Here is a 270,976-nt window from a genome sequence, read left to right as displayed (position 1 = left end):
AATCGCCTGGATGGGTGAACGGCGGCCAGAGCGGCAGGACCAGCCCGGCAGGGATGGAAGCCCTTGTGAAGGTCGTATCACAAGTACATAAGCAGTGGGGTATTGATTGTAAGCCCCAAGATTTTACTCTCGCAGTTGCGAGGCTTTTACAGATTGGGGCCATTGACCAGCCGGTGGATATTCTCCACCCTGAAGTGTGGGATAAATGCACTAAAGCATTAGCCGAGCAGACTACATCCTCGGGTAGTGGGAAAAACCTTAAGTCGTGGGGGAAAGTCGTACAGGCCCTGCAGAAGGCCTTACAAGAGCAGGAAATCTGGAGGGCGGCAAGGGACTGTTTGTTGGTCACCCCGAAATTGGGAGTCGGGGCAGCCACGCAGACTCCGCACCCCCCAAACGGCAATGATTCCGCAGAGTCTAAAGACTTACGAGAGGGCAATACACCCCCTCTACCCCTGAGCCCTTCGCCCCCTGAACCCCCAAACCCTGACCCGCTTACGGAGGGGCAGAAGTGCACACTGTCCTTCTGGAGTGGGTTAGCTGAGGAAGCCAGGGTCGCCGAAGCCCGGGAAAGACCGCCGCCTTATGCGCCCCAAAATGGCGCCGAACCCCAGGGGGGAGGGCGGGACAAAGACGTCCCCGGCGGGAAAACGGAGGAAGCGCTTGAACTAACAAGCGCACACGAACCGGAAGGGGAGGAGAACGAGAAGGAGAAGAGTGGTGGAGGCGACCGGAAAGAGGAGAGGAGCGCGAGCGAGGGGCGGAGAGCCAATCAGAGCGCCCATCTGAAAACACGCCCTCATAGGGCAAACACCCCGCCGAGCAGAAGGAGGGGCGAGCCAAGAGGGAGGGAACGGTCCGCCCGCAAGGGAAGTGGGCGGGGCCGGAGCCCAACGAGAAAAACCGGTCAGTCGACTTCCGACTCCGGATCAGATAGCAGCTCGGACGACTGGCTTGCAACTGATTCAAACTCAGAGGAGGAGGACATGAGGGTAAATAGAGTCAAAAGCAAAAATACCCACATCCAAAATAAAAAGGAATCGCGAAGGGAAAAAATTCCTCTCACGGATTGGAAGAAAATAAATATTGCCTGTGCCGATTAGGTCCCATCGGCCACACTGGCGTTCCCGGTCCGGGTGGCGGACGGGGGACAAAGGGTCTACTCGCCAATAAACCCCAAGGATATACAAGCGATTGTTAAAGCAATTGTGGACAAAGGGCTCAATTCTGCCTTGGTCTCCACCCTCATAGACGGTGTCTTTGGGGGAGATGACATGCTCCCATTTGATATAAAACAAACTTGTAGACTGATCTTTGACGGGGCAGGGATGATCATTTTTAAACAAGAATGGGAGGACAACTGTACGAAGCAACTAGCCCAAGTAACCGGGGCGGATCACCCACTACACGGCTCCAGCCTGCAGCGGCTGATGGGTTCAGACCCGACAATGATTACCCCCCAGGTGCAGGCCCAGGGCATGCAGGCCCATGAAGTTATGACAACTACGCGTGCGGCCAGAGAAGCTATTCGCACAGCCTCTAGAGCTATTGTCAAGCCGGCACCCTGGTCCACAGTAAAGCAAAAAGAAAGGGAAAGCTTTGCGCAATTTGTGGATCGCCTCCAGACAGTGATCGACTCCTCGACCCTGCCTTCGGAAGCGAAAGGCCCGGTTGTAGCAGAGTGCTTACGTCAGCAGTGTAATTCATCAACCAAAGAAATCCTACGATCACTGCCAATGGGGTCGAGTATCGCGGACACGATTAAGTATGTCACGAACGAAGAGCATTTAGCCCCGATCCAGGTGGCTGTCCGCACCGCAATAGCTAACGTGATGGCATGTTTTAAATGCGGCCAGGTGGGCCACGTTGTAGCAAACTGCCCTCGGTTGGGGAACCTGCCAACAGCACCCCCCCCCGCGCCAAAATCGACCCAGAGGACCGTGTTGGGCCTGTGGAAAGGGCATTTCGCTAAAGAATGCAGATCTAAAATCCAGGGAAACGGGAGGGGGAGAGGGCACCTGGGCCGCACACAGCCCTCTCCCACTTGGGACACGAGGCGGCCCAATTGTGCCCACCCCAGATGGGGCAAAACGCTCCCGAACCCGCTGCCCCCTCGAGAAGCAACCAACTTTATGGCTCAACCAACAGTCCAGCCGAATCTGCCCCCATCTCAGGAACAGCAAGGACCTCCCTTTGGGGGTGGGACCCCAGGGTGGCCCTAGCAGTGAAGTGTGACAACCTGCCAGTGGTGTGGGGGATCTGTTCCCTTCACAATGCCTTAAATGACACCACTATTAGTGTCCCCTTTTTGATCGACACTGGAGCAGATGTTACAGTTATCCCTGAGACGAATTGGCCCCCGCATTGGAAATTGGAAGGCGCCCCCATGGTGGGTGGAGTTGGGGGATTAACCCAAGCCCGGAAGAGTGCTCAATTGGTAGCAATCACGCTTCACACTGAAAAGGGACCGGAGAAAACTATTACCCTCTTCCCATATGTCATGTCAGGAGTCCCACCCCTGTTGGGAAGGGACGCTCTAGCCCTACTAAAAGCCAGGGTGACAAATTTACCATAAGGGCCACTGCCGCATACCCACTCCCACCAATCAGACTGACATGGAAATCGTCCGATCCAGTGTGGGTCGAGCAGTGGCCCCTATCAAAGCCTTGAATGGACGCTCTTCTTGAGCTACTTGACCGCGAACTACAACGAGGCCACACAGAGCCTTCCACTAGCCCGTGGAACACCCCAGTTTTTGTAATACCCAAATGATCTAGCGAGGGGTTTCGCCTCCTCCATGACCTGCGTGAAGTAAATAAGAGAATTCAACCAATGGGTCCTGTCCAAATGCTGTTGCCCATGAACTCTATGATACCAGAAGGACAACCTTGCGCTGTCCTTGACATTAAGGACTGTTTCTTTTCGATACCCCTACATGAAGAGGACAAAGAGTGGTTTTCTTTTTCTGTCATGTTCCCGAACAGCCAACGCCCCAACCTACGCTTCCAGTGGAAAGTGCTGCCTCAAGGAATGATCAACTCACCCACTACCTGCCAGATCACAGTGGACCGGGCGCTGGCACCGGTTCGGCGCAGTGACCCAACCGCCACTATCATTCAATATATGGATGATATCTTGATCGCCGCACCGTCAGGAAGTCAAGTGGACCAACTGGTGTCAACGGTCTTGGAAACTTTAAAAACTAACGGATTCGAAATTGCGAGCGCAAAAATCAAAAGAGGACCATGTGTGAGTTTTTTGGGAGTGGGAATTACAGGTTCTTACATAACCCCTCCCCAAATAAAGATCCGTCGGCGTATCAAAACGCTCCATGACATGCAACAGCTAGTGGGGTCCTTGCAATGGCTTCGTAACATCGTCTTGATCCCTCTAGAAACCATGGCCCCCTTGTACGATCTTCTAAAAGGAAAAAACCCATGGGAGCAAAAAACTCTGACGATGGAAGCAATGAACTCCCTCGACTTCATCGAGCAACAGGTATCGTCAGGCACGCTCGCCAGATGGAACCCAGGTGCACCGCTCGATCTGTATGTACACTTCACGGAAAAGGGGGGAGTAGAGGCACTAGCCCAGGGTCCCCCTGAAAAAGCGCAGCCAATACAATGGATAGTCCTGGGAAAGCCGTCGCGTGCATTCTCTCCAGGAGTCGAGTGTCTTGGCAACCTCATCATGAAAGGCAGAAAACTCGCCCTGAGACATCTAGGCATCGAACCCGCCAGAATATACCTACCCTTCCGCAAACAGCTTCCAATGCAGTCAGTGGCAATGTCAGAACATTTAGCCATAGCCCTCGTCGGATTTGGAGGAGAAATCCAGTACGCTGTAAAGCCCCCTTGGCCTCAAATGCTGGCAATTGTCGACATCGACCTTCCACGAAAAATCATGGACCAGCCCCAACAGGGACCAATGGTGTTCGCAGATGCATCCTCGGCGACCTCAACCGCAGCAGCAGTATGGCAATCGGAAGGAGAATGGCGCTGCATTAAATCGACCGATCGTGCGCTTTCAGTCCAGCAGCTAGAAGCAACAGCAGTAGTACTAGCCTGCGGACTGTTCCCGACAGAACACCTTAACATTGTGACCGATTCAATGTTCGTGGCTAAACTTTGCTTGGCCATGTTGGGGCCTGGCGTGTCAACATCCACAACAGCATTGATGCTAGAAGAAGCACTTTCTTCCCGAAAGGGCACCATATCGGTCATCCACGTCAACAGTCACAGTCCAATCAAGGGATTCTTCCAAACTGGTAACGACAAAGCAGACGCCGCTGCAAAAGGGCTGTGGACGCTAAGAGATGCCCGTCAGCTACACGAGTCTGTCCATATTGGAGCTAAAGTGCTAGCAAAGCCATGTGGGATTTCAGTCACGGACGTGAAACACGTAGTAGCTACGTGTCCCCACTGTCAGAAAGCGCCAGTATGGTCCAGTGGAGTCAACCCCAGAGGTCTTAAAGCCTCTGAGGTGTGGCAAACGGACTTTACGCTGTGTCAGCTACTGAAGCCTCGAGCGTGGCTAGCGGTAACTGTGGACACATATAGCGGAATGATCGTAGCCACACAACACCTTAAGACTGACTCCAAAGTGACCATCCAACATTGGCTGACAGCCATGGCGTGGCTTGGCGTCCCTAATCAGATCAAAACGGACAACGGTCCGAATTTCGTTTCTAAACCAGTCCAAGCATTTGCTTTGAAATGGGATATTACTCTAATACACGGTATCCCGTACAACAGCACGGGACAAGCCATAGTTGAACGGGCAAACCAAACTCTAAAATCTAAATTAGAAGTTCTAGCAAAAACAGAAGGTTTTACCAACGCCATTCCTTCAGGGGACCAAACACGCCTTCTGGCGACCGCTTTGTTAGCATTAAACCAATTCCCCAGGGGGGAAGAGGTGAATAGCCCCACCCAGAATCATTGGGCCACTCGAGCACTGGAAGAAGGCCCATTGGTTACAATTAGAAATGAGTTGGGAGAATGGGAACGAGGGTGGAGTCTAGTTCTAACAGGGCGAGGGTATGCTGCTGTCAAAAAAGATGGCAGAATCAAATGGTGTCCGCTTAAGTCAATTAAACCGGACCTCCAGAATAAAGCTAATGAAAACTGCGAGTTTTTGTCCACAGGATCGGATTATCGAACACCCCCGTGATCCGTACGCCCCGGTGACAAGAGAGGATGACAAGTCGGCAAGCACCTCGTCCGCACCCCGAAGTTCCACATCAGCGGATTCCAAACAACAGCGAAATAGCCCCCACAGGTGGAGGCTGCGACGGTTTTGTGTGATTTTAATCTTGGGGCTTGTATCATCATCTAGTGGCTTATATGACCATCAACCATGGGAATGGGTGCTAGTGAGATGGAAGGATCAGAGGATATTACAAAGAATCGTTACCTCAGGACCCCCTAGCTTTAACGTGTCTCCCTGTGATCTAGTCCCCATTGATCCCTGTTTAAAATACATGATGTACTACATGTGCCCCAGCTCTAATCCCAGCAGATCTTATTGCAACGCCCCTAATCAATACTATTGTTCCTATTGGGGATGTGAAACTATAGCCTCTGATTGGGCGCCAGGTGCGGGACCAGACAAGTATTTAAAGGTACAATGGGGGCCCCGTGGATGCGTCAGGCGCGATAGTCGGCCACAGCTGGGCCCCCGTCGTGGAGGAGAGGCAAAAGGGAAGTGGTGTGAATATCTTATATTAGATGTAACTAACAGTAACGATCTGGAATGGACTTTCGGCAAAACCTGGGGCTTTAGATATTGGGAATCCCATACAGATAGAGGAGGACTGTTTTTTATTAAAAAACAGGGATTAAGAAGCAGCACGACAATTGGCCCCAATGTTGTAATCAAAAATAATAACCAGCAAAGAAAGGAAACTTCGCCGATATCCACCCCCGTTCCAACCAGTCCCCTACCACCTAAACTAGTAGTTCCCTTAAGCAGATCAAATGTAAACCCCTACTACCAGCCCAACAAGCCGTTTCTCGATGTGTTAAATGCTACCTTCTGGTCGCTGAATCAGTCAAACCCGAATCTTACGAGTTCTTGTTGGTTGTGCTATGATATGAATTCCCCCTTCTACGAGGGCGTTGCCCTCAATGCTTCCTTTAACTATTCATCAGATATCAACCCTACCCAGTGTAGGTGGGACACACCATGAAAACGAATTACCCTGAACCAAGTCAGAGGCCAAGGCGTATGTTTTGGTAATATCTCATTGGCAAACCGGGTTAGTGCTGTTTGCGCAAAAACAGTTACGATTAATAGAACCTATAAATGGGCAATCCCGTCTGCGTTCGAAATGTGGATCTGCCACCAATTGGGGGTAACCCCCTGTGTGTCCCTTGAACTTTTTAATGATTCCGCTGACTTTTGTATACAAGTTTTGATTGTTCCCAAGGTGCTATATCATACAGAAGAAGAGATGTACTATCATTGGGGAGAAGCTAACATCAGACTCCAAAAAAGAGAAGTACTGACAGCAGTAACGATAGCGACGTTGCTCGGTTTGGGAGTAGCCGGCACGGCCATGGGAGTGACCTCCCTGGTGACGCAGCAACGAGGCCTAACTCAACTACAAATTGCCATCGATGAGGACCTGCAAAAAATTGAAAAATCCATAAGTTTCCTGGAACAATCCCTCTCCTCGCTCTCAGAAGTTGTTTTGCAAAACAGACAGGGATTAGATCTCCTGTTCATGCAACAAGGAGGCCTCTGTGCCGCCTTGAAAGAGGAATGTTGCTTTTATGCGGACCACACTGGAGTGGTCAGAGACTCGATGGCCAAACTGAGAGAAAGATTGGCTCAAAGAAAAAAGGAGAGGGAAGCCCAACAAGGGTGGTTTGAGTCATGGTTCAGCCATTCACCGTGGTTAACCACCCTGATATCTACCCTGATAGGGCCGATCACAACGATCATGATAGCGTTGATCTTCGGACCCTGTATATTGAATAGACTTGTGTCGTTTGTCAGGAGTCGGTTAGAGACGGTTAACATCATGTTAGTGGAACGCTGACAACTGCTTTAAGTTTGTGTTTAGAATTAACCCCAGTTATCCCCAGTTACTCTGTTACTCCTAGTTATTCCCCAGTTATTCCCCAGTGTGCCTTATGCTTGCTGTCGCGAGATGATGACATAGTATTTTGAATTTAGTTTATTAGTAATATTAGATTTGCCTTTGCTTTTATACCTGCTCACAAAGTGCCATTAATTGATCTTTTTAAAGTAACAACTATTTTAAGAATGTCCTTGTTTAAAATTTCCCCTTGTTATCCCCAGTTGCACCCCGTTACATTTAGTTACCCCTCAGTTATCTCTTGCTTAGTGTATCCTGTGTTTTCTATCCAAGTTTGTGATATATATATATTTTTTAAGATTGCTATAGAGCATAGAACAAGAACAGAATATTTTAGCTAATTTAGTTATACACTTAGTGTGTTTTTTATCCACAATTACGATATATTTATTTTTTTTAAGATTGTTATGTTTTTAGCCAATTTAATTAGCATAGGGAGGGGGGAAATGTAGGCAGCCGGAAGATATCGCACTGTACGGGAAGATAGGACCCCTCTCCGGATAGCCAATAGCGTTTAGTCTATGATAGCCAATAGCATTTAGTCTATGATGTAAGCAGACGGAAGTGACGTTGTAAACCCAAGCTATATAAGGCCGTGTTACCTACCAATAAATGCAATTTGCCGTCCACCACATTGGTGTCTGCGAGCTGATGGACCGAGCGGCCTGGGGGTGGTCGCCGTGCTGTTCCTGAACCAGGTCGCCACGCCAACAAAGGCAACACTGCAGCCCCTCTCTGCCTGTCTTATGTCCATGTGTATAGAAGGCAGTATTGGCAGGAGGCAGCTCTTTGTGATTAGAAAGATCATGTGGGATCACTGGTGTCATTTGAATCCTACCATTTGTATTCTCAACTAGGACTGAATCTGATTCCTACTTACAAAACCTTCTTGTTTGAATAGTCTCTAGATGATTAATATGTGCAATCCCATTCCTTATTTCCATTTAATTATAAAATAATCTTGTGTAAGCTATGGACAAGCTAGGGTTCCCGCATATGCAACACTTTTAGACACCCACAAATACTGTTACCTTGATCTTGTTTGCTTTTATAGCTAATCTTTCAAGCCCTCAATGTTGTTGTAACAGTTAAGCTGTAACCTTGTAGGAATAAAAAACATACCAAGCAATGTTAAAAGGAAAAATCTTCTGACTTATCCTAGAGCACAACAAGTAGTATTTAGTTTCATAACTCCTCCAAGCATGTTACAAGGAAGGCTGGACTAAGCCTCATAAGGCTGCTGTTGAAGATGAGAGAGAAAAGAAAACACACAGTAATTTTGTGATCAGGAAAGTCCAGGGGTAGCATGGTGAGTGCGGGAGCCCGCTGTGCACCCACTTAACCTCACAGTGTTACCAAACTTTTAAACTATCATTTATTTCGCTTTAGGGCAGTCATAAGCAAATATGGTGGGAATCTTAATGATAACTCCACAGAATTAATGAAATAATAACGTATCTGATTTAGGATCATAATTGCTCTAGCTGGCTAGAACCATACAAATTAGCTTGCAGGCTCAAAAGGCAGCGGGTCATATCTTGGGAGGGGGGGAGCTACATTACTTGTGAAAAGCATTAGTGCTAGGCAGTTTGCAAGTTTGAAAGATGAAGAAAACTGACCCTGTGACACTGCATGACTTCTGATTAAAAAAAAAAAAAAAAGAAATGGAAGAATTCAACCCAAAAGTTGTTTTCCTCCCTATTCCACCTCTCCAAAACTGAAATAAGTAGAACCATTGGCTGTGTTTTGCAGGACTACTGAGGCCATAGAAAGGTCCATGCAATGTAGATCACACCTGCTGTTGAAAGGAGTAAGATGCATAGAGTGTAGGTATCTTATAGAGGTGGTTCTTCTCCCTGCTCTCCAGTGCTCTTTTGGCATCTCTTGCCTGCAGAAACCCACAACTGTCACCTGAAATCCTTGTATCTCTGTTAAGAATTCGATACTGCCTTTGCCCTGGCCACAGTTTCTGGAGGGCAAGGGCAACATGCAGCCTCACCAAAGTGGGAGGGAGGAAAGGAGGGGGGCAGCAGGGGGAAGTCAATTAAAAAAATGGTTCCCTAACAAAGATAGAAAATTCAAAAACTAATGATTGCTTTTGCCCACCCTAGTTCAGTAGCAATTCGTGTCACTTGGATTTTTACTTCTTTTGTCATTGTCTTTTGCCTTTGTTGACGCCCCATAAATCTTTAAACCCTGAAGCTAAAAGAGGCTGCATTGTTCACCAGCTTGAATATTGATTTTGCTAGAGAGTATAAAATCTAAAGAGATAATAAGGAAATCCATCTAAGGTACTCTGCCAAGGGCTCCCATTAGTTGCTTTACCAGGCATCAATTCAATAAACCCTCGAGAGCAGCACATGAATAAACATCAGAGCATCTCTAGCATGTTAATGCATCAGTTGCCTAATTGTCAGTGCTGCCAACAGACTCCAAGAAAAGTAGTATCTTGGGAGTTCAGCTCCTTCCAACTTCAAGTCCAAAGAAGATTTGACACTGGCTTAGAAGAAGGCAGGGCTCAGGCAAGGGGGTGTGACAGCCAAATAACATGGGCACAGCTGCCTTCAACATGGTGCTGACCTCCAGCTGTATGTGCAGCCCAGCTCTATGCAATCTAGGCATGCTGCCTCTGTATGGCATCTCCAGTGCATAGCGATGATGTGCTCCAGGTAAGGCCCAGGGCTTTCCCTGTGCAGGACTGGAATTTGTGTTTGGAAAAAAAAACAACAACAACAACAAAAAAGCAGTCTCAAATCTTGTCCTCAAGCAATAGGAATAAACTGGTTCTGAGCTGCTAGATATGAACTTCCTCCTCTGGGGCTACCAGCAAGCCTGGGTGGCAAGAACCTGGCATCTTATTCCAGGCTCTACCATGTGTTTTCCCTGTGACCAGGGCCTTTTTCTTTACCCCATGAGGACCCTTATTCCTGGCACAGCTTCTTTCTGTCTTGTCTAATGAGGTTTAAATTCCTCACAGAGAAGTTATTCTCTCCTAATGTGTTCATACGGTGCCTGGCACAATAGGGGCCTAATATCATTTGGGACCTCTGCTTGCTGCTGTGATAATAATTTTATGAACAGCCTTTCATTAAAATCCATTGATACTTAAGAAACAGCTGCAGTATCACTTTATAAGGCTGTTGACTGTTTTAACTCCCTCTGCTCCAGAAACAAGGTTTTGATCTTCCCTGTAGAAATGGATACGAGTAAAAGAGGCTGAAGCATGAACAAAAAGGCAATTTTGCTATCAAATGGGAAAATTCAGAATCAGAATATCTGAGGTTTACAGGAATTAAAAGAACGTGAAACAGCACTGTTCTCACCTCGCTGTAGAGGTGCGTTTGAATTCATCCATCTTAATTTCATTCTTTTCCACTGTCTTTCAAGGGGCGCATCACTCGCTCAATTAGCAGAGACCACAGCTAGTAAGGGGGACACAGGTGTGTCCCATTGAGGGTGTTCAACCTTAATGTGGGAAACATTTATTACCATGACAAATAATGCAGAACATGGGTAGTTGTCTTCTGATTTCACCCCCAACCCTGTACCCTGCATTAAAAGACAAAAGAAGTGTTTTAGGACATTAAAGCTTACAAGTTTATAGGTAATGGCAGTCACAGAGGTAGTGAGGAGACAAAAAGCAGGAGAGACCAAAAGTCAGGAGCTAAGAAAGTGTGGGGTTTGGTTTTTTTTTTTCCCCACTTCTTATCCTAAGGGATTGTGAGGACTTCCTGGGGCCTCACCTGAAGATGTTGACCCATGTGACCCATGTATGACCCTTGCATGTCACTGGCAAGCTCTGGCCCTTTCACCTGCAAAGGGCTTCTGCAAACACAGAAATAGGTAAAATATTCCTGGTTTTCTGTGCTCTCTGCTTAGCAGCCAGCTGCCTCCAGGAATGGCTGCTGTAAGTATTTATTAAAGAGACCTTAGGTAAAGCAACCATCTGCCAAGGGTGGCAGGCTGCCAGGAGTCCTGAAAAAGAGCAGGATGAAGATCCTGGGTGATGAAGAAAACTGTGGCGCTCACCTCGACATTCCCATACTCCATCCAATTTCAATTTCACTGTATGAATTTTTGGGATATTGTGTTAGGTCAGCTCCCAGTATGTGACGATACTGTAAGATACACTTTTCACAACACGTACAGCTTCCTTTCCAACAGAAAACTGAAGTCAAGCTATTGTAGACCTACTGTGAGAAAAGTCTGTAGCTAAATATTATCTTACTGGTGAATTAGCTTTTTAAAGGTTGCCTGGACTTTCCAGAGGTTTTTCTAAGCTACTGACAGAGAGAGAAATTATGGGGAGTAGGAAATAGTTACAGCCACCTAAAAAAAAAGAAAAAGAAAAAAGAAAAACCTAATTACTTGAAAACTAGTGTCTATTGTACCAGTGACACTCCTGTGATGTCCTGCATAAGGACTCCACTGGCCTTAATTTTTGATCCACAGGCAATAATGAGAAAATGTTATTCTCATTACATCAGGAGAGCTGTTCCAGATCTAGGGTTGCTCTAATCAGAGCAGAGCACATTAGAAGCAGGGTAGCCTGGACTCCTCGCATCCTTGTCCCATTTAACAAATAGAGAAGTGGAAGCAAGGACACCCAAGTCATCCCAACCAGGCCAGGCAAATGTGAGAGCCGCCTTTCTCAGGCTTGACTTTCCTGCTGAGCCAACCCACCAAGGAGTGAAAGAGCGCGTGTGTGTGTGTGTGGCCGAGGGTGGAGGGGAGCTGGTGGGAGATGTCCAGGAAAATTTGGAGCAGCTGGGTGCCAAAGAAATCGCATTCTGGGAGCTGATGCAATAGCCTCGTGGTGTCGGCAGGTTGTCTCCAGCTGTTGCCTAGTAAGCGCATCCTCAGAGACTGCCACCGGGAAGCAATTGCTGCCAAAGCAGGCAGCAGCTGGGCTGACTGCCACCTGGGCAGGAGGTGAACAAAGGGGCTTGCGAGCAGCGCGGGGGAAATGTTGTAGCTGTGGATGGGATGGGGGAATCTGAAAACAAGGGGCAGACATAGAAAGAAGTGGAGAAAGCACAACAGCTGAGCAGGTACAACGAAAATGAGAGACCTGAAACTAGACAAAGGAGAGATGAAGCAGAAGTACATCTATGTGTAGATTCATTTGTTTAAAGGTAGTTCAAAGGTATTAGTCCAATACATGGAGTTCCTTCAAAGAAATAAGTAAGCTGACTTAGCTCAGAAACCTGGGGAAATAAATTCACTTCTTGCTCTTTCCAAGGATACTTATGAACACTTCAGGATCATAGGCTAGTAAACGGGCTAAGGACCATGGTCAGGTTAAGACAAAGCCCAGAAGAACAGTCAGGTTAAGGCTATCCAAGTTCTCAATATAGCACCCAGTGGTTAAGAACATAAGAAATGGGCTACAAGGCCAGATCACCTGTGGTAGGACTACATCTTTGACAGAGAAGTTAGGAAATCTTTTTCAGGGAGACCTCGACCACTTTTTTTTGCAGGCTGCTCTCCTCATATGTCTCCAGCAGCCACAATGGTTGGATAAGGGACATCAGAGTGTACATTTCTGCCTGTCCCCATCAGCATCTGTTAATGTTAAAGAATCACAGGAAGACAGGTTGACAAGGACTTCTTGAGATCATCTAATCCAACGTCCCAGTGAAAAGAGGGACTAGCCTGCCTCCTTGTCCATCAACTTGTCTAATCCTTTTTGTACCCTCCTACCATGAGCTCCCACTACTTTCTGTGGAAGCAAAGTCCAGAAATCTGCTACTTGCTATGTGAACTCTTGTTTATCGGTTTTAAACTGATCTCCTACTTTTGATGAATGGCCTGTAGCTCTAGAACGGCAGGACTTTGTGCAAAAGCAGTCTGCATTCACCTTGTCCACTGCTTTCTTGATTCTATAACCCTAAGGAGCCTGGTATCTCCAAACTGAAGGGTCCCAGCCCCTTTAGTCTTTTCTCTCCAGGCAGTTCCTCCATCCCCTTAATCTTTCCACCCAAATCTAGCTGGATGACAACGAAAGTTATCCAGATTTTCCACTCTCTACATTTCTTCCTGAAGTTGTTAGAGATACCAGGAAATTTTTTTCCTCCAGTCCAATTTACAAAGTCAGTTTTATTATAGCTACTCATTTCTGCTGCCATTCTCCAACCTCACTGGAAAGAGCTGAGTCTGAAGCTGTTGCCCTTTTCTACCAGAAATATCCTAGAAGAGGGCCAAGAGTCCTTATGAATTTTGAGCAGAAACATCACAGCCCACAAACAAATACTCTGTCTCAGGCTCTTTTCTCTGTTCTGAGTCTTTTCTCAAAGTTCAACCCTTGTCAAATCCAAGTCTTTACTCAATTATAAATATTCCTCTATAATCACTGGAAGTGTTATGGAAAAGGTACAGTTTCTTCTTCTGATTAAAGTGAAAAAAATAATACATGGAAGATGGAGGAGACATAGTGTTGGCAAAAGATATGAGACTACAATGAAGACAGGAGGAAGAAAGAGAAGCACAGTGAGAAAGAGAGGGGACTGAGGAAAAAAAGCAGAAAGAGGAACACAGTGTCAGGCATACAGGTGGCTGCAAACAGGAAAAGCAGGAAGCCTGGATCCGTGGGCTGGAGGCTATGCCTATGTGCCAGAATGCCTATTGGGAAAGGGTATTCTGTCTTTCTGGAATTCACAAGGAAGGCAGGGAAGGTCACAGATGCTACTTGCACAGCTGATGAAGCTCCTGGACAGTAGGCATCTATCCATGGTGCAGAAAAGCCAGGGATGGACATCAGTAAAGCATCTGGTCAGAATGAGTTCGCAGATCCTGGCTAGGACTGGCAGATGGATAAACTATTCTCCCCATGTGCTTTATGACTGTGCAGACACTTTTCTGTTCCTGTTTTCCTCTTAGTTTATAGTTTTACTCCTTCTTTACTCTTTTATTCTTTATTTCTGCTATGGGAGCTCCGCTGCTTCTTTAATATCATATTCTCTCAGATTTGGTCTTTTTTTTTTTTTTTTTTTTTGTGCTCTGTAGTGTAGCCAACCTGTCAGGTAAAGCTTTAGAGTCCACAAAGACAACCTCAGAGAGTCTTGGTGGGAACATTCAAGCAAGAGGATGTGTTGGTCTTCTGCTAGGCAGCTAGCACTGTGAGACTGCAGCAAATTCAATACAATAGGGAGAATGTTAACACAGTTAAGCATGAATTTAGACATGTCACTGCTAATCCCTAGATTAACAAGAGGGAAGAAAATGTGTCAAAATAATAAAGTACCTATTTAAAAGGCTGTTGAGACAGACACTGATCCATAGTTAGCACCGATAGATGACAGAACATTGTCAGTGAAGCATAAGCCATCATCTGGCAATCCTCTGTTCTGCAGAAACCAGACAAGTTAGGGACTCATGTCAGACTCGCTGGGGATTTCCAGACATTGAAAAAAAAGAAATAAGGAAAACAAATTTGGAATATATATTTTTTTAAAATCCTCACATTAGTTTGGGGCCTTTATGACTTTATTCTTTTGCTCTCTGGGTCCATAAGGGAGTGAGTACCCCAGCAGGGTACTCATATGAACTGTGTGAAATTGCTGTCACAGTCACTGAAGCCCTTTGGAGGAATAAATTAATTACTCTCTTTAGATTATACAAGGAAAGAGGATAAAGGTCTCAGAGGAAGACAGGCAAGAACCCCAAAAGTTGAAGACAGCTGGAGAGACTCAGAGGCTATATGAAGCACAGGGCTTCTCAGGCACTAATCCCATGCTGCTGATTTAGTTTTATTAGCTAACAGCACATAAGTGAAACTCTAGCTAATATTACTTCTTAATGTTTGTGAGTGGTTATGCTTTCCAGATGGGAAAGGAGAGTCTATAAGCTGTTCTTTTAAAGACGTCCCAGGATGAGCCCACCATCCCCTCTGGGAGGGTTGTGGGAGAGCCATGCTGCAGACCATGGCAGCAGAAGGCAGATGGTGGTTGGGGCCAGCACCTTGGCTCTGCCTGACTTCTGGACGATACACTTGGCACCAGCAAGAGCTCAGAAATCATTAAATGAAAAAAATCTTAAAAGTATGTGTGTGGCATTTTTTAAATCTCCTGATGGTTTTGAGCCTTGTTCAAGATTTTCCCTGTAAGCAGGAGGTCTGGGAACTTAGCTGGATGTGTTGCTCTGTCTTATTAGGAAAGTAAGCAGCATACGGTATTATATGTGCTGGGCCATAAGGTCCATGGTAAAAACAAAGAGGAACCTATCCATCTCTCTTTTTTTTTGTGCAATCATAGAGTCACGTAGTTTAAAAAATATCTTTAAGATCATCAGGTCAAATCATTAACCTAGCAGTGCCCAGTCCACCACTATACCATGTCCCTCAGCACCACATCTACATGTCTTTTAAATATCTCCAGTGATGGTGACCACAACACCTCCCTGGGCAGTCTGTTCCAATGCTTGGTAACACTTTCGGTGAGGAAATTTTTCCTAATATCCAATCTAAACATCCCCTGGGGCAACTTACTTGAGGCAGTTTCCTCTCATCCTGTCACTTGTTACTTGAGAGAAGAGACCAACACTCTCCTTGCTACAACCTCCCTTCAGGTAGTTGTAGAGGGCAATACGATGTCCCCCAAGCCTCCTCTTCTGCAGACTAAACAACTCCAGTTACCTCAGATGCTCCTCGTAAGACTTGTGCGCTAGACCCTCATAGGAGGGTTCATAGGAGACCCCAATCTCCTATGAAATGTTCTAGGAGTTTTCTTGTCCTTTCTGTGCATCTATGTTCAAATCTGTCTGTATTGTTGAAAATAGGGTTATGTGTCTATTGGTGTTTTTAAGGTATAAACTTGATATCTGATTATTTTCATAGCTTGGGTTCTTGGGTTCTACCACTCCAAGAAAATAGTTAATATTTATCCTTTATTTCAAAGATAAATATTAACTACTTTTAATATTGCTTCATATTTGTTATGCTGCAGATAATTCTTGTTTTATGTAAGTGGAAACAGGTGTGTAACAAGTGAGTAAATTAAATTAAACAAGCAAGTAGGGAATGAAACGCACATGGCTATTTTCAAGGAGAGATATTGTAAACACTAATTAAGCAGCTGGAAATCAGTAACTACACAAAACTATTCCCTCTTCCTAATTTTATGAGATGGAGGAAGCTCTGACATTTTCAGTCATAACATTGTTATTTATACCTTGCTGAGGTATAAATAAGAGGTGACCATAACCAGGCCAGCCATGACATGGAGGCAGCCAGCTGGATTTTCTTATCTGGGCCCTTCTGAATACTGTAGAGGCCCAAGTAGCACCACTTTCACACTGCCCATTGATTCCCAAAAGACAGAGTGACTTGTCTAAAGAGAATAATTTTCAGAACTAATTAGCAAAAATAATCCTCCATTTCCCTTCCGGCTAGAATTAAGCCCTTTTACATAAAATAAGAGAGGGCCACTGCTGAACTACCATGCAAGACTACTGTAAATTTTCTGTGTTTATTAATAAAAAAAAAAACCTTAGAAGGGGGAGAAATGGCATTGCAGAATTCTCCAAAGGCCTTTGTATTAATTTCTGCTCTTAGAGAGTCCCCATTAGCATTGACCTTCTTAGTCGATAGATGGGCTCCCTGCAGAAGCACGGACAGGCTCTTGGCTTTTGCAACTAAAATCAGTTTGATGGCTTTTTCTACTACTGTTAAGTTAGAGCAAGAAGATATATTCCAGTCTGTTCTGTGCAGTCCTGTTCACAGCTATTTAGAAAGCCCCTAGCAGCTAGCCGTGTGCTGGCCCATGAGAGGCAGCAAAAGGCAAATGTTGGATGCACAGAGGATCCACAGCAGACAACTGGCCTCATGGGGCTGATTTCCCAGGTCTCCCCATGCTGGTTAAGGAAGAGGCTTCCCTGTATGCAATGGAGCAATGCCTGTGCTGGCTGAGGTGGCCAGCCCTGCCTGCTTAGCATTTGCGTTCACAAAACCAGGCTCTGAGGTCTATGGTAAATCATTAAAAATAATAATTTTTTTTTTTTAAAAAAAGTGCATGGAGAGAAATGCAATCTTCTCTTTTTGTCCTTCGGGACCCCAGGAAAGGTGAGTGAAACAGGTTCAGTCTCCACCGCATGAAACATCTCCAGATAATCCTGAACCAAGTCTGGGTATATTTTTTGGACAGGAGTGTGGCGTGACACAGGACCTGAATGGATGCAAGCTGTCTGGATGGATGGAGCTGTTCCACTTGACATAAATAATCAGAAATTAATTGGAACACACTTCCTTCCCTGCATCTTTATACCACCATTATCTCCGCTTCCTGCCATTCTAACAGGGAAGCCATAAAAATATTGTTGGAGGGTGAGATGTGGGGGGAGCAGAGGGAGCAGGGAGGAGAGGAGAGTCTTCTCCTCTCTCTTGGATTTACAGGTATGCATCTGCTGCTTTTATTTTGGGTTGTAAGTGCATCCAGAGGTTTAAGTGGAAGGCTGGATTTACTATCACTGGAGCAGATTCAGCAGGAACCCACACTGCTACTCTCACAAGGTCTCTGTTCGATCCTCCTTCCACATGTACAGGAGCATTTGTGACAGTGGCTGTAAAAAGTGGGCACCTCACTATTACTCTTCCACAAGATCCTCATGGAGGTTTCCTTGCGGCTGGAAACTTACCATGTTTGGTTTAAACATGCATCATATCTTTGGTCGATGAGCATTTATGTAATGGAAAGAAGACTATTCAACTTGTTCTCAACACCTACTTGCTGGACGATCTGTCCACCTTTTCTATCACGTTTCATGTTAATAATTCCTGGCCCTGATGAACAAAAATAAGTCCCCTGTGGTCTCACTGGACCATTAGAAAAGAGAGGTAGCTCTCAACTGCCTCTGCAAAATTTCCTGATATTAGCAATTATTGTTCTGATGTTTCATCACTGATAAGTAGGAAACCTACCAAAGAATGGACATTTAATTAAACTACAGGCAAAGAGGCACTTGATGGTTGGACACTGCTTGAATTGACGCAGTCTTTATTAATGTAACTGAAATAGATACTGACCATTGAATATCAGCGTCACAAACGTTCCTGTCTATGACATTACCCTGGCATTGTTCTCTTCACATAATCCAAGCGGTCTCTTTTCACTATGATACCACTTCAAAAAAGAGTTTTCCCAATCCTCTGTGGGCCTAAGTAGTAGTGCTGAAAGCGAATATGTGTGTGATTGCCCCCAGAGGAAGAAAAGTTGCCCAGTTCTTTCTGGCGATGCCAAAACTCTATGTGCGTAATGGAAATTGTATTGCATTAGCTGATTAATCAAGCACATTTTCTGTGTATTGTGGCAATGCTCCTTGTTCTAATGGCTGCCTCATTAGAAACATCTTTCTGGTAAGATACAAAATTTACCTTTCTGAGAGAACGGAGAGTTTCACCTCCTGAGATCCAGACTTCATTGAAGTCACTCTTCTGGGACAGTTTCCAGTTTTTATGTTGTGTTGGGAAATTAACTTGGTGCCATCTTGACCCCATTAAACCAGTGGGAGTTTTGCCTTGGACTGCAGTAGAATTAGGATGTTGTGCACTCTGTAATAATTGAACTGGAAATTATAGGAGCACAATCTTCCTTCTGCCCTATTAATGAGCTTAACAACTTACTAGGAGCAAGCTTCTGCAGATAAGGAATCTGTGTGAGTATTTACACAAATCCCACATGAAGCAAAGCTTATATGTCTCTAATGAATTAAATGTAATGTACCCATGCTGGGCTTGCTGACAAACATTCAGCTAGGCTCAAATCTGTTGACATTGTAGGAAGAATGGATAAAATGCTAAGAACTAACACACCTTTTTGGTATTAGAATTGTAAGCTTGAAATGCAGGCACTGAAATTAAGGGGAATTTTGGACTTGGTTTCAATGGAAGCAGAGCTGCTTCTACAAATTCCATCCAGCATGGAGGGGGAGAGGTTTTGTTTCTTTTCTCTGTTTGAAATATTTTGTGCTATCTCCTCTGTACCATCACCTGTAAAGGAAGAGATCATCTCAGACAGAGGACACCATCCTGCTCTGAATAGAGGCAGTAATCTCCTTAGCAATAGGAACTGAGCAAGGACCATTAGCACATTTTTCTTCCTCCTTCCCTTCATTTTGTTCTATAGGCTGGACTGGCAATCTGAAATTTGAGGAATATGGGATGAAGACAATGCTGAAAGCCCTGCACGAGTGCTGTCATGGAAGCAGCACCACTGCTGTCCTCCAAGCAATCTAGGATTTCTCAGGACCCACTATAGGATGTAACATCCCCTTGTTTCCCGTCAGCCCTTAGCACAGCTATGGTCTTCAGGAGGCAGGGCCACAAACTAGACAACTGTCAAATGGCGGCAAAACATCCTTGTATGCTGCAGGAGGCCAGAGTGTTCTTGCACTGACTTCTTCTCTCAGCAACACAGCACAGAAATGCTTTGTAGGGATCTTTTGAGCAAGCTGTTAAGAACAGAGATGTTCAAATAACTGAACTAGGAGATGTTTGATTTGCTTCATTGATCAACACAATATCATAGAATCATAGAACGGTTAGGGTTGGAAGGGACCTTCAAAGGTCATCTAGTCCAACCCCCCTGCAAGGAGCAGGGACATCCCCCACTAGATCAGGTTGCTCAGAGCCTCATCCAACCTGGCCTTGAATGTTTCCAGGGATGAGGCATCCACCACCTCTCTGGGCAACCTGTTCCAGTGTTCTACAACCCTCAGTGTAAAAATTTTTTTCCTAATATCCAATCTAAATCTACCTCCCTCTATTTTAAAACCATTACCCCTCGTCCTGTCACAACAGGCCCTACTGAACAGTCTCTCCCCACCTTTCTTGTAGGCCCCCTTGAGGTACTGGAAGACCGCTATCAGGTCTCCCTAGAGCCTATTCTTCTCCAGGCTGAACAGCCCCAACTCTCTCAGCCTGTCCTCATAGGAAAGGTGCTCCAGCCCTCTTATCATCTTTGTGACCCTCCTCTGGACCTTCTCCAACTTGTCCATGTCCTTCTTATGTTGGGGGCTCCAGAACTGGACACAGTACTCCAGGTGGGGTCTCACCAGGGCAGAGTAGAGGGGCAGAATCACCTCTCTCAACCTGCTGGCCATGCTCCTCTTGATGCAGCCCAGGATGAGGTTGGCCTTCTGGGCTGCAAGGGCACATTGCCTGCTCATGTTGAGCTTCTTGTCCACCAGCACTCCCAAGTCCTTCTCCTCAGGGCTGATTGCGATCCATTCTGCACCTAGCCTGTATTTGTGCCTGGGATTTCCATGACCTAGGTGCAGGACCTTGCACTTGGCCTGGTTGAACTTCATGAGGTTGGCATGGGCCCACCTCTCCAGCCTGTCAAGGTCCCTCTGGATGGCATCCCTCCCTTCCAGCATGTCGACAGCACCGCACAGCTTCGTGTAATCGGCAAACTTGCTGAGGGTGCACTCTATCCCACTGTCCATGTCGCTGACAAAGATGTTGAACAGGGCTCTTTATGGGTCTCTTTAGCATCCTTAATTGTGCAAGTAAAAATGTTTTCTCAAAAAAAACCAAAAACAAACCCCACACCAAAACAGAATCACAGATTATAATATTAACAACATAAATACATTCTGTAGGCACTGAAAAAAAATTACAAAAACAACCATTTTCTTCAGTAGTATATCCTCATAAAAAAAACCTGCAGTCCTCAGCCTGCCATCATCACATGATGGCCAACAGGGCTTTGACTGAGCCAGCCAGTTGACCAGGTAAGGACTTACATGAGACATTAGTCAATGATGACACTCAGAATGAAGTGGCAAAGACATGGTATGTAGAAGACTACTTCCTTGAACTCTCATCCTCTGCCTTCTCTAGCCAGCATCAATTAATCTATTACAGTTTCTCATCTACTGGATTTTTGTAAGTATTGAAAATTAGATTTATTTTCCTTTATAAAGGCAAAAGAATAATAACCACAAACCTCAGGGTATGGAAAGATATGTTCTTATTTCTTCCTGCAGAGGGGAGATGCTGAGAAATGCCAGAGATGAAGCGCATAGCTTGACACTGACTGAGCAATGCTGGACAACTCAGCATCTCTGCCCAGGTCCCGTCTCGAGACCCCCTGATCCAGCCACAAAGGGGAAGTTTATCAGCACAGTGGTGCACTCTTATTGCATGGTAAGACAGTGACTAGCAAAGGGCTTGTGATGCTGCCATAACGCAAAGAATAAAGGATGAGCAGGATTTTTCAAGGTGCTTGCAACAAACTGGAAATACCCAGGGAAGTCAAGAGGAGGCAGTATTTACCTCTCCTGAATTCCTTTGGCAGCCCTCCCATGTGGATCGCTCCTCTTCTTGCTTCTTCGTTACATGCCCTATGTTGAAAATCAGACTTGTGGTCTGGTTTCAATCAAGCCTAGTTTATTCCTCTTTTAATAAAATGTTTACTGGATAACACATGCTGAAATGTCAGGAAAGTTCACAGCCATCGCCTCGGATGTCTGCATCTCGCTGCCATCCTGCTGTGAGGCACAGACAGGCCCAGGGACAGCCTGAATTTGCTTATGAGTCTCTGTCTCTAGTCTGAGACACAAGTGCATGTTGTAGGCCCTGGTGTTTCTCACACCCATGCATGTAATTTCCAGTCAGAGAAGTTGCTTTCTTCCCAGGTTTGCAGTCTAATAAAACAAAACAGCTAGCATGGAGGGTGTTAGAAAGGAGAACAAACACAGCAGTGTTTTAGAAGATGTTTAATATTTTAAGCTGTAAGTGCAGAAGGGCTGTGATGACATTTGAAAATATAATGCTCGGCTGCCTAGTTAGAAACACTGTAACCGTGTCAAGTTCATCATGTTTTAGCAGAAAGACCCTGTGTGTCAATGCACAAGGAAGACATGGGTTTAGCACCTCATTGCCCAGAGCAAGAGGTTAGAGGGCAGGGTGAGGAACAGCAAGGGGTGCTCCAGGGAAAGGAGCAACATGACAGATCCAATACCCCTGGAAAGGGAAGGACAGAGACTTCTCTCAGAGATCAAGGGCAGCTTTCACCCCAGCCCAGCTCCCACCTTGCTCCGTGCTGCAGAAGAGTGATGTGTTTAAGGAGAAGCACAAGTTACAGGGGCCATAGTTCATCTGCTACTGCTTTGTCCCAAGTCTCCCTGGAATATAGTTTTCCACTACCATCTGCCATTTGCTGGATTTTTACATCTGTCTTTCCCTAAAAGTAACCCCCCACCAAAGCCCTCTGACATATGGATTGATGAAAACCACGGACCGGAGTCTTTAGGAGTACCAAACTTGAAAGCTTTCCCCCCTCATTTAAAGCCATGTCTTCTTCTCTTCAGCTTACTCCTCCCAAAGTAAGCAGGAAGACTTGGATATAAACTAGATACATCAGAAAACATTAGATTATCTATCCAAGTGTAAAAGCACAGGTTAATCTACACTCATTTTCATGTCAACTTAGTGTGATACTTTTTTCCCTTGGCTTCACATAAGGAGCCCTGGCACGGCGCTTTGCCTCTTGACATAGAAACTCCCTTTGCCACTCTAAATGGGGTGATTCTCCTCCAGCCTTTTAGGTCTCCTTCATAATCCCCCTAACCTTTGCAGGGGCAGCAGGAAGGATACTTGCACGGGAGCCATCTGTCAGGGTAGATACAAATGCCAGACTCCTCTGGCCCTCAGAGACTGCTGTGGCCTCGAAGGTTTCACTCAGCAATACAACAAACACAGATGGTTTCCCTCTTGGACCCAGGACAAATGTGCTGCCTTTTGGGATGTGGCAATAATTTTCCTCAAGTAAGCCTTCTGTTTAAAAAGGTGTGAGCTATCTATATGTTTGGGTCTGTGATTAATGCAACTTATGCCCCTATACGCGTGTTCTTTTATATGTAAGGGAAAATGTAAATGTTTATAATCACTTGTCTGGAAAGTTAGGTGCATTGAGTGCAGATTTCAATCTATTGCACTTTTAACCTCCACAACTTAAAGGGAAATCACCAAAGACAAGTGTTGACTGTTCAGCAAGCAATCTGTTTGATAAAAAAACCAACCCTGCACATTGATCTATTGATCAAACCACTCTGGCTGCCAAGTTACTTATTTAAACGACTACAGCCTGTTTTATACCTATTACAACATTTATAAAGTGACTAAATGAATAAATTGGTCCTTAAAAGATGCAATTCCTTAATTCTCTACGTATAAATTTACTTTGGGCACGCACATGCATGCAGCGGCTTAGGAGTTAGCATAAACCTGGACCAAACTTTCTGCACAGTGCAGTTCACTTTCCCACAGAAATAAGCAGCACGGGCTGAAGCTGGGTTTGAGCACATCAGGATAGTGTGAGCCCTGAGTTTGCTTATCTGGAGGAAGTATTATCTGGGATGTGACCACATGTTACTGCGTAAAGAAGCCACTTGAGGCTGGATCATTACCACTTTTTCAATGCCTAAGCCCTGTTAAAATGAAATTGCCCTTCACTTCCACCTTATCAGCACTTCTTATTTCACCTGAAAATAGTTCTGGGGTTGAAAGTCAAATCTGAATAAACTGTAATGTAAGCAGTTGAATACAAAACCCCACAGAACCATCTCCATCTATACTCTTGACTGTATACCAGTTTTTAATGCCTTTCATGGACTTCTGCAGTAGCTATGGAACATGCCGAGGTGACAACTACGTCATCTTTAGGACAGCGGGCCTCCTGGTACTGATAATTATGCTCACCCTCACCCCTTTAGGGAGGGTTTTGCATAGGAACATGCTCTGATATGACTCACCTGATGATCTCCAGTGTCTTGTTTCTCTCCTGTGCAGCACAGTCTCACCTCCTTCCCAGAAGACTCATCCTGGCCTCTGCAGGCAGCATCAGCTGCTCTGCTCCACGCCCATGCCTGGTAGGTAGCCTCCTTTGCGTACTTGCATTTTTTCCAGACCATAATGTTTATTTAAAAGTCAGTGGTTTTTAAAGAGGACCAGCATAGAAATCCGTCACAGTAGAACTATTTTTATGATGGTACAGAGGAGAGCAGAAAAGGAGAAAGCACAGGCATTTTTAATGCCCCATGGAGTCTGAGGTTGTCCAGCCTCAGCGCTCGGCCAAGCTGAGCAATCTACTTGGAGTAATTCCCCTCCTATTCCAAAAGTGGGATTTTTATTTAATGCAAGACTTCTAAGCAAACAACCAAACCCCCATATATTATGAATCAAGGCATAATAATAGTCTTGTTCTACCAGGACTTCCTCAAAAACCAACTCTCCAAACCCATCACACTGGTGATGAGTTCATTTATCACATATGATCTGGCCCATACTGCAGGCTCACTTACGCCAGAATGAGCATGGCACCAGTTATCTGTAAGGAAAAGAGCTTTCTCTGGCTTCCCCTTCTAGAAATCCAGTGTTTCAATTGGTTTATACTGGACTGGCACTCCCATGAGTCAGATCTGATTTTGGTCTTCAATTTGAACGTATTCAAAGTTGAGTTCACTGCCAGCAAAACTGCAGCTGGGAAATAATCTTTACTAGTTACCGCAGTGTTGAAAAGCCAGCTGTGCTTACACTGCAAAACCAACTGTAGACCTACTATTGACCAGCAAGCGTAACATCAAGGGGCACCATGCATCTTCCAAGAAATCACTCTCTCATGCTGTGCTGAAAAGCTTCGGTAAGCCAACCTTTCAATATAGAAAAGGAAAGTTATAACAGGAAAAAAGTATCAAAGGACGGCCAAAGGACACTCCCCTTTGGACATTTGAAAAATTGACCCTTAAATTACAAACCGAGCCAGAAACAAATATAAAAATAACAAATGCATAGTTAGATAATAGTTGCATATACTTGTATGTATATATATGTGTATGTGTGTGTATATATCTGTGTATTTATCTGGTTTCTATCAGACCGTCCCCTCCTTTCCCATCTGTCAAAGCTGTATCGCCTGTTTTCTAAAGCACTAGCCTGGAAACATTCAGACATGTGCTTATCTTTAATTACATGAGTAGTTCCCCAAGTGCTGATGGGAATACTTGTGTACGAGGGAAGGGGGTTAAAAGTGCAGATTTACTACAGACTCAAACTATTTTCCAGGCTTTTTTTTTTGTGAAATAACAGAGCAGGAAGGATTAGAAAGCTGGAAGGAGTCCCAACCTTCTTATAAGCAGGACAACAACTGTAAACATGTAAAAGATGAGATTTAGGAGTAAATCCTCCATCACACTGGTAATGTGACAGCCCCTCTGGAAAGACTGGGATAAATCTGCTGCTGCAGTAAAACAATTTGTGGCATCCTGCGGTACCTGACAAATGTAAGAGGTGGCGAGAGTTGGATGTGTGATCTTGCTGAGTGTGATACGCCACTTTCCTCATGACTAAAGCTATTCTGTAATATTCCCAAAGCATCCTTGGGGTCTGGTGGCTAGAACAGGAAATGATTTTCTCATCCTCAGGGAATTTTGCCAGTGCTATAAATGACTGACTGACTTTTTCAATCAGGACAATGAAAACATAAAAAGGTAATCTCGAGCTGAGTTTCAAAATACGCTTCTGATCTGAGTGTTTTGTTTCATGAGCCCATTTGTCAGTGATCTCATTCTGATTTTTCTTAGTTCATAGGAAAATATTAAATAACTTCTGTTTCTAAGTAAAAGGCATTTCAGTGTAAAACTAGAGGGATTTTTATTTAAAGTTCACTGCAACAGAGAGGTCTTGACAATATTGAAAGTAAAATCAAAGTAATATGGAAATTGGCAACTCATAAAAACCAAATTTTTTATGAGGAGTTTGGGAGTTGTGTGGTTTGGAGGAGTTTGGGGTTGGTTTGTTGGTTTTTTTTTCTTTTCAGTTAGAAATCTTAATCTTGTCAAAAAGTCTTAGTGTACTTTACTTAGGAGCCTATGCTCCATTTTTTTTTCAGCAGTGATTTAAGCATTTATGAGCTTGCTTTTAAGAACAAGTCTCTGAGACACTTACTTAAACACACAAGACTTACACTCTGTGAGGCAATGAATGTGCTTGTCTCTCCCAGACATCCGCGGGGAAAGCTCACAGTGCTTCCAGGTGGTGCCTTCAGAGCACTGAATGTCCTCAGCGCTTTGCAGAACCGCACCTGAAACATACAGAATCCAAGGGCCCTGCACAGTTGGCAGAGCTGGGAATCAGCACTTTGCCCCTTTGGGCCTTCAGTACAATATATTATTTAGGGAAGAAACCTTGACTAATTTAAAGTATGCAGTGCATGCTGGTGCTGTTGAATTGCAGTTGCTGGGTGGGGGAAAAGAGAAGGAGGAGACAACGGCAACTGTGAGCAGTCATGGTTTTTAAAGCTGTTTTAATAAAAGGACATAGACAAGGGCTTTTTTGTTGCAATGAATACCAAGAAATACCACAGGGGCAGTTCACAGTCCCACCACTGAGTAGAGTGTTCCTCCCAGAGCTTTTCCAACGTCAAGCATGTTTGTATATTTTTCCCCTCAGCTGAAATAACAGCTCCATCCAAAGGCATGGGCTAAAATAAGAGAGACTGGTCTCTACTGGCAAAAAAACTGGCCGCCACAGAAGACTCCCTGCCTGGCCCCATAAATACCACACTTGTATAAACTAGCTGTGGCCAGATACATACACAAACACCGCAGTCATTTCCGAACCTCAGCGCTGGAGACGGCATCCATCGCGTTTAGTGCTGATGGTGCTGCTCCTAGACATGTGCCCTGCCTCCTCACTCCACTTTTCTCCCCGGCTCTCCCCTGGGACCCCAGACGGCATCAGCCTCGCTCCCTCCCCTTGCCATTTGCCTTGCGCCTCTTGACACGGCGGCTGCAGCTCGCCTTTTGGCTCCCTTTGCCGAAGCTTTCACATCCTCCCTTTGTTTCTCTGGGAGCAGCAGCGTCTGCGGCTCTGGGTCACCTGGCAGGAAAGATGCCTTCGTCTTGAGCTGCTACCAGTCTCCCCAGTCCTGTTCCCTCTCCTTTGGCCTCGGCAAGTTGTGGAAGAGGAAGGGAGCAGGGTTACAACAAGGGTGCAGGGGTGATGCTGTGCCCCAGCCCCCGGGAGGACGCCTGAGTGCCACGTTGCCATAGTGACGGCTCCCTAGATAAGGCAGGAGGGAGCATCAGCCCCAGCCCCAGCCTAAAAGGGTCCCACTCCAGCGCACCCGGACGCCGAATCCCACCTCGCTTCGTAAGTACTTCATCCACATACTTCCCTCCCGCCTGGGTGACTTTTTGATGTTTTATTTTTCTTTTTCCTTTTTTTCTTTTTTTTTTTAATTTTTATTTTTATCCTTTAGCAGCCACCACCAACAAGGCAAATTGCCCCATGCAACCCGTGGGGAGTATCAGGGAAGCCTGGGGTCCCCACTCTGCGGGGAGTGGGCTGGGGATGGTCCCACGTGGGGAAAGTTGGGGATGCGACTGCAGTGAGACTGGGCTGCGTGGGATGGGGTTGTAGGGAGGAGACTGCTTTAGAGACAACTGCTTCGAATAACTTTAACTGCTGGGACAGTTCACAAGGAGATAATGCAAGCCAGCAGCATGGGAACTGGTATTAGGACTTCTTATTCCACTGCAAAGAGTTGGCATGAAGTGTTAATTTTTACCTCAAGGAAATAATTAAGGAAGAAATTTTTTGTAATTATTATTATCTCCAAAGATAAAAACTTTGTGACCAGAACCTGTGGAAATGTATCTTGCACTTTTTTTTTTCCATTGATCAAAGTTTAACTGTTGGGATTTTTTTTTTTTTTTAAAAAAAGTTTATGGGAAGTAGTGGGAGTTAGTCCACAGCCCAGCTAGGGTTTTGAACTAGCCCCCAGGAGTGCACTGCACTGTCTGGGAGAGGAAACTGCTCCCAGGCAATCCTGTGGGATCTCTGCATTCGTGCAATTATTACTAGCAAAAGATTTGGGTGGAGGGAGACAACAGGATTGGGCTTTCAAATACCTGTTTCCTAAGAAGTTTAAAATATGCTTTAGAAAAATAAAAAACAGACTAATCTGATAAAAATGCCTGGAGAGAGCAGTCTAGTACCCAAATAACTGACAAAGAACTTCTGTGCAGTAGCATGAGGCTGTCTTCTGTGCCCAGCAAGATGCCACTTCAATAGAGTAATGTTAAATATACAGTAAAACTTGTAAGGAAAAGTTTGGAATGCAAAGCAGGAACACCCAGACTTTCTACTTTTAGGGCATCTATTTTCTACTTGGAGTGCAGCAGAGGGGTTGCCTTGCTTTATTTCCAAGATTTGCCAAGGAAGCAGTTGTAATGGGGCTGGGATAGGACCGGGGTATGGGTGAAGGTGCATATTTGCTGATAAAGGAGCTGAGGCTGCCTGCTGAGTGCAGGTGGAAGGAGCCAAAAGCAGCCAGGGGTGGTACCATTCCTCTTGGCCCCTGAGCTGTTTCAGCTGAGCTCTGTGTTGGGAAGGTGGGTGCAAGATTACTACATCCAAATGATGATATCTTATTTCTTCCTTAGACATTTGTAAGTGCCTTGGTGCAAATAGGGGGCCTACTCACAGTATGGGACCCTGCAGAGGACAAGTGACAGGAGGAAGGACAGGTCTGTCATTGCCTCCCATGTAGGTTTAGGAAGGGAAGAAAAGAGCAGGTTAAGGATGCCAGGAGCCTGCCTGTCCCTCCTTGCTCATGTGCTCATCGCACATGAGAGGGGCAAAGCAATTAAAAATAATTTAATAATAAAAACCTGTTAGGAGACTGTAAGTGTGTGCATGGTGGGAGGAGACACACCAATCTTAAAGGGCAAACCCTGATGCCTGCGCAGCTCTTTGCACAGGGTAGCAGAACGCTGCCCTCAGTGCAGGGTAGACTGTAGCTGGTACAGTCCAGCCTCTGCCTCCTGTCTGTGTGGGGCAGCGCATTGTAAGATATTCCCACTTGTTCCCCATTTCCAGCTGTTGAGTGCATCAGCAGCAGCAGGGCCTGGCCTTGCTGATGCATTCAACTGCTGATGCTTGTCCACATTCCCTGGCCTACAGGACCCTCCTGAGTCCAGGAGAAGATAGGTCCATAGTGTCATACAGGCTTCTGTGGCAACATTATTATCAACCTACCAAAATAAATACTCAATAAAGTCAGATTGCCTGCTGCCATCCAAAAAGGATGCTGTCAAGAGTATTTTCATTATGTAGTATCCATGTTAACATACCAACTGTTTCTTTAATTATTATGTATGTTCCGTAAACTAGTGCATGTTTTTTTCTTGGGGAATTTGTCAATTGTGGAAACAAAACACTGCCCTGAACCAAAAAAAAAAAAAAAAAAAAAAAAAAAAAGGATTAAAAAAAGAAAAATCCACATACTTGTGGACAACACCACATGGTCTATTGAAGTCTTCAGAACCACAATTTATGGAGACCTTACAAAGGGCCAGTTCACAAATTCTCAGTATTCAACGTACAAGGGAGCGACATGCATGTGTAAGAAGTCATGCCCTTAAGGTACAACGGTGAGGACTGTTGACATTGATGCCCACTTAGCCCCTGTAAACTTTGATAAGAATTGCAGATCAGCAATTGATTTCTCCATCTTATATGTAAGAATGATCGCCTACTGACAACTCATTTGAGAACTGCGTTGTTCCTTAAGGCTGGATACAAATACACATAGGTACATAGTTTCCATGTAGCTGCATAGCACCCACAACTATTCAAATCCTAGGAGAAGACAAGAAATGGAAATGTAACTTCCCCTATCCAAAGCCATTTCTATGCCTCATTCAGGATCAAATGAAAAAAGTCCAGCTCTTTAGTTTTGTTCTCAAAGCTTTAGTTTTGTGTCTTACAACACAGGTTTTTCTCGAGAGTTCATTTACAGTTGGTTTAAATGTCACATGATAGATGGCCTCAAATGATTCACATGATTTTGGTATAAATATGTGAGAGTAGCTTTGCTGAATATTCCCTAAGGTCTAGCCTGATTATTTGAGACAAATACCTACATTAAACTAACTGCACATTAAAATAGTAAACAAAAACTGGTTTCTTTGTCTGCCTCTAGGCAAAATATTTTTACCTAATGGAAGTACAGAACTGCTTGCATTGGTGGATTGCTTGCTGAAGCCCTACAATTTAAGCAAAGAAAGAATCCTATTATTTGCATGAACGTGTGTGGTGTTTTAAGGCTATGTTAGTGAGTGGTAGGAGCTGTACAACTCCTTTCTCTGGATAGCTTTATCTGGGCGTTTTAATCAAGCATGTACAGGAACTGCCAATGATGACAAAAAGTTTTAGAGTGTGCTTTAAGCAACCTAAAAAATCCATCAGTACCAAAGGTGATATCTAGAAAGTGAAAAGTTCTGATATTTGTCATCTGAATCACCATCTCCTACAAGGAGTCCTGCTGTTATATGACTGTGACTCAGCAGGAGGGCTAATCCACATGAGACTGAAGTAGCTTTTCCTCGTATCTGCACTTTTCCGCCTGCCTTATTGTTCCTTGCTCTTCTCTGTCTGTAAGTGGAGCAAATCCTACTGAATGCCAAATGCTTTTACAAGGAGCAAATACAAAACTATGTAGTCAAAGCTAGAACTTTTCTCAACCTGCATTGTACCAAAGCCTCAGGCTATATGACTGTTGAATCCTAATTCATATTGGAAAATCTATATCCATTTCAGGAAGTGTCTCCCACTGAGTGTGATTTAGAGCTCCACTGCAACCATTACAGTTGCACAAAGGATGAATGTGGTGAGTGTGGCTCATTATGTCAAGTGATGTAACAGTGCAAGAAAAAAAAAAAAAACACAAAACCTTAGTCCATCACGTCAATAGCAAGCATTACCTACCAAGGTGACTGACTGCAGCAAAGAGAACAAACCATGCTAGCATGAAGGCTGCTAGGAAGAGTTGCACTTAACACATGAAAATCCAAGAACACGCTTCCATTTGTAAAGGCGTGTTAATGAGTTCATACAGTCCCCATAGCAGTCTTCCTTCCCACATGGAATGTTACTGGGGAATGTGTTTCTTTAGTGGCGGGAATTGATTTTAGTGGTTTGGGAAAGCACCATTACAATGCCCACATACATCACCTCTCCTTTGACCAAGAGCTCTGTGTGTAATGCACCGCGACAGGATGTAACAGCACTCAGGGGTTCGTGCATAGTATGCGATGTATATACGCCCAAGATATCAAAACTCATGATATATAAGAAGTTAGGCTGCAAAGCCGTATTTTACATCACTGAAGATGCCAAAGTCTTGGCATCTGTGATTATGAAAATGTGAAGACAGATCTGAGAGATTTATTTTAGAATACTATTTTTTAATCTACTGTATTAAGAAAAAATAATTAAGGAAGTCTCTCATAATCTGCATATACCAATCCTACATTAAGTCTCTTTACAAAGCTTAATTTTTATTAGGTGAAATAACTCAACAAAACAATTTAGTTAAATAAAACCAAAGTTAATCACATTTTTAAGGCATTTCCAATCAGTATAATTTACTACCACTTTTGTATTTAAATTGTACTATCTATCCTCAGCTTTTTTTTGCCTCAAGATCTGTTAAAAAAAAAGTCCATAGTGTCTGAAGTGGTACCCCTGCTTTTACTGAAAACTTTCTAAAAAGAGTACCTTTCAGAAAAGAACATTTTTCCCTACAATCATCATATTTAGCCAGCGTGCCCTAATTAAATCTGATAAAATCAAATGGCACGGAAGAAAAAAACCTCCCTCAAATCACAAAATGCAGAGTGAGCTTTCATATGGCCAGATAATAAGTTTTTGTTTTAAATAAAATTATGACTGCTTCATTTTAAGCCATAGCTATAGCTTTTTTATACAGTGAATAAAAAGAGCAAACATACCATGCTAAGGCGCATTCAAAGATTTCTTTATGCAGAGTCTTACCAGGTGGAAGACTATTTTTTCTGCAAATGCAAATGAAGTCTCCAGGCAGTATAATCCTTTAGTACAGATGTGAAGCTGGACTGGGACAGTTCTGCAGTGAACAGCTGGAGGTCAAACCCCTTATCCAGGTCTGATTCAGTAAGGTATTTAAGAATTTGCAGAATTTTACAAATTTTTGTGAATTTTAAATACTGAAGGGTTGGGAGTTAATCTCGTACGTACATTATGAGTCAATGTTCCTGACCTTTATTACTGTCAGCCAGTGTTGCTCCACTTACTTTGAAGTCACTGGAGTTTAGGACATGTTTTTCCATCCCCTGAAGAATTAGCTCAGTGCATGATTATGAGTGTGACCTTTCATATTTTGTTTGGCAAATATTGATGTGACTGGATTTTGCTTGAAGATTATTTGTTCTCTATATAGAGGCAAGTTGAGTCATAGAAATGAGGTTAACTCCCCTACTGTTCTGTTTCTTGTTGACAAACAATCACTGCAATTTACAGGGAAATAATATAGGTAATTTCTTTACCTCCAGCAAGGTAAAAACAAACTCCTGCAGTAGTCTCCTATTTTCCTATCCTCTTTTTCGCTGTTTTTCTCCAACTGCCTTTTCTTTCACCTTTCTCTTTTATTTACCTTTCCTTCTCCACCTCCCTTTCCTTCCTCTGTTTTTCCCCAGTTCCTCCTGTCTTTCTTCTACTATTCATGCTGTCTCCTGTTTTTTTTTTTTTCTCACTCAGACTGCACCTTCAGGTTGAAGGCTTTTTCCTTTAACATTGTTCTGTTATTCTGATGGGTTCCTGCTAAGCAACCATAGAAACAATCAGCAGTAATATATGGTCTCATTTCCTTCTTCCTGTGATGGCATCTGGGGTGGTCCCCCAGTGAGCACGTCCAGGGTCAAATCTCAGCTTGGGGGATGGTGGGGGAGCTCAGGGAGGAGGCTGGGCTCCAGGACCCTCTGCAGTTGTGAGTAGAGGGGGATAAACAAGCCAAAGCAGCAATCCAGTGAGACCTACAGAGCACAGGCACTTAAACAGCTTTGTGAAATGGGTTCCTGTGCTCTTACCAAGGTGATGAGTAAGTCTTCTTCATGATGGCTTTGGGATCTACAGGCACTGGCCATCTTTCAGTGGTAGCTCTCACAGCTGGGTCTTTAGGGGTATCCAGGTTCTCTTAGAGGCACTGGACTTGTAAGACTAACTCAACAGCATTTTTAATTAAAGCTAGATTGTATGATAAACATCAAATATGATCCTTAGTTTATTGTTCAGGAAAAAAAAATGGAGAAGAAAACCACAACAAAACATCCTATTTCCTAGCATTTACTTTGTGTATGTGATAGCACTTTCTGTATGATCAAAGTCTGCATTCTTCTGTAGAGCCAAAGTATTTCCTGTGCTAGGGTGGGTTGCTTACAGGTGGAAAAATGGGATATTGCATGTGTCACCAAGGCAGTGAATAAATGCACCTCTTAGCAAGCGTGAGCAAAATCAGGCCAGCAGACTGCGTGACAGAGAGCAGCTGGAAGACAAGACCTCCTCATGATCTGGCTAGCAAGTGGATATATAACACTGATATGTCTGATTTATGTCATGCTGCTGCTTTTTTTTTTTTTTTTTCTTCTGTGTAGTAGCTTCAAAGGGGGAGAAAAGTCCATTTCAATGATGTCAACAGAATGTGTTCAGCCACTTGATATCCCAGAAGACAGACTGGACAAGCGAGATTCGCACTGTAACCATTTAGGTAAGTGTTATTAGATGACATCATTGGAGTAATTAGAGAGGTGTTGTCTTTGCATCATTAGGTCCTGTCCAGTGTCCATTTTTCCCCTCCAGCAACACAACTGAGCCCTCTTGAAACCCGATAGATTACACCTTCTGCTGACACTTCTGATGCCAGATGGAAAGGGAAAGAGTGGTTCTCCTGCATATAAATATTAGCCAAAGCACTAGAGCGAAGTTAATTGAAGAGCAGAAAGGAAAAAAGAGTCATTGTTCTTTTCTCTGATAAAAATAGTAGAGCAGTTTCTTCATTTATACCACAACAAACTGGAAGCTAGGATACAGCTGAGCCTTCCCTAAACACATTTTCCATATGCAATTTCAGTAAAAATTTCAAACACCCCTTTTGCCTCCACTGGGGTGGTTTTCTAAACACTTTTTCTCCTTCATCATCAATCTGTTTCCTCTCTTGAACGTATTTTGTACATAACTTTTGCACTGAGTACCAGAGGCATCTTTGCTCTACCACACTCCTAAATACCAGACTTCATACTTGATAGATGTGCTTTTCACATATTCATGGTCTTTGCCTCTGCTTCAAATGCTATTACTTTACTCCTGCCTTGCAAAATTGTCATGAAGATTTAGCAACCCAGAAACAAAAATCTATTTGCTTGTTGTTACCCTTGTGATAACAATAATGTAACACAAATGCAATTTCACTTGCTTGTCAAAAAGAGTGTTTCACCGCAGGCAAGCACAATTTTATAAACTTTATCTGGCCTGCAAGGAAGGTATCCTAGTTCTGCCCCTGCCACAGCATTCCTAGCCAAACACACCACTTTTACAACTGCTGGCATACCAAACATAGTTGTTCCATAAAATTACTTATTTAAATAAGTACAGAATGTGTCTCATTCTACAGTTGGCACACCGAGACAGTGGGAGGTTAAATGAGCTCATGAGGACCACGCAGGAAGCCTGTGAGAGTCAGAAAAAGACCCCACATCTTCCAGGGACTTCACCCTGAGGTCGTCCTTCCCATGTCTACCCGCAGGCTCGTAGACATACGGCTGCCTCAAATAGTGGGAGAGCCTGGAACAAAGTCCTGTTGCACCGAAGTCTGCACTGAGGGGTTGGGTGTGGGTAGGGAACCTTGCTGAAGCCAAACAAGCAACTTTTAAGAAATCAAAGTATTGGTTTGCATGATGATACTAATGACAGGCTAGATTCAGTATTTTCAGTTTGCATAAGCACCCAGAAATGTAGATCCTTGCAGGAAAAAATGTGCTGACCATCTGAGTCAACTGTTTTAAGGGAAAACCAAAAATCTAGTGTAATGTTATGTAAATCAAAAGTAAATACCAGCTGCTCAGTGGCTTTGGAAATAAAGCCAGCTCTTGAAGGGCACAATATACTGGGTCGATTTACCAATACCTGAGGCTGACCTCACACACATAAATCTTTCCTTCACAAAAGTGCCCCTGTTACCCTTGAAGACAGCTCGCATAGTTAGAACTGGATGAAACAGGGATGGCCATGGGACATCTGCACACTATGGTGCAGCTTTCCCTCTGCCACGTAACATACAGCTGCCCACAGCTCTCTCCCTTTGCTTTATGTCTACCACCTACAAAGCAGAAGGACCACCTAAATCTCTTGACTCCCACGGAGTATGGCACAGAGGCCTCTTGTACTGACTTTCTATTTAAGAGATGTTTCTCCACAGGCATTTTGATCTATTTGGACGAAAGCAGTATTATTAAAGCTTTTCTTTTCACCATCTGGTTTATTACTTCCCATCAGTTTCCATTTCTATTAGTCTTTTTTTTTTTTTCCCTCCTGCAGAGGATCTTTCAGAGCAGCTGATTAAGAGCTGTGACCTCAAAAAGAAACCAAGAAAAGGTAAAACCATCCAGGCTTCCCAAAACACTGAACAGGAGCAAAAAAAGCCAAGGAGAAAAGACACACCGGCTTTACACACCCCACCACCTCTAGCAGGTGAGCAATACATCTCTTGACTTTGAAATCCCAATTCAGCTGAGGGCCCTGACTCTGGGCAAAGGTCCAGAGACCTCTCATTCACTTATGTCCCTGTGGAGATGGGCACGAACGCAGCTCCATGCCATGTACACCTGGGAAGGCAGGCAAAGAGAGGCTGACTTTCTGCAAGGCATTCCCTGTTAGATGAAGAGTTTTCTCACAAGGTCTAGGAATACCACTGTGAGTGGGTGCGTGCTCCTAAAAAATATGCTCCCTTGGAGCTCATAGTCTTACTGCCTTTGCATGGTAAATTATGTGTTCTTATTTCTATCTGCTGAGCCATGCTAGATACCCAGATTTGACCTGGTCCAAAATTAAAAAGGATCTAGTTGAACCCCTGTACTTTTTTGTGCAACTCGTACTCGGTGCTCAAGAGGAAGCTGATCAAGCATAAGGCTGGGGGAAGATGGGAAAGGCACACAAGCCAGCTGCAGGTTGTTCCTCCTGGAAATCGCAGGGCTCTTGTGCTTATGGTGAGTCTGGCAAAGGCTGGGTGTTTTGGGAAGCCAGAAACCACCACAGCAACAAAGGGGCTCCTTGTAGGATGCTTGCCTGCTGCTGCGCATCTACAGACCTCTGAAGTTCAAGAGCCAAATGCCCCCAACCTGGGGAAGGGAAGAATGAGCAGGAGACTGCCACTGAAACCTGACATCTTCCAAGACCAGCAGTGGGAATAAATGTCTGATGCGTGTCTTTGCTAACAAGCACTCCTTGTTGTGCTCCCCTGGGAAAGAGCTGCGCTCTTGTATCCACTGCATTGAGTTCTTCTTCCCATGCTGCATATACACAGAGGAGTTAGTCAGTAACTACTTGCATGGTCCCCTGTGTACCCACAACTCACCAAGTCAAAAACAAGCAGCTGGGATTTTCCAGTATTTGTAATCCAGATTTTTAACTTGACTCTGTTCAACTTTCACATAGGGAAGAGTGGCTCAGAGGCTGGAGAGCTGCATTTTGTACCCATGGTAGCCATATCATAAAGAAAACATTGATTCACTAGTTAAAACAGGCCATTTCTCTGTGGTCACATTGCTCCCAGGCAGAGGCTTGAGCATCCACATGATTAAGCTACTTTGACAATATACTTAAGCTTCTCGAATAAAAGATTGCACTCATCTTTACCATGATTTCTGATGAGCTGCAGTTTAGTCCATGAAGTACAACCAGAAGCCAGCTGACCTGAAAGCATCGCTGTCTATGGCCTATGGGATATAATTGACTTGGAGGAAAAGTATTCCATTGCAAAATCTGAAGAGTAGGTGCACCACGCAGAACAGATAATCCACTCGTGCAGCCTTTATTCAGAGCAGTCATTGGGAAAGTTACACAGGTGCAAACTTTGATATGAACAAGGCTTTTTTTTTCTTGCCTGCAGGCATATTTTCAGATTTTTCTGATAATCTGCTGAAAAGATATGGTATCACAGAGAAACCACAGAGAGAGAGAGTGAGTCCAGGCTCACAGATCACTGAACTGGAGCAGAAGAAGCCCAGGAGAAAAGATACACCTGCCATACACATCCCACCCTTGATAATAGGTAAGAAACTTAGACAAAGGTGCTCCAAACAGGAAGAAAAAAAATGGCTAATGTCTGAGGTATGTTTTGGAGGAGGCTGGAAGGAGATTATTCTGCCCAATGTACTTAGCAGTTCCTGCTGAACTTGTACCTATTTGGTCAAACTATATAATAGAAGTGGTAGCTTATGGAAAGCCTTTTTCATATTCCCTACTCATGGTTTTGGGACAGAAGGGATGGGGAGTAAGAGAAGGCATCAGGTCACCTGATTAACTCTTCCAAACATGATCCTACTTTTGTGAAAGGCTAACTACTGCCCTGCTTTTCAAATTGAGCACATAGAAATTTTTATGTCACCAGCACTGATATAGCTCACACAGCCTTCAACAACCTGGAAAAAAATTATCCTGATTAACCTCCTCTTAACTCCACAGTCCCTAATGTGCTCTGAGGAAACCAAGCTGTGATGAACTTCTCGTTAACAGCACCTTAAAGACAGTTCTGTGCTTCTGGCTTAACATGCAGTGCAGCAGCTGATTTGCTCAGTGACCATATGAAGTCAGTCAGACACATTTTGATCCCAAGACCCTTTGTTTGCTGAGTTTCCCACATTCCTCTGTCACAGAAGAACCTCAATTCATCGATATTTCTGAAGGTCTTTGAAGATGTAAAGCATGGAATTACTAGTGCTAGCTAGAGATACAGGAAATAGGGCAAGTTTGCGTGCTATGCACCAGCCCTTTCCAGATCATAGGATGGAGCAGAAAACAAACAAATGAACAGATGAATGAATGAAAAACAAACCAACCCCAGACCCAAAACTAGTCCCAAAACTGGGAAACACTGTTCCTTTAGGAACCTCTCATATGAACTGGTTCTGCAGTGGGCTGGCACTACTGAGCAGTGAGGCACAATAAATGAAAAGATCCTGAGACAGATACTTTGGCCCTGAGTGATTAAGCAACAGCTCAGTACATCAAGCACCTGAGTTTCAGGTGCACTTTGAATGAAATTTCCTGTACATCTAATAATTATAAGGTGTGCAAATTGCTTCATCACTCCAATCAGGCACCTGTATTTGCAGACATCTCCCTTCTTTGTGAATCTGAGCCTTCATAACTGACTCAGACTTGTAAGGATTTTCTTCATTTAATCAGTACGGGGCTCCCAAAAGTAGAGAGGAGTATAACTAAGTTTGCACGATCATAGCAACAAGGATGGTGAATACTAGTGCCTTGCATATTGATCTGCCTAAGGAAAATACATTTTTTAATTTGCTCATTGAACTCAAGCATCCCGATGGTTTGAGGCATCAGAGCTGCCGTGAATGAGTCACTGGAAACCTGGTCCAGTCATTTGCTGGGGGAAATGAAATCTATCGTATAACTTCGGAGCCCAACTGCAAGGGTTCTATTTAATACAGTGCACTGATAATGAGCTACTTATATAATTGCTGGAGGAAATTACTCAGCAAATTACCTGAAATTTCACATGACAAATAAACTAGGTGGGGAAAAAAAATAGTCTTTTAGGGATTGGTTCAGAAACAGAAGCAAGGCAAAATTTATCAAACCACTGGTAATAAATATTAGTCTTGTTTATTACACTTGAAGCTTACCCTCCCCGTAGACCTTGGAGGAGAGATGAGATATTATTTTGGTCAGTTCAAAAACACTCCCAAGAAAAGTTGCCTTTGGCCATTTGTAGCACCTTTGAAGATGCTGTTTATCCTTTGCATGTCAGGGTATATGCAGAGAAGGAGGATCTGAAAGCAAAACACGTTTGATAGAAATCAGAGGTGAAACACGTGACAGTGCTGCTGAGAGGCTCAACTCCTGTTCAGTTTAAATGTAATTGCTAGCTAAGGGGATGCAGCAAGGGTGAATTATTTCCTTGACCTGTCTTGATAACACTCTGGTTGGATTAGCATCTAGTCACTTATTACTTCATATTTCGATCCTAGCTTTAACTAGCTCAAATAGGTACTTGAGAGAGAAATAAGAAGCACGGTAAGGTTCTTCACCTCCTGCCTCCCATGAAGTCTCCCTCTTTTTAATAATTTTCAAAGCGAAAAGAAGCTAATACAAGTTTATGGTAACAGAAACATGTTATAATCCCCAAATGATCTGGAAATAAAAAAAACACAGAAGGGAAGAGCACAAAAAAGAAAAGTGCAGTGACTTTCAAATGTGTGACAAAATTCAAATTGTGTGCATTTGCTCTTGGGGAATGATAGAAACGAATGGATTTTTCAGCAGTTTGCAACTATACATCCAATGACACTTTCTTGTCTACTGGTGAAGCCACCTTCAGCACTCAGCATGGATTCAGAGCAGTCTGCTAGATGTCATCTCTCCCTGTGAATAGCTTTTCCAGGTCCTGTATTCTGGGTCTATTTTCCAATGACTGACCACCAGTGACAGACTTGTCCCTGTACCAGGGGCAAAGCAGCCTATGTGTTTGAATGCCTGAATTTCATTCCCTCCCTACTCTAAGGATGCATATTTTCTTTTCAAGATACATGCCAACATATATCCTTCTGCTGGCTGAAATTTGCCAGCAGTGGCTCCTTGACTTGCTATGAAAAAGTGACTCATTGTGGCTGCGGGCTGGTCCAGTATTTACTACTTGTTTACTTTCAGGGTTATCCCATCAGGTAGCAGACAGAGCACAAACAAACGGAGCTCTTGCGGAACTGCTGTGCAAAATAGAACCTGAATTATAGATCTGGAGACCTGAGAAGCCCCGGCAGGGCTACATGCACTAAATAAATACAGACAGGCCTTTCTGTCCCTGTCTCCATGTTATTGGTGTTACTGCAGTAAGCAGCACACTCAGTGCCACGTGTATCCCTTGTGACCTGCTAATGAGGATTGTCCCCAATTTCTAACATTTCCCCTTCAGATCTCTCCCAAGTGCCACTTCCAGATGCCAATTAAAAAAAAAAAAAAAACAAACCTCCACTTAATTGTTTGTAGTAACAGAGCTTAATTACTAGATTATCTTTTTAAGCAGCTGTCCATACAAATAGCTTTGTTGTAAATGTAGTTAAAAATGGCAGCTGTGTTATCTCCCTTCACTTTGACCAGCTGGTTATGAGCACTCTAGGATGGTCCCTCTCCTTCTTGTGTGGCCAGAGAGATTTTCTATTGCAAATAAAAGCAAATCAAACAGACCATACAAAGTGATAAAAATCAATGTATCTGCTGGATCCAAGAAAGAAATAGAATGAGTTTCACAACTTGCAAACAGCCAAGGGGGCTGCTCAATTAGGATCTGAACATTACCGTCTGCAGGAACCCATGGCTACCTGTTGTCTGCAGAAGGAGACTGAGGAAATCAGTCCTTATCCAGCTTAAATGTCTACGCCTGGGCATCGCAAAACCTTTCCCTGCAAGGGTGTGACTTCTAAATGTATTCAACTTTCAAACTCCTACTGAAGAGGCACAAATAACAAGGTGTCATGTATGTAAAAATGAGCCATGAGCAGAGGTCTCCTCCAGTGGCCAGCTCCCCTTCAGTCAGCCAACATCTTGGCTTTCCGAAGGGATTAGACCAGAGGACAAAATATAATCATAATTCTAATGGTTTTTTTTTCCCTCTCACATGACAGTAAATGATTTGAATCTGATCCAAAGCCCATATTAAACTCTGGGACACTCTATTGCCATCTCCATTTAGCAATATATTCAATTAACTGAAATATTTCTGAGAGCTCTTCAGGCCTGTGGGTTTGAGCAAGAATGTAAATACATGGGTAAATATGGGGATACAATTCCTGAAATGTGGCTGCTTAAGGTTTCTTAATCAGATCAGAGATAACAAGTAAAACAACAGTTTCAAGCCGTCATTCTCCCTCATGCCCTAGAATACTAGTTAAGGTAGCTCCTTTAGGGTAACATCAACCCCTCAGTGAAAAATCTCTGAGTGATGCAGGAGAAGTACAGCAGTTTAATGTCACCTCTGTCCCTTTTCCAGTGCAAGGGATGTGACGGGAGCACTCCAATACTCTTCCAACCCAGCTGCAGGAGCTGTCTGTAGTCAGTCAAGGGGAACTGGTACCACCTTGGTGGTTTTCTGATTTACAGCCCAGGAGGAGTGGCTTAGACCTAGGTGGCACCTGGCAAACAGTTGATTGAAGCCAACTTCTTCTTCTGCCTACGTTTGAGCTTCCTAACAGAAGCTCTCCTGTCTCCTGAGCCTTTGAGGTCCTAGTCTTTAGCTAAACATTACAAGTAGTTGCAAGTTCTGTTGGAAAAACATGGCTACGTTTTATTTCTACACTGCTTTCTTTAGTGAGATCTCTTGGCAGATATTAACAGCAACAGGTACCAATCCTTAAAACAGATCTGTGAGATGAGCTGCATTTCATAATGCACACAGCTGGGAAAACAGGGGCACGAAGACTAAGTGATTTACTTAAAGAGTAAACAGAGAAAGACTGACTTACAAATGTTCCCCAATTCCAGCATCCTGCTCACTCCTTTTAACCTAGAATTTCCAAACCACATTCAGTAAAGCACACTTTCCCCACAAGTGATCAGTGGCACTAAATCAAAGAAAAAAAATCCTTTCCCCCTGTTATAGAAACAATTCTAGCTAAGACATCCCATCTGTATCCTCTTTCCACTGTTTTGCATTAAAAGGCCGATTTTAAAGGCATATAGTTTTCCTTGAAGTTGCTGGTGGTCCATAGTCTGGAAAGTTAATAGTCTGCAGCTCTAGGCTATGTCCTCCTTGGAGCTTTGAATCCTGAACTCTGCTGGAAACCAAAGTGATTCACTGATAGCTGTGCATCGTCTTGCTACAGATTGTGGTAAGCGCCTGGCACGCTACTGATGTGGGTCCAGCTAAGAACTGGGGACCTCTGCTTGCTGCTACCTTCCAGCTGTCTCTGGCATCTGCTCTAAAAAAGCTAGTTTATAGGCTATAATCAAGCCATTAGAATTACATAAACATACTTTTCCTTCATCACTTCATAATTCAAATAAGAGACATGATCATAAAGCACAGCGCAGCTTTATTTAGCTTACATTCCTGATTTCTTACTCCTACTTTACCCAAAAGATAGGCTATCTCTCATCAAGTGGTCCAGTGTCGCTTCACACTTTAAGCATATTTTAGCTAGCATGTTTTCCTTGTTCCTCAAATGCACCATGTTGAAAAAATAACAACAATAAAAAAACCCTCTCCTAACCTCCCACCCGCCAAAATCCCAAAAACAACAACAAAAAATTGTCTGTATTTGCCTATAGTTGTCTATATGAATAGAAGTATGAGTGGGGAACATTTACATCCATCTCCATAAAATGACAATTCTTTGCTGTTAATAATGGCAGTTACTCAATTGCTGCCTGAACAAATGAAGTCCTTTGTGTTTCAAGATAATATGCATTCATGCCTTTCAGTTTATCTCATGATCGCAATGAAACCAGCTAGTTCACAAGATGTGCCTATAAATGAAGCAGGAGCTAACTAAGGGCAGTATAGGTTAATATTTTCATTAATTCATCACCTCTTGAAAAGACTCCAAACTTGGAGAAAGTCTTCCTGTGTGGTATTGCTCTATTTTCAGAGCTCATCAAGTCTGAAAGCCTTCTCTGTGAGAGGGCTTTCGAAGCAGAAAGAAGCAAAACAGGTTGGTTTGACAGAACAGCTCAGCTGGTTAGTACAGACAGAGCGCAAACAGCAGGAGACTGAATTAGGGAGAGATTTCATTGATCTCCACACAATGGTAACCCTCATCCTGTTTTTAGACCATGTTAACCTTCACACCAAGGAATGTGAGCATAAAATATATCTTAGAGGTCACTTGCTTTTTACTAGGAACAGGCAAAACCAACACAATCTGTTAAAACAGGGATTAAGAACATTTTCTATCTAGTGCATTGTCCTCTCTTCACTCAATTAATTTAATTTCTAATAAAGAGTGCAGTTACAGTAATGGTGATATCTTGGTATCACATAAAAGCCTCAAGATCCATAAGGGATGGACTTACTGTTTTAAGTATGAGAGAGAGAAAGAGAAAGAAAGACAGAGAGAAGGGAGGAGAGGCAGATATTTGTGGAAGGATGATCCACAACCTATCTATACAAGAGAAGGACTTTGGAAGAAGGGAATACTTACACATGGAAAGATACTTCACATAGCATACCTACAGATGATGAAAAGGTTTCTGGAATCCCCATGGTGTGTTGTGAAATCAAATTCCTTTCAGTATCGTGTCATATTGTTCTTTGGTGCTTTTGTGATAGAGATGAAGCTTTATTTTTCTTCTAGGATGGCTAGACTCCAAAGCTTATTAAGACCCCAAACCTCCGTAATTCATACACTGGCTTAAAGCCTTCAGTAACATACCTGAGTGTTTTAACATTAATCTTAATCTGGTTGCTTTTGCAATTTATTGATACTATACAACTTCAGTGGGCATGGCACTTTGCATGTGGGTATTCTAACATTTGTCTCTTTTGGCATCTGCATTTGCAAAATCTAAGTAATACATATAGAAAACAAGCATGCATACACATGTTCACATAAATGGACTCAGTCACAAAGATTAATGACAGTATTTATTTCATCATGCAAGCTCTTTCCCTTTTTTAGCTTTCCAAACCCTTTTTACAAATGGGTTCCCAGATGAAACTTCAGTGTCTTGTTTCACAGGTAGCAGAAATACACTGGATTTAAGAGTGCCTGATGAATTTAGCTAAAAATGCAGTGTTCTAGTTCACTGTCTAAAATAATAAATATTATTATATTACAGATATTATATATTCTAAATATTATAATAATAAATAAAACTCCTGGTAAACTATCAGGAGAGTGATGTGCCAAAAATAAATGATAAGTAACTCCCATGATGTTGGAAAACTACGTTAGGATCAAGAAATTAAAGAGGACTGAAAAATTACTCTTATCGTGATATTTTCTAAAGAAGTAATATTTTAAATCAACTCCTTTTATCTCTCTCTTTTTTTGTGTGTGTGTCCTTCGGTTTTTAAGGCGCTAAGCTGCTTACAGAAGAAAAGCAAACAGTGATTATGGAAGATGAAGAAAAGGACGGAGACATAATCCCCAGTTAAGATTACAGTGATATTTCCAGGAATGCAGTGTAAATAATTCTGGGTCATTCAAAGTGGCAGCACATAGAAAAAAACAATCCTTTCATTTTTATAAATAATAATACTTTTCTTAAGCATGCACTTGAATTTAAATTCTCTTCAAGTGTTTATCTGCATCTCATGAAATCCCAGCAAGCATCATAGGAGATGATGACAGAAATTTCACTCACACATGGGGTTGGAAGGATTCTCTTGGTTTACTAAAAGCAGCTTCCCAGGATTTTTGTCAATGAGGAATCCACCTCAGATCAGCTCTAGCTTTGTGCAGCATGGTGATAAAGGTTAACACAAACGACATCACCAGTCCACTGTACCTGGCACTAGATATCAGAGTGGTTGGTAGCACAGGGTCATAAAACATCAACTAATGATACAAATTGCATTTTTTTCTCCTGAAAATTCACTTCATTTGTCCAACTTTCCAATACTGGAATAACACTGACTGCAGTGCAAATTGCCACATGCAGAGCTGATGTGACAGGTGGAGAGGATGGGAGGGCAGGAATCAACTCTAGAGTCCCTGAAATGCAAAGCAAACACTTCCTCTGCCTGTATCTGCTCACAACTTGTATTTGTGAGGAGGAAAAGGTAGATTTACTGTAGTACAAAAACTTACAGCTAAGGACTGTCAGCATTGACACATCAAACAGGATGGAGGGCAGAGCTCTGAGAAGAGAAACATATAGGAAATGCAATGCCTGCCTGTTACACCAGGGTACATTATGGATTTTTTTTTCTTTCAGAGCTTTTATTCCTGGGGTATTGAAAGATAAACTAGTTGGATAGCTGATCCTTTTACTCCATATTTTTTCTTTTGACATCTACTTTTTAAAATGAGTCCTAGGTTCTTAGTTAGGAGGCACTGTAAAGATAAAAAACCACAGCAGGAGGGTCAAAACTGAGTAAAAGTAATAGTGTTACTCAATGGCAAATGCATACTGCAAGGTGGAACAGCCCCACACGTTTTTTTTAATAGTTTACCTCATTGACTCAATCAAGACTTGTTTTCACAGCCAGCTACAGCCTTCAGCATTTGTACAGAGACGGGTACTTGTAGAATATTATACAAAATAGGTAGAACTGAGTAGTTTTGTGCTTACCTTCATAGCTCTGTGTGCTAGACAAAGCAGCACTGCCAGCTGAACCCTTAGGGAATGCAGCAGAGAGGTTAAAAACTATCTAGCCTGCCAGACTGAATTTAGCTATCCTTTTAACACCCTTAGGCAGACAGCTGAGAAGCACAGTAGTTTTGACTTCATTTGCCACAGTGACTGACCCAGCATCTTTCATGAGAACGCGGTCCATTCATAGATATTCAGCTTCAAAATGTAATCGACATGCTTATAATAAATCGTCATGTATTAAAGTGTACTAGAGGCCAGCTATATTATTAATGGGATGCCTGATACCTAGGAGGTGTACTTTTTAAAATCCTGTTAATCTATCAGTGCGACAAGATAATATTTAAAATATAATCAATCAATCATTCATATAACAACATTCATGTAAGGTATACAGTAAAGTATGTCACAGAAGTACATGACAAGAAATATGTGCGATTCGAGTCTAGCTTTCCCAGTAAAGTTGGTGAATATCTTCAGTGCACAATACAACAAGAGTGAGAGCATGGAGTCCTGAAAAGATTCAAATGCACATCAGCAATGGATTAGCTGCAAAAATGTACATGTTTAGACAGGAAGGCCATTAACAACACAAGGCAGGAGCACAAATAGGATGTGACTTACTTCACTGCTCTGAAGAGGATTTGTTTCCAAGCCTGGGGAATGCTGACACAGTTTTATATATATATATATATATATTAAAAAAAAGGTGCATCCCTTAAGCCTAGCACTATAGGTTCTTTGCCAAAGAGGAGTTACAGTCCCAGTGACATCTCTGACGGTACTGCATCCTAATTTACCATCCCTATATATTTCAACTTGAAGCCTAGCCATAAAAATGTCACAGCATAAATCATTTGCTGCAGTTCATTTAAAATTGCATATTCATAGCCTGGTAATTCAGCATTTATTGTTTTTCCACCCAGAAGCAACATGAGCAACTAAAAAGTAATTTTTTCACTTGATCAATTAAGTAAATAGGAGTTTTTGCAATGTTCCTGGGAAGCAGTGCGATGAATCGTTTCTCAAAGCTTTCACCTGCCTCGTTGCACTCAGAGAAAGTATTAAAAGCTACTTTATTTGGGAATAAGTTATGATTATTTTCAAATCAGATAAACACTGCCCCTTCCCCCAAAACAAAACGTTTAAGTGTTGCAGAATCACTGTGGACATGAATGTGGTTTATTTGGTTTCTTTATTGAGAGTTCAGGCTCTGAACTCTCCCTTTATTATCCCTTTAGATAGTGCTAAAATTGCACAAATTGCTGTCCTAGGCAAATGGCTGGTGTTTGTGTGTTCTGGGGCAGAAATGCTTTTGTATCCAGTGTCCCCAAAGGTCCTTCATGGCCATTACAGAAAAGCTGGAAGGAAACGGAAAGCACAGAAACAGACTTAGACTTTCCGTGGCACTGTTAGGACCAGGATGTTGCAGGCTGGAGTCACTTACATTGTCTGCACATAGGCATTGACTGCTTTAGGGCCTTAGTAACTGTCTTGCATTCAGATATTTATCTGGAACTGCATCTCACCCCAGAAGGACTGGGCAGGACAACCAGTCCCAGCCCTTGGCGGGGGAATGAAGTGCTTCAGTCACTGAATAAAAGACTTCCTGCAGTCAGAAGGTTGTAAATGGCTAATATTTTTTGAGCAAATTCTCAATTAACCTCTACCTAGAAACTAAGGAATAGGTCTCAATTTACAATAGAATTGGGACAAAGGGATTCAATGGCCTTGCACTTCAGCAAATTTCAACTACGGGTTACAGAAAGCACATCATCCATCTGAAGGGGATGTAATGAGCATTTTTGTAGTGCTAAACACGAGGTCCATAGGTTAAGTGATTTGCTCAGCTAAACCGCAGCAGAAACAAATCTAAACCAACATTCATGACGCTATCACTAACTCACACTATATGCACAGATAAAGCAGCATTTGCATGCATTGAGTTTAGCAACACTTATACTGAAATTTTGTCTGTCTGAAATTTGTCTTACTGGTCAATAAATTGATAATTGCATAATGCTTTGATCACTAATTAATATTTAGATATCATAACAGATTATCTTCCTGCATGTCCTACCCTGTTTCTACCTTTTAAGATTACACTTTGTACCCATGACCTTACAGTATTCTTGTATGCACAGAGACTGCCCAGCAATTGCATCTACAAGTGAAAATCAAAAGTGCATGTCAGTGAAGCACTTCAGAAATTTTGGTTTCTCACTTGTATTTAGATAAGTTCATTAACACATACTATTCAGTTCCTTACATCCCCCAAAAAAGCCATGGGCCTCTTGGAGTGAGGTGGTGCAAACAGAAATATCAGTATTCTGGAAATGTAGTTCTACAAATAGAAAGAGTGAACATTAAAAGCCAACTTCTACTCCATGATACTGGCTCCTGGTCCTGCAGGAGGAACTCATGTCAGTCTGTCGGACTCAGGAGCTGTGAAGGGAAGCTTAATCCACGCTTATACCTGACCTCCTGAAGAATCCTGAAAAGACATGGACTGGACAGATGGACAAGCAGCAGCACCATTAGAAAGCATATTCCAGAAATAAAAGAACTGCTTTTGATGGACCATTTGTGCTTATTCTTACAGATGCAATGATCCTGTAAAGTGTAATCTGTGTATCTTTAACCATGAGACACATTGCCACAAGCTTTGTATTTTTCCAAACTGTCAAGTCTTTTTTAACCTTCCAAGTAGGTTTTAGGCCTCCAGGTGATCTTAGGGTCTGAGACAATATTATACCTATCCCAGATTTGTTTCTCTGTATTTTCTTTAGCCCAGAGAAGAGAAAGCTTAAAGGGATCTTAGCAATGTATATAAATGTCTAATGTGAGGGAATAAAGAAGAGGGAGACAGACTCTTCCCAGTGGTACCCACTGGCAGGACAAGAGATAGTGGGCACAAACTGAAATACATTAAACACCACTTACAAGTAAGAAAATATGTTTTTACTACTAAGCACTGGTTTAGATAGCCCAGAGAGGTTGTGGAGTCTCCATCCTTGGAGATTTTCAAAACCAAGCTGGACACAGCCCTGAGTAACCTGCTCCAGTGGACCGTATTTGGGCTGACCAATTCCAGGGGTGCCATCCAGCCTCAGCGATTCTGTGACTATAGCCCAGGATCCACACCAAAGGAGCTGCTCGGTGATGCTTAGCAGGTCTGTGAGAGATCAGGAGAAAAGTTTGGGGTAAAGAGAGGAGTACATGCAGAAGGATAATGAGGGATTGGCCAGAAGGACTTGTGCTGGCCAAATACCTGATCAAAAGAAGTGAACAACAGACCTCAGCAAGAAGGAGAAAGGAGGTGGGGACATGACACAGATGACACCAAGTTGGGTGGTGCTGTTGATCTGCCTGAGGGTAGGGAGGCCCTTCAGAGGAATCTGGATAGGCTGGACCGCTGGGCTGAGCTGAATGGGATGAGGTTCTACAAGGCCAAGTGTCGGGTCCTGCACTTTGGCCACAATAACCCCATGCAGCGCTATAGGCTCGGAGCTGAGTGGCTGGAGGACTGTGAAGAGGAAAGGGACCTGGGGGTGTTGGTTGATGCTCAGCTGAAGATGAGCCGACAGTGTGCCCAGGTGGCACGGCATCCTGGCCTGCATTAGAAATAGGGTGGCCAGCAGGAGCACGAGGTAATCATCCCCCTGTATTCGGCGCTGGTGAGGCCGCACCTCGAGTATTGTGTTCAGTTTTGGGCCCCTCACTACAAGAAAGACATTGAAGCCCTGGAACGTGTCCAGAGAAGGGCAACAAAGCTGGTGAGGGGTCTGGAGCACAAGTCTTATCAGGAGCGGCTGAGAGAGTTGAGATAGTTTAGTCTGGAGAAGAGGAGGCTCAGGGGAGATCTCATTGCACTCTATAGCTTCCTGAAGGCAGGTTGTGATGAGCAGGGGTTTGGCCTCTTCTCCCAGGCAACAAGCAGGACCCGAGGAAATGGCCACAAGTTGTACCAGAGGAGGTTTAGATTGGACGTGAGGAAAAACTTTTTCTCCCAAAGAGTGGTCAGGCACTGGAATGGCCTGCCCAGGGAGGTGGTGGAGTTGCCGTCCCTGGCAGTGTTCAAGAGGCGGCTTGATGAGAAGCTACAAGATATAGTTTAGTAGCTGTGGCAGCAATGGTAGTGGGAAGACGGTTGGACTAGATGATCTTATAGGTCCCATCCAACCATGTGATTCTATGAATTCTATGAATTCTATGACAAACCAAATTTGCTTTACGAACCCAACAGTCTACCTCACGACCTAAAGCACTGGAAAGGCCCATTTAAGCTTCTGAGCCACAATTCCTCCTCCCCTTCCTCCTCCATCTCTGCTCTGGCTGCTGCAATTGCCCTTGAGGATGTTGGAGTCAATATTCCTTTCCAATCCCTGTTTGTGTAAACACAGAAATACACAAAACATAAGTGTTGCCTTTGTTGGCGTGGCGACCCTAGCTGCCTACAATAAGGAATGAATACTCAAGAGTCTCTCTATGGCTCACTCACTGTGGATTTTAACATTCAGATTTTTAATTCAGACTTTAATCCTTTTTCAAAAAAAATAACCAATCAACTCCGTCTCAAAAAACAGAGCACCAAATGTTCTTTCCATAGCAAACCAATCTAGTGATTAGAGCAAAGACTCAGTTCACAAATGGGCTAAACAGAAAAAAAAGCTAAATTTGCAAGTGTTGATAGTCGCAACAAGTAACTCATAGCAAGTCTAAATGGCATCATAAGTGTGAGATCATAAGACTTTCCAAGAGGGATAGATTACTCAGACTTATTTCTATGCTGGCAGCAAGTGGTTATCTCAGAAATCATCAATGCAGAAAAAGGTCGAGTGCATTGCAAAGCCAGACCTCCCCCAAATAACACAATCTCATTTTTGAACTTCGCACTCAGAAAATTTCCCTTTGGTGTACACTAGATGTCAGGGTTGAACTGAAACGATGAGCCCATCCACCTCATGACACAGCTCCGTGCATCAAGCTGGATGCCATCAGCACAAATATTTTTGCTTAGGAATTATTTTTGTGAAGCACCCAGTATTTACAAGGAGCAGTCTGCACAAACATTCTCTCCCCCCTACTTTGCAGTATTTAATTTAGGCCAAAAGCCCCAAGTTTTGGAAGAGGCATCCTGAGATATCTTTCCAATACCAATGAGTATCTGGGGGCATTCTTCTCCTTCTCCATCTCCAGGGAAAAATTAAAAAAAAAAAAAACAACCACTAAACCACTTGGGTGAACAGACACTTTCTAGAGGGGACTCTAATAGACAGCAACTCGGCACAGCATGGACTTGGCTGGAGAAAAGTGAGAGCAGAGGGGCCTGATTAGAACTACATTAAATTTGTAGGAGGCACATACGCTCTCCATGACACCTCAGGTAGGTCATTTAATTTCCCTGTGCCTCTACTACACAGCAGTAAATTCAAGATGGCAACTTATTTCTGCTTCATGGGAAACGAGAGAGTGTGGACCAGGAGGGCAAAGACAAAAATCACTCCCTTTGTGAGATACTAGTGAGACAAAAACTATAACCCCAATAAACTGTCAGTAATAATGAAAGGGGGGGAAAAAAAAAGATTTCTTTTTTAATTTCTGCAGGTGACCCAGTGCTGTGCACTTGTCCAGAGAACAGTCAGGTAGGACTCTGTTAGGTAAAGTGATAACCAAAGGTGTACAATTTTGCATTTCTATACAGCCTGTGTAAAAAATTTCAGGGTATTCTACAAGCAAAATACAGTTCTCAGGGAATTCCTAGAGATAAATAACTTTTAATAAGCAGGAGGCTTTAAAGTGCATTCTTTTTTGCATTTGGTTTGGGCAGTGACTCGGCCCAGCTGCTGGAGTCACAAGTTCTGATGGTGGTTATGGTTAACGCCAGAAACACGAAGCACAGGGTAAAATACATGAAAATAACTGCATTAGGGCAGTGTAGATGTCTAGCAAAACGCTGTGGAAAGGTGTCAGACGTCAGGGCAAGTGTGCCTGGAATTGCAGTGATCCCCTCTATGGGAGCAAGGAGCATCCGTAACACCAGAGAAACACCCCGGCTCTTTTCATGCAACAACCACCCATGATTTTAATGTGACTGTCACGTAACAGTACTACACACACCAGCTGGTGCAGTTTTGATGTTGGACATAGTTACAAACCTGTAGTGTAAAAAAGAATGTGAATTCGCAGTGAGTGAACTTATAGAAAATATAAATAATAGAATTGGTAGGCAGCAGGGATACTTATAACAGAGTGGGGTCAGCCTAGTTTTTATAGAAGAAATTTTGCCCCACAAATATTTGAGACTTCCTTGGAGGAGCCAATAATGGTTTACAGTTCTCCATTTTGACAAAGTCCTGCTCCAAAAGCTGTCAAAGCTACTGAGCTGTCATGGAGTGAAAGAAAATAGTAACATATGATCTTAAAATAGGTAAATAACTGGTTAACAATGAGGGGAAGAAAAAACAAAAGAAAGGGATTAAATGGTCCACATTCATAGTAAAGGAGGATTGTCCTCTCTGCTATTCAATGTGCTTATCCAAAATATGCGACTTGGAAAAGCTGTTGATGGAAGAAGAAAACAAACAGGGAATAGAAATTAAGGATGTAAGGCTGAAAAGATGAAGATGAAGAAAAAAAAAGAAGAAGGAGGAGGAGGAGGAGGAGGAAGAGGAAGAAGAGAAGAAGGAGAAGCAGCAGCAGCACCTTACTTCAGTGTAACTGGCAAAACCATAAATCTAAGGTTGGTAAGTGCAGAAAAATGCATATAGGGAGAGGCAACCCCAACTCCCCAGTTCCCTATGTGTGTCTGGACTACAAATTAATTAGGATTTATTATAGATAATTCTACAGAAACTAGTACTCAGTGCTCAAGGAGGTTCAAAAAGGAAAGTACAACTTTAAAAACTATTCAAAAAGGAATTGAAGATGACACAGAATGTGTCAGTACATTATTTTATAAATTTCTGGTATATCTGCATCTTGAGTACTGTGTGCAGTGCTCATCCTTTCCTTTCAAAAAGAGATTTTTTAAAAAAAATATATAGAAAAGAGCAGCAAGGAAGATAAAAAGTAGAGTAGGTTTGCTTGTGAGGAGAGTACAAACAGGAGAGAGTTCACTGGCCTGGAAAGGGGGAGCTGAGGTGGTACGTAAATCACCAGGGGCTTGAAGAAAGAGGGCAGAGAGTTATTTGCCACTGTTTCTCACAGTGGAGGCAATAGGAACTTTTTCAGAGGAGGCATGTTCAGCTGTGAAACTCAGGCCCATGGGACACTCTGTGCACCAAAAGAACACATGGGATCAAACTCAACTAAATTAATGCCACAAAAGACAATTAGTGTTATGTAACATTCATGAGTTTATGCAAAGAACAATTTTAAGGCTGTGCTATGTCTTCTTGTTCCAATGAGTAAAATGAGAGACTCTGTACTCCAGCCTCTTACCTTAATCGTCCTGAATACCTGTCACACTACGACAGGAGGACATTTATTCTCAGTAAAGCTAGGGAAGAAAAAACTTTCAATGCTGTTTGAAATAGGAGCTGCTGTCTTATCTGTGGTAGGTGAAAGATCACATTGATAACACCATAAGGAGCCCAACAATCTAGGAAAGCATTGGCTTCCTTAATTTGACAGGAGATAGTGGTATACAATTACTTCTTTAAAGGTAAGAGCCCAACATTTTAGTACTAAGTGAGCATATGCTGCAATAATAAGAAGGCTATTGAGAACATTTCTAACAAAATGTCCATCATATTGTTTAGCTAAATCATTCACTTGCTGTTATCTAGAATTGCAGCTGCTGTACAACCAGTATGTCCTGTGCAATGATTACACGATGTTCTCTGTCCTCCCATGAGGAGGGTCATTCCAGAAGATGCCTATTTTTCTCTCATGCTATTTCCTATTCCAGCTCTGGGAAATATGTTGGATCTTCTTCATCCTTCCCCTCTGGTCAAGTAGCTTACATCTCATGGGATGTTCCTCCAGTTTCTTCTGGAAGACTGGGACATAGTCTCCTGAGTTGTGAGTGGGTGTCCTGAGGTGATGCAGCTGAGGTTTGATGGCTGCTGGTGACAAAGGAAGAACAATGATGGTTACCATGCCTAGCATTCACTTGGTGGTGGACAAGAAATGATCCCTCAGAAGCTGCATCCATGCCACTCGGCACTGCCTGTCTTGCAAAGGAGGGCTTCTCAGCCTGAAAGCCAGGACTCTATCAGGTTAACGAGTAGTTACAGAGGGTTAGGAAAAGGTTCAGGAAAAAAAAAATACGTGAAAATATAAATCATAAAAATAGATGTAAAAACCTAGAATGAAACATAGACACCTCCAAAACTGACATTTGGGCAATTAAGCACTTCATAATACTTGATCTTGAAATCATGTCCTTATTCAGACATTCCAGAAGACTACACCAAAACAGGTGAATCCCAAGGAGCGTTCTCAAAATTAGGAAGCAACAGCTTAGACAGAAGATGAATGTTCCAGAAGTCTAAATGAAGAAGTGACTTTATACTTACCTATCTACACGTAGATCACTAAACACCTCACTGTTTTCAAAATACCATTGAACAAGGTCATTTTAAGGCAATAAATCTAGAACTGAGATCACATTTCCCAGAATTCAGGAATGGGTGGATCTGACGGCTTTCATGTGATTTTTCCAGTAAACCACAGGCCATTGTGAAAGTCAAAAGTGTGCTACATATGAATCTCACTACTCTCAACTTCTTGCCTCTGCTTATTTGAATCTGTCTTGCTTTCTTACATCTTTACATAGGTGGAATAAAAAATTAAACATGACTATGACTGAAATATATTAATCTTATGCTTAGTTATTATTTGCAAAATAACCAAGTAATAAGTCAATAATTAGCATGATAAGCACTTTAAAAGAAAAGCATTGCTCTCAGCATGAAACCTAAGAAGTGAAAGATTCCCCTGCGTGAGCTAGCTAACATCAAATTCCATAACAGTCACACTCTCATCTTGTTAAACTCCTTGAGTGATTAATTGTACTCTAAAATGTCCTGGGAAACAAAAAAAACCTACTGATTTCATAAACTTTAGAAATACATCCAGATTTCTGCATAGTCATAATCTTTCCTGTTCTCAACTAGACTAGACTGACATTAATTAAAAGCTTGAAAAATATTCAGGTGAGTTACTTTTCTTTGAGGCACATTCACTTTTCAGATTAATTCCATTTTCTGTACTCAGCGTGGATTCAGCCAAACTGTTATTGGATTTTCCGTTGGTCAGCATGGGGGAATTTTTATTATTAACTGGAATTTTACTGGAGTTGTTGCCAGCAGGGATGACTTGGCTAATAGGTTTAAGGGGGCTTATCCAGAACACTGACAGAGCTGTTTGTTATCCTCAAACAGGAGTTGATAAATGGGATCCATGACATTTAATTTCTTCAGGCTTTAGTGACTTAAAGTGATGGGGAGAAGACTCTCTCTCAAGACTCTAGAGTTCTGTTCCCAGATTTCTCAATGACTTCTTGTGTGACCTGGACTATAACATTCACTCTAGTTTCTCCACTATAAAAAGAGAATAAAAATGAGAATACTTACCTCATAGGGGTTTTGTGGGCTTCAATAGGTTATGATTCTCAGGAGCTTCATGCATGGAGTGATATAAGTATTACAAGTTTCTAACCTTGATGCCACTAAGGCATGAATTTCCTTTTTTTTTTTAATGCAGGGAAAATAATTATTTTTTAAGATCATGGCAATGAAAGCAGAGAATAGGTATTTGAACAGTGCCAATGTAGACTAGAATAGTTACACAAGTAGCATCATGCAGAGAGACTATCTGTGTGTTGTTCAGACACTGATTTAGCAAGGAAGCTGACAGTACATCAGCCACTCTGTTTGCTTTACACGAACCCAGCATCTTACAGAACAGCAGCCATACAAACCTCAGATTTGGCTACGACAGCACCCACTCACTATTTCCTCTTATCCTTTCTTTGGCACAACTCTTTTTTGATTCTTGAGAGAGGTCAGGACTCCCTCTAGCTGCTTGGTATAAACACCTGCCATACATCAACATTATGCCTTGATTTGCTTAAGATATAACGGTCACCATAGATGAAAGAATGAATGCCTGAGCTGCCGCTTAGTAGAGAACTGCAAATGAAAAATGAGTGTAGACTGCTGGGAAGATCTCACCCAGCACGAGTCCTCAGGTTCTGCTTGCAGCACCACAGTTAAGGGCTGTCAACCTCATACCACCTTATGCCCTTCCTGAGGGACACACACCTGTAACTGTCTGTATTTTCAAAGAGTTCTACTAAGCAGAAGGGAGTGTAAAGCTTGTAATCTGCTTCTAAGTTTTTAGTAAAACCCTGTAGGTTGGATCTGATGCACCTTAGGTTTAACTACAGATACTGTGTCAATGTGGGGCAGGATTTGAGGATACCTGCAAACACATTTACAACAGACCAACTATCAGGTTTCAGAGAACAATGCAACTTCTACACTTAGAATCACAGAATCAGAGAATGGTTAGGGTTGGAAGGGTCCTTCAAAGGTCATCTAGTCCAACCCCCAGCCCCCACTTCCTTCATATGAAGGAAGAAGGATTGTTCACTTCCCCACCCCTCTTGCCCCCCAACCCCCATGCATAATACAAAAGCAGCCTACTACACTCCACACAACTCCAATTAGATTAATAGCTTGAGGGACTACACCAGAAGCTACTATTTTGTATGAAGAGTGATGGATGGTCCTATAAGCAGACATAGACAATGCATGAGAGACTGCTTGGAGTTGGAGGCACATTATATAGAAGGGCAGGTAAATAAATGTGCCAGATTTGCCACAGTTTAAGCCACTCATCCACAAGTCAAGAAACTACAGGAGTACCAAGTACTGCCAGAAGTTCTGCCCTTTAAACTGATCCTAAGATGTGCCATGAATCCACTGGGTGAGGTCAACAAGAGAGCCCATCAAAGCCCAATTATTTTGCAGATGATCACTTGAACTAACAGTCCAGACAATGCCAAGAGCTTCAATCTCATGAATAATCTGAACAGAAGAAAAGCAGGAGTCTGCCCTCAGTTAATTGAGCATGACGGACATTTAAGCCAGGGGATGCATCACCACAGTCCACAAGAATTATTGTACATTTTAGTAAAAAATTTAGCTGGAATTTTCCTGGTTCCACTGACTTCCCTAGAAATATACTGATTTGCAATAGTTTTTGCCCCATTGCAATAAGAAGGAAATTATTGCTAATGATGCTTACTGACAAAAATACTCTATAGTCACCTTGAGTATTTCAAATTGCTAGAAGTTGTTACAGAAACACTCTTCTTGTTACGTAGCAATTCCACTCTGATCAGAAAACAGAACAAGACAAGGTAAAACACTGATATTCTTTTCTTTTCCTTTTCAAGCATTTTAAAGTGGATATAAACATTTCTAGCATGTCTCTTCAAAAAAGCCATTGAAATGTCATTTTCTTCAATGTCATCGCTAGTCACTGAGTGAATAGCACATTTTTTTACTCATGAACACCTGTTGGGAAACAATTTGCCTCTGATAAAAATTAAGAACACAGTTAGCTGAGCAGCCACATCTGCAAACAGGATATGAGTGGTAACTGCTAACTGGAGGGAAAGCAAAAGGCAGTGGGGAGAGAAAACAGGAAACTGGAAGGGGGAAAACCCATACAGGCTGCTCAGCCTTCACATCTGCCCCTGAGTTGGTGGCAGTCCCTTGCCGTGCTGCTACCGCTGCTTCTGCAAAAGGACCCAGCCATGGCTCCCCACCACGTTTGCACAGAGCTATCTCTCCCAGTTGTCTTTGCCTCGCAAGGGGATGCTGTGGCTTTGCAGAGGCATCTGGATTTAAATAGTGTCTGAGACACAGCTAGATCCAAACAGAAGTACTTCTTACCCCTCTCCAGACACTCATGCAAGTACTGAGGGCCCCTGGCATGCCATGGACAAGGCATCAATGTGTTCCCTTGCTGAACCAGCTGTGATTAGTGGCCTGTGGGGACATTCTGAAGACAGACCTTCTTCCATCTCTCCTCACCCCTCAGTCCCCTGCAGAGCTACTGCAACTTTTGCCTTCAACTACTAGGCAGGCAGGATAAAGAAAATCCTAGGAGACGGACAACAGGAAAGATGAAAAGTAAAGATGTAAAGCTCATTTACTGATGAAGCTAAAAAATTCACCAGTGAGGTAAGGGAATTATTTCACTGGACATTTTTACTAGGAGACGACACAGGAAAGCTAGGGATACTGGCATTCTTAATTCTGTATTCTGCTGTTAAATCAATGGACTACATTCAGGAGGGATTCTTCTTTCTCCCTTTTGCCACCTTTGCCAACAAAGGAGGTTTTCTGCTGTAATTATCAGGAAGATCTGCAGGACAAAGGAGCACGAGAATCAAGACTGTGTTTCACCAGAGACAGTCAAGAAATGTTGTCAACTTGGGAAGAACTGGTCTCCTAGGAGTGCTAAGAAAACCTCTGTGTTTATACAAAATTCACTGTTCTCTCCAATGAGATGCCTCAAGGAGAGAGTCCAAAGATAGCTACTTCTTGGCCAGTCACTGTGATGTAAGCTGAGGGTTTAGTAACTAATTACGATTTTTCTTCTGCCCAAGTATAATATTTAATCCACTGAATGTGTATTATGCTCTTCAGTATGCCCAGTCAGCTCCTGCATTAAACCTAGCTATCCAACAATCTGAACTCTGCAAGTCCCTGCGTTATAACATGGCACAGGATTAAACTTGCAGGAATATGAACACGCACCAGAACTTGTAGCAAACTGTGTTCATGGGTATGACCAGGAATATTAAAGTAGAATAGAAGAGAACAGAGCAGAACACAATAGAATACCATAGTTGAGCTGGAAGGGACCTACAACGATCATTGAGTACATCTGCCTAACCACTTCAGCACTGACCTGAAGTTAAAGCATAGTGTTAAGGGCATTGTCCAAATGCCTCTTAAACAGTGACAGGCACAAGACATCGATCACCTCTCCAGAAAGCCCATTCCAGGGTCTGACTAGTCTCTCAGGAAATAAATTTTTCCTCAAGTCCAAACCTCTCCTGACAGATATAATTCCCACGCATCCTGGCACTGGGTAGCAAGGGGAAAAGATCAGCACCTCCCTCTCCACTTCCCCACTCAGGAAGCTGGAGAGAGTAATGAGGTCTCCCCTCAGCCTCCTCTACAAACTACACAAACTCCACGTCCTCAGCATCCATGAACCAGAAAAAGCTCTATCTCATGGGAGAGTTCTAATGACCCTCATCCTCGCCACCAGCTGAAGCTCTGACAGAGGAGATGATCCCCTCCATCACTAAACCCTGTGCGAAGAACTGCAGGGTAGAAATAGGTAACACAATGTCATGTGGAGCACCATGAGTTTCTGCTCCAGTTTGGCACCTTCAGAGTAGGCAAATGTTCCTGGAGGCATGAGTAGGTCACAGGGTGACTATGAGCCATAGAAGTGATACAGGCAAATGCATCCTTCTGTGTCAGGCAAGGTATTTCTGATCGCCAGTGCTGGGGTCAGGAAGGAATTTTCCCCCAGGGCAGATTCGCACTGGTCCCTGGGGGTTTTTTGCCTTCCTCTGCAGCACTGAGCATGACCACTTGTCAGGGCTCCTCTGCTCCCTCCATTTGGCCTGGCTTACCACCTGCTGCTCGTGCACCACGCAGATGGCCTCTCGGGCCCTGCAGCTGCGGGGAGGAAGGCTTTTTTTCCCCCACGCTGGGCTAGCACGCGTCTCCGGGGGTTTTTTGCCTTCCTCTGCAGCACTCAGCACAGCCCCTTCTCAGGGCTCCTCTGAGCCCTTGCTGCCCACTTCTCGCCTGCTGTTCTGGCCTCTGGCCCCTCCAAGGTGTCACTCATGCCCTGCTTCTCTCAGTCTCTCTTGCCTGTAGCCGCTTGGGAGCAGGAGTGAGCTCTGCTCTTCCCTTACCTCCGCTTCCACAGGGCTTCTTGCCTCTGCAAAACAGCCTGTGCTCGGGAGGGCTGCAGCCTTGCTGCACCATCAGGAGCAGCCACTTTTCAGCTCTGCCTGCGCGCAATACAAGCGCCGGGCAGGCACAAAAGCGCTTTTCACGCATCACTGGCGTGAAACTGGCAAGTTTAGGAAGGCAAAGAGGATGCTTGTCATCGCTGCGGGGCATTCTTTGGAAAATACCCCCACGCTACCACACACCTCTTCGTTTTCTTCTTCTTTTGTGCGTGGTGGGTCCTGATCCTTCACGTCTGGCTCTTCAGGACACAGGGACTGCTGGGCCTGTGTTCCTGCGGCTGCTTTCTGGAGCTCTGTGGCTTGCTTTTGCCAGACTGCAAGGGATGTTTTTTCAAGCTGAAGTGAAGAATGTATCAGCCTGCTCCTAGCTACACATTGCATATTATGTTAATGCTTTGAGCATCAGCTCAGAAACACAGAGAAAAGAAAAAAAAAGCATAAAATAATATAAAATAACACAAAATTAAATAACATAACATAAAATATCATAAAATTAAATAACAACATAAAATATAACAAAGTAACATAAAAAAGCATAAAATAAAATAAAATAATGTAACATAAAATTAAATAACGTAACATGAAATATCATAAAATAACCTAAAATAAAGTAAAATTAAATAATATAACATAAAATATTATGAAATATTATAGAATAAAATAAAATAAATCAAAATCCTGTTTCCACTTATATCTTTTCTGGTATATGTCCTTGAAAGTGTCTATGTAGCTTAAAAACCTCCTGACATTTCTGGCAAGTAGTCTCCTCATTATTCAACTCTTTGTGAGCCCAGCCGCCTAACCTCACAAAACTTCCCCCAGCTTTGTGACCTTTTGGGTGTTTCTTCCTCTCGCATGCTTTAAATTGATCAGGCAGAGATTCAAAAGCTAGCAATGAGGGGGACTGACCAACCTGCTGGCAAAGAGTCGGACAGGATCACGCACACATGTTGTCAGCCTCACTTTTTCAGAAGCGAGACTAAACTCAACACAATAAAGCTTCCCCCTTTTTTATGCAAGATGCCGCGTGTGATTTACAGAAAAAAAAAACAGCACGACAATAACATTTTCTCAATTAGAAAACTCTTGTGTGTTTACAGCAGACTGTTTCTTAATGACAGATTAATTAGTGGCTGCTTCCAGCAAAAGCAACCACCCCAAAACATGATCTCTATAGCGCATAAAGAAACAACATCATAATGGCTGTAAATAAAATGCTTCACTGGACTATAGACATGGAAAATATTGCACTACTATCTGCTCTTCATCACATACTGCAAAGAGCTGCATGGGAAGGGCTGATTTGAAAACTATATCAGAGTAAACATTTTTCTGTGTAAGCCACGGTAACAGGTCACGGATAGGAAGGTATCAGTGTTAAACATCCAAACAGAGGAAACCCATTGGGTCCCTAAACCAATTGGTACGGAAATACGCACTGAGGTGGCAGGTGTCTGATGAAGAGAGAGTCAAAGCACAGCTAGTCATTTTCATAAGTGCCAGACAGAAGGCACCTTCTTATAATGCAACGTGAGATTGTCACAGTGAGTGTTGCTACTGGAAGTAAGGCTGGACTGGCAAAAAATCCACAGTGTCTTTTTGCAAAAAGGGACACTATTAGGTTGATGGTTTCCCTGTCTTGAAGGTGGATCCTCCTTACTTCTGATTTTCAAATCATAACAGTTAACAGATCCCTAGATTGGACAGTTTTAAAGAGGAGTAAATGTTGTAATTCCCAAACAGATAAGGAAACTGGGGCACACAAGAAGGATTTGAGCAAGGACATTTAGCAAGTCGGCAATAATGAAGGGCCTGTACCTGGTAGCTTATGCCAAAACCTTGTCTTCTACATTTATATTCTCTACCTTTTTATTATAATGGTCATCTGCAGGCTCAGGACAGGGATCATACATAAGAAGGGATGCAGGATTCATCGTTTGCAGGTACTCATTAACGGATCGATGGGTTAAAAGTGGTACAGCGTTGGAGAAATGGATGAAAAACCCTTTGTAAGCATTGCTTGTTAAAAATAAACAAGGAATCAATGCAAATATGTCAAAATGTATAAAAAGTGAGCTAGTTTTGAAATTAGATCTGTTTACATTAGATGAGAGTTATGGCTGTAGCATGACATGAATATTTCATTCTACAATTTTTCCTTAAAACACTTATTTTCCCCTCCAAAAAGAAAGACCTCTCCACAACCTCTCCAAAGAGCAAGACCTCTAAATGCCACCTGCAAGAAAATCCTGGGTGAAAACATCCAAAGTAATAGCCTCCTCTGTGAATATAAATACAAGAATTTAACAAATGCTGGGACCCTATGAGAAATAGGCAATATATACAGGTAATATTTATTTTCACTGCCAGTGATGAGAAACTTCAGAAGTTAAGAGGATGTATTTATATTTCCTGTTCCATGCTTTCTATCTAAAAAACGTCTTGGGTTAGATACTTGGGAATCCGCATGAAAGCATGCTGCTCAGAGGTTTGAATTTTACTTTCAGTGATTGTCCATTCTTGTTCTCCAGCAGGACAGTAATCCATGGAGCACCTTATTTTAGTAAGGGAATACAGTGTTTTGAACTCTCTCACATTCCTGCTTGCTCTTTTCTTTACTTACACCCAAGCAGTGGCTGAAGCTGTGCCAGGGGAAACAGCAGCTGCGGAAGAGCATCATGCAATGAATATTTTGAAGAACTGAAATAGCACAGAAACATGCTACCGCACATTGGCATCTTGTATGGAGCCACACCATACCTCATCTGCTGGCACAGCAGCCACTGATGAAAATATCTGTAGTAAAACTTCTTAAGTACATTACTTGAATTTTGGTTGGTTGGTTTGTTTTTTTTTTTGGTGATTTCTTGTTATTTTCCTGCAGACTTACTCTTTCTTTCACCTACTGTGAACTGTACATATATGAATGCCCTTGCATATAGACATGTAAGTATCTTGTTCACAGTATGCCATTATTTTGTGTAATTGCTTCATATTACCCTCCCTTTCTTTTGACAGTTGTGTGGGACAAAGATGAAGGGATTAAGAAAATCGTTATCATGGTGAAATAGAGACAGCAGGATTTCATAGATGGGAAGGGCACAAAAAAAGGCTATGCTTGGGTCCATCAAATAGCCTTAATTTATCCCTTCAGCATCTATGTCCATGTGATAAAGACCCAAATTAATTTACTGATCAAATTAAAATAGTCTGTGAAGCCTGCACTGTAAGCCACAAAACATAAGGTATTTGTTTAAAAAAACCTGAAATGCAGTAAAGACCATTAAAAACAACAGTTCATTTGTTCAGCCCCAGTGAATGGGTTTAACTTTTTTAAAGTGAAGTGTAAAAGTCATGCCATACTTGGAGATGTCATCACCTGTTTACATCCATCTCCCAAACAGTAGGCACTGTGACTGGCTATTTCTAAAGCTGCACACACAAGTAAATTACAGCAAGGTGGTACCGACTGACCTGGCAGTGTAAGATGGTTTGCCGAGGAACTCAAGCTTGGTAAGTCAGCTGAACGTCGAGCTGGACCTTTAAAAAGAAAGAGTAATTTCAGCAGAGATGGATGAACAGTAGTCCCACCAGCCATGAAAATGCTGTTTGTAGTGCTGCTACCACTACAAGGTGTTTGTTGTCTTCTTTCTGCCATTTCTTATCCATGGTCTTAACTGAGGCTAACTGGGAAAGTAGCCAGACTTCTGGGGACATTTCCATCTAAAGGAGTCAATATCAAACATATCTTTCTTCTTTTTATCACTTACCTGGTTGGGTGGAGATACCCAAGTTATTGATTCTGGAAGTTTCACATTCTTGAGTTTGAGACCTACAAACTATTGCCAGATCTCAGACAGCTTTCCCTTCAGCTGCTTCCGTGTGCTCACAAAAGTGTCAATTGCCAGTTTTATTGCCCGACATGGTCTGAAGGCAGTTACACAGCACTCACCTTGCTTCTGTTGTGGTTCAGCAAGCGGCTGGCATCACTTTGGGAACCACTGGTTGGTAACTACTCCAGACATATATGTCACTGGCTCTACGTGCCAGAGAAAAGACTCTGATACTGTGTTTGCAAGCAGAGGTGAGTCACCCAAATCAGATGCCTTTTCCAAACCATCTTTTCTCCCTTCTTGCTTATGTGGCAGTCAGTATTTTTGATTTGAAAATCAACTACATCAACACCCTCAATATCTAACAGAAACTGGGAGCTTGGATTCATCTCTACTTGCACTGGACTGGAGGTACATGCAGATTCAAACCAAACTGGTAAGATATAAGAATACAAGCCAGTACAGTGGTGAGCACATTGCATTTTCTTCAGGAAATCAATACCAGTGAACCTCCCAGAGAGGAAATGAGTGAAATAAAACTGGAATTTCAGGTGAAAGGGAATGCACAAAGCCTTTCACACTTGTATTGAACATCTGTGAATGTCACATCCTCCTTAGACAGAAAGGCTTGGCCTCTGTCACTCTTTATCATGATTTTTATCTTTTTAAGGAAAAGATCAAATAGAAAGCTAGCAGCAGTACAGGAAAATTCTGGTCATTACTTGTGTGATGTGATGATGACTGCACAGACACCACTCGAGTCTACCTGTGGAATAAGACAGTTCATAGAATGTGCTACATAGAGATGTGGTGAAAGGAGGTCTACAAGCAATACGGCAGCACAGGACACCAGCCCTGTGGGATTGATACTCATGCTCCAACGGGCTCAGAAAAAAAAAAAAAAAAAAAAACCAAAAAAAAAAACCACATGAGCAAGTGTTTCAGTGGGCATGAGTGTGGTGTGCTGTTGTTGGTTTAAATGCTCTTATGGACTGTGATTTCAGTCAAAAGAGAAATGGAGAAAGATGAGGTTGACGTGTCTAATCCCTAAACAGGTAGAGGTTTACCTCAAGGTCCTTAAATAAGCTGTTTGAATTCTCTACCTCAATTTCCTTGTCTTCAGAAACCATGTAATGCCACTAACTCCTCCTCACAGGGCCAAGTGGTGAGCAGTGACTGCTGTCCAAGCAATGTTCCTGCTGCACTTAGGAAAAAAAGGTGAGTTGAGCACTGGAAAGCAAATGGCAAGTGCCATTCCTGGATCAGATGTACAAAACGCCAGAACAAAATGAACCCTTCTACAACTTTAATTCAAATGGAGCGGAGACCTCATTGTTTTTATTTGGTAACAGGATGAACATACATGGACTCAGTTACAGAAAAACTGGAATGTTGAAAAATGTTTATACATTTAGAGACCACAAGCCTCTTCTTTCAAATAAGGGACTAACAATAAATACATATTGTTCAAGATTATTCTCAAATCAGTTGATAATTCTTGGCATTACACGGCATCACTCATTTCAGTTTCGCTTTTTTTTTCTCCTTTTGAGTCTTAAGAAACCATTTTTTTTCCCCCCCATTACCCTACCCACCCAGTCCCAGGAGCAAACTTGCATTCAGTTTTGCTTTCTGCATGTATTTTAACTTGATTTCTACCCCCTGGTACAAAATAGGGTATGAACCTGCCTCTCTCTTCTTTGAAAAATGTTAGAGAACAGGTGTATGTTGTTTATTTTAGTTCCGTTCAAAAAAAGACATCTCCATTATCAGTTCTGCTAATATAAACATACTCTGAAGTTTATGTTCAATTTCATACATAGAATTCCCTGCAGAATGCCATCTGAGAAAAGGTTATTTTACAAGACCAAGATCCTTGAATTTGGTTAATTTCCCCTTATCCTTCCTGCCAATAAGTTTAATGTTTCTTAACTTTATTTAGGACCTGTCACTGTAGGGGTAACCACAAGAGCAGTGAAATCTACTGTCACAGACAAGCCACAATATCCAGCCTTCCTCCCTGCTGAAGGTAGTCAGTGCGCTAAGGTACGACTTTGACTGAAGCGCCTACAAGAAGTAGCATCATCAGAATGAAGACAGATACATAGTCTTGTTTAAACACATTGTGGTGGAAGCAGCTCCTACCACAGTAAAGGAAGACAGTGCCACCCTGATGCATTGGCTTTACACAGACCACCCTGCACGTAATTAGCTGTATAAGTTTCAGTTATTTAATCTTTGGCCCCAGATGCTGCGGAGGGACCAGCAGGACTTCGCATGCAACTTCCTTTGATTTCAGTGCAACTGAAAGAGTGACCAGGCCCGAGGTGTTATTTCGGTCTAAGCTGATGTCACAAATGCAATGGCTTTTGTCTATTGGGGAAGAAGAGGGAGGAGAAAAGGGAAGGGAAATATTCCTGTGAGAATCTGGGCCTGTAGACAACCAGAAGGGCTGGTAAAAACCCAACCAGAACCCTACAATAAAAATAGCAAATATTTAAAAAAATTGCATATAAAAGTGTATAAAAATATCATCCAAGCAAGAAGAAAAGGAAAATGCTCAATCTGTCATTTTACTGCTAGGTTTTATCACTAGAAAACCCCAATGGCCATAAGTAATTTTGTTTGATAAATGTACTCCTACAACCACCAGCAGAGACAACAGGATTACGTATATTCCTCCTACCACTGGATAGCTTCTAAAATTGGGGTGTTACGAGTACACAGCCATTGACACATACACAACAGGAAGAAATCAAAAGAATACAAAATGTCAAGAGTGTGCTGTGAGGCTCGTGAGTGAACGCTGTCGTGCACTTAGGTATGAGGGTAAATAAATTCACTGAAACTGAGCTTCAGGTCCTCAGCCAGTTTGCCAGGAAGTAACTCTATTTTTCTTCTATCTGGTGGTCAAGTCACTGGAGCAGGGAGAGCTGATGCCTCAAAGACAGGCATGTGTCCCAGTCCTGCTCAGGTACAGATGAGAACCCTCTGTGCTTGCTGGGGATCAAAAGGGACATTGCAGCAACACAAAGGCAGTCTCAGCAAGTGGAAATGCATGGCCAGCATTTCATTTTAAAATAAAATAATAGCAATAGCCACCTGCCCTGCTCCTGCTTTGATCACAGCAATCAGATAGGGAAAGGGTTGTCTGGGATTGCAAGACTTGTCTGCTGTGGAAGCAGGGGGAGCACCACATTAGGATGCACACCTGACACTAAACCGAGACTGGAGCAGGTCTGCTCATGCTGTGGATAACACAAGCGGGATAAACCCCTGCACCTACTTCAGAGGGAGCTGAATTTATGCTTTCAAATGTGAAAGCATGTTTTTCTCCCTCCCTTCTACCTGGCCAGCACTGATGTCCTGGAGTGATTTGCACAATCAGTGCCGCTGGGCTCCTTCTCGTCTTCAGCCAGGGTGTTCCTGCTTTTGAGTGCTGATGTGCAGACACTGCCAGCACAGCTCCGAGATCAGCACCGGTTCACACATGTGAAAACACAGGACTGCTCTGTTGCTTTTAATTATTGGGTCAGGTGATGAATTAAAAAACACTAAAAGAAAAGGACTTGATTATGCTGTCATTTGCTGAGTATAAGTGGCTAACATATGATATGGATCATCAGAGGATGATGAGTTTCATTATCATAAAATGAAATGTGAGGGAAAAGGAGTAAATAAGAAATATTTAAATAAGAAATACTTAAAATCAGCCCATGAGATCCTGGAGATAGAGTAGTTTATTCTAGTTGAAGGAAAATAAAAAGTACTGTCCTTGTTAGGTTGCATTATTTCTAATTTGAATAGATTATTGTGCTTTCTAATTAAAAGCCATGTTTTTCTAATTAAAAGCCACTGTAGAATCTGCAAGGACTAACAGCAGAAGTATTTGCATTTAGCATTTGCATTTAGCTAGGTGATGTCATGGACCTTCTGATTACAAAGCAGCACAGCACTACCAGCTATCTAGTTCGAAATATTTTTGCTTCCAGACCGAGCTTGTGAGACTTTGTAAGTACATATGCAAACATTTGCATATTCAAATGGTAGTTTGCAAAAACACCACCATACACTATTCTTCTCTGGCATAAACAACTACATTTTGGAAAGTTTTTCTCCAATCACAAAATTCATGCTTGAAAAAGAAACATTGAGAAAATGGAATTTGCCTCCTTCATTCACTCGTCAGGAACCAGGCTCCCAAATTCCAAATTCATTCTGGTGCTGAAAATCCTACTGTATTAACACATAGTGTGTTTACATCAGCTGGAGCTACACAAAAGGCTTCACTTTTAGATCAGCATCAGTCTACCTAGATTGACTACTCTGAAATATGTTTTAAGTCTAAAAATGCAAAATTTATATTTTTAATCTACCTAATTTACCATCAGCAAAAAAAAAAAAAAAAGTTGACTTCTGGCATCTTTTTTCGCAAACATGGAAAACATTAGTGATACCCATGAAAAAATAAATTGTGTAGTATGTAAGGAAAGCTGGTTGACTAAGCATTTTGAGAGGGTGCATCACAGGTTTTTACATTAAAAAAAAATAGAAAATAAACAAATCCCTTTTTTCACCTGTGTGAACAGTCCTTTTATGTTGCCACAGAAATGCATGGTTCAAATCACCAACGGAGTGCAGCCCAGAGAACTGTCACCCTTTGAGGCATTTAAATAATGAACACGATAAAAACATACTGCTTGCTTTTTTTTTTTTTTTTTTAATTTATAGTGTGCCCAGGAGTTCAAGCCCTACGTCACCATGAGTCAAAGGTCTGCTAATTCCCTGAACACAAGTCCCAGCTAAAGGAAAAAACACTGACAGGGGTACTTGCAATAGTATCCCTCCCTGTTTGAAGGGGGTAAAGTGCCTGGATTCTCCCTCTCAAGTTACACAACAGTTTCTGGGAAGCAGAAGATGCCTGGTGCTCTTCCGGCAAGGCAGAGCTTTCTTACAGCACTAGCAGTGCCATGGCTTCAGTGCAGAGGCTGAAGAGTGCCGTCTTTATCACACAGCTGCCCAGCTGTGCCACCCTCCGTAAGATCCACTCTAGCACCAGAAAACCCCTTTATGCCTACTCGTGGATGCTCCCAAATAATTTTGCAGAATTTCAGCATGAGGCCAGTGGTATGGGCCCTATATTCGAAAAATTTCTGGCTTATTCAATGCTTGTATAATCTTACTGAGGATGGAAAAGGAAGGCATCTGAAAACATGATTTGTATACATCTGCGGAAAGTTAGGTAAGGATGTAAAACCAGAAATCCTTTCTCATTCTTTATAAACATAGGTAATTTGCTGACAAACACCTAATACTTTCCCACTTTTTATTTTGTTTCCTTTCATGGAATAAAATAAGAGAATGTATTCTGTATTTTTTTAATTTGTTTATTATTTTTTTTACACAATTGCACAGTGGCTGATCTCTAGTTTAACTGGGAGGTGTCTAAACATACCATTCCTTGGCTCACAATGCACTAGCACAATGCTGCAGAGTGTTCCAGGGAGGTGGGGGAACAGAGTAAGTGAATGTAGGTGTGATCGTGAGAGGGGACACTGCGATAAATGCTTTCATCTGGCCTAGTCTCTTTGTAGGATTTCAATTTCTAGATTTCACTTTCACTTTATATATCTCCAACCTAATAGATTTCATGGGGATTTTTTTTAACATAACAGCAAAAAATTCTAAAAAATGCTAATAATCCACTGTAGCTTATTCAAATAATCTTAAAAGAGCAGGAGAATGTGAGAGCTAGCTGTGACTGCCTGTATATTGCAAAACATTTCGCTGCATACCTGTGTGCTGAGATCAGTAACTTCAACTACAGCATTTCTTCTAGAAAGGCAGCTCTGATCTGCAGTCCCCAAGAGATGGCAAATCCACCACTTCCCTTATTAGCTCCTGCCTGTGGTGAATAACCCTAACAATTGAGAAAAAAACATTTTCCAGTCTGATTTCACACCTTTGTGCCAGTGCAAGAGAAACAAGAACTGAATCATTGTGAATTAAGCAGTCTAGCTTTGGTGTCTGAAAGAAGTCACTCCCGGAAAGAAAGAAAATATATATCAGAAGCAGATGAAGAAATAGATTTAGGTTTATTATTATTATTCTACTGTGCATAATCTAAGGCATCTTTAGTCACTGTACATTAGGTAAAGGTAACTTTAAAAATATTGACTAAATCATCCTGCATCTCTGACCAAACACTCGGTGAGCGTATGTTCCCCCTGACTTCAGGGAGAAGTCTGACTAAGCAGGGACTGAGTCACCACTGCGGTATTTAGTTCTGCATTATTGATATTTCATCAAAGTGCCTTCAAAGAGCCTGGCCAGAGCTGGAAGTCATATTCTACCACTCTTACTGGGGCAGAATGCGGATGTAGGGGAGGAAAGGGGCGGTGGGAAAGTGCTATCTGGTGACATAGCCCTCTCCGCCTGTCACACAACACTGAGCATGCTTGGCACTGACTGCAGGGCCTCCCAGCATCCCACTTTCCTCAGAAAATCTACCCCAGAGCTACCACTGAATCAGGAGCTCACGAATGGGAACACTATGTGCCCTTATATTTATTTTATTTAAATGAGCTGGTTCAGTGAAGCCAACTGTGAGTTCTAAGAACTGCGAGAGTTATTTTTGTACTTCTGCCTTCTGAAAACGTGTGATTGAAGTGCAACCTTTTCACAGCATGAACCTAATCTAAATCTCTGGCTTTGAACAAACTCAAACTCTGGTGTCCAAAAAAAGAACTCAAAATGTCTCTAGCCTCAATAATCAAAATCCCAGATACAAACACTCCTGAGTGAGAAGGTATTCACGTTTATATGTGGATTTAGGCTGAGCTCACTGCTGTGATTTTTGCTAGTGTCATGGGAAGCTCGTTCCTGTACGTGCACAGTTTAAGCAGGAACAAAGACCCAAGCTCTAATATAGGCTGGTGGTAAAGTCCTGTGCTTTTGAACATGAAAAGGAAACATCAAAGATGTATCTTCCTAAGCCAATGTTTTGCTTGTTCTCTACATAGCAAAGAGCCATGACAGCAAAAAAATAAAATACATATATGACTAACGCAGCAGGATCTCATCCTGAACAAAAAGGAGTTAGGCAAAAAACAGTTGTATGTGTATGTATGTGTCTTGATTTCCTCATAGACAGGTAAAATGACTTACAACTAACTGGATCCCTACCAAGATCCCAAGCTAGAAAACCACTTACATACATGGTTGATATTTCTCATAGAAAGATACCTTCCTGAATCAAGGCCTGAGCGAGTTAGTTTTTAACATTTCTTCTTTACAATGGGCCAAAATGATGTCTGCTTACCACGTGTCTAACTCTACTGGATGAGACAGTTTTATCCACCAACTCCAGCAGTGTATTTAGGACACACTTTTTCATTTTGGTTTTGTCCGTCCACAGTTCTCCAGCAACACTTTTCCTTTTCTTTGGCCTGTCCATTTAGTCAGTGATGAAAGAAAGACCCCACTGCCCTTCTTCTCTTAGATCTTCAGGTCAGACAAACAGTGGTTACTAGCAGCCCATGAACAAATGTGGGAAGCAACTCATTAACTGTAACCTCAAGTGAAGGCAGGCACATCAAGCCGTACATCAGTACACGCTCTCAGAGTCCGACAACAAAATTTGCCCCAAGGCAATATCACTCTCATTGATTATTCCTTTCCTATTACTAACTGCAAAAACAGAACAAAATCAAGGATTGAGCAAGTCTGCCTGCTGTTTAGAAACAAAAACTTTTTGCTATCATTGCATTATCTGGGAAAGACATCAAATCCTAACAATTGGTCAAATGACTCTACAAATTCACCATTCTTATTAATAAAATCTTCTACGGCAAGGGTAAAACTGATGTCAAATACCATCTACCAGCAATTGGAAAAGGCTCTTGGGGAACAGAAAAAGAGTAGAAGTGTAGTATTATGTAGTGTTATGTAGTATTTTTTTTTAACATTCTTTTGCATCATCCTAATTTTGGTTTCACAAGCTGAGACATAGCAAAGGGCAATACTGGCTTTTGAAGATGACTCTCATCTATTTGCTTGACTGTCCAGAAAAACGAAACCATTTGCATCAGGAAATCACCACTTGTTTTTTTTTAACAAAAAAAAATTCCCAAAACAACAACAAATGCACACATACACAAACAAACAAACAAAAATAAAACTGACCCAAAAAACCAAGGCCCCCACCCTAGAACCCAGAGTCATTAGCTGTTAAGTAGCCAGTGGGAGGAGGAGTGTTTTGAAAGTTGTTTAACGCCTTCCCCAGAAACTGGTCTTTGCGGAAGGAGGAGGAGAACAGGAATGAAGAAGCTCAGCTAAAATGATGAAAGAAATTTGCAGTCTCTTTTTAAATATATTTTTACTCTTCTGTATCTGGAAAAAAAAAAAAGAAAAAGAATAGTGTCAAATGCTGCCTTTCTCCCCTTTGTCCAAGGAGCAGGTAATCTGGGAAAGAAAAAGAAAGGTATCAGTTTAGACAGCCTCATTTCCTCCAAGTAGTGCAGCTTTGCTTACCTGTTGAAAGGTTGCAAGGTGAGGCGCACCAAAGCAATATCTCTTACCGGGTTGACTGGAAATATCATTCTGTCCTACACAAAGTAAAATCCATTGCTTTCTCACTAATTCAGTGGGAATTCAACCTTTGGCTTCAATGGCATCAGGTAACAGAATCCAGCATGCTTAGACCAAGAGATCCCATTAGGTTTCTTTGCTGTAGGGCTCTCTGATCACCCTTGCTCACTAGCTCTTTCAGGACCTTTTTGCTCATGAAGGCAACGATCTTGCACATGTGGTTTGAGGTGAAGAGAAGAAAATGTTCCAAACACAAAAGAGCCTTTTAAAAGCCTTTTTTTTCCCGAAAGAGCTTGCAATGAAAAGTACAGCCTTATGTATGTATGGATAGCTGTCTGAGATGTAACAAAATACGTGCATTTTACAATCTGCTTGACCACTCTGTCAAACATTTATAATCCCTTGGCCTCAAAATTAGGCTATATTTGACTAACATTACCCTGAATGCACAAATATTACTGTTTTCTATGTAGCTATATCACAAATGAATCTTCAGAATGAACAGATCTCCTTGAGGAAGAAACGTAGACAACAAACTTTTTTCTTTAATTCTAGTGAAAGAGGATGGTTTCTAATGAAAGAGGACACTCGATCCAACTCTCCTCATACCCTCCTCAAGAAATCCTCTGGAAAAGCTTCCAACAGGAATATTTTACTCTATACTGGCCATTCCAGACAGTTATCTGAATATGCCTGGCACTCTGCTTAGCAACTGTTATTCTGACAATGCTTATGTCGGCAGAGTTTGAAAGTGCAGTTGAAACAATCTCTCAGCCAAGGAGATGCAGCCCAAGGAGAGATTAATTTATTGTAAGGCTGGGCATATCTCAGAAGATGTGATTAAATCAGAATCTCTTTGGATCCTTTCAGAAAACCAGTTTCTTTTGCCTTCAATAATATACTGGTTTTTGGCCTTTTTTTTTTTTAAGTAGTATTTGGGCAAAGGAAAAAAAATGACTGGCAAAATAAAGATCTAAAGCTTTGCTGCTGGACTGCATTATCTCTGATGAATGTATAGCAGTGGCTGCACAGATCTGTTAGTGAGCTGGTATCATTTTCTTCTACTCTGTAGTTAGCAGGGGGACTCTTCCTTTCAGGATGATCCCCTGTAAGTTGCTACAATATCTTGCTCACTGGTGCAAATCTAAGACACTGTGGTAAAGAATTAGGCTTTCAGCATTTCCTTGGATTTATTTTGACGGAATTGTCACATTCCCAGCAATATTGACAGCATAATCTACAATGGGCAATAGTAACAGCTATAACAATAGTACTCCACTTCCTTAATGTCTCCCATCTAAGAAGTTCAGCCTGATTTACTGTTATTAACAGGATCATAACAATCCAATTAGCCACATTTTAAAGAGAAAATACTGACCCAGAAGGCAGAGTAATCATTTGGGAAATGTCCATTAACTGGACTAAATTACATCTTTGAGTAGTCATTATTTCTGAAGCTCTTAAATGATTTGCTGAAGCACGCCAGGAAACTGAGAGCTCGAAGTACCACCCAACATGATCTCCCCTTCCTATGCCATCCATACTCACAAGACTGTTGACTCCTCCCGTCCCCATTAGTGAAACAAGGGAAAATGCAATGTTTGGGTTTTTTTTCTCCAGACTCTAGAAGTTCCCTGCAGAGAACTGAGTCATATATTGCTTTTCTGCTTCAGTTAGCCACATGATGAGCTCCAATGAGAATATTCTGGTACAGCATTTCCTTTAAATTGTTTTTCTGCTTGGTGGATGAGATATGTTGGTTTCCTAGCCGAATTTCCCTTTGGATACAATATAGCTTCCCTACAACTACCTTAACCTTGGATGTGATTCAGCCTCTTTCTCATTTCAGCACAACAGATCCAGTGCAAATATTAGTACATATCAACAGAGGTAACTGAAAGAGGAAAAAGAATGAACATACAGCGCTCAGTACACAGGAAGATTTTAAGTAGTTCACTTGGCATATATTGAATCTTATTATCCGAAATAGCCTCATCTGAATGCACATCTCAGTCCCTTCAGTGTCGCTGAGGAGTGTACATTGTTTGTTAAGGTTGAGTATTGGCCCTCCCCTCGATTACTAACGCAAATACCAGTGAATTCTACAGCTCTTGATGTGATACCAGCACCCACTGTGAGGAGTCTACTTCTGCTATCGCCTTGCAGTTCTATTACGGCATTTTTAACGTGTGCTCCCTGGACTATGAATCTATATTTACTATGTTACTATACAGTCTGATGTACTGAAGTGAAAATGCACTGTGGTTTGTCTTTTCCTTCACACAGAATTACTCAGTGTACAGTTGTATCCATACAGCAAGGAAGCAGGCCATCAGTTTTGCACAATCAGTGATTAATCTCACACATTTTCCTCTCTTTTTGTGATAAAACAAATGTTGTGGAGTCCAAGGCCTTACAAGAACTTCCCGTTTTAACAGTTGGCATTTATTATGCCTGTCTAATACAAATTTTCACAATCTGCTACCCAGTTGGAGAACAGGAACAGAGCCCCAGAGGCATTTAGACTGAGGTGAGAGTTTAGACTGACTCAAAAACTACACCTGTTCTGTAATGACTAATGCTCCTCACCAAGCATAAATCACAGGCGTGATGCTGGTTGTACCAGCTGGAAGTGGAGAGCTGACCTATTCTAGCACCACTTCTGAAGATGGCCGGCTCCACTGATAGAGCCAAATGCCTGCCCTTTTCCTCCATCCTTTCCTCCCTAGCTGTCAAAAGCACAGCACCGCCCGGAGATGGCTCAGGACACCTCCTCACGACCTCCAGTGCTGGGCCAGACTGTCAGGACAAGACCAAGCCCTATGGTTTTCAGATTGCATTTAAAAGAAAACTCTGCTATTTTCTCTCCTAAAAAAATTAAATGCTGACTACAGACTCCACGACAGTGTGATGTGGAATAATGACTTCAAGGGCAGGGTTTTCTTCACAAACTACCTAGGTTGTTTGGCACTCCCTGTTGATGAAAGTGTTTCTGAGGTTACTGCATAGTCCCTGTTGCCTCTGCTCAAATATACAGTCCTTCAGCATTATAACCATACTTAAATATGAAGGAAACACAAGATGACAGCACAATTATCCAGGATTACACACTCAAACTTTCTTTCTAAGTAGATTGTGCTAACCTTGCAGTTCACTTGTGAAAAAGTAGTGTTTAGCATGAGCAAATCTCATTTTCTTAGCATGCTGCATGGGCAATTCCACAGTACGGGAGAACTCCACCACACCACCAAGTGACATTGCCCTTGAGGTATTACTATCCCAAGAAATTTTTTAGTTAGAGTTTTAATACACAGAAAAAGAAGAGAGCTTCAGTTCACCATATGCATTCAGTACATCCCTTATTGAGCTCCCTATAGTGATGTTTCTTTCATGCTTTTATGATGTAAAATTATAAAGATATCAACAAAAAAAAAACCCCAATATACAACTATATTTTTTTTATTTTGTATATTTTATTCTTGAAAATTCAGGGGAAAAAAATGAATCCTAGAGGTTTTCTCATTTCTACTAAAATCAGATTCTCTTGTCACACCCCAAGAACTATGGGTGTAATACAGTCAGTGTTACAAACTAACATAAACAGCAGATATCAGAAGAGTTGCACTTGAAGGGAAGTTGAATACACAAAGTTTATGCACACTGTAGCTCTTCAGCCTGAAAAAGGAGAGTTGCAGGAAGAATCTAATAAAAGGTAAACGAAATGTTGCGTGGTGCTAAGAATATGAATAGGGAATAATTACTCACTGTTTCTCACAGTCCAAGAAGGGGGTTATAAAATGAAATTATCAAGCAGTAAATTTGAAACCAATAAAAAGATGTGATTTTTCACCTAATGCCTAAATGCATTTTGAATTGTGTTGTTTCAGTGCCTAGCACACAAAAGAGTATCAGGGTTCAAGAGATAATCAGATAAAGTAATGGAAGAAAAATCCATCAGAGGCTATTCAAGTCAAAGATTTGACCTCTGCTCTAGCTCTCTGGAAGACAGAAAGGTGTATGGGGGAGGCATTGCTCTGGTTTTATTCTTTGTTCATTAAGATGTTATTAGATGTTGTCAGGTAGGTGATGGAAAGCTAAAGGGACTTTTGGTCTGACCTAACATGGTTGTTCAAGTCTTCCCAAGAAAACTGACATGGTGTTTGAAAGTAGGCTCTACCCTCACTTATTAAAAGCTTAGACTTTTCACGATATTCCAAACTCTGCTCTTCCCCAGCAATCTGCTCTGTCCAGGCACTGGGTGAAATGACAACAGAAATGACAAATTGTTGTATGACAATTGATATCATAAAACAATTATGGCTGATGCAGTGCACAATAAGGGGAAATTATAGTCTGAGTAAATGTGTCTCCGATAACCCAAAATCCAAAAGGTAGTTATCCTTCCTACTACAAATGATGGAAGTTTTTGCAGCTACTGGGGCAGATTGCTAAATTTTCCACTTTTAATTCATTTTGTTGACTCACTCAGCATCTTGCAGGAGTGACCTACAATTTTGTAAGCTTATTCCCAAAAGCCTGAGTATTCCTTGTCTCCCCTGAGTGCTCAGCCATACATGTCTCCATCTGAAAAGCACAGTTAAAACTACTTCTAGTGCTCAGAATAAAATGAAGATGTTTAAAATCTCAGTGCTCAGTTCTCAGTACTGGATGATCTTATCTCCTATTAAAGCCATTGGAAAGCCTTGTCAAAGAAAATTAAGACCATGAAGAAATACATTCTGCATATTTATGCTATTCTGCTGCTTCTGTTGCACCAGAGATGAATGAGGCCTAAGAAACAAAGTAAGGAAGATCAGTGAAGTAAAGAAGAAAATATGCACGATAAGTTAATTCTTCTCGATTATCTGTCTTTTTAATGGATGAGAAATTTTAGAGCGATTATTTTTTCCAAAGAAAACAGAATGTTACTTGAAGGTGCCTGCATCCTGTTTAAAGCCAGGGAAAACAAGAATAAATGCTGTTAGGAAAAAGTTTTTAATACTTGTTTTGTAACTGAATTTAAATACCATCATTTTAATTTAGCAGACAACCCCAGTGCTTAACATTCATTTTGCTAGGAGGAGAAATGACATTAGCATAGAAGGTATTCTGATTTGTGAGCTTTGGCACATAATTATCCCTAAATCATTCATGACATCAAACAATTTCTAGTCCTTTTCACACTGATGTGGAGTTTCATGTTTGCTTGACAGCTTGTATTACACTTGACCTGAGATCACATCAGTGATGGAAGAAAGAGATTAGCTTTGTTTTAATATGTTGTTTACTTACAAGCATATTATGGAAAAACATAAGAGCAGAGAAAAACACAATCAATACGCTGGCAAAAGTTTGGTTACACCAAATAATGTTTGAGTTTCCTGAGTAAAGTATGTATGAAAGAAATTAGATACTTATTACGAAAAGTCACCTACAGGAATAAGTGTGAAAGCTTATTCTATATTTGATAAACATAATTCAAAGCTCTGAACATGTCTGGGGTAAAAGCTAGATCATGGTTTTCATAAAGAGCTGTTCTGTCGTAGATGGAAATGAAAACTCCAGTGCTTTTCAAGGCACAAAATGGATGAGGGGCCATAGGCAGAAGGATAATCAAAGCCAATAAGGTTTTCAGCAAAATATACAAATTAGAATTTTGTAATTAGCACTGGGCAAATAATTGCCTCTTTGATTGACTAAACTGAAAAATTAGGATAATGCTTAGCTCTGGGTCAGACAGAAGTAATTGTGTTTTTTTCTCTCATGGCAAAAATGATTGGAGTGAGTTTTTTTGGTGGGAGAAGGGTGGAGAGGAAATGAAAGATCAAGCTGAGCTTTTCCTCTAACTCAAAAAAAAAAAAACCCACTTTTATTTTTAGCATTTACTTAAAGTTGGTTAAAAAACATCACTTCAAAGCAAAAAAATCTCATCTGGATTTTTTTCCGTGCATCTTTAGTATTTGATAATGACTTGATTTGAATTAGACTTAAATTCCTGAATATTTTAGCCTGACTTTCAACTAATATCACTTGCTGGTTTTCTTCTTCCACATTTACTATTGCCTCCGAGTCCCAGGTTTTGACATTAAGAATGCTGCAAAGCAGCAGTTTAGAAGGAGAGAAAATAATGAATTGCCTAGTGATTAATGGTAGTAAGTAGTAAAGATTACTACTACAGTATGAGTTTCAGAAAACTAACCTGTAAATCAACTAACTCTCTCTTCTCTTTGTCCAGCTTCTGTGGACTCAATGGTACAGAACTGCAGACTGAGCAGGCTGAGGGGACTGATGTTCCTTTTGTCTCTGCACCCAGGGAGAGACCAGGCAGCAGGTCCAGCACACACAGCAAAGGGCATGAAGGTACCCATCAAGCACCCAGTTGGCAATTTGTGGAGTGCAGTCTCCATACAAGCAGCAGGGACATCCTAACTAGATCAGGTTGCTCAGAGCCCTGTCCAACCTGACCTTGAATGTTTCCAGGGATGGGGTTTGTATCTATCATAGAATCATAGAATCATTATGGTTGGAAAAGATCTCCAAGATCATCAAGTCCAACCATCAACCCAACATCACCATGCCTACTAAACCATGTCCCGAAGTGCCACGTCTACACATTTTTGAATGCTTCCAGAGACGGTGACTCCAGCACTGAATGCAGTACTTGAGGTGTGGCCTCACCAATGCCAAGTACAGAGGCATGATCACTTCCATTGCTGGCCACACTGTTCCTGATACAAGCCAGGATGCTGTTGGCCTTCTTGGTCACCTGGGCATACCGCTGGCTCATATTCAGTCAGGTGCCAACCAGCATCCCCAGGTCCCTTTCCGCCTGGCAGCTTTCCAGCCGCTCTTCCCAAGCCAGTAGTGTTGCATGGGGTTGTTGTGACCCAAGCGCAGGACCCGGCACTTAGTCATGTTAAACCTTACAAAATTGACCTCACCCCATCAATCCAGCCTGATCCCTTTGCAGATCCCTTTGCAGAGCCTTCCTACCCTCGAGCAGATTGACACTCCCACCGACACTAGCCATAAAATTCAGCCATTTAGTCCTGTACAAAGCCCAATAAGTTCAGTTTAAAACACCTACCCACACCTCTTGGCTCTTCTCCCGTATAAAGCCCTGCATCAACAACTGCAATGGGTTTATCAGGAAGTGAATATGCCCTGGGCAAGCACACGTAGTTCAACAGGCTAGTATTGAGCTAGCCTTGCTCACTCACAGCCTATTATCCTAAATAGGCTAACGAGGACTGTAACAGAAGCAAGGTTACAGATCCACTCCCTGACTGGTGCAACACAATGGCTGATGGTGCAAAATCAGGGAGGAATTTCTGCACTGTACTGCATAAGTTACACATTCCTCCATGCCTCTACGACCATGGGCATTACCCCTGAGAAGCAATGCAACCATATCTCTGAGCAGAACTGTATTTAAAGGACCAAATGTAACCTCCAAAAATGTTCCACTAAATTTAACTACTAAAAAAAAAACCAAAGCACTGAATTACCTACAGTGATTTTTTTTCACCATGCACTTGAAATGAATATTCCAGATATTCACTTAAATCTGAAATCAAGCCAAGTGCCATTCCCAGTTTTTAAACTTGTCACACATTCTGTGACTTCACAAAAGGTAGAAGCAAAAAGCAACCAGGCATCTTAAGAATTTTCTAACTACCCTGTATGGCCTGAACAATAAAAAGCAGGCTAAAAAAGAGATACATTAAAGTCTCAAAGGAAAGCCAGGTGCTTTCCATAAGATTTACATATATACACGCACAAAACTGACAAATTGCAAAATCATCTGCATAATTATACAAGGTACCTTTCTACATATTCCCCATATTCTCATCGAGCATGTATGCCATGGTGATGTAATGTTCCTGAGGTCAGGATGCTAACGATGTATTTTGCATTTAGCCTCAAAGATCACATCACATCATGTTGATCTTCCTTTTGATATTAAAACTGCATAAAAACCTTCTTCAGAATGCATCCCTCTGTGCAAATTCCAGCTTGCCTCAGGTGCCACTTGCTAAATTAGACATACTTATTTTTTTTTCAAAAAAGCACAAGAAGGATTTTAAAAAGCACAGAAGCTTTTTTCCCCTCCAGTTATCCTATATTGCACTACTATGGAGCAATTGTTCAGCAGAGATAAATTATGGTGAAATATGTCTTTTTGGATAGCAAAAGACCTTCATGCTTTCAAGCAAACTTTTCCAGAAGGTATCAGTACAATGCTTTCTGATTTCTAACTTGGGGCAATAACCTTGAATGTAATTCAAATAACAGGCCATAAAAAGAAGTAAGAAAAGGAAGGAAATTGTCTTTAGAAGTAATCTTAGACTATTGTAATTCCAATTTGCTTCTTCTGCCAGATTCTGACATATAATATCAAGAGCACTATCAAGCAGCAAGGAGGAATCCAATGTATTTGCCTTACAAACTGAAAGGGGCTTTTTGGTTCTGACAATAATGAAGAAATCAGCCTATCTTTTGGAATAGAAATAGAAATGGCACCATTAATTATATGGCCTGAAATTTAACTTTTTACTTCTCTCAAGAAGACACAGACAAATGCTGTTCATTTACATGCTTGAGTAACTTCTTTTAAAACCACACTGGCATTATGCAGATTACATGAGCAGGGTTTTGTCAGAAGTCATCCACTTTAGTGTTCATTGCTATGTAGTGGTATTGGCTAGACTGACACACATGAAAACCGTATCTGCAGAAGGCTGCAAAGACATACAGTTCTTAAGTGGTTGAACAGCCATACAAAAAGCTGCATTCTGCTTAAATGAAGCTGGGAAGAATCTTGTTAATTCAACTCTGGGATAATTGTGCAGCCATCATCATGGCTTCTTCACACCACCATGTTCCTGTACCAAAGGCATTCCCAGATGACAACATCATGTGCCAGCTACTCTGACACTTGATTTTTGGAGACTACTGGGACAGAAAGAAATCAAGCCCCTGTACTTTACCTTTGCAATCAGGGAGTTTTCTACTTGCTATTCAAGGAATGATTGTCAAGAAAAATTAAGACAAAAAAGGCAGCTTTACAAGTTGGCAGTGGAATGTATAGAAGACACAGGAAAGGCTTTTAGCTACTGTTAAGCAACAGTACAACTTAACAAAATTGAAATAAAGTAAGTTAAAACCTCAATTTCAGGTAAGCCTGTTAATGGATTCTCCACAGAATCTGTATATTTAAATGGCTACATATTGTATTCTATTATATTCTATTACATTATATTATATTAACTATATTATATTCTATTCTGTTGCACTGCTGTTGCACTGCATAGAGAAACGTATTATTGAAACCATGACCTGTACAAAATGCAGGGTTACGATTTGACCACGAGGTGGGAGCATTGCTCATCACACACACGCAGGGCACAGTAGGCTTTGTATGTACTAGCTGTTCAAGACATAAATATCCTGTACATTTCTGCGCTATAACCCACAAACGTGCATGTTACCACTAGAATAATAAGTTCCCAGGGCAAATATTTATATAAAAAAAACCTTTTAATTGTCTGTAATTGCTAGCAGAAAAAAAAAAAAAGAATATTAAAAAAAAAAGTGTTTTGGTCCCCAGAACAAAGCTCCACTGAAAACTGTATTAACATTGCAGAGTCTTTTCCCAGTAGGAAAAAAAATGAGGAAATGATAGAGATAACCTGTGAAAGTGATAATCATAGAACAGTCTGGGTTGGAACGGACCTTCAAAGGTCATCTAGTCTAACCCCCCTGCAAGGAGCAGGGACATCTCCAACTAGATCCAGTTGCTCAGAGCCTCATCCAACCTGGCCTTGAATGTTCCAGGGATGGGGCATCTATCACTTCTCTGGGTAATCTATTCCAGTGTTTCACCACCCTCATCATAAAAAAATTTCTTCTTTATATCTACTCTGAAATGAGGAAAAATAATTTTGTCATTTTTTGTCAGTTTTGTGAGCAGAAAAAAATTGCAAAAAATAAAGTTTGTGAATGTAGATAAAATTATTTCCATGTGACTGCTTACAATTTTCCATTCAAAGTGTTGAAAAGCAACTATTTCACATGGTAAAATCAAGTTTTCCAAAATGGTTTAATAATGTTCTATCCCAGAAGAAACATTTGATGAACTACGTGTTCTGATGATGTCTCTGATAGGACTGTGCCTTTCTGTGGGAAATGTCAGCCCCATATCTGTTTTCTTGGAATTGCAAAAAAAAGGCAGTACTGAGTAACAAGCAGTATCTCCCACAGAAAAAAAAAAAAAAAAGTAATATGAAGTATAGATTAACATGAGAAGGAGACTAGCCTATGTTCAAGAGATTCACATAGGATTTTGAAGCAGTTAAGACAGAAATCTCAGGCATGACTACAGCTTACATAGCTGTCCTCAAGATAGCTTTAAAATAGTTAGCTTTGGTATGGATAGACTTAGTGACATGAAGCTCTGGCTAGATACATACGTAGTCCCTTGCTGTCTCAGTGATCCTGATCCCTGTTTCTGAAGGCATGTCCACTTAACTATTTTTGGGTAACTTCAAAGTATCTCTGACACAGAAGCTACATTTCACACCTGTAACTACAGCGTAGCCATGCAGCTTCAATGTCTTTGTGTCCATATGGAATAGTTATTCAATGTGTCCCTGGCCACTTAGTTCCCCATATAGTAGAAGGATAAATGTATTAGAAACATTCTGGCGTGCATGTATTCCCGTAATAAGATACTACAATAACTTCCTTTGCATATGCTCAAAAAGCAACTTGAACACAGTTCCTGCAAAGATTTAGGCAATAAAGCAGCTTTCTTCTCTGGGTGCAGGATGCCTGTGCAGTAGGACAGGGCAGCAGACTGACCTCAGTTGGGTGCAGGGCTCTAGCGGATACCAGTGGGTGGTGGTGAGAAAGCTGAAGCCCTCATGGTAAGTAGACACAAATGGGCACTTGTTTAATACAAATACACACCAGCTACATACTGAACAGAGAGGCTGTGAAACCCAAGTACCTTTGACCCTGCAAAAAGTTCACGCTGAGTTTCACCCACCAGCAAACTACATGTGGTGAGTGCACTATAGCTGTAAACCTCAATCTTTCTAACTCCCCCACATAATCTTTTTTTTTCCAGCATGTAATAGACCACGTACAGGCATGTGAGAAAGCATATGTTAGGGTAAACATTTCAGTAGTTTGCAAACAGCTATGTATTATCCATGGATAACGTTCCTTTCTCCACATCCCTCACGTGGTTAGTAAGGAGATTTGCTCTGGACTGAGTAACGGGCAGAACAAGCTGTGCAGTATTTGTCAGAACATAAGTGCCACCCTAGCACTTTCCCTTCTAAGGCACATCATTCACAATTTTTCTCCTGAGTTCTATCAATGAGATTGTTAGCTATAATCTGTCTCTACAGCATCTGAACGAAAAACATTCAGCCTACAAATTGTGCTTGCATGGTTACAGTTACTTATTCACTGTAATCAACTGGTCTAATGGCTTTGGTCTTTTCCCTAAGGGGATGAGCAGAACACTTTCTCACAGGAGAACAAACAAACATTAAATAACTAACACCATACAAAGATTAGCAACTTGCAAATAAATGAATTCACACCCTCACTCTTCAAGTCAGCACAAAACATTCACTTCTTGGTCCTCCAGACCAACTAAATAGCTGCCCCTAATCTTTCCCAGACCTTGTCCTGGTTTCAGGTAGAATAGAGTTAATTTTCTTCCTAGTAGCTGGTATAGGGCTGTGTTTTGGATTTAGTATGAGAAGAATGTTGATAACACACTGATGTTTTAGCTGTTGCTAAGTAGTGCTTACACTAAGTCAAGGACTTTTCAGCTTATCATGCTCTGCCAACAAGAAGGTTGGAGGTGGACAAGAAGCTGGGAGGGGGCACAGCCAGGAGAGTTGACCCAAACTGGCCAAAGGGATATTCCCTACCATATGATGTCATGCTCTGCATATAAAATGAGGGGAATTGGCTGGGGGACATTGATCACTGCTCAGGGACTGGCTAGGCGTCATTTGGCAGGTGGTGAGTGGTTGCATCAACTTGATTGTCTTGGGTTTTGTTTCACTCTCTTTTTGTTGTTTTCATTTTCACTGTTATTATTACTACTATTATTATTATTTTATTTTATTTCAACCATTAAACTGTTATCTTGAGCTACACGTTTTCTTACTTTTACCTTTCCGAGTCTCTCCCCTATCCCACTGAGGAGGGGGAAGGTGAGTGAGCAGCTGCATGGTGCTTAGTCACCAGCTGGGGTTAAACCACAACAGACCTTGAGAGGGCAGGCCTTCAAATGCACTGTGGTCCTCAAATTCAGGGATTCCCAGGTCTACTCTCTTGGCTGGGCTGATACTCCCAAGTCCTTATAAAGAAGCCTAGTCTTTCTGCGTCCACCTGATCCTGCCAGGGCTGCATCCTTCCAGCACTGCCACTTCTCAGCCGTCACCCACTGCAGTGGGGAGAGTAGTCATTCTGCCCATTAATTCTTCTGGGTTCTTGATAGCTACATACAGCACTGCACATACTCATGGACATCCCAAGAGTTGCATGTTGTTTGAGTATTTATGTTTAATTTCTACATGACTGCAGAAAGAGTTGTGAATGGTACTTGTTCAAGACTGTTTTCCTGACAGACACTTAACTCAAGTGTGTAAATAATATGACCTCTTAACAAAATAATTGAATTTTCCTAAACAACTGTTGCTAAGAGGCCTCTTTAAAAAAAAGTACATATTTATGTGTTTGAAATTAATACATGCTTCTAGATGAATTTTTCTACATTTTTAGTTGAGGTATCATATTTGCTTCTTATTTATTACTTTGCTAGAGGAACAGGAATTCTAAGTAATTTCTTAAAAGGAAGCAATAAAAGAAAACACAGTATCATTCTAAACTGCAGTACTTACAATGAGGTTGTCTTTCTTGACCATCAAAACAAAGTACTGTATTATTTACATTTAGGAATAGCTGTGTTTCAGTGGATTTCACTGGGACATATGCAAAGAAAATGCTACCTCTAATATTTACTTCCGTTTATTTTGCTACCTAATACTTTAGTAATGACTTTTGGAGTAACGTGGGTTCAGATACTATCTCAGAGCCCTGTGGTACATGGCTGAGGAAGTGCAAAAAAATGTAAACATGCCCTAGACCTTACAGCTGTTTTTCCACTTTGCTGAGGCTAATAAAACATCTGTGGACCTCTCCACTAGGCTCAGACTTGTTTGAAATTATTTCCAGATGCCCAAGAAACCGGCCTATGGCTTGGGGTTGCTTCAGTTCAAAAATGTTTCAGCAACATCCCTTTTCGATAGCATTCTTAATAGGATCTCTATGCTGATGTGCCCACTCCTGCTCGCTTCCCACACCTGTGGCTTGACAGCTTTTGGCAAATTCCCCCTCAGACAATTAAGTGAGGAAAGCTTTGTGTTTGTATTGGTGTAGTATAACATGCAATCATGAAAAACACGGACATTTTGTGCAGGTTTTTTCTTAGTTCTGTTTTTTTTTTCATCTCCCATGCAGCCTGTCCTAACAGAGAGCAGAATGTGGCCCAAAGAAAGTCAGAAGGATAGAACCCAGCAAATCTGCAAATTCCTATTAAGCAACTCTAATAATCCAGAATTTTTTTTCCAGGCACTGCACAAAAATTGATAGATAAGGCTCGCCAACAAAACAACTAAGTGGTGCTAGGTATTATGTGAAAGGGATGATTTTCTCCCAGAATGCCCCAATGGCTTTTGTCAACCTTAATGACTGTTTCTGTTAAGTCTGTTTCTGGTTACCATACAATTTGTTGGTTTTACAATAAACTGTGGATGTTAAGGAAACAATAGATTGCATACAAAAATGGGTGACAAAATGTAATAAAATGTTGTCCTTACCATCTGTTTTCTTTGATTCATCCCCCACACTAGACTGATCTTTTTTGTCCAACTTATTGTCTTCCTTTAATTCACCTAGAAAGAAGCAATAAGAAACTCTATGAGCATTTTAATGCAGACTGCAATTTATTAATGCCTGTAACTCAATCAAATTGCAACAACCAAAGGAAATGCTTCTTAGGAGAAAAGGTCTGAATTCACAAGGAACTGGATTAACACATTTTTATAGAATAAAGCACCAGATAAAATTTATCCAACTCCTACAGAAAATCAAGCTTTACAACCTACTTTTAAATTTATTCAAATTGTTAACACCTCTTTAAGTGCACATGCAAACTCATACTCCCTCAGGTTGTATGTAAGCCATTAAAAACCTAAGCATAACCTTCATTTCAAAATCAGGACTCTGAAACATTTATGCTTTTAAAAGACTAAGACCTTGCAAGACTTCATCATAAGTCTTTGCATTAAAGAACCACCTTAGATATCCCAGATGGTCCTACATAATTTTGTCTTACTTTCTCTTACCATTTTCCTTCATCACAGATTCATTTGGGTTGGTCCTTTGATGATGGTATCAGGGAGCAAACAATCATCCTAGCATTGATGACTGGATTGAGAGTCTATAGTCAACCAGGAAAGCAAGGCCAAGAGCAATGGTTGATGCAGAATGAAAATGGCAACTTGAAGCCAGGAAGGTTAACCAGAATCATTCTCATTTTCTGTCCTCTACTACTCATACAGCAGAGCACATCTGACCTTCCCAAACCATCCCTTCATTGAATGAGAATGCCAAATGCAAGATCAAATGAAAGATAACTTATAGGGAGAACTCTACCAGAACAGGGCTCTTTCAGCTGCAGGTTCCAAACAACAGCAAAGAAGGTGTCCTTCCTTCAAGCATCCAGAGAAGCAACAGCAGACTGCCCAGATGGCAGCAGGCAGCTTGTTCTTTCCCCCGGAGGAGCAGCAGTGATTTTGTGACCCACATCTCAATGCAAAAAGCTGTAAAAGTTTCACTTAAGAATTTTGTAAATGTGAAATATGTTACAGGGCTGTATTAAAGTAAAGCTTATTACATTTGTATTACTACAAATGTAATAGTATTTTTGTATACTATATATAGTATAGTGTAGTATTTTTGTTACTTTCATTACTTTACAGCCTCTGGATCAAAATTATAGGTGTTAAAGAGGATCTGATCTGGCTTCAAAATAGTCATGGCCAATGGATACTTATTTTTGAAGCAGCTCAAAAAAAAGAGAAATTGTAGAGAAGCAGTTTCTCTCTCCTCCACGTTGTGCTCTAACCACTATATTTGTTTTTCTTGGATGACAGAGAATTGAGCTCTCTCTCCAATTAAGTTTCACCATGATATAAAAGAGGAATGGTTTTCAAATCTTAAAATATTTAACAAGATGGAAAAACCATGTCCTGTCCAGTTCTCATTTAGAGCCAAAACTTTCCATGTTTATCTTCCTAAGTTCACTGTGTGGGTGAGAGAAAAATGAAAGCAAGATGATACAGGACAAGCAGCAACCTCCTCAGCTGATAACACTGCCATTGACTTGGGCTCCTTAAACAGAGAGGTATAAGCAGCTCCAAGCAGGGTTGAGGTGTCTGCTTGACAAAGGTGGTCTCTAAAAGAAGGACACTGTCTTCAGGAAATGAAATGAAACTGTATCTAGCAGAGCACAAAAGTCTTCTCGCATTTCCTCTACCATCATACAGCTGATGGTAATGATGAGTTAATAATGCTTTATTTGACCATTGCATAAAGAACTTACTTGACCCTAAGTGTGTACAGAAAAAGATGATGAACACACACACATACCTTATTTCACAGTTTGACCTCTCTGAGAAAGCATCCGGGCAGTGAGTGACTGAGAGAGACTTCAGACTCATCTGGCAACACAATTTCTGAACTTTCAATGAATATAACTTATTATGAATAGGGGAATTTTGAGTATTGTAATATCTACTCTGCCATACTTGTCAGCAGCAGAGCAGAACAATTATCATAATGATCTTTTTGAACAGGATTACAGAGGCAGAGAAATAATACGGCAAATAGTTTAAGATGAGATTTTAACATATAGGTATAAAGGAAGCTGCGCTGAACCCAGAGATATGAATGCTAGGATTTCATCAGTTTCTAAAGACTCTGCAGTGATTGTACCTTATAAAGGCCATTTGCCTCAAATTGAGGAGAGAATTTATTTTCCTGAGGAAGACACTAATTTTCAGAAATCATTATAACTCCTTTCAATGCATTTTTGACACGTGGAGCAGACAGCCATTGCAGAAAAAGGTACTGTCAAAATCACTAGAGCGCATTTAACCCCTGTATTGTTAGAAGCATGTAAAACAATGGATTTCAGAAGAAAAGTCTGACGCAGTCTAACTGGGATTTCATATGTTCCCAACCTTTTTGTCTCCTTGGGGGCCCGTTCCTATTCACCCGTATAACACTGTCCGAAGACAAATCCCATATGTAACAGAGCATGACAGCTTGGATCCCCACAGTCAGTCCAAATCTAAAAAAAAACCCCTAATGATTAAGGGATCACTGGGGAAGGCCAGTAGCCAAGTGAAATACATGAGAATCATATCAGGAATGTTTTAAACAGAATTTCTGCCTCTGCTGCCATTGAAACTCACTGCCTGAGCTTGGAACTTCCAAAGCCCTGCTCACTCAGGCTTTTTTGAAGAGGATGCTTCCAACTCTGAGAGTTTTGCTGGTTTTGGACTGGCTGATACTAGCCAAGTTTATGACAAGTCATATGTGTCTGTACTGCAATTTTTGATAACAGCTTCAGGGAGGAGCAGCTGGGGAGGAAAGGACAGTGAAACGACCAAGGGACAACTGATCTGTTCTCATGCGTGTAATAATTTTTTAGAAAATGTTTAATGCAATTTTCAAACATTTTTTCCAGCTTTTTTGGGGTGCAAAATGTGATTCTTATTTTAACTCCGTTCTATATCAAGTTAAAACACCGGAATAAAATTTCTGACACAAAAAATATCTACACAAAGAGGCTTGTGACTGCTCTAATAAAAAAAAAAAAAAACTGAGCAAAGGAAGCATAAATAAGATAACTCTTAAAAACAGAGACGGAGAAAAATTATCTATCCCAAAACATATTTGTATCTGAGACTCAGTTCAAAGACACTTTTAATTGGCCTTTAAAGAAGTTAATAAGTCAACTTTGGCTTCTCCTCTGTCAGTTACCCAAGCAGTGAAGCCATTTTCACTGAAGCAAGTATATTTGTTTCAGCTTTTCAGCCTGTCTATCGTAACAGGCTGTTTCACATCCATTAGAAAAGTAATTTTTTTCCTTTCCTCCAAAAGTGCCCAAGCAAGTATGACGAACCCCATCTTTTATGGACGAACACTACTTGGAAGTTAATTTACAGTTTCCAATTTCCATACACAAGTGACTATGCCAAGGTCCAGCAAGAGGCTCTGGGCCAAGGACATCCTCTTTCAGGCAATCAGGTTCCACCATCTCTGAGGCGAGACAGTGGTTTTAGGGCTGTATTTACATTTCAGTGGAAGGAGAGAACTCACCATTCTGGACACGCTGTTTCTCTTCTCCCACTGTGTGATGAGAGTCTGTTCCCTTATCTGTCCTAGGTGCATTTTTCCCTTGAGAGGTTTCATGTTTGTTCACCCTAGTTTGTCGAGTCCCATTTACATGATTCTTATTGGAATCTGGGCTTTTGTTTTCCCCTGGATTTGGTTCTTTGCTGTTATCCGTCTTTGCTGCTGTGGCATCTTCAGCTGGCTTCTCATCCTTTTCATCTGTTTGCTTTTCATCTGTTCCCTCATGAGCATTTTCCTCTGCTTCTTTCTTAGCTTTTTCTTCTGCATCCTCAGCAAAGAGAGAAGCAGAACAAAGAAAGAAATCACGATTATCAGTCAATTTGACAAGAACAATACAACTCACACATCTAAATCTACTTCAGCTTTTTAGATGCAAACAGCTTTTACTTAGATAAACATAGGAATTGACTTGACAAGGGAAAAAGAGCACAGAATATTTAAGAAAGTATTCTGAAAAAAACATCCCATGTTGGCCTAAATGTATATTATGTGCAAGTCCTCTTCTTACCATATAAAGTTCACTTTTGAAAAGGTTGTTCCTCAAAATTCTTAAAATGCAAATTAGAAAGATACAGTAGCTATTGAAGGCTCTAGGGGTGCCAAGGTTAGTTTCATTTCTGACGCACAATAATCAGTCAAATGACATTCAGTTTATCTCACCATACCATACCATACCATACCATACCATGCCATACCATACCATGCCATGCCATACCATACCATGCCATGCCATGCCATGCCATGCCATGCCATGCCATGCCATGCCATGCCATGCCATGCCATACCATACCATACCACTCTAAGCACATCAAGAGTCTTGGTTCTTTGATATCTACTTTTTTTTTTCCACTCTTGTTCCAGGTTGCTTCCAATGCCAGCTTTCTAATCTCTGCCCTTCCACTTACTGTTCTCCCTTCTTTATGGCTCTGTCCTTTCTTGGTAGACTAATATATTGCTACTAGTACTTGCTCTTCCATTCTGAAAAGTCTTACAGTCAATCACAAACATACAAAGGTATAAATTCAAAAGTGAGTGTTAAACAACAGCAGCATCTCAAAACACTCTCATTCAGAAAAAAAAAAACCAACAAATTAACAAAGAAGTCAACTTCCTCCATTCAAGATACTGCTCTTGTTCTTATCCAAACCTTAGTCCTGATGCAACATTTACTTATAACATATAAATTACTTTGACTCCAGGTGTTGAGACCTCTACGTTACTAGCCAATATCAGATACAGCACAGCCCCACAGACCCAGCTGCAAAGGCTCTGTGGGGCTTCATGCGTCACTAGAAAGCAGGACACAACCACTGTCCCTCAGCAGAGCCCTCAAGCTAATAAACATGTCGGGGTGTGCACAGACTCTGGGCAGAGACTTCATAATTTTCTCCCACTTTTCGATGATCAATAGAGGCTTAATATGCAAAAGCAGCTGAGTAGCTCAGCACACACTCAATTTGAAACCTGCAAGCTTATGTAGAGCATATCTATATCCATACTGAGTCTACACATTCAGATGTGACCACTCTATACCTGTATTCGAGATTTTCTGGGGGAAATCTTGAGTACAGGGGCAATATCCCGGCCCACTCATTACCCTATCATGCGCACTTTAATTTTGATAGGAATCACAGATGTATCTCCCGTTTTCTGAGAGACTGTGTAAGCTGATGAGTAGAGAAGCAGATCCTACAAAAGAATAAAGTCTACCTTGGTCCTATGGAAGTATTCTTGACATCTACAGAGATGATATTTTCTTCTTTACAGAAGCAGTGTCTTTGCCAGTGAGTAAAAATTACAAAATAATTTCTATACATCTTGTCAAATACTTCTTAAGAGTGATTCAGAACCAGTTTTGAGAAAAATGTAACAATGGGATACAAGAAAGAAAGGGAGAAAGCTGTCTTTGTAAGAAATGCCGATCTGTATTTCCTTGCCAGCAGCTAACTGAAGTTAATTAATTTTTAAATTAATGAATTATGGCTCACACAAAAATATAATTAAATTAGATATGAGCCTCCCTCACTTTATTAATCATTCCTGAAATCCATGGTAGCTCCCATAGACAGCTCAGCTATGCATGTTGATACTTTCCCTGAAGTCTCACAGTGTGCAGATGGATTCCACTCATTTGGGGATCCAAGGAAAAATGCTGCATTTTGCACCTGAACCACAGGAGAGAAATTTGGCTCAGGAGACTGAGGCTTGCTACAGCACTGTTGGACAAATGCCTCTTGTCAAAACTAGTGTCAGAAAATATCTAAATGGTGCTTTGCACTTCAGGGTGTTTGTTTATTCATTTTTTTTTAATTTGTAGATAATTTAATGATGATCCTTTAAGCAAAAAGAGATCAGTAATAAACCCAGTTGGCCCACACAGTCTGAGAAATTTTCTGTAAATACTACACTCAGGATAAAAAGAGCTCACTGATGCTTCTAGGGACAATGTCATTACCAAAGGGAATACAGTATTCTACTAATAATAAGAATAATATTATAATAATAATAGTAATACTACTAATAGATAGGTTTCCTTCCCTTCTGATCTTCAGTTGCTGTTTGTTGTCAATCAACAGTTAAATGCTTTATCTGTCTTATCTTAGTAATTCTTATTTTTATTGGGAGAGCATCTTGATGCATTGCAAGACACCAGTTTGATGGGGGTGGGGGGAGGTTGGCAATTTAAACTCCTGCTGTGCGGCAGGCCCTGCTGCATATGGCCAAGACAGACAAGGCAGATGGAGGGGGGTGCAGAGATTCACCACAAGTCAGGAGCAAGACAGCAGCTGAGGCAAGGTTTTGAGGGCTCCAGAGTCCAAGAACAGTTCCTTAGTTCCCACACCATACAAAGGTATGCTACACCATACATTTGTATAAATCTTTCAGGATAAAAAAAATATGCATGCTTGTACTGCTGAATGGACCAAGAAACACAGAGATTATGTAAAAGTCAATGAATTCAGAGGAACAGAAGCTGCAACTGCTTTTTGAATCTTTGACCCACAAACTAGGCCCTGATCCAAGTTATTGGCAATGAAATTTGGCAAAAACATAAAGTAAATCAACTATTCAGGGCTAAAGGTTGTCAGAAAGGTAAAGACAAAATCACCTACTCAAGGTCTCCCATGTCTAATAATGCAGACTGGTGAGCTCACTGCTTTCAAGCAATCAACTCACTCTTTCATAGACTACCCTCAGGAGCTGCTAGAAGGATTTTTTAATGAGGCAACTGAAAATAAAACATTTTCCTCTCCAGCTAAAGTATTAATAACGAAACACTTATTGTCAGGATATTCTGTAAAGAATGGATATGAAATACTGCATCAATACATATTACCAGTAGCAGGATCAGTTAAGCAATGTGTGCACATCCACTTGAATCAAAAGTTGACATTTACATGTGCACATTTCGAAAAATGTCTTTATGCAAAGCAGTCACGGCAAGTGGGTACAAAGCACATTTAAAAGTTAAATAGCCAGAATCTATTATGATCTACTCCATATATTTGTTTTAGGTTAAATGTAAGTTATGTTTTATTTATTTCCCCACAGGTCTCTCTTGCATACAGGATTTTTATCAAGTAGATCCTTAGTAGACAAGCAAATACGTATGGTGCATGTTGAAATGAAATCCTTAAAACTAGTTAACTGTACTGGCTTCATTCACTCAATACCCTATCTGTGAGACACTGATCATGTTAAACGCTTTGCTTGTTCAGTTTGCTTTAATTTGTTTTGTCCACAAAGAACCGTGAAATAGTAAATACCAATTAAAAAAATAAAAAGCTTAAAAAAGCCCCTGGCAAATAAGCAGATTTTGAATTATGTTTTCGTTTTCATTTTCATGGAATGCCTAGAAAGACTTTTCCTGAATGGCAAGTTTTGATCACAAAGGAAAATTTAATTTGAATAATCATATGATCATTCCTGCACCTTTAGACAGGCTTTTCAGTTGGAGAGCAAGAATCTGGCAAATACGAGAACTACACCAAATCTTCCATCAGCCCTAAAGCCAAGGCCACATAATACATTAAAATCAAAGTCTTTCCATTTACATGAAATACAACAACTTCATTAAATAAAGGTTTGAGTAACAAGCATTCAGCTCAGAAAACAAATTGTATCACAAACAGATTCATGAAGAAAAAAAATTAATCAGTGATATATTCCTCATTTTTGGTTCCAAAGCTGGTCTAAATCACCCAGGGCTCAAGAATACCTTGGGCAACCATCCAGCCCCTGGAGGCAAGGAGCAGTTATACCTAAGTCATTCTCAACAGATGACTCTCATTAGTTCCAGAAGATCTCCAAAAACAGAGATTTGCCAATGTCTAACCTATTATATAATCACCTGCCAATTTTTTCTGTTCTTAACAACCTAGGGTATTTTAATTAAAAAACATTTCCCTTATTTTGCAGCTTCATTAGTCTTCAGAAAACTGCTTTCAGCTATAAACAACAGTTATAATTTGCATTGCTGTATTCTCTATTGTCTGTAACTGTCTCCTGAACTGCAGTGGCCAAAACTGGACCCAGCACTCCTGTAGGGGCCTTGATACTGCTGGAAAGATGGGAAGAATGCCAGAGGGATCTTAGAAGCAAGATCTTTTTTTTGGGGGGGGGGGGGGGGGGGTTCTTTGGTGGGGGAATGGTGGAGGAGTTTTTTTGTTGGTTTTTTTTTTTCAATAGCATGACAATATTGAAACCTGGTCAACTTGCAACCAACACAGCCCTCACATTCTTCTGAAATACTTGCAGTCCCTCCCAGATTGATGACATCATGACCACTTGCAGCATAGTTCCTAATTCACTATCCAAGCTATCACTAGAAATATGAAACCAGCTGTGAATCCAGAATATCCTATCCTTCTCCCCTGAACTCAATAACTTTCAAGCTTAACAGTGAACAACTGATAACCTATCTCTACAAATGCTGTTCCAGCTATTTCTGCACCCACCTGGAGTCTGATTCATGACTAGGGGATGTCCCTTACAATAATTTTTTTCCCCTCCTATTGCCCACATCCTCTTCGTTATATGCACTTACGCAAGAAGAGTATAAGGCACAGATGAGTCATGATATTCCTATCTTTCTGAACTCAGTGTAGGTTGTTGACCTTGAAAAGCAGATTCTTTCAAACTAACAGTGATTACTTGGAGAATAATTTGATTGAAGAAGAGCTTGTAGAAGAAGAGGTCAAAAGAATTTTTATTCTTTCACTAAGAAGCCTGGCTGTTACCTTTGGTGGCTTGCGCTTTCCATTTTTCCCGGTTCTGCTGCACCACCTCAGTCCAGGTGGCTTTAAAACACTTGAAGTCCACAGTGAGTATGGAGCAGTTGAGTGAGGCACTTCCTTCGGACCCAGTGCTCTTGACACTTGATCTTTTAACTTCGGAGGGACTAATGCTGTTCAGACTGGAACAAAAAGACCACAAAACACAGAAGGAATCAGTATCCTGTACACTCAAACACAGCTCAGAAGAAACAATGACTGTAAGTCTAGATAGCTTAAAAGAGTCAATCAGGGAAAACAAAAACTAAGCTTGAATCCCTCATCCCCCCTCCCTCCCACCTCAGGGCAACTGATGTTAAAGCAAATAGCACAATCTGAGCCAGTATTAGAATTAAAGGGCAACTTTTCCCTGTTTATTTTTTGGTATCCATAGTCCTTAAGAAACAGAAGTCCTCAAAGTGTTATCAAAAAGTTGTGCATCTTCACTCCCTAGATATTCATTGGAGAGTCAGATAATTCTAAAAATCAAACTTGTCAAGGGAGGAGCCTCCTAAAATTAATCAATTGGAGCCATTCGATACAGGACAGGAGGCCAACCTCTGTCCAGGGCTTAGTAACCTCAGCTGAAGCTGAAATCAGGCACTCATTTCAGTTACAGACCCTACATTTGTTTTTCAAGGACGGACAGTTCATTGTGCACATTTTAATAAAGGCAGGGGGATAACTGGCATAGAAAGATACTAGTGCTTGCTGTTTGTGTAGCAGACCAAGGGTAAAGAACTCACTTGGGAGAGGGAATCCTGACCTGGTAACACTACTCTAGGGAGCACTACTCATGTGGCATTTGAATTTCAAGACGTGCCTTGTCCACAAAAATACTAAAAGAGTAGATTGAATGGGCCAAGAGTCCTCATGCTTGAACTTCTGGTTAATTCTGGTGGTACTTTATACATTTGCTTAACCCTAAATACTGTCACAGAAGTGTGCTTACACTTCCCAGTGCTCTTTTGTATTTCAATCCCATTTATACTTCTAGACATGAAGAAATATGTGTCTCTCAATGACTCCCTCTACCTTCTCTTTGACATTAGTGACTGAGAGAGCACTAAAGTTCCCCTGATTGCATGGCTACAACCATTTGTGCTCACTGTCTTTGGAGGCATGGCTCAGGTTCATAGAATCATAGAATCTTTAAGGTTGGAAAAGACCTCCAAGATCATCAAGTCCAATCATCAACCTAACACCACCATGTCCACTAAATCATGTCCTGAAGTGCCGTGTCTACAGTTTGTTTGAATGCCTCCAGGGATGGTGACTCCACCACTTCCTTTGGCAGTCTGTTCCAGTGCTTGACTACTCTTTTAGCAAACAATTTTTTCTTAATATCCAATCTAAACCTCCCCTGACACAACTTGAGGCCATTTCCTCTCGTCCTGTCACTAGTTATTTGGGAGAAGAGACCAACACCCATCTTCCTACAACCTCCTTTCAGGTAGTTGTAGGAAGCAATGAGGTCTCCCCTCAGCCTCCTCTTCTCTAGACTCAACAATCCCAGTTCCCTCAGCTGCTTCTCATAAGACTCGGGCTCCAGACCCCTCACCAGCTTTGTTGCCTTTCCCTGGATGTGCTCCAGCAATTCAATGTCCTTCTTGTACTGAGGGGCCCAAAACAGCATTTGAGGTGTGGCCTCACCAGTGCCTGAGTACAGGGGCACAGTCACTTCCCTACTCCTGCTGGCCACACTGTTTCTGATACAAGCCAGGATGCTGTTGGCCTTCTTGGCCACCTGGGCACACTGCTGGCTCACGTTCAGCCGGCTGTCAACCAGCACCCCAAGGTCCCTTTCTGCCCAGCAGCTTTCCAGCCACTCTTCCCCAAGCCTGTAGTGTTGCACGGGGTTGCTGTGACCCAAGTGCCGGACCCAGCACTTGGCCTTGTTGAACCTCATACAGTTCACCTTGGCCCATTGATCCAGCCTGTCCAGATCCCTCTTCAGAGGCTTCCTACACTCGAGAAGATCAACACTCCCACTCAGTTTGGCGTCATCTGCAAACTTACTGAGGGAGCACTCAATCCTCTCATCCAGATCGTTGATAAAGATATTAAACTGAATTGGGCCCAGTATTGAGCCCTGAGGAGCATCGCTTGTGACTGGCCGCCAACTGGATTTAACTCCATTCACAACTCTCTGGGTTTGGCCATCCGGCCAGTTTTTAATCAATCACAGGGTACACCTGTCCAAGCCATGAGCCGCCAGCTTCTCTAGGAGAATGCTGTGGGCGACGGTATCAAAGGCTTTGCTGAAGTCCAGGTAGATAACATCCAGCCTCCCTCTTTGCCATTCCATGGGCTGGAGTTTCCCTGCAACAATGTCACATCACAAGGTGAGCTGTGGTGTCAGCAATGTGGCTATGGGGCACTAAGTCACATGGAAGACATATGCTGTGGAGGGGAAATCAGAGTAGTTGGGTGCAATGGCAGCATGTGCAGAGTGAAGGGGAAGAGGGTGCATGGTTATTCACCTGGAACGCCTGAACCCGGACATGCCAGAGCGGGAAGCTTCATCAATGAGTGGAGTTACAATCTTCTCGGTCATGTCAGTCAGCACAGTAAAAGTGGGTTCCACGATGAAATCAATGAAACCTGAGCAGAAACACAAGGAGAGTAAAGCAGGCAAGAGGAGGATTTATGTGGAGTCACTGCTTCAGTGATCACAGACAACCGCACTGTAAAAGACAGAGCAAAAAAATAATACCTTGAAAGAGGGATAGGCAAATACTAAAAAGGGAAAGCAGAGTTATACATTAATCCCTGACCCAAGAGCAATAGTGCATGCAATAAAAGGTACCTACTTAAACATTGGAAAGAAACTGTGGCAAATCAGAAGATAAACAGATGCATCACAACTTGTTTTATACAAGGAGTGTGATATTTAAGCCAAATTCCTAGCGGATTTGGATAAAACCCAATTTCAAATATGAACTCTCTAAAAGCAGAAAATTAATGTAACAGTAATAATACTGGTAAGCTTTGCTAGTATGGAGTACACGAAAACCTCCTTAGAGCCTATCAGTGGGTCACTGAAAATTCTCTCCTCAGTGCTCAGTTAGCATGCTTTTCTTGATAATAAAAGAGACTTAGATATTTCCCCTCACATTTTTTAATATAAGGAAAGGAAAAAAATAAAGGGCCAAATAATTTCTACTTCAGTATACAGATTGGCATGGATGAATAAGACTGTGATCTGAATGCTGGGAAAGGCAGATCGAGTCCTGTGGCCATAAACTCAAGAGATGAAGGAAAATCCAAGCTGCACAGAAAAAATGTGAGCGTGAGGAACTTAAAGTACCTTACATCTTCCCCTAAATTCTTACCTGAGACAAGGGCTATTTCTTACGTGTATTTTAGCACTTCACTTAGTAAATTTCTTAGTGCTGCAGGTAGCCAAGAATTAATGATGTCCTTAATACCTCCTAAGGTACATCAGGATTCAGGTCTTTCCCTAACATTACAATTTTTAAAGATTTTGTAATTATCAGTTATTAATTATACATTTATAATATTCTAAATCCTCTGACTGGGTCATGTTATGTTTCTATGGCAAACTCTGGTGATTTCAGGTGATAACAGAATAACAAAAGGAGAAGAGACCACATAGGCCAGGCATCTGAATTCAGAGACGCTTTGATCCACATCTTGAGTGCAAAGCAGTTGACCAGCTTTCTAGTTCCATTTCCCTCCCCTTGATTTTTGCTAAATTTCTAAAAGGATGGGTAATTAAGTGTATTTTCATGCCTAGCCAAATTAAAAATGTTACTTGCAAGTTCCCAGAATTTCATACTAACATTCTGTAAATCTGGAGAAAATACGCATTCAGTCTTATCTGAACATCTTGATCCTGTGCCTCCATAACACTGAGACAGTCTTATCTATTCAAATTCAGGGAAAAAAGGACTCTCTTCCTCACAGGGAGTTAATCAGAAATGTATGCAGTATAAAGCCATGAGAGGAAATTGTGTGCTAGATCACAACCCAGATAATCCTAGCAAACTTCATACAATTTTTTAAAACACTGGAAATTGTAGTGACAGAGAAGAGTGCTAAATGTACCACAGGAATCCTGATGATAATGAGAACTTGATTTATATATGCATGTGTATCTGCTTGTCTATATAATCTTTCTATTCCCCTTCACTCAAAAAAGTTTTACCTCTTAATGACCAAAGAAACCCAAGTCATGCACCTTGTCACTTCTGCTTGGCAAGTAACACCACTGCCATTTGCTCCATCACCACTAACAACCCTGAGACATGCAAATCTCTGGTATCAGATGCACGACTGTGTCACTAACTTCAGCAGTGGGGTGGTGGGATCCACTTCCTGAGATACTCAAAATTTGCAGATAAAGACAAGGTCCAGTTGTAAATGTCTAAGAAACGAGTTCTCCCTGGGAGAAGTTTTGCATCTCATCAACAAAGACAAGAAGAGGTGGCACAAGGGACCAGAGGTAAACAAACTCAAAGACCTAGGAGACCTTTTCTTTGATAAGTGGTATTTTTTCCTCTATTCCCTGTAAGATGAGTAAGTTATTCAACTATGTTACCTTAAAATGGGGATTATAATAAAGCTGATGAAGTTGATAAACATAATCTGCTATTGTAGAAACAAAACTTAGGACTTTATTAACAATTATATAACTTACACCACATTCCCAAGTGCGTCCCTCCCCACAGTGTTCTCTCTCTTCTTACCTAAAGACATTATGATTTAAATATTGTGATTTAGTTTGCTAATTAAAAACCTTGAATATCAAATAATGAACCTGGGTTTTAAAACCTATTAATGCTAACGACCATTTTATCATCCTTTTTCTTCTTCAATAGAATGAGTGTGGTAAATATTTAGGTACCCCAGTGACTAAGATGATTTTACCAATTAACACCGCATGCTGAGGGTGGATCCCAGGCATGTGCCTAGTGCTTATTCATTCTGCCTGAGAATGTCACCACAGCAAACACCGGCTAGAGGATAGTTTCCCTAAAGCACACTACAAAAAAAAAAAAAAAAAAAAAAGAAAAGAAAAAAGAATCATCAGCATGCACTCATCAGCCTTTATCCAATATTTTCTGAAGCCAATATTTTCTTTCTTGCCAGTCAAACAACAAATATAAAAGGATGCTGCTACATTTATCATCTGCAAAAGAGGACAACGAAACAAAGGCTGATCTCCAATCAAACAAGCTTCCTACAGTCTGAGATGGACAGAGAAGCTTTGACTCTTGATACTCTTCTTGGGAAATACAAGTCTTGGCCTAGTTTTCTTTGAAGTTTGTTTGTCTCTCCATTCGGATAAGCAGCCTGGCTTCTGGACATGAATCTCTCCTGATTTCTGTACTTCACTGTGGTACAGAAATATTTAGCACACTCATTCAATTGAAGGAGAAAAAGGATGATAAATTGGTCATTAGCATTAATATTAATAGGTTTTGAAACACAGGTTCATTATTTGATATTCAGGTTTTTTTTAAATTATCAATTTAGATGCTGAACAATTTCTTCACAAACTGAAGCAACAGGAAAAAGATATATTTGAGGAAGTTTCTGCTGTTGGATTGCTTCATTTCTGTGGAAAAAGTCTGTACTGCAAAACCTGTCTGCATTTGAAAAAATCTTTTGTTAATAAAAATGCTTGCCCACTGTTGCTGCATCTGCAGTGACCTTAGAACAGTGAACCAGCAACTAAAAACAAGTTAAGCTTGTTAAGAACAAGCAAGTTAAGAAAAGGATTTCTAGGCTCTGTTCCTGACAGAACCAAAAGCACAATTTTATTTCACAAAGGACAGAGGTTTTTTTATTTGTGGGAACTGATGGCTGCTTGCTGCAGATAATAGCACAATTTGGAATTCAAAAAGAACTTACTTTTGCAAAGAAATGTAGTAATTACTATTGCAGGGAACAATTTGTTAAGGCTATTTATCAGGTAAATAAATAAATGGGAACAGATTATTTGTCTGAGAATCTAACCTACAACTTCGCAAGCCTTACCTCAGCAGATGGTCAGAAAATATAAGAAGTTTTGATTTAACAAAGGAGACATTACAGAAAGACACTGCCAACATGTGCAGTAGACTGAGAAATGAAAAAATTATAATGTCAGAAGGCAAGATTTATAGAGAGTAGCCTATTAATGTCAATGGATTACTAAACTGCACAAATTGAATGTAATAACAAATACTACACAACTAAATAAGGCTGCCTTTGCATACTGACGAATGCCTCTTTTATAAGGTGGAATTGTGTTGGTGATGGTTTAATTCATCATTAATTTTGCAGTGGCTTGACTCAAGGGGCATCAGTGCAGAAGTCTCTTGGCTCTCCTGGCCTTCCTGAGCAAAGGAGCACAAAAGAGGAGGACAAGGAAAACTAGTTTCCAAGCACCCACAAAACCCTATGTAGAGGGACCTCATGGGAAGCCCAGCTCCTCTGCCCTGTAAGGAGTGAGGGACATATCTGAAAGCTGATAGAAGGAATGTAAAAGAGAAGCCTCTATATGCTCTTCCCTCCACACCAGTCAGAAAGAGAGAGTTTATCTTCTCCCATAGCACAGCAGTAGGTGTAGTCTGCCCAGGAGTCCTCAACATGGGTTTTAGCTGAGATTGCAGCATGTCAAGGTTGCTGCTGTTTCCCTCCACCGAGCTGCTGGCAGAGCACAAACATCCTCTGTAGTTGCACTGCGCTCTACACACATTCCCACTCTTCTGAGTTGGCACTGCAGAGGAGTAAATGCTATGAGTCTGGCAACCAGGCCATGCTTGCATAGAGCTTTTCAAGTTCAGATTCTTGGCTGAACCATCTAAATTTCCAAAGCCAGAAAAACCTGGAACGAGGTCCCTCGGAGAATGGCTTGCCTAACATGAACAATGAAGTAATCTTGAACAGAAACAGCTCTTAGCCACAGATAGGAATCTGAACTTTCCTAGGTTCAGGGATATCTTTGTCTTGTTCTTTGACAGAAATGTCATACTTCAAATTTTTTGTTTGTTTTCCCTTAACACATTCTCTCTCTTTCTGCTTCTAGTCTCAGTTCCCTCATTTCTAGGGCCCGTGTTATCTTTCTTTCGTTATTCCATTTGGCACTCTATTCTCCAGGCGAGGCTAGATCACATTCTTCTCTCTACTTCATTTGCTTCCTACTTACACCCACAAATACACCTTTTCTGTTGTATTTTTCTGCTCCCAGCTCCTGAACAGTTTTACTTCACTTAGCCCCTCCTGTCTTCTCAGCAAATACCAGGCTTGCTGCCTCATCCCTCTCCTACCTTTTCACTTGGTAACTGGAGGAGAGGTGGAGAAAGTGCCATTGGTGAGTCTGTAAAACGATCTCTGTTTCTGAATGGGTGGAACAGAAAAAGAGCTGCTATTTGCTTGGCTTCAGCAAAAAAACCCAAACATTGGTTGGCCTGAAGCAGTAGGAGGGAAAGTGGGAAGAATAAGTGGAAAAAAACACACAATAGGTTTTGCCCAGGTCATGGAAAGGATAGACATTACATTTTCACATCCACCAATAATAGTCATATCACAACACGTTGCTGTGTGCGCCTCATCTTCACAACTCAGAAAACCATGGAGTAGTATCATAAGCAGGCACTGTAGTAATTTCTGCAGATGCATTAGAGATAACTTCATTACTGCATGGAAACCACCACCAATTTAATGTCTCCTCAGCTTTGAATTGCTGATCTGGGGAAAATAACACCGTTTTGCTTTATTTGCTCTCTTTAACATAGTTCCAAATGGTAAGAGATCACCATGATTTTAGCCTCACAGGGAGGAGTAAGCTTTGCTTTTATGATGCTACTTTGCATACACCAGAAGGGACATACCTATTTGAGACTGAGCAACCATAGTAGACTTGCGATCACACAGTGGCGAGAAGGGAAGCCCTAATTCTGCTTCTTTGTCACCCTGGAGAAACAAAATTGAGAAGAAATTAGAAAAATACAAGATACATTGAACTTTGATATCTCAGGTCATGACTGTAAAAGCCTCACATCTTACTTTCTTTGCTTAAGTTTTGATTTTGGTTCATTTTTGGGGTTTTTTTTCCAAATACAAATTGTGGAGAATTTGAGTCTGGCTGGAAAAGTTGTAGTCCAAGCAGAAGTTGGTGAATTAAGCATCTTTATTCCAGTGAATCTTTCCTCAGAGCTTTCCCTGCTATTTCTATGCACCCACTAAAAACCCAATTGAACAGAAGAACTCTTCTTACTGCAGTTCTCCAGAGAATCAAGCAGAACTCAGTCCTCAGAGCAAATCTTTCAAGAAAAAAAAACATTAGTGTCAGGACTCATTTTTCAAGACTTGCACCTCTTTGCATCTCTTCTTCAGTCTTTCAGAGAAGGAATTCACAGGTCATGGCTGGCCAGATGCAGATTACTGTTTTCTTCCAAAGGAAACACTGACATTGTCAACATTTTACATAAGTGCTTAACTACAAAAGTCTAAACACACTTTCCAGCTCTCAGAACTGAAAGTCCTTTTCTAAGATCACAAGATGGTGCAGAAGATCAAGTGTTACAACCTCATTTTTTTCCAGTCTTTCAAGCTGCATATTCTCAAAAAGCCCTTTAACTTGGTTTAGTTACTCTGTAACATATTGGTTTATGCTGAGAAGATATATAGGATGACATAGTTGCAACACTCCCCACTGAGCATTCAAATTTAAATAGCCTGTTAACTGTACTATAGAATCAGTACAAATCAGTAGCTCGTTTTAACTGTGCTGAACTTCTTGCTAGTGTTCTGACTGATGTCAAATGGAAGCTAAAACAGATAGCAAACTAATCAGAGAAAAACTTCTGTAGCCATAAGAAGTGCTGAATTCTTCTTCTTTTTGTTAATATAACATACATGAAATGAGTTTTGGGTAGAACAACAAGCAATAGTATTCTTCTACTGCAGAACAATCCTGCTTTATGTTAGGAATCAAATATCAGTGTAAACCAGAAACAAAACATGGAAATATTTCCAATTAACATTCCTTTATAATTTCTGCTATATCTCCCAGGAAAAACATCTCTCAATGCCAGCTCTTACCTAATCATAATTCTTCTCTTACTCCTTATGCCTCTTAAAAACCCCACTGCCTAACTCTCTTTGAGAAGGAACCCCTAACTGCCTTTCTGACTGCTCAGAAAGACATCTGACTTCTTCTAAGCTGTTCTGGCAGCTCCCTCATGGCTAGCTAAAGTGCATTAGTAAAACAAATAAATTCATGCAAGACATTTGCTTTGAGAGATGCCAACCATAGCTGCTGAATATAAGAAAAACAGTATTGTACTCAGAAGCATCATTGACACCTACCACATGGTTATTTGGTGTAGGAAGACCTGTGTCACATCGTTAAATACTTGGAAACCAATAGGACTGGGGACTTGTACTGATATAGGTTAAGTCAGGCTTAATGTCTCTGCAAACCACATAAGAGAAAGGACAGGAGAGGGTCTGCAGGTGAAGAGCATAAGGAAATAAATATTTAATCTGAGATCAGCCCAGTTTCCTATCACCATGGTCCTCTCTGGCTAGTGGTAGTTCTCAGCTTGTGAGAAGGGCATGTGTTGTTCTTCTGCTGTGAGGTAGGGATATATTTATTGATCTAGCACTAAATAACTTAAATGAACGCGAGTCTATGCTTAATGGTAAGCTTAAGGGTTTCCCTGAAGAGGGAATTAATACTGCACCTGAATTTAGAACTAGAACATAAATTTTATGTAAAGCTTTATCTAAAAGTGGAGGCACTTGTCATTCAAAACTGAAGTAGGATTTGTTGACTGAAATGAAATTATTCTTATGAAAACAAAATAATAATTTTGTCTTCATTACATGTGTAAAACAGATCAAAACTTGGGTTTTTTGTTGTCTCATATCTAGCTAATTTTAATTCTCTCACCAGTCTTCAAAGAACTCAGCAGTGGTGTATTTTAACGCATCTAGTAGAAAAGTATAAACATGCACAGAGTTTTCCCTAAAATGTATGTGAAAATCATCCCACTTGCATGAGCCTCTTGTGTGGCAAACATAGAGACAGCTTCAGGTATGATCAACCTGCTTCCACCTAGTAAACCCATTCTTGGCTTGAAAACCAAATTAAAGAATTCATTTCAAAGCAAATTCTTACAATGTCCTTATTAAGAAGGGGTTCCCACAATGCCTTTAAAAACAGATGCCATTTTAAAACATTTACGATTTTTTTAAAATTGTCATATATATGTCTTTTTTTCAGTCAAATTTACTATAAAACATTAAGTTATTGAACTTTGAAGTAAACTAAGCACTTAGTTTTCTGCTTAGTTTAGTAACATACATTAGTGAAAAGTTTCCTAAATGCTCCTAAGTGCTCTGCTTACTTTTTTATTTTTAAGGCAGCTCTTTAACTGCTTTTAATTAGTCACTTAGGAAGCTTACAGCTATCACACAGAGCTTAATGATTTGTCTAGATTTGTGGGTCTGTCAACAGGCAGTCTACTGTAAGCTATAAACTAGATTAGTTCACTTCATCTAAAGTAAGGATAATGCATTTTTCTCATCTACCCCAACAATCTAAGTACAGTTCTATAAAGTACAGCTACCTAAATCTGTTTTCTGTGTTTCTACAGCTAAATAGAAAGTCATGTATTCCAAATTTTGCCAATTTGAAACACATGCTAGCTTCCCAAATTAGAATTTATACTATGTGGATAATGCCTATATCTACAGGCAGTGTATCAGACACTAACCTCCCAGGGGGCACAATAGCCAGTGCTACTGGCATCAGATGAGAAAACTTCATATCATTTAGGAGGTACTTGAGAAAATCAAAGAAGAAAAAGACGTGTTCATATTTTCCTACTTCTTGCCCAATCCTAGACACTCCCTCTGTGCTGCAGAAATGCAGAGGAATTTCCCTAGTTTTACCTGTCTGAAGAACTCCTCTAGCAGAGACATGGTCCAGCGATGATGGAGATCCCAGGCCTTGGCTGGATGACTGATATCTGCTGTATGCAACAACAGTGATAAGGCTTTCGGCTTGTCAATTCTGAAAACCCAAAGGATCAAACAAATTAATTGTCTGCTCTTGCAGCAGAGAATGACAAAAATCTCACCTAAGCAGGGAAACAAGGTCATTAGAATCTTTGGTCAGGATATTAACAGAACAATTTCTGTGTTCATAGAATCAGACAACTATGAAAGATTGTCTAATTTCTCCAACATACACCATTCCTGTGTAACAGAGACATTAAGAAGTGTAGGAAGAAATTTTCCTCAGCCTTGCTGAGCTCCTTTCCAAGCTTGCTTGTCTGCACAAGCAGGCTTGAAGAGCTGCTGTGTTCCTGATTTCAGCTGGGCTGCATTTTATACAGCTCAAAAGAGAAGCTGCTCCCTACCATCTGATCTCAGAGGCACTGATGAGTCTACACAGTAACTGAGAAATGTTTCACTTAGAAAACTAGTGTGAGGTGAGAAGGTGATCCTTGCATTTGGTTCCACAGGACAAAAAAAAAGCTGGCAACTTCTTAAAACCATAATCTGAGAGGCTAGCCCAAGAACTTGGTAAATAAAGCTATACTGGGATGGGTTTTTAATCACAGAGACGTAGCTTCTAAGAGGACCAAGTGGTTAGCCACACTCTGGTCTGATACAGGTATAATTCTAGGAGGCTCTGGACAGATCTTTGTCCAGGCTGAAAAAAATGACTATCACTCAGAGCTTTCTGCAGTATAAAAGGAATTTTACAGGGAGGAGCCGTGGACAAAATATTACAGCTCCCAGTGACATACTGGGAAGAAGAAAAGGCCTTTCCCATACTGCTCCATCTCTTATCTTCTAGTCCATTCCTCAGTGGATCTCAAGTTGTTTTCATCTGTCCTCTGGTTATGGAGCAGGGCCCTTGCAGAGGTGGCAGCTGATACCATCTCCAGAGGGGCAATGTGCAAGTTGTGTTCTGCAGATCTTATAACCTTGAGTAATAAGCTGTAGAGGTCACTCAGCTGGATCATGTCCTTGATGTTACCGTGATATGTAAAGGGAAATGCCCAGGGAGGATTATCTCAACATCGTGACGTTTGCAAGCTTTGGTCCACCAGCACAGAATAGAGATGTGTGTACAGAGGGGTGCCAGTCCACTCCTAAGTGAATTAATTCACAATTCAACAGCAGAAAGAAAATCGATGTGGACATCAAAGAGAGCTTTTGAAGTCAAATACAATGGCAAAGCACCAGCTGAATTGCAGCCCCACACTGCACAGTGTTGTGAAGTGACTCACCCTTCTGGCTGTTGTAAAGCATTCTTCATGGCTTTGATTTGCTGGAAGTGACAGGACATATCAGTGGCCAACACCATCTCAATCACTAGAGCTCTGAATTCCCTTTTGGATGGCATCACGATGAAGGAAACAAGGAAAGAGAAACACAACAACCTGCATCAGACATGCTCTAGTTTCTTTTGTTGTCTGCCTGCAAATTATTGACAATACTTCTGCCTTTGTATGTCACTCTTTCTATTATCACTCTTTCAAGGATCCGGAAGAGGATGAATGATTTTCTACACAAACACAGGAGTGGGAGAGCTGCAAATTAAGCCAGGTGACTAATCCTTTCTAAGAGAAATCCTAGAACTTTTTTGAAGAGCACATTAGTATTAGTACTCCTTTTTCAATTAAGCACAAACCTCTCAGATTGATTTCTTTTATAGGGCATTCTTAGAAGGAAGTAAAAAGACTGTTTAAAGCCTCGGGAAAAATCAGGTGAACTTTTGAACTTGAATCTCTATACAATTGACTAAAACTGGTTGATATCTATGTTGAAAGTTTAGTCATATTATTAAAGGAAAACCAACATGTTTTTAAAAAATCTCCTGATATATATGATGCATAGATGCATTAAAGACCTTTGAGAACCTGCATTACTTCCCTGACATTATTCATTCAAACTTCATGCATGAATTTTTGTTAAGCAAACTTGTTTAGGATCCAGTTGAAACTCCTTTCAAGATAATATGGATGTCCTAGAGATTTTAAAATATCAGAACATTCTGATCTAGGAGACAATACAAATTTATTTTCTCTTTCTCTCAGTTCAGCTATCCACAGGCAAACAGAGGAAGAACAGCCCAAGGTCAGCATGCAAGCTCAGGTTTTGGGAGATTAAGAAATGGGTCAGCTTTAAATTAAAACCAAAAATTACCATTCTTCTTTTCATGAATGTTTAATGAAGGATGTGCTCTATTTTGAGCATGTCTTTTCTGTCTCTGGTGGCTGTGCTCAAGTTCCAGCCCCAGGCCACCACTATGTAGAGACCCAAGACAGCTGAGCTTACCCTGTCCCATGAGTGGCACGTAATAAGTCCGTCTGCCATAATGCCATAGGCATTATGATGGCATCAGCTGGCCACACTCTTCCCCCATTAGACCCACCTCCTCTTTCCCACCCTTATGTACAATCAGTTGCATAGCCAACAGCACTCAAGATGATTAAATGGTGTCTGAAAACAAACTTATTTTAAATTATTTTGCATGTATTATTTTCACCATTGCTGGTCAGTTCCCTGGCCTGGTTCATTCCCAGAAGCACAAACCTCTCTGTCAATAAAAGCAAGACAGGCAGAAGAGGAGAACCTGAACATACAGAACACAAATTTTTAGAGGAAAAGGGAGTGATTATGCTGCGGGAACAATTAGTGCTTGAGATTATTCCTGGGAAACAGCTGACACTTCACTACATCCTCTGGAGTGCAACTCCATCATAACAGTCTGCATGGGATACTTTGTGCATAGCTTGTTAAAGCAGAAATACAAAAGCAAAGGGCTCAGCTCAGGCAAATGAGTCACTGACTTCACTGCCAGCATGTACATATGCTCACAAGCACACACATTCTAGTTGCCCTTTTATAAATGTAAATCTGGAACATGCACATTCTCTGACCTCTGCACATACTTCAGAACATAGTTTCCTCTGAAACAGAGAGGAAAACTACTTCAGAGACATTTTAAAAGAAAGTATTTCAATACTGAAGAGTTCTGATTTGTCACTTCAAACATTAGGCATCACAACAGCAACTGACTTTGAAAGGCGCGTGGGCACAGTTAATTTACTGGACACAGGTAATGCATGAGAGAGCTCAAAAGCCATACGCTAGAGGATGATAGGTTTGTGCACTTGTTGCCAGGTTGAGATGAGGCTGAAACACATTACAGACAGAATTGTAGACAGAGATATTTATCCATTTCTTGGGTGTGTTTCTCAGTCAGACTGGAGCCTGAGATACACACAGCTGTTGCTTTTTGCCCTGATCAGCTTTAGCACTTTGTTTCTGCAATTGTCTTCAAAGTCTACACAACACATTATGGTGCTGCAGTCTGCATGCTGCACAGCAGCCCTGGCTAAATAGTCCCCAGAAACTGTTTGCAAGAGGTGTTTCCACTGAGGTATCACTGGACTATATTTAATTATTCTAATAAGGAACAAAAGCCTCATTCAAATCCAGTTTTGTATTCAGGAAGACGCTCATGAAGAACCAAAGTTAATTCACTCAAACAGCAATTGTCCTGATTGATTTATTAAATGACTTAATTCAAGAAAAAGTATCCATGTCTTTAAAAAATAAGTAATCTAAAACTGTACCCAAGAAAAGATGTAATAATGCAATAATGGAAAAGGAAGAAGGAGTATAAATCTATAATCTACCAGCTATTTCAAGCTGACACAGGCAGACACACCATTGAGTTAATCTCCTCCAGAGAGTCATGGTTGCACTGGGCTAAGTGTTCACAAGCCCAGTCATATCAGAACATTTTCCAACAAAGAAAACTTGCCTATCAACTCAGGCCAAGGAAATGTCCAAGAGACACTCTGCCATCTGACCATTAAGAGCTAACCCTAGCTCCTATTTTATGCCCTTCTTACCATTCCTTGTGTCCCTTGCCAAGCTCAGCTCCAGCTGTGCCTTGGCCTTCCTGACTCCATCCCTATACAACCAGGCAGCATCCCTATAATCCTCCCAAGATACCTGCCCTTGCTTCCACCACCTGCGCATTTCCTTTTTGCCCTTTAGTTTGACTAGCAGGTCTTGACTCAGTCATGCCAGTTTCTTGCTTTCTTACACCTGGGGATTGACTCTACAGAAGGCATCCTTAAAGATCTGCCAGCTCTGTTCTGCTCCCTTGACCCTGAGGGCAGTTTGCCAGGGGGTCCCTATTGACTAACTCCTTCAAGAGCTGGAAGTCTGCTTTCCTAAAATTCAGGATCCTGACTTTACTCTTTGCCTGACTCATTTCCTTCAGGACTGCAAGCTCCACCAGTGCATGATCACTTGCAGCCCAGGCTGCCTCCAATCTTGACCTCACCAATTAGCTCACTTGCATTGGTGAACAACAGGTCCAGTATGGCACCCCCTCGTGTAGGACTGTCTGTCACCTGGCTTAAGAAGTTATCCTCAATGCCAGGAGTCTCCTGGGCTGTCTACAGCTTGCCATGCCACTTTTCCAGCAGATGTCGATAAAATAACTTGCCCATGCCTTTTAATAACCCCTGTAGAATCAGGGAACGGAAAAACTAGGTGGAGAGAGCAGGTTGTCAGGAAAAGCAATTGGAGAAGAAGGAAACTTGAAGCTAATTTCCTGGTTTATTATTGTCATACGCTGAATAATAACTTATCCTGTGGCAAACGTCACAGCTTTGATTTTTGTTTTCTAACCTATGTCCTGCAGATGATTGATGTGTAAACACGGTGTCTGGCCCAGTCTCATGAGCAAGCACAGTTTTACAGTATCTTTACTACTGATTGAGTCTGGCTGACTTTACATCTAAACACCTCCAAGCCTTGCATTGACCCATCTGGCAAATATCTTTACTTCCTCTTTAGAATAACTACTTCATGGTTTTACCTTTCTTGCCTCAGATAACATTACATCATTTTGTTGAATATGTTGTTGGATGTGTCTTTGTTCCATATCAGTGTCGACCTTAGAGCTGTATCCTAGTGATACCCTACAGTGCACTCATGGGAAAAGGACAGGAAAAAGTCCATTTTATATTACTTAATCCCTATGCTAGGAACCAACAGTAAGAACTGCTGAAGTGAGCTATTTTGCTCATTTTGTCCAATGGAATTCTCAGTACTTTATTCTCATGGAAATAAATAGTAAAAATGCTACATTCAAGGAAACATTTTCAATGGTTGATTCTCACTACAGGTATAACACTTAGAACGTGCATAAGCCCATCCTGAATGCATAGAAACAAATTTGCAACCATGCACATGCTATTATGTACAAAAGAAACCACTGACCAAAGTCATCTTCAGTCAAAAAACATTCAAGGTCTCCCATTGCAATCTCAAAAGGACTAACACTGATTGACAAGGAGGGCTCAGTATTATCTGAGGGACGAAACCCCAAGCAGCTTTACTGACAAAGTCAGTATTGCATTAAAGGTTACTTCCCAAAGCTGTACTCCAATATAGAGTTAAGAAGCTAAACCTTTTCCACATGCCTTTTTAATCCTGTACTTGATAGTAAAGGGCTTGCACTAAACATACTCTTTCAATAAACTGCATAGAAATTATTAATAATGGAATACAGTGCCAGAAAAAACATCTATAACAATATCTTGGAAAGCATCTGTTCACTTTGCAGTTTATTTTCTTAATTCACTGTGATCTGGTTTTATTTTAGTTTCTTCATTTACTTGTTGATGACTTGCACAAATAAGACTCATGAAATGAGGGAACTCAACTGGTTTTCAAATATTTCATAAGGAACAGAGTTTTTTTTTAATTAAGAAAAAATGTAGTTTAAGTACTAGTAACCATTCAACTCTTTTCTGCTTGATTGTAGCCCGAAAGATCTCTTTCAGTCTCATCTGCCTTCCTTTCAAAACCTGTGCCCATTTATTTTCCAACAGTAAAATGTAGCTCAGCGTTCTACATTTCTTTCCTGAAAACACATTCCCTAACTAGATAACTGAATACCACAAAAGTGATAAAATCCACGTAGACATCTAGGATTGCAAAATCCACTGACCGTCAGATTTTCTCTTACTAGCAATGTAAAAAAAAGGAGTGAGAGCTCAGCTCAGAAAGGCACTTAAAAACTTGCTTTCCAAAAATTATGACTTGGGCCTTTTGCTGAGAGAGATTCATCAGGTATGTCTACAAAAATAAAGTTAAATATGGAAACACTTTAACAGTTTCCCAAAGTACCCTTCAATACTGAGGGTCCTACTTTTGAGTGCCAGTCTGGGAAAATCTTTGGCATTAGAGCACATCCAGATAATGGCCTTCGTTCTGCAGCTGCTGCTTGATCAGCAGCTATAACATAATAAAGCCCTACTTGAGAAAGAACAAATAAGCAATCTAAAACACTCAATATTTTTGCTCACGTATTTACAGTATTTCTTAAAGATACGGGTTAATCTTAGAAACTTGGGGTCTAAGCATATTGCCTCAACAGAAGACACATGTTGACACTACAGAATCAAAGAAAAATATCTGAAGCTAGCTTTGATTCAAGCAAAGCCAGTTTAAAGCTCCAAAGGAGACCATTTTCCTAAGGACAGTATCTACGTAGTGAAGCATACTCAGCTAGCTGCTCCTCTGTTCCTTGCAGACAGTGGCCCTAAGGTTGCTGTTTCTAGTCTGTTTCTCGTGTTTCCCCCGCCAACATAAAAGGAAGCAGTATTTTGCTGCCAATATTTGGCAAGGCATTACCAGCTGTAGCTAAAAAAAAATAAATTAGATTTTTAACACCTTAATGCAGATTTTTTTTTTTAAGTTCCTGCTTGCTGCCCACCATGAGACTATTTTCAGTTTTGGAGGACAGAATGTCTCAGGCCACTCCTCCACAACACTCACATTGATTGAAATCAGCCACATAAGTTCCCAAGTTTTATTCCTGATGTTCAGCTATAGGATCACATCACTCTCCAGAAGTTGAAATAAATAGGAAACTCAGGCCAAACATATTAGCAAACAGAGCCTTTGCTGGCCAGCTTGCCAGGCCCCACAGAAGGGCTTATTTCCCCCTGTTTACATTAAAATAAGATGAACTGACTGCTCAGCACTGTATCACATTTAAGTGTATGCAGGAGGCGTCGTGCATCACGTAAGATCCCACAAATTGCTTCCTCTCCCATGGGAAGGAGCTCCCATGGAGCAGGATTCTTCCTGTCTAGCACACTGGGCTACTTTTAAAGTACCACCCATTGGAGTTCAAATAAACCCATAAAAAGAGAAAGCCCTCATCAGTTTGAACTGTCTGCTATTAGAAAGCAAATCATGGGCTGATTTTGGCACATAAATCATGTGTTGCATGAGGCTTATTTTAAATTACAGTTTCTTACATCACTTTGGCATATATAGTACACTGATTTATGCTTCCTGGACTGGCTTCTTTTTTGCATTAAGTTCCATTTATAATTTCCAAGTAGTGAACATCAAAGTAGATACAGGTTATGTTTATGATTTAGGATGAACAAACAGCAGGCTAGCTCCACACTCAATTACAAATGGATGCACAGAAAGGTGTCTCTGTGAGACTTAGAAGTTAGATGGGAGTCAATTTTAATACTATGCACTGTCACAAAATCCAGTCTCACTACCTGAGGTGAAAACCAAAAGCAGAAATAAGAACAACAAATACCTTTTAAAGCTCTTTTTCTTGTAGCTGTAGAAATACTAATATGCAATATAGAACAATGCATTTTGCCATTCAAATAAGGTAGTAACAGTCAATGGTGATGCTGCAATGTTTCTAGGCAGCTACCACCTTCATTTTTACCTCCAGTCATCCTTTGAGAGATTAGATAAAATATTCATCTCTTCATCATCTTGCAAAAGACGATACGCTGCACTAACATGGTGATTTTCAAGCACAGATCGGTCGTTATATAGAATGGCTGAGTCTGACCTAGCATTTAAAAGAAAACATAGGAAAAGTTATGTTTCTTACTATCTAGAGAGTCTCACATTCAGAAGTTTTCCTTTGATCAGCTACAGAGATTAGCTCCGTAGCGGAGATACGAGCATTTTAAGAGCACTTGTAATACTTTGTCCATTGTTCTTATTCAGTAAAAAAACTAAAGATCAAATTTCACTGCAAAATCTATTTCATCAGCTGAGTCTCACCTAGTCTCTTTGTTACGTACTTTAAAAAAAATGCTGAGAGCTGGGAGACATCTAATTTAGGGTAAGATGCAATGCATCTTAGAAATGCCAAAGTGTGCAGTGTTAGTCAAGCACATCTTAACACATAGACAATTAGATGCCCATTTATCACCAAAACTAGAGACTTCACAATCTTTGCACACTTCTGAATTTTGGTGCCATCTTCATCTTCTCCGTCTCTCTTCCACCAACCCAAAAGCCTTATAGAAGACTGACTTCAAAAAATACTCTGGTCCAGTCTAGCTTGTGATCAGCTAATTACTGTCTAGCAATTTACAAAGCTTTAAAACATTATATCCCTGAACAGGTAACGGTTAACATATCCCCCTGCTGCAGGTGTGGTTTTCGACTAAAGTAAAAATAGTGTGTGTTGTGTTGGTGTTCACTGATGAATACAGATATTGCTGAATTCTTGATGTATGCAATTAACATTTAATTCTTCAAATTCAACAAGGAGAAAAAACTCTTCAATTATAGTATCTCCTCCAAAACTATAGCTTATCAAAATACATCACTCTGTACAGAAATTTGTCTTTGGGAACTTTAGACAGAAATATTTGGGGCCTTCCTTTTTCCTGATTATTAATAAGAAACAATAGTCAGGAAACTAGAATACATGCACTCCACAGTAAATGGCTGAGCAAGAGAAAATTAAATGCAATCTAAGGAAGTGAATGTCCGTTCTGTAACACTTGAAAGAAAAAGCTCCCGCACTTTTCTAGGTGGCTGTGCTGTTACTCTTCGAAGGTTTCCCCCTCTATTTTCCAACCATTCATCATGATTTACCATGGCCTCACCGTGTCTGGATGTGAAAGTTGTTGGTGGTTCCAGTATGTTCATAGTCATGGATGGCAGCTGCGAAGATCATAGCGAAGATCTCCAGCTCAGTCAGCCAGTGCTGAAAAGAGATTACAGACTAATCAGATAAGCTGTCATTTTCCCAGGCTTAAGGCTTTTGTCTTTTAAGGCAAGTTATCCCCTGCTGACAGTCAATGCTGCACATCATTGCCTTTGCTCTGCAGCCTGCCAGCTGTTTTAAAGTAAACTTCTCTGGTTCATACACAAAACCCCAACCAGTGTTTTTCCTGAAGCTTCACCTAAAGAAATATGACTTCAGCAAAATGGTTTCAGGAGCTAATAACGCTTAAGGCAGAGCAAGGGGAAAAATGTGCCCTTCTTAAAGAGCAACGTGTCAGGAAGTGAGAGGGAAATCTCAAGAAAATCAAGGGTCTTCAATTGAACTTGATAATACACGGCAGGTATGTATATACCACCAGAATATGTATTTTCAGCTCAGTTGACATGGGTAGCAGAGCCTCAAATACAAAAGAATGTCACTAATTTCCAGTAACTAAAAATCTCTGTGTCACTGAATCATGAGAACAGGGAACATAACCTCATAAGACGTACATCTTGTTATTTATTTATCATTTATCATCACAGAAACATTCGAGAAAGCCCTGAGGTTTTTTTTTTCCTGATTGCCTATTTGAAGCCTTATTTTTCAATGCTTAAGTTGCTTTTGACTTGGATTTCTAAATGATTCAGATGCTTTTAATAATTTTCCTCTGAGTCAATCAATCATGTCTGGTTTTCCACAGTACACAAGGAGTGCTGTTAACATCAAGTGCCTAGAGACAAAGGTTCTAGGTACTGTAGGTGCTGTAAATACTTGTATGAAGTGCTTAAATGTATTACATTTAGAGAAAACTTCTACGGTAGTGGTTGCAAATATTTTTCCAACAGCTCATTGTCAACCTGCAAACATTTTGACAGACATACATGTACAAACTGACTTTTAATTCAAAGCCCAGTAAAGGCAGTATGGTTTCATAAACCTATTCTAGACATCTACCATAGCTCAGAGGCCACCACTACCCTGTTAACCATGTGCAGGGGAAGCACAGATAACTGTTGGGCTCTGCACACAGTGACCTGTGCAGCTCTCCTCCTGCGTTTCACAGCCATCTCTGCATAACCAATGAAAAATGAAGTAAGTCTCAGTATTAAAGATCTCAGTACGTTAAAGATGCAGTTTGAAAATACTGGCCAGAGATATTTTGCACAATGCCATTGACCATAATCAAGGTAGCTCTTGATTTTTTTTTTTTTTTTTTTGGGGGCGGGGGGTGGGAGGTGAGAGAGAGGAGGGTGGAGAGATCAAGAAATGAGCAGACACAGAAACTAAACTACTTTCTCATTTCTACACAATTGGTCCAGGACAGGAATGGACAGCACTGGTGCTGGAGAAATCTGTGATGTTTCTGTTTCCAAGTGTGACTTGTGAATAAGGAATGCTTTACAGCTGAAAACGAACATGATTTCAACTTTCAAGCAACAACTTCTGGCAACTGCAATGGGAATAAAAGGAACTAGGGTTTCCAGCTTACATGTCTAGATCTGGACTTCAATTCCTCAACCATGTTCTGCCATTTCCCAAAAGGAGAAAGCACAAGTGCTAGAAAAAAATTCTGGTATAAGGTCTCAGGAACAGGCAGAGCAAACCTAGGTTATGCACACAGAACTACTATGGGACAGGCCCAGCTAGTCTAATGCATCCACTTCAGACCTTCCGGGCATCATCTGACAAGTCCCACTCCAATAAGATCTCATAACCCAAATCTTAAAACATCACTAAGGCAATGAGCTCTGTGCTTGAGGTCTCCCACCTCAGCTCTTAAAACATATAACTAACTTGCATATCCTACCAACACATCACTTGTTGAACAAGTTTGGGTAATGTAGGTTTTCAAATAGGGTGTAATACACCTGAGGAGACATATTAAATATCGTAACAGCATTTGAGGAAGACCACTCAGAATACAGACTGAGATTGCAGTTGTGAACTATGGGTAACAAATAAATCAGTATAAGTAGCACAAAGTCAAAATAGGCTTGTAAGTAACATGAGGGAAACAGCAGGTAAGTAATTGGAACCTCTTAGTCCCTTTTTTTCTGCTACAACCTTGCAAGGAAAAGCAAACAAGATGGCAAAGAGCCTATGGAGAATGAATGCAATCTCCAGTAAAGCGGTGATATTACCTTTCAGTAGTCTGTGATGGACTTAGTCTTGGGAACAGAGAGGTAGTTTTAAAGAACAAAGCCATCAAAGACTATTGAGAAAGCAGCAGGACACTGTTGCAGGTGAAAAGAGTGAGGAAGTGTGAATGTTTTTAATTTCTAAAGGGTTGGCAAAAACAATCCAGAACAAAACCTTCAAACTTTCTGTGATGTTAGGGGGCAGGAGACGGCAGGGGAAGAAGGCATGGAAGAACAAGTGTCAGCTTCCAGAGTGGAAACAAAAAAAAACGGTAATGAGGCATGATTGTCTTTCACAAACATACAATAAATATGAAGAATCAGCTAATAAACCAAGTCACTGGCATGTAAACAAAAGGATCGATGTATATAGAAAGAAAAAGGAAGAGGGAAGAGCAGTGTTTCCAAATCTAACAAAACAACTGGATGCATTTCCAAGAAAACTCTATAAAGCAAAGACAGTAATAATTAGCCTGCTTCCTTCCCCAGAGTTTACGGTCTTTTATTCCAAAGCAGTTACCATTTTTAGAGCTTATGATAATCTGTTTATTAATCACAATAGTCTAGAGAAGAGGAGGCCCTCATTTCCCTTTGGTATAAACAGATGTGACAGCAGTCCTGCACTTCTGTAGTTTTACAGGTCTGCTGCCAGAAATATTCTCTTGTCATTCTTGACAGTATCAGAGGAAGAACTCTTAAGCTTTACCATTTGCACCTCATTGTCTGGATTCACAAAGAAATCATATGGTAATTCCTAATAATTACAAAGATTAATCAGAAAACAATACCAAAGAAAATAATAATCACAGCTGAACAATAGAGTTAAATAAAGGAAAGAATGAAATCAGAAAAAGGTGTATCAGCTCTTGGAAGGTCTTCCTACACTTAATGTTTTTATATCAATCCTCTAAGAGACAAACGTCAGAGTAACTCCAAATTCTCTTTCAATCTTATGTCTATAAGAGAAACCAAGATATTCTAGTTCATATGGTAACATATAACAAATTCATTCCAAGATATCATGCTGGTGAAGAAAATAATTGGAAAACTAAAGAGATTTCAGGCACTGAATATAATTAGAGGGAAAGAAGATTCTTTAATTGAAAAGAAAATAGAAGCCTGAAACAACACTGTTGAGAGAGCTTGTAAATAACATAAGGGTGACAAAGGCAAACAAACCATGTAAAGTTAAACCAGACAACAGTTTCTTCCCTTTGAGATTAGAACAAATGCCCAATATACAAACTATTTAATGTGGAAAAAAGTACTTTTTCCACATTGCAAATGACAAGTTAACAAGATAATTGAGAGGTTTTTTTCTATTTTATTGTAGGATTTCTTCCTAAGTCTTTGTCTTCATTTCAGTGAAGAATTAAACCAAAGGCCCCAACACGCCTCCTGAAAACAAAGTCTTGTGTATCCAAGTTCCTTGCATAAATATTGTGAAAGTGATGAACTGAAAAACTATGTACACTACACAGTAAGGATGAGATATTGATGTAAGCGAATTCTGGGAACAGGAAAATGACCCCTACCTTTCTTTACCATGTGTGAACATAACATGCATGTTAGAAGCTAGCCCTGTTATGAGCAGGAGGTTAGGATTGATGACCTCTAGAGCTCATCGACAAACTGCATTACTCTATGCAGATTGAGATGAGTTGTATGCTTCAAGGGAGGTGGGGCAGAAAGTAATAAAAGGGAAAAAAAAAACCAACCCTAAACTTAAAAAAAAGCATTCTAACGGGGGAACCAAAGCCGAAATATCACTGTAGGCATGCAGTGTTGCGAGTCTCTTGATCCTGGTAGAAGAAAAGTGGTTTCTTATTGTGCTACATCAGAGCCTAAACCAAATGCCACATATCATTTGGCTGTGGGAACAATTAGTGCTTGAGATTATTCCTGGGAAACAGCTGACACTTCACTACATCCTCTGGAGTGCAACTCCATCATAACAGTCTGCATGGGATACTTTGTGCATAGCTTGTTAAAGCAGAAATACAAAAGCAAAGGGCTCAGCTCAGGCAAATGAGTCACTGACTTCACTGCCAGCATGTACATATGCTCACAAGCACACACATTCTAGTTGCCCTTTTATAAATGTAAATCTGGAACATGCACATTCTCTGACCTCTGCACATACTTCAGAACATAGTTTCCTCTGAAACAGAGAGGAAAACTACTTCAGAGACATTTTAAAAGAAAGTATTTCAATACTGAAGAGTTCTGATTTGTCACTTCAAACATTAGGCATCACAACAGCAACTGACTTTGAAAGGCGCGTGGGCACAGTTAATTTACTGGACACAGGTAATGCATGAGAGAGCTCAAAAGCCATACGCTAGAGGATGATAGGTTTGTGCACTTGTTGCCAGGTTGAGATGAGGCTGAAACACATTACAGACAGAATTGTAGACAGAGATATTTATCCATTTCTTGGGTGTGTTTCTCAGTCAGACTGGAGCCTGAGATACACACAGCTGTTGCTTTTTGCCCTGATCAGCTTTAGCACTTTGTTTCTGCAATTGTCTTCAAAGTCTACACAACACATTATGGTGCTGCAGTCTGCATGCTGCACAGCAGCCCTGGCTAAATAGTCCCCAGAAACTGTTTGCAAGAGGTGTTTCCACTGAGGTATCACTGGACTATATTTAACGATGCCAATAAGGCATAGAAGTCTGTTAGTGTTTGAGATGACACACATTCAGAGCGATTTTCTTTGAACTGGGTTAACACCTTTCTACCACAGAAACACAGTATATAAAAGCAGAGGAAAAGCAAGTCAAATTTAATCTTATTTACCTTTAACAAAAGGTATTCTACAATCTCAAAGAGTAAACAAGGTAAAAGAAGAGGCTGCACTACTTTGCACTGTCTACATACTGCTGTGAAACTGTGCCAAAGTACAGGACTGAATACACAGGCCTCATAAATATTATTGACATATGGTGAAGAGGCAGGCAAAGTCAGCTCTCACTTCCAGTGTTACCAGTGGGATTATAAAGTCAGAGATCCCCTTGGTATTTCTGCAATATCTTCTCTTCCTTTATTTCCAATATTCAAACCAAGTTTTGTATTCAGGAAGCCACCCAAGAACCAAAGTTATTTCACTCAAATAGTAATTGTCCTGAGTGATTTATTAAATAACTTGACTCAAGAAAAAGTATCCAAGTCTTAAAAAATAGATAACCTAAAACTGTATCCAAGAAAAGATGAAATAATGCAATCTGATGAAAAAGGAAGGAAGGAGGACTATACCCCTATAAGCCACAGGTAAGCTCTGCTTTTCCACTTCTCATGAAGGGAGGCCATCTCCTATGCCCTAAGCTCTGGGGAAGGGGTGAGAAGAGGGGCTGCCATCTTCTGCCTGGAGCCCCAGACCACCAGGAGGAGTCCCTTGGAGCCCACTGGACATCACTGGAGAACACCAGAGACCATCAAGACTGCCAGATACCGCCAGAGCCTGTTGGACTACCGTGGAGCACCACCAAGGTTATTGAGGTTATTGACACTGTCCTGTGTGACATCCTTCTCTCTAAACTGGAGAGACATGGGTTTGATGGATGGACCTCTTGGTGGATAAGGAATTGGCTGGATGGTTGCACTCAGAGAGTGGTGGTCAATGGCTCAATGTCCAAGTGGAAACCGGTGACAAGTGGTGTTGATTAGGGGTCCATGTTGGGCCCAGCCCTGTTTAACACCTTTGTCAGTGACACAGACAGTGGTTCAGAGTGCACGCACAGCAAGTTTGCTGATGACACCATGTGGTGCTATTGACACTCTGGAGGGAAGGGATGCCATCCAGAGGGACCTTGACAGGCTGGAGAGGTGGGCCTGTGCCAACCTCATGAAGTTCAACCAGGCCAAATGCAAGGTCCTGTACCTGGGTCGTGGCAATCCCAGGCACAAATATAGGCTGGGCAGAGAATGGATCGAGACCAGCCATGTGGTGAAGACCATGTGATGGTGGACGAGAAGCTCAACATGAGCAGGCAATGTGCCCTTGCGGCCCAGAAGGCCAACCACATCCTGGGCTGCATCAAGAGGAGTGTGGCCAGCAGGTTGAAGGAGGTGATTCTCCCCCTCTACTCTGCCCTGGTGAGACCCCAACTGGAGTACTGTGTCCAGTTCTGGAGCCCCCAACACAAGAAGGACATGGACCAGTTGGAGAAGGTCCAGAGGAGGGCCACAAAGATGATCAGAGGGCTGGAGCACCTCTCCTATGAGGACAGGCTGAGAGAGTTGGGGCTGTTCAGCCTGGAGAAGAGGAGTCTCCGGGGAGACCTTAGGTAGTCTCCCACTATCTAAAGGGTGCTTATAAGAAAGATGGGGACAAACTTTTTAGCAGAGTTTGCAGTGACAGGACAAGGTGTAATGGTTTTAAACTAAAAAAAATGGTAGATTTACAGTAGATGTAATGAATAATTTTTTTACAATGAGGGTGGTAAAGCACTGGAACAGGTTGCCCAGAGAGGTGGCGGATGCCCAATCCCTGGAAACATTCAAGGCCAGGTTGGATGAGGCGCTGAGCAACTGAATCTAGTTGATGATGTCCCTGCTCCTTGCACGTGGGGTGGACTAGATGATCTTTAAAGGTCTCTTCAAACCCAGACTATTCTTTGATTTTATGATCTGTATTAGTTGCAAATTTGACCTAACTGCTGTTTACTTCAGACATAATCACGAGCAACTGATAAAACTTCAATCAGAATTGGGCAGTCTGGATCAGGTCTTAAGACAGGCAAGGCCTGATTCCTTCCAAATACGTCTTTAGCAAACCTTGCAATTTGCAGGTGTAGTGTACATTCAATATAGGAGACTTGGGACGCGTTTACAGGAGGCACTGGAGCATGTTACTCCTCAGGGAAAAGCATCCAGGTCTGGCCTCAGAATTGAAGGCAACAATTCTGCAGCAATCAAGGGACTGCAGAAAGGCAGACTGTATGCACAGAAGGTCATTCCCGAAAATAAGCAGCTCTGCAGTTGTTGAATTGGCTTGAACGTCATAGCAGGAGCTGCACAATGTCTTGTTGGCTTGCACCTCTCTCTCCTGTGCTCCATCACACACTACACACTGGCAGCAGGCAGCATTTTTTCACATTTCTCACTGAGCCGTGCAGAAAAAGACATCATCAATATACAGTGAGAGACACAAGTATTGCCATGAGTGATGCTAACTGCCAACTTTGATGGTGATTTCATAGAGCCCATCTAAGGTACTCACGGCATTGGAAACCGTGTTGGAATTTGACTGGGCTGAGTAACATGAAACCACGGGTTTCCCTCATCCTTTTCTTCAATAGTTCCCAGTTATGGAGCTTGGAACAATAAGGAGCATTCAAGAACCCATGAGCTGCAGTAAGAGCCTCAACCTCTGCTCATGTGGGTTTACGCATGTGCTTTGCACTGCAAAGACTCCCTACGCCTGGAAGTGCTTACCTTGGCTGCTTCTGCATACTTGTCAGTGAAAGGACCTCAGTAAAATGAGCACAACAGCACAGAATTGCAGGTATTCAAATACTAGCCATAAAGAGAGCAACCAGTAAACAACCATAGTGTAACAAGAGAGAACAGTGCAAAACGTTGAACAGACGTTCAACTCCCTTTCACTGATACCTTTGCCTCTACCCTTCTGCCAATGCAAAGGCCAAGGATAAATCAGATACTGGGAAAAGAGCTGCCACATAGGACCAGACTAGAAGTCATTTTGTTCCCTTTTCTGTCTGTGCCAGTAACCAGAGCAAGAAGAGGAAAATAATGAGATACATATGTATCCTGTACCCACTGAGCCTTCCCTAATTCTCCCCACTGAGTGGGCCAGCAACTTTCTGAATCCAAACTGCAATGGGTGATCACCACTCTGGAATCTGGCTGCCTTCAATTTCTCTAGTCCATCTTCAAACATATTTCTGTTGTTTGTATTGACACCCACTGTGGGAATATATTTTGTGTGAAGTATTTTTGTTTAAGCCTTCTATCCATTCCTATCATTGCTGTCAGACTTCAGCAGTCTGTAGGTTTCTGTGTAAGCCAGCTCAGCTGGTTTTGCTCTGGAGACTGGAAGGAGATCAGCACCTCCAGACCACGTCTCTTGTCATCCTCAGGTAAGTGGAACGAATTGACTTTGGAGGTACTGCTTTGCTCCTGTAATAAGACGAAAGCTTAGACAATTTGCTTCTTCACATTAGCTGAAATTAATTTCAACAAAAGTAAGTTTGCAGAATCACTCAGGAGATCTGTGGTAGAGCAAAAAACTGAGCTTGGGTTTCTCATTCATTCTTTTTTAGATCACTGTTAAGAGTTATCCATATCTTCACCTATGTTTTATTTCTAAATAATCCTAAATCTCTACTTTCATTAGCACAGCCATATCATATTAAGCTTGTCTACAGTGTAAATGGGTTCTGCTGTGGATAATCATAATCTCTTTAACGAGCCAAAACTGTTGTAATCTCATTATGTGTCCATGATGCCAACTCCCATACTTACCACTATGCCTGTCTTGAAAAGGAGGTAATGGACCGTCTGTGTCACATCTGCAGCATGCATTAGGTTGTGATAAGGATTTTTGTGTTTACTGTAGCCAACCTCCAGAGCTTCCACAAAAGACACCAGGGCAGAAATGGGGATCTGAGGAAAACAGCACAGAATTAAAACCAAAATAATCACCTTTAATGGCCAGCATTTGGACGGGAACATTTTTATAAGAGGCCCCAAAGAGCAAGTTGTACTTCACAAATAAATAACACTTTAAACCATCTGAAAGAGGCACCCAAGAGAGAGAGTGAATCTCAGTTACTCCCTCAAACTGGCTTTCCCATCCCTAACTACATTTTGGATGAATCATTCCTACACACAAACACACACCAGTAAGTATACTACAAAATGCAGTCTGGAAGACACATGCAGTATGAAAAGCAACAGAGAGCACTTGATTGACTGCCCCTGAATACGTATTTCTAATTAGGCCACAAATGGGTCTCTGTTCCCCTCACAACACAACGAAATATATCTCTGCTTAACTACTCACATTCAAGATTTTCCAATGAAACTCACCATATAGCAAGTCTGAGACACTCTACTAAGAGAAGTATCATTTATCAGACCTCTGGCTTTTCATGGCAAAATCTAGTTTGCCCATCCTATGGGCTTGCCACGCTTGTCTGACTCCAACAGTGGAACCACACACACTCGAGCAAATGCAATTCAGGAGATTTCTAGACAGGAAATTAGGCAGGTGGTGTCAGCTGCCAACATATGCAACTGGCAACACTGGTTCTCCAGTTTCATCTGCTCAAACAGCAAATACCCTAAATGCTCATATTTCCATAGTTAGAGGATCACTGTCGTTCTCTTCTTGGGTATGTATCGACACGGATGAAGTTCTGACCAGTTCTTCAAACATTTCTCATCAGGCACAGACAGTTCCTGAAGAAGTACAGCAGCCAGAGATCCGTATACCCTTTCCAGCCAAAGCGAGTGGGGACCCCCATGGAGTGGAACTGCCAATGGAGGAAGGGAGTATTTGGGTGGGGAGAATGGTCAGAACCTGAGAGCAATGTTTCTGCCAAACAAATTTAAGTTTGTTCAAAGCTGAAGGAAAAGATACATAGCACTTGGATCAGCAAACCTCTGTAATAATCATAGAATAGTTGGGGGTCAAGGTAACATTTAAAGGTCATCTAGTCCAACCCCTCTGCAATAAGCAGGGACATCTTCCACTAGATCAGGTTGCTCAGAGTCTCTTCCAACCATTTCCAGGGATGGGGCATCTACCACCTCTCTGGGCAACCTGTTCCAGTGCTTCATCGCCCTCATCATAAAAAATTTCTTCCTTATATCTAGTCTAAATCTACACTCTTCCACTTTAAAGTCACTACACCACTTGTCCTATCACAATACACCCTTCTAAAAACTCCTTCCTCAGCTTTCTAGTAGGCCCCCTTTAGGTACAAGAAGTCTACTATAAGCTCGCCCCAGAGCCTCCTCTTTTCCAGGCTGAACAACTCTTTCAGAATTTCTTCACAGAAGAGGTGTTCCATCCCTGTGGTAATTTTTGTGGCCCTCCTCTGGACCTGCTCCAACAGGTCCATGTCTTTCCCGTACTGAGGATCTCAGACTTGTATGCAATACACCATGTAGAGTCTCACCAGAGTGGAATAGAGGGGCAGAATCACCTCCCTTGACCTGCTGGCCACACTTCTTTTGATGAATCTGAATTTTAATTCAAGCTCTCCTTCTTTGCCTGCATGCTATGAATCTCAGGAGAATGACATCATCATTCCCACAGGATCAAATGTAATATTTCCCACAAATTTAATGGGGAAGTCTGTTTGGAACACCACCTACTTCATGGTGTCGCATTGCAATTAAAGCTACTACTTAAATAACATTTGGTCTTGCTTACCGGGGAAAGCGTAGTGTCCACAAAGCCTTCAAACAGCACTAAAATTGCATTTTGAATGGGACAAAGCAGGATGAGAGGGAAGTTGAACAAAATCCTACATCGAAGAAGAAACCCATCTTCTAACTACTGACCTTGAAACGGTTGATCAGATCATAGCGTGTGAGAAGTTCATAGAAAATGAATTTCAGTGCATGATCCCCGCTGGCATCGTTTAGTGCAAATACATCAAAGGACCACTTGTCTACATTCTGCAAGAGTGGGTAGAAAAGGCAGTTAGTACGGTCATCCTTTTTACAATGATAGTTCTATTTCTATCACTTTACGTTTACAAATGGAGAATTAGAGTAGTAATGTAAGGGTATAGCTTTTTTTTTAACTTGTTCAATTCCATTGAAACAACGCAAAATCTAATTTACTCATCAGTATTATATGACTCGTGTTTAAGAAGCTTCCATTATGAACACGTGTACTGTTTTTTTTTCTAAACATGGCAATTCTCCGCACCAGAATTTAGTCAGCAAAGGTTGAATCCAAAAAGATACAAATCTTGGTTTGCTTTAGCACCTGAAACACTGGGATGGCCCTCTTGTGGTTGATTTTACCCTTCTCTGTCCCCTACCCACATGCTATGTCTATGAAAAATATTAACCTTGAAGGAAACAGGAATAATGAAAATATGCTTTTAAATGATATTAAAGCCTCTGAATTTTGCTGTGCCTAAGAAGTTCTTATGACTTTGTATGTTGAGCAAAGCACTCCAACGCCCTACTAACACTTAAAATAGAATAAGGTGTTATGTTTTTTGCAGTAGAAAATACACAGGCACCTGTGGTCATATTTTACTACTTATTATTCAATCAACCAAAAGAATAACTAACTAGAAGAACTAACCTGCTAAACTCAAAGAGCAACTTAGTTCCTTTTGATTTTAATATTATTCCTGAATTGCGATTATTGCAGCTTGAATTGCCCAAAGACAGCATGACCATAATTTTCCTTATTTTTATTTAAAGTGAGTCCACTGGGGCTTTCAGAAAACTACAGAGCAGAAGAAAGTCACAGTAATGTTACATTAAGTGCTAAAAATTATACAAAACCCAACCTTTATAACAGAAGAGTAAATATATAATTCCAGTCGGGAAAGTTCCAGTCAGCTGTAAACGATATACTAATGCTGCAGGGTGGTCAGTCAAGAGACTGAGGAGGGAAAGTTCACTTCCCAGCTCATAAAGCTCAAGGTATAAACCTTGCAGAAGGTTGAGTTCAAATCTCAACTCTTAGGGAAGGCCGTGGGAGCTGACAGCACTCATTATCTAGGAGCAAGATAAAGCTCCTTGATCTAAGAATTGGATGTTCCTGAAACTCTATGAACCTTTCTGTCCTCCTAGCAACAAAGAAGAAAGGTGCGGAAGGAGTTATAGCTAGAAGAATGATATACAGATCAACCATGCAGCCGCATCTGGCATAGGATCAGCTGTCAATCTCTCTTGCCTGCTGATGCACTTTGATGCACTTCCCACAGGGATTTATCCAAATGACTCTCCTTAAACCACATATTAAAGATTGACATCTGTACATTGAAGTTGCCCTCCACTTTCAAACTCTTTTGCAGGTTACCTCCCAGTTCCTTGTGGCACTTTCACCAAAAAAGAAAGATTACTACACTTCACACACACATGTGCACAGCTGCTCTCAGTGCAAGAAACATGGGTTGGCTAGACATAATGTCAAGTACTGTTAAGGATTACAGTTCATCTAAAAATCTGCCATCTTTTTTAGCAATACTAAAAATGTTAAATTACAATTATCTACTGAGCTCTTAAAGCCCAATACACTTTTGTTGTTTGTGGCCACAGTCACGTTCCAGGTAAGGACTTGACTTCAAGTCAAATGCAAAGGACAGTGACCTTTAACCACCTTGTGGTCGGTCACCCATATACCAGGATAGCTACAGGATTTCTTATGTTCTGAACACACCAGCTTATTTTGGTAGCGGCACTCTCCAGCATGGGCTGATTCTAACAATCTTGCTACTTGCATAGTGTTGATTACACAGAGATGAGTATGCCTCTTGTGGAAGTACAGTCCACAGAGGGGCTAATTAGTGAGTGAATATCAAGGACACTGAAGATTCAGCTCTGCTTTCACTTATCCCACTAAATCACTTGCTTTTACGAGCTGTGTGGAGCCCACACATTGAAGGTAGGGTCAAGCTTCTCCAGAGACGATTTGTGGCCCAAGTCACAGAAGAGCAATCATAAATTGCAGCTTTCCAACACTTTCAGTAGGTGTTGGAGAGGAAAAACAACCAAGAGAGGAAAAAGTTCCACCAAGAAAACATGTTTTGAAGCTCTTGAATAAACTTAGAAAATTGGCAAGAAAAATAATGCTCAAAGCATCCACTGAGACAATTTTAAGTATTTCCCAAGTTTTGAGTGTATTTATTTTGTAATCACTTATCACAGTCATGAAGCAAATTAATTTAACACTTGCATGTATATAATAATTTACTTTGGGGTTCTATGGTATTGAAAATAACGTCTCAACTATGCTGAAATTTAATTAACTGTAAGACAATCTTATCTTGTAGAAATAAAAGTTTTGTTCCTTTATATATTTTTCCTGAACTTAATGTTGTCCTTTTGCAGCAGATAAAATTTATGAAATTGTGATGTTGCAGAATTTATTCTTTTCCATGAAATAACGGTTAACCACATAGACGCTAAGTTTCACAGTAGAGCTATTTAGATTTTACTGAGGGAGAAATCCTCAAGTCAGTAGAAGTTTGATACTGAAAATAATGACAGCAGCATTTTACCCTGAATAACTAGGGGGAAAAATCCTATTAGCAGAAGCATGAAAGTGTCACAGATGGCTTAGAGGCTTGCAGCAACACCAGTTATGCTTTAAAAATTAGTTGATTTTATGACCTTAAAAAAGAAAATTAACACAGAAGTGACCCCTGTTTTGGGGAGAGTACTAAAGGGAGGCAGAACTTCATGTGTGTCTTGTATTCAAGGAAAAAAACTGTTTCTTCTCCCTAAGGAGAGCAGGAGAAGTGAGGTATGAGAAACCTTCTGTGCTATACATGTCTCTAGGTCACTGGCCCTGTAGCCTCAGCTGAAGTGTTACAAGCTGCTCTAATGCCACATTTCCCCACTGTGGTGTAACTGCAAATAGATCCAAGGTGTCTTACTTATCAATCCTGTGTCCTTATTACTTGGCCATTACTCCACTGTTTGGGGGAACTTGATTTGTTTTATAAGCCACCAAGCAGATTCAGGGATAGACATTATTCTGCTCAACATTACTGGAAGACCTGACAATTTCATAGCCACAGACAAGCAGAAGTCTATCCTGCAGACATTGTAAGTGACTACAGGTTCTGTGTTCATTACCTACATATTAGCTAGCCCAGAAAACATTGCCATGACAGCATGGACATCAGAAAAGGCTGAAAAAAAAATCACTTCTAAAGCAGGTAACTACATCAGCAGCATTAACTTCACAGTTAATGTGAAGTTCTGTCTCTAGCACTACACTGCTGAACAGTAGAACACCACAACTTACTGGGTAATTTAATATACTTATTCAAACATGTCTGTATGAGTGGTATGTATGGCCACTATTCAAATGAGAGACAAGGCTGATCATCCTTTTTGTGGCAAAAGGCCTTACATCATCACACTCATGTCACGCAGAAAGGCAACAGGCTACCGCAGTAGAAAAATCAATATCCAATACATACATACAGAGAGAGAGATGCTGTGCAATCAATTTTTAAAAATCGCCTATCTTCTCATCCACTGAAGAAGTGAGAGAGATAACACACCTAGGACTTGCACTGCTATCACTCCATCTGCATTTTTTGCAGAAGCAGCAGTATTCATTGTTTTGTTAAAACCAACCTCATGTTGCCAAACTGATTCCACAACTTTGGGTTACTCAGTGCAGATGTCCTGCTGGTCATGGCAGCAAAAAGGAGAGCACATAGTTCAAAAATAAGCTAGTTCTGACTCCATGTCATCTCAATCCTTGTCCTTATTAGCATGACTCTGAGGGGAATGTTGATTATGACAACCCAGAACAGCTGAAGAGATGTGTGTGGTACACTCCTACACCCTTTGCATGCTTAAACCATCAGCTCACTTTACAGAGCACACCAAGTAGTTGGGTAGTTGTAACTTTTTTGTACTTGGCTTTACTGGACTGAACCAAGTAATAAAATGCACCATTCTCCATCAAGGAGATGTGACTGAGAACTTTAAGATGAAGTATTAGTTCAAAGACAGAAGACTTCTTCAAAACAAGTAACAGCCATTTCAATCACATCCACTACCAAGGTCATCCAGGCAAAGACATGCTCTCAAAATAGTTTTGGAAAAAAATACATCCTAGAGTGCACAGTGGTCAAGTGGGCACTATTTCACCCTGAGCAAAATTAATCAATGCCTTTGTTGTTATCAATGTCTTTTCATGTACTCTAGCATCATCAGTTCTCTTAATGACCCTTAATCATTTAAAAACATACAAAGAGTAGAGGGATTCTGCAAGGTTGAAGTCAATTGAGAGTAGATGATGGATCTTGGATTGTCTTGTTACTACTGAGGAACTCAGGAGAAGAGGTATCATTATAGATATAATAAGCTCAATAATAAGTTCCCTCATAAGCTGGCTATGGGGTGTAGTTCTAAAAGAACAAAGACTTTAGATCCTATTTGAAGAAGGGAAGCTAACACTTGCCAACCCGCAGCTGGAAAAAGGTGTGGACGGATGCTTTGATTCTGTACTTGAAAAGCATGTTTGTTCATTCTTCTTGCATTCAATGGATTTTCTACAATCGCTCCACATCTTTTGATGAGTTGTACTATCCAAACCAAAAAGGATTCAGTACTCTAACTCTACATCTTTCCAGTGTGGAGCAGAGCAGAAAGATTGCTTCATGAGCTTCACATGTAATCTCCCTGTGTATTGCCCCTATGCTTTTTCACCATTGCATGGCATGGTTGAACCACATGCAACATGTAATCTGCAAAGTTGCTGTGTAGGTAGTTGGTTGCTAACTTGTGTTTTCAGTTGTGATAATTCCTGCCTAAGTCAAGAACTTTGCAACTATCCCATGGATTGAACCTTTTTTTTTCCCCAGACTACTCTGACTAATCAGTTTTCCTCTGAAACCTCAAAATTCATAAAAAGGCCGTTATTCCTAAACTGACTGTCACCTTGAAGACCTGAAGCTAGGCCGTGCAAGAAATTCCCTTCTCTCACAGCAACTGATCCTTTTCCTTCTCCACCTCTCTCCATCTATGTTTTCTTTCTTTCCTGTGGGAGGTCGTGATTGGTTCCAGCATGTTACTAAGCCCTCAGTTTAATCATCGTACTCTAGAACAGAGTTGTAACCTTCACAACCCGAAAATGGCCACAGACTTGAACTCTATTCTTTCCTTTATTGAAAGGTTATTCCCTTAGGCCAGTGCATGATTAATGTATGTGAACTAAACTAAATGCTGGAGAGAAAGAAAGGGCAAGTACTAAGACCTCCTTACCAAGTCAAATATTACAGTGTTATCTTGATGCTTTGTACAGAACCCTCCCCCAACACATTTTTATTTGGATTACCTTTAGTACTCCAATTACAGCTGGTGGGTAGCTCAAACCGACCATATTTGAAGTCCGTCTGTACATTCTACCAAGATAAAATAGACAAAGCAACACATAAACAGAATTAAACAAACCAAATCAAACAAAAACCATAAAGCAACAGATCATTACAGGAAACCTTATTTAGCCCAGGAAACCCTAACTGCAATTTGGATTTTTCTTCCTTCTTGTTCCTAACATGCATAATATTCTCTATACCATTCTTATGGTATACCCTAGCTTAAGACTATACACTCCCTTCTTGTTGTAGCTTGGTTACCTGGCAGGACATCACAGAGTATCTGCCAATATCAGGTCTTCATCAGAGGGAAAGGCTACACTCAAATAAACAAAATGTTCCCCATTTTCCACTGCAGATGACTTTACTACTCTTCCAGTTCCCTCAGTCCTTGCTGGTCCACTTGCAAGCTAATTCTGAACCTACTGCAGGAATCATTTGTTGTCTGCAATGAATCGACTCCAGTTCAGTACAGCTGCTACTTTTGTCTGCATTTTTTTTTACGGTACGTATGAAATCTTTTAGCTGTTCACCACGAGCATGTGTTTGAGGAGGAGAGAGAGTAAGGCGGTAATCAACATCTCCAACTGTACTAAACAAAGCACTTCAGTGTGTAGCAGATTTTAAACTTGTTTTCAGGCCACACCGTGTTTAACAGGCTTGGTGAATGAAGAAACACTGTCATAGCTAAACTGCCCTTCCGCAGGTCACCCTTTTTTCCACTTATGCAATGTAGGACTAAAAGGAGATAATGGAAAGCACCCTTCTACCATCTGAAATGATCCTGTCTGAAGTCTTCCTTCATTTCTATTTTTCTTTGTCATGTTCTGCACTCAGAGCTGAAAAAGTCAGCCCTCTTTGGAGAATTAAATTCACCCATTCCCTAAATGACAGAATTTCTTACGCCCTCCTTCCTCCAGTCAGAAGCCCCATAGCCTTCTCTTAAGTGGCAATTCAGGCAGAGTCCCTCCCTTAGCTCACAAGAGCCACAACCCTCCTCTGGTGCTATATTATGTCTGAACACTTCCTCATTTAGGCCACAGTGATTCAGATCAGCTGGAAAATGGCCTCCTGCATCCAGCTCTCTACAGTTCATTTACTTCCTTGTTGAGCAAGTCCCCCACTGAGAGTGAGGGTTAATTCACAAACAGCCTGTCAAACCTAGAAGAAATCTGTTCCAAGGAGAAATGACAGGTTTAGTCTTATCACAATTTGCTGCCACTCATAACACGTGTACAGTAACTTTGGTACACAAATTAAAAAATCAGCTATAGACATGCCAGAGGCGGCTCCTGTATGTCTATGTGGCTTGTGGTCCATGGTCTGATAGGCCCAGCATCCTGCACAGAGGGCTGGTAGGCTGTCACTGCAATTCTGACGAACAGTGACAGGCACCCTGCTCTTCCATTCCTGACTTGAGTTTTGCTGTAGAGACCTGTGACTTGCTCTCTTTCACACTGCCTAAAGTCTGCTGACAGTTTCACATGCACCAGCACTCCTTCTAACATGAAGGAAGAATGTCAGCGAAGAGTGGTTACTTGATAAGAAATGGTAAGATTGGAAATGAGTCCAAATTTAAATGACTAAATGTTTTAAAGGGTTCAGAAAGTGAAATTAGTTTTACTAGTAGGTTCTGATGCAAATCACAACAGAGAAGGCTGAGAGGACTCAATGGGTTTTTTGAAATCCTCTCTGAGCTCCAAAGTTTTCACATCAGTCTTGGTCTACAGTTCATTCCAGTAATACAGGATTTTCTTCTGTTTCTTAGCAGTTCCTCATAAGAAACACTAGACCACAGAGGTAAACAAATGCAAGGGAGGGCTTGGTCTGGGCTGATAGAATTTTAAAAGCTGTCACTCTTGACCTAGGTATACACAGAGGTGCATATTCTCTGTCAAAATAATTCCAACTGTGCTATTACATCTGTATTATGCTAAGAACAGATCAGTAGGTACTGTTTCAGGTTGCAATCTATTACTTAATCCTAAGTTTTGAGGTGCTATCCAGATCTGTGTAGAAACATCATTAGAAGCATATTAAAGTATTCTTCATTCAATAAAGTCATCTCCTAGCTCTCTGAGGCCTTCTGGCCTCTCCTCCACCTCCTGTCATTGTGTCATCACATGCTACGGATGCAGTCTGCGGTACCTGGGCAGCTACTAGAACAAATTATATGCTCCTTTACCGTTCCACAAATATCCCAGCTTGTACTGCATGGACAATACTCCTGAATCGGGGTTTTTCCTCCGTCCTTTTGAGCATCATCCCCATTTGCCGCGTGAAGGTAGAAGCCAACCAGTCCCGAACCTCCGAGGGCACAGAGTCGGACTGTATGTCACTGAGCTCATCTTCTGTGTCCAGTAAACGTCTAGAAGAGGAAGGCAAAAGATGGGTAAACAGATTCCCTTGGAGACCACTGCAACATTATTGACAAAAAAAAGAAACTCACATACATTCTAATTAATGTAGCTGTTAAAAGTCTTTGGTTCGTCAGCCTTAATGGAACACAACTGTACAAGTCTTCAATAGATTGTTTATTCTCTTGTATAGTCAAATGTCAGACTGTGAAACTCACTACTAGGCTCACAAACAAGAAGTATCAGCCTTCTGAAGCACAACTACATAATCATCCATTGACTTCCTATCTTCAGCGCACCAATATTCCTGACCTTTCATGCCCTGCTCATGTACAGTCATGTCTAACTTCCCGGTTAGTATCATAGTCCTCTCCTTTCCCCTTCTGGTCATCTGAGGTGACTCTACCAGTGCATTTAGAATGGGGAAATGACATATAACAGAGAGGGGAACTGCTCTGCAACATCTTACCTTTCTACCTTGATCATGACCTGGAGTAAATTTTTTTTTAATTTCAAAGTCTTCATACAAATGAAAAGATTTAACACTATTCAAAAGGAATAGAGGAGTAGGAATTTAGAAACTTTCAGAAAAAAGTGGGACCCAATTATTAGGAAAACATTTCTCCAAGAGAATATGTATTAAATTTATGAGTGCTTTTGATCTCCTCCCCCGCTCCAGGAAACTTAAAGAAGCTTTTAGACCAAGGATTGAAGATCTGCTTTATGCAGAATACAATCCTGAACTTCAAGAGGGCGGACTTTGACTTGTTCAGGACGCTTGTTGCGAGGGTCCCTTGGGAGTCGCTCCTTAAGGATAAAGGGGTCCAGGAAGCCTGGACGCTCCTCAAGATGGAGATCTTAAAGGCACAAGAACAGGCTGTTCCTGAATGCTGTAAGGCGAGCCGTAGGGGAAGAAGACCGGTGTGGATGAACCGGGAACTATTGTTGAGGCTCCGGAAGAAAAAGAGAGTCTATGTCCTCTGCAAGAAGGGACAGGGGAGATTACAAAGAAGTTTCTAAGGTATGCAGGGAGGAAGTTAGGAAGGCAAAAGCTCAGCATGAACTCAGATTGGCCACTGCAGTAAAAGAGAACAAGAAATCCTTTTACAAATGTATCAGTGGTAAGAGAAGAAATAAGGAGCATTTACACCCTTTACTTGATGCAGCGGGGAATGTGATCACTGAGGATAAGGAGAAGGCTGAGGTCCTCAACGCCTTCTTTACTTCTGCCTTTAATAGGCAGATCAGTTATCCTCAGGGCACTTTATGCCCTAATCTGGAAGTCTGGGATGCCAGGCCGAGTACACCCCCTGTGGTACAGGTGGAGACAGTTAGAGAGCTCCTTCTCCATCTGGACTGCCACAAGTCCATGGGACCAGACGGGCTCCATCCTAGGGTGCTAAGGGAGTTGATGGGGGTGATTGCTGAGCCGCTCTCGGCCATCTACCAGCGGTCCTGGTTATCTGGGGAGGTCCCGGAGGACTGGAGGCTTGCCGATGTGACTCCCATCTACAAGAAGGGCCGTAAGGAGGATCCGGGGAACTACAGGCCTGTCAGCCTGACCTCAGTACCTGGGAAAGTTATGGAGCAAATCATCTTGGGTGAGATCACTCGGCATATGAGTGGCATCCAGGGGGTCAGGCCCAGCCAGCACGGGTTCACGAAAGGCAGGTCGTGCTTGACCAACCTCATTTCCTTTTACGACTGGGTGACCAGACTGGTGGATGAAGGAAAGGCTGTTGATGTGGTCTACCTGGACTTCAGCAAGGCCTTTGACACGGTCTCTCACAGTATTCTCCTAGGGAAACTGGCTGCCTGTGGACTGGGTAGGTATACCCTTCTTTGGATAAAGAATTGGCTAGGGGGCCGTGCCCAGCGGGTGGTGGTTAATGGAGTCAAGTCCAGCTGGCAGCCTGTTACAAGTGGTGTCCCCCAGGGGTCGGTACTTGGGCCCATCTTGTTCAATATCTTTATTGATGACCTAGACGAGGGGATTGAGTGTACCCTCAGTAAGTTTGCAGATGACACCAAGTTGGGTGGCGGTGTTGATCTGCCTGAGGGTAGGGAGGCCCTTCAGAGGGATCTGGATAGGCTGGATCACTGGGCTGAGCTGAATGGCATGAGGTTCAACAAGGCCAAGTGTCGGGTCCTGCACTTTGGCCACAATAACCCCATGCAGCGCTATAGGCTCGGAGCTGAGTGGCTGGAGGACTGTGAAGAGGAAAGGGACCTGGGGGTGTTGGTTGATGCTCAGCTGAACATGAGCCGACAGCGTGCCCAGGTGGCCAAGAGGGCCAACGGCATCCTGGCCTGCATTAGAAATAGGGTGGCCAGCAGGAGCAGGGAGGTAATCATCCCCCTGTATTCGGCACTGGTGAGGCCGCACCTTGAGTATTGTGTTCAGTTTTGGGCCCCTCACTACAAGAAAGACATTGAAGCCCTGGAACGTGTCCAGAGAAGGGCAACAAAGCTGGTGAGGGGTCTGGAGCACAAGTCTTATCAGGAGCGGCTGAGACAGTTGGGATTGTTTAGTCTGAAGAAGAGGAGGCTCAGGGGAGACCTCATTGCACTCTATAGCTTCCTGAAGGCAGGTTGTGATGAACAGGGGTTTGGCCTCTTCTCCCAGGCAACAAGCAGGACCCGAGGAAATGGCCACAAGTTGTACCAGAGGAGGTTTAGATTGGACTTGAGGAAAAACTTTTTCTCTCAAAGAGTGGTAAGGCACTGGAACGGCCTGCCCAGGGAGGTGGTGGAGTCTCCGTCCCTGGCAGTGTTCAAGAGGTGGCTTGATGAGAAGCTACAGGATATGGTTTAGTAGCTGTGGCAGCAATGGTAGTGGGAAGACGGTTGGACTAGATGATCTTATAGGTCCCATCCAACCATGTGATTCTATGATGATTCTATGATTCAATATTTTAACGATTAAAAACATGGTGTCTGTGAGTAATAAATCTTGGCTAAAACAACTTTCCCAACCAATATGTAAATTAAAATTTGGTGTTATTGGTACTGGATATAAGAAGAGTGCTGATGTCTGTAGTTAACTCACCTAGTTTCGTCAATGTATACTGACTCAAGAACAGTCGCAGCATATTCCAAATTCTTCTTTAGGTCTACAACTGAAGCTTCCCCTCTCTCTAACTGCTTTACCAAAGATCGCAATCTAGAGAAAAGGAAAACAGAAATCTGATTAGAGCAAAGATAAATAGGTTTGAGAAGAACTGTCAGTTCAAAACTAGATCCGGCATGAGACCTAGCATACATGATTGGCAAGTGAAAACTTTCGGAAGTCTAAGATTCTTTAATCCATACACAAGAAGCCAAAGAAAATAACTTTTCAAAGATCAGTCACTATGACGCCAGGCAAACATCACATTACATTTAGGCTCAAATAGTTCAGCAAGTTATGACTGTCCTCTACTCATACTGAAATAAGTGAAAATAGAAATCACTTGGAATTTAACACAGAAGCTAAGAGAAGGCAACTTCATTCCAACCATAAGAAAGGAACTAACTTCTTGAGTAGTATCAGTTGACAAATGTCAGCCATTTATGATGATTGGTGTACACATATGCAAAATTGTATTAAAGTGCATTTAGAAATACTATTGCAGAAACATTATACAAGGTTAGGAAATGCTACAATTTTCATTAGATCAAGAGGTCACCCTTAGACTATCTCATCTATATTAAACAGAACTCATGGAAGTTTTTTATCAAGTTATTATTGGGTGGAGGGGGAAACAGACTTTTTGAAAACAAAAAATTGTGCAGAAAATGTCTCATATATCAAAGAATTAATATATTTGTGCAATTTTCTTTTGTCTTTTCCTCTCCTTCACTCTACTTTCCGTGGCAAATTAGAAAAAAAAAAAGGAAAGAAAGAGGAGAAGAAAATGTAAAAGTAAAATCTAAATATTTCAAACAATCTAGAATGTACATGCTTACAATTAGGAGAAGAAAAGTATCATTCCTTTAAAAAGACAATGGGATATATATTTGACATGTTAAAACATTTTTGTGAATGTCTTCATCCTTGTCAAACAGCAGTTAAATAAACATTCAAATATACATTTAAGAGTCTAGCAGAAATCACAAGTTGTTAATTTGTGCTGTTCAAGATGCAAAAATGTGGAGGAGCAGTCATGTTATCTAAAATTTGTCTTCTACTTACAGGACTACTATTCCTCTGGTTTTCTACAGTCCATTGAGAAAAACAACCTTTTCCACAAAGTAATTCAGAGCTAGAGCCCAATATAGGTGCCTGCTCTCACTTTTTTAACAGTACTGGGAGCCCAATCTCCTACATTGGACATGTGCATGAAGCTCTTAAAATGAAGTGAGTATCTGTATTCCCTCGCTAGCACAATGGCCCTCTGGCATCAGTGCTTTCAGGAAGAATCAAGTGTCCACGGGGCTGTATTTCATGGCAGAGCTGAGGACCAGTCAGTCTGCCCATGTGCACTGCACCAACAGCTCTTTCCAACTGGGTTTCCTCCCCTCCTCCCCTACCCTTTCCCCACATATACACAGTGAGACTGTAGAGAACAAAAATAATAAAAAATATCAATTGTTCTTCTGGCTAGGCCACATAAATGCCACTTCTACTGACAGTGGTACTGCTGACATACAGGTACATATTTAGCTTTACAAAAGAATCTTGAGCAAGAGGTGGACCCTCCATCTCCAGGAAGATTAACTCATCCACTTGCCGGCAGTCGAAAAACAGAAGTATTGTTCAATACTTCATCCCTGATGTGAGAGTGGAGATGGAAACATAACTGAACATTGAACACAACTCTTCTCATCTCTGTAAGGCAGGTGGAGAGCATTCAACTGTGCCAGCACATTTCCCTCCAACCCTGGAACCCAGCTCAGGGAATCCATGGAGCAACCTCTGCCCCATGGAAGAATAAACATGGCCTGGTGCTCCCACATCCCTCTTCTGTCTAACTGCACCACCAGGCGTGAGCAGCATGCATTGTGTTTGATGCGCAGAGCTAGGAAAGGTGCTCCCCCACCTTTCAGGTTGATTCCAGCCTCAGGCAGCACATGTGGAAGACGAATTAATTTCTTCCTAGAGCCAAACCATTGATCTCTCCTACCCAATCCCAGCTTTTCAACTGCTGTAAAGTCTGCAAAGCTGCATGGCTAGTCTCTGCATTTATTTTCAAATCCAGGAAGGGAGGAAGAGAAAAAAACAAATCAACTTTCACGTCCAAACAGTAAGCAATGGTTCATACGTCTCCTCCTTCCTTCATCCCATGTGTGGTGAGTCCACAGAAATGATCCCTTAACGAGTTACCAGAGACTCCTACAGAGTTAATATTGTAGGAGGAACATTATCTTTGATTCTTCCTGCCTTTTATTCCATTGATGTAAGTACCCGGCAGCTCTATGCCACAAGTCATTCATGTTCAATAATAGCACAGTGAGTAACGGTTGCTTCATGGCACCAACATTCATCATCGAAGAAGATTATGCAGAGTACTGTGTGCATCAATCATTTGGAAAAACAGAAGTACTGTTGTTATAACAAAACCTTGTAACACGATCAGTCGCTCTCATGTGAAAAAAAAATTACACTGTCTTTGTCTTATCATCCATTATCTATAACTATTTCAGATTCATTGAGTCACAGCAGCTGCTGCCAGTTAACTTTACTAAACAAGAGCCCAGTGATAGTTTGTCTTTAATGCATTCTATGTATCTCTATTTTTTTGTAATAGACCTAAATGCAATCATAGAGTTAAGGCCAGGCTGTCTCACTGAAGGGTATCCAGACAAATTTATTAGCTGAAAAATTCTGTTTCAGGGTAGCTGAAGTAATTCTGGAATTCAATAAAATTTTCTAAACCATTTTGACTGAAATAAAAACATTACCACGAACTTTTAATATGTTTTATTTTTAGGAGCTTGTATTAAAGCAATGAAAGCAGAGGGCAAGATGCTGACTTCCTATCTTTACTCCATGGGCTAGTCACTGCAGCAAGTGAGTAGGGTTCAGTCACATTCACCATTTCACAGGAGAATGCCGAGTCTGTCAGCCTACTGACTAAAAGAAACATCCTGACATAATTATCATAATCCATTTAAGGAACTCAGTTCATAATTTACTTTGCTTTTACTGTTAACTGTCTGTTTTGTATGAACAAAAGGTTTTTTTCAACCAAAGCACATTTTGTTCTTTTCTAAAAAGCTCATTACAGACTGATCAAAACCTAAATTTTCATTGTTTCTTTTTTTTTGTTTCCTTTTTCTTTCAAGTTCAGATCTACCAGACCTAGTTGAAGCCCATGGAGCTAGCTGTAGGAGAAGCAGCCAGTTCCTAGGATTTGCAGGCCAGAAGGGAGGTGTTAGCCATTTCCAATATTAAGCTGTCTTAAGACCATGGCACATTCCACAAGTGAGCCAGGCTGTAGGTAAGCCTACAGTTTCTCAAATTAGGGTAATCAGCACAGCAGTTACAAACAACTGATTGGTCACATAATACTAGCTCTAAATCTAGTCGTTTAATTATACTAAGATACAGCTAATTCTTTTCTTAATGAGATTTCCAAGGGAAGCTATTCCTCTGGTCTGCAAATTCTCTGTGAACATGTGCCAAATATTATGGAAAAAGTCTGAGAACCTTTGTTCTACGCACAGCTATTTGACATTTTAGTCCTTGGAATAAGCCCTTAACTGCCCAAAGGAAAAGCCTAGACCTGAGCACTGCTATGCATTTTAACTTCCTCTGACCCCACAGGGAGCTCAAGTAGGTCTAAAGTCTTGGAAAAATGGCTAGACCACTTCCAGAATACAGCCTCCTGCACTGCCCTTCCCAGAGAAATATCTGTATGCACCCACTGTAAAAACCCCTGAGAGTATCTGCAAGTAATCCCACTAAATTCAGCAGAGAAATAAATTTGTGTGTGTTGGGTCCTCAGTGAAGGTGAGAGGTTATCCGAAGTGCACACTGTTCCACAGCCTCTCTCCTACTCTTTTTAATGTTTCCCTAAAATACTAGCTATCGTAAAATTCAGGGAGATAGAAAGCAAATTTCTAGAAACTGGGCAACGGAACTGAGTCCATAAAAGTTACACAGCTCAAAGACTCAAAGCCACTTTAGATCCAAACTGAATAACAAGAAAAAGTGAAGTTCTTTTCAGCATGTTCTTGAAATGTAAGATTTCTGAGTAACTGCTCCAAGCATTCTCCTCTGTGTTATAAATAAAAAAGTATCTGTGTACAAATATTTATCTCCTTAGCCAGAGGGCTTGCTTTTATGCTGTCGATTTTTTTAAAAAATAGAATTACATATCACTGCAGAGAAGATTAACACCACTGCAGCCTGGATACCAGTCAGCTTCAATTAACATGCAAAGCACTCGTATTGTCTGAATACTTGAGGCAAGTTCCTTCAACTGGTGTAAAGTCTGCAAAGCTGCGTGGCTAGTCTCCGCATTTATTTTCGGAGCTTTATGACTGTGATTCACTACACATTTTCAACAGTACAACTCAATCTTTTCCTCCAAAAATGATTCTTATACTATTGGGCCACCTGAGGAAAAAAAAAAACTACTTTGAATGCACACTAAAAATTAAAAACAAAAAATTCTAATATCCTTACAGATTATCAAGGATGGAATATTTATCCCTGTTTTCCTCTATATTAACAGCTAAACATTTTGATATTGACAATTGAACCTGATTAATATCTTGTCTCAACCATGATAACCTACCACCTGACAGGTGAGGTTTGTAGAAAGCAGAGATTTTTCATTATAGCTGGGAAAAGAGGGCAAGTTATTGAACATAGCACTGCTAGAGCTGCTTAAGTACTCTCTTGAGAGTACTTTCAACAGTTGTCACTAACTGAGATCAAAAGCTATTCACAAGCCTCTACTACATCTGATAAGAGTTTTATTAAGAAAACTTCTTATCAAAACTAAGCCCTGTCCACATAGCGAAGGCCCTCACCAGAGAGGGGAACTGAAGTGATTGCGCTTGGTCCCTTTTAACACATAATGAAATTAGAGATCCCAGAGCTCAGGTGATAGACTGAGGGAATAATCTTTGATAAGTCAGTCCTAAAGAACAATTTGGTGGGAAAATGGACTTGTACGCTCGACTAGAAGATCCTCATGAGTAGATTATTTGCCTGAGTTGTGAGTTCAAAAGTTTACTACAGATATGAATCAGAGGAAATTATTCAAAGCTTGCTGTCTCCCATCTGAGGAGGAGGAGCGGAAGGTAGATGTGGTCCACACTACACCAAAAAAGGGTTTTGGATTTATCTTTCTGCAAAATATGAAAATGTTCTGAAAAACTTCAAGAGACTGAAGCAACATTAGAACTTCTCCCACCCTCGCCAGCTAGCTGAAATGAGTTATTGGCTTCCTGCTGCAATAACCCCAGAAAAGATGTGTCAGTCTTACTTCCTTTCAAAGATGTATTTAGTTCATACACACAAATAGAGAAAACCTTTTCATAACACTAAATCATTTCACAGCTACAGCTATACATGAGAATGTCCTTTCTCAACTCTTGTGAGAGTTTTACTGATGTACCAAGTTTTACTGATATACCAAGAACATACAGTAGAATAAAGTTTTGTACAGAGAAACGAATTTTATGGATACCTGACAAAAAAAAATAGTGTATGTAGCTACGAAACATCGGGTTTCATATCCTGAATGATGCTTTCATATCCCAAGAGAGAATCAGTTCTTACTATTCCTCAAGTTTCCAAAGCTTTGGAATCAACTTTTAAAATTTAAGTAAAAGTTTCCTTAAGCAAACAATATCCCATTGCATTCAATATAATTCTGGCACTGCACTCCATAAGCAAACAGTTTGGGGGTTCCCTCTAAACATAAAGGATCCTGTAACACATTCCATGACAAATCAGGTTTCCTCTCATAGCCTCTCCCTATTCTTATAAAGTAACTTTGTGCTGTTCAGGTATTTCCTTCAGTCTCAAATGTCACCAACTTTAAGTGGAAGTGTGCATACTCTAAAAGGTGTTGTAGTTGGATATTGGAAAAGAATGCAAGCTGCTACTTCCATATAAAGAACCATTTCTAATAATCTTGCCATGATTAATGCTTAGATAAACATTATTTTCCACTAAATATTGCCAGCATTAAATTCAGTACGGGACATTCACAGTTCCGTTCATCACAGAGTTTCCCAAGCAAAAACTGTCACAAAATGAGACTGACCCCCGTTACAGTAAGATCCTTCAGAGTTTTCTGCAGACAAAAAGAACGTCATTACAATCAGACAGTAGTGAGGAACACTTTCAGCTTCAGCAAATCCTTGTCACTGACTCGGGGTGTGGGGGGGGTATGAATAAGAGGCACCTTCTGCTATCAGTCTGTGTTTATGTGGCTTTTGTTAGTCAAATTACCCCCATGTAATGAAAAACAAGAGAATGATTTCAAAGACAACTCATTTGTGACAACGTTCTTTTGACAGCGAGCTCAAATTGCTTTTTTAAAAAACCTAAATAAATAAAATCAACCACAAGCTTTAGAAATTAACAAAATAATAATAATCAGAAGTAGATCTGATTGCATAAATGCCAGCCTTAGTTTACACACAGAAAAAGACCAAGGGTCACTCCTACAGGCTGGAAAGACCAACATCTGCTGAACTGAACAACAAAACCCTGCCTTCTGATCTACCCAACATTCTTCACCCTGCTCTTGAAAACCACCATAATTACTGGTAGGAAATTCACTAATAAGTTTGAGAAATAGATGTTCACTGTGCAGTGAACCGTTTTTCTATTCAAGAATTGCTACACAGAAACAGGTATGCATCTGCTATCTCAATATAATGTAGAAACTCAACACATCTGATATTCTGGGGACATACCAGAGTTAGACAACATGGGCAGACCAGCTAAGCAGCAAGTGCATAGAAGCTCTGTCAGATGCCCCATGACAGTATCTCACTGCCTGCTAGGGTGTAAAGAAACTGCAAAGCAAATGTACACGATATTTAACACTTCCCAAAAATATGCAGAGCAGACTGCACATGGTTATGCAGCAAAATTCACGTGTGCACTAGTGTCAATCAACTGGGTGGACAGATGCCTCCACAGTTCGCATAGCAGACCCTTTGATGCTCCACTCAAATAGTGAATTGGTGGGAGGGGTACAGCACACACAGAAAGTAATCCAGGAGCTCACCATGTCTTTTCACAACAGTCAGCAGGTATGATTCATTCCACAGTCTGCCACACCTTAGCCTAAGGCTCTGCATATATAGTACATGTGAGCCACCAAGGAAAAGACACAACCTAGAAAGCCAGCTCCAGCAGTAATCCTCAGAACACAACCAAAAATAGAGTAACTGGCAGCCTGTGACTCAATGGATTTGTATTAGGCTGGATATTTATCTTCTGCCACTGCTTTTGTATAGAAAAATGCAAGAAACAACATCCAGAGGAAGAAAAACATATGTCTGCAAGGAGCAATCACTGAAACACAGAGCATTGCTACACTGGTATTTCTCATCAGAAGAAATTACAAGCAATTTCCCAAGTAATTGTTTTGCCTTCCTCATGTTTCCTGAAATATCCTTCTTCCTTTGAATGAAAAAAAAATAAAAATTCAAGTAATCAATTAAGTTTGTATTATTTAGAAGCATGAAAATGCAACAATTTTAAGTTCAGTGGCCCTGGTAGGAGGTGAATGGCTTGTTTCAACTCACCTTAAGTCAAATAAGCTTTTGACCACATTAGCCAACTATAAGTGAAATCATATGTAGTTTATATTTTCACTTAACAGTCATAATTCCTTCACGACTATTACAAGAAAATAAGTCCTGTGCTGAAAACATTAGCAAACTTTGGCTTAGTGAAGGGTTTTCAATACAACAACAGCCTAAGCAATTCCTCAGCACCAAGTCCTTTGAATTACCTTGTCTCCATCTCCAGCTACTGAAAATTTCTACAGGACATTCTCTTTTTATATGCAAACACTCTTCACATTCTCAGGTTCTGAATTTTGGGAACTGAGTCAGATAATATAAGCAGTAAAAAGCCTTAATGTGGGTAAAATTGTGATGTCAGAGTCTTTGGTGATGAGGTCATTAGATGTTTTGGTCATGGGTGTTTTTTTCATTCAAGTTAACTACCTCCCCTATCACTAACCTTTTATAGAAATCAGGGAGACACATGTTCATGGAAGTCACTGGAGATGGATAGCCAGGACGAATCACCTTCAAAAGCTGCCTGTCATATATTTAGTCAGGAAAGGGTGCACTGCCTTTTTGATATGTCCTCCTTCCCCCACTAGTGACAGAAATAAGCTAAAAAATGAGCTTAGGCAGTGTTGTAGTTTAGCCCCAGTCGGGACCAAGCTACACAGTTTTTCACTCACTCTCCCCACCCTCTGAAAGTATGGAGGAGAGAAAATAAAACAAAAAGCTCGAGGTTTGAAATAAGGACAGGGAGAGATCATTCAAGTTACCATTACGAGCAAAACAGACTCGACATGGGGAAAACTATTTAAATTTAGTATTAATAAAACCAAAGCAGGATAATAAGAAAGAGAACGAAATACTAACTTCCCACCACTCCTCCCTCTTCCCAAGCTTAACTTAATTTCAAATTATCTCTACCTCCTTTGTCGCCCTGAGCAGCACAGAAGCAGAATAGGGAATGGAGGTTGTGGTCACTCCTTCCTCCTTGGGGGAGGAACTCCTCACACTGCTCCCCTGCTCCAGCATGGGGTCCCTTCCCATAGGCTGCAGTCCTTCACAAACTGCTCTGGCGTGGGGTCCTTTTCCACGGGGTGCAGTCCCTCCAGAACAGCCACACTCTCCTTTGGGCGTCTGCCTGCCATGGTGTGGGTTCCTCCAAGGGCTGCAGGTGGATCTCTGCTCCTCCGTGGGCCTCCATGGGCTGCAGGGGGACAGCCTGCTCCACCATCGTGCTCATCACCACAGGCTGCAGGGGAATCTTGGCCAGGAGCCGCATTACTCCTTCCTTCCTTCTTCACTGACCTTGGTGTCTGCAGCCAGTCCTCTCAGAAGAAATTCTTCACAATCAGCTCAGACAGACGCCTCTCAGGTTCTCTTCACATCTCATCTCCTCTTCACTTCTTGCAGCCAGGCTGGGCCGAGTCAGGCCCAGTTGGCTGCCTGGCGGGAGGCCAGAGGGTGAGGCTTGCAAGGCCCACGAGGCTCATGCCTCCCCATCTCTGCCCCTGCTTCTGCTTCTTCACTCCTTTTCTTTTTTAAAAATTATTTCCCCCTTCTTAAATCTGTTATCACAGAGGCGTTTTCACTGTTGCCAATTAGTTTGGCCCTGGCCAGTGGCAGGTCTGCCCTAGAGCTGGCCAGGTCTACGGGACAAAGGGGAAACTTCTAGCAGCTTCTTGCAGAAGCTGCCACCATAGCTCCCTCATTACACAAAACCAGGACAGTTATCATGGTTTCAGACAGCTAAGATGAGGTCAGATTACTCTTGTCACTGAATAAATTGAGAGCTGAACAAGGGTAATTTCAGATGTGGGAGAGAAAGAAAGGCTGCTATATTCTGTTTTCACAACTAGCCACCTTCTAACTGGTGTTTCCCAAAATAAGCTTTCCTTTTGGCGAACTACTTCTTTTTGGGACACTAGAGTGAATTCGTTTTTTGGGGAAACCCATAGGATCACTGCATTTGTTGAAAATGAGATCCAAAGACAGCCAATGAAGTCTCCTAGAATGAAGTCTTTCTAAATCATTGCTGCCTTGTATAAAAAACTACCTCAGTTATAAGATGTCGGCCACAAATCCGACAATTTTTAATTTGCGTCTTTAAAAACTGATACCTGAAATGAACCATCTGAATTTGCAATTGAGGCAACTAACACATACTGTCAGTTTAGTGTTGGTACATCCAATGATGCATTCTCCTTTGTTTCATACAGATGGAATCTTTTTCTTTGAAACCACAATTATCACATTTCTGGGTCCTTGAACAAGGTCATTCTTCCAAACGATACTAGCAGATTGCTTTGTGCAGATCTGAATGTCAGCACTCCACACTGGCTCTCTATTTAATGCTCACTGTGGAGATCAGGGAGAAGTTCAACGGATAATTTCAAAATATTTAATTGTAACCTTAGTTCTCCCCCATCTGTTACCATTAAAATATCCATGGGCAGAAAGTCTGCAATTATCTCATCCTTTCCAGTTCATAAATTCAATTACATTCCAGAGCTGCTTTTAGGAAACCACAGGGCAGTTCGGCAAGTGCAGATCAGAGTCCACATGCAGTGTGAAGTTCAGGCAAGAATATGTCCCTGCCTGGTCTTCAGAAATGCCCAGGAACCACAAGCAGGAGAAGTGGTTCCCAGGCTGCTTCCTTTCAGATCACCTTCAGCACTTCCCAAGACCCAGATGAAGACTACATCTCACTTATATCACATCACCTATGGCAAGGGACAGGCACAGATCAATGGCAAATTCCCTCAGACCTCAACACTCTTTTCTGGGGTTGGCAAACTTCTGCTTACTCTAATGGACCCCTAAGTCCTTCTGGATACCTAAGGCAGCTGTATGCTCTTGAAGTCATAATCACTGACACCATTAGAGACAGGCCAGTTGATATTAGCCAAAGATTTTGTGCTATATAGAAATTTATATTTATAAAGCATTTTCTTATGAACAATACATATTACACAGATGCTAACTTTAATTTTTGCTGTCATCAGAGGTAAGTCATTGATAAAACATTTCAGATTTTGTTTAATTCTAAATTGGCATAAATGGCAAATATTCAGATTTCTTGTTAAAAATTTCAACCATTTCCTTTATATTTAAAGACACATACCCTTCCTGGGTAGACTTTGGATACCTAGCCACTGAGGTATTTAGATACATTAAAGATGTGGAACCTCACTTTTCTGCCTCTGGTTTCCATTCAGGACAACATGCTTACCAGAAATATTAGAGTCAATTGATTGACAATATTTACACAGCTCATTTGCTGGTCTAAAAATCAGAAAAATGAGCTGAGTCAGTACTAAAATTTTACTTATTACCATATTAAAGCTCTGCCATGCACTTTTTGTAGCCTGAAGAAATCACTCTGAAAGGTCACTAGTTCACCATGCTTCTCTGGTAATACTAGCATGTGCATTTCTTAGCTCAGATACTTAATATGCCTTTTCTCAATATACAGTTTACCCTTTTAACAAATATTGTTAAAAGCAAGCCGTTGTTCTCCTAAAGCCCATGACATTTGCATTAAACTTCAAAATCATTTCCCTCTTGGCAGCTGCAAGTCGGCCAGTCTATACTTCTACAAAACAAGCCCATTCTTTCTACTCTTAATTATCTTTCTTTTGAGGGAAGCATTCCCAAAGTCAGCAGTAAACATACCCTTGTCTTTTGCTAAAGGCTGGAAAACCAATGCTGTTGCCAACTTTTAGCTGCACACGATGAAGGTGTTGAGCTAGATATTTGCCATGCCAGGAATTTTTAACAACCTGGGCACTTATCTGGAGAACCACAGTCTTGGAAGAGAAATGGCAAGAAGAGGCAATTATAAAATGAAAGCTGGAGGTTGCCAAGCCACAAATTGTAACAAAAAATAATTTAGATAGGGTCCCACTCATGTTTTTTTGGAATGTAAATGATGCAGAATAGTCCTCCATACAGTGGTCTTTATTAATACCCTGGTAGTTTGGACTTTGCATTGCAGACTACTTCCTTGTTTACTTTGATTACCAGCCTGGCTAATAGATCCAGGTGTACTGTGGCTAACCACTACTGGCCTTTCAAACCTGTATGTTTGCTAATATGCAAGGAATTGGACTTACCCCAAAACCACAATCTGGCCACTGTAGCACTGATGGTTAAAATAAGTCCAGGTGAAAGCAAATTTCTGAACCATGCTCATTTCTCCACGACTACATGTCCTATTTAGAGATGGACTCAAAAAGGCTATGCAAGCATCCCAGGAAGTCCATTCTAAGAATATATCATGCTCTCTTTTTTTGTTTGGTGGAATCTTACTTCCTTATTTTAATTGCAGTAACTCACCTCTCCTTTACAGAGCCATAAAAAAGGAGTGAGAATGGCTGCTCCAGCTGGTACAAATTACCAATTGCAAATGCTATGGAAAAACCTCAAGATTCCATGAAATTCAACAACCTGATGGGTCAAAAGGGCAATTAGCCAAATTTGGAAAGCATGATTTGGAAATGACCTTTTGGGGGAAAACAATCTTTGGAAATGGATGGCTTGTTCATTGTAGTACAAAAAAGAATAGCTGGTAGAAATAAAGTAATGCAAAGTTTGCACCAAAAATTGTGAAAAGAAGTTGTGTGCAGCTGACAGAATGGTAAATTGTAGGAAACACTTTTAATTCATGGCTGTTCATGTAAGAATAAAAAAAAAATGCCCAAGATTTCATGCATGCACTTTGTGGAACATGAACAAAGCACTTCAAAAACATCTGTTTGAAATAACCCAAGGTTAGAAAGGGGAGCAGCACTAAAAAAAGCCTTTGAATAGTGATAATGAGAAAAAGATGCAACAAAGAACAACAGGAAACTTGCAAAGATCATTTATTAAAAGAAACTTCTTGCACATATTATTATAGTGTTTACAAGGGCATATGTCTCCCATCTCCATTTCCTGCATGCACTGTTGGATTCCACATACCGTGCAGGAGTGTCATGGGGTTGCAGGTATCTGCAGACCAATTGGTTTTGCTTTCCTGCTGTAGAGGCACTAAGCACTTCATCTGTACTCGCTACTGCAATACCCAAACACCCTCCTGCCTCAGGCTCTGACTGAAGGAAGTATTAGCTCCTAAATTACCCTTTTGCAGATAAATGTTTTCACATTTTTCTTGGTAATTTTTCATTCCTCAAATATTATTATACAGACACAATAAATATGGATTAGCTTGAAGTCTTGGCACCAATACGATCTTGTTTCTGCCTATCCGCCCCTTTCCTTCCTGCTTTCCTCTCTCACGCTCAATTTTGGCTCTATCATGACTAGCTGAAATTTCACCATCAGCATCTCAGTGATTTGCTTTGCTTGACCTTCCTGAGGCCTATTTCTGCATTACGTCAATAAAATTGCACAACATCATTAGTAATGCAAAATGTGACAAACAGATACTGAAGCTGTCCAAAGCTCTTTTATTTTGCCATCCATCCCCTTCCTTGGATGATACGAAGCACTCAGATGGCCACAACATGGATGCCAAGAGGTTCATTCTAGCTAAAAAAATGTCTGAGGACCTTCTGCTCAATAATGATGAAGGAAAGCTTTGCAAATACTGTGTCAAATGGCAATAGCATGGTAGTATCAGAGGAAAGGGAAGGGAAAGGGAAGGGATGTGGATCAGGACAGCCAGTTATTTTAAAACAATCATGCTAAACACTACAGTAAATAAGAAATTTGTGCAAGTTACTGAATTATTAAAGATCATTTTCATCTTCTTCTAATAGACCAAAACTTTTGAAGGCATACCGAGCTTGCCTTTTCACAGTTTTGTCCAATTTATGCTATCAGTGGTCATCGTTCCACCCTCCCCCGCCAAGGAAATTTGCTTTGAGAAGTTGCCTCTAAACTTGCCATTGACAAGCAGAAAGGCTGGAAAAACTCATAAAATGCCAACAAAAGTTCTACTGTTAGAAAAATTGACCACAAAATTCACATTCATGGATTAAAACAGAAGCGGGGGGTAGGGGACTGATTTTGAACATTGTGCTGTTTTGACTTAGGATTCACACAAATCTAGTCATAACTGATGCTCTGAAGGTATATAAAAAATAATCAATTTCATATGGTATTCCTCAACTTCAACCAACACTAAACAGACAATAAAAGCTCTTGTAGTTTCTTTCCTATGTAAACATTGCTCATTTTTCAAAATTAAAAAATTACATAGCTACATTTGCAATATCTTCCTGTCTTTGACACTTTTTCTAAAATTGCATAAGAAAAGATGGACAGGAATTTAAACACTGAAGTACAAAGAGAGCTATCCCCATAATCAGTTGTATAAAATAACTGAAGAGGAAGAAAAAAAAGGAAAAAGTTAATAAAAACATAGCAACAAGCTTTAGTAAATTTAAACAAACTTGCAATACTTCTCTACCATTTGCAGTATTGAACAACTTGTGTAAAATAAAAAACTTTTAAAGTTTTAGGAGATAACTAGGCAAGAAAATGCTCTATGTAAATATTTACCCTTACACTGTTGTCAGCATCAGAGGTGTGTGAAAAGTGAACACCTGAGAAAACTTTAGGTTGAAAGGAAGAGGGCTAAAGAGTGTTACTGGGAAGGAAGAGGCTAGAACTGTACCTGTGCTGTTCCCAGAACAATTTGAAAAGGGGCAGCAAAACTACATGTGGAAGCCCAGAATTAATTGATGAAATTATAAGCTAGACACAAATCGCAATTTCTTTACTTAAAAAAGCACTCTGGAAAGTTTTCTAACCCTAGCTCTAGCATTCCTTCTGATGAGCTCTTTCATAGCTGGTTCTTACACACGGAAAAGTCCAGTTGCAATATTTTACTTCAATTTACAAAAGACCCTTGTGAGACTGTTGAATTTTTACAGGGCATTAGCTGACATTGGTACATAAGCACTTGTGATACTTGCAACAGAGCTTGTTTGGGATTCAGGCCCACTGTCAGTGTTGTCCCGCTGACTTATGAATTACAATCAGGATAAATCTTTCCCTGAACATAAACTAAAAATTTTCAAAGGAGAAAGCATTGGGTTCTGCTCAGCAAAACTAGGATTTTCTCTTCAAAAAAATACAGGGGTGCAACCCTTGTCTTTATTTCATCATGTTAGGTTAGTGTAGCCTTATCATCTTTAGTGAAAAAACTCCTTTCTTGCCAGGAGTGCAGTGCTACTGAAAAACACAAAGATACTGGCACAGGAAGATTACGTATCTGATCTCAGCCTAGTGCCTACAGGCTAAGAGAATCACCAGCTGCTACTAAATATTTATGTTAATCATTGGTAGTCCCGTGGGAGCCGCATGAAGTACACTAAGGTAGTGTTTCAAATTCTGAATTCTGAACAAAACCTTTGTGAAATTACATTCTAGGATTATTTATTTTGTATTTTTGTGCCACTGTGGGCCCTAGTGCAATACTGATTTTTTTTTTTTCATCAGGGCATGTTTAATTTCTATGCATCATGGGGCAGGGAATTTGTTTTGAATGTCATTTACATCTTGCTGCATTGATTGTATGGAGTTTGAATGCATTGGTAACATAAAGAAAAAGAAGAAAAAGGGGAAATATTTGATGGTGATACCCCCAGAAAATCTGCTTGCTAACTGCCCTGAGTAAACAATACCAGATAGCATCCTTCAGTGCCAGATGGGTTCAGCTGTACACAGAGTCTGCTGAGCCCTCAGAGCACACCATCTGCTTCCTCAAAGGTGGGTTAGTAAAAGCAATGTTGGAGGTCATTTTTGAAACGCACAAATTCTGGGAAGAAGCACACATTTTTAAATAGAAGTTAGAGGTATTGATTCAGGGAATGCCACAGACAAAAAAGGCAGAGGTAGGCAGAGGTGGAAGCTGCAGGGTAGCTGCCTCTCCTGAGAGTTGAGACAACTTAAAATTACTTCAGATATGAGGTTTAATGTAGCTGAAGGGAAGGAAACATGAAGATACATATTCTGCATAGTAAATTTAGGAGGGGATAGGCAGCAATCTGGCAAAGCTTTAAGCATAAATCTTTACATCATGATGTAAAGATGTAATTTTAAAACACTGCACTGCCTAAAGAAGTACAAATACCTCTTTTCTCTGATTGATTCTTTACAAGTGCATTTTCTTCAGCTTGAGAATAGGTGAGCTTCCGGCTGGTCTCTTCCACTAGTTCTTGCCACCTGAATCAATAGCCTTAAGGCACAGCATCTAGACTGGGATCTCACAATTTTTCTTCTCAGCCTTTGCTTTCTCACTAGTTCATCTCTATATTGTTCACCCTATACCATCAGTGCAGCAGAAATTATCAGAAGTCCAATAGTCTATACATCCCATCTGGCTGCTACAGCATGTGCTTAAAAAGTATGAGCCAAGTATGAGGCCAAGGGGCCTTTGATGGAGAGAAATGTGAAAACCAGAGTGCATGCACTATCCTGTGGAAGCTTCACAGTGCTGTCAATGTTTCACATTCTGCTAGTAGACTGAAATGCCTCAGGACAGCGTCAGACATTTCTCCCAAATGTGAGTGTCCTTGTGCCTAAGGAGAGAGCTATAAAATAGCCTGGGGACTGGTTATGTGACTCAGGTCAGCAGTGCCTCATCACAACTGTACCTGGGTCTACAGGCCAAAACAGTCCTGACACTAGGCTACAAAGAGAGGTCAAAGGTAGGCATGAGCAGCTACCTAGACTCAATTCTTCACCACCACCATTGCTAAACATCTGAATCTGTGGCCCATGGCCATGAAATATTTTTGCTGGTTCAGTATTTTGAGTCATTGTCTTCCACCTTTGGCACTTGGCAAGGTGTAAGTTTCACTTCTCCAAATTCCATATACAAATATATGTACACCAGACATTTAGGAATGGCAGGACAGAGAAATGCACAGAGCTGAGAAAATGTCAGGTTGAAAAGGAAAGAGTAAAATACCACTGAAAGTACTGGCCATGAGGAGGGGAAAAAAAAGGGCATTAAGACAAGAAGCTTCTGATACCGCTGTGGAACCTGTGGGTGATCTTTTCTTCAGCTTTTCTAGGGCTTGGGTTGTTTGTTTTCCCCTTCTCATTTCCAGGAAATAAACTGTCATGAGAACAAAAGCTTGCATTGATCAATGTTTGCTGTATTAACTTTGTAGTGTTGCTACATCTTCCGAATATAAGAGCTGAAGAGATAACAATACGCAACGTGATTGATTTTACAATTACTGTGGCAATAAAAAGAGTTGATATATTTTCCCATCATCTTTACAAAGAAAGTGTAATAATCTCTCAAACTCTCTTTCTTCAATAATCACTGAATGTACAATGAGAAATGGAAACGTCACTACACACTTAAGTCTAGACGTACGGAAGTTTTCCTGGTTTGGAAATTTCCAGGTCATAGTATTCATCCATTGTTCATGTTCATGGATCAATTTCTATACGCTGCAAAGTGCCTGGATATTATTTAGCTACCTTAAAAAGACACAGTGTAGGCTGATAACCCAGCAAGAACAGGGTAGGCAGCATTTCCATCTACCAACACACTGGCTTTATTTTTCTTGGGTTAAAGAGCCTGAGCAAGGAAAGGTTCTATGTACTACAATTAATCTAAAAGGAAAATGTTCAGTTTCAAACCTGAAAGCTTTTTATACAGGACAAAAAATGAACTCCCTGCAGTTGTCAAGCAGGTATCATATGCACAATCAACCCATTTGTTTCAAAGGTGCAAAGTTACCTACAGTATTAGGGGGGAGGTGGGGAAGTAGAAAGGTGGAAAGCGATACAGTTGGGAAAGGGCACTTAAGGAAGCCAAAAATGGGAGAGACAGTAGTGTTCTAGTTATTGGACACATCAGATATAAGTACAGCTGATTTAGTAACAATTCACAGTATAATACTTTCTAGTGAAAATTCAGTAGCCTAGCTGCACTGTTGATTAACTTAACCTAGATTCTTATGGCCATGTACAGTGAACTTGTTTAAGGAAAATAGCCAGAGCTAGCCAACACAAATCACCTGACCTGCACCTTTTTCCTCAGCTTGTGCACTGTGATACTTATTACCTCAATTTAGCTGGCTACCGTTGGGAAACCTGACTTATTTTACACCTACTTTACCATGTTAAAATGTTTCCACAGACTGTTAATAGCATGCTCATTAGCACTGTAGCACTTCTAAAAAATGCAGGACCCAGGTGCTCTCCAAACTCTCAGAGTCACTAGATACTTCCACTTTTCCATTGATCTGAAAGACAGATGGCAATCCTACCCTAAATGAGGTTACATACACCTTTTTCAAAACACCAGGAACACACTGATTTCTGGAGGCTAGAAACGATTGTTAGAGGGCTGGCATAAGGTGCATCCTCCACCTCAGAGCTGCTGAGATCACTGCTATACAGAAAGCACATTCAGAGAGCCTGCCACCTCACCTGGTTGGAGATGTCCCCTAGCTCGTTCTAACAACAGGCTTGATCTTTCAGAAGTCCTCCTTCGTATCACACCACGCAAATCGTTGATCTTATTTACCCATAAATAAATGAGGTGTGAGGTGGTGCAGTGGAGTATACAGATTTTAGAAAAAACACTCATCAACCAAAACAGCTCAGGGGATAGAAAAAAGTACTGAAAAGATAATGTCTCCTGCAACACATCTCCGATTTTTGCCTTTCTATACACATACTATTTTCGTAACTAGAGGAGAGTGAAGGTTGGAGAATAAGTCTGCTTACATAAAACCTATAAGGTTTAAATTAGTACAACTACTCTAAAGGCTTGAGAAGGTGTATCAATAATCAACCAAGCTGAGGTATTTTCAGTCATGCAGTAGCACTGAGGTTTATTAAAGGTAAAAGCATATAATGACAAATATTCATAAAATCAGTCAGCCATTTCTGAATGCTAGGTATGTGAGGAAAGGTTATTTCTTAAATCCTTTTTATCTGTTTATTTGGATCAAAGACTCTAAGCTGAATTTCTATGCAGTGCTTATACAACACTGAGTACAATTAAATAAACAACCAAAGGAGCTACTAGAAATTATTTCAGAGATTTTAAAGATAAACATACGCTCAAAGTTTAGATTGCCTCGGCCAAACAATCTCACAAAAAGTTAGATTTAAATGAAGTTGTCTCCCGCAAATTTACATAATACAGTTGAATTAAATCCTTCCCATTAAGAACAAAACAGAGTTTAAATTGATGTTTGACCTATCTCAGAGGTCTGGAACTCATTTAATATGGTGTCCAAATGTCCTAAAAACAGACAGTCACATCTATAGTGTCCATGTATGATAAGAACAAGGAATCACATAGCTGGACGTGTCTTCTGTTTGAAGAGAGACCAGTACAATGGGTACACGTCTCTTAGCTTCAGTGGAAGGCTGCAAGTAATATTAATTCCTTAATGAATATTAATAATAAGGATAAGTATACCTGATTTCACTTTGTCAATATGAATGAGACTACCTCATTTCTGCTGTTTACATGGCCTTCCATCTTGTTTTTTTTTTATTTAGAATAGTTCAGTTGGAAGGGAGCTACAACAATCATCTAGTCCAACTGCCTGAATACTTCAGGGCAATCACTTCCCGTCTTTAGATTGCAAAGTGTCATTTGTGAAGGAAAAAAGCACAAAGAGGCACTCCACAGCTTTGATCAACCATTTTCCAGAATCTAACAGTGCAAAGGCAACTTTAAACTATTCTTTTCACAGGACAAAAATTATTTCTGAATGATAGAAATACATAGCATCATTTGCTTCAGCTTCCAGAGCCCAAATGTAAACAACTATATTCTTAAAACACATCCGCTGTAAATTGTTTCTTTTTTTTTTTACTGGAAAAGCTGAGAAAACTCTGACCCATTCTTTGAGAATAAGTATCTTTTTGAGGATTTTTCCTGTCCTTCTTTTACTGTTTTTGCAGTGCTGTGATGAGTGATACTATGAAATTCAGCTGTATAAATTCACATCAATCCTCCTTGCAGCAGACCTATCTGAATCAGATGGGCTCTGAGTCTACCAACAGAACAGGCACACTCTTTAGCTAGAGCTTACTGTGCTCATGGGCATAGAGTTTGACTGGAAAATCAATTCTAGTTAAAATGCCTCAGTGTTGTCCCTTTCCATCTCCTTTCCTGTAACTCTACCTTGTAATATTAATTTTTTAAGAGGAACAGAAGGTGGACAAAAGAAAGACAGATTTTAATATTGATCTCTGAAATCAAGGCAACCTTTAGTACACATTAATTTAAGGGAAGCTGCAGTATTTTTGCAAGATCAGGCACCCCAAGAGTGCCTGATCAAATTCACATATTGAATTCAAGTTTTCATTAACTCAACACTAATTCCTTTGACTCTATGTTTCCAAGCCTGGAAGCCTAATCCTCCTTGAGGGCCTAGACAGTGATGAGAGGTTTAAGATCAGTCCCCTGCCAGGCAGATGACTTGACTGGAATGCCACTGTCAAGATTTCTCTGCTCTCTTTCCATCCCACTTCTAAGCCAATGAAATACTATACTTCATCCGTGGTGCATGACTTCATCCCTCAGAAGAGCCAATTCACATTTAGGTCCTCAAATTCCTGCTTTTAAGCATCCCTGGAACTAGACAGGATATTTTGACTGGCAACTTTGGATTACAGGTTAAAAAATAAAGTGCAGAACTATCTGTTGGTTGACACAGCTGCAAAAGTACAGCTTTGTCCAGCCTTATAGCAAAAGATTACAATTTTCCTAAAGAGGTGGGTAAAATGTATAAACAAGTATGAAGGTAGGACTTGGCATCCAGAAAATCTCCTTTCAACACTAATGACTAGGATTTCCTCTTGCTTTATTTCCATGTGGCCTCACAAATCTGACATTTCTTTGGGTTGGAGACCTCCCAACCCTGACACCTCAGTTAGCCTGGGAAGGGGAGGTCAAGCCACTCTTCCTGACCACTTGATGTAAATCCCCTTTGGATGAGGAGGGCCTTGCAGCCCAAAATCTTGGCATTGCTTATGTCAGTGCTCTAAATACTAGACCATGATGTAAATAGGAAGAAATTTTATTTCTTTTTTTTAAAGTAGAGTGTGGGGTTCTTTGGATGTTACAGGAACTTACACTCTAAAAAAGCCTCAAGAGTAATGACATCCCACAAACTTACCTCCATGTGCTGGCCTCTAGCTAGGAGCCAGGCTTCTGGCATCTAGGCACTGTGATGCCTGACTTGCTGGTTCCTACAGCCTTAATACGCTGTGTGAAGAAATTTGCTGGCTACACTACGAGAAAACAGAAAAGCTGCTTCAGCTACAAGAGCTTTAAACTAATTTATTGGGATGATTTCTAATAGAAGTTCTGTAAAAGTGCCTTGAGATTAATTTTGCAGAGCAGAAGGAGCTATTAAAATGCCTAAAAATAACTTGTGCACATCTAAAAATATCATACTGTCGTAGTCCAGTAACTCAAGCCCTTCTAGGGTTGGTAATTAACATAAGCACTAATAAAATTACTATCTCTTCTGCAAGTGAAAAAATGCCATATTTCTAGCTGTATAGGACCATAATGAACTGGCTTCAGTGCTTTAGTTCTTTTTTCCACGAAGTTCTTTTATCCTTCCTGTGCTTGGTGACTGGTAACTTCAGGGGAAAAAAAGCTTAAAAAAAAAACCAGTCTTCCAAGCAAGGCTTATGCAAAATTTTATAAATGTGGACCCATGTGCATGCATTGTTCCAGTGTGGTATACTGTTCCTTCTTTGCAATCTTATTTTATATTTTAAATTTCTACACATTAATTCATTTATATAAAGTTGCTTTTTACTCTTCTTATACATTTTGAAACATAAGAACTTGTGTTCCACACTGTTGAGCTAGAACTGCATGAAATAATGACTGACACATTTTAGAACACTGACAAAAGTTGACTAAGCATTTTCATGCTTTAATGACTTTTAAGAGCTCCAGGTATAATATTCAGCAATGTAAATAATCTTGACATTAAACATCTCTGCAGCCTGATAAACCACTTTTATATGGCTTAAAGACATAAGAGGACTGAAAAAGACAGCCTCTTGCCCCATTTCATACTTAAAAATCTACAATTTCATGATATTATTTTAAGTAAATGTATGGTTTTTAACATAAATGTTCAGTTGTTGGCAGGTGTTGTGGTGTTGTCCAAAACCACAACAGCAGAAAATCTTAAAGGAGTGAATATTCTATATCCTATATAGGTTTGAAAAAACTGATGCATCTCTTTCTGACAGCTAATATTTAATATTTTTTAAGTAAATTGAGAACTGAGGTTTTTATTCTTCAGAATAAAATCAAGTGCTAAGAAAGTTAATACCTAGGCAAGCACACTAAACGTTTCCTTAGGGGGAACATTACTGGGACTGAAGAACAGTTAGTTTAATTGGAAGTTATTGTTCAGGTAAGAGTGGATTTAAAATAATAAAAAGGAAGACCAAAGGCTATATTTATATACAGTTGAAAGTATTAATGTTTCTCTATATATAAATTTCTGAAGGCATATCAGCACTGTAACTCTTTCTCAGTAAATATGAGAGCAGTTAGTGATATCTTCTTAAAATTTGACCTACTTTCTGCACAACAGCCCCAGATGATATAACCCATCTGCTTTCCTTCTGCACACCCTCATATAAAAATATATTGGATACACACAAATAACAGCATAGGAAAGGTGGAGATCTAGATCTTTAAACTGCTGTCATGTGTTTCATAACTTTGCAAAACAATCTCCAAAGTGTCATACAGGTGAACAAACCAGCCCAGTTTGAAGGAATTAATTGCACTTCTAACTACTTTACTATCTTTTGCCATTTGATTACACTCACAAGAGACAAACTTGGCTGCCAGATGAAGAGCCTTGACTTAAGCCAGAGCACCAGTAAGGGGCAAAGACCAATACCCAAGTATTCACCATTCAGAAATCTTGCAGCAGTGGTGATTGTATTTCAGAGATGCTCGCTCATGAAAATCAATATCTCTCAAAGATTAACTGCCTCTAAGTACGTACTGTATTGCATTGGTCAAACCCTGCAACATTTATCCACGTAAGCAATCTGAACTGTAGGTTTGATGGAGAAAACTGCAAGATGTGCATGTCATGTTTTTAAGCACACCTACTTCAGGAGCTTACAGGAGGGATGGCAGCTTGATGTCCCTAGATAAGTTCTCCACAAACCTGGTTCCTGAACAAGGAGACATGTGGTGACCGACAGCTGCAGTCTCACGCACTTTGCCACTGCAGTGGCTGCATGCACTTCTTTCTCTGCTCACTTTCCAAGCTCAGCCAACAATCAAATTGGGATTCAATCCTGTGACTTTGAGCTGCTGCACTTCAAAGCAGGTGTTCCACCAATTTCAACCAAATCTGTAGATCTTTCACTTTAATTTTTATGTTAGGTTTTTTAGGTGTTCTCTAAAATACATGAGATTTGGGTCACTCCTGCTGAAGTTCAGTGGATTAAAAACAACATACATATTCCTTATTTTATTGTTACAGGTAATTCTCTTCCTCCAGACATAAATGATATTCCTTCTGGAGATAGACATTTGTATTTTTTTCTAAAGCAACTGAGGATACCTCTGCAATTCCTGACCAAAATGATAACCACAGATGGTTTTCTGCTCTTTAAAACAAATTAATGTCAATACAAGAGTAAATTAATCAGACATGAGTCTGTAAGCATTACATATCAAACCAACTGATAAAAAACAACTTCACAAAATACACTGTAATATTCTGGCTCCATAAGCAAGCCCAGTAAAAAAAAAAAAAAAACCCGTTGTGTACAACAATTCTGATTTAAATTGCATTTAAATATGAGTCTCTTTTGCTCTCCTCTTGACTTTAATCTGTGTGAAAATTCTAAAATAAAGCAATAGATTCCATTTATTCTTGCCAAGTTTCTGAAATGTGGGAGGGATCTGAGCAAAGATATGGCAAACTTTGTGCTCCACCCTCTCAAATATCCAATGAAGGGATCAACTTTTTTCCCCATGACTCCACACAAGAACGAGGAGGAACGAGAATCTTTCTGGTTACTTTTCATGAACATTTAATACAGTGTAACAGCCACCAACAAAAACAACAAAGCTTTGTTGTGAATGCACTTCATTAAGCTAAAATGATTAACATTATAGAGACTTGGTTTATAGATCCTTCAGGTAACAGAGACCATTTTCACAAAACATGTGGGTTGCCTTACACAATAAGCAATTTTATCTCAAATCTGCAGGATTGTAAACTTTCACTGCCTCAGATTCAGTTCCAGCAATTAACAACCCCCAGTAACTTCCATTTTATCCACATTTCATTCAACTTTAGTCTCTGAGTTAGTAATTAGGAAACCTACCCAATAGCTCATGCTGCTTCTCACTATAACCTCTGAGATAACAAGAGACTTGTAAGTTCTTCTGAAATATCTATGCTCACTACTGAAGCATGCCATCTCCTCTAGGGTTGGAAAAGAGGAAATAAAGGAACCATAACTATGTTGTCAGTGAGGATTCATAAGCAGAGGGTGGGATATTGAAAGCTTCTGGAAAATATTATTTGATAAATAATAAAAAAGCAGATTTGAACTGTTCTTAAAGTGAAAGGGAAATAAAAATAAATGCCTAAAGGACTGATTTACAAGGTTCTTTGCTTCATTAGTTCCCACTGACCTCAGTATGCATAGGCTCTTTCAGTATGTCCCAGGATCAGGGCTTAAATTTAATGTGGCAAGAAAAAAGAATAAAACAGTATCTTGAATGTAAACCCACGGGTAGTTCTTCATACAGTGCCTGTATGTAGTTTCATTACATACTGTGCTACATCCCTTGTCTTTCTCCTGTTTATTAGCCTCGTCATTACGTCTTCTTAAGTTAGGGCCTGATCTTGAAACCTTCTGCTTAACACAGCTGCACAACATTGCTCATGAGTAAAGCCAAGCATAAGCATAAACATCTGTAGGATCAGTTTAGGCTGTTATAAAATAATTCACTTCCTTCAATTGGACTGGAAGAAAAAAAATCTTACTGCTTTAAAATAATAAATACACTAAAAAAAAAAAGTAAAATCAATATTCTTATACTGCAGTGCACAACAATATCATAACACTTCATAAATTGGTAGTTGAACTTCATTGTCATGAATTTGGTAACACGTCCCTTACATGAAAATTATTTTAAATTAATAATGTAGGGCATCACATATCTATCCAATAATCACTAAAAATAGTTACAGCTTGACTTATGCTATTTAAGCCTGACCACATTGCGATTACAGCTCTTATTCCTAACCATTTTCATGTTTCTCCTCTCCAGACAGTATTTTGATTTCAAGCTCCCATTCTGTAAATGACAACATTAATGTGTGTTTCATCAAAGACATACATAAAAATGGGCTTATTACTGTGACAGGTAAAGTATTGATCTGATAGCTAGAAGCATGGGATTTCACCATTTACCTTGGATAAGCGACATGATTCTGGAGCACGTACTACCCCCCCAACACCTAACGCACACCTGGAGGGGCCACAGGTCTCTGTGTTGCAATATGTTGTGTGCACACCCTGAAGGAACCTACACTATTTTGATTTGATATCTTCATCACATTTCAATGTATCAGCAAACTGCAGAAAAGCCCTTTCATACGTCTTCAGAAAAATCCCTAACCCTGCCTTGTTCACTGAACATTTTTCAACCATGTTACTAACACTTTATAAGCAGTGTGATAGAGGAACAATTATGTGAAAAATTAATCGATCTAACATTAGATAGTGTTATGGTTCATTAAAATATTTGAGACTTCAGCTAAATGGCTAATTGCTTTGTATAAAAAAAAATAATTATTATTTGTTTCAGGAAGGAGAAAGTGAAAGTTTTGAATCAGCCAAAGACGCAAAAGCATGCTGCCAGACCGCTCAGAGAGCCAGGCAAACGGGAGTGGCATCTCCCATGTGACAGCCCGAGTCTTAGTTCTGGCTTCCCCAAAAATAGAAAAACTTTTTGCCATGCTCAGAGCTTAATTCTGCCATGGAAGACAAAGGAACTTTTATCTGACTTCAGCAAAAACACGAATAGTGTATTAGCGCCCATTACACCAGCCTAGCATGAAAGGTATAACTTGCCAGACCCCTACTCTCTGACTGCTGCTACCAGCACTGACTCAGGTAGGAGTTGGACTTAATTTTGTAAAACAAGGCAAAAAGGATCAGGTTCAAACAGACATAGCTGGGGCTGGATTGGTTCTTGTTTGCCTTTGCTTCCTCTTCTTTCCAATTGTCCATGATAATGCAACAGAATAGGAGAAGTAGAAACCTCTCGAGCAAAACAAAGTTTTTAGAAACAAAACTATCACATTTGTCAAGGACATTTAGCCATGGCTCATTTGGTCAGTAACATTCCCCATTACCCTTTATGAAGGCAAAGCTTTTGAGCCTTACTAATTAACCACAACAGCATATTAAAGGGTATGCATTTGAAAGGAGTGAATCTATCCTAACCATTTCAGGCCAGGTGTAAAAGATGTAGCTACACAAATTAGGTTTTCAAATAATACCAGAGAAGGAAAAGAATAAGCATGTATTCTGCATACACTAACAAATAGCCTATTTCTCTGCCTAGAGGAATGAATATACACTCTAAACTACCAGTGTATGCAAACATACAACACAACTGTAATTTTCTGAGCTGCAGTGTAAAAACAGTGCTAAAGGGAGTCGATGCGATAGCTGTATGATTAAGAGCACAATCTTTAAAAGGTCAGCTTTAGGAAAGAACGTCCCTTTGACCCATCTGGCTTTCTATACTGGCATCACGAGCACAAGCCTCTTTCCCTATAAGATGAGTTGGCATATGGTGTAGGAACATACGCATTAACATAAGGTCATTAACATCAGCGAGCAGAAATGACTCAGCTAATGAAACCTAAGACAAGCAAAAGCTAGGGCACTTCTGTGAAGGACAATGGTAGCAGGACTCTCTGGTCCCCTCTCAAGGTTGACATTTTCCACTCGATGCCAATTTCTTCTGAAATTTGACACTCTGACTTTCCTCCCAGAAGAATAAGAACTTATACCAAATATTGTTAATTCTTTAGGGCACGAAAAAATTATTAGAAATCTTACAAGATCTGTAGAAGTCAGTATGGACAAAAGCATTAAGTTACTGCTAGAGTCATCAAGGAGGATGAATGCAATAGGCAAAGATAATCAGCTACGTGTGAGCAGAGCGTATGTCTAATTTTAAATATGTTCCTAACTTACTAATGCACAGTCAAGGAATCTGAAGGGCAGTGTTGACAGAAACTGTCATTCTAGAGAGCTATGAGCTTTAATCATCAAAAGTGACAGAAATAATGTGTAGAAGAATCAGCATGAGAAAGATGAAGGAAGAAGGTACGCAAGCATAACAACAGTTTGGAGAGGCAGAGCAAAGAAACGTACCTATTGAGTGGGTGTATTTCTTAGGCACACAGAGGATGCCTCACACAGTGGTTAGTAGAGCAATTAGATGCCAAGAAAGCATCTGTAAACAGAGGGAAGAGCACTCACCAGTAAACCATTTTACTCATTTTTGTCCTCAAAAATGGTTTTATGTTATTTATTCATTTTCCTACACCAATCTGAGTGTAATCACTGCTGCTGCAGACATGACTTTTTAAGGCTACAAAACACAAAGCTCATAGTGAGAGGGAGTATATTTTATTGGATCACCTGAAAGAGCTGAAGGTAAAAAAAAAGGTATGATATTAACCTTAAAAAAGACTCAGTTCTCAAATATTCTGCCGTTTCTCCAAATGGTTTATTAAAGGTATTATCCTTCTCCTTTTAACACATGGGTGCTTGTACACAGGTGATAGGTGATCGTTCCCCTGAGTATCTTTTAAAACAATTTGACAATTTCAACCAAGTTGGACTCTTTATTATACTAAGTTTTGAGTAGTAGCTGTATACAGAAAGAGACTGAGAGAGAGTTGTCAGTACTCGCATAACCTTTACTAGACTTCAAGTATTCCAAGTAGGGGTGACACTGTGAATCCTCCAAAGACATAAAAAAGCCATTTTGGATGCTGTATCTGTCTAATAATAAGCCACAAAGCCATATGAAACCAGTCTTTACTGGGTGTAACATTCATCACCGTACCTCTTTACTACTGGAAGTGGCAATAGCAGTAAGGTGCTGCAATCTCAGAGACATCCCTTGGTGGCAAAGGGGTATTCAATTGACTTGGAAATTACACTAGCAAAAAGGGATAAAAGCTTCCCAACCTGGTTGTGTTATGTGTTCTTTACATATACTCTTTCTGTTGGCATTTTTACCCAGTTTCCTTCACACAGGTTTTAAGAAATTATGTTCTCTTTTGTACTGTGCTACTAAGAGTGGGTATTGGGTTGTTGCTGTACTCCCAAACATGAGGCCTTTAGCACTGCATCTTCCCAGCATCCTTCCTAACACTCCATTTGTTCTTTCATCCTGTGACCAGATCCCTTTCTTTCAGCCATTTTAACAGCCTGGTTTTATGATTTGAGAAGGTAAATAGTAGAGTTCGTCAAAACCAGGATAAACTTCTGAATAGTTTTAGCCGTGAAATATGAATGCTTGGCAGAAAAAACTCCAAATGTCAAACACTTCTGTTTCTATTGAAATGAGTAAAAGCTATGGAAGTTCCCTTTAGCACCCAGCTTCTACTTAAGCTCTTGTCTGAGCATATAGTACAGCCACTGGGACTGACAAAGACGACAATTACAGGCAATTTTAATCATGTCTTTGTGACGTCTGAAGCCCAAGGTTATGGTTAATTGTCACCAAAGAAAAGAGGGGCTTAGAAACAGGAGTAAACTGAGCCATCATTCAGCCACACTCCTTGACATAGGATATTTACAATCGCACTTTGTTTCCACCCTCCCCTCCTGCCGACAAAGCCTGCAAGTTAACACAATAAGACACTCACAGGTAATAATTAACGTTCTCTGAACTAATGTTTGACTTTTTCCAGGGGACATAAATTTTATTTTCTATCACATATAGAAAGACTGATGACTCTGAGTTGGAAAAGACTCATTTTGTATCGGTTGAGGAAAATGGATTTCAAGATATATTTCATTATCAGTGACTGAGAGACAAAGATTTGTTTCCTTGAACAGAAAAAACAAGAGTAAAATAAAAGAGAATTCAAAAGTTATTTTCCGTACTAAACCGACCAAACCAATATTTCTTCTAAGTAATCTTTCCTTTATTTTCTCTAGCATATTTCCAGAGTCAAAGATTCAGAAAAAAATAATACATTTTCCTACTCTGCCAAGTCAGACCTACCTGTCATGAAACTCTCCATCTGTCTTGCTCCCCAACTTCTTACACAACCAAAGCAGTTCTTCTGGTAAATGTATTCTCAAATAAACTGCTCTTTTAAGGATGCAGTAAAAAACATATTGACTACATATCACATAATTCTTAACTTATTTATGAGGAATATTTTGCAGTGGGATATTCATACTACTACAACTCATAACTTGATTCAAGCATCTATGTCTCCTAAAACTCAATAACCTATTTAGAAAGTGAATTGATGGCAATTTGACACTCTGTAAGAAAAAAATATTTCATCATACCAAGTTTAAATGAAATGCAGTCCAAAGTGTAATTACTATGTTTAATATTTAAAATCATTTATTTTAATGGCAATATACATTACTAAAAGTTGCAAACAGGCTCATTAGATGCAATTTTACATTTTCTGCAACATGAGTAAATTATCCTCTCGCTCTAACAACTCTATTTAAAATATAATGCATGTTTGATTATAACAGAGAGAACAGAAATTTCTGCTTCATGCTAGAATTACTGTTTCTTATAAGGTCATTAAATTGCTATGTATTACTTGGGACCCAAAGCAGTAATTCACTGTCTTCTCTTTGAAAAATGGGCCTTTGAGTAAAAGTTAATTTTATATTATGCATGCACATATATCTACCTGCAGAGCCAAAAACTCTGCAATGGGTGCAGACGTGGGCAAGGTGCTGCAGCGGTACAGACTGAAAGTGATGTTAACACAGGGGCTGCTGTCCTTTCCATGCTGTCCCTCTCCCCGAGTAAACATCTCCACAAATTCATACAACTCATCAAGTTTCACACAATGTGCATGGGGCTTCAGTCCACTCCCTCACAGCCCACCTGGGCTTGCCACCACTAGAGGACAAGTGAAAATGCTTTCAGGATCCAGATGCCTTCTTAGGCTTCCATCTTAGATCACCATTCAGAAACTGAAAACACAGGCGGACTTCAGTAGTGATTTTAGTGACTTTATCATTCATACAATGGTTCAAGGCAGTAGAAAAGATCATTTCATAAATATAGGGGGAAAAAAATGATTGAGGCAAAATATTGACTTCATTATATACACGTGCCTGAGAATTAATTGCCTAAAAAAGCTACTGCAGTAACAGACCTGGAGTATGAGGTGTCCTTTCTACCAAGAGAAGGGACAAAATGAGTAACTGTGAATAATATTAGTCCTCCGGTAAATTAGATAATAAGCTCTATTACTGTGCCTGGTCTGTTCTTGAATTTCTCACGAGAGACTTAGCTTCATTAATTCAAGGAGAAAGACTGCTCCTATTCCCTACAGAAATATAACCAGAGGAGGACACAATAAGAAATGTATGACGTTTACAATTCTAATAAATACAGGGAAGTGGCAGAAAAGTGACTATTTCAAGTGCAAGCAGCAAATTCAACACCCATCACTGGTAAAAACATCAAGGCTTCAAATCTGAAATGGGTCACTGAGCTATCATTTGCTATTGGAGACAGTTATATCATCACTTTTACAATCAAATATGCATCTTGGGCTCAAGGGGATGCTTTTTCCTCCCACAAATCCCATCAGAGCACGGTTCCAGAACATCACTGAAGCCATGTGATTTCCTATCTAAATTTATTCATGACCAGTTTATATGCACTGTTCTTGTTCCAACCAAAGGGAAAAGTGTTTACAGTGAGAGTGGTTAAGCCATGGATCAGTTGTGGAATATTAATTTTTGGAGACTTTTGAAAGTCAGCAGCCTGAGACCCTGAGCAAGGTGGCCTAACTCTGAAGTTAGCCCTGCGTTCAGCAGAAGGATGGACAAACTGCTCCTGAAGGTCCCTTCCAGTCTGAATTATTATTTCATTATATTATTATCCTTTTTTTATCAGAACTGTGCAGGAGCTGTGCTTCTTGATGGTAGTGTGTTGGTGTATAATAGAGAATCACACAGCTGTGTCACTCTACAGCTAATAGTAAAAACTTACAAACAAGTTAATTGTGCAAGTTTTTATTTTCATAGAACAAGTGCTACAGGATCATACCAGTTTTGTCACTGGTAAATTACATCTTGCCTCATGTTTCCAGAAGTGTTAGTGTGTGTGCATGTGTGTACGTACGTGCGTGCATGCACTGATATGCCCTTTTGGGCATCTCCACGGACCATGTTTGATTCCACCTAGGAAGAAGCCATAGCCAGAATCAAACTGTACTGCAGTTAAATCAAAAAGACCTTAAACCTAAGTCACTGTTATAACAACTCAATATACCATCTTAAAATCTGAAGGAAAATAAAATGACTGGTAAATCAAGACAAGAAAAAAATGTAAATAATATTACCTTAGATTGATGTGAGGTAATCCCTCATGTGAGGGATTTAGGCATTTCATTTGGAAGCTTACACAATGACGCCATAAGCCTGTTGGTGCATAAACTTTATGAGATTTGATTCCTGTCCACCAAAGGCGACAGAGCTAATACTGATAAGCCTGGGAAGATAAGTCACCACTTTTCTGAGTATGTTCTTTTGCACCTTCCCTGAAAACCCACAAGAAAAGGTTACTCAAGGAAGTGAGGGGAAGGCATGAGGCCATACAAGGAGCCCTTTCAGCCGAAAGGGAGCAGAGGTAGGACCAAGCACCCTAAACCTTGACAGTGGGTGTGTGATGATAAATAGGGAAACAAGAGATGAGGCTCTTCGGGGAAACCTCAGAGCCCCAAACCTTTATTGGTTAGGTCAAGTTCTTTGCATTTCTGAGAAGTTTACCATGCAGCTAAAATAATTATTACTTTGAGATATGTCTGTTCCTGATCTCGTAATATCAAACTTCAATACAATCAGATCAGAAATTCTGTGCAGGCACACCAAAAAGGGATTTTAAAGTTAGACCAGCCCAACTCCACTGCAATTAGACAACCAAGCATATAAGCTCCAGGTCAAAATGTAGCATGGAGTGAAACATCTCAACTCCACTCACTCCCTTTTCCAGAATTACAACTTATGGCTCACCCTAACTAACCATGCATTTGGCTGAGCACTCCAGCCTTCAGTCCCAAAATAAACCTGTTGGCTCAGTTTACCAGTTTATCTCTGTACATTTTAGCCTAGCATAAATTATTTTTCTGGCTCTTAAGACAAAGTAGCCTGCAGATGCAATGTAACAGTCAGCCAAACAGTTTTAACAAGGCAACACTAATAACCAAAACTTCACTGTGACTATTGTGTGGAATAATTGCATGTCTCAGCTAGAAAACTTATAAAGATACACCAGCACTGAAGAGAATTAAAAATTAGGCTTCAGAGAAAAGATGCATTTGATAATTCAGATCAACAGAATACATATTCAAATACCATATCTAAAGGCCTAATTGCATTGTTTTAAAAATAATCACAATGATTTCATAGAAAGCAAGAAGGTTTAAAAAAAACCACAAAAGCCAACAAAGTACAATCCATTAGAACAGTCTTGATTACGTAATGTAAAAGAGCACATCATTATGGTTATATTAATGAACAGATTTTTTTTTTCCCCCAAGCTTGACATATTTGTGTAAATAATCAAAACAATTTGGTGAAAGGGATTTTTACTTACTATATACTCATAGCTCTTTATATCAAGAAAGCACTTGAAGTTGTTTGGTTACTAATTTTGTCAAATGGGGTTGGAGGGGCTTAGTAAATCTGCCTGTCATCAGTGACGACAGTTCAGAACTAGAAGTTGGTTTTAGGCCAAGAGACAGTAAAACAGGGTTGCTCTCAGTCTAGTTTTTACCCAAACAGGCTATGAATTGTGAGTTTTCATTTATTGTTTGGGTTGGCCTGCAACATCAGACACTGGTCTACATAAAAATGCTAGACGTTGGTCCAGTGACGGGAGTGAACATTTTTGCTTCTGATGGAGCCAAGGTTCAGTCACACGACACTCTAGACTCGATGTCTGGCAGCATTTATAGGAACTGGCGGTAACTCTCAACTTGATCTAACAATGGAAGCATTTTATTTTCCAGAGCACAAGAGAAAATGACTGTTCAAGAAAGTCCACATGTTATTTCTGACAGACAAAACATCTTTTATCCACCTAAATGCAATCAGCTGCACTACATGAAAAAAATTTCTAACTAAAATGGGTATGTGACTATCTGAGGTGAGAAGAAGGAACAGGGTTAAACACATTTGGGCCTGTAGCTTTTCTAACACTAAAGTTACCCACAGACATGGCATAAGTTTGAAAGATTCAGCCACAAGTAACCATCTTAAGATGGCAATTATGAAAACCTATGAGGTACTTTGCCTTGACTGCAACATAAACTGATTACAGACCTTCTGCCCAAAGAAAATACACTGTCTAGAGGTACTAAAATGCACAGCTTACAGAATCTTTCTTTTATCCAAGCCCTTCAGTACCCCTAATCACCATTAGATAACAGCACCTCAAACAAACATTGGAGGATTTTTTTTGTTTCTGTCCTATGATGAAGTCATTAAACTGATTTTAAATACAGAGAGCTGAGATTGAAGAACAGACTATCTCAGTCTGGATGAAAGAGGCAAACTCTGGATGAAATTGGAATTGAACAGAGTTGTCATCACTCCAGGCCTTATTCATTAGTCTGACCATACTAGTAACTACTGTTTTTCAAAATTGAAGCAGTGCACACCGCCGTCATCACAACATACCTAGCTCCAAATGGTCTAGAGTTTGGGTTTATTTGAACACTAGATCATGTATTTACCAGACCACATTATTATGGTAAGATCTTGTTTTCTGTTCTTTCATGCTAAGCATCGGTACAGGTGCCTATGAATGCAGTACCCCTGAGGGGACGTGTTTTATATTGCTTTAATAAAATAAAACACAACTGTACTGGTACATTTTTCTCCCAATATGGTTAAGATTTCCCTATGTCCCTGTCAGGAGAAGCAATAGGTTGTTCAGAAATCTTTTCCAGAAGCTTTCTTTTGAAGCTGAACTCACGCTGAAGTACTGAGGGCAAAGTGTGTTGGCAGAGCAACGGGAAAAATACTTCCATGGGCACAGAAATCTAATGTGACTGTGGGTCATGGGAAATCTGCTTTTAATCCCCATGATTGTCATGGTCCTCTGAGGATTGACCCTGCTGAATAAAATTAAAAACCGGGAGGGATAAACTCCTGCCTGCTTTTCCTATCACACAGTTCTCTTAAGGACATCATCACACAGGGAAACCTGTTGTAAAATGTTCATTTATGACATGCACACATAAACTTTAAATCCTTTACAATACCTAGGAAACAGGTGGTGTCTCTCATGCCATAAAAGCTTCAATACAATGAAAAATTTATATGCAAGATCTTTGCTCCCCTCTTCCCAGCACACTCTTGCTCCTCAGCCTCTTTGAAACCTCCAGTCTGAAACCAAAACAACTTCTTAGCTTGTTTTTTGCCTTCACTGTCAGTAGTGCACACCAAGCCGTTTCAGATGTTTTTGGAGTACTTTGGGGCAGAGCAATCAGAAACCTGTGGAAAGTTACCCTCTTCAGAGGACAAGTAAGATATGGCACATGCCTGTGTTTCAAAAGTTAAAAAAATAAAAGAAAAATAACTTATTTGAAACAATGGTTTGCACTGCAATAATTTTATGGTCTCTCCTCATATAAAACTCATGTTAGCCTATCATCCATTCCTGATTAATGTTCACAAAACATGGTCACTGGAAGCCACTCAACACTTATCATATTGCCCTCTCTTCTAAAATGACAGTAAGACCTAACACCTCTGGAAGTACACCTCCTCTACACCCCACAATGAAATTCAGTAATCCCAAGTGCTGGCTCTTATAAAGTAATATATACTAATTTTGTTATGCCTTTCTTGCTTGATAAAGGAAGGTCCACTGTAAAAACCCTTTGTTATGTCCATGTACTATGCCTCCTTCAGTTTGGTGCGGCAGCCAGGAAAGGAATTTATTCTGCCATGGCAGAATACCTGCAGAGGAAACAACCTCACCAGGGCTTGGCTGTTAGCTTCCGGCCAAATGCTTAATGGCAACCCAAGGAGGTGTCACTGGGGCCTTTGCACGCTCCCCAGGCCACATCTCGTGGCAACCAAATACATTAAATGTGACTGGAATTTTCTTTCAAATTAAAAAAATTGCTTGGTGGGACTGAGTCATCAACTGACCGACGGATCTAAAGAGAGGCTTTAAATGTAATTTCCGTTTTCTCAGGAAAACAAGTTAATATGGTTTTGCTACACTAAAATACTTGATCCCTTTTAGCATCCTCCCTCCCATAACAGTGGGGAGTGGGGAGGGAAGCAAATGACAAACCAGTGCTGATCAAAGTTGTTGAAAAAGGGATGTGTACGTCTTCTTTCGAAACCTTACTTTTGGAATTAATCCACTGAAACCAACTGTGGAGTGGCCTGTTTATTTCCTATTTTCCAGGACTCCCTAAAAACTTCCACACAAAAGTTTTATTCCTTCTAAGCAAGTTGCCCACATATTTAAAAATCACAAAACATAATCTCATTGTCAGGAAAGGATTAGGATTTCAAGCACCTCCATTTTTTTGGAGAGTTTAATCAGTAAAGTGCTTGGGCACCGAAAGGACAGGGTGCTGAACCTTCTAACTGGGAGATTCCTTTAAGCCCTCTGAACATATGCAGCACAAAACCTGAGGCTAGTCACTTCTAGAAGAAGAAATATTACTCTTCAGCTGGGTCAAAAACATTACTCAATTTAATCACTGCTGTAGCAGAGTCAATGTTTTTGCAGTGCAGAATTCCCATCAATGTGGCTTCTAAACGACATGCTCATAGCACACAAAGAAAATGCATTTCAGTTTCATTCTGCCTATCACTTTATCTGGTGCAATTTCCAGATACCTCTGGTCAGTTAATGGAGAGCAATATTTCACTGCAGGCATGCAATATATCAGCACTTGCCAGAGGAAGCAAGGTAAGTTATTCCTTCCAGGAGGCAAGAAGGAAATTCCCAGCTTAGAGCTATACATGTTAAAAATGGTCATGTGAGTGCCTTTATGCCCTTCTTGCTTTTGTTAGGTTTGAATTTAGGTCTAGCCAAAGTTATCATATGGGAAAACCTGGAAATTGACAGTTTATGTTTATACACAGAACATGTACAATATAAGCAAAAAGAATTAAACTGACTTGTGGGCAGCTAGTATGCCATAGGCTAATAAAAGATTGTCTCTGTTCCTGCTTGACTTAGGAGTGAGAGACAACTACATGGTACATTGAATGCTCCCAAGGTGTCTCAACACACCTGTAAAGTTTCCTCAGTCTTTTAACAGAGAGAAGCATCCTCTGTGTGGAGCATTTTGTGAACTCTACAGCTAAACTTCTATAAAAGGAGATTTTGTAAATCATGTTGTAGACATCAGAATAAGCTATGGTGTTCTATTCAGTGTTCCCTTTCTTATGGTTATGTCTGTGCATTCTATTTTCAATGTAATAACAACATTTCATCCACTGCCATGAGCAGTTATGTCACTCCTCTAGTTTGGTGTGCATTTTTAAATGTTGACTAGAAAGTAAAGAGCAAAAGGGTCATTTAACAGTATCACAGAAATTTGTACTTCTGAATGCCCTGACTTTTGCAGCAACAGAGGGACTACCATAAGAAACCTCTGCTGTGACCATCACCTTTGGCTGTAGCTAGATGTTTCACAGCTAACACAAGTAGCTTTCACATCTTTCATGCTGTAATTTCACTGGTAGTTGTAAAATTCATTTTAAAAATCTCCATTCTTGAAGATATCGAGAAGTCATACGGACATAGTCCTGGGCAGCCTCCTCTAGATGACCCTGCTTGAGCAGGGGATTGGACCAGATGATCTCCACAAGTTCTTTCCAACCCCAACCCTTCTGTAACTCTCTGGAAAGGAAATGTGTCCACTTGTGGAAATGGAGAAGATGAACAACCTTTTAAGACTATATAATTACTTCCATACTAGCCAAGACAGTTATACCATAGAAACATATATAACCAATGATTTCGCTGACAATTAGCAAATAAAGTGCATGTAAAGGAAGTTGCTTCTTATCTCCATTCACCAAGAGTTTTATGTCTTCTGCTTTTTTTTAATCCTCCCTAATACAACTGTGGATAATTTTGTCATTGAGATAAGTGGATAATCCTTTTTTTTTGAATCCCATCAAGCTTACGGCTTCTCAATTTCTTAACCTCATGATGGCATTATCAACTCTTATATACAATTAACAACTAGCATTTACCCACAGTGAAGTCACCATACATTTCAATTTGGACAAAAAAAAGCTTTCACTACAATTCTAACTAATAAGAGGTCACTTTATTTTACAAAAACAGAGGAAGTTCCAAGTATCTTGGCTTCAGTGTATCTGCAAAATTGCACTTTTCCAGAGAGGTTTCATCAGGTCCATACACCTTGCTGTTCACTGTGTCCTTGCTGTGCACTGTGTTGCCCACTGACATGTCTCAAGCTTGTGCCCTTCAGCACCAGGCAACACTTCACACAGCCTTCAAACTTGTAATGTATTTTCAAATACCAAGCTTAAAACATTCTCAGATAGCCTTAGAATCATCTCACCACTAGCAAAGCCAAGGAGCGGGTAAATTGAAGATGTGCTTCAGTCCTGAAGGGGGACTGTATAATAATCTTCTCTCTGAAGCATCTCCATGATAGTTTCTGCCTTCACAGATCTAGGATATGAATAACAGCAACACTTGCATTGACTTTGGTCACGGCAGAGTGCAACCCGTTGCTTTTCACATACACATGTAGTTACGGTTTTCCTGTTATTTCTACAGAGTCAAAAAAAATGAAAGAGAAAAGACACACAGTCCTCCTCCTGACACGTACAATCATTACTCATATACAAAAGTCTTGGTAAACAATGTGGTTGCAGTGGGGTGAATAAGGGATTAAATCATTCTGCAGAAGCTCAAGTACCATCCACAGCTCAGACCCTGCTTGAATTTCAGAACCAAGGTTGACTTTCCAGGATTGACTTTCCAGGATTGACTTTCTCTATTTGACAGGACATACGGTACATAGATCTTTGAGAAAACCATAGATTTGACAGCACTGTTTTTAGAGATGCTTTCCAGAGAAAAGCAACTTGCCTAAGGTCACCTAGCAAAACAATGGCAAAACTGATGTCAAGGTCTGGATACTCCCTCCTCTAGTCTCCTGTTCTAAAAACCTCCGTTGTCACTATCATGTTTCAGAAACCAATCTGACACTTTTTTTTTTTCAAATGAGGAAAGGCTCTCTTATAATGGAGCAAATGCTCATTAATTGACTTTCTGACCAGATTGTCTGAGACTGTTTGGACAAACAAGAACACGAATTCATAACAGATTTTATTAAATTAGCTTTTGCTAATAACTAAGTTTAATAGAGCACATTATTTAATCTTATTTGCACAGTCTAATGAAACAACCATTAATGTACTTTCTAATCCCATCAACACCACTGCCAGCAGAGATGAAAACATGATAACTTCAAGGTCCCAAAGCAGCAAGGAAAAATTCTCACTGTAAAGAAGATGATGAGAGTGAGAAAGAGGAGGTATTTGTAATTATCCAGTGGGCCCTAACTCCCAAGTAAGTTAAGCGTGCTGCATTTGATGTGGCTGATGACAATTCACTTGTGGCGATATTCCTCCTACCTAACTTTAAGGACTTTACAGTCTCCTGAATTGTGAGCCCAGTTACTTTAACACTCCCGCTGTAAGCGGGAGAAAGATTTTAAGCCCATGGAGCATTTTGCACAGCTAAAATAGGACTGAGAAGCCACCTCTACAAGTGCCTCTGTTCATTAGCTGTCTAGACATCCTTGGCTCTCTGCCATTGGGTAGACAATAAAACTCAGATCAGCTACGCTGGCACTGCTGCTGTGGTTATAATGATGTAGGGTGATGCCTGCGCAATCTAGCCCTGACATCAGTGTCCCTTTAACGACTGTGACAGAGAGCTCATCTTTTAAAACATACTGGAAAACCTGCCCAAGTATTTGTGCAGTTTCTTTGAGCTTCATGCCTGGTGAGAAATGGTTCAAATATCTCTGTACTGCATTAAAATCACACTAGCGGGTTCTGTGTGAACATACTCAGAAGTCTGAATACAGCAGCTTCTGTTGTAAAGATTTAATGAGGTAATATTGCAAAACCATGGACACATTGCAAAACCTAGGGATAGGACTTATGTATTTGAGCTTACTGATTTGACTGTAAGTAGCTTGAAGGAGTCTGAGTTCATGAAAACATTTTCATTTCACTAAAACAGCTTTCTAGAAACAAATAATTCACATCATTCTGGTTCTCATACATACACTTCAGAGAAATACCAGCCCAATACAACAAAATATCTATAAGTACAGGCTAGTGATACAACAAAATGTTATTTCACTTCTACTTAGGGTTATTTGCAGAAGAAAAAAAAGCCAACAATCAATTGGTTCTGCTCCTTAATAAAGTAATATCAAAGGGCTTTATATTTGTAGCTCTTCGCTAGAGTAGGAATAAAAAATACCATGCCAGCCAACTAATGGGTCATTTTTCTTGAGTCCACAGATTACCAATATATGGCTGAGAAGATCAAGGTTCTTTTCAAGCCAGGAAAATAATATAGATGCAGGGAAAAATCTTCACTGTACATATTCATATATTCTTGCATTTTATATTTATATATTCTTAAAAAGAATGCTTATATATTCTTGCTCTCGTTGCTCTCTGTCTCTAAATTTATATTAGTTATGTATATGTTAGACGAAGAATGTGATAGGCAATGCTATCATCATTTTTCATCCAGCAACTGGTAGACAACCCTGACAGCCTGAATAGCACACCAGTCTCAGCAGTTCATGTCCTAGTTGTGACTGTAAAGCACTCCATAAAGAAAAAGCTCCTCTTCTAGGCTCTGAGCAGCTCACAGGATTAGATGTGCTTTATGTTTTTAACAACTTGCTTTCCAGATGCTAAATGGCTCTAAGGATTAGATGCATTTTATTAAAACCAGTATGTCCCAGCTTTGAGCTGGAGTTATCCACAACATGAAACACTGTTTATTCCACAAATCATCAGGAGAACAGAAGGACACCACTGAAATCACCAGATAAAGGCAAGTGTGAGGACAGATTTAACCTAACATTTCTTTTTCTTTCTCTAAATTCCATAGATATATCTCTCTTAGAGACATACCTGTTTTCATATTACCCATTCAGTTTTGAAGTGTTGGACAAAAATCAACAACTCCTTTAAAAAAAAAAAAGAAAAAAAAAAGTAAAGGTGAAAAAAAAATCTCCATATACACCGCTATCAGGTGTGTTTTATGTCAAGCCAATAGCTTACTGGTTTTGATCATGTGGTAGAGCAGATTTATGACTAACTGGCCTCCAGTTGCTTCCTGTTGCAATTCCCTTGGCTGATGAATGAATAATCTTTTCACCTTCCAAGGCTGTTTGGTCCCTGCTAACTGTGATTCAGGAGGGTGTATTGGCATGGAAACACGAGGTCAGTGGACCTCAATGAAGTGGTGCTCATGAGTCAATCTTCCACAGAGTGCAGGGTATGCAAACGACTTTCCTGGGTCAAGAAGCTGGTCCCAGGATTAAAAACAAAGCCTCAAAAATAAATCTTTTCACCTCTTTCAGAGACTTTTTAGCAAAGAGTCTTTCATTATGAAACATCTTAATTAAAAAAAAAAAGCAAAAAACTATGAAGTTCTTGTATTTTAAAAGAAATCTCTGCACCTCCTTAAGCAGGAAACATGACAGAAAAAAAAAAAAGTAGTACAAAGGTGATTTCAATAATCTTACAAATACAGAATGGGGATCCAGGTCCTCATCCCCTCACCTGCAGAAAGATCAGACTTTCTAAGCATTACTAAGGAATTAGCTGTCTCAGGGTGACATTATTAACTTCTTGCTATGTTTGAAGTTTGTATTGGTTTGGTTTGGTTGAGCTTTTTTAATTAAAAAAGTGCTTGAGCAGAAGTCGAGTGGTAATCTAGCCTGTGACAGCACCAGCAACCATTAAGTGTAAACCCTTACTATGCAACTCATAATACCCAACTCTTACTATGCACTCCAGTAACCTATGCTTCCTCAAGAATTACTGGACTTCATGTCAAGTGAACAGTAGGATCTACGTGGCTCAAACTGTAATCCCCAGTGACAAGGCAGTTGTAACACAAAAGCTGTCATCACTGATGCAAATTCCATTAGCTCTTGGAGAAATAAATTCCCTCCACTGTGATACTGAACACTGACTCTGTTTGACACTATGACTCTATCTTTACTTCAAAAAAGATTTATTACACAGAGATGACTGCAGCGAGATGTAAAACACTGGTATTAGTAACCTGAGGGTTCCTTGCCTTGAACTTTGTGAGCTGTAGAGAATGAAGTTGGTCAGTTATTGAGAATACCTCCAATACCTGTAGCTCCAGTTAGTTGATGGTCCAGTCCACGGACAAGTCAGCATGAATTCTGCCGACTGGCAACCTAGAGGATGATATGTGATGGACCAACCTGCCAGTGCAGAAGGAACATTAGGCCTATCTAAAAATCTTTTTAAAAGCACCCAGAGAGGCAGAGCAGGCTCTGTGTTTTGGACATTTGGAAATACCTTCATGCTCCTTTTTTTTTTTTTTTTTCAGAAATACAACTCATTCCATGACTTTGATCGTTCCCAAAGGGAAATCATAACAAACTAACCTAACAACACCTTCAGGAGCAAGTAAGAATTAATTATGAAAATACTCAAGAACTGATTACAAAAGGTTTAACTAATATGTTTGATCAGTGACTGATCTGAGCTCAAAAATCTTTCCCTTTATATAATTAGACGCAGCGCTAGTGCCATTTCCACACTCGAATCTACACTGCCTACTGTTTTCACAGAGCTGGCTACACAATGTGCCTGTTCTCCTAGAACTGTGGCTAGTAAAACACCTGGATCACTGATCACATCAATAAAAAGATGGCAGGTTTGGCACTGTGCTTGAAACATTGCTTCTTCAACTCCTTGTATTGCTTAGATCTCCACGTAATGCTGGTGGAGGAGAGGCATGGCTAGTGCATAACACTGTGCAAATGTCATATGACAGAAAGAAATCTACTGTTTCAACTATCTCTGACAGTCACCAGAGCTTTCAAAATCACACATTTTTCAGCCAGTTCTCCTCTAGTTCATACTATTGCAGCTCATTGGCCACCGGAGCATAAAACACCACACTGCCAAGAGCCCCCTTCCTCCCTGTCAATGGACTCCTCACAAGACCCCTCACTCTCACAAATCCAAGGCTTTTGCACACCACTAGAGAGTGAAATGGAGCAGGGAGGGCTAATAGGGTTTTTACACTAGTTTTTCACTCTGCCTAGATTTATCTTTTTCCCTGAAAGCATCAGGAGCTGAGACCTCTTGGACTCTCTGGCCCCAGAGACACAAGATGCCATTCCCACCATCCACAGGCAGGAAGGGTGAGAGCTGTTTAGACCTGTGCCACTTCCCTTGGCTACTCCCTGTCCTGATCCTCCAGTTACCTGGGACTCTTGAGACTGAGGAAGAGTCTTCCTCTGGTGGTATGGAAGTTGGCATGGAAAAAGTTGGTTCTTTTTCACCTGAGCTGCCCTCTGATGCAAAATAGGAAATGCCACTTTGAGTGATATTTACTAGATTAAAGCTGAAGCCAAAAGCAGATTTTGGATTTGCAGTTTTCCCTGCTTCTAAACCCAGAAATTTTATTATTTTAACTTCAGCAGTCTGCTTCCAGATCACTTTTTAAAGCCCTGCCCTACTTGAGCTTACACTGTGGTGAGCCCTTCTAGACCCCAGCATCAGTTGGAAACCAAAGGCTCTCAAGTTCGGCAGATGCCTGCTGAAATAGAAAATAAATCCTTCAACAGAAGACTGGTAGAAATGGGACGTATATTTCACTTGCTGAGAGAAATGACTCACTTCTGCTTCTCAGCAGACTTCATTCCCTATGGAGCTGCTGGGAACCAGTGAAGGAGGGAGAGGGAGAAGTGGGAAGTGCAAAAGTAAAACTGCAAGAGCAAAGCTTTTAGCATTTTCGGAACAGCCCCTGATTAATTGCAGCTGCAGGGACTAGTGGAAATAAAAGACACTTTCATTTTCAAAGCTCGCTTAATAGCATGATGACTGGCACTGCATGAGGCATACACATCAGCTAACGAGTAGTTGGCTATATGATTGCATATTGGTCAATGCCTTTGGGCTTATAGCAAAGCAATTGCTCGTACATTTTCATTTATATATTCAATGAAACAAAATCACCAAGTAAAATCTAACTATAATCCCACAGGTCCATCCTTCAAGATACTAGAGCAATCTCTGTGACTGCACAGCACAGGCTGTGAAGGACAGCCTAAAGAGAAATCCCCAGGAATGCTCAACAAAAGGGCCAGGGAGATCATTAAAATTCCCTAACGTGTGGCACAGTGAAAAGTGATGCATTGGCAATCTGTGAGTAGGGCAATAATAGAAGCCAATATATTACTGAGATGAAAAAAAAAAAGTAGTCCCTTTTGCTCAACTGGTAACCTGTTTCTGACCCTCTATTTCTAATGTTAATCCCCAGGAAAACAAAATAAAGGGAAGGAGGCATAGTATCTCTTAAAAAAAAAAAAGACTTAGAAATTAATTAATTTAATTGCTCTAGAAAAATTTATCTTGACAATATTTCTACAAGGTAAGTGGACATATTAGGAATGTTGCTATGACTATAAATATAGAAAGGGGGAAGACATGGAAATTGAGTGACCTGTGAAGTAGCCAAGACAATGAATAATATAAAGTCAATATTTTAATTAAAATTTTAAATGACAGAATCTAATTGCTGTATCACAACTCTCTCTAGCTTCAAAAATCTATTTCCTTAGGCTATAATTCACATCTCACTCATAATTGTGTAAATCAGGAATACTTCTGCAGATGTCAGTGAAGTATGGAAAACTAATTTGAGGAAAGAAACAGACAATTAGTATCTGAGGAAGACGTAAAAAGTGCTATTTGCTGCTGTTCCTAATGACAGATGAAATAGAAAAGAGGCTTCTCAGAAAAATCCACAGAAATATCCCTGTGAACATAAGAATAAAGGAATAGACTTTGACAGATCTTCTCAAACAGCAAAATAATATGTTTATCTAGCTAATAATTGCTTGCTAAAGGGAAAATAATCCTTGTTAACAAGAGCAGGCAAAAGCACCAAGCCTGTAGAACTTTTTTTTTTCCATTTTTATTTGCTGAATAGATCTCTAGGTGAGAATGTGCTTTCTTTTCTCAGTGATTTGTTTTTGCCTTGAAATGAAAGCTACAAGCTATTTGATAAATGTATCAAAATAGCCTTCCGTCCTCCACCCCCAGAGGAGCTATCTGTGAAGTACCATTTATGCCTTGCATAAAATGTTGTTTGGTAATAACTTACTAGCACAAGGAAAGCACTGCAAAACCAAAGAAGTTTTTTTTTTAAAAAAAAAACCAACATGAACTGTTGTTGAAAGAGATAACATTTCTGAACTCTTTTCACATCTAATGCACATCTATGAGGAAAAAATGATTGTTGAGTAGGATATTTGAAAGAAAAAAAAAGAACAGAAGAAATAAACAGAAAAGCACTGATGTGATGATACGTGCACATGAGTATTTGAATACACAGTGCTGAGAAGAGAAGCGCATCATCTGGAAAGATGTGGAAGTCCACCCGTCCAGGAATGAAAAACAATACAATGCCCTTGTTGAGCCAGACGAAAAAGCACATTATTAGCAGTAAACACCTCTCCAAGCAGTAATTCTGGTGAGTCATTCAGAAGCAAATCTACAGAATGGTATCCTCATACAAACCATTAAATTAATCATTCTAAATAATTAACAAATGGGCACAAATCACACCTTGTTCACTAACCATTCAAGAACCAGGAGAAAAATGGTCAAAGTTATTTAATAAATTATCTCCCAAGAACTGTTGTCCCTTGCTTTATTTCCACCTCCCCACCAGTGGATGATGCTTGCTTTTCCCTGGTGTCACAGCAGCAACGTGGGGCTGGAAATGCACTGGGGACCCCACAGCTAGCATTTTGGCAGTGTTGTGTCCTCCCCTCTCTGCCTCCACCAGGGCCTGCCCTGGAGCAACCTGAATAGAAAATAGACTACATGTTCACACACAGGGTATGGTGCACTTCAACTCGATAGCTAGGTCCTACCTTTTAATCCAGTTCAACCAAAACCAGCAGGAGATGAGCAGTTTCAATCCCTCAGGGGCAGCATGGCCCCTCCTTGTGGTCCATCAGTTGAGTGGCATTTTAAGTCCCCCAAACGACATAAATAAGAGCCCTGAAAAGGGGAGGGAGGTGATTCCCCCAAGCCCACATATCTGAGTCCATCTGTTAACACAACAATGTAAGGAAGGCCAGCACATTTTGTCCAAGAGAGCATTTTTCCCACCTAATCTAATCACTAGAACCATCAGCTTTCTGAAAACAGACTAGAGAGGATGCCCCTATATTCTGCTGAATAGGCTGTATTTCACTCCTGAACCTTCCATCGAAACTTACAGACGTTCATCAAGTCAGAAGTCAGATATCATATGCAGGTCAACACAATATAAAATAGTATTTTTAATTCACTCTTTAAAGAATCATTGCTAAGTAGAGCCCATCTTCTTCCTCAAAGTTTATATTTTCACTATTTTACTAACTATGATAGCCAACAAAATTGCACAACCTGGGTTTTGACAACTTTCCTAAGTTCTTTTCACTGATATTGCCTCTAGACAAGCTTTCTGTTTGCTTCATTTCAACTTGCCTGGCCTTTTAGTTATTCTAGCCAACAATCCCAACTTAGCCCCTAAAACCACTCACATACAAATTCTGTAATTCAGTAATTTGGAAGACAGTTCTATTCCTATTTTATTTAGGATTCACAGTTTCTTGCAAATGTACATCTCTTGTCACAGGCTGGAAAATAGATGAATACCCATCTCCGCAATTCAGCTCGATTCATTGACACATCTCTTCATCTTGACATGACCTTGTGCTGACAAGCAAGAGGCAGCATAAACTCAGCAGAGCAAATAAAAAGTTCTCTCACTGTGTGTGTTTTTGAAGTGTAATATTTTCCTTTCTCTGTATTTTTCACCCCAGCTGTTCCATTTTGTGGACAACTTAGCCCATTCTTTCAAAAGTATCTATGCTGTGATCAACAGTAGACATGCTGGTACTTGCGTATATACCATTGCTAAGACTTCTATGGTGGGTCAGCCTTGAATTTTACTGAAAGGTACCAACAGACCCAACTCAAAACATGTAAGTCTGATTCTAGAGGCTTTCCTTGTTTTAAATAGAAGAAATATATCTGAATCTATAATCTCTCTAAAGCTAGAATAAATGTAACTGTATTGACTATAAAGGGAACTATATAAGGTTAATCACACTAATAAAATAACAAAATACAACAGAAGCACAACAGACTTTTACAAGCAAACCCTTTCTCCTGTTCCCCTAGAAGTAATTTCCAGTGCAATTGATCAAGACGGTTTGAGTCAGGAGCACAAGGAGCAAGCAGACAGCTTGTTCTATGGGAATAAGTTCAAGATTAGATGAAATAACACTGACACAAAGCAGGGATCGGGTAAACCATATGGACCATTTAAATTTTGACCTGAATGATTACACAAAGACTAATCAAGTTAAAAAAAAAATCCAAACAACTGCTAGGTTTCCACCCTTTTCCCCTCAGTATTGCATTGAAAGGAAATGGACAGAGGGTTTTAAGGACAGCCCTTCACATGGTGTTTCCAGCCTGACAATCAGAAGCAAGTGCCAAAATTCTCAGATCAAGGCTTCAGATCAAGTGTCCTTTCCAGCACATCATTCAAAGTCAACTCAAATCAAATTCATATAACTTCAAGATCAAGTCTTTGTAAGTAAAACATAATTTCATATTGTTTTAACAACTCAGCCTGTACAGACACTGACTGGAAATTAAGCACTGGATTTTTTTTTTTTTTTCTGGTTCACATCGAGTCTACCCATTACCCTGACCATGTTACTCTTATATCCTGCCTTCTGCTCTAACATATCTTGAAATATATCTATATATTGTTGGAACAGGTCCAGAGGAGGGCCACGAAGATGATCAGAGGGCTGGGGCACCTCTCCTGTAAGGACAGGCTGAGAGAGTTGGGGCTGTTCAACCTGGAGAAAAGAAGGCTCCGGGGAGACCTCAGAGTAGCCTTTCAGTACTTAGAGGGGGCTTATAAAAAAGAAACTCTTCAGCAGAGTCTGTTGTGATAGGATGAAGGGTAATGGTTTTAAAATAGAGGGAAGTAGATTCAGACTGGACATAAGGAAAACATTTTTTTACAATGAAGATGGTGGAACACTGGAACAAGTTGCCCAGAAAGGTGGTGAATACCCCATCCCTGGAGATATTCACAGCCAGGTTGGATGGAACTTTGAGCAACCTGGTCTAGTGGAAGATGTCGCTGTTGCTTGCAGGGGGGTTGGACTAGATGACCTTTGAAGGTCCCTTCCAACCCAAACCGTTCTATAATTCTATTATCTTATCTGAGTAAAGTGAAAATACAGCACAATAAAAAAGATAATCCAACACCTTAGACTTTAACCCAAGCACATGAAACCTGAGATTGAATCCTTGTTCTGACACATTTTTTTCTGTGTCACTGTAGGCTAGAATTTTAAGGCCATTCAAACATTTTTTGCAGCTTCTGCCACCTAAATTGCTTTCTTCTCAGTAACTATGTGTAAAATAGGAATGAAAACACCTACCTCCTAACAATAATATCTACTTTGGAAGATGTACTAAAGCAAGACCGCAGAGTGCTGGGATATCACAGTAGTGGAAATCAAATAAGTAGAGAGAGTTGTGCAATTTTATAAGTCCTTTCTCAAGTCTTGCAGTTTAATTTCAAATACAGATACTTTTCGGACCATTACAGAAGAGCAAACATGCTGTCTCAAGAAGACTGCAGGTTATAAATCTGCAGTTTAGAAATGAACACATTGTAAGGATCTGTAGGAAACCGTTAGTAAAAAGAAATAAACAAAGTAGAGAGTAAAGCAAATATATTGTTATAGCACAATTTTGAGAGGAAGAATTGGGCAGAATGCTAAAAAGGAAGGATGACTATAAGACTGACTATATAGAAAACTTAAAGAAAACTACAATGAAAATACGAAAAATCTTATGAGAAAAATAATGAAATGAAACCAGAAAAAGTCAAGCGGATTTTCCCAAGAGAAATGCCAAAGGTGCTTTTAATGGCCATAGAGAAACCTCTCTTCCCCTTCCCCCACACCTTGATATTCTGCAATGTTATTAAAGTTTAGAAAACAAGCAGTGGCAGTCACAATGCAAGGAAATAAACACCACATCACATTCAGCACAAAACAAAAAGGGGAGGGGAAGTGTGAAGGGAGTAGAACAGAAATGCCAAGAGATGCCTTTATTTCTCAAATATGTTACATTAAAACATACACTTTCATTATCACATACTTCTGAAGACTGGGAGTCCCCTTCAAAGGACCCCAATGAAGTGGCCCTACACAGAACAGAAACTAACACTGTTTCCGTGGAGTGCAGCAGGAGCTAAAAACAGAGTGTCTCTCAAAGCCTCATTTCTTTTATTTTGTACCCAATGGGGACTGCATAGTGTAATCACTATGAAAATCTGAAATTGAAACAATTTCTATTCTCTATCTCTTTCACCCATGCAAGAAACAAATAAATACACAAGTCATGTATGTCTTCAGATCTGAAGAGGATTTTGTTTGAGAAAAGCTTTTCCTAAACAGGTACTTATGCGGGAAGTCAAGCCTTCAAGTATTTGTCACGTAAATGCGCTATAGCGATAAATCTTAAATTCATTTAATTCCAGTACATAAGCCAAGTGCTCTTTTGTTAGAATAGAGGTAAACTATATTCTCCACTGTATAGTCACATCACGAGTATTAGGCCCTGCAAGTATAACATCTTTTTGTTCTTATGAATAAAGCTGTAACAGAAGCTTGAAATCTCAAGTACTCATTGTAATTATACTAAATAAATGTGATAAAGAGAAGACAACTGTGTTATTAAGTATCACAAGTGTAATGAGCATTTTCTGCTTATTCATTTTCATTAAACTTCAGTGCTGATGCTTTCTTCTGAGTGACATTCAAAAGAAATCTCCATGGAGACAGAAGTAGTATAAGAAATACAGGTTTCTATTTAACATTTCATTAATAAAAAGAAACTAGACAGTATAGAAACACAGATTAATAATAACTAAAATATTTTGACAAACAGGAAGATGTCAGAGACCTCAGGATTCATCTTGCAATGTCATCAACATCAGAGTGGCCAGCTAGTATTTCATCAACCTTAGGTGTGTCAGTTACCTTGATTCATTTCCAGAAGATACGCCATTTTCCTTTATTATCACAATCTCTCCTTAGTGAGTGGCATCATGCTTTTAAAAAAAATTAAAAAAAAAAAAAAAGTCAATTAAAACTGTTTGCAAGACTGGCTAACAATAAGCAACACTGGAGCAGAAAAAGTGCGGAGTGGAATGTTGAGAGGGGGACTGAGAAAGGGGAAAATAGTCCAGATGGGGATAGCTGGCAACCACTGCTGCTGCAGCTCTGGACTGGAGAGTTTTTCTTCAGAGTTTCTGGTTTTAATTGAGCCAAGACAACCCAGGTAGAACTGTCTGTCTTTTGATTTTCTGCTTCTGCTTGAACAGACGTTTGAAGAATACAGAAGAAAAATATATATATATTTTTTTTAAAGAAAATGAATCTCTGCATTTCACAGAAACCAAATTTTGTTTCTGGGCAGTTATTTAATCTCATTTGCGTCCTCATCCCTGTGATAAAGTGGATTCCCTTTGTCTATATCCACATCTGAAGCTAGGTACACCATCTGTCAACTCTGACTGTTTTCCAGAACCCTGACAAGAATATTTTTGATTTCTTGGTAGGACAAATCTCCTTATTCTGTATAAATGTACTGAAGAATGGATTTAGAGGTTTATTTTCCTTAGTGTTTAACTTGTGGTCTCACAACATGTGAAGATAACATCTACTTGCATAGCTGCTCTATGTGCACAGATGGTGCTTTCTGAATTGATTCAAGTATTGATTACCCAAAGTATTTGAAAATAAGAAGCACTCAGCTTCCTTCTACCAAAAAAAAAAAAATAGCCAGTGCATGACCAACATAAGTTCAGGAAATGAAAAAAAAAAACACCAGAAAATAAAATGTGTAATTCATTTTAATTGTCTTTTGACTCCTGAGATCCCCAGATAATCAAGTCTTCTATATCTATGAGGACTAAGAATCTCAGATTTTCATTTCTTTCTTAAAAATAGAAAAAGAAACTCATGAAAAAAAATGTGAAAACTGGCAACAGCATATCTCCTTTGGAGAGCAAAAGTCATTTTGCAAAAAGAGTGCATGTAAAGGCATTGCAGAAGATAAGGTTAAAAATATTCCTTGGAGAAAGCTAAATAGCAAAAGAATCTCTTTTCGGCAAGTCAAGTGTGAACAGGTCCACAGATGAGATCAAATCAATGCACTGAAGAGATCACAAAGTTCTACTTGTATTTTAAAGGCTAGGGAGTGATCAAAGGGTTTATGATTCCCTTTCACACTTCAGAATAAAGGAAAGAGAAGTGCTGTTCATGAAATTAAAGGTTTAGAGAAGATATCTCAAGTATAACATTAATCATAACTAAATAACACGCAAGGTGAAATTCAGCTATCCTTTCTTATGGTAACTGGCAACAAAAAAAAAAAAACAAACTCGGAAAATAAAGTTCATTTACTCATGGTAAATGAAGAGTGACAGCGTCTGGCACCTGTACCTGCAGTATGTGCAGACACTATCTCTCACCCGTATTCATGGATTTAGAATGATTAGATCCTGGATAGCAAAGTTCTGCAAAGTCTCTTCACACAATATAGGATATCTTTATCCTTTTGCAGTGCCTGCCCCATGAGTCATTAGTCCTTACTTATTACCCCCACATCCACATCCTCCATCTCAGCTCTTAGATATATCCAGCATCCCTCAGGGAAATCCCAGAGCACAATAGCTTCTTCCAGCAAACAATGGACATCTCCTCCTCCTGACTTGCCACCTTCTACAGTAGATAACTCAATTTCATAGAATCATAGAATAGTTTGGGTTGGAAGGGACCTTTAAAGGTCACTGAGTCCAATCTCCCCTGCAGTAAGCAGGGACATCTCCAACCAGATCAGGTTGCTCAGAGCCCCATCCTCCAGTCTGACCTTGAATGTCTCCAGGGATGGGGCTTCCACCACCTCTCTGGGCAACCTGTTCCAGTCTTTCATCACCCTCGTTGTAAATTTTTTTTTCCTTATGTCTAGTCTAAATCTACTCTTTTAGTTTAAAACCATTATCCCTTGTCCTATCACTACAAGTTCTGTTAAAAAGTCCGTCCCCCTCCTTCTCCAGTGTAACTGAATTACAGGCCTGTAATCTCACCTACCCTTTTGAGTACCTGTCTGTTTGAGTCTTCATCTCCTTTTGCTCCAGTATAATTTCCACAGATTTCAGTGGTTTCCCCAGAAATAATACGTTCAAAATGATCTGCCCCTTCCCTGTCATCCATCTCCCTCCCTTCAACTCTCTGTCTTTCTTCCCTGCCACAAAACCTGACCGCTGACCTCTGCTATCTTCCTCTGGCTCCTCTGCTTGCCTAGTTCCTCACATTACTTCTCTTGGTCTCCTGCAGATCCACACTTTTATCTCCGTTCCCTTCCCCTCCTCTTCCTGAACCTTCTCAATCAGCAAATTAGTGTCTATTACAATGCAGTGATGCAGTCTCATCCTTCCCAGCTAATCAACTACCTTCAACCATAAGGAAGGCGGCTTCTCCCCACTCACCATTCATTTGCTGCTCAAATAATGAATTCCTGTACCCCTGTTTCTCTTCAGAATCCCATAACAAAGTGTACCAAGTACCATCTATTTAGCCCAAAGATTTTAATTCCCCAAGTTCCTTACATTACACCATGCAGTTAAGTTTTCCGATCTTCACATTCCAACTCCATGGGCCCTTTGTCATTGACTTACCTAACCCCCTCAGCACTATTTCATCTGTGACAGTCACCACTAGAACTAAATATTTTTTTTCCGATAGATTCTTTTTCCAAAATGGCTATTGAAATCAAAATTGCTTATAGGAAGATGGGACTAGCAAGAAACGTGCAGTCATATAGCTGACTCTTCTGCTATCATAGGCAACTTTATCATATAATCCTGCATAGAAATTTATCAAGTTCATCTTAAAATTTATCTTATTTTTTAATTTTGTCTGTATTGCTCCAATTGGAAAAGCTGCTTATGACATTCATTCTTTTGGGAGTTACAAACTATTCTGTACACTCCAGCTTAAATCAGTTCACGGCTTCCTTAATCTTTTTTGTACTTATGCCAGCTCGCATTTGGCTTAAATGTTGTACTCTCTCTTGTTTTTACATTCCTGATAGCCTTCAGTTGTATGCTGTCTCAATCTTCATTCCTTACACTTAAAAAAGTCAAACTCGTCTCTTCTCGTCTTACATGAAAGATGCTAAATCCTCTGTTGTCCTGAGAGAAGGAGTTAAAGAAATCTTAATAGATATGGCATTGATTAATTATTGCTGTGCATCCTAAGGAATCAAGTTGATAAATAGTGCTTAATGTTTTGTTAACTACTTGCTTAATAATTTGCTAACCATTGTGCAAACTATTTGAAGCAGAAAGTCTTGCAATTCTTCACGAAAGACAGTTCCCGGTAAGGACTAGGGGGGTCGCTTCAAGAACCAGCTAAAACCGACCCTGCAGCTTGAATGAAAGCCAAGGGATAACTGAGTTTGCGCAAGAACAAAAGGTTACTAGCGGTGACGAAGAGGAGTCACCTGCCTTCATCCCCACGACCCCCGACGACCACCACCAGGAGGCACTGCGCAAGCCCAGACAGGAGGAGTTTATGAAAATGACCCCTTGGGACTAATTTTAATACGAAGTGGGGATAGGTCATGCATATGTATAGGCGTATTGTGAAACTTTATGTATATGTAACACTTGGTTGTATAAATTTAAAGTGAGTTGCCACGTAAGGCGCGCACGGTTTTGGTGGGACTACCCCCTGTGCTGCCCAGCGCTGAATAAACATACCTACTTTACAATCTTACAGATTGTGGAGTCCGTTTTCCGCACGTCAGTTTGGCGAGCCAGCCAGGAGGATCTCTGCTTGGCTGCGGGATCGACTGCGGAGCGGACGCCCCTAGGCGCGCCCCGAGCACTTTCCTCGGAGGAGCCTCCGCTGCCAGCCGCTCACCGCAGGAGCAGACAACAACCTCCTGAAACCGCGGGCCAAACGGTATGTTTAATGGTAGGGGCCTGTAAGTCGTACGCGTGGCTGGGGCAGCTGGTAAATCGCGCAGAGACGTCTGGCGTGCAGCATAGTCCCCGTTGGTTGGGTACCCAGGTTAGTTTGGAGCATCAAAGGGGACTCACTGACCGATAGAGCGGCCGCTAGCGATCTTGGGGGTAGATCGAGCGAGTCCGAGGTAACCGCTGCATCCCATTGCTGGGAGCCAGGACGGACCTGCTGATGATCGGTACATGAGAAGCAGGAGAAGGGTAAGCGGGCCTCTTTAACCCGGATTTGGAGATAGTTTAACATCAGTAGGTGAGTTTGTTCTTGCAACCATTTTGCAGCTGCTTTAAAAGGCTGGTATGAATGAGGGATCCCTGTGCTGTATGGTTAAGAGAGTGCGGTTGAGTGATTGATTGTAAGTGTGGTGTGGAGGAGTGAAATAGTTAGTCTAAATTTGAATCATTCATTGAGACCCTCTCACAGAGGAAATATAAAATGGGTAACACTCAAGGGGGAATATTAAGGAAAAGCCCCCTGGGCTGCATACTCGCCCACTGGAAAGATATTGCTGGGGGTGGAGGTACGGAAAGTAAAAAGACTCTTATTAAATATTGCAATCAGTGGTGGCCATTGTATAAGTTAGAGGGTGAAGTCAAGTGGCCGTTCAATGGAACGTTGGATTACAATACTTTGTTGCAGCTTATGTTGTTTCTTAGAAGAGAAGGGAAATGGGACGAGGTGTCGTATGCAGATATGTTTTTTACCCTACGAAATCACCCAGAATGGCAAAGGGACTGTGGGATGATATCCCCGCAGGACCCTATGGTACTCGCACTCGAACGGGAGAACAAGGAGGGTGGAGGCAGATTAAAAAGGTGCTGTTCATCATGCAGCATTGGGCAGAGGTGTACGAAAGCAGATAAAGTACGCCAGGTTCCAGAACAAGATTTAAGTGATTTGTTTAAACCTCCCCCCCGATCACAGGACCAGGACGCAGACTCGGAAGGGACATCGAATCCCCCGATAGCCCTGTATCTTCCTGTACTAGACAGAAATCTGCTCCGACAATCTTACAAGCACCCCTCCGGGAGGCGGTGGGGCCGGATGGCGGAACAATGTTAATTAAAGTACCGTTCTCCACCGCTGACTTGGGAGAGTGGAGAAAAATTGCTAAAGATTACAGAAGCAATCCGGTAAGTGTGGCTAAACATTTCCAGTTCATTGTAAAACAACATAATCTGGACTGGAAAGACATACAACTGCTATTAGAATACATGACTGAAACGGAGAAGCAGTTGATTTTAAAAACGGCAGGAAATCTAGCCGAGGATTATTATAAAGTTACCGGGGGAGATGTTAAGGAACACTTCCCCCTCCAGGACCCGAAATGGGAGGTAAACAGGTCAGTACATATGGAAAGATTGCAGGAATATCAGGAGTGGATTTCGAAGGGGATGGAACGGGCAATCCCTAAGACTATAAATTGGTCAGCCTTATATGCAATTAAACAAGGTCCTTCCGAGTCTCCATCTGAATTCCCGGATCGACTGAGGGATGTGATGCGTCGTAGTACGCCGCTGAACCCGGGGTCTCAGGTAGGGATACAGCAACTAGTTTCTCTGTTCCTGGGTCAGTCTACGGGGGACATAAGACGAAAGCTTCAAAAGTTGCGTCCTGCGGAAAGCAGGAATTTAGAGATATTGCTGGATGAGGCTTGAAGAGTGTTCAGTAATAGAGAAGAAGGGTATCGGCAGGGACAAAGAAGGTTGGTGGCTGTCGTTCAGGGAGATGGGGAGTGGAGAGGTAGGCGAAATCAGCCTCGGTTGGGGTTGGAAAAGGATCAGTGTGCAATATGCAAGGGCTTTGGCCACTGGAAAAAGGAATGTCCAAGGAACAAGAAAGAAGGCCGGAGGATCCCGGCGAATGCGAGGATAGCTAATGTGATAGAAGACTGACGGGAACCTGGGGAGTCTACCCTAGCGGATCCACTGGTTATAATTAAGCTAGGGGAAAAACAACAACAAGTAGAATTCTTAGTAGATACAGGGGCAACATATTCGGTTCTGAATCAAGCTTTGATGCCCCTGGGAAATGATTATGTCATGGTAAAAGGAGCGACTGGCCAAAGTGAAAAGGCATATTTTTGTAAGCCTCTAAAATACAAATTGGGAAAACAATGGGGTATCCACAAATTTTTATATATGCCCAACTCCCCGAAAGCACTTTTGGGGAGAGATCTATTGGAACAATTGGGAGCAAAGATTATATTTGAAAAAGGAGAAATTACTCTGGAGGTAAAAGATCAGCAATATATTCAGATATTGAGTCTAACCTTAACCAGTCTCCCCTCAGAAGGAAAAATTAATGAGGAAATCCTAAACCAAGTGTACCCGGGGGTATGGGCTACTGATGTACCTGGAAGGGCGAAAAGTGCTCCACCTGTTGAAGTTAAGGTTAAGGAAGGCCGACGACCGGTAAGAATTAAACAATATCCCCTAAAGAAGGAAGACAGAGAAGGAATCCGGCCGGTGATAGAAAAATTTCTACAGTTAGGACTATTAAAGGAGTGTGAGTCAGAATTCAATACCCCTATATTACCTGTTCGGAAACCCGATGGGTCATATAGGGTGGTCCAAGACTTACGGGCGGTGAATAAGATAACTGAGGACCTCTACCCAGTAGTGGCCAATCCATATACCCTGCTGACTGTGTTGACACCTGAACTAATTTGGTTTACTGTTTTAGATTTGAAGGATGCTTTCTTTTGCCTCCCTCTCCATGAAGCCAGTCAAAAATTGTTTGCGTTCGAATGGGAAAACCCTAAAAGTGGTCGGAAGACCCAGCTCACTTGGACGGTGTTGCCACAAGGATTTAAAAATAGTCCTACCATTTTTGGGAATCAGCTTGCAAAAGACTTAGAATCCTGGGAAACTCCATCTGGGGAAGGAAAATTGTTGCAGTATGTAGATGATATCCTGATTGCCACGAAAACAGAGGAAGACTGTATGGCATGGACGGTGAGTCTGTTGAATTTCTTGGGACTCCAGGGATACCGTGTCTCTAAGAAGAAAGCCCAGGTAATGCAACGTAAAGTGAATTATTTGGGCTATGAAATTAGTGCGGGGCAGAGAACTTTGGGACAGGCCCGCAAAGAGGCAATATGCCAGACTCAGAGACCTCAGACAGTAAAGGAGTTACGGACTTTTCTGGGAATGACCGGGTGGTGCCGATTGTGGATCTATAATTATGGACTGCTTGTTAAACCACTGTATGCTCTGACAGCTACTGAGCAGAAGCACCTTGACAAAGAGACCGAACGAGCCTTTGAGCTACTGAAAAAGGCGTTGATGTCGGCCCCGGCCTTAGGACTCCCAGATGTGAGTAAGCCGTTTCTTCTTTTCTCCCATGAGAAACAGGGTATTGCCCTGGGAATATTAGCACAAGATCTGGGTCCATATCGACGGGCAGTTGCCTATCTCTCTAAGCAGTTAGACGCCACTGCAAAGGGTTGGCCTGGATGCCTACGGGCGGTTGCAGCTGTGATACTGAACATACAGGAAGCCCGAAAGTTTACCCTGGGCCAGAAAATGACTGTTTTGGTGTCTCATACAGTATCAGCAGTACTGGAAGCAAAGGGTGGGCACTGGCTCTCTCCACAAAGGTTCCTGAGATATCAAGCTGTATTAGTAGAACAGGACGATGTGGAAATCGTGGTCACTAACATTGTCAACCCAGCTTCTTTTCTCAGTGGGAACACAGGAGAACCAGTGCACCATGACTGTTTGGAAACCATCGAAGCAACATATGCAAGCCGCCCAGACCTGAAGGATAGCCCCATGGAAAATGGGGAAAACTGGTTCACAGACGGGAGCAGTTATGTCTTAAATGGCAATCGACATGCGGGATATGCCATCACTACCAGCCAGCAGGTAATAGAGTCAGGGCCTTTGCCCATGAACACCTCCGCACAGAAGGCAGAAATAATTGCCCTAACCCGAGCCCTGGAGTTGGCCCAGGGCAAAACTGTGAACATTTACACGGACTCAAAATATGCCTTCGGAGTTGTGCACGCACATGGAGCAATCTGGAAAGAAAGAGGACTATTGAACTCCCAGGGAAAAAATATCAAACATGCAGAAGAAATTTTGAAGCTACTAGAAGCTGTCCAGCTCCCTGAGAAAGTGGCAATTATGCATATTAAGGCACACCAGAGAGTGAGCTCCGATTTGGAGAAAGGGAATGAACTGGCGGACAGAGAGGCAAAACAAGTGGCCAAAATGAAGGTGAGAATAGAAGGGGCTCTAATTCCTGATAGGCAAATCTCTCTAGAAGGTAAGCCAGAATATACCAAGGAAGATCAGAAACTTATCACAGACTTGGAAGGGTCATATAATGAAGAGGGGTGGGCTTATACCCCACAGGGAAGACTAATTATTCCCTCTTGTTTACTGTGGCACTTGATACGGGAGGAACATAGAAAAAGGCATTGGGGAACAGAGGCTCTGTATAAACATTTGATAAGGGAAATCGTGGCTAGAAACTTATATACCACAGTGAGACAGGTGACTCAACAGTGTGACCTTTGCCTCCAGACTAATCCAAAAAATACTCCCAAACCAGAAATGGGCCAGATTGGGAAGGGCAATGGGCCTGGACAACAATGGCAGGTTGATTTTACAGAACTTCCAAGAAAAGGGGGGTATCGCTATTTGCTGGTATTAACTGATACCTTTTCAGGTTGGCCAGAAGCGTTCCCAACTAGGACAGCCAAGGCTTGGGAGGTAACTAAAGTGTTGGTACAAGAGATAATACCACGTTTTGGGGTTCCGGCAACCATATCCTCAGACAGAGGACCACATTTTGTCTCAAAAATAGTGCAACAAATCAGCCACCATTTAGGTATAGATTGGCAACTTCATACCCCGTATCGCCCTCAGTCGAGTGGCCAAGTAGAGAAAATGAATCACTTAATCAAACAGCAAATTGTGAAATTGGGACAAGAAGCAAACTTAACGTGGCCTCAGTCACTCCCTTTAGCCCTTCTGCGTATACGAATGAGACCAAGGGCAAAGGAAGGACTGAGTCCCTTTGAAATTTTGTATGGACGACCCTATGGAATACAGAGGGGAATGTCTACGCAAGCTGGGGATGAAATTATGACTTCCTCCATGGTGGCATTGGGCAAACAGCTCAATAAAATTGGAAAGCATGTAATTGGGACCCGGGGAAGAGGTCTAGATGAACCTGTGCATGATATACAACCTGGAGATTATGTATATGTAAAGTCTCTTGCAGAAAAAACCTTGGAACCACAGTGGGAAGGACCATACCAGGTACTCCTCACCTCCTTTACAGCAATCAAGATCAGAGAGCAGAATGCCTGGATACACCACACTAGGGTAAAAAAGGCACCACAAAAACTCTGGACTTCTGAAGTTCAGGGACCCCTAAAGCTTAAACTGAGAAGGTAGAATGTGGATTAATAATAGATCCATAATCCTTTGTATAGCAATTCGATGCGGCTTGTGGTGTTTTAAGAATACAGGAGATTCCTACAGTGAATGGAAAAGAAACCAATTACGACAAAGGCTTGAGTCTAACAAATATTTTGAAAAAATGTTAGATAGAGAAACACTATACTAGAATTAAATTAAATACAGTAAAAGAATTTACTAATTTTCTAGAAAAGGGGGGACTGAGAGAAGGAGTTAAAGAAATCTTAATAGATATGGCATTGATTAATTATTGCTGTGCATCCTAAGGAATCAAGTTGATAAATAGTGCTTAATGTTTTGTTAACTACTTGCTTAATAATTTGCTAACCATTGTGCAAACTATTTGAAGCAGAAAGTCTTGCAATTCTTCACGAAAGACAGTTCCCGGTAAGGACTAGGGGGGTCGCTTCAAGAACCAGCTAAAACCGACCCTGCAGCTTGAATGAAAGCCAAGGGATAACTGAGTTTGCGCAAGAACAAAAGGTTACTAGCGGTGACGAAGAGGAGTCACCTGCCTTCATCCCCACGACCCCCGACGACCACCACCAGGAGGCACTGCGCAAGCCCAGACAGGAGGAGTTTATGAAAATGACCCCTTGGGACTAATTTTAATACGAAGCGGGGATAGGTCATGCATATGTATAGGCGTATTGTGAAACTTTATGTATATGTAACACTTGGTTGTATAAATTTAAAGTGAGTTGCCACGTAAGGCACGCACGGTTTTGATGGGACTACCCCCTGTGCTGCCCAGCGCTGAATAAACATACCTACTTTACAATCTTACAGATTGTGGAGTCCGTTTTCCGCATGTCAGTCCAATGCCCTTTTTCTTCACCAGCTTGAGCTCATGCTTATTGATCTTTCATGGATTTATGTCAAATTATACTTGCAATTAAAAAAATGAGGAGAGGGAAATAATGGGGGAAAAAATTCCTTTCAATTTTCTCAAAATGAAATTGTTAATTCCAACAAAATGTTTCTTGAGGAAACAAAACAAACAAAATCTTTTCCTTTCAGGTGAACACATTTTACCTTTCTCCTCTTTCCTTTGGTCCATCCATTGAATCATAGAAGTCAATTTGTCACAGAGCTCTAATAACCACCCAAGAAACTGCACGGAACTTGAAAACTCCTATAGAAATGACTATTCAATCAAACAATCTTGCCTCACAATAAAAAACTAATGTTAGCATTAGCAGGGATGCTGCACATGCAACTCTCCTGTAAATAGTACATGTTCTTAAGACAACCTACATTCTTCCACTTCACTGTAAGTGCAAAGCTGCCTGCCCTCAGACTCGGAGCAATCCTGTGGCTTCCAGATAGAGAGATTATACAGGTATTACTGAATGGAGTATTCCAATATTGAAAAACTAGGTTTTAATCTTCCCTAGACAAAGTATTTTTGAAAGGAAATATAATGTCTCAAGTGATTGCTATTTATTTTGCCAGCTAGTGTGAAACCACAATCTGCAACCTCAGAGAGATGGTAGCACTTGTGCAAGAACACCCTTGGTTCTGGACTCCATCTTTAAACATTACCAGCAACATGAAACACAAAGGGAGCATGTTACCAAGTGAGAGCAACTTCAAACCAAGAAGGTACGCTAGAAAAAGACCTACAGACAGCACACTATTTGCTCTCATTCATTGTAATGTTAACACGATGCAGTAAAGGATACATTCTCTTCTTGATACATAGGTTTGACTCCACTGTACTCATAATACAATTATGCAAACACAGCTACGGTCAAAGGAAAAATCATTACCTGGTAAGCATGTCAGAGAAATTGTAATCTGGCTGTACAGATAGATGTTTAAACACAGAACCCAGCAAAAACCATGAGTTTTCTCATGGGAACAGAAATTTTGTCTAGCTGAAGTCACAGTATCAATTCAAATGGTATTTAACCAGAAATTGGCTAGTGATGACGTGTTCTTCTGTTGAAGCTCTCTCAAATGAGTCATTAATTTCTGACTATGATGCTTCAGAGATTATGAAGCTTCTTGAAATAGCTCTATTTCATTGTCTTCTGAAGTTTTAAATTGCAAGACAATAGCTGCTATAGCAAAAAAAAAAAAAAGGATCCTATAATACAATGCTCTTGTACAAAAACATTGAGATTAAACTGCGAATGGCACTCCTCCGTAAAGGTGGGAAAGCACACTGGAAGCAATAGCATCCACTTCAAAGGGCAAAAGCGTGTATGATATACCTAAAGGTGCTGACACATACATAGATAACACAGACAGGATTTCAAAACAATCTCTGCCCACACAGATTCCAGCAGGTGTGATCATTCATTTATCTCCCGTCACTGAAAACATTGTGGCCATAATGAAGAACGTCAAACATTTTCCTTCTCGTTAGTCATTACTATTGTATTCGCATGAAGAGGAGATGACGCCACACAAAACCACTCTGTCTCCACTACATCCTCCCACTGGGGAATTATGAAATCATCATTGGGTTGTGAAAACATTTTTACAGCAGTGAAGTAGCATCAGCTTATGTGAGAGTGCTTTTACACTTCTTAACTGCGTGCTAAATCAGATATATCAGTGTAGACATAGAACAGAAAGAAATCACTGAGTTGCAAACAGTCAGCCACTGGCACAAGCAATCATATCATTTCTCAAATATCAAATCAGATATCAGATCATCTCTCTCTCTCAAACATGTCAAGCCCATCTGAAACTGGTTGTGTGTCTGGCCCTCCATTACCTTCTGAGCAATCATTTCCTGAACCTCCTTGCTGTGAAGGTTAACACCATCCCTTCTCCAGTCAAATTTATTCCTGGACAGGTAAAACCCTTTCTTTCAGCAACATTTTTCATCAGCTCAAATGGCTCTTCTCTTTCTCTTGCATTTAATTCTCTGATGTACTTACTGGCAACAATCACATTCACTCTAAGCTTTCATTTTTGGATAACAAGCCTGGATCTTCTAGACCCCACCTGTCCTCTACCTTTGCTCAAAACTTCTTGAATATGAATGTTGTAGTGCTTTACATGGGAACTTGAGCTATGGCTTCTTCAAAACCTTGCCCCTAAAATGTCTTGCCCAACATTTCCTAGGATGGCAATTGCCCTTTTCCACTACCACTCATTTCTTGTCAATGAACAGTAGGCCTAAGACTTTCTCTTCTTCTTTCACTATCACATTATAAAATTAGGAATATTTTCTTGTTATTAAACATACAGATATCCAATTTCATACTTACATTGCTAAATTTCATCCCACTCTAGTTACTCCATCCCTCAGTGTTTTCCCTATATTATCCAACACTCCTCTGCACTGATGGATGGACTCTAAATGTTTGTAATTATTTTTTTTTCTTCCTATTCTATCTGCCAGGTTCACTAATAATATCAGTCCCAAGACCATAAGGAACTCCTGTAGAAACCCCCTCTAACTCACACTTCCTCATATCCTGTTGTTGCCTCTCCATCAGCCGCCTTACTTTTCTAATTTTGATCCCCATCTCCTCCAGGTTAAAAAGTAATTTCTCACATAACACTATAATTTCTCAAAGTCTAACTGGATTAAAACTTCAGTTCCTCATTTTTTAAAAATACTAGTTATGTAGCCAATAAAATTGTCACATAGTCTGATCTAGTCCACCACTAGCAAATCATACTGAATTCCATCCCTTTCTGCCATTTACTTCTGCATCTTCAACTACTCCTTCTTTCAAAAGTCATTCTAAAATCTGTACATTTCCACAACCAGTAAGTATTTATTTCTGTAGGCTATTTTTACCCCTTTTTCAAAGACAGATATACTGTACACTGTAAATAACCCAGATTCTACCCTAACACAGCAGCCCAATCATAGATCTGTCACTGAATTTGGAATTTCAGCTTCCTGAAAATAGAGTCAGAATTTCAATTCTCTATGTCTTCCGGTATAGAAAATACCCTGTCTCTGCAAACCAAGTGGATTAAGTTCAAACTGAGCAAATTAATTTCATTTTGGTATCCCCCTAGCAGTGATAATTTCCCATTTCCTACCTTCATTCCCAGTTCCGTCTTTTCACTCTGCCCTCCAATCTGTGACCCACAGCCTATGTTCAATCTACATGGACAGTTCCTGAAGCCCATGAACCTCTCCCAGCCATCCTTCCCCAGAGGGCTTCATGGCCATGGAAAAGGAGAAACCTGTGGGCCAGATAACAAGGTCTCTTCCTTCTGTACCAGATTTTCCACAATGTCCTAGTCGCTGTACAGCAGTCCCACTCCTCTTTTATTTTTACAGATAAAGAACAGTTTAGTACTTGTTTTAAATTCCTTAACAAAGCTGAACTCTGGTCAACCTTAGGCCACACTGTTGTTTAAGTGAAAGCATTAAAATTTCATTCAAGGGAGCACTCATCCCTTGTTCTTCTGCCATAGCATTGGCTTCTCCAGCTAAACAACCAAGTTTATTTGGGCAACTCAGAGGCTTCGGGAGCAGAAGTCAATAAAACCAAACTACAGATAGTTCTCATCTTTGTGCGTAAGATGCAGGCTATCTCCACAGCTTGTAAAAATGGTATAACATTGTACAAAAATCCTTACTCTGATATAATGATAATTTTGCATTACATATCAATGGAGTTCATCCTGCTTTGAATTAACAGAATCAGGCTAAAACTTTGGAATCAAAACTATGGTAAGTCAGACCAGGAACAACAAGTATAACTGAAAAACTATTTTCTGTGGCTTTAACTTTTGTCAAAGGGGGCAAAAGTTTAGAAGAAAGGCGGTACAGACACTAGAGCTGGGATATGTGAACGCACAGCGCTGGTGCTGGAGGGATCAGAAGAAGAAGGCAACGCTCCTTCTCCAGCACAGAGCACTGAACTTGGGATTCCCAACAAGCAAACGGTAGGTCTTGCATCTGAGCAACACTATGGACACATTTGTGTGTTTGTAAAACTAGGACTCATCATTGATAGTGTGTCGTAGTTCAGCCCCGATCAGACCAGACTACGCAGTCTCTCTCTCACTCCCCCCACCTTCCGAGAGAACAGGGAGAGAAAATATAAGGAAAAACGGCTCGAGGTTTGAGATAAGGACAGGGAGAAATCCTTAAAGTTACCGTCACGGGCAAAACAGACTCGACTTGGGGAAAACTATTCATTTATTACTACAAACAGCAGGATAATGAGACAGAGAACAAGATAACCTCCCTCCACCCCTCCCTCTTCCCAAGCTTAACATTATCTCTACTACCTTCCCCCCCCGAGCGGCACAGGGGGGAAGAGGGAATGGGGGTTGCAGTCAGTTCATCATATGTTGTTTTACGCCGCTGCTTCATGGTCGGGGGAAGAACTCCTCACATTCCTCCCCTGCTCCAGCGTGGGGTCCCTCCCACGGGCCACAGTCCTTTGTGGAACTGCTCCGGCGTGGGTCATCTCTTCCACGGGTGCAGTCTCTCCAGAACAGCTGTCCCAGCGGGCCCTCCACGGGCCACAGCTGCCTTCAGGCATCCACCTCCCCCGGTGCGGGGTCCTTCACGGGCTCCAAGTGGATCTCTGCTCCTCCGTGGACCTCCATGGGCTGCAGGGGGACAACCTGCTCCACCATGGTCGTCACCACAGGCTGCAGGGGAATCTTGGCCAGGAGCCGCATTACTCCTCCCCCTCCTTCTGAACTGACCTTGGTGTCTGCAGCCGTTCCTCACAACAGGCTGGTAGGTGTCTCTCAGGATCTTTTTTACATCTCATTCACTTCTCATCTCCTCTCCACTTCTTGCAGCCGGGCTGGACCGAGTCGGGCCCAGTCGGCTGCCTGGCGAGAGGCCAGAGGGTGAGGCCTGCAAGGCCCATGAGGCCTGTGCCTCCCCCTCTGCGCCTCTGCCCCCGCTCAGCTTCTTCACATCTTCTCTTCTCTCTCACTTTTTTTCTGTTTTCCCATTCTTAAATACGTTATCGCAGAGGCGTTATCACGGGACATTCTGCTACCAATTGGCTCGGCCTTGGCCAGCAGCAGGTCCGCCCTAGGCCCGGCCGAGTCCACTGAACAAAGGGGAGCGACTTCTAGCAGTTTCCTACAGAAGCTACCACCTTAGGCCCCCCCTTACTAACAAAACCACGACATAGTGCCAACAGCGAGGTGACAGGAAAAGCAGGGCCTAAGCATTGGGATGCAGTTACAATACCATAAAGGGAGTCTTGAATGTTCGGGTTCGGATTTCAGTAAAACATTTCTAAATAAAATATTTATTTGCTTTTTTTTTTTGAGTGTTCCTGGGGCTGAGCTAGAAGCACTGTCATTCAAAATCTCTTTGACTACTTGGAGCTTCTTTAAGACTAAGCTTCCTTTATACAAAGTACAAAAAAAAGCTGTTTTTAATTGCAGGACAGACAAAAGTTCCTCCTTCCTTCATCTGATCAGGCATCATTTCAACTCTGTGACATGCTGGAAATGCAATTAAAATATTTTTCCACATGCACCCACTCTCTGGCAGGAGTGACAAGTCAACATACAAAGTTATGCCATTGCTGAGTAATGACAGGATACAGAGTGATTTATACTGCTGCCTGGGACTTCAAGGTAACTCTAATGTGTATTCTAATGTTGTACGTTTCAGCATAACAAGTCCTTTCAAGATTATTTATGACTACAGGATTTTTTTAATGATGGCTGCTAAATAATGTATGGCAAAAAGGGCTGAATAATATTTTCTATTACAGCAAACATTTATTGATAGCTTCACTGACATTGCAATGGAAATACAGGGAGAAAAACATTTAAATATTCATCCCATTAGTTATATGAATTGATACTTTCACAAAATAGTCTTGTAGAGTTAGCAGCACAACTGACTGCTAGGATTTTTTTCAGAAAATAATGTTATTATGCTATGTCTTTTGATTTCTAAAAGAATAGAATAATGTTCCTAAGGAAAACGCAGGCTCGTTTTGGGCAAACGTGTGTACCCCGAGGGATTCTCACAATTCAAAAAGGGCTGACAGAGCCCTCCTCAGTAACAGCAGCTGAAACATGCAAACTCTGAGGCAAGAACCCCAAGAAACAACTCACTCCAAGAACCGGAGGACATCGTCCCACAGATTGTAATGGGCTGACAGAGTTATGCCTAACTCAACCAGAGGGTAGAATCATAGAATCATAGAATGGTTAGGGTTGGAAGGGACCTTCAAAGGTCATCTAGTCCAACCCCCCTGCAAGGAGCAGGGACATCCCCAACTACATCAGGTTGCTCAGAGCCTCATCCAGCCTGGCCTTGAACGTTTCCAGGGATGGGGCCTCCACCACCTTTCTGGGCAACCTGTAGGGTATGGTGAAATGACACACGAAGCAGTCCTACCACTCACAGATCAGCCTCTCTGAGTGGACTGGAGTCAAACAGGCATTTAGCACACAGTCAAGTCTAAAATAATGATATACTCTACCAGCAACATCTAGTAACCTAGGCTCAGGACTATGCTAAGCTATGCAGTTTCCATTTCAGGGTTGATTCATGTCATGTCGATGATAAGCAAACAGCGAGCGTGAAGCTGTGGACATGACCTGCTGGTTTGCTGCAGTGAAGAAGTTTCTGGGTTTTCTTCTCTATGTTGGGTCCTGCAAGCACAAGGACTGAGATAATGTCTTGACTCTGCTGAGCTGCACAGATAGAGGAGATTTTACCTGGTATATTAGACAAACACAAGACTAAGTCATCTATCTGACCAAGGTAACGGTTTTAGACTTTTGTTGTTGTTGTTTTGGGGTTGGTTTTTTTTTTTTGGGGGGGGGGGTGTTGGTTTTTTTTTGTTGTTTTTTTTTTTTTTTACTTTTTTATGCAGAATTTAAATGCAGAAACACTTCAATGAAGTCCAAATAATTTAATAGACTCTAAGATAACTCCAGTCTCCAGCAACATTCCTAACAAAATTCTGCAATGACAGAAGCTCTTGGTTTAATTTATTCTTTGTGTATGTCCTCACATTCAATTGTTCTGGACAGAACTTGCACGCAGAAAGCACTTTTTCTTTTCAAATAGAGCTGTACTCAAAACTAGCCGTCTGTTTTTAAGCTTGATGTGTGCTAAGTCAGAATGGGATAAATACATGGAAGGGGAAAGAAGCACCGTGAGCTCAGGAGAGCAGTAATTCAGCACTGGTGTTATGGAAGTGAGACCCAAAAAAAAGTCAATCCTGGGAAGCTGGTGGAGTACAGACCTTGTCAGCATTGTCAGCCCTGGAGGAACTACACATTGTGATATAAATGCCCAAATGTCTTGGAAAAATGGGCCACATACTTGTTCATAAACATCTGGGAAAAGGAAATCTTTCAGCTAACCCTGACTGCCTCGCATACACCTTCTCAACTCCTTCCTCCCCATTCCCTATGTTCATTTTTTCCCCTTCTGTCTGATTCTCTCTCCTGTTCTCCTTTAGCCTAGTATTCTTTCCTTCAGTGAACTTAAAAATAGAGGAAAAATAGAATAAGAACAATATCTAACTTGAATTTAATAAGTCAGTTCTGCTGATCTGTAAAACAGACAACAGATCTAGATACTAAGCTTTGTGTGGTACCAAATTCTGAAAATTTAAATGCAGTTAAGTGGTATAATGAATTATTGTTCAATTATAAATGGCAGATGTATCATTAAAAAAATTGTGTGTAGACTTGCTTTTCTCAGTTTATTCTTGAAGCTAACAAGAATAACAAGATAATCAGAAGAAATGCAAAAACATTTGCACATTTTTAGAATTATGTAGCAAATTATAGTTCAAAACTAGTGGTTTTGTCAGTTCATTTGTATAAAATGGACAAGCTGAAGTAAAATGGCCTTAAACCTACTTCAGTCTTATCTGTGCTATAAGATAAAAGGTGGGAGGATACCATGAAAGAAAGGTGAGTGGGGACAAGCTTTTTTATGCCAACCAAGCAGAGCTTCTGCCATCCCACAGGATGGTTATACAGTTGCCCATCTGGCCCCACCTCCATCCCAAGCTCCTGCAGAGCTTTCAAAAGTCCTGCAACAAACACTTGACTTCAAAAACTGGCAGTTCCCACTTCCAGTTCTAGTCATCTCCTGAGTTTTACTACAAGAGTAACATAACTCCTAGAAACCAGATCTCCCAGTGAGACAAATTAACATGAACAGCAAGACAGAACTGTCATTTCTTGCAGACAGTTTAGCAGCACAAAGTAGAGGTCACTCTACTTATTCGTGATATATAGACATAACTCTGGGGAGCCAAGTGAGGTTTGGTGGAGCTACAGGTGTCTCAAAAAGCCACAGGGGCACCCACAGAGCATGGCAAGTCTTCAGCATGCAGCATTGGTACTTATTCCAGCACGTGCACACTTAATGTCTCTCTGAGCTCTCCCACATTGCTCACCTATCTAAAGAAAGTCTGTTCCTTTTATAGTGTGATATTTGAGGAAACAGACTTCACTACAAGTGTCACGATTCTGCTTCTGATCTTTCCTGCTGAAGAGAGTCCATAAACACTTTGTTAGACAGTACAATAACGTAACATTACAAATGACAGTCACAAAGGAAATAGCAGAGCTGAGATACCTTCTTATGGAGGCATGCAAAGTTAACAGGTATTTTGTGGCAGGAATTCAGTACACCTTTCCAGAAATATGGGCAATAGTGTTTTTTACTTTTATATTTACATCAGTTCTTTACCAAATTAAACATACTGAGGTTAACCCACTTTCTTGTCCACTCCTAGCCTTCAGAAGTCTTTTAATTGAAAAGATATTGGAAAGACTTGAAGAGCGATATGCACCTCATTTTTGCACTTATTCTCTCCACAGATCCATCAGAAGGTATAAATATTTGAGAATTTTCCAATATCAGGTATGTGGCATTTTAGCTAACTGTATTTTGAAGCAGTTGATAAAAAAGATTTGAAGTTATACCTACCACCTTTCTGCTTTTGGTAAGACCACACATTTCTGAGAAGAAGGGTGTACTTGTGTCAGGTAGGGAATGGCAGAATAACCAGCAACCAAGCATACTTATCATGGGACTGGGGTGGTGCCTTTCATCAGAACCTGAGCAAGGTGTTTTGTCACATGAGACAACCCCCATCAATACCTCATGGGTTGTCTGAATGTCCTCTAAAATCAGACAAGCATGTTGAGAGACATGACCTGCAGTTTGCAGTTTTTCAGACAGCCTCATCTGCCCCCCCACCCTGCCTTTCAGGCCCTTGCACTGTGCACAGCTGCATCTGCCCTACTTTGGCATCCTGGGAGCAGCCCCACTTCTGCTATGGGCAGAGATGCCTGCTCTAGATCAAAGCTTAGCATGGAAAAAGCCCAACCATGGAGACAGGGCCTAAAATATTCCCAGCTCCCATGTTCAAGGCTCCCAACAGTCCGTAGGTTTGGCATCACCTACATTTTGCTGTGACCCTCCTCTCCATCTCTAAGTAGCTGGCTGAAATCCAGATACATGTAGGGGTACTAAAGGCAATAATTCAGCAAGGTGTTAAATCCCTTGTTTGTCACACTCTTTTTTTTGTTTGTTTGTTTGCATCTCACTAATCTATGCCAAAGTGTTCACTTGAATGTGGATGAATGTAAGAACATGCTTACTCTTCAAAGCCTGTTATTATTTGCTGACTTTTCACAAATCCATCAATTTTCCTCTTGTTCACTTTCAAAATTCTAAGTTTGAACTGGTCCCCAGGGGTACAGGAAAACCGAAGGTGTTCAACAAGAAACACTCTTGTATATTTGCCTGCCTGAAATCTCAACAGCTAAGTCTTTGCACCAGCTTATTCTGGGCACAGTAGGACAGACAGTAGAAGCGCAAAACACCAGTTTGATTTACAGAAAGTCTTTCAACTTACACATGGAATGGCTTTGGCAGGGAAGAAACTGATAGGGAACAAGTAAAGAAAATCTATTATGTCATTTCAGAGAGTCCCTTTCCTGACCATAACTTCTTACTACAAATTGTTCTCACAGAGCACTGTATAATTTTCTCGCCAAATTAAAAAGAGGGAACACATCATGGAAAATTAGAAAGCAAAGTAATAAAATTAGAAAATGGAATATGTTCAGTAATTAATGTGTAGAAACTATTAGAGAGCTAACACAAGATGAGAAAGGAAGAAATTTTTCTATTTAGTTCCAAACAATCAGATTTATGACTGAAGTGATGGAAGAAGCTAGATTATGGCTTGGTTAATAAAAAAGAAAGAGGTCACAAAATCGGTACCTGACTTAAGGGTTGAAATGATAGGCTGTCGTAACATTAGAAAGATCTATAAATTTGCTTTCTCAGTTAAATACACCACTATATTAAAATGGGCCTAGTTAGAAAGACTGCCTAGTAACATAAAAAGAAGGAAGCTAACCAAAATAAATGAAAATATTAAAAGGAGAAGAACTCTTTGGAGAATCCATGCCTCAATATGGAAAAATATTAGGGTATGACAGCAATCCAGGTGCAGCACATGTAAAGACTCTAGTGAGAATTCTCTCTTAACAGCTTGCAGAAATAGGTCTTAGTTTGATTGGGTGCTTCACTGGAGAATGCTTTCCTTATTCACCTTCAGGTGAATAAGATCCAAGGATCTCAGCCCAGGCTCCAGAAGACAGAAGCTCTCCTTACAAAATATCACCGAATGAAAAGTTAGGTGCAGTGAAGCTCAGGCTGGTCCAGGATAGAGCTGAATGCCCTCTCCCCACTATAGATGACTGCCCACCCCAGGTCAGCCCACAACTGGGGATGGTGCACTGCAGGAAGCCTCACACCGCAGCCACACATCTCTCCTCAGCCTGTAGGTGAGAAAGAGGAGACTTTCTGAGTCTGTCAGCCTCTTCATCTTCACAGTTACGAAAAATAAAATGATGAGCCAAGAGTGGTCAGAGTAGCTCCTGAGGAGCTGCATGAAGACATGGTGAAGAAAGTGATTGAGTACGCGAAACAGGTGAGGAGAAGGCTCCTGTAACCTGTCAGTAGCTTTATAAGAAGTGTGCAGGTTAATTATTAGAAGAGCAGAGAAATCCCTTTGAATAGAGAATTAATTCACTTAATTGCTGCTCCAGAGCAAGAAAACTGACGTGAAATTCTGGTTAATTTGAAATATGCTGAAAATATAACTGAAAATTTCTCACAACCATCTTATTTCTAAAGCAAAACATTTTAATGTCCATTTAAAAAAAAAAAAAAGTTCACTGTCTTTTTGGAAGAGCAAAACAGGTCCAGAAGCAAAGTGTTTGTTTTCTAATTAAATAAAATATTTTATTTGGCACCACAAATAATTTTCCCCCAAAATATTTCTCTTCAGCAATTGAATTAAAAAAGCAAAACAGAAATAACCTAATTATTCACACAATTTTGAACCAGAAAGGAAGGACTGCAAATGTGTCAGCAGCAGAAAATGGGAGAGCTGAATTCAAAGCAACAAGGAGGGATGGGGATGTGGAATTACCTTGAAGAAAAGCTAGCTTTGCCATAATTCACATCATCTCATTAGAAAGACATATTGCCTTACCTATACTTTGTTTACTTCTGCTTTGTACTGTTGTTAGGTTAGAGTCTGTGACATTTGGTGGTCTCCTCAGTATGTGTAGCACATAATGATCAATTGATTTACTGAAGACATGAAAGCCTGTCATTCAGACTTAATATTCTTATTTACGCTAAGTTATTCAAAAGATTATGCTCAGAAGGAAGTAATAATTATAGTGCCTAGGTGATGGAACAAGAGATTTGAAAACAGGTCTGCAGCACATATGAATGCATGCTGCCTTTTCATGGACAGGATGAATGAGAAATGTTTTATATAATTTACATTCCAGTTAGTTTTAAAATCACTCTCACAGCTTGACAAGACCAGCCTTCAAAAGCTTCTCACTGTGTAATGGCAAGAGAAATACTGTTTTGACATCTCTATTAAAGCAGAGGAGTAATTCTATAATGATCTTGAGTCCAATACGTGAACAAGCACTGATGAGTACTATTTTTCTAGTAAGGCATGATTATAAGAGCAGAAAGAGGGCTATTTGAATAATAACCATTCTCTAGAAATACATAAAGGGAGAAAATGAACTATGTAAAGGGGAGGGGAAAAAAACCTTTCGTTGTTCCAGGGCTGCATCTAACCTCTCAAGAAACACTATGGAAACCCACACATAAGCTTTAGCTTCTAAGAAAGCCTCATTTTTGCTTGCAGTTGTTAGAGTAGTAGTAGCTCCACAGCTCAAAGTTATGTTTATTGACAGCACTGAGGTTACTTGTATGAGTAAGCCTCTGAAAAAAATCACCTCTGTCAAGCAACTCCTAAAATATCACCACTTTCAGAAAAGGTTACTTTCAGACATCACAGAGAGGACACTTGTATTGGCCCCGTTAAAAGGCTGTTGTGTCTGACAGCTATTGTTGAAAGAGGTGGTGAGAAAGGTCAGTAGTTACTTGGTGTTAGAAACGCTCACAGAAACACCCAATTTGACGTACGTGATCTTTAAAAGCCCGGAGGATTTCTTTTGTGCACCTTACCCATGTACAGAGATAGATGTGCTCAGGGCAGACATTTCCAAGAACCGAAACATCTGACTAGAAAACACTATAATGAGCAACAGGAAATTAAGATGTTCTTTGGGAATGTGGGAATAAATGGGGCTTTATGCAATAAATAATCATAATACAACCACTCATTTATACACAACAGCCTTCAATTATCAAACATTTAAGTAAGAGGCAAACAGCTCAGAGAAAAGCAAAAAGCAACATGGTCTGACAAAGAGGGGATCCATTGGAGGAACATTGGAAGTCCATGCCTTCTCTTGCTGCAACCCAGTCAGTCTGGTAACAGAGCTGTGCAATTGTCCGTCATGAAGGCTGGGGGTAGACTCATAAAGGCTAGCTTTGACGTAATGAGCATAATCATCTGTAGTCAGCAGGAAGGAGAAGGTTCCTCCAGAGGGTAAATCAGAGTAGGAGGAGAAACTTAATGTAGCTCTTCAAAGATTCCTCTGTAAGAGCTCTTCTCTCTGTCTCACCTAACTGATTTTAGACAGAGACCCAGGAAAACTTGCCTGTCCTTCATAATTCACCAAACAGTTTATAATAGCTTCAGATTTTTATTTCATCTCAGGCTAAATTTTGCTGCAACTTTTAAGTGAATCACAGAAAAGGCTCCTCAATAACCACACTCTGAGCATAGAGGCAAGCAAAGATTAAAACATGTGCAGCAGCTTCTTCTGTCAGAAACCCTTTTCAGCACAAAACTCTGCAACCATAAGGCTGAGTATACTGGGTTCCCTTAGGTGGGACCTAGGGTCCACTGACGGACACTATTTCATAGATTGCATCCAACACTAATGTTCCCATTTTCCCCTTCCTGCACCTCAGAGTCATCCAGCCTACAGCTTTCACCTAACCTGGATTCCTCTTCTGTAACACTAACATCAGCCACGAATCCCCAGACTTCCCCTAGATCCTCTCCGTCCCCCTATAAATAAAAATACAAATAACTTGGTCTCCTTAAAACCAGATGGTATCCAAGGGGAGATGAAGAAAAAGCAACTCAGAAGGAGAAAGAATGCAAGAAGGGTTTGCTCAGAAAAATACCAGCATGTCTCAGGAAAGCACCATGGTTTTCTGGCTGCTATGCACTGACCCTCAACTCCATCTGGCTGCGTTCACGCTGCTGCAGATCCATTTGAACGACCTTTACATTTGGGTACTGGTCACAGTCCAGCTACAACAATACACTTCTCCCAAAACATGCTATAAATTCATTCAAAAGGTAGGAGAAATTAGCCCACTGAGTGCTGCATAGACATGGCTAGTCCCAAGACAACAAGAGCATGGTGGTAGTGTTGCTACTGAAAATCATTATCAGTAACTTGGATTATTAGATGTAACACATTATTTCTAACTTCGTGGATGGCATAAAATTTGGGGGAGCAGGAGATACAGCAGGAGCTTGGAATACATGGCTTGCAGATGTCCCTTTCAACCTAAATTTTTCTATTATTCTAGGACACTTAGAGCAACTCAGAGTTAAGGGCTTCCACTTCTGATTGTCGTAGCCACCATCAGCATAGCTGCTTTTTCCCGGCAAACCGAAAGCTGGCTGGACGAGCTAGGTCTACCCTCTGATTCTTCTTTCCTATGTTGCAATCCCATTTCACATAAGTACACTAATTGCATGATCTGGGCATGTGGGAAACACTAGTTCTGTGCCTAATGACACTGCGATAATTGGCTGGCATATGGCACCGTAAAGGCTGATCCTGGCAGCATCAAAGTGCTATTTGTTACCTCCCAGAACTGGGTGTTGGCAAAGAGTAGCAGTGATTGCTTTCAGAATACCATTTGTCTAAATAGGAAGCCTTAGGACTCTTCTGGGCATGAAATGTCCACAGCTGCACAACATTTATTCAGCAGGAACACTTTAATCTTCCACAGCCTCTGTTAGACTGAACTATTTGGTATGGATAGTTAAGAAGAGGTGAGCAACAGGAAAACGGCCTGTAAAGGTGGAGAAACAGATCTATAGTCAAAATACTGTTTTACTGGGAGAAATGAGGGCTCAAGAAATGCAATAAATGTAACTCAGTGAAAGCATTGTTGATCTATTGGAGTTATATGCTGCAGTGAAATCTGCCAGAGCATATTTGTTGATCAGAAAATAATAAGAAATACATTTAAGAGAAGCATTTGCTATAGTGAAATATGCTAAAAGACTAGTGTAAAATCCTCTGGTCTGAATACAGCACAGAAGAATGTGACACACTATTGACAAAGCATTATATAAACAACCCACCCAAAGTAAGCACATGTTAATTTGTGGGATATACTGTACTCTACCATTTACAAACAATTCAGCCAAAAAAAAAAAAAAAAAATCTGTTTCTTTTGCTATATCATGTTCCAGGAGTTAAGAGAAAATAAAGAGAAGGGAGGAAAAAACATGGATTCAATCCTGCTACAATAGAAATATGCCATTTGAATATGTAATGTAAAATATATGCTAAGCATATTCAGAGGCTCTTCAATATCCTGTTTTTTTCCCAAAACAATATAGCCAAGGAAGTTTAGAACAACAGTGTATATTGCTTTGCATGATGATTCAGAATGCAGAAGGACTAAACCCATCTTCAAAACTATTATCTTTTTTTCTCAGGGAGTATTATTTTTACAGCTCCAGAAAGCACTATCTGTTAAGCTCTCCGCTTATCAGTATTGTTAATTCATTGCATGAATAATGAATATGCTTTCTTGTCTGCAAACAAAACTGGGAAAGATGGAGGATTAAATTATGGAAAGAAAATTATGTACCTAATTGATGTGAGCCTGCAACCACACTGATCCTAGGCAGTCTCTTTCCCTCCTCTGCTTAGGTCTCTAGGGCAGGATCTGCATTGGAGAGCCCCTAGTACATTTGCTGTGCTACTGCTCATTATAAGCTGTTACTTCCCCACCTGCAACAACTTCTATTATCCACGGATAAGCCACCTGAACAACAGCCAACCACCTCAAGTGCTCTGTGCAATACCAGAGACCAGAGCATGCAGACGCACAGAGACTACAACCTTTTAGGTAAACTGTAGGCAAAAAGACCCTGACGACAGAGTAACTTTTCACCTCCCTCCCGGTCAGCAGGGCTACTCTTGAATAAACGTGATTGATGCTCACCTAGGTTTCCAAGTTGTATGCATTTACACCCATCTGTCAGAAGGACATGCTGCCGTCAGGCGTGACAGGAGGATTCTGGGCACAAAAGGCCGATCCCAAGGAGGGAATGGTGGGCTGCAGTCCTAACCTTCCCGGTGACATCTGCTCTGCATGATGCTCCTGCTCTGCGCCAGCTCTGCAGTGCCATATGTCTATTTATACTTTATACCATGCACCTATTGGCACTGCACAGCCGATGCATGGGGTGCTGGCATGGAAGTCAGAGAGGCCTGGGGTCTCCTGACCAGCTTTCTAATCTTAGGATATCACTTGATTTCCTCCATGCCACCAGATATCTTCCTAAAGCCCAGGAGAGCGAAAAACAACACACCTGCCTTCCACCAGACCTTTCCCACGCTTGTTTTAAATCTCTCTATATATACTTTCCAGAATTTGCTGAGATATTCTGGAGTTCAGCCTTTATTTATATATAGGCCCTCCCTCATCCACTGGGGGCAGGAGGAGCTCTAGGTCTCTCTGAGGACATCCACCCCTCCCCAGCTAGCTTTCCCTTGCTCTTACCCGATGAAAGGACTCCCTCTATTCAGTACAGGGCATTTTGCAGCTGCATTCAGGAACAGGACTTTGATAACTACAAATTAGAGACGAGTTTTGAGTCATCTCTTTGAAAGAGATAGATTTTATACAAGGAAAAAACTATTCACTCCTACAGTATTTGGAACCAGACAAATGGCATTCCCTGCACGTTGACCATTTTTGGCCAGAGGGATCCTCATCTCCCTCCCAATCACAAGCCGAAAGCTTCATTGCTTCACTGTGACAAAGAATCCCTTGAGAGAGAAAATCATTCTGTCCAGGAACTGCATATCTGCAGACAGCAATGCGCTTCGCCCCCTGACTCAGGTAGATTGAGCCTGCATGAGTTCTGCACATACATATTTATGTTTTGTCAGTGGAAAGACAGAGGGGATAGAAAAAGAACAGTTTCATATGAGAAAGAGTCGCCTGCCTGCTTTGTCTATGACGGTCATTTGTCATTCACTAGATATTACCTGCTGCCCAAGGAAAAATATGTCATGAATATGGGAAATTTTCAGACCAAATGTTTGATGTGCTTGGATAGAAAACGAGGATGAAAATAAACCATATGCATCCATTAAAAATGCACACATCACATTATAAAGGATGGTGAAAAAATAATCATGAATCTGTCATCTCAGTAACATACCATTACTGTGCCTTCAGAGCACACCCAGTAGCACAGGTGCATCTCTATTTTGACATCCATAACTGAAGACATTTCCCATCAGAAGCAGTAGGACAGAAGATGCATAAGAAACTTGATGGTTTTCTGCTGAACATTTTTAAGGAAAAAGGAACTGATTTTTTCTTCTTCTTTATTTGGTAGATACTGTTTGAGGGATCTCATGAGATTTTTCTGTCACCTAATTTTAATGATTTACTTGATTAAAACTAGCAGACATGATTCATTTTGATATTTACTGGGTGAGAAAAAGGCCTGGGCCCTGGCTAGGTTCACAAGTTAGAGACGTAGCCAGGAGGGTCCATCATGCATCTTACCAGAACACACAGTTCAGCCACTAAATGTAAACTCCTCTGGTAGAGATGGCTCCTTCCAATATTTCAAGTCTCTGGGTAGCATGCAGCTATTCCTAACAGCAGCCAATTCCCTTTTCCTAGCAATCAGTGACTGAGTTTAAAGTAGCAGTTTTATCTGCAGTGTTTTGCACTCTCAAAACCAAAACTCTAAAACCTGTTTCCATCAAAAAGCTGGAAGAGCCATAAGGAAGTGCCTAACGCGTAATTAGTACAATGTAAAATGTCTGAGACTAAATTCTCAGCCAATATAAAACAGCTAAACTCCACTGGAGTTTACTGAGGTATTTTGACCATTTATAGAAGCAAAGGATCTGGAACATCACACCAATTTCTTCTTGTTTGACTGAAGCTTCTCACTTTCAGCTCTGTCAAGTACCTTCAAATATTTGATTAAGGTTTTTGTAAGTGCGGAGGAACGGATGGGTGAGGGAGCTGAGTAACTTATGGATTGTCATTTGGCTTCTGCCAACTTAAATCTGGTTCAGTTCACATGAAGGAGGCTGTTTTGATGGTTTCCTAACCATCCTTCATAAGCCTTAGAAAATAACCATTCATTTTTTCACTTCTGATTATTCTTCTTCAAGACAAAGTCTGTGCTGGAGGGTGAGAAGCCATATACTGTATCTCAGGACTAAACACCTAAAAGCAGGACTGCATGGGAATGCCAACTGGCATTCCACTTTTCTCTTGGTTTTGCCCAAGCAAACCACATCAGCCAGATGAACCTAAGAAAAATGATGGCATGTTTAGCTCATAGCCACCCTGCAGTCGAGATGCAGTTGATCTGTCAATGTGCCACGGTTACTGATATTTACATACACAGTTCTGCATACTGTTGTTATGCGAGTGAACTGTGCAGTAAATCTTGAAAGATTCCCTAAAAGAAAGGGAACCCAGGTGTTCCTCCACATTCACCTGCCACAGTCCTGCCAGCGTTTATGTAGGTAACTACTAAACGCAGACTAGTTTCTCTGATTTAAATGACACCACTACCACTAGGCATCATTAACAGTATTAAGCTTCTCTGTATTTAGGATCTGCTGAGTGGTCCTAGCAGGGAAAATCCTCGAGCTTTCTTTTCCTACTAGGGAAGGAACTAAGAAGAGACACATTTCAGAACGCATTATTAAAAAAAGGAAAAGCCCACACACCAGCTTGCAAGCGAGTGCAAATTTCCTCCACTGATTAAAGCAGGTCTACCACGTCAGCAGCCCGCTGAGTCAGAGCCCCAGATTAATTCTAGAAATGCTCTGTGTAACAGCCAGCAGCAACCAGGAAGGTCATAGCCAAGGTTACTATGTCACTCCTTCAGGACAGGGCTCTTAAATAAACCATGAGGATTGTTCGCAGCCGTTCTTAATATCTGTTCTCCTTTCTGTTCACCTCCAAGCATGGTGGCTGGCTGGAGGAGGGGGGCAGGGGGAAGTGGGGGAGGCACTAATTAATAGAGGTGGAAATTTTAATTTGTCAGCCAGCTGTATCAAACCCAAAAATTAGGTGTAGTTTTTACGCCTGGACCCTTTGGCTCCTGTAATCCTGCAGTGAAATAAGCAGCATCCAAGCTCACACTGCATGCTTAAAGGATTGCTCTGCACTCCCTGTCAAAGGTGAGGAAGGGTAGAAACTCGCTCTGTCCTTTTTCCTGAGAGGATATAATTCTCTGCAGAGGTGCAGAGAAGACCAGGAACACCAGCCAGCCAACTGGAGAGACGGAGGAGGAGAGGGGCATGGATGAAGAAAGCTGCCCCTGTAGCACCTTCCCAAGATGAAGCAGCCCCATGGGCTAGCGGCTCAAGGACCAATCCCATGGGAACATGAGACACAAGGAAACAGCCACCCTTCCCCTTGCCCCTCTCTAACACAAAGACTTTTCTAAACCTGCAGCCAGGGACCTCCATGCTAACCATGCCTAAAGCCCTTTCAAAAATCATGAGTGTGCTTTATGGCACCAGCCACTGCTTTTTATCATTGAAATTCTTATTTCTCTTTCAAACCTTCACTTTAGGTTTTAAGCTTTCTGAGACTTGCATTTTGTTGGGGGGTTTTGGTGTTTGTTTTTTGTTTGTTTGTTTGCTTCCCTCCCCACACAAGTAGGTGTTAAAATCTTTGTCTTTCTCAGAGATTTCTCTCATAATCACACCACTGAGGGTGCTGGGGCTTTGGGACAAACCCAATTAGTTTGAAAGTTCCAACAAAACGCGTGAGCTTTATAATCAGTGACGATATCAAATGTATGTATTATACAATCTGTGAACATTAACCTCACTAAGAGTTATTCATAAATACTTCAAGAATGACTTCACATAACCAGTGATTCCAAACAAATCATAAACTGCTCATCAGCAGTTACTAATAAGAAGGTCTCTGAGCTGCAGTAAACAAGCTATTCATCACACATAATCACTACAAATCTTACAGGAGTTACTTCTCTGACATTGGAAAGGAGAAAATTGGCTACGTATACATGTAAGCATACCAAACACTATCCATAAATGGAAGTAAAACTAGATAATTGAAAAGTTACAGAAATTTTCCTAGCTCTGAAGACATGCTTTTCTTGCGGTGCACGTGGCAGCTAATACTTGAAGGGGTGAAATGAATGGTGATGCTACTGCTGACCTGTTTCAGTACCTGTTTGCTGGTCTTGATTTTGCTAATGTGTGAAACAGCCCACACCCCAAAGTCAAGAGCAAGATGTGGAAAAATAACACAGGACACATGGGTCTAATCAGCAGGAGAAACTCAGACTGGAAGAGTCATGAGTTCTTACATACTGCCAGACTAATACACACCATAGCTGCTAGAAAATACCTTCTGGCCTGCACCAGGGTGCCCTTTACATGGAAGCCCAGGAAGGAGGGGAAGGATGGCATGCAAATTTTATCTTTACACGAAACAGGACTTGGTGGCAGTGCACACCCAGAGCTAGGAGACAAAAAGCATTCTCAGGTTCCTGAAGGTCAACATGGCCTCCTTTATATTACATACTATCAAGAATGCGCCTGTCTGAATATAAAAGTATCACGGAAAAAAAAAAAGCCACACGCAAAATTTTACTATTCTAGAATGAAGACAGACGTAAAAAAGTAAATCACCTCCTTTTGTAGGTTTTTGGGATTTTTTTTTTTCCGATAGAAATAAAAAATTCCTAAGTTTAACAAAGACAGGACATTTGGACATGTTACCATTGAGGACCATAAGAAAATCCCAATAGAAGCTGTATCAGGACTTTAGCTAGACTAGCGGTATGTACATTTTTAATAGAAAAAATGGAAATCAGTTTCAGTGAATGAATAAGGCACTTTGGTTTTAAAACACAGTATTACATAACTAACTGAAATTATTAATAATATTACTGATTTTATTTCATCTTGTTACACAACAAGCAATAATGAATATTTTATCAATAAGAATGCAGGTGGATAGGAAAATTGTGAGGTTTTGCTTTGGTTTTAGTAAGGCATTTTCATATTATTGAAGGTAGGAAAAAATATTCCCCAGATTTCTGTGAGTGGAGCCTTTGTTAATTTTACTACTAGCTAGCCCTGATTTTTTGTAGGCAAATTTCAGAAGCAGCAATGTGAATTCACACAGAGTGGGCAGTATGAGCCTGTCAGTTCATAAAAATAAATTCTGCTCCATTTTTATGGTGGTTCCTATAAACTCTGCAAAGTTGGACTGACAGCATGTGCTTAATAGCTAGACTAGTTGACTAGTAAGCAGGGCTTGCACACTCTTGAGTCTCTTACTAACTCATTACATGAATGCGATACAGTCACATGGCTCTCCCATAGAGCAGCCACCCTGCCTTCACAATGACATTCCACCATCAGTGTCCCATAAACAGGATTCTGGGACTTAGTCAGATGGAGTTTATGGTGTTCTTTGAGGCTCCCAGGTGAAAGGTGTTACCATCAATGTTTTTCAACTGTAGGGCCTTAAAACATGGTGCTCAAATCAGCATGTGTTCCATTGCTCAAATCAATTAAAAATAATAATTAAAGGAAGTTAATTTATTATCCAAATATTTAGATTACAAATAGTAGGCTTCTGTTAATACTGATCTTTAGGGTCTTGCCATGAACCAAGAACAGATTTGAGGATAGAGCAGTGAAACCTAGATGCTGCAGCTCTTAGCTCTATGCCTTATTCACTTGACCACCCTGCCTCCCAGAAAATGACAGATTTTATCTGTATGTGAAGAAAAGCGTGAAAATAAATGATATTCATTTTCCAGTACATCTTGCAACTACATCTTCTGTGTGCATGATCCCTAAAGAGAGTGGGTAGAGACAAGAAGGTATGTTGCAATAATATCAAAAATAAAGATGCTTACTTAGCATCTTTTAATGCCAGTCTCATTTCAGAATCTCAAAGCTTGATATTTTCAAAAATGAGCTTTGAGAAGCTTGTGAGCTTTTTGTCTGGCAAATCTGATACTGGCAAATATTTATAGCAAGGATAAGACAATACTGTGCAAAGCAAAGCCAATTGTTATTAGCCTCTCAATCTTTTCTTTTTTTCATGAAACAATTCTGCAGTTAAAGCAAAAAGCAAATGCCAATATACCTTTCCAGAGCAGCCTATTCAATTGTAACTGTAAGTGCCATTCATCACAGAGTTAGGTGCTTCCTTGTTATGCCTGCAGCAAGTTCCAGTTCAAGTACATTAAGCAATTTGCTTTTTGATAATGCAATGAACTCATGGCACCACAACTTTATTATAGCTGGATTGCTTATCAAATAACACTCATGAAAGTCTCTGTCTTCAAACAGGAAGGAACAGTAAGGTAGAAGTAGGACTAAAAGGAATTTACAGAAACTAAGAATTGTATTCTACATAAAACCTGTTAAAGTTTGTTCAGTTGGGTTTTTTTAAGCTCTGCCTAGGACAAGTATGTTTCACATTTATGGCATACAGTCTTTTAAAAATAACTTTTTTTTTCCCATGAAGTATGGAAATGAAAGCTGTAAAATGAGAGAGATGAAAAGCTGGAAAGCTGGTTTTGTAGGATGAGATTGCATTATAAACTCATCAGGAAAGCAACAGTATGCATTAGTACACATTATTGCAGTTCTGGCACTGTGCATCCCTGATTTTAATTGGGACGCCCAGGCACTCCTAAGTTAAAAAAAAACAAACAGCAGCTCTAGTAATATTGAAAAATGATCCAAATCTGGAAATTTCAGTTATCAACTCAAAAGCACATTTTGGCCTAAATTTGGCAGTCATTCTTTTGTTTTGTTGTTTGTTTTTTTTTTTTTAATTTCCACAGCAAATTGACATTTTTGTAAAAATATATTTAACCTCAAATCCAGTTTTCTATTGAAAAACAGATTAAAACACAAAATTCAGTTAGCCTCACCCTTACCTTGGTATTAATAACAAAGGAAGAATATTAAATGTAGAAAACTGAAATTTCAACAGAAGTTGTAGGACTAAAAGACAGGTCTATAAACCACCACTAAAATAAAGGAGGCAGCTTACAAGTACGCTGGTGGCAATTTTCAAAACGTGCAAACTCCGCATGAGATACATAGGACTACGGATATGATGTCATCAGTGGCTTTGATCTGTCCTTATGCTTCTCTATACTGGCCATAAGCAATAGCTTAAACACTTAATGTAGCTAACTGCAAAAGAGAATTGGTACATCCATGGGAAGAGTGGAAATACTACCTTTTTATTACTCTGTTTCAAATCAAAATCTCCATTGAGAGTATTTTTTTTTTTCAAAGATGTTAACCTTTGCAGTTTGGGAGATCTGTTTTCAATGTAAATGGCTGTTTCCAAGTCGAGTGCCTACTTGGCCACCTGACTAGTCAAGCATCTAAAAAGAGGGAAAGTCAAATGAAAGAAAGTAGCACTAAGAGTTTGTCTATAAATATGAAAAAATAATATGCTGTGCACATTTATGTGATATTAATTCACAGGGATTCTAATTACCAAAGTAATGCTGGGCCTTTTGATAAAAATATCTATTCTAAGCATCACCTTTTATCTCCTAATTGATCCTAAGCATATAAGAACTACTTTGTCGCATGAGAATATTTAAACTTTCCCTTTACAACTCATTATAAACTATAACTTCTTGTTCATATAAAATAAGCCCTCACTCACCCAGTTTGCTTTTGTATTGCAGCAGAATTGTCTCTCTCCAGTTGCCACGCAGGAAAATAACAACTGCCATCCTAATACAGGTCAATGTCCAAATGTACCCAAAAATCTCTCTTCAAAGGTAGCCAATAGCAGATACCCACATGTATAAAACTCCCCTAATGGATATTTATGCCATTACACACTGTTCTTAGCCCACATTAATAAATTTATCACCAGTCAAGATGTAAAACTCTGAAGAAGAATGAGTGTCTCCAGATTTCACCTCACTGAGCATTAAGATGAAATGGCAACATCTGTATACGTGGCAGGCTCACTGAGTGGCCTGAAAATGCAGCCATTTCTATTACCCTTTCCGCCCCTCTTTTCCTCTGCCGCTCCCTCATTTGTCTTGTGCAGCCATGGCACTGCTGGACAAGCTGGACAGGCTTTAGAACACCATCTTTAAACAGCCTCTAGCACAACAGAGCACAATCTGGATGCTGAGCACAGAGTCTTCAGTCAACCCTAAAATGAGTAACATGCATGTTTAGTAATAAACTGATTTAAGAGAGGAAAACTTGCTTATTTCCATTCCCTTTCTCTCCCCAACGTGCCCTTATTTTCTCCCCACAAAGTGTTTGTGAGTTAAAAAAAAAAAAATCATCTTGCCTAGTACACACATGAAGACTGACATTTAAAACTTTGTTTTCTTTTGAAACATCTAAAAGTTAACTTATTTTAAAAAATTTAGCATTTGAGAAAAACAGAATAAAAGTCAGACTTAGCCTGACAAGTTCTCAAGAGTGGAAGAGTGAAAGTTGCACACAAAGGTCTGTGCCCCACGTGGCTCTCACTAGGTCATTCCCAACAAGCAAACATTGAGTTTAATTAGCAACATCCCATCTCCAATTTTCAGAAGGAGCCGAGCACAGCAGGAGTTCAGTTCATAGGTGACAGATGAGCTTTTCATAGAGTTACGAGCTGAAAATCCCAGTCCTGTACCCAGTCCTCTCAAATGTGCATAGCCTTTCCCTAGACAGCTTAATTTAGACAGATTCCCTGCAATGTGTGGGCAATCATGGAAAAAACAAACAATGTTTGGAGATAAAGAATCTGTGTCCCTCAAAGAAGGCTGAAATGTTTTCCCAGCCCGCTCCTTCAGCTGCCCATCTGTTATCGCATGTTGTACGTCAAACTCGATCTCAGAACCATCGGCACAAAAGGATGTGACAGACTCAAGTGGGTGACACGAATAAGGAGTGACATTTGCAACGTTAATAACGCGAGCTGGAGAGATTAATCAGCGGCTCTGACCCCTGCTGCTTTACCCAGTAACAACTTCCATGCCAAAAAGAAGTGGTCTACCCCTCTAGTCCCTTGTTACTCCAGATTGTGGAAGTAACGTTTTTGCAGCTGTGATAGATGGAAGGGGTAGAGCAGTATAGTAGAGACACGTACCTGAAGGCAGGCTTGTTTGTCTAAAGCCTTCTTAATTTTCTGTCACATTTTAGTCCAATAAAATATACTACCCCTCCCTCCAGGCTCTGTCTGTTACTGCACGGGCCATTAATATTGCAGTTATACATGGTATTCTGTCTAAATTAGTACAATAAAGCATCACTTAAAGACCTGACTTCTAGTTTAGCAGTCACATCTCTCAATACATTGGGACTATTTGTCAGGTAAATACTTCATTAGGTACATCCCAAAGCAAGCAATTAATAGACCATCTGCAAACCCATCATCCATTGACTGTGCAAAATTCCCCTTCATAAGCCTACTTTCAAAGCCAATGCAATCTGACTACATGCATCTAATGACAGCTTATCCCAAAAGCAGGTTGAACAACACCCCTTCTCTGCCCTGAGTCTGTGCCATGATACAATTTGGATTGGAGGCAGTGAGCCCATTACGAGATTACACATCAAGAAGGCAAGGGCCAGGTTCTGCCATTCTGCTGCGGATGTACAATGCCCCACTCTGCATTAAGTGCTCTTTATAGTGGTAGGACTACACAAGTATTAAGCTGCCAGGCAGCCTGAATGTGAGGAACTGAGTCTGACTCAAAGCCAAAGCATATTAGAAGCATAACAAGTCATTTCTGTGGTCATTTTCTAGAAAGAGTGACTAGCTTTGAAATTTCAGGGCACTTTGCAATACAATCCAATCAACTCCAAATTAAGTAATTAATCTGAAATGTCCAGAAATCTACTGCCTATCAGAAAAATGACTTAAAAAAAATCAGACACATGTACTTTTCCTTTCTTCTTGCCTAAAACCTCTTCTTCCCTTGGTCTCGGTTTGCTCTCTTTTCATGTCATCCTAATGAGATACAGAAGGCACTCAGCTCTTTGAGACTGCTACTTTCTTTCTAAAAAGTTTTAATGAAAAAAAGTTTGCAGGAACTACAATTAAATCAAAATAGCATAGGATCACTTGTGATTTTCAACAAGCTGCCAGCCTTTTTTCTCATAAATTTTTCTCCCTTTCTCCAATTAAAAAAAAAAAGTGTATTTTTTACATCAGTCTGCAGAAATATATTTAACTTTGGAATTCACGCTCATGTTCTTTAAAAATCACTCAGGTGAATCAAATTCATATCTGAATGACAATGAATGATTACACAGTTATTGAAGAGGAGTTCATTTTCTCTAATCATCCTGCATATTGAAAAGGGAAAAAAAAAAACCTGCCCAAAAATTACTTTTACTCTAACAGAGAGATTTTTAAAAAGAAAAGAAATACACTCTGAAAAAAATTGTGCAGAATATTAATGGAGTCTACATCATCGTCTTAAAAGGTTTTAACAATCCCTAGGGTTGAATTCTCACACTGCAGTTCTGGATACCTTAGTGTAAAATTAACATTGGTACAATATAATCTTGCTGTTTCTCATTCACTTCTCTACTAACTCGGCTTTCTTATAGCACTTTCAGACACAGATTTAAGAAGAACATTTGACTGCTGAACTACTTAGCTGTCTCTCTCACTTGGCACATCTTGCCCTTCAGATAGGAGCATATCTACAAACTGTGGCAAAAACTGCTCATAAAGCAAAGTGTAGAGCTCGTCAGTATGGACAGACTTTATGGCCTTCTGAAAAGAGTTCTGACATATAAATTAGCTGCAAATATTCTCATTATTTGTAGAAGCAGCAAGCACCATTGTGAATCCTAATGAACTTTTTGCCTTAAAAATACACAGCTTGATAGAATACAGTTATATTTATCAAATTGAAAGAATTGCCTCTCAATTACTTTCCCCTCTTCTGGTTGTTATACTATAGAACAGAGCTAATGCCTGCTCTATCTCAGTAGCTATTCCTAGGACACCAGAATAGCCACTCTGATTTATCTAATCTTTAAATAAAATTGTCTCCATCTTTCTAATCTTTCCTCACACAGAAATCTCATCATTTTTTTTCCACCATGCTGTGGAATCCCCTTCTGTTTGCTCTACTGTTACCACAAAGAGTTACCACAAAATGCAATATGCAGAGGGCAGGAGCCCTATCATTTCCCAGAAGTGCTCCTCAGTCTTTTGAATATCATGTCCCATCATCCATTTGTTTTCCGACTGCTGTTGCACACTAAGCAGAGCTTGTCCTTCCAGGAATTCTGTCCAGAGTCAGCATCCCCATGCAAAAGGGAACAAAAGCCAAGGCACCAATTAAGAGGCCTTTAACCTATCAACTACTTACAAGATATATATATATACAGCTCTAGCGCTAATCCAAAAACACTATTTCACCTCATTTATTGGTATCAGTATGTGGCAAAAAGCCTGGCCAGGCACTGCCCCAATGTATCTTTGATACTAGGTGTCTGGGAAAGCCTAGAGTCACCATTGAAAAGAATTTGCTGGCTAGTAAGTTGAAAAAGTCCTTGCAAAAGTGACTCCATTGTTTCTGCCAGTGTAAGTGGATATCCAAAGTGGTTTTGATACTTACTGCCTCTGTTTTATTCCAGTTCTTGCCACTACAGCCTAGAAGAAATTACACCGTACACATCTGAAGAATATTCATAGTCCATTTCTCAGACTGATGCACACATAATGCAACCATTTTGTACCAGAACTAGAAAAGTTCAGCAGCTTCTTATGGACAGAGCTGTTTGGAAAACAAGAATACTGACTCATGAAAGAGAAATAAAAAAAAAGAAAATTGAGGCTTCAGAAGTTTACTTCTAATGCCAACAAGGAAAGAAGTCAAGCTCTCTTCAAAGTGTTGTGAAAGCAAAATGGCAACCTAGTGCAGATGCTTGAACTTGAGTTTCTTGTATGTCAGCTGAGTAACTTAACTACCCAGTCAGTATCCTCCAACTTACCTTTCCTCTGTCCCCTTCACAGAGCTGTCCCAGACGAGACAGAAGTTCCATTTTAACCAATATGTTTCTGGAAAACAGTTCTGTATCATTTAAGAGAAATTTTCAAGTACTCAATCAGTCTAGTCAGAGGCGACACACTAGAAACAGGCTGTAAACGAAGTGGGAGGAAAATTTTGAAAACAACACTGTGCATTGTTTCTGCTGCTGCGAGGTTGTTCTGAAGGGTGGTGGAGTACTGCAAAATGATAAACATGCACTCATACATTCCACAAACTTACTGCAAAGGTATTAATAATGACATTTGCAAGAATTCAGAAGTAGGGAAGAGTCTATGCTATCCTAGAATTGGGTGGACTTGAAACTCAAACAATTCTATAAATCTTGTACAGTATGAAGGTCTAGAAGTAATATAGGAATGTTAATTCTAAAGAGCATGCTCAGTCTGCCTCTCCTAGACTTGCTAACTTTTGGAGGAAGATCTATTAACACACAATACATCAGACCCACTCCTTCCTGCCAAACGCAGACACCGAGAAGTGTTGCACACTTCAATATCTGTTCACTTTTGTAACGGCACAGAAGCAATCACAGTTAAATAACATTAAAGCAGATTAACTGCAGCAAAAATTATAATGGACCAAAGCTGAAAGTCCCAATTGGTCAAGGCAAAGGCAGTAAAAGACTTCATTGCTCAATGCAAAGAGAGAATCAAGGTCTCGGATACAGAATATGGAATTACCCCGCCACGAACACTATAAACACACTTCCTGTTTGTATCCATAATCTTGAAACACAGTAAACACAAAACTGTATCATCTCTTCACTACTTGCCAGTGATAATGCAGCAGGGCTTGTTATAAATAGCTTTTGATATCAGCCTCAAGAATAGGGTGGGGTTTTTAGGAGATTCTACTCTTTGCACCTATTTAGCTACTTATTTTTGCATTTAAGAGAGTTTCCAGGATAGAAGAGAACAGAATATTTGCAAACGTGCAGAGAGGCAGCTAACAGATCTGTAGCAATTTCCAAAGTACTTCTTCAGCAAAACTTACCAGCAAACATCTGGTGACCTGTTGCTGTAGTTGAGGGTTAACTTCTTCAGTCTGCTATATGCTTTTTGCCTTTAACATCTCCAAGAGTTAGCCTTTGTTGGCTGCTTTCTGACTTGGGAGTACCCATAGCTTCTGCCTACAACAGAATGCTGATCAAGGACTGCCAAGCACCTATTGCAAGCGGTGCTTGGCAGGAGCTATATGACCAACAGGCAAAGCACTGGTAACGCTGTCCCAGGCAGCAGGACTGCAAAGGAGCCCAGAATCTCTGCTGAGGACTGGGCACCAACAGTGGTAATGTGCCATGTGGCCTCCAAAACCAGCTGAAGCAAGTGGTTTTGGCACATCAAGGGCCTTGACCCAAAAAGCACTACTGAGGAAAGATGCCACTGTTCAGGTCTGAGGCTGCAAGAAGTCCCTGAGGTTGGGAACAGTGGTTTCCTCCCCTGTGAGAAGTATGCTGTGGTCGTGGCACTCGATCGCCAGGGAAAGGAGAAAAAGTGAGAATGCACACCGACAGGGAAGATGAACAGGAAATCAATATGGTCCTTGCAGAGAACCTGCACAGCTAAGAAACCAAAACCTGCATTGCAAGGTGGGAGGGGAAGATAGAGACTACCCTCAAGGGATCAAAACTCCTAAGATGGAGGAAGACTGAATCTTGTCATTTCTAGCGAGACAACTGGGGCTTCTTCTCCTCTTCGAGTTCTGGAAACAGGGGAGAAAGGTCACCTTGCATCAGGGGAGGCATCAAAGCCAGCTAAGCTGCAACCAAGTGTTTGCATAAAGATGAAAATGGGAGCGATAGCCGCCGGAGACTCCTTCCTGCAAGGGAGAGGGGAATCCTTCTGTTGGTTTGACCTGTTGTCTCAGGTTTGCTGCTTATCTGGGATGTGGTAAAGAAATTGTTGAGTCTTTTCCAGCACTTAGACTATTACGCCCCACTGCTCATCCATGCGAGCATCATAAACGAACAAGAGGAACTACAGCTCTATGTGCAGTCACAAAACTGCAGCATGGTTGGAATAACAGACATGGTGGGATAACTTGCACAACTGGCATGCTGTGATGGACAGGTATATGCACTCTCTGAGAAAGGTAGGTAGGGAAAACAAAGAGCAGAGTTGGCCCTTTATCTGAAGGAACAGCTCAAATGGCAACATGGCCAGACTCAGGCCATCCAGGATATTTCTGGGTGATGTCAAGGATAACTTTTGGTTTGAGCACTAGAGGGCCAAGCAGGGGTGAAGAACTTTTTCTCCCTGAGGATAGTCAGGCGGCAGAACAGAGGGTTTGTGCAGGATCCATCCTTGGAGATTTTCCAGACCTATCTGGGTACATCCCCAAGTAACCTGATCTGAGCTCATTGCTGAGCCCGTCTTGAGCAGGACATTGGAGTAAGGACCTCTTCAGGTCCCTTCCAACCTGAGGGACGCTGAGACTCTGGGAAAAAAAAATCTGTCTGCAAAGAAAAGGTGGCAGTCAGAGGTAGATAAATTTATCCATGTGCATGCAATTATGTACATTTTTCCTTTTTAGTAAAAATTACATGCATTTACATGAGACAGAGGTGTTAAAGAGGCTTATGTTTAAGACAAATAGGCACAAAAATAAACTCCAGATAATCTACCATTAACCAAACTAAACTAACACTCCTACACTTAAGTTATTGCACAAAAATAGTTCCCTAATAAATGTACAACATGTCTTACGAGATGTAAGGCTCAGGTTCATAGTCCTGACCCCACAGCCTGTGGGGTTTTTTTAATATATATATATATATATATGACTAGAACTCAGTAGAGCAAAGCAGGGCTGGAGTCACATCACCTACCACTAGTCACCTAAACAGCTGTTTACTCTTTTCTCCAAGGTTTTCTCCTTAAGCTTCCTCTACAGTCGCTCGCAGAACAGTGACCTTCCACTAAATCTCCTCTTGGCGGACAAATACAATCAGGCAGGATGGACTCCAATCCTTGACAAGAGCTGTTAACAAAATCAACTAAGCACTTAAAGCCAAACACTACAGTGAAAACAACAACCCCTAATAATATTACACAGTCTGTAACTGAACTCATAGTAACTACATGGCAAGCAATAATTCTTCCAATTTCTCGCATTTATTCCTTCGGGTTTCCCAGTATGACTTGCTGGTTTAGACCTGTCTTCCTTAGACTGTTAATTTTCTTCAGGGCTGGGGACTGTTCATATTACTTACCTAACCTGGCACCTGTGCCACAGTTTAATTTCAAACACTTGTATTAGTAGCATATAGCTCCACTTTGAAAGCCACTCTACCTTTCAGCAATTATCTCTGTGAGATAATTAACTCAGTGCATATATGGAGTTAACTGAAAACAGAGAGAGAAGACGACATCTGAAGTGTGAGACAGGCTGTGCACAGAAACGTTGAGACTGTGATAATAACTGTCGTAGTTCAGCCCCTATCGGGACCAGACTACGCAGTCTCTCTCTCGCTTCCCCCACCCTCCGAGAGAATAGGGGGAGATGATATAAGGAAAAACGTCTTGAGGTTTGAGATAAGGACGGGGAGAAATCCTCAAAGTTACCATCACAGGCAAAACAGACTCGACTTGGGGAAAACCATTTATTTATAAAATTAGCAGGAGAATGAGACAGGAAACAAGATAACCTCCCTCCACCCCTCCCTCTTCCCAAGCTTAACATTATCTCTACCACGTTCCCCCCCAAGCAGCATGGGGGGAAGAAGGAACGGGGGTCGCAGTCAGTTCATCACGCGTTGTTTCACGCCACTACTTCATCATCGGGGGAACAACTCCTCACATTCCTCCCCTGCTCCAGTGTGGGGTCCCTCCCACGGGCCACAGTCCTTCGTGAAACTGCTCCAGCGTGGGTCATCTCTTCCACGAGGTGCAGTCCCTCCAGAACAGCTGCCCCAGCAGGCCCTCCACGGGCCACAGCCTCCTTCAGGCCTCCACCTGCTCCGGTGTGGGGTCCTCTACGGGCTGCAGGTGAATCTCTGCCCCTCCATGGATCTCCGTGGGCTGCAAGGGGACAACCTGCTCCACCATGGTCTTCACCACAGGCTGCAGGGGAATCTTGGCCAGGAGCCGCACTACTCCTCCCCCTCCTTCTTCACTGACCTTGGCGTCTGCAGCCGTTCCTCACAACAGGCTGGCAGACGCCTCTCTGGATCCTTTTTACATCTCATTCACTTCTCATCTCTCCACTTCTTGCAGCCAGGCCAGGCCAAGTTGGGCCCGGTCAGCTGCCCGGTGGGAGGCCAGAGGGTGAGGCCTGCAAGGCCCACAAGGCTCGCGCCTCCCCCTCTCTGCCCCTGCTCAGCTGCTTCACATCTTCTCCTTTTTTTTTTTTTTTCCTGTTTTCCCCTACTTAAATATGTTATTGCAGAGGCGTTATCATGGGACATTCTGCTATCAACTGGCTCGGCCTTGGCCAGCAGCAGGTCCGCCCTAGGCCCGGCCGAGTCCACTAAATAAAGGGGAGCAACTTCTAGCAGTTTCCTACAGAAGCTACCACCTTAGGCCCCCCCTCACTAACAAAACCAGAACAATAACCAAAGGCAGTATTTTTAAGACAGGCAGGCTTTGATGGCAGTCTCCCAGCTCGACCCCAACTCCAGCTTTAGCTCCATCCACACACCTCAGCACCCCAGCCTGCATTTGCACCTCTCTTTTGTGATTCCTATGTAAAATATCCTTTTATCTGGAGGTTTATTTTGCAACCAGGATCCAGCATGAGGCCAGAATGAGGACCTAAGATACAATTTTTCTGATTGAGCATCTTGGCATTTGACTTGTCATGAACGTGGTATGGGAGGTCACATCACTACAGTTGTCGTGTCCAGTCTGAATTATAGCCTATGGGAGCTGGGGCCAGGGGGAGGACAGAAAGAAAGGGATGAGAAGAGACCTCCAGTCCCCAAAAGCCTAGCCTAAGAGAGCTGGCTGCACACTTTTAACATGAATTAGGCATTTAGCAATCAGCTCAAAAGACTAACGCAAAATGTTGCTTAAACTGAAGCAAGTCAATTTTTTTTTTTTTAAATCTAGAGTTTTCACCCTACTTATTTCCTTCTCTGTAAAGGCACATAAACAGGCTCTTGTGAAAAACCTAAGCAAAAATTTTGCTCTCCTGCCTTCGCCTGCCCCACTACATTTCACACCCACACACACACACACACACAGTGACTGACCGTATGTGAATTATCAGACTGTGCAGTCGCTCAAATGTGACAACTGTTTCCCATAACAAGCTCCTGAAACAAAGAAAGTCCATCAGCTCTCCAGCATTTATCACTGTGCCTTTCTGTAGAGTAAGAAAAGAGTCTGAACTCTGAATGCTTTTATAAGGCCTAGGACAGCATACATTGTACTCCTCAAGATACAAGATGTAACTCTTAACAAGTTGAATGCTGATTGTTAGATGTCCTTGTGCATCTGTACTGGGAGAAAAAATGAACACACAAAGTCTTTCAAGCCCCTTGTGAAGTTTCAGTGAAGGTTTGACTGATGACCCTTAAAATTGTAAAAATCCTGCTTTAAAATATGAAGGAAGTCTACTATTTTTTCCATAAATAATATCCTTCAAAGTTTTATTCATGCCTGGAATGGATTCAGTATTTTAAATGAAGTAAACATTGTTTCATAATCTGAGGAGTGCCAAACAACAAAATATTTCCCCTCTTAATTTATTTCTGTTACATAACATTAGTTTATAACTCAACAGGCAAGTAAGTGGAAAACATCCGGCAGACCGATTTTTATGACATCTTATTAGATTAGCAGTAGATACAGGGGATTTTTTTTTTAGAGATGATGAAAGATTAATTAAATAATTGTAATGATTAAAAATAAATAAAAACTAGTGCCAAAAACTGACCTATCAAATTTAATAAATCATTTAGCTAAGGTTTAGAGAACTGTGAACTAACATTAAAAGTGAACCTCAGGTCATTTGAAAAAGCTCCCACAGATCTGCAAACTTGCTGCTGATTATCCCCAAACTAACAAATAGGAGGACTGGAATGTCAAACATATCACAAAAGCCAAGGGGAAATACGACTTTTAGGCAAGGTCATGCTACCTAAACTGCAATACTTCCTTGCAAACGTATTTTTCCAGAAAGGGTAAACATAACTTCCCTTCTGCAAGGTCTGTAGCTTATTATTCTCTGTGATGATTCACACTCTATGATAACATTCCTACTTGAAAAACAGAAGCAGTGCAACTTTAAAACAAGTACATATTTCCATTCAGGACACTGTACGTTTAAGTTGATGAGCTGTTTGATCTTTTGAAGACCTATATAGTTGCTCTATTTGATAATCTACCCAGCTGCCTGCATTGTTTTTCCCCTTTTAGTACAGCTATATCCTTTGGATAGGATACTGGCATCATACCACTGAATCCTTATAAGACTCTCCATGTGGCCTGTGGCGCATGTTAAGTCAAAAAGCAGGTAATAAAAAAATATTACTGGAACTATTCAGCAATATTGGCAAAGTTTCAAGCCTAAAGTTTCCAAACAGTACAGCTTGGGAAGTGTTGATAAGACCCAGGCAGTAAAGAGACGCTGAACAAATGTCTCAGGAATGGCAATGTGAAGTGACAACTCAAGCTAACTTAGCGCAACGAGATTATTTTATCTCTCCGTACTGTGAAAAATAATACGTCACCACTGTTCTTAGTAAGTGACAGAATGAGGTGCTGCAGTCCCATGCAAGAGTAAGTACTTCACAGGGAGGGGGAAAATGCTGCATAGGACACAGTCATCGCATGGGTTTCTTCCATTTTGCACCAAGGATAATTTTAATCAGTTAGAGGTTTTGACTAGTCACCAAGCCATATCCACACACTGCAAAACAGGCTGTGCGCTGTCTACAAGGCATGCTTTAGTGTGGCTTAGCAACAATCAGTATGAAGGAAGACAGTTAACTTATTCAAAGGGCAGGAGGCAAAACAGCTTTGTGGTATCTTCAGTCACAAGCATTAGTTTCACTGATGACCGTAAATGTGTAAAGAGAATGTTCCTAAGAAGATAATCTCCCAGAACCTTTCTCACTGTGCACATGCTTGGTGTGTGAGGAAATCGCCACATGATCTCTGTGTATTGATACAGTCACAAAGCTGCATTTAGACCTGAGCAATTATCTACTGTACAGCTCTCCTCCTAAAAGCTCTGCTTCAAAAACATCAGCTTTTAAAAATTAATCACTCCTAGCCAGAATAGTGTTTAATCAACATCCACTTATTCGCTTCGTCATTCTTTCACTTTCTGAGAAGGTGGTGGTTGTTATAATTGCCTAAGAGGTATTCTTGGAGATAAAAGTTTCTTGCCTTTCCCAGAAAATTTTTGCCAATGTCTCCTCAAACTAGCTTGGAAGAGCCCTGAAAAAAGACAGTAATTCCATATATAAGTTGGGATAAAATGGTTTTCAAATAACAGAATGAAAATATATATATATATTAGCTAACAAGTTTTAAACCATTGGAGCAAATAGAGCACATTGAATCTCCACGTGTTAGCCAGCCAAGAGTATTCTGTGTTTCTCCTTGCATTAGAGAGTCCTCTCAAAGACTTTTAAACATACCCAATAAGAAAAGATATATGATGCATTAAACCCATCTTTTTCTCATCTAGACTAGGCATCATAGCTTGGTACTGCTTGTGGGTTATGGATATGTTTGGGAAAACCACTTAGGTCATCAAACTGATTTCCTATAAACCACTTAGCAGACTGGACTGCAACCTGGTCTGGTTTTTGCATCATGAAACAAAGCTGAACAGCCCTGTAATCCATCCTTGCCTTCCCAGTACTGCCGACTCATTTCCTCCTTCCCTTCTTTGCCTACAAATACATATTCACATATAGATCACATTCCCTATTACTGTAGTATCAAAACCATACAGAATATTGGAAAAGTAACAGTAACAGGAAAACATTTAAACAATACCTTTGTCCTGATACTGACCTAAGATGTCTTTTCTTCTAGAAGAAGCTTGATTGTTCAGCAAAACCCAGTTTGCAACTGTATTTCTGCCTGAGATTATACAGTGACGACGGTGATGATCAGTTACCTAAGCAAATCTATGTCAGGACATTTGACATGCCCTCAGCATCCAAAGCATCTGCAGTGGCCTGGCACAGACGACATATGGAAGACCCATGCCCTTTTAAAGCCAGAGGCCATGTGGTTTTGTGAAACAACATAGGATGTCTATGTGTCAAGAATGGAGTCCTCTGTTTGAGATTAAATCTGTGGGAGTTTAACTGACAGAGCCAGAAGATATGCTTCCAGACTTACAAATCCTTCTTCAGATCGGCGAGATAGCTAACGCCTAATAACTGTGATACCTATTTTTCTGATCAAATAACAAGCTTTCTACTTCTCAGTGAGCTGAGCTCCAACTCATCTTCAGAAGAACACTAACAACCTATATTCCTTCATGAGAAATACTCCTTGGATGGGGAAACTATGCTGAACTGAAACAATGAGTTATTAAAAGGTGTATAACATAGTTATGGTTGTTCAAGAGCCTTATTCAAAATGGTTGTTAGACATCTTTCTTATGGAAGAGTAATGCCTACCAGTACAGTTAAACTAACTTCATTTGGTGTCTTTGTTTTCCCTTGATACAAATCTAGCAGCAACTGAAAGACTCCTCTGTGTATTCCTGATCAAAATATGGATGTCATTTATTAATCCACTGAAAATGCATGTCACTTCTAAACATTAATAATTTTAGTTCAAAGCAAAAATATTAGATTTTTGTGTATCCTCTTGAGTTCATGCTTTCCTTAATGTTCTATGTCTGTTCCTCAAGCTGACATCCTTCCACTGAGATGAACCCATCATATGCTCATAAAACCTGAAGCCCGGGTAGCACAATCCTAATTCAGATTGAAAGCTTTTGGTGAATCTGTGTGTGTATGACGCTTTGAAGAAACATGCTCTCCTAATTACAGCCTTTCAGCAAACAGCTGGAAAAATAAGCAGATAAATGCCAAAAGTCTGCTCCTATTATAACAAAACAGTTTTCCAAATTAAGAATAGGCAGTTACATATATGCAGACATCACAGCCTACATCCGAAAAAGCCAGTCATGTCTCTGTTTACCCTGTTTTCCCCATTTTCTTCAGCACATAGAATCTCCTGATTCACCAAGCAAGTCCCTCATCCACTCTCAGTATATGGCGATTCAGATGTTCATCACAGCCCTACTGAAGTGTTATGCTAGAGGACAAGACAGTTTCATACGGTTCAGCTTGCGTTATTCCTGCTTCTTCTTCTCTCTCAACTTCTAACACCTCATTTCAAATGAAGGGACTGCAGAAATTTGTCATCTTTTCTTCCACCTACATCTTTTGCAGCCACAACTGCTCTGTGTGCAGGTCTGTGGACAGTGTGCAAGGTTTCTCAGATCCATCCATGTTTACACCACTGGATTAACAAGAGAAACTCACAGCTTTCCAGTTGCACATGGCAGAGGGAAGTGCTTTTGCTAGTGATGTGACAAACTCCCTGCAGGTTTCAAACATCTGCGAGATTCTGTACCACCTTCTGTCATTTATTTTAACTGTCCTGAATTGGCCCCAAACCTCCTGAGACAGGAGCCCTGTCTCTAAGCCTAACCACTGTGCCACTCTTATTAATGTGTTTGTACTAATTGAAGCATTAAAGGATAATAAAGCTGCAATTCAGAAATACCTTTACATCTATTCTTTAAATTCCTCCCAAGTGAAAGGTTACTGCACAAATGATGATGAGGCAAATCCAGCTTTAATGATATTTGCCTTCCAAGACGTTTCAGTTCTGAATTCAGATGAGAGCACAGCATCAAAGCTATGCTCATAAATAAAGGCTGAACATTGCTTTCTAGAGATAAAAAAAAAGGTGAGAGTTGATGTTGGTTGCCACTACTGTCTCACTGTTTCTCAAGGATACTGACAAAAAGCATAGCATTGGCCTCCCCATAGGGTCCTACAGACAGAATAACTGGGACGCTGCACTCCCAGTGTTCAGACCATCCAGCTGATAACTGAGGTGAAATGAAAACAAACCAAATCACATGCATTGGGAATGGTCATTCCAAAGTCCCAAAAGATTTGGGAGTAGCTGTTTCTGCCACCACCAAACTTCTTCAAGTTTTGTCCCAAAAAGAGTAAAATCCAAGTGTTTAGGATTTTCCTCACACAAACCCTCTGCTAAACTGTTGGGGCCTCCAGCTAATACACATCTCACTCTAAAAACAGAACAGATGCATCTATTCCATAAATCCTTGTAACTCCACAATGATATTCACTGCTTTCAGGTGTGAGGCAGTTGTGACAATCCTTCTGGATGGACCCTGACACTGAGTTAGCGCTGCCCCCCTCTAGGCAACTGCTGTGTGTGCTGAGGGCAAGGTCCTCCAGGCTCTGAGGGTAAAGCCCTCACCCTCTGGAAGCTGCGGTACTTGTCAGCCTTCCAGCCCTTCACCTTGGCAAGCTTTAGGACAGGACTGGAGATTAATTCACCTGGTCCAGCTTTTACAGTTTTCTTTAAAATGGTCATCAAAATGCAACATTGCTTGAGAGCAACAAGATTGCTGATTAATGATACCTCCTGTCACTTTAGTCCTTGGTGTCTTTAAGCTCTGTCAATAAACAGATTGGTGCTCAAGCTCTTCATGCCTCATGAGTAATTAAAATGGAAGCTATAACATGAAATAGAGCAAGTTGTTGTTGCCATTGTTTATCAGTGCAGAAACTCCCAGAAGGAGTGTTTGTCATCACAATCTGAAAATATTCACAGTATTTCCAAGGGAACAAAAGAAATATTTTTTAAAATCACAACTGCAATCTCTAAGAAAGCTGAACGACAACCACTCCTATGACTTAGCCAGTCTGAAGAAAAAGCAGCAACAAGCTGATTGCTTTTCAGAGCGAGAACAACATATTTTTACAATAGTCTAGGTTTTCTCTTCTAAGTAAATCTACTGCTGGCAAAAAGGTGCTGGACTGGCTGCCTAGGAGATCAAACTCATTTATCTATATGCCACACAGTTAGCCCAGACTTTAATTTCACTGCTGTTCTGGGGCGTGGATCCTACCAGCTCCTGCAGTGGGTAGTGGATAAGTATTTCTGTCTTGACTGTGAGACAAAACTGCAGAAGTCCTTAGTTAGTCATCACTAAGTACCACTGGAATTTGTAGAAGTGTTATCAGGTAGCTCAAAAAAACCTCCAATAGGGAAATTACTGGCTCATGTGGAACTCAGTTATAGTAGTACCTGTTTTGATAGGAACAGGAGAAAAAACTCCTAGAATTTAAAACCATCTTTTATCAGACAAAGAAATCAGCATAAATGGATTCCATGTACAGAACTGTTCACTTGACATGTTGTCAGCATCTTTCACTTCTTTTAATTTTTGTTGTTGTTGTTGCTGGTTTTTTGGGTTGTTTTGGTTTTTTTTGTTGTTGTTTTTGTTTTTGTTTTTAAAGTGCAATCTGCTCTGAATATTCCCAGGAAGAACAAGAAAGAACATAAGAAAGAACCACGTCCATCCTATCCACTCATTATTACTAATTACTCTGAAAAGCAACCCAGAGACAATGGTCTACAAGCCTAGGATAACTATATCTCTGATCAGCAAGTCCAGAGAGCAGTTTCTGCACTGCATGAAGCATTGTTTCTGACAACAAACTTAAGAGAACAGAAATTTCCCCCCCCAATTTTAGAAATAGCTGGTCCTAATCAAGACAATAATTAAACATAATCTGAAAACATGTTTTATGTAAATATTAGTCAAGAAAGGTTCCAAAGCTATGAACATTAACTACATGCACCACTAAATCTGAATGTGTTGCACAGGAGTGCAGAAATAAGATACTTGTACATGTTAAGAGTAATAACCTCAGAAAGAAACAATGATTTAACTATATCACTTCTATTATGTTCAGACAATTGTTATTTCTTCTCTCTGAAGGTATGGTTGTAGCCAGGTGAGGGGGAACGTGGGTTTAAGTACTCTATGAATTAGAATGAAGATTAGGAATACGTGGAAACGTTCAAGGCCAGGCTGGATGAGGCTCTGAGCAACCTGATGTAGTTGGGGATGTCCCTGCTCCTTGCAGGGGGGTTGGACTAGATGATTGAAGGTCCCTTCCAACCCTAACCATTCTATGATTCTAGGAATAAGCAGCTGCATTGAAAAAAAGCACAAAATTAAAAAGAGGTTTTCTGATCAGGCATTGAAGGCCCAGATGTCCGAAGTCCTGCCCCTACATCTTGTGAGAAAACAAAGCACCTCTCTACTATAATTGTTCCCGAAATCTGGCTGAGGGGGAAAAAAATTAAAAAACAACTAAAATAAACACAACACAAAAACCCCCACAACATATCTTTGGAAATGATCATGTCAAACTTTACTCTTGAGAGCCTGGGATTGGTTTTATTGAGCTGGATGCATTTAATGTACCTATCATGCACGTATTCGCTCATACATCTGCACAATCAGGCACATTAGTATCTCTGAGTACAGTCAAACAATGAATCCACTACATAAATACCTCAGATATTTTACAAAGCCCTTGTGAAGCACAGTATGCGCAGGTAAGTACACAACAACTGGATGTTTCTACTGGAGAACCTCCTCCCCAGCAGGAGAACAAGTGTTCTTCTACATGATGACAGTCTAACATCATCATCCACTGAAGCATAATATTAATTCAAACTCCGGAAAAGTACACAGGAAATTCTGTAATGGGGTCTGCACCTCTTCTGACTCATCAGTAGATGGATGGGATTGAGGGAAGGAGATACATCAGCCAAAAACAGTACATTGCTTCCTAATCTTCTCTGTGGTAGTGCTCATTGAAACATGTATTAAGTATACTAATGTGTGAATCCTTTTTAAACTAATGCACACACAAAGGAAGCCCAGTCCTTTGCTTCTACTTAAGGCTTATTTTCCATTTGTGGTGTTAACACTTGGAAGCCTGTCTGTCAAAATACATTACCAGCTGTGCTCCCCTGTGCCTGTGGAGATGGCATGGCACTCAGCAAGGAGCTGCTGATCTTTTCACAAGAGACTCTTGTAGATGTTTTCACTTTAATGTGTGATAAATACTTTGGCCCAGAGAGAGTGCAGTGTCCATGTAGATAAGGTATAAAGATCTGGAGGACTTCTTCATCTGTCATCTAACTACAGTTAAATACCATCCCCAAGTTATCATTTCAAAATAGGCAGGACAATAGGGCAAACAAAATGTATTTGCTGGGGGAAAAAAAGATTATTCATAATATTTGAATAATCTGTTGAGAATGTGCTAAAGCAAACACAGAGCTTAATCAGTAGAAATGAGAGAGACTCTCTGATATCGCAGTGAGGAAAGAGGGTTTATAGCTTTCTCAGATTTGATAAGACTTGTTAGTGGCTCCAGTGTAACCCACATTAAAAGTGAGAAATTTCTCTTCAGAAAAAGTCACACTGCCAGGAGATAGCTGATTCTCTCCTGGGGCAAATTATCTCAGCCCTTGCATTTGACAGATTTTTAACAAAATGCCTTAGGATTCCCTCTTCATCATTTGCAAGGACACACATTTAGGAAGCGAGAGATTTTGAAAGCTGGAGGCTTATACAGGACTTCAATTATATCGCCCTCCCCCAGAGGAGGTCCCCAAGTAAAAGCTCATTCCCACAATAACTGTCAAAATAATGTCAGTCACTAACATATTTTTTTCTTTCTCCCTCTATCCTCCTTACCCCCCAAAATAATGTTATCCTTTGCTCTGGCCGCTAAATGAAAGAGAGGGATTAAAATAACTCCTTATCAATTCAAATTGAATTTGAGGCACAGCTAAGACAAAGGAGTTCTGAATTAGTCATGGAAATGCTGCATCTTAGGGTAATTTAAATCACCATCTTTTTGTAATTACCCAGTGTACTGAAAATTGCCTAGAAGTTGCTATAACTCATACGTGGTAAGTGCTTGATGGGAAAAATCAATGGACTACCTATCTGCTACTTGAAGCATGGTTCAGAGGGGTCAACTCATTAGCAGCTGTTGGGATTATTGGTTTGACCAGATACAATTTAGCATTCAGTTAAAAAAAAAAAAAAACCACTTAAGCTATTTTGTTTTCTTCCTTCGGCATTTTATTCCCCAGGAACTTCTGGATGCTCAACTGAAGGGTAGAGTGATACAGCCTAGGAGCAGCAAGTGGCAGTGGGATCCCAAACCTTACGGTTTCATACTTGTTTCTTGAGCTTTCCTTTGGAGGAAAAGCTTTTCAGTAGACAAGACTCTGTGCTTCTGTGTGGAATGTGTTAGTGGAAGACCACTGAGATACAGAGAGTCAAGACTAACACCTCTCTTCGTTATGCTGTGGATCACAAAAATTCACATACAGTTAGGAAAGAAGGATGAAAAGGAAGAAGGGAATGGGAAATGACAGCTGGGGAAGGAAGGACTCGAGACAGATGTGTTAACATTTGTGTTTACAGTTATTTTCAGGAAATAAAACCAGAATTTTTTTCAGATACTTATGCAGATCTTCTATGAACACTGAAATATTACCAAGAAATTGCAGTGCAATTAAGAAAAAAAGAAGTTCTATAGAACAGCCTCTGCCTTTGCTAACAGCTACATTAAGCTCCAACAAAAGAAGGCCACTTACTAGCAGCGTAAACTGTTTTAACCCAGACTTGGGAACTGAACACTCCGATTATCCATCTGTATTAGTGTGAGCAGCAACTGTATTAGCTTCCTCCCTCTTACGCTACCAACATGACCATGAAAGTTAATGTAGTTTTCACTAAGGGAATTTCACTCGTTGCATGCATCGAATGAGAGTAATTCACTTCTCAGAGGCAAAATTAAAAACAAACAAACAAACAATAGTATTTTACAGGAAGATAATATCTAATAGGCAATAATATACAGCTGAACTGAATTATTCATTAAGTTTTATTATCCTTCTTATACAAATTCTGTGTAAACAATGAGAGAAGAATTCCCTGTTCCATCCCTACACCAAATCCTAATCGAATTCTCCGAACATGCTTCAGTAAAGGATCTCAGATTAACTACAATGGAAATGAACATTTACTGGTACCTGTGCACCCACAAACAGCATTATGTTCCTCCTTATATGTAAAGGAATGAAAACTGCAAAATCCCAAAGAAAAAAGCAAGCCACTTTGATTTAGCTAAAAAACAAGTCAGTGAGAACAGCACTGGTTATCACTGAAAGAAGCCAAACTAACCCAACAGGATGGTGTCAGGAGACCGGGCTTATTCTTCTCCATGCAGCTTTTCAGATTCATATGCGCACTATTTTGTTTGGTTCCAACTGCTGGAAACAGAAGTGCCAAAATGTCATAAGGCTATAGTGTATCTAATCTGTATCGCCTATTTTAAGTGTGTTAATCAGCTGGGTGCATAGCTAGTGAAAATTCTCCAGCAGCTTTTTTCCAAACAACTTTTCATAACAAAGCCTAGAAAACTAGTAGAAGGCACAAGACTACTTCTGCTCTGCCCTCTCCCCAAGATTTGAACCAGGAAAACTTGTCAGGCACTAAGAATTTTTAAAAAGGAAACATCTATACTTTGCAAAGTCATTTTGGTTTGAATGTCTGATACTAAACAATGTTTGATATCAGTTTATCTTCATTAGAATCTATGACTTTTGACCGTAATTTTCATTTCACACCAATCTCACTCCAGTAAAAAGGGAATGAATCTTGCAAATGTAGGGGCTACAAATAACTTATAACAAATTGATACAAACATTATCTGTAAAATCTGAACCTAGATGATATCACAACTACATTTTGAAAATGAGTGTCATGTACAGACAGAGGACCAATACAAAAGCAGGGGTGTATTATCAGTTCTGCTGAAATGATACTGAAGTTTATGGCTTAATTTCACCCATGCTTAGGAAAAACCTGAACATAAGTTTCTTTTGATCAGTAAGACACTTATCATCACAGTACTTGAGTAGCATAAGCTACTTTTTCCATTTTCAAATCTGGCAGAGTCCACTCCTTATCAAGTGAGACATGTTATTGTTAGAACAAATTCTGTACAACCAGTAATTTTTTTAGGTATTGCAAAACAGCCGAAAAACTATGCTCAATATATTAAATAATTTAATAGTCATTAATCATTAAGGACTCGTATTTACTGATAATTATTCAGCACTATATAAGACACGGAATAAAATTAATTTTAGTAAAATAATAGGAATATGTATCGGTAAGAAAGATGTGGTCACTGTTTAATCATGGTTCATAATTGTTTTGCACTTACTCCTGCTTTGGATAAAGAGAAGTCCCATTACTCACGTCAGGAATTAAAAATTTATACCTTTCCCTGCCAGAGCGATAATATTAAGAAATGGCTGACTCCTTTTGGGGTAGAACGACTGAGCAAGATTTCAAAAGCAGGAAAAAAAAAAAAACCCATATATCTGTATGGAGTCCAGTCTCACTGCATCTTCCAGCTCTCTTAAGCAGTCAGAAACAGGAGAAGGACAGAAAGCAGGAGGGTATGTAAAAGCCTCTGTCATTTCCAATGTTTTGCTCTTACTGAAAGTGTTAGGAGAACAAAAGCTGGGATTTTCTAGGAGGCAGGTTTTCTCTTCTCCTCTCAACATGAAGCTTCCCCACATATAGCCAAGGAATATAAACTTCCTCCTCGAATTAAAGCACAAACTCCACTTAGCTTTGTTAACTTGAACCGCAGCCTCTTTTTCAGAGCTGTGTAATGCTGCCAGTATCTGATTGCACTTAGACTACATTAGAAGATCACTCAGGTTGCAAAGTCAAGCACCCAGAAAGCTAGGAAATACTGAATTAAGGTTGCCAGTGTCACTTTAATTTGCCCCCTTCACATACAGATCAATTACAAGCTTTACTTACATGACCATGTTCAATTTTTTCCCAAAGCACTCATGATTCTGCAGTGCAATGAATACAGAGCACTCAAGAAATCAATACCTTTTCTACAGAAATTAAGTGTTCATTAAATTTAACAGAACCAACTCCACTTGTGATATTACAGAAAAAAAGTCAGTAAATCTCTTTTTGCACAATGCCTACCAGCCCTGAATTGAAAATTTCATGTCTGTTCCCCTGAAAAGCAGAGTTTCCAGAAGTCCAACCGAAGTTACAGGGAGTCAAGGAGGTCTCAGCATCCAAAAGACGACACTTGACAAAGAATTTTGACGCATTAAGTCGTGCATTCTGTGTATGCTACTGATATCGACATTTAACGCAGCCTATATTTCTAGAGTTGCTCGGATACTATATATAAAGAAAAACTTGAGCTAAGCAGTATTATAATTACTTGCACAGCTTAAGGAATTAGGGGTATTTTTATTATTCGTAATTAAGATAACTTTGCAAGGTCAATAGATAAGCTGTGGAAATGAAATGGTATCAGAATTAAAGACTAAGCATATTGTCAAATCAAGTAACTTGATGAATGCCAAGAGTTAATCAGGGCCACAGTGCTGTTCTCAAGCACCAAGAGCTGGAACAGATGACCTCCAGAGGTCCCCTTCAGTCTACATTATTCCACCAATGGCAGTGTCAGCTACCACCATATACAATGCCCTTATTCAGACAATCAGCTTTCAGAGCGCACTGGTGCTTCATTCCAATGAAAATCTCTTTAGCACATCCTAACAGCACTAAAGGATGAGATTAATCCTAGCACAGACTTTTCCTCACAGGATCTGGTCCCGAGGAAACGTCTGACTTAAAGATCATCTAGAATGAGACTTGCAAGGCTATAAATTTAGCTGCATTTTGAAATTATCCAAAAGAGATAGTGGATTATTTTAATCTAAAAGAGGTATCAGCATGAATAACCCTGAAGATGACGATGAACTAAAGTTGGGGAAAGAAATACCTTTTTCCATTTATTTCGTACGTAACACCATTGTGCATATATGGTTTCACCTGTTGTGCTACACACTAACATGAGTACATCACACCCTTTTTTTTTTTAAGGAAGAACATGTTCACATTTTTCTCCAAGAGTATATTAACTAAATGGTGGAGCAAACTGGAATTGAGAAGCACAGACATAGATGAGAAAGAACAGGAAAGTGTGGGAAAGGGATGGAAAAGATCTCTGCTTACGAGTTTCCTGCCTGATAGTCTGAAGTGGAAACAACAAAATCCTTATGAAAATTAAGGAAGGCTTGATGTTCCGGCCATGTGGTCTGTATCGGATGCCAACCTTTTCTAATTAGAGTACAATCTTTTTAAAAGAAATCACATCAGGATTTTGCAGGGCCTGTTAGGACGCTTCTTTCAGGGTCACAACCAAAGGCACTTTGGTTACATTTCCTTTTCTACTTTGTACTTCCTGTATAGCATTAACAGGTACTTTGGGGGGATAGAAAAAAATCCAGCCATGATGGACGGATAAAATATCAGGACTCTTTTACTTGACTTTTATCTAAAATGATTTCCTGTAAAAGAAGAATTTGCATCTTAATAGAAAATCACACTGTACAATTAACCAACATACAGCTAAATAAAACAACTGGTGGAATAAAAATGCATGGCTGTGGATCATAGGGGAGGAAAATGTATACCATGTAAGCTAATACAGATTATTTACCTGACAAATTTCGAGAAGATAAATAGGACTTTAGTGAGTCCTCAGAAGTGTAAAACTGATGGCATAGCTGAATCGAATCTAGGAAGGGATTTCCAAGGGCTACTTGAAGGCTGATTTCCCTCTTAATCTCCGAGGCAGCTGAAGATGCCAGGTATCTCCCAGGAAAGTACAGGCAGCCCACAGCTGGCTGTCTTCAGGATAACTGGGAGTTTCAACAGTCAAATCAAACTCATGACTTCACGACTGATGTCTCAGGTGAAAGCAAAACCAACCCATGACCTGAAAGTTCAAGAGAGCTTTGGCTTCCTGCCTAGTCCTCCCCTCTTGCTGACTATCTGGCCAGTCACTATTTAAGAAGCTATCCGCTATTCACTTACCCAAGGGGAACTAGGTGGGAGAATGATATATGACCCAAGTCCTGATTAAATATCCTGCTTCTCTGGTATTGCTGTGATTAATCTACATCACAGTTCAGATGCAATTACTAGGTTGGGACTAATGAAATTAGGATTGTCTAGACAGCTATGAAACTTCCAAGTTTATGAGGAAAATCATATCAATACATTATTGTTACAAAAGCATTTGAGTCAACTTAGTTAACAGCATGATCAACGCAAGAGTCAGTGTCTTTCGTTTCCAATTACAATTTTAGAATGGCTCAGATTTTACTCTGACTCTTTCTCCTCAAGTTTTCTTGCATGCACCTCCTTTTCCTTCCCAACAGGTCTGCACTCAGGGGAAACTATTTCTTTACACTGCCAGATATAGAGGACAGCAGTGTTTCTCCTACGTAGGTAAGTGCTGCTTACTATCACCTAGGCATTCTTATGTGATAAGACTCCCCAAAGAGAAACAAAAGGAAAAAGAAGCAAAAGCAGGAAAAAGATCATTACAGTTCAGCTGCTGGTCACCCTCCAGAGCCCGGTGATGTAGAACAGCTGCGATAGTTTTGAAAAAAGGTAACAACAGGAAAAAGAAAACCCCACAACAGATGAATGTGGGAAAACGAAGGTGGAGACCTGAACCGAGTCACCAGTTTATTTTTATTGCTGGAATTATCAACTCAACAGAGAGATGCTACTTAAAACCAGCCTTTAAATGAACTTCTACTACCACTTCCTTTTGCTGGCTGTTACACTTCTGCATCAGATGACAATCTGTGCAATTTCCCATTTAGCATCACACCTTGATGACACAGCAGGTGGCAAATCCATGTCAGAAGCTTATTAGCCAGCTAATTTGCCCTATGTGCTGGCAAAACACAGTTCCCAGCCACAGCAGCCACCCCACTGCACTACATGGCCCTCCAGCCAGCAGCCAGAGCCCGCCGAGCAACATTACCAGGAGTAGCTGCTCAGCAATTGCTGTGTGCTGGTCCCTGGAGCAGCCTTTTGCCTTCACAGAGCTCACACCAGTTGTTAGACAGGAGAGGGGCACAAAGCTCGTCTGCCCAGCTGCCACAAGGGCACACCCCATCAGTCAGGCAGCAGGCAGGTGTAACAGAGAAAAAAAAAAAAAGTTCAAAATTCCATGAGGCACAAAACTTAACCCTGTAATGGTACATTTAAACAGACTGACATATTAAGTTCTCTGTATGTCATTGACATAATTCTGTATTGGGCTTGTAGGAGCTTTTAACATATTTCATCTCTTTTCCAAGGCTTACAGAAACTGTCCCATACAGAAGAGATGCTGAACACAAACCTCTCTGATGCCAGTTATGTACACAGAAAACACACAGAAATAAGGCACAGTACGCAGGACAATGTGAATAGTGCAGAGGAAGGACACACACAGAGCAATCCTTCATTCTGGAATGATCTCAACCCCAGAACAAATCCTCTTGCAGCAACTCAAGACCTCTGGCTAGAGACATGTTCATAATTAATTGACAATCATGGCAGCAGTAAGGGAAACTGGGAGAAAAATTGAGCTCTGCCCTTAGGAAAACAACTGGGAGCATATTTACTTTCTCCCTGTTCTTGTGTCTCATACTACGCAATGCCCACCTGCACAGTTCAGCACACAAATCTCCAAATCTGTATTTTCCACTAAACCGTCACAACTAAAACCCACCTCATCCGTGACTCAAGCCACGACACTTCAGTCTCTTGTGGCGGTGACACGTAGCCTGTCCTGCCAGTGCTGCATTAGAATGATCATCTTCAGCAGAGGGTAATAGCAAACAGGAGGGGTGGCTGTGATGTCTTAGCCCATCACATCATCACATTGGCTTATCTGCCAGCTCCTTCCATCATCACTCCACATTAAAGGGCACATTCAGCCGAGCTGCAGGGTTTAGTCTTTAGGAAGCACTCTGCAGGAGTCTCAAATCCAGTTAAAGTCAACATGAACTGAAGACGCTCGGCACGCCATGACATTAAGTCAGCAATTAATACTTCACATGCAGAGGAGAAGGAGTCAGCTCAGCACCAAAAAAACTTTATGCTGCAAAGTGGGTGCGCTGTGAAGCAACCAAGCACAAGGGCTCCGAAGAAGAAGGAGAAAAAAAAAAGAAAAAAAAAAAAAAAAAAAGAATCTGTCAAAGAGCCCCGTTGGGCCTCCCTCCTGCAAGGAGGCAGTGAGATAACTAGATCAGGTAGCTGTAATAGGGCCTGTTAAACAACAGGATCCCTGTCTTCCTTCAGCCTCCTGCAAAGGCGTAGATCATTAGCAACACTACAAGCCCACAATCCATTTTGTTATTACAGCACAAGTAAGTGATAGGTGTTAGAACCAGCAGATCTTGCAGAAGTAACAGAGTGACGTTTCTAAGGGTTTGACCTTCAAGGGTCAATATTTCTGTCCTTACTCAGGGAGAACTACCACTAGTGTCAGAGGGGAGGGCTACCACTAGCACCAGAAGGGATCTGGACCAGCAGCAGCACAAGATGGACCTTCAAAGGGAGAAACAATCAGTGGAATGGCATTTCCCTGGGAACAAAACTAATCTAGTAACAGGAAAATCCTCCTTCAAACACCCTAACAAAGAGAGACAGATGACTCACAAATACCTTCCAGTCCTCTGCGATTTACTCTTACCTCTGTGATGTTTTCTTGTATTTTCTCCTGCAGGAAAAGAACAAAATACAACTGAGATAAGAAGGCTCAACGGTGAGGAGGAGAAAAGGAGAGGGTCAGAAATCAGAAGCAATTAAGTGAAGTCACTTCTGCCATCCTAAGGTAGCCATCCCTTCTGCTAACCTCAGTGCTGGTTGCCACTGTCTTCAGTAGAAGGTGTGTGTTTGCCTGTATGCACATCTTGCCCTTTCTTTTAAGACAGGGCTGCTGCAGCTAGGAAAGAATGAGTTACTACTCTAAATGACTTAACAGAAAGTTCAAGTGGCAGAAACTTACTTCTACTTACTAGTAGTAAAGTAGTTTTTATGTCTCCATCCAGCAGATAAGTATGGCTTACTAAGATGGAGTGGTGGTGATGTGACACATTGGCTGTGGTCACTCAGTGGAAAACATGGTTTTACAGCAGCCTTGCTCTAAAGTCTAGATCCTAGCAAGTTCTCTCCTACACCAAATTCCAGATACCACACCATAGAGCTTCACTTCCTTGCACATATCTTGGCACCTAACTGACCTAAGCCCAGGACTAGGAATGGCAAGAGCCAATAAGCATACTGACATCACCTCTTCTCCTCCCCAACCCTTACACCACATCAATTGCAGCAAAGACTGTAAACTCTTCTTAGCACAGTGGATTTTGTCTTCTACAGCAGGCAATGGTACAAGCTGCCAGCCCGCAGAGTAAGGCAATAATCGTGAGCCCTGCTGCATGGTTACCTAGGCAGCGGTGTATCGCCACTGGATGCTGTCCATGAGCTTTTGATCCTACAACAGTCTTTTCCAATAGCCTTGCACAGTGCCTGGCAAAACAGGGCATTGATTTCACTTGAGCTCAGCTCTGCTTTTAAGTTTTAAAGTAAAACTAATGATCTCTAAACTTCACATGTAGTGATGGGAGGAACAAGTCTCAGCGTGGACTGTGATAAGGAGTGCAAGATCAACACCCTGTTGTTTAGCCTTCTTAAAAATAAGAAAAAACATAGCAAAAAGGAATGTAGTGCCATTTTCTATTTAATAAGAAGCATGAATAATGTCTCCTGGCTGTCAAATATTTCATCCAATATTACCTTTAGACATTGTACTCATGCTTGTACCTCCTTCTGTATTCTGACCATTTTAGAATCTTAAAAATCCTAGGTATTTACTTTTAAATTATTAAAAAAATATTTCATTTACACTTAACCATGTGAAGAATTACTTATTTAAACTTGAACGGATGCAAAAGAGTAAGAGAGTAAACATTCATAGCAGTATCAATATTTTAGCTTACTGGGATTCAGGATGCTGACACATACAAGCAGAAGCCCACTTGGACATATCTGATTCTAAGGGAATTTTTTATTTTAATATCAGAAGAGTGGAAAGCAGAAATTCCATTTTGAAGAGTTTAAATTCAGAGGTTTGTATTCTGACAAATATAGAACTTCACTAAATTATTTTGCAAAGGGAAAATGCTGCAAAAATAAATCCCACCTGAGTGGCCATTCCAATCCAGGTTGATTAAAATATCTTATTCCCAAGAAATTCAAATTAGTTTAGATTTCTATTTCTGCTATATAACTTTTTAAATTTTCAAATAAAGTTATTCACAAGTTAATTTTTTCCCCAGAAAGTATCTTATGGTACATTCCAGCACTATCAGAACTATTTTTCCCCTTTACTGGTTAGTGACTTTCATATCATTTTATACAGTGTTTCTCCTTCAGCCAAGCTTCATGTTTAGGCAAAGATACCATTCATTAACTCCTGATTAGCTAAGATTTTCTTGTATATTTTAAAGAGGTGACCCAGCCCTAACATGCTCTTTGCATGTGAGTAATAACATCACTTTTCTGATCAGTTACACCTTTAATGTTCCTTTTATCAAGAATATTTTTACTGCCTTAGAAAATTGTGTGCTATCACAGATGGCAGTACTAGGAAAAAAGCATTTGCCTAGTCATAAGAGCTTTAAAAAACATACATACATTTTTTAAAATTTTTGTTGTTTATTGTTTCCACACCTGCAGTCCAATTACAGTCAAGGTTAACACGTACCAAATTAGTGACTGCATTTACCAGCACTGAATTTGCATGTTACAGTTGAAGAGAATACAACAAAAGGAACCCTTGTTTATAGACTCAGTATCACTACCGCATGCACTTGCTTTAAAAGGAACACCACTAGCAGCTTCTGACATCTAGGAAAAAAAATAAAACATCCTGTATGTCTGAACTTCCAGCATTTCAAAACAAGGTCTGACCATGCTACTCACCAACACAATAAAATGATGGTCTTCATAACATTAACCTGTTGTCAAGTACAGCCTTCAGCTTGCTTTTGGAAACACAAAATGTTGACATCTACCTGCTTTACACTTACACACCACCACTTACACCTGCCTTCCATTAAATGAGATCATTGCAAACAAGGAAATTAGAAGGTGCCTCTTTTAATACCACAGCCAGCACCAGCAGTTGCCTGCAATCAGCAACCTTGTGTGAATTAAAAAGAGGAAACTGGAGCATGGGGATTTGGTTTTGCTTGTGACTGACTGGGGTTTTTTTTGTTTGGTTGTTTATTTTAAAAATTACAGGGGACAAGCTATCCTGATTTATGTCTCCAGAAGGAGTCCATGCAAAGAGGAACTAGCTGCTGAATTGCCTTTAGCAGATGCTCTGGGATGAACCTGGAAACAGATATGTTTCCCAGGCAAGCTCAAGGGATGTGGTTTTTCCAATCAAACCCAAGCTATTCCTCTTTCCCAGGAGGAAAAGAATGAAAGAGTCCTGAAGGCAGTGGTGTTACAGCTTCCTGCACCTGTGGGCTGTCCTGTGCCCATGCCTGGAAGAGGCTTATTGGAATTACCGAATCTGTGTAAGTTCAGGTTCTTTTCTTGCTCGACACGTGCCATGCCACAAGAACTGCCACATCCATTCAACTCCTGTTACCTGCTGCAGAATGTATTACTCATAGGTCTACATTTAGCTTACATTAAAAAAATAAATTAGAACAAGGCAGATCTTTTTTTTTTTCCCATGCTGAAGAGAATTAGCAAGTGACTCACACTAGGTAGGCCCTATATTACTTGTGTAAACTAGAAATTACTTCACTCAGCTTAATGCAATTATACCTGCACGAGTGTAGTATGAAGTGAGTCAGTCGTAGTACAAGAAGGCTGCTGGAGCCTAATGAAAATAAACCCAGTAAGAGTTTTAAAAATAGGCATTTCGTAACAATCAAAACTAAACAAAGTGGTGGGTAGGACGAAACTTCTGACTCAAATGAGATGAAGTCAACAAGATTGTTGAGCCCACTATTTGAGTATCTGCTCTTCTGGGGATGAATAAATCCTTCCCACAGCCAGAGGAACAACACAATATACTGGCCCAACATAAAATTAGGACAGGCTTTTTAAGGTATTTAAGAAGCAACAAGATGTAGCTAGCTACAGCTATATGGGCACTCAACTCCCATTAAAATAAAACGATGCACAAAATTTCTCTGTGCTTCAATGCCCATCAGCTTCAAGTGTATGTTCCCTGGGGTTATGTTTCTACCTCTGCCATTTAATTCTGGTGCACCCTCAAGCAAATTGTTTTCTTCCTGTTCTTCCCCTTCAGACCCTTTTCTGTTAGTTTTAGTTTGTTAGATCTTCAGGGTTGTGGCTTTAGCTATATGGGGTTTATGACAGTGGGGCACAACTGGAACCCAAATAACACTACTTTGAGTTGTTGCAAAACATTCCCACCCTTCCTGTGCATCTAGAAATCTAGAGATGAAGATAATGTAATAGAAACACACAAAAACTGTGTCTGAATTTGGTAATGATGTTCTCAGGCCTTATTCTTCTGAAAGAGGTGAGTGAGTTAATGCAACTGAGTAGGTATGGAGAGGAATGAGGGTGGAGGGTTTGGGAGAATTAAGTAACTCTGCCAACCGCTCTGTTTTTGCCCGATAATCATACAACTCAGAATATCAACTAGCTAGATGAATTGCTCTTTCACTCCTACACAGCCTCTGAAGAATTACCTAAACCACTTAATTTTTTTTTAACTCATAATAGTGGCTTGGTTAACATGGTGTTATTCCACGTGGTTTAGTATTAATGGCATCTTTTCAGTATATGGAGTAAAACTGTGGGTGCTGCAGAAGTAATAGGAGGATCTTTGCCTAACCTCATCCCTGGAAGTTTATACTAAATTCTGAACGTTAACGAGCATCGTGCTTTGCTCACGCACTGCTGCTAGGACTAAGGGTTACATCTGCCCTTGGTAAGGTCTCTGCAGGCTTGTAACTTCAGCGCCCTGATCAGCCTTAGGCCACCAGCTGACGGACACGCAGTTAACAACCTGAGGTACACATAGGTAACTGCAGGTGACACTTTTCAGTGAGTTAATGCTTCCCAGCTTAGGAATGCCAAGTGCCACAAGCTGAGATGGGATGGTCAAGCAATTCAGTTTTCTGGCTGAAGCTCAGAATTGGTGATTGCAGTGGCTTGACCAAACACATTTTGTTTTGCTTGGCTATCACAATGGGTTCAGAGGGCACATACAGTTGGTCAAAGCAGTTTAGCAAGCCAGAGAGATCTTTTTAAGTCCTTAAAACTTGGTGGCATGTGCTGTCCCCTTTGTACCACTGGCTGACAACACACAAGCCTGGATCTAACACAGCATCTCCTTTCAGGCTGGATCTGCACTTCTTCAGGAAAAAGAGGGCAACAACCTTTTAGGGCACTGAGAGACCAAGTAAAGTGAACCTGCTGCAGCCGTTTAAAAAGATATTGCTCCCAGCAACCTCATGCCCAGCATCCTGCCACAACTCAGCACCCTCACAGCATGGCTGGCGGATGCGAGTGCATCCCTGGACATCAGCTGCTTCAATGTAAAGTTCAGCCTTTTGGCTTAAACTGGCAACAACGGTGGTTTTAAGCTAAGACATGCTGGGTTTCGTATTGCCATCTTTGTGGTGGAGGCAGAGAGACAAAAGAAACTACCAGGGCATTAATTTGCTCAGCTGAAGCAGCCTCACCAGAGCTTGCCTGCCACACGCTTATTTTTGTCATTGACATCGGTAAACATGATCAGAGCTACGCACAGAGAAAGGAAACTTTTCCCTGAAGAGGAACATTTTACAATGGCTACTTCTTCAGGGGAACCACAATTGTTAAATAAAACAGTTGCCACAAACAAATATTTAAAATGAGTTATTCATCAGATCAAGGGGAAAGAGGGACTTTTCCTCTTCTATATTTAGAAGCTTTATAATTAGCATGTTTAAGATGTGAGTGGGAGCTTAATCATCTGTTAACAAAAGCACCCAACAACGTCTGTCCTTCAGTCCTGGAGTCCCATCACATCCACAGCTCACGCAATCCACGGCTACTCATCTCTGCTTCCCTGCAGGGCTCCTCCCACCATCTCATTCGGAAGAAACGAAAAAGCCACTTTACCCCGATGAAACATCCACCTCGTAACCCGTGCATTCTCACAGGTCTTGTCTTTCCTTTCGTGACAGAGCTGGGCTTCTGAAGGTAGAACACGTGTTAAGAAAAGACTACTAAAAGCCTATTTCATAGTTTAGCAAACCAACAGTGAAATAAAAGTGATGAAATTCGGCAAAAGACAAACAAGTCTGTCTACAGGTCAAATCTGGAAGATTCTTCCTGCTCTTTTGTTACTCATCAGTGAATCTATGGGTTTACTGAATGATATCTCTCCCCTTCCTTTTTCTGTGAGAGATGACCATAATTCACATTTACTGCTTTTTTCGCCAAATCCTTCCAGCTCACCAATCCAGAATCCCCAAGATTTCCCCTTGATGGCCATATGTAGGCAGGAGGATTAAGAGCATTTCCCAGCTCCCAAGCCCAGGTGCCCTCTCTGGACGTATCACTGGGGGTATGCGCCGTCCCCCTGTGCATCACTTCCAGGGAGAGGAGGCTGGGGGTTCAGATCAAGCTAGATTTTCTGACTGATGGGATCACTTAAATAAATTGAAAATCTTCTCTCCCAGCAGCTCGATACTCTGAATCATGCAGTGCATTACCAATTAATCGTCATCATCACAGGATTAGTGATGCATTTATGTTACATTACCAAAGCCTATAGTAATAACCATGTATAAATCAATTCACAAAACCCCAATCATAGCACAGACTACAGACCAGCATCTGTCAAAGCTGAAGATCCTGTGGGAGCCCTGACTAGAACTCAGAAATAGATTGAGATCGCCAGACTTCAAAGGGTATGATGCCATCAACTCCTGCTGGGTTTTTAATTCCTTAATTGAAACAGGAAGACCAGTTTTCTTGCTTTACTCACTCTCCAGTCAATAATAATTAAAAAAAAAGGTTATTTATATTTTCTTCTACAAGGGTTGTTTACCAGAATACTGTGCTAAGTTAAAAACAATACAATCACAGCTAGTGACAGCAGAGAAAAAGAAACGGTAAGAAGTGGGTGAGGCAAAAAGAAAAGATTTCAGCTGGTACTTCAAATTTGATCAAGGGCTTACGTGGGGTTTTTAAAAAACAAGAGGAGTAATTTTAAATTGGACCTAAACTACATGGGGACATAGTGAAATCATGATAGGATGAGGCAGCCACTTGTGTCATTTTAAGTAGATTAGAAGAGTCTGCGTGCTCTGAAGCATGGGCATGTGTTGCGCAGGCACTCAAAGACAAGAAATGTTCACAACCTGAAACGGGTACTATGATTTCAGTAGAAACAGAGAGAAGACAGTTGAGAGGCACAGCAGATTTACAGCCAAAAAAAAGAAGGGGAAAACTTTCACATCTTGGAAACAAGAAGTACTGCTACAAAGTGCAAATGGAGCTTGCACTCAACTCGCAATTAGTAAATAATGTATGCAAATAATTCAAGGTCAGAAAATATCCTCATTGATTTTGACCAAGGAAAATGCTATTTTGATAAATTTCATCTGATTTGGCTGACCATTGGATTTCATCAGTCTAGCTACTGAGTTTTCTAAATAACTGGGCAAAAAAGAAACTTACAGCTCCACCTCAAAAATCAATGGCAGTCATTAGCATGGCATAGTCATTGGCATGGCTTCATGAAGGGCAGATTGTACCTGACCAATTTTGTAGCCTTCTATGATGGGATGACAGTATCGGTGGACAAGGGACGAGCAACAGACATCATCTACCTGGACTTGTGCAAAGCATTTGACAATGTGTGTGTCAAAGCACGACATCCTTCTCTCTAAACTGGAGGGGCATTGGTTTGATGGATGGACCACTCGGTGGATAGGGAACTGGCTGGATGGCCGCGCTCAGAGAGTGGTGGTCAACGGCTCAATGTCCAAGTGGAGACCGGTCACGAGTGGCATTCCTCAGGGGTCCGTGTTGCACCCGGCCCTGTTCAACATCTTTGTCGGCGACATGGACAGTGGGATAGAGTGCACCCTCAGCAAGTTCGCTGACAACCCAAGCTGTGTGGTGCCGTCGACATGCTGGAGGGAAGGGATGCCATCCAGAGGGACCTTGACGGGCTGGAGAGGTGGGCCCATGCCAACCTCATGAAGTTCAACCAGGTCAAGTGCAAGGTCCTGCACCTGGGTCGTGGCAATCCAAGGCACAAATACAGGCTGGGCAGAGAATGGATCGAGACGAGCCCTGAGGAGAGGGACTTGGGAGTGATGGTGGTTGAGAAGTTTAACATGAGCAGGCAATGCGCCCTTGCGGCCCAGAAGGCCAACCGCATCCTGGGCTACATCAAGAGGAGTGTGGCCAGCAGGTCAAGGGAGGTGATTCTCCCCCTCTACTCTGCTCTCATGAGACCCTACCTGGAATACTGCACCCAGTTCTGGAGCCCCCAACACAAGAAGGACATGGACCAGTTGGAGAGGGTCCAGAGGAGGGCCACGAAGATGATCAGAGGGCTGAAGCACCTTTCCTATGAAGACAGGCTGAGAGAGCTGGGGCTGTTCAACCTGCAGAAGAGGAGGCTCCAGGGAGACCTGATAGCGGTCTTCCAGTACCTCAAGGGGGCCTACAGGAAAGATGGGGAAAAATTCTTCAGTAGGGCCTGTTGTGATAGGACTAGGGATAATGGTTTCAAAATAGAGGGAGGTAGATTTAGATTAGATATTAGGAAAAAAATTCTTTACACTGAGGGTTGTAGAGCACTGGTTGCCCAGAGAGGTGGTGGATGCCCCATCCCTGGAAACATTCAAGGCCAGGTTGGATGAGGCTCTGAGCAACCTGATCTAGTCGGGGACGTCCCTGCTCCTTGCAGGGGGGTTGGACTAGATGACCTTTGAAGGTCCCTTCCAACCCTAACCATTCTATGATTAGGACATACAAACAATCAACCGATGTCCGTTGTGTTGCTGTGACCTTTTGCCATGATACAACTCTTACAGTTTCCCACTTGGTCATTTGGTGTCTAACGTGTTTACTAGGTTCATGTGAGGCATAGCTGAAAAGGCCACGTGTTAAAATCCTCCTTACAGAAAAGCCTCCATGATAGCACAGGTGGTGAGGAATCTCTTCTGCAGTACAGCTCAAGGTAGCTGCAATCCCTTCTCTGCCCATTTAGTAAAGAGTGGACAGAGCCTGGAGGTGTTACAGATGGGTGTTACAGATATGATCTGAGTGGACTGATGTAAATGATGCTCTTATACTATACACTTTCATGAAAGCTGATGACCTTAGATTGCACTCAAGTCCAAATTCCATCATTGTTCACACAGCCGGAGTACTGGGCACCAATTTCCTAGCAAAGCAATTATGGAGAGAGGGAAATAAGAAGAGGGAAAGGAGAGGGTAGTAAGAAGGGAGTTCCTCTTGAGATTTGCTGCCGCAGATAATGAGGATACAACTGACTTGACCTACTTGGCACTACAAACTCGACCAATAGCTTGACAAGGCTAGTGTAAATGCAGCCACTCCTTGACCTTTGGCAGGAGGGCTGGGTAGCACCCCATACAGCTATAATGCTTTTAGGCAAGCAGTAGCCTAAGACATGAATGAGTTTAAGGTATTTTATTTTCTAATGACAAGATGATCCATGATCAAGTGTCATGATTTTGTTCAGCATCATTTTAACAAAGGGCAGTCATGGCTTGCTCAAACATCAGTAAACAGCACCTGCTATCAGAAGAGGCAAGGTAACTGCTGTGTATCTTTCCACAACACGGTATGTATACCAAATGAGATGAAAAAGCAGCAAAGGAAAAGTTTACTTAATTGGCCTGCACTGAGCACTGTAGGTATAGGAAGTTTCGAGCAAGACAGTTTGAGGCACAAGGATTTGCAGGGAGCCCTGGGAACCCCACAGGGACAGCTGAGTGCTCCAGCTTCGTCACCAAATGAGGTTTTCAGTAAGGCCAAATCAGAAGGGCAAATTCAAATTCAGTACTGGAACTGCCCTGTACGGAGCAATAGACTGAACTGGGATTTTAATGTGTTGACATCTTATCCACAAAAGAAGTCAGAAATTGTTGTTCTAAAAACTTCTAAAAATATTATTTCATTCATGTAGATTTTGTACAGAGCTAGTACAATTACTGAAATCTTCAGATTCTTCCTCTGTATTTACTCAGTTTTCCAACGCTCCTCATGCAAAAAAAAAACAAACCAACAACCAAAACCATAAACAAAACCAACAAAAAACCCCCCCTGTCATTGCAGTTGGTGTGGATTTAGCTGGAGAAAAATATGAAGTAAAAAGTAAAATGAGTCTGTTTCTGAAAATCCAGCCCTTTGAAAATAATATGATCTACTGCTCATTCTGCTTTTTCTTAATACACAAGCAGCAAATTCTCTTGTGCTTCACACATATCACATTCTCAAGAAAAGTGTGTGCACATAAAAAACCAGTTACAGGTAACCATATTTCAGGAAAATAAAGTCCTGAGGTCTGAAAAGAATATAGAGCAGTTCTCAGTATTCATGCTTTAAAAAACAAAAAAGCAAGCAAACAAACAACAACAACAAAAAAAAGGATTGTCAAATCACCACAATGTATGATCTCCGCATATTTACTACTTGAAAAACACATATATACTTAGTCTGACCAAGTGTTGCTTTCTAGCTGGCCACTCCAGATGACTTATGGAACATTTGGCTCTGAAATTAGTAAAGGTGATGACCTGCAAAGTACAGGATGGGCGGTACTTCAACATGCCTATTCTGTAGCCTCTCCCACTGCAAGAGATTGTGGCACTTAGTGCACAACAGGATCGGAGGGGCCAGGAGGGAAGAATACCTCCCTCCCTGCTGGTCTGAGCGTAGATGTGCTTCACATTGTGTTTACACGGCAACACTGACCTCTGCAAGTGGGATACCACTTCCTTGATATTACAATGTCTCAAGAAAGGGAGCGTATACACAGTCTTTCCCGTGAGTACTTTAGTTGTATCCTGTTCATTTCCCTAAGAAAAGAGCTTGTGGAAACGAGTCATATCAACAAGGGAATGGTTGCTCTTGGAAAAAGGCAAAGCAGAATTTGCAGAGCACTTATAAGGGCAATATTGATGCATCGTGTACACTGGAAGCACATAATACTGTTTAGCGGGAATTCCATTTTCCCAGTGGCAAAAAGCTGTTAAACCCTGGAAGAAACAAGCATGTACAGATTAAAAACTTGTTTCAATCATGGCTACTATGTAAAATGAACATATTCAGATTCTGCAGGAGCCAAACAGGCAGCTGTCCAGTGTTTCATGCAGGGTGGCTCCGTGATTAGTTATAGCATGCACAACGATGGGGAGGGGGGAGGAATCATTCTTCTTACTCTGGATTAAATATCAAGACAGGAAACGTGGACTGGAATTACATCAGACCAGACCAGCCGCATGCGTGAAGTCACTAAACAAATCTGCATCTTGCTCTAAGCTCTACTAAATCTATCAGACTGTTGCTTGTTATTGTTTCCCCCTCCAGCCTTCCTCCCCCCGAACACAACCCACTCCCTCTGTCTGCTAGTAGACAGCTGGTGTGACGCAGAATTTTAAATCTCATGGTTTTGTGCCAGGCCCTCTCCTGACTCCGGGTTACAGGCTGAAACACTCGGATTACTGTTGAACAAGCCTAAACACAGGGCGAAAAAATTGCTGCACAAAGATGCAGTGTTCCCTTTCCAAAAGAAGGTTCACTTCTCCATCCCCACCTCCCAACCACCTCCTCCTTCAGCACACTGGTAGTTTTTCTAAATGATTCAAGCCTTTTAGCGACACTACTTTGTGTAGCGACTCAAGACTGCCATTGTCCCGACAGTGCCTCCTCATTAATAGGTCAATTATTAAATGTCACTCTTAGGAAAAGGCAACATTTAAACTTCTCATGAAAAGCCAATGCTCTTTTTCTGGGCTTCCCAGAACTCTGTGTTTCTCCAGGAGCAGGGACGTTACAGAGGGAAGCCACCTGAACAACAATGGTGAACCTCTGGAATTGACAGTGCAAGCTTGTTTGCAGAGGAAAAGTGGTTTTACAGAGGCTCCTACCCTCAAAATTGCTGGTTGCAGCAAGGCTCAGCATGTTCAGCAGACTGCCTGCTACTCTGTCAACACCATTTCTGTATCACCAGAACATTACTCTCTGCAGAGAGCAAAGAGGGTTGCTCACCTTTCCTTCCTCCACTCTCCCAGGCATGAACAATCCAGCTGTGATGGCACAGAGCTGGCTCCACCCAAGTAGGCATGAGGGCAGAGGGAAGGAAGGGAGGAAGGAGGAGAGCGAGAGAGGCAGCATCCGCCGCCATCTGCAGCTCAGAAATGCTGCCCTGTGGTCTCAGTGTGGGAATTCCTCACCACACAGGGGGAAACTTCGGGAGAGGGAACTGGGACAGACGGTGGGTGGATGGGAACAGGCGTCGAGCGTGCAGACAGAGAATGGAGGAGGCTGTGCGAGATTTCTATTCCTTAAGGCCCTACTCCATGCTGTCACCAGCTGTCTCACAAGCATTTAGATGCCACAGCAACTATGAGGAGGGGGTGGTGTCTTCAGAAGCCTCAGACATAAAGACGTATTTAAATAAGCAAGTCCTGTCCTTTCCACATACCAGGTGCCATGGTCACAGCAGTAACTCTAGTTCTTAAAAGCCTGGCTGCGGTAAGGGAGGAGCCAAATTCCTTGCCTCTGGCCCAGAAGAGGAGCAGACCTGCCTCCATAAGGTAAATAGGTAATGCAAAATGCAATTTGAGGTTTCACAGATTGTGAGGCTAGGTGGGAATATTATGATAATTTACTCCAAGTTATTCAGCAAATTTGCATAACTCAGGATTTCATTCTTCTCCATTTGCAAGAAGGTATCTTCCCTGCAGTGGAGCTACTTAGAAACAGGCCATCTAGAGATCGCTGAGCATTTATGCAAAAGCCTTTCTCTGCAAAGCACTTTAAAGACGCCCTCCATATGACAGGAACTACTTCAGCTACACATCCAGTCAAACTGCACCCAAATTTGTAGACTCTCTGCACCTGGAACACTAATGCAAAGAGGGAAAGAAAAGACGACTGCCCAGACAACGCCAATGGGAATGCTGGGAGTGAGAATCTTAACCGGTGTTACAAGAATGTGGCCAAGATACCAAAGAAAGAAAGAAAGTTCCTCCATCCTCTAAAGAAACAAAGCAATGGCCTCCTGAAGAAGAGACCCTCATTTGCCTGAACAAAGACATACTCAGATGGTGACACAGAGGCAGTGTTTTGTGCAGCATTTATAACAACAGGTTCTTGCAGCATCCAGGCCTTCCTTCAAGGTCTCCTGTTAGAATTTGAGAGGCAAAAAACACTGCACTACAGATTAGGTAGCATTTTCAAATGCCCTTAAAGGCAGCCCTTGTCCCTGTGAATTTCAGCAAAACTCAAACTCCTAAATGACTTCCATATATGTTGTGCTATGAGCTATTTTAATCTGGAAGTAAATAAATCTAACAAATGTTTACATGTAGCGACCTGAAGAACTCACAGGACTATCTCTTTCACCACCAGCAAGTTTTTTTTTTTTCAAAAAGAAGCTCTCTCTGGTTCTTCTCTCCACCCTTTTTATGAGTCAGTATGCTCTTTTGTAGATGAACTCCCAATTCTCCCCTCCCAGCCTCAACCCTCACAGCTTCCTCTCCTTTCACTTTTCAAGCAAGTCTGAAAAAAGAGAGTTCTCCCATCTGACTGTAGCTGTCCCTGCTGCATCAATATGTGTAGAAGAGCATATTTAAATTGTGTATTCAGACTCTTTGCTTAGCAGACACCAGTAACCGCTTACTGCTAGTGAATCCCAGAAAACCAGCTGCTCCTCAGGAGGCATGGGAGGAAGTGTGATCTGAGCATCATTTACAGCAACCATCTGAACTGCTCTCAGCTTTGCAAGGGAGTTTATGCTCTACTTCTGCTCTTTTGCCCTTGGATGTTTGCTGTAGCTTGCGCCATGCACTCTGCTGGGACTCCTTGCATGCCACAGCTGTAGCTCAAGGGCTCTGTACAGTTTTAGCTGTTAAAAATTGCATAGATCTTATGTTTGATTTGTGCTAATCTTGATGTTGAAATTAGATTTGCACCAAGCCGGGATTCGTGCTACAGATGGATATTGTGCAACTTTCTGTCTTGGCTAGGAGTTTTGTGCATTAATAGTATCTGTCCCTAGGAATGTAAGAAATCACTCCTAAAGTGATGACATAGACCTACTAATAGCCATTCAAAGTGTCACATTAATAACAAAATCACTCCACAGCTTGACAGATATGGAAGAAAAGCATAGAACTTAACTAAATCATCTCCAAGAAAGATTATGATGATCCTCTCCCACTGCATGCCTGAGCTCACATGGACTTCTCCACCCGCTGTCACCAATTGCTAGGCATGGAGGTCCTCCCAAAGGAAGCAAGGTGGACTGCTGTGACTCCTTGGCAGAAACACAGCCTTTCAAACCTCTTCTTGACAGCCATGTAGAGCTATGGGTCTCTGAGAGTTCTGCATCCTGCTTCTTGGCCATGAAAAGTCAAAAATTCTCGACATGAACATTACCAATTTTTTAGAAGTCAACCAGATGAGTTTAGTACAACCGATTTTACAAGAGTTTGAGCTGCACTCTTAATCTACTGCAACATTTTAATCCTGGTTTCTTTGTATTTATAATCACATCTTCAAAATGAAACTGCTTTTCAAATATCCAAGACAACTGTAGACAAATTTTGGCAGAGGCCTGGAGCAGTATTGAGTCTTCCAGAGGAAGGATTATTGCCTAGCTACAATGCAAATTTAAGCACAAAGTTGGGCTTAACAGCATCGGAGAAAATTTTGCACCATCACAGGGCTAAGCAACTTTTCTCAAGCCACCAATTACTTGGAAAACCTAGCTTTTCAAAGAAATCAAATTTAAAAAGCGCTCTGGAGACCAGGAACTGCATTCTAATTTCACCCTGCAAATGCACTGGTATCAATGAGGTCGTTCTTTCCAGTATTTACAGCACAGTTCAGGAGATCAAAAACAGCCTTATGAATCCAAACAAGCCCTTCTAGAAAACCTCTGCTTTATCCAAATCCCCGGTGTTTTGAGAGCAATTCACATCTGTAGAGGTAAGTTTCACAGCTGCTATAGTGTTTTAATGGGTCAGCCCTAATATGTGAACCTCATTCTTGCCCCATCTACCAGTCAGGATCAGAGTCAGACCATTTCTAGTATTTTGAAGGGGCTGAAGTGATTTTTTCATGGAACAAGAGATGGGAGAATGGAACAGGAAAATCTCACATGAATTGCACAAAGAAAAACACACTAAATAAAAATCCTTTCAAAGTCTGAGTTGGGTTTAATACAATGTTTGAATCCACCAAAAGCTGGCAGATTAGGAGATGAGCTGGCCTCACAGCCTTTAAAACACGCATACACACACGCAGAGGATTTTTCAGTGCTGTCTTCCATCGAGTTTTATTTCTTTCTGTACAGACTCCTATCCCACCAAGACAGTTTTAAAAAAGAATTCCAGAAAAAGACTCTTTATTTCCCTTTGACCCAAGGTTTAAATTCATCTTCTCCAAAATAACTTTCTTCATATCCTTGTTTCCTATGCAGGATTGAAAGCTTTATAGCAGTGATATTTGAAAAGCACTGAATTTAATATTACAAAGGGAGCCCCTTTCTCCTACAACAGACTGTGGTCTTCTTTTTATGACTGCTGAAACAAATAATTGCTTTTTGGGCTGTAGGTATGATTCATTTGTACTACCTCCAGAAGAATAAAAGCTTTTTTATGATTATGGCAAAAACTAGAGAGTGTATATTATTTCTTAGTCAACATTTTAGTATTAAACATGAAGTCTTCTCTCTTTTGTTATCTACAGGACTCATCTATTGATTTAAGATTCAAATAAAAGTCACTGGGTGGAACAAAGTAACAGAAGGACTGTGGCAAAATGTATCAGTTTGCTGAATTACTACACCTTCAAAAACCACACTTTTTAATTAACTTTGTCTGAAGTTGCTGCTCTGCTACTTATTAAAATATATTCTCTCCTCTTGTCCATTTGTCAGGGATGAGATTAGCAGCTGGCAGCATTTCTGTTCCCCTTGCTCCTTCAAGGACTACACTGCCGGCAGTATAAAACAAGCTGTTAGGGGTTAGTCTAACGGTAAAATTCAGCCCTTCTTCACACTACAGGGAGAACTACGGATCAGATCAACCAGACCTCGACAAATCTCAAAACTAGTTGAGTCATTCACAGAGTAGCTCACCCAAACTAAGACTCTCTGGGCCACGAGGGAGCGCTGCTGCCTCCAGCACGTACCCAGCACCCACTCCCTAACCAGTGAGACCTTCCTAATCCTTCTAGAAATCATGACAACCACAGAAAAAGTGGAACTCAGACCTAAAAGGCCTACAGACAGGTTGCCCGACATGGTTTTCTGACAAATAATTCCTGTCTATGCTCATTAGGAAAGCCAAACGAGAAACAGGGTGGCAGCAGCTGCATTTAAATATGGTTGAAGGTAGCTCAGTTCTGCTCCCAGGGTGAACAGGGCTTCAGTTTAAACCTAGACCCCCAGGAGGTTCAGGAGGATTGAAACCAAGACCAAAGACAGCGCAAGTGCCTCTCTCACCTCCGGAAACAAATTAGCATATTCATATTTTCCACTTGAAAACTGACTAATTTACACATTTCCTAACAAAGTGGCGCTTTCTGAGGGGCTTTTTTAACCTCTACTATCTGCTGCCAGCTAAAATATTTGGGGACAAAGCCCACTGTGTAAAGCATGCCTCTGGAATTGAAGGGAGCTTTCTGTTTTCCTGTTTACGATGGCCACGCAAATGAAAAAGAAGCAGATCAGGATACTGTCACTGGAAGAACCAACTGTTCTGTATGTGACATTTTTCAGCTAAGGAAACCTGAAAATACCATAGAGCACATACAAGGGAAACAGATAACTGAGCGGTCGCACTCTAACACTTGCCAGATCATCTTCAGTAACCAAGGCTCCACGTTTTCCCATTGCAATCAGTTGCTGCTTCACCATTTATTTCAAGAACAAATTTGGATCTTACACAAGCATTTGCACTGGAACCTCTTCACTGTCGACAGGATGCACAGTGCTTTGCAGAGGAAGCTGAGGATATGCCCTAAGTGCTGAAGTACTGCACCAGATCTTCAGCAAAACCATGAAGTTTTCAAAGACACTGGTTTACAGGTGTTTCTATCTTCTTTACCCATCAGATTTCTTAGATCAGTTCTACATTGACAGGTTTGAGCAGGAGAATCTAACAAATTAGTTCAAAGTCAAGCACCTTATTTGAGTCACAGTTCAGAGATTGATGCTGTTTGTAATGTCATCTTCGGCAGTATGTGGAAGTACTACACTGAGAGCAAAGGGTTTTATTATGTATTTAGCAATTTAATATTATAATGTCAGCTACTGGAAAGAAGGTTAAAGTCCACTTTCTCTCCTCTCTTTCTGCAATGCTGAAAGCATTGCAGGGGCATCAGCAGATGCTAGTGATGCTGGTACTACAGTAACAGCTAGAAACCGAGGTTTTCTGCATAAAGGATTCAAAATCAAACTGAAAATATCTCCAAGCTGAGTCTTCAGCTGCTGTAAACTAGCACATCTCTACTGAAACTAGCAAAGCTCTCTGGATATATGCCTCTGCATTCTTCAGTGCCATCAGACATGACACGTAATCCTAGTGTTGAAAAGGGCTTCAGTGCTTTCTCTGTTCTTGAGAAATCAGGAGGTAACTGAAGCCACTTCATGGAACTTTAAAAAGTTAGCAGATGGGAGTTCACAGTCCCACAGCTAGCGGTCCAAGTGCTAAAAGAAGAACACCACAACACAGCCACCGCTGCTCATACCGCCCTAGAGAAACCATCAGCTTGGAAAGCAACCATGCAGCCCTATGTCTCCAAGCTGGGCCACTAACAGTGCCCTGTAATGGGTCCCACTTAATCTTAACCAATACGTTTTGCAGAGCAGAAGGTCCCGAGCTTAGCAGAGTGAGTTATTACCCACTGCAGGAGAGCAGAGAGCAGACTCATATGTAAATTCCTGTGTATACAGTGTCCAAGCCCGGAGCTGAATAAGGCACATCTGAATAAAAGACTGCCTTCTGGACAGGATCCATGGGGCAAGGAAGACAGGACAGAGCAGGAGACTCAAGACCCTTTTTCTGGCAGCAGCAGCTACTGAGACCCATAAGCAAACAATCAACACATCCTCAAGAAACACAGTTTCTTGCAGGCTGAGCTTGTCAGCCTTCATGGCAGAGCACTGCTGGGGAATAAGAGCCAACTGTTCAAAGGCAGTGAGGAAACTGCCTCCAGGTGAGGAAACACATAGACATCCCCACAGAGCAGCAGCAGACCAGGAGATCTGCTCCTGAATTAAACACACACTCAGCAGGAGTACATGTATATACCAGCAGTGTGCAGAGGCGGCTGGTAGCCCATCAGTAGCCAGAGAGCGAGAGCGCGTGGACGGGGAGGCACAAGGTGATGGGGAGGCATCACTTGCACCCAGCCGCACTCCTGGGAGGCAGGCAGCCCTACGGCAGCCAAAAGGGAAAGCCCCATCTGAGATATCCCTGAAGGGATGTGAAGCTGCTCCAGTCTGATTCATTTAGGATGATGACGAAACTCAGAAGCGGGTCTGTTTCTGGGAGGTCCCTGCTACAGGGAAAGCTGGTGCGTTCCTTCCAGGGAAGACAGGACCCTGATGGCTGGTGCACTTAGCCATTTTGCTGGAGTGAGCTCCTACAAGGAGAAATCTGGAGTAAACCCCTCCCTGACATTCTGACACGACACAAGAAAAAAAGAGCAAAACTGTCAGTTCTCAACTTTCAAGAATTTTCCCCAGAGAGTTTCATATACCTCTAATGGTAGCTTTGCCCAGGAAACAGCCTATTCAGAAGCCTTTCCTGAAAGTTTATTAATAATAAATCACTAAAAGATTCTTTTCTAAGCTGTGATTAAACCTAAATTAACATCTAATAGGTCATGTATAAAAGACAACATTTATTTCATAGATCTCTTGTTCGAGACACCCAAATATTTTGCCACAGATGGCTTACTGCCCAGTAAGGCAATTTATCATGCTCTCTTAAACCTGAAAAAACACTATAGGTTCACTGATTTGATTCTCTTATAAATTGCTGCACAGAATCATTAAGCCATGAATATGTATATGTCAAGTAAAAACATTTCAGTAATTTTATTGCATTAGTATTTCAGCTCCTTCTTAAACAGTAAAAGGAAAAGGAATCTGTATATGGCCTAAGAACCATTGCCTTATCCTGCCATGCGTACAAAGCAACCAGGCTGTCCTGATGAAGAAACCACATCTCAGAGAGATACATAAGGGAAAGAAGGAAATCCCTCCACTCCACTCCAGAGGCAAATTCATTATCTTGTCTGGCTCTTACAGCAACATATGACTCATGTGGCAACAGACACCTAGCTTCAGCCTCACAAAAACCTGCCCTTCGCACGCTGTCCAAAAGATTTCCCTGTTCCTTGAAACTACACACCCCATGCTCATACCTCCAAAGGCCAACCACCCTGCGCGACTGAACTATACGGGGTACATGGCAAAAAAGCCTTCACTTGACTTGCCCAAGCAGTCTGCATTAGGGAAGTCTTCTGAAAAGATCCTCAGCTTAACCACCCCTTTGCAGCCTTTGAGTTTCCATTCCCTTCAAACCAAGCAGATTGAGATGGGGTGAAAATTAAAAGCCCCCTTCCCCGCCTCCTGGAAAAGCCAGGTATTGCAAGAGGTGATGAATATTGATTTGTCCACTGAGCCACAGTGAATAAACACATCAGCTGGCACTGGGGGTGGGAAGATGGGGAGGAAGGTACCAGAGTTGCCACAGGTGAAGTCCTACCAAGGAGATGTTGAACCCAATGCTGAGCAGCTGAGACTGTTTAAATCATCACAGCCCTTGCTGTTTAAGAAGCGGTGGCAGGATCAGATTACCTACTGGGGATCTGCCTGCTGCAGACTACAACTCCCCAGGCAGCTTCAGCCAGCAGCATGCTCTCTCTCACTGCCTGAATAACACTGCTCTGGTACCACTGTTGTGCCTTTTAACTAATTCCTGTGTGATACGGCTGTTCATGTACCAGGGGCAGGGGAGAGATGTGTTTTCTCAGGTAGTATTTTATCTCTCCAGGATGAAGCATCTTATTTGAGAGTTAATTAAGATGGCTGTGCACATCTAATTGGTTTTCTTACACATACAGGCATGCATAAAAACAGGCAAGAAAAAAACACGAAATATGATGCCAAACTCCACTTTCCAATCAGCTTGTGTGTGTGTATGCATGTGCTAAAAGCCTCCATAAAATGACAGGGAATGGAAAATCTTTTACAGTCTTTAATTAGAGCAGAACACATTTCAGTTTTCATCTTGTGATGAAGAATTCCACAGAAAATCTATCTCCTCCTTAGGCAAAGAAATCTTGAAACTCAAAAAGAGAAAGGGTGTGTTTGTTACACTCACAGACTCTGCCAGCAGGGAGGGCTATAATGAAAAACAGTCTGAGGTTCAGTCATTACCTATATAGCATAAGTATTACAGTTTTGCCAAGTTTCCAAAAGGTAGAAAAGACCGGAGCTCGGTGTATAATACGTAGACACTGCCTTGTACTAACAGCAGGAAAGATCCTGAACTACAATGCTGCTGAAGAATTATGTATGAACTTCAGGTGGCATCCGAATCAGCACGCTCCTAAACTCCATATTAGACAGAAAGTCAGGGACTCCTAATACTACTAATGGCACAGACTTGAAAATAAGAGGGTTTGTTTTGTGTGGCTGTTCTGTTTGGAAGGCTTACAAGACAGCTGTCATCTACTTTGATTAAGTTCCTTCACAAAACGGGCTTCCTGGAGTGATGCCTTGAAAGAAATACATATTCATACACATCTCTTAGACTGCCTAGAGTCCTACAGAAGTTTTGGATATGCTTTACAAAATATGTCATCACTGCTCACACAAAATAACACTCAAAGAGCAGCTCAAGTTTAACTTGGACCCATTTGTTTTCTGTTATTAGCCTGCTCTTTCTGTGTTTTCTTGCTTCTGTTGTTTTCTAGCCTCCTTGCTCCTTTCCCTCCCCCCCTTTCCCTTGAGGGCTGAAATTTTAATAACTCTAACATGTGAGGTTGAAGAAAACAAAAAAAAACCCAAACAGTTCTGAACACAGGCAGGGATGCAGATTGACATGGTAATGCTCTACTTTGCCTTGGCCAAAAACTGATGGGCAAATAAATGCTTTGCTGTCAGTAACGGATCTTATTACTGGTAGACAGTATTTTACATACTGAGAATCTGGAAAAGACACCAGACATGCTCGCTAAATAAGCTACACAAACTCTACAGCCTATAAACTTCTACTTTTCTGTAGTGCCAAGTTCTTTAAGCACAGGTACTTTTTTTTCTACTCAGGAGGCAGTGTCCCATCATTTCATGGCAAGTCAGGCTTAATGTATAAATTAGTAAGTACAATCCAAGCTGTAGAACATTAATTTGCTGCCATTACAAATGCTGTTAGAAATGTTTTCCAATTGTGCTTTCTCTGCCTATTTTGTCCTTATTAACCGTGTCAGTGACAGAAACTGTGTACATTTATAGGGGAAAAAAAGTCTTCTGTTGCATCTAAGGGTAAGATTACTGAAAATAGAGGATCCAATTAAGTACCACTCAGGTTGTAACAAAACTTTTCTAGTCTAGCAGCTAAAGCAATTAGCATCTCAGTAACTGCTTATAACTTAAATGCCTCATTGATGACATTTCTACACTCTCACTGGAAAATGTTTGTTCAATGTAACAAGCAGTTCAATTTAAGGAAGAAAATAGCTCTTTTGCTAAGATTAAGTCACTGTATTTATGGAGAACAGGTGTGGAAACTCCTGCGAGATTTTGAAGGTACTGGCAAGAAAGGAAAAAAAAAGTGCTACAATAATTTTGACAATTGGAGGAAAAGGGAGAAGGATACAAAAAAAAAGTTGTACTTACAAGCCTCGGAGACGAAGCCAGATTTTCTCTATTTGCTCTGGCTGCAGGTATTTCAGAGAGTTGCTCTCAAATTCTTCGATTTCCTTAGTTGGTGACTCCATAGCTGCAGGTTACCACTTCAGTTAAAGCCGGGCGAGGACGGATGCTGCCCCCCACACACGCACACGCTCCACCTTTAACGCTGCCCGGGAGCGGCCAACATTTTTGGCAGCCACTTCTCCCCCCTCCCTGCGCGCAGGGCTGCGTGGGCAGCCCACGAGTGCTCAGGTGTACGCAGGGGGCAGCCGTGCCAGCACGCCACCATCCTCGGGCTGACTGAAGGGATTAGAGGCTCATCTCCAGATTGCAAAATCACATGGATTTTTTTTTTTCGTTTTTCCTTTTTTTTTTTTTTTTAAACAATAAGCCAAGGATAAAATCAGTAACACCAGCTGAGGGATCTTTATCAAGGGAGGAGGGGAGGAAAATCCCTTGCTGACAACTGAGCTGTCTCCACAGGCAGCTGGAGAGCGGGGCGGCTGCACACGTCCCAGGGCTGCGCCTTGCCCACAAGGCTGCCCATCGACGCACAAGTGGCAACCCACGGTCCCTCTGGGCTCGCTCCCCCCAGGCTCTGGCATTATTATTTTTTTCACTTACCAGCAGCACTGCCAACAGGCTCGAAACCTGACAACTGAGGAAAAAGTCGTCTGTCAGCATAGCCCAGGCACGGCTTCTCTCTCTGCCTCCCTCTCTCCGACACACACACAAACACAGGCGTGCACAAGAGATCAGGCTATTGGAGAAAGGCTGGCTCTGATTAAAAACCCAACTAAGCCAAACCTTTTTTTTTTTTTTTTAAAAAAAGGAGGGTAAATTACAGAACGTGAGCGACTCATTCCTGGCAAACAGCCATCTGCTTCGTTGCCGTCAGCCTGCCTTCCTGAGAGAGCAACGCGCAGCACAGGCTGTAAGGTTTCAACTGGGGCAAAACCCAGTTCTAAAATAAATGAATCAGTAAAGCGCTATCGCCTAAAGCCCCCCCCCCCCCCCCCCGAAACATGGCAGGGGAAGTCCATACACTGAAGAGAGATCAAGCCCAACACGTTAGTCACAGATACATCGATGCTTTTCAACAAGAACCACAAACGATACATTAAAGGAGAATACATTATTTATAACACATGAGGCTTGAAACAGGATCAAACTCAAGGGGTTTGCACAGGGGAGGTTAAAACCCCAGTTCTGCAGTAGGACACCCGCCTCCAGGTCCCCTGGGGCACCCCAGTACTGGCCCCAGGCACTGGTCCGCCCCAGGGACCAAGATACGGGGCATCCCTCTCTAAACCTGCCCTGGGCAGGAGGAAGGACAGGAATTTCCTTCATTGCACTGACCCAGCCAATCACCTCTCAAACTCTGCCACGATCCCCTGCATGCATCTCTTTATTGATATGGTGTATTCAGCCAAAGACAATACAGCAGAGGGAAAATAACTGTCAAAGCATTGTCCTAGCCTTAACAAGTTTTGTCATGTATTGCAAAAGTTGCCTCTTGAAAAGCAGAGCCTGCAACAGAGGAGTTCACCACCACCACATGAGGGAAGACCAGCTCCGGTGAAAATATGCTAGCTGGTGATAACTTCCAACTCCAGTTGTGCAAGTCCACACATAAACACTCTGAGTAGCTAGTGGAAATGTGAAGAATACATTAATTAGCCTAATCAAGCAAGCTCCCAAATAAAGGACTTAAATCAGCTCTTAGTCATGTAACTTGACTACTTCAAAATCCAGTCAGGCAAAGTAAAAACAGACCATCCTGCCTGCACAGACATTCTCCTACCCCATGGGAGAAAAAAAAATGCAGATTTATATATCTATACAAAATCAGTGGGGTTTCTGCTTTGGGATCTGTTGTTTGCAAGAAGGCAGGTAACTGGGCTCAGGCTCTGAAACTGTGCTGCTGAGTTTGGGAAACAATTTAGCAATTCATCCTCTTGTTTCTGCATATTCAAGACTGCTTTTCATACACAGGAAAACTAGAAGCCTTACATTTATTAATGCAAAAGCCAGTTTTCACTGGGCAGGGGGAAAAGAGTTTTTAAAAGTTTTGAGGTAAAACCACAAATTTTTAAACTTTTCTTCCAAAGTAGAAAAGTGCCAGGGCTCATTTTAATTCCAGCGAAATTAGACACAGGTCCATAAAAATTACATGGTATTGACAGAAAGAGAACAGCCTATACTGAATTACAGCTTACATTATTAGAGTTTTACCAACTTTGTGGCACTTTCGACCTTGTCAATAAGACAACCCAGCCTTACTGATTCATCAGCAAGACCCAGAAGCTCAGCCACATGTTTCACAGGTGACAGGTAATCATTTCTCCACTCCTTATCTCAGTGTCTCCATCTGAGAACCAGCACAGCATTACCACCTACCTACCGGAAGGACGGTGAGTTCCACTGATGAAGAGGAGACTGTAAGAGCAAAGCATTGTCGTCCTTCATTATTTCTGCATCATTTTGCCAACATGCATACAATATGCATTTGATATTAGACTTTCCAAATGCAACCTACCTCATTTAAGGAAACCCTTTGTAGCTTTTAGTATTCACACAACTCAACACAGAGATGCTGATATTTCTGTTTTGCTGTAGGAAGCAAAGCTCCCTTACCCTTAGCTCCTACAAGTTTTAGGTATTTAAAAAAAAAAAACCCAAAACACGCAACTCACACAAAACCCCGAGGCAGGTATTAAATCCCATGGATATGTGGCCTACCACAGTTCCATAAAGTGGCTGGCAGAACAAAAATCCCCATTTACACTCCATTTTTTTCCTGTATACCTCTTTCAATTCTATTGCCAGATGCACAAATTGCATTTTTCCTGTTCAGCTTTAGTCAGGAGCATTTTCCATGAAGTTTCATTTATTTCCAGGAATCATCACTGGAACAGAGATCTATTACCAACATGCCACAACCCATCCACTTTTTAAATAACATTTTCCCTTGAAGCAATAAAGATATCAGCTCCAGCTCATGAGTAAAATACAAGTCAACAACAACCTGATGCTGGTGCAAGCTGTATGTCTGTACCTGACTTGTATGTTATCCATTTAACCAGTGACTCATTCTTTTCCTCAGCAATAATTGGCCAGTTGAGATTAGCAATACCCAGGTACTTTTCACCTTCACCATGTTATTATTTATTATGCAAATTATATCTTTAAAATAACAGATAGTGCCAGAAAGCATACATACATAACGACAGAATAGAAAAAGTTACAAAGGAAAGCAAAAAAAATAGATATATTTTCAGCTGGTATCTAAAAGCAAATAGAGAGGGATGAGACTAAGAATTAAAGGAAAGTTACTATGGACTGCAGAAATACCAGAAAAAATTACAAACTAGTGTCATAGTTATGAAGTCAGTCACACGGGGAAGAGATATCGGGTAGGCAAAGATAGCAAGGTGGAGAGAAGAAAAAAGAGAATGATGAGATTGTGTACCAGGCTAGGATACCTCCAACAGATTTGAACAACTAAACTAATGTTGAGTGGATCCTGTTACAAAGGTGATACAGGAAAACTGGATATCCTCCTGGCCTTGAATGGTGCATGGCCTTTTCTTTCACTGTATTTTGACCTCCAAGAGTCTTTGAGATGATAAGCTACCAAATACAAGGACTGTGCATTCTGATAGCTAAGTGTAAAAACAAATAAAATGGGAAAGTTGAGAGAGAGGCCAAATCAGGAGAATGTAGACCAAAGTGCCATTGCACTCAGCTGTTGAGGAAACTGAGAGCTGGACCAATATGACATCAAGAGAATTATATTAATAGGAATTACAGGCAGAGACAGGGCTTGCAGGGTTTGCAGGAAACAAGGTGATATGCAAAACATGAACTGGGAGAGGAAAGAGCATTGGCAAGAGCAACACCAGTGTTGGAGCTCATG

The 270,976-nt window shown here is 41.1% G+C and overlaps 2 protein-coding genes across 7 annotated transcripts; one reads left to right on the top strand and one right to left on the bottom strand.

The window, feature by feature from the left end:
• The first annotated feature begins 33,371 nt into the window (after nt 1–33,371).
• PPP1R17 (protein phosphatase 1 regulatory subunit 17) lies at nt 33,372–45,717 on the top strand. Its single transcript, XM_086741674.1, has 4 exons — nt 33,372–33,687; nt 35,514–35,666; nt 37,084–37,245; nt 44,228–45,717. The coding sequence occupies exons 1-4, from the start codon at nt 33,486–33,488 to the stop codon at nt 44,305–44,307; spliced, it is 597 nt and encodes a 198-aa protein (XP_086597800.1). The 5' UTR covers nt 33,372–33,485; the 3' UTR covers nt 44,308–45,717.
• A 6,635-nt stretch (nt 45,718–52,352) lies between these two features.
• PDE1C (phosphodiesterase 1C) lies at nt 52,353–267,873 on the bottom strand. 6 transcript variants are annotated; one of them, XM_086743003.1, is made up of 20 exons: nt 267,682–267,873; nt 267,043–267,145; nt 245,560–245,586; nt 229,087–229,149; nt 136,369–136,482; nt 133,148–133,330; nt 130,923–130,989; nt 125,435–125,551; nt 123,386–123,526; nt 114,655–114,755; nt 113,472–113,600; nt 106,963–107,064; nt 105,614–105,734; nt 102,544–102,625; nt 97,183–97,303; nt 94,667–94,842; nt 89,391–89,687; nt 85,820–85,894; nt 62,965–63,030; nt 52,353–53,536 (listed from the first exon to the last, which is right to left on the bottom strand). In XM_086743003.1, exons 2-20 carry the CDS (start codon nt 267,141–267,143, stop codon nt 53,364–53,366), a joined length of 2,256 nt encoding a protein of 751 aa, XP_086599129.1. In that variant the 5' UTR covers nt 267,144–267,145; nt 267,682–267,873; the 3' UTR covers nt 52,353–53,363. The 6 variants fall into 6 exon arrangements, with proteins under 6 accessions (XP_086599129.1, XP_086599128.1, XP_086599130.1 ...); XM_086743002.1 differs by lacking the exon at nt 267,682–267,873 and having other exon boundaries at nt 267,043–267,666; XM_086743006.1 differs by lacking the exons at nt 52,353–53,536; nt 267,682–267,873 and adding an exon at nt 62,350–62,395 and having other exon boundaries at nt 267,043–267,666.
• Between the last annotated feature and the right edge of the window lie 3,103 nt (nt 267,874–270,976).

The sequence above is a fragment of the Chlamydotis macqueenii genome, chromosome 2 (assembly GCF_036417535.1).
Source record: "Chlamydotis macqueenii isolate bChlMac1 chromosome 2, bChlMac1.mat, whole genome shotgun sequence".
Classification (NCBI taxonomy): domain Eukaryota; kingdom Metazoa; phylum Chordata; class Aves; order Otidiformes; family Otididae; genus Chlamydotis; species Chlamydotis macqueenii.
Note: the sequence above shows the minus strand (reverse complement) of the source record. Positions and strands in the feature narration are given on the sequence as shown.

Bases quoted from the DNA above. Each gene is read 5' to 3' on its own strand.
- PDE1C (XM_086743003.1), bottom strand. From the start codon at position 267,143: ATGGAGTCACCAACTAAGGAAATCGAAGAATTTGAGAGCAACTCTCTG. The intron at 133,331-136,368 runs GTGAGTTAACTA...TTCCTCTTCTAG, and splicing joins GTATACATTGACGAAACTAG to ACGTTTACTGGACACAGAAG. The intron at 85,895-89,390 runs GTGAGTTCTCTC...GCTTCTTTCTAG, and splicing joins GAAACAGCGTGTCCAGAATG to GTGAATTAAAGGAAGACAAT.
- PPP1R17 (XM_086741674.1), top strand. From the start codon at position 33,486: ATGATCTGGCTAGCAAGTGGATATATAACACTGATATGTCTGATTTAT. The intron at 33,688-35,513 runs GTAAGTGTTATT...TCCCTCCTGCAG, and splicing joins TTCGCACTGTAACCATTTAG to AGGATCTTTCAGAGCAGCTG. The intron at 35,667-37,083 runs GTGAGCAATACA...TCTTGCCTGCAG, and splicing joins CACCCCACCACCTCTAGCAG to GCATATTTTCAGATTTTTCT.